The sequence below is a fragment of the Macaca mulatta genome, chromosome 19 (genome assembly GCF_049350105.2).
Source record: "Macaca mulatta isolate MMU2019108-1 chromosome 19, T2T-MMU8v2.0, whole genome shotgun sequence".
Classification (NCBI taxonomy): domain Eukaryota; kingdom Metazoa; phylum Chordata; class Mammalia; order Primates; family Cercopithecidae; genus Macaca; species Macaca mulatta.
Window position 1 is genome coordinate 2446912 of NC_133424.1, and position 258690 is coordinate 2705601.

The 258690-nt window shown below is 58.3% G+C and overlaps 11 protein-coding genes, 5 long non-coding RNA genes and 2 pseudogenes across 45 annotated transcripts; 8 read left to right on the top strand and 10 right to left on the bottom strand.

Moving 5' to 3' along the window:
* The first annotated feature begins 10780 nt into the window (after window positions 1-10780).
* ONECUT3 (one cut homeobox 3) lies at window positions 10781-40958 on the top strand. Its single transcript, XM_015122382.3, has 2 exons — window positions 10781-12123; window positions 35178-40958. Exons 1-2 carry the CDS (start codon window positions 10938-10940, stop codon window positions 35468-35470), a joined length of 1479 nt encoding a protein of 492 aa, XP_014977868.2. The 5' UTR covers window positions 10781-10937; the 3' UTR covers window positions 35471-40958.
* Window positions 40959-41750: 792 nt separating this feature from the next.
* Window positions 41751-70268, bottom strand: ATP8B3 (ATPase phospholipid transporting 8B3). 7 transcript variants are annotated; one of them, XM_015122383.3, is made up of 30 exons: window positions 69876-70147; window positions 69399-69692; window positions 68869-68979; window positions 68443-68507; window positions 67467-67558; window positions 65908-66021; window positions 64542-64640; window positions 63997-64058; window positions 63449-63521; window positions 63242-63312; window positions 62721-62803; window positions 60722-60880; window positions 60339-60427; window positions 58621-58811; window positions 58308-58516; window positions 55501-55532; window positions 55252-55408; window positions 54594-54782; window positions 54393-54505; window positions 52047-52211; window positions 51827-51938; window positions 50482-50557; window positions 49786-49885; window positions 49221-49599; window positions 48829-49052; window positions 47050-47133; window positions 45430-45669; window positions 45121-45259; window positions 44756-44883; window positions 41751-42943 (listed from the first exon to the last, which is right to left on the bottom strand). In XM_015122383.3, the coding sequence occupies exons 4-30, from the start codon at window positions 68495-68497 to the stop codon at window positions 41966-41968; spliced, it is 4413 nt and encodes a 1470-aa protein (XP_014977869.3). In that variant the 5' UTR covers window positions 68498-68507; window positions 68869-68979; window positions 69399-69692; window positions 69876-70147; the 3' UTR covers window positions 41751-41965. The 7 variants fall into 7 exon arrangements, with proteins under 7 accessions (XP_014977869.3, XP_077835044.1, XP_014977870.3 ...); XM_077978918.1 differs by having other exon boundaries at window positions 54594-54690; window positions 55268-55408; window positions 68869-68948; window positions 69994-70133; XM_015122384.3 differs by having other exon boundaries at window positions 69994-70133.
* Window positions 70269-73294: 3026 nt separating this feature from the next.
* Window positions 73295-106192, bottom strand: REXO1 (RNA exonuclease 1 homolog). 3 transcript variants are annotated; one of them, XR_013409443.1, is made up of 16 exons: window positions 105911-106192; window positions 85204-86948; window positions 83604-83708; window positions 81706-81919; window positions 79616-79779; window positions 78312-78443; window positions 77982-78105; window positions 77021-77134; window positions 76754-76891; window positions 76531-76644; window positions 75760-75833; window positions 75275-75511; window positions 74749-74864; window positions 74483-74621; window positions 74277-74397; window positions 73295-74206 (listed from the first exon to the last, which is right to left on the bottom strand). XR_013409443.1 is itself a non-coding variant. In XM_028838664.2 (16 exons), exons 1-16 carry the CDS (start codon window positions 106065-106067, stop codon window positions 74118-74120), a joined length of 3657 nt encoding a protein of 1218 aa, XP_028694497.2. In that variant the 5' UTR covers window positions 106068-106192; the 3' UTR covers window positions 73295-74117. The 3 variants fall into 3 exon arrangements, 2 of the variants coding, with proteins under 2 accessions (XP_028694497.2, XP_077835058.1); XM_028838664.2 differs by having other exon boundaries at window positions 75275-75385; XM_077978932.1 differs by lacking the exon at window positions 77021-77134 and having other exon boundaries at window positions 75275-75385.
* Window positions 98727-103114, top strand: LOC144336966 (uncharacterized). Its single transcript, XM_077979149.1, has 4 exons — window positions 98727-98892; window positions 99028-99444; window positions 101621-101720; window positions 102032-103114. The coding sequence occupies exons 1-4, from the start codon at window positions 98840-98842 to the stop codon at window positions 102191-102193; spliced, it is 732 nt and encodes a 243-aa protein (XP_077835275.1). The 5' UTR covers window positions 98727-98839; the 3' UTR covers window positions 102194-103114.
* Window positions 106193-109634: 3442 nt separating the features above from the next.
* On the top strand, window positions 109635-118680 carry LOC144336973 (uncharacterized). The gene is made up of 3 exons (XR_013409522.1): window positions 109635-110677; window positions 114439-116707; window positions 117017-118680. It is a non-coding gene; the product is annotated as an uncharacterized LOC144336973 (long non-coding RNA).
* LOC106996415 (uncharacterized) lies at window positions 110061-118499 on the bottom strand. Its single transcript, XR_003724836.2, has 3 exons — window positions 118360-118499; window positions 116028-116135; window positions 110061-110207 (listed from the first exon to the last, which is right to left on the bottom strand). It is a non-coding gene; the product is annotated as an uncharacterized LOC106996415 (long non-coding RNA).
* A 1129-nt stretch (window positions 118681-119809) lies between the features above and the next one.
* Window positions 119810-131366, bottom strand: KLF16 (KLF transcription factor 16). Of its 2 annotated transcripts, none has more exons than XM_015122393.3 (2): window positions 130828-131366; window positions 119810-122196 (listed from the first exon to the last, which is right to left on the bottom strand). In XM_015122393.3, the coding sequence occupies exons 1-2, from the start codon at window positions 131282-131284 to the stop codon at window positions 121895-121897; spliced, it is 759 nt and encodes a 252-aa protein (XP_014977879.1). In that variant the 5' UTR covers window positions 131285-131366; the 3' UTR covers window positions 119810-121894. The 2 variants fall into 2 exon arrangements, with proteins under 2 accessions (XP_014977879.1, XP_077835283.1); XM_077979157.1 differs by lacking the exon at window positions 130828-131366 and adding an exon at window positions 125589-126021.
* Window positions 131367-140394: 9028 nt separating this feature from the next.
* LOC144336968 (uncharacterized) lies at window positions 140395-145973 on the bottom strand. Of its 2 annotated transcripts, XM_077979156.1 has the most exons (3): window positions 145549-145973; window positions 144837-144946; window positions 141062-142490 (listed from the first exon to the last, which is right to left on the bottom strand). In XM_077979156.1, exons 1-3 carry the CDS (start codon window positions 145971-145973, stop codon window positions 142351-142353), a joined length of 675 nt encoding a protein of 224 aa, XP_077835282.1. In that variant the 3' UTR covers window positions 141062-142350. The 2 variants fall into 2 exon arrangements, with proteins under 2 accessions (XP_077835281.1, XP_077835282.1); XM_077979155.1 differs by lacking the exon at window positions 144837-144946 and having other exon boundaries at window positions 140395-142490.
* A 470-nt stretch (window positions 145974-146443) lies between these two features.
* Window positions 146444-154899, bottom strand: ABHD17A (abhydrolase domain containing 17A, depalmitoylase). Its single transcript, NM_001267030.1, is given in 5 exon segments — window positions 146444-146871; window positions 146961-147140; window positions 149326-149520; window positions 150637-151206; window positions 154785-154899. Coding segments are annotated over 4 exon segments (933 nt in total). The 5' UTR covers window positions 150969-151206; window positions 154785-154899; the 3' UTR covers window positions 146444-146645.
* Window positions 154900-171674: 16775 nt separating this feature from the next.
* On the top strand, window positions 171675-181856 carry ADAT3 (adenosine deaminase tRNA specific 3). 3 transcript variants are annotated; one of them, XM_077979154.1, is made up of 2 exons: window positions 171675-172459; window positions 180490-181856. In XM_077979154.1, exon 2 carries the CDS (start codon window positions 180505-180507, stop codon window positions 181558-181560), a length of 1056 nt encoding a protein of 351 aa, XP_077835280.1. In that variant the 5' UTR covers window positions 171675-172459; window positions 180490-180504; the 3' UTR covers window positions 181561-181856. The 3 variants fall into 3 exon arrangements, with proteins under 3 accessions (XP_077835280.1, XP_077835278.1, XP_014977880.3); XM_077979152.1 differs by having other exon boundaries at window positions 171675-171727; window positions 180301-181856; XM_015122394.3 differs by having other exon boundaries at window positions 171675-171727.
* SCAMP4 (secretory carrier membrane protein 4) lies at window positions 171675-195304 on the top strand. Of its 13 annotated transcripts, none has more exons than XM_077979167.1 (9): window positions 171675-171727; window positions 180490-181874; window positions 182133-182235; window positions 183354-183401; window positions 186145-186273; window positions 186584-186740; window positions 187683-187784; window positions 192149-192266; window positions 193404-195304. In XM_077979167.1, exons 3-9 carry the CDS (start codon window positions 182160-182162, stop codon window positions 193578-193580), a joined length of 807 nt encoding a protein of 268 aa, XP_077835293.1. In that variant the 5' UTR covers window positions 171675-171727; window positions 180490-181874; window positions 182133-182159; the 3' UTR covers window positions 193581-195304. The 13 variants fall into 13 exon arrangements, with proteins under 13 accessions (XP_077835293.1, XP_077835294.1, XP_077835290.1 ...); XM_077979168.1 differs by having other exon boundaries at window positions 180490-181856; XM_077979164.1 differs by lacking the exon at window positions 182133-182235 and having other exon boundaries at window positions 171675-172459.
* LOC144336989 (uncharacterized) lies at window positions 171684-180226 on the bottom strand. Its single transcript, XR_013409541.1, has 2 exons — window positions 179787-180226; window positions 171684-172530 (listed from the first exon to the last, which is right to left on the bottom strand). It is a non-coding gene; the product is annotated as an uncharacterized LOC144336989 (long non-coding RNA).
* On the bottom strand, window positions 173007-173637 carry LOC144336994 (uncharacterized). Its single transcript, XR_013409546.1, has 2 exons — window positions 173399-173637; window positions 173007-173259 (listed from the first exon to the last, which is right to left on the bottom strand). It is a non-coding gene; the product is annotated as an uncharacterized LOC144336994 (long non-coding RNA).
* On the bottom strand, window positions 177085-178706 carry LOC144336982 (uncharacterized). The gene is made up of 2 exons (XR_013409534.1): window positions 177843-178706; window positions 177085-177778 (listed from the first exon to the last, which is right to left on the bottom strand). It is a non-coding gene; the product is annotated as an uncharacterized LOC144336982 (long non-coding RNA).
* LOC144336970 (uncharacterized) lies at window positions 194586-195304 on the top strand (annotated as a pseudogene). Its single transcript, XR_013409515.1, has one exon. The product of XR_013409515.1 is annotated as an uncharacterized LOC144336970 (transcript).
* A 21386-nt stretch (window positions 195305-216690) lies between these two features.
* LOC144336971 (uncharacterized) lies at window positions 216691-243295 on the top strand. Of its 3 annotated transcripts, none has more exons than XR_013409516.1 (3): window positions 216691-217383; window positions 238299-238439; window positions 242843-242976. XR_013409516.1 is itself a non-coding variant. In XM_077979180.1 (2 exons), the coding sequence occupies exons 1-2, from the start codon at window positions 216822-216824 to the stop codon at window positions 242860-242862; spliced, it is 582 nt and encodes a 193-aa protein (XP_077835306.1). In that variant the 5' UTR covers window positions 216807-216821; the 3' UTR covers window positions 242863-243295. The 3 variants fall into 3 exon arrangements, 1 of the variants encoding a protein (XP_077835306.1); XR_013409517.1 differs by having other exon boundaries at window positions 216692-217383; window positions 238323-238439; XM_077979180.1 differs by lacking the exon at window positions 238299-238439 and having other exon boundaries at window positions 216807-217383; window positions 242843-243295.
* Window positions 226635-227785, bottom strand: LOC100427589 (uncharacterized; annotated as a pseudogene).
* On the top strand, window positions 242843-254433 carry CSNK1G2 (casein kinase 1 gamma 2). 3 transcript variants are annotated; one of them, XR_013409480.1, is made up of 11 exons: window positions 242843-243294; window positions 251441-251481; window positions 251577-251646; window positions 251737-251885; window positions 251989-252223; window positions 252293-252378; window positions 252449-252533; window positions 252610-252733; window positions 252864-252947; window positions 253022-253128; window positions 253245-254433. XR_013409480.1 is itself a non-coding variant. In XM_015122399.3 (11 exons), exons 1-11 carry the CDS (start codon window positions 243108-243110, stop codon window positions 253297-253299), a joined length of 1248 nt encoding a protein of 415 aa, XP_014977885.1. In that variant the 5' UTR covers window positions 242843-243107; the 3' UTR covers window positions 253300-254433. The 3 variants fall into 3 exon arrangements, 2 of the variants coding, with proteins under 2 accessions (XP_014977885.1, XP_077835247.1); XM_015122399.3 differs by having other exon boundaries at window positions 252610-252758; XM_077979121.1 differs by having other exon boundaries at window positions 251577-251885; window positions 252610-252758.
* The last annotated feature ends 4257 nt before the right edge of the window (window positions 254434-258690 follow it).

Here is a 258690-nt window from a genome sequence, read left to right on the forward strand (position 1 = left end):
GTCAGGAGTTCAAGACCAGGCTGGCCAACATGGTGAAACCCCGTCTCTACTAAAAATACAAAAATTAGCTGGGTGTGGTGGTGCATGCCTGTAATCCCAGCTACTCGGGAGGCTGAGGCAGAAGAATCGCTTGAACCCGGGAGATGGAGGTTTCAGTGGGCCGAGACTGCACCACTACACTTCAGCCTGGGTGACACAGCAAGACTCTGTCTCAAAAAAAAATCGTTTACAAACACACTGCACCGCACATTGATCCCCCACGAGAGAAAGTGCCGCTTCAGGGAATTCTCCCTCGAGTGGCGTCCACCGGCCAGCCCAGCTGTACCCGATGAAGTCCACATGCCAGGCCTGTCCAGGAGCCCCCTTTGGCCACCGGAGAAGGGTCTGGCTGGGCCCCACAGCCCTCCTAGACCTGTTCCCCCAACAAAAGGAAGACCAGGATCTAGCACCACGGTGCCATCGTGAGCTAGACAAGCCCTGAGTCCAGTGCCCCAGATTCCACTGAACAGAACTCTCATGCACGTTTCCCCATGGTGTGCCTCTCGGCCGGACACAGGTGATGGGGACATCATCCCAAACTCTGTGCCCTCCAGGGCCTCCCAGGCTTGGAGAGGGAGACAACAGAAAAAGGAGCCCACCATGCTGGGAGCAGGGTGCGGGCACAGTAGGTCCTCAGCAGGGGAACAGGAGGATGGATTTTACAGGACCGGGCAGGGGCACAGTAGGGCCCTGTTGGCCATGCCAACCTCTGACTCCCAGTTCCCTGCCAGAGCCACCTCTTTGCAGCTTTGGGCAGGCCCAGGGTGCTCCTTGCACACCCGGGTTTTCCTCGAGCCGCCCTCCGGGTAGAAGAGCTGATGTGGATGAGCGCTGACCATGTGCCAGGGCCCGGGCCAAGCATACAACTTACATCTATTCAATAAGTCAACTTGGTCCCCATTTTACAGATGGGGAAACTGAGGCATGGCCAGTGACTTGAGCTGCCCAGGGCCCGTCAGCAAGGGAAGGGGTGCCAGCTGAACTCAGGAGCTCTGGCCCATCCTGGGGTCAGCCTCACTGCCTGAGTCCACATCCCAGTTCTGCGCTTGTTAAGGTTCAGGGAGCTCTGCCTCAGTCTGCTCACTCACCAAATGGGACCAAGTGTCCCCTTAGGCAGCGGGGAATGGAACGGATGGAAGGGGGCATGAACAGAGGCCCCCGTTCCGACGATTCTTTTTTTTTTTTTTTTTTAAGATGGAGTCTCGCTCTTGTTGCCCAGGCTGAAGTGCAATGGCACAATCTTGGCTCACTGCAACCTCCATCTCCCAGGTTCAAGGGATTCTCCTGCCTCAGCCTCCAGAGTAGCTGGGATTACAGGCATGCACCACCACGCCCAGCTAATTTTTTTTATTTTTAGTAGAGATGGAGTTTCACTATGTTGGCCAGGCTGGTCTCGAAATCCTGATCTCAGGGCGATCCACCCGCCTCAGCCTCCCAAAGTGCTGGGATTATAGGCGTGAGCCACCAGGGCTGGCCTGAGGCCTTTTGTTTTGTTTTGTTTTTGGAGACAGAGTGTCACTGTTACCCAGGCTGGAGTGCAGTGGCGTGATCTCGGCTCACTGCAACCTCCGCCTCCTGGGTTCAAGCCATTCTCCTGCCTCAGCCTCCCAAGTAGTTGGGACTACAGGCACTTGCCACCATGCCCGGATAATTTTTTGTACTTTTAGTAGAGAAGAGGTTTCACCGTGTTAGCCAGGCTGGTCTCAAACTCCTGACCTCAGGTGATCCACCCACCTCAGCCTCCCAAAGTGCTGGGATTACAGGCTTGAGCCACGGCCTGACAATTCTTGAAGAAGCGGAATCCAGGCCCCTATCCCAGCCCGGCCCCACGCCAGCTGGCTCCCAGGAGGCCTGGGCTCTGCCTGGAGCACCCCATTCACTCCTCTCTTGCAGCCCCCGCATTTCTCCCCACTGAGAGGAATCCAGTAACAGCCACAGTCACAGGAAGGTGGAAGGAACAGAAAACCAGAGCTGGTGCCCACAGGGAAAATGGAACGAACCCCTAAAACTGAGGCTGGTGAACCCCAGGCCGCCCAACTCCAGCTGCACGGGAGCCCCGGCACCACCTCCCTCAGAATCCACCCCTCAGGCCTCAGTTTGCTCACCTGTAAAGTGGGGCCTGCACCGCCCAGCTCAAGGGACTATGAGGGAATCTGCGCTGAGGCACAATAGAGCCTCCCTTCCCTTTGTGCAAACCTCTCCTCCTCGCCCTGGCCTCCTCCTGGCCTCCAGAGCAGAGCTGGCCCCACGGCTCCAGCTCCCCCAGGATCGATGGGAGGATCAATTCCAGCAGCACAGGGCTGTGGGTGGGAGGGGGGCTCCTCTGGGAAGCCTCCAGTTCCCCTCCTCCCTCCCCCTCCTTTCCTCTCCCTTCCCTTTCCTCCCCTTTCTTTCCCTCCTCCCATCCCCGCTCTACTTCCTCCCTCTCCTCCTCTTCCTCCCCCTCCTCCCCATCCCTTCTTCCTCATCGTTTTTCCTCACCTCCTCCTCCCTCCTCTTCCCCCGTCCAGCTTCTGTCCTCTCAGCCTGGCCCAGGGTGCCTTGCCCTCCCCCACCGCTCCACCCCTGCTGTTTGTGGGGTGGGCAGAGCCTGGCGGCCGCCCTGTCACAGCCTTTCCTGAGCGCTATCAGTTGTCCTCAAGGGTGCACTGTGTGTGTTGTATCCCCATTCCACAGATGGGGAAACTGCGGCTCCAGGAGGATCCCTGATGAGGCAAATGAGGGTGGGGCTGGGATTTGAATCTGGAACCCACCCTCAACCCCAAGAGGGTGACGCCCGGACACCAGGCAAGCGCTTTGAGAACGAGGCACCTGGGGTGGATGGAGCTGGACGGGCTGGGGTCAGAGGTCACCTGCCCCGCGAGGCAGCCCCACGGAGATCACCCAGTAGCGCTCAGGAGCCCGGGCTCCCACTTGTGAAACGGGGAACCCACCCGTGGAGATACAGAGCTGGCTGGACGCACGCCCACCCCCCTCTTTTATTCCGTTCTGAGAGCAGAGGGTCTTTGGTTTTTCTCCAGGCAATGAGAGGCGCCCTGTCCGGGAGGCAGGAGCCTTGGATCTGCCTCAGTTTCCTCATCCGTAAAAGCAAGGGGTCAACAGGATGATTCCATCCCTCCCCCACCCCTTCCTCTTCTAGCCGGTGCTGTGACCCCAAGGGAGCCCCTGCCCCCCAGGCCTCGCAGCCCCCAGGGGACCCTCCTTCTGGGGCCACCGGGAGGCAGACGCTTCCCACTTTCTGCGGAACCCCCCCAACTCTCACCTCCAGGCAGAGGTGGGGTGATGAGGGGCTGCAGGAGGCTCCCCCTCCAATCCATCCCTGGGAAATGCCACCTTCTCGCCTCCCGGCGCCGGGGGAGTTCAGTCATAACAGAAACATTTTGTTTGGTTTTGCTTAAAGCGAGCAGGAGGAAGAGAGCGAAGCCAACGGCTCCTGCCCAGCCCAGGTGTGGGGAGTTATCATGGAGGCGATTACTGAGCGGAACTGCGGGCTGCTCGGAGGGTCCCGTGCTTGTTAGGGAGGTGGGAGAAACAGCAATTACAGCTGTTAGCACCAAGGGGGAAGGGAGGAGGGGGAAAGAGAAACGGAGGAGGCAGCAGGAGAGGGGAGCAGGGAGAAGGAAGAGGGAAGAGTGGATGGGGGAGGGAGAGGAGGCTGGGAGGGAGGAGGGGAGGGCTGGAAGGAGGGGGAGTAGAAGGAAGGAAAGGGAGGAGCCAGGAGGGAGATGAGGAATGGGAGGGGAGAAGAGGGGGAAGGAGAGTAGAGGAGGGCGTAGGAGGAGTGGGAAGAATGGGGAGGAGGAGGAAGAAGGGGAGGAGAAGGGGGAAGGATGGGGGAGGAGGGGAGAGGAGAAGTGGGAAGGGTGGGAAGGATGGGGAGGAGGAGGAGGAGGAAGAGGGAGGAAGATAGAGGAGGGGAGAGGAGGATCCTCAGAGACTCCCATCCTGCCCTCACCCTTCAAGAGCATTAAGTTTTCCTTCCCAGTGGGAGAAACTGAGGCCCAGAGAGACGTCTCTGCTCCCACATCCCACAAGTGCTTTCCCAACCAACAGGCTCCTCTGGGACTCCCTCTAGGCCCTGCCAAGGGCCCCACAGGGCTGGCTCTTCTCGCTGGCTCGCTCCAGGCCTGGGGCTCGGAGATGGGGAGGTGATGGCCAGTGCAGGAGGCAGCTGGCCCCTTCCCCTGCTCATGGGCCACAACGGGGGACCCCTCCAGCTCGGGCTGAAGAGCTCCCCAACTGCCAGGTCCGGAGAGTTCTGTGCTCCCTGGGATCATCTGAAAGCGCTGGGTCGGAGGGGGACCCTGGTGCAGGGAACGTTCTCTGTAACTGAGATCCGCGTTTCTACCCAGGAACTCAGCTGAGACTCCCTGCGTGTCCACACAGCATGCACACACTGGGACTCAGCTCTAGGCCGCCCAGTCCCTCGGGCTTGAGGTCAGCTCACCGACTGGGGGCCTAAGGCACATCTCAGGACCTCCCTGTGCCTCAGTTTCCTTATCTGAAAAATGGGAATAATTAGAGTTGCTTCCTCAAAGTACCCCCACCCCCAGCTCCCTGCAGATACAGTGGGGATGGGGCGGGCGATAGAGCGGGGACCTGCAGGATGCACCCCTCCCCCAAGGAATTGGGGACGCCACCCCCACCCCTGGCGAGCCCGGAAGGAGGCTGCTGATTGAACAAAGGGAGAAACAAGCTTCTAGCACAAGGTGCCTCACCTGCTGGCCCAGGGACAAAAGCTGCCCCAGCCACCCTCACCACACACACGCCCCACAGCACGGAGAGGGCTGAGTCATTCTACCCCACCACGCCTGTGATGGCCTCCCCGGGTGCATACTAACCTGCGGGGCAGGGGGATTATTCTAAGGGCCACCTGGGACCCTCCCTGCTTGGCCTCACAGCCAGGGAGAGAAGGCCCAAGCCCCCCCTGAGCCTGGCATTGAACACATCCCGCCCCACACACACACACTCCAGCTTGATTCAGTTTTATCTCATTGACTCATTCAACAAACATTCCCTAAGGAAGTCCTGTGAGGGCCTGGAAACTAGGCTAATGCCAGACGCCTCCCCAGCCCCACGGCCTCTTCCTCAGATTACTCGGAGTCTTTTCATCCTTCCATTGGCCTACCTGACTTGGACTCCTAGACATCCTTCAAAACCCAACCTCAGGGCTCCTCCTCCAGGAAGGAAGGACTGCCGCCTCCCCAGTCCTGATCTCAGTGGGATGGGGATGACTTTTCCCCTCCCTAACTATGGGAGCCCCAGAGGAAGGGACAGGGGCGGAGGCAGCAGCTCTAGGGTGATGGGGGCAGGGGAGCAGGAGTGACCTGAGAAGTGAAATCCAGGGAATGACCTGGTTTCCCACCCGCATCCCCGGTCTGCAGATTCTGCCTAGGGAGTTGCAAATTCCTTCCCCTTTCCCCCTTCCCCAGTCCAACACCCCCTCCCCACCCAGAGGTCCAGGAGGCGAGACAGACCCAAAGAAAGAGGCAAGGACGTGGGTGTTGGTCGGTCTCGCGGGGAGGGGATGCCCTGCCCTCCCCACTTCCTGACCCAGCAGAAAGGGCCCGGGCGTGTCCTGATAAACGGCGCCTTAATGGAGGCGCCATCCCTGCCCGGAACAGGCCAGGCCCAGGTGAGGCTCAGAGCCAGATGCGCCCAGCCCAACCCACCTAGGGACGCCCCTCGGACCATCCCAGGGCGGGGTCCTCACTCCGGACCAGGGCCTCTGTCTCTGCGTCTGCAAAGTGGGAGCCCCCAGGCCTGTCCTCCCCCCACCCGCCTGTCGTCTCGTCTCGGCTTTCAGGGTGCAGAGTGGACACTCCCAGGTGTCCAAGCCGGCGAGCTCGGGTCCCGCAGAGCCGGCGGCCCTGGAGACGCTCCGAGGTTTGCCCCTCTGCAGCCTTGCTCGGGTCGCCTAGCCCGGGGCCTCCGCAAACCAGCCCACCGCGGGCAGCCGAGCCCCGCGCCAGGATCCGCGGGTTGCCTCCATCCCGGAGGAGTATGAAGAGAATTAAATCTAGATATTTACATGTTTAATGGTCAAAGGAGCCTGTCTTCCGGCAGGGTAGGGAGGGCGCTCAGGTGGTTTAACTCAGCTCCGGGATCCCGCTCAGTTGCGGTGGCCGCGAACCCCGCCGCGGGGCCGAAGATTGGGCCCCTTCGGAGAGCGGCGCCCAACGCGGGTTTCGTTGCGTCGGGGAAGTCCGAGCCTGCAGCGCCCAGGCCCCAGGCTGTCAGCCTAGCCCGGGAGGGGGGCGTTCTCCAGGCCCCCAACCCCTGATCCAGGCCGTTCCCCTCCCGCGCACCCTCCCGGGGACTGCAGCCCGCGCCCCTCGCCGCCAAGCCCCATTTTCCCAAACTGCAGCAAACGAACTGGTTTTCTCCTGAGCGCACGCTGCGGGGAGACGATTCCAACGGAGCCCAGTGAGGAGGGGTCCAGGCCTGTGAGGGGGGCCGCGTTCCTGTCCCCAGACCCCTCCCGCTGCACCTCAGCCCCCAGCCCGGCTCTGTGACCTGCACCGGTCCGGCCGGGCGCAGAGGAAGCAAAGCAGGCGGAGGCCGCGAGAGGAGAGCAGCCAGATCTCCCGCCTAAGCCCGGACCCTTCCCCTCCCCTCGGGCGCCCTCGGATGCCCCCGCCCCAGGGTGTTACTTTCTAGATGGGGAAACTGAGGCGCGGCCCGGGCGATGCGGCCGAAGTCCTGCGCCCGGCGTCTCCCGCGCCTGCCCGCCAGAGCCCCAAGAAGGGGGCATGGAATTCCCTCCTCTAATTGTGTCCCAGAACTCCGGGACGACAGAGGCCAAGCTGCTGAGGGAGAGGACGAGGACACGGGGCCCCAGAGACCACCCCCTCCGCTCCCCGGCCAAACGCGGCCGCCCAGCCCGGGTGCCCCGGCGCAAACAAGCGCAGTGTTTGCCGAGCGCGAGGCGGGCGGCGCGGCCCGAGAGCGATGAGGATTCGATGGAGCCTCTTGCCGCGGCGGGGGCAACGGAGCCCGGGCGGGCGCGGGGATCGATCGGGCACAGCTGTCGCCGAAGAGCCCGCGGGAGCGTCCACCCGCGGGCCAGAGCTGCCCGGGCGCCCCGCAACTGGGGGCAGGAAATCCGGGACGTCGGGCCCGCCAGGGGCGAAACCCCAAAGTCGCGCCCAGGGTGGGGAGCTCAGGACGTCCCCACGGCCAACGTGGAACCTTCGGGAGCTGCGCGCTCAGCCCTGCCGGGACCCCAGCCAGGCCGAAAAAGCCCAGAGTCTCCCCCCAAATCTAAATAAAATCCCCGGACCCCGCCCGAACGAAGGCGGCTGGAGTCCAGAGGGAGAACTCCTGCCACACACTAGGCGCCGGAGGCCGGGATTTGGGGCGCCCGCAGGTTTCGGGGGCCGGGAGTGGGAGAAGGGCGGATCTAGGGCTGGGGCTGGGCTTGGGTGGGGCGGGCATTCATTGCCATCATTTAGTAAAACCTCGCTTTAATAAAAGCAGGGAGGGGTGCGCAGAGCCCTGACGCTTTCATTTCGGTGGCAGACAAATCGAATCAGAAAGTCAGTTGGGGGCGCACCGTGGAGGGTTCTGGGGGAGCCCCAGGAGCCCCAGTAAAGGAAAATTTGAGGTATCTAACTCTGCCTTTGATATTTTTAGCTGCAATGGGAGAGTCAATCACAACCGGGAAGGTGGTGTGTCCAAAAGTGGGGGAGGGGTGGAGGATTAAAGAGGGGGTTCAAGCTTAGGGGGTCGGTTTAGGGAGGTTGAAGCCATGGAGAGCACGCGCCCCTGGGGCGTGGGTGGAGCCCCCCAATCCTCCCCTCCACCCGCGGGACTCTCCAAGCCCTGACTGGCGGGACCAGAGGCTGCCCTTTTTGACTCCTCCCAGAGGCAGGCCAGGCACAGAGAGGGTGGGCGTTGGTCTGGGGCAGCCCAGCACCTGCTGAGGTCCCCCTCCCCCACTCCCAGGCACAGACTCAGGCTCTGGGAGTCAAACTTTAATTTTCCTGGAGGGGATACTGAGGCCAGAGAGCTTCCTCGAGGTGGCTGAGGTCCCTGTGGGGCAGGGAAGAGGGACTTCTTGTCCCATCCAGCCCACCCCTCTCCCTGCCCACAATTTGCCTAATGACCCAGGATCGATCTGGGCCTGGGCAGCCGGCCTGCCCCGAGTCTGGCTCAATTCTATTTTACTAATTACTAAAAGGCCACTGCTGATGGGAAGAAACAGGCTGGGGGCTCCAGGGGACCACACTCCCTCTCTTGGGGCCAGCAAATTTCTGTTCAATCTCCCAGCGGGACCACAGCCCCTACAAGGAGTGAGATCCCCATCCCTGGGGGAGTCCAAGTCTCTATCAGCCTAAGAGAGGGGTGAGGGGCTTCGTAGATCTGGACAGGGTTAGGTCCACCAGGCTGGGCTCCCCCTTCCAAGTCTAGGGAGCTTTGAAACGGGTCTGTGGCCACCTTAGGGTGTCCTGAGGCAGCAGAGGCGAGAGGCCCCCTTCCTCTCAGAGTCCCTGACCCTCCTCTTCTCTTTCAAAATGGATGCTTTCCCTGCTAGAAAAGCCACACACTCCTGCTATTAAAATGAACACGATAATCAAGCTGTAGAAAATATATTAAAAAGAAAGCCGGCATAATCCCAGCTCCTTAGGAGCTCCCCCACGTTGGGATTTGGGGGAACTTCCATCCACCTTGGTATCCTCCCACCCATAGAGACCCCCAGCCCCCACCTGGTCTGCCCTTCCTTGAGCCTGGGATGCTAGCGTTTTATGGCGGCTGATTGATTTTTAGATCTCACGATTATTTTTAATTATCTGTGATTGTTGGAGGGTGAGATTGAGGAGCTCAGGCTGGGGCTCTGTGCGGCCACTTTCCTCCCCCCAGATTCAGCATCTGCACAGGGAGTGGGGTACGCAACTGTTCGGACCTGCCCCTCTCTTCCCACCTGGAAGATGGGTGTAATTACGTAAACTCCAGAAATTATACCTGAACCCTGGAACTGGAAAGTTTAGGGACCGACACTTCAGGGGGCGGTGGTTAGCACTTGGGCTGATGTAGGAATGAAGCGGGGAGCTCTAGGGCCACTACTCCCCACCTTGGGCCAGGGACACCCAGAAAAATTATGATTTGACTTCCTCCTTTCTGGGGCTGAGTGAGGAGAGTATGCTGGGTAAACAGCAGGCACTTACTAAATGCTGAGCCCTAAGCAGCGAGTACTAACAGGGGTCCTCTTCAACCCATCCCTCCCCAGGACTTGGATCAGGCCACTCCAGGCTGGGGGCCCAGATCATTCAGGCCCCCTCTCTCTCTGGCTGTTGTGGTCAGCATAGAGCCGCCTCCAGCCCCAGCTGGGCAGGCTGGAGGGCAGCCCCTCCCACACCAGAGAAGGGGAAACTGAGGCACCGAAAGGACCCTGTTCCAGAGCCAAACCTAGTCTTGCTTCAGAAAATCGCATCTCCAATGTGTAGCCACGTCTACAGGGGCCAGGGAATCTGGATGCAGGTGCAAAGCTGGGGTTGCGGCTTGCTCAAAAGGTTTGTACCAAAGGGGAAGTGACGGCCTGACTGTGTCCTCCCCTCTTCCTTCAGCTTTGAGTCCTGATGCAACCCACTGACAAGGGGGTAACTAGGGGCTCCTGCAAACCGAATGCCTGACCCATCCCTTTCATCCTCTAGCAAGTGCACAAGGGTTGGGGGGAGTGGGCGGGGCAGAGGCACTGGGGAAGCAGGAAGGGGTTGAGGCTGGTTTTTGGACTCTGCACCCACAAGACAGGGCATCCTCTAGGTTCTGGTCTGGCCCCTCCAGACCCCCAGCCCTGACCTTACCCCACTGGAGAGATCTAGTCCCCTGGGGGTCTCTCTGATTATAGGAGCCCTCCCGCCATCTATCCCAGTTCCCAGGGGCCCCTGGGCCTCATCTGGCCATCTCCAGGTGGTGAGAAAAAGGAGACCCCTGCCTCCCCCCACACTGAGGAGAAGCCCCAGGGACAGAGAGGAGTTTGCACCAGGGACGTCTCAGAAGACAGGGGATCCAGAGTCAGCCTCCGTGGGCTGGAGGGTGACAGGAGCTCCGGCGGCAGCACTGTAAAAAGGCCCTGCAATTAGAAGGGGCCTTTGGCAACCCTGAGGCTGGGGAAACTGAACCCTGTACAGTTGGGGAAACGGAGGCCCAGGTGCCCACACATGGGCAGGTGCTGACCCCTGGGGCGCACGGAGGCCCTGATCTAGCCTGAGGACCTCCCTTCTCCCCCACAAAGAGGTCATGGGAAGGGGGCTGTGACTCCGTAGGTGTGAGCGGGAGTCGCGGGGAGCTGAGCTTGCAGCGGGGATCTAGCTCCTGGGGGTCTGTAGGGAAGAGGGGACAAGTGCATCACAGGCGACCGTCCCAGCCACACTCCCAGAAACTGCCTGGAGATGGACTTGGGGGCGCCAGGCAGGAAAGACACATTTGGGACTCTGGAGAGAATCACGCAGAGACGCGAAATCGGAGACTCAGGGTCGAGGTTCACAGTCCCACCAGGGCAGAGTCTGTCCTCGGACCCCCGCCCGCTGTCCCCCAGGTACGGCCTGCCCCGGGGGGCGCGGGCGGGTGCAGTGGCCAGGGACGCCGAAGCCCCAAGTCTGGCCGACTTCTGCCTGTCTGGTGCTCGAGGGGGCCGGAGAGGGCGGAGAGCGAGGCTGCGGGAGGCAGCGGCGGCGGGAGCCGGTGGGCGGGGGCGCTGACGTCAGACCCGGGCCCGGGAGCCGGCGGCCGCTCCCCTGCCACATCCTGGTGGCCGCGCTCGCAGCCGGGCCGGGCCGTGCGCCGCGCAGCCGGGCAACCTCGCGCGCAGCCACGGGGGAGCGGGCGGGAGTCATGCAGCAGCCTTGAGCACGAGGGGCCGGCGCTGAGGAGCGCGCGCGGCGGGAGGGCAGCCGAGCATGGAGCTGAGCCTGGAGAGCCTGGGGGGCCTGCACAGCGTGGCCCACGCGCAGGCGGGCGAGCTGCTGAGCCCGGGCCACGCGCGCTCGGCGGCGGCGCAGCACCGCGGCCTGGTGGCGCCCGGGCGCCCGGGCCTGGTGGCCGGCATGGCGAGCCTGCTGGACGGCGGCGGCGGCGGCGGCGGTGGGGGTGCCGGGGGCGCGGGCGGCGCGGGCAGCGCGGGCGGCGGCGCGGACTTCCGCGGGGAACTGGCGGGCCCGCTGCACCCGGCAATGGGCATGGCCTGCGAGGCTCCGGGCCTGGGCGGCACCTACACGACGCTCACGCCCCTGCAGCACCTGCCGCCGCTCGCCGCCGTAGCCGACAAGTTCCACCAGCACGCGGCGGCCGTGGCCGGGGCGCACGGCGGCCATCCCCACGCGCACCCGCACCCGGCGGCCGCGCCGCCCCCGCCACCCCCGCCGCAGCGTCTGGCTGCCAGCGTGAGCGGCAGCTTCACCCTCATGCGCGACGAACGGGCGGCCCTCGCCTCCGTGGGCCACCTCTACGGACCCTACGGCAAGGAGCTGCCCACCATGGGGTCGCCGCTGTCGCCGCTGCCCAACGCACTGCCTCCCGCGCTGCACGGCGCCCCGCAGCCCCCGCCGCCGCCTCCGCCTCCGCCGCTGGCCGCATACGGCGCGCCAGGCCACCTGGCCGGGGACAAGCTGCTGCCGCCCGCCGCCTTCGAGCCTCACGCCGCGCTGCTGGGACGCGCCGAGGACGCACTGGCCCGCGGGCTGCCCGGAGGCGGCGGTGGCACAGGCAGCGGCGGAGCGGGCAGCGGGAGCGCCGCGGGGCTGCTGGCGCCGCTGGGCGGGCTGGCGGCGGCCGGGGCGCACGGGCCGCACGGGGGAGGCGGCGGCCCCGGCGGGGGTGGCGGCGGCCCCAGCGCGGGCGCGGCGGCCGAGGAAATCAACACCAAGGAGGTGGCGCAGCGCATCACGGCGGAGCTGAAGCGCTACAGCATCCCGCAGGCAATCTTCGCGCAGCGGATCCTGTGTCGCTCGCAGGGCACGCTCTCTGACCTGCTGCGCAACCCCAAGCCGTGGAGCAAGCTCAAATCCGGCCGCGAGACCTTCCGCAGGATGTGGAAGTGGCTGCAGGAGCCAGAGTTCCAGCGCATGTCGGCGCTGCGCTTGGCAGGTAGGAGCGTGGCGCGCACGACCGGACCCTGGGGGAGCCGGCTGTGGACTCCCGAGCACCTAGCGGGGCGGCGGCCTGATGTCCGGGTCCAGCTCCCCAAGCCCCACCCGTGCGCCCCGGCAGCCCGGGACTCCCTCTCAGGAAACTAGACTGCGATCCGCGCCGCTACCCGTTTGTACGGTTACCAGAAGGGAGAAAGGGATTGTGCCGCCTCCCCACACCCTGGTCGCTGCTCCTGCCCTTTCGGGAGCGCGTAGGGGTTCTCTAATCCTTGTTAGACTGCTGGGAGGCTCCGAGCCTCTCCCCAAGCAGCCTTCAGGAAAGCTCATTGTGTGTGTGCGTGTGTGTGTGTGTGTGTGTGTGTGTGTGTGTGTGTGTGTGTGTGCGCGCGCGCCTGTTGGGGGGAGCTGTGTCCCCGAACGAGCTGCCGTCCGCTAAGGTGCCACTCCCCTCCTCCAGAATGGGTGGAGAGGGGTACTGAGGCCCCAGCCCCGGGCCACAGAGCTCCGAGACCGTGCAGCGGGCGCCCGCAGCTCAGCAGCAGAGGCCGAGCCCGCGCTCATCCCCCCCTGCCCCAGCGCGCGCTTCTTTGTAGTTCGGCCCTGCGATCGATACCCCCTCCCTCTCCCCTCCGGCCGCTGGCAAAGGTCACCCGAGAATGGCGGGGGAGGGGCGGCCCGGGGGACCCTCGGCCCTCGCCGCCTGGAGGCCTTCACACCCCGAGCCGGCGCCCGCCCCGCGCAGTTTGGTGGTGGCTCGGGTGCGCGCACCCCTGCCCGCCTGGCTTTGGGGTTTTGTGTCTCTCATGTCCACTTCTCTCCTCTCTCGGTCGGAACACACTGGTATCTCTGTTTTTCTCTTGCTCTCCGTTTTGCTCTTGTTCCTGCTCATTCTCTCTTCTCCCTGTCTCTCCGCCTCTGTCTCTGTCTCATACTCAGCCACCGGCCCCCTGGGGACCCTCCTCCCTCCTCCCTCCCAGCTGACAGCAGCTAAGTCCACACCTGCCCTCTGACAGGCAGCCCGGCCGGGCCCCCATTTCCTAGATGGGGATATAGGGGTGCAGGAGAGCCCCTGGCCTAGGTAGGGGTTTCTTCCCCTGGTGGTGCTGGGGAAGGGGCTGCCCACCCGGGCCACAGGGACAATAGCCGCGGCGGCTGGCGCCTGATCGATCGCTTCTCTGAGCACAAGGGCGAGAAAGGCGGGGGTTCTGGGAGGCGCCCCACTAGCAAAGAGGCAGAGGGAGTTTGCGTCTGTGCCCCCAGGCAGCCCGTCCAGGCAGGGGGGCTGGGGAAAGAGTACAGCGGGGGTCCTGTCCTGTTCCTCCCTAGCAAGCCATTCCCTCCCTCCGCCCCAGGAGGACCAGACAACCCCCTGGGAACCTGGACCAACAGGCCAGCCTCAGTTTTGCCCTTCTGCAGAGCAAGCAAGGTGGCTAGCTGGAACCTCTTATGGGATTCTTAGATTTTTCTGCTTTGGGGCACAGGAAAATAAATAGTCTTTCGCATGTGGCAGGGTAACCTTATGCCCAGGGAGGTCGCGTGAACCTGGACGGTTTCAGTCTGTCCCGCTCCCCTCCCCATGACACATACAGTGGCACCTGTGTGCTCACCACCGACAGGCAGTCACATCCGCACACAGTCACGGCCCTCAAGGTGCAGTGCGAGGCTTCAGGTGGCAGAGGGCACACCTCTGACAGCTCTGACCATTTATTTATTCATTTATTGAGATGCAGTTTCACTCTTGTCGCCCAGGCTGTAGTGTAGTGGTGCGATCTCAGCTCACTGCAACCTTTGCCTCCCAGGTTCAAGCAATTCTCCCACCTCAGCCTCCTGAATAGCTGGGATTACAGACGCCCACCACCACGCCTGGCTATTTATCATTATTATTATTTTGTAATTTTATTAGAGACGGGGTTTCACCATGTTGGCCAGGCTGGTCTCGAACTCCTGACCTCAGGTGATCTGCCCGCCTCTGCCTCCCAAAGTGCTAGGATTACACAGGCCTTGAGCCACCCCACCGGGCCTAGCTCTGACGTTTAAACACCAAGTGGTTGCCATCACACCAGTAAGGCAGGGACGGCTTCCGTATCTCGATACTCACCGCCTGCTGCCTCCTCTCCAGCACGTATTTGGGGGACGTTGTGTCCACCGTGGGTGGAACAGGAGCCCACACCACTCTCCATTTTTCCCACTACCACGTTATGTAACTAACATGACCCAGTAGCAGTACTGCAGTTGCAGATTTGGGGGCCACAGAAAACATCAGCCAGAGCGTCACAGAGGGGCAAACCGCGGGCAAGAAGTCCCATGGGGGTGGGCTCCCCGCAGCCGGGTCAGCAGCACCGAGCACTCGCCCTGATGGACATCGCCTGTTTCGCCTGCACCCGACCCTGCACCCAGGTCTGTGTTCGCTTCTGCCGGCCGCAGCGCCATCCAGGCCTCCGCCGTCCCCTTCCTGTCACGGGCAGAGTTGCAGATGGGGAAACAGGCTGCGTTTGTGCCTCGCCTTCCTGACTTGTGACAATGACAAACAGTCTCAGCTGTGGGAGTCTGGGTTTCCCGTCGACGGAGGGAGAGTTAGAACAGTCGCCGCCTCAGGGGTGCGTGGGGGAACCGGAGGGGTGAGCGCAGCGCCTGGCATCTCGGAGCCTCCCGCAGGGCGCTGAGGTGTTGAGGATGATAAATCCGGACCACCCTGCCCGCCTCCCCTCTGCCGGGTCCGCTGCCCATGCCGTCCGCGCGGCCCCGCAAAGACCTGCGGTCGCGGAGTTCACGCCGTCAACCCTGCGCACCTGTCGCGTCTCAGGTGCGCTGCGGGCCGCATCTACACCACCGGACTCCGCCTGGGACGTAAGAGGTGGCGGGGGCGAGGGCCGCGGGGTCATTAGGCTCAGGCGGAGGCCTTTAGTTCCGGTCGCTGCGCAAATGAAAAGCGGTTAAGTGGCGGCAAATCGCGGCAGTTAGGGGTAGATGGCCGGGTGCGTCCCCATCTCCACCTAACACGGCGACGCCCCAACCCTGGTGCTCGAAAGGGAACTCTGCCCCTCTGCATCATTTCAACCCCGCAGCAGAGAACTCGCCGCCCTTTCTCCTCTCGCATCCCCATCCCCCGCTCCGCGAACACCGCGGGCCTCCCCGGGCCTCCCCAGGCCTCCTCCAAGAACTTTGCGCCCCGGGTCTCCCATCGCGCTTACCCAGCTCGGGCCGGCCACGCGTTTCCGCAGGTACCGAGTGTCCCGCCGGGCGCCGGGGCCAGGAGGGAGACGGGTACAGTGAGGGAGAAAGACCAGCAGGTGCAGACGGAGAGGGAGGGAGAGAAGGGGAGATGGAGAGAGAGGGAGGAGTCGAGAGACAAAACCAGAGAGTGGGGAGGGAGAGACCGGGAGCGGGACAAACAGACGGGGAGGAGAGAAAAAGAAGCTCAGAAAGGAACAGAGGTGAAGGAGAGACGAAAAGAGAGGCAGAGAGACCAAAAAAAAAAAAAAGAGAGAGAGAGAGACAGAGAGGGGAGAGAAACTCTGGGTGCTGGAGGCTGCCTCTGTGCTCCGAGCTCCCACAGCCCCTCCTCCTTCCCCATGGGGTAGGACTGGGGAGAGGGGAATGGATGGTTTTTTTGTTTCACTAAAGCACGCAAGAAATCCCATCGCAGACCTCGGAGTCCCGGCACCACTGCCTGTTCTGCGTGCCTCAGTTTACCCATCTGTAAAATGTGCGTGTGATGGGCCGAATTCTGGGTCTGACACTGTCAGATTCTGGACCCCTGTCGTCTAGGAGTCCTGCAGCCCCCAAGTCCATTCCCATGGGGCTGGGAGCCTCACCCCACCCCCACCCCAAGGTCCTCCAAGTCCCTCACTTCGGAGCTGCCTCCTGGTCGAAGCCCTCCCCTGGCGCCGTCTCCAACAGTAATTATGGGAGAGGGGCTGGGGGAGGGGCGGGCGGGCTCCTCGGCGGGGGTGGGGGCGGTCGATGAATTCGAATTACCGTCTCTAATTCATCACCGTCGCTGGGTCGATAGCTTCGGCCGTCTTCAAATATTGTTTAAATTGCAACTCCAGAGGAAAAGTATTTTTTGTAACTGATCAGAAAAAAAATATGTATATAGATAATACAAAGTTTGATGGAGGTGGTTGAAAGAAGGGCCTCATCTCCTCCTTGGGCACCATGGGGAGGCAGGAGCCCAGAATCCCTGAGGGATGGTGGAGCCCAGCGTGGAGGAAACTGAGGCAGGGAGGACCCCCACCCCTCCCCGCAGGTGGATGGGATGCTTTGCCCTTAAGCAGGACAAATTGTCCTAGGGACAAAAACCAGAGCTGTGTATGGAGTTGTATGCTGAGGACACCTGGTGCAGGAACTGGGCACCTCTGCTTGGTGGTGGGTGAGCAGGGGGGATGCCAGGGACTGGGCACCTAAGGGGATGGACATGGAAAGGAAAAAGAGGCAGAACCTCTTCCCCACCAGGGCTCATGCAGGCCCTCCCTCCCCCACTTCTCCCTGCTACCCGCTGCCACTGTCAAGGGCTGTGGTTGAAATGGGAGAGGCAATCCAGGAATCCCCTTCAAAGGGACAGGTGTCCACCCCTCCACAAGCACTCTGGACACCCCCACCCAAACTCTAGATGAAGGGGAGGGATGAGAGGGGAGAGGAGGAGGAGGAGGAGAGGGAAGGGAGGGAAGGAAGGGGAAGAGGGGAGGGAGGTAAAGACCCCTGTGCCTTTTGCAAAAACCCCACTTTCCACTGCAAGGAGTCCACGCCTCTTACCAACACCCCCAGAAAAAGATGCCCTGCCCCATTAGACAGTAGAGATAACCAAGGTTGGGAGCTTGGAGACCCAGGCCTCCCCTGGGCTCTGTCCCTGGCTGATCCCTGGCAAAAGGGCTTGAGCCTCAGTTTTCTTATCTGAGAAATGGGCAGAATGAAATGACGCCTAGGAGAGGGGGTATGAGGTGCCAGAGGGGCTCAGGGGTCTGAAGGGGACACCGTAGGTTTCCACAGGGATGTATGGAGTGGGAATAGACCCATACTGTGCCCAGGGCCATGAGAACCAGACCCATGTGGGGCTGTGTGTGAGGCCCAGGTGACTCTGGCACCCCAAACCAGCACCCTCCCTTAAAACCTCAGGACCTGGGGAGGAGCAGCCCTAGCTAGGAACCTGGGCCAGGATCAGGGATCAGGCTCCTGCCTCTCACGCAGAGCGGGGAGGGAGATGGGGAGGGGTCCCACTGGGTGCCCACAGCCCTCCGCCTCCTCCTCAGCTTACCTGCCAGGAATGACCTTTTAAACCGGATGCACTTCCCATACCCACCCTACAGACCAGCAAGCTGAGGCCGAAGAGAAAGGCGCTTGCCAGAGCCCCACACTGCTTCTGATCTGGAGCCAGCTTCCGCCAGGAGGAGCCATACCGGACCAGGGCATGGGGGTTTCAGCGCCCCTGACCCCGCTGAGTCTGGTGGGCCTAACACTAGGCTGGGGATGCCCAGGCTCCCTGATCTCCAGCACATACTGGGGAGCATTCCAGGAAGGTGGCGCTTGGGGATGAAGGCTTGGAGGTGTATTGAGGTCAAGGACCACAGAGAAGGGACCAGAGGGCGGTGGCACTTCCCACGTTCTCAGCTGCTGGCCGATCCTCAGGTGGAGCCAGGTGACCGACGAGCTCCGCCTTCCCACCTCACAGGAGCCACATCCTTTAGGGGCGGTGAGGCCTGCGCTGGGCTTCCCCCCGCCCCCCAGCTCCTCCAAGTGTGATGGTGTTGTGGGCATGTGAGTCTTCTCTGCTGGGAGACCACCGGAGACTCCCAGAGAGGATGGGAGGGCAAGGTCCCAGCTTCATCAAGTCCAGCTCGGAGACCCCAGGACCATCCCCACTTCTGCTTGTCCCGGAAGACCTCCCCCTCCCAACGCCAGCCTCAGTCCCAGTAATTCCTTTCTGTAGCCTGGGAGACAGGGACGCTCACCCCCACATCACAGAGGAGTCTGGGGGAGTCTCTTGAGTGGTGAGGGGCTGGGGCTGGCATTTGGCTGTGAAGTCCTGAAGTCCTCTTAGCCTGAACTCCTAGAACTAATCATGAACCATTCATTCTTCTCCCTGAATCTCCCTCCCATTGCATGCTGCTTCTCCAGCAACCATTACCACTCTAGTCTAAACCACTATGGTGGTCTCCTCCTCCTCCTCCTCCTCCTCCTCCTCCATCATGGCCTCCCAGCTCCACTCCTCCTTTTTTTTTTTTTTTTTTTTTTTTTTGAGATGGAGTTTTGCTCTTGTCATCCAGGCTGGAATACAGTGGTGCAACCTCTGCCTCTCAGGTTCAAGCGATTCTCTTGCCTCAGCCTACCAAGTAGCTGAGATTACAGGCATAAGCCACCACGCCCAGCTAATTTTTGTGTTTTTAGCAGAGACAGGGTTTCACCATGTTGGCCAGGCTGGTCTTGAACTCCTGACCTCAGATGATCCACCCACCTCGGCCACCCCAAGTGCTGGGATGACAGGCGTGAACCACCGCGCCCAGCCCACTCCTCCTTCTTGCTGCCATCTCCCCCACATCCTAAGGGAGCTTTGCATGGCCACTTTGGAGCTCGTTTTCCGCTGGTTGGCACCCTGCCCCGTGGCTCCCCAGAGCCCTAAGATAAAAATGTGGTTTCCTGTGGTGTCCTACAGTATCCGACTGTGGCCTCCCACGTGGATGTGGGAGGGGACTTCTGGCTGGTGGGACCAGCAGGGACAAAGGCTGGGAGGTGGGAAAGTCCTGAGCGGCTGTTAGGAGGGAGGCTGAGCCTTTGTAAGTCTCTGGCAGGCAGCCCGACTTAACCTGGGGAGCTGGTGCTGGTTGGAATCAAGTTCTTAATTAAATATGGGCCCTGATCAATAGGGAGGGAAGCACTGGTGGGGGAGGGGAGGGGCTGGGCCAGGAGCCAGGGAGACCCACCTGACCTTGGGCAGCCCTGGGACACCTATGGCCTCAGTTTCCCCTCTGCCAAATAGATGCTAATGTGAGAGGGGCTGAGAAACCGGCACCCCTCCTGAGTCCCGAGTGTGGGCAGAGGTGGGGGGCGATGAGGGAGCCCTCCGAGCACAGAGCCACAGACTCACGGCAGAGAGAAACAGAGATGTGCCTGGCACAGGCTGCTGGAGAGGCGTGCCCGGGTCACAGGTGTAGAAGCACCCGGAGACACGTGTGTAGATGCCTCCATTCACACTGGGACGAGTGCAGACTGATCCAGGACCCCCATCCGCCCTCGGGCCGAGTCTTGAGCCAGCAACGCCCCAAAGTGGGGTGCGGGGACATCTGGATGAAGCCCCATCTCTCCCTGGACGCAGCGGCTGCGCCGTCCGGAGACCCTGGTGCTGGCGGCCGGGGGTCCTTCGTGCTTTCCGTGCGCCCTCAGCTGCTCCTCTTTGGGAGTCGAGACAGGTGCTGCTGGGCTCTGCTCCCTGGAGCTGGGGCTTTGGGAAGGTTGAGCCGACCCTCAGGGAGTGGGATGCGTGAGTGGGGAACGCTAGTTGCGGGGCAGCGTAAGTCCACGCCTTTCCAAGCGCCCTTTCCCGTCCAAGGGCCTGCTGAGGGAATGACTGTACCTCACTTTCCGTCACGCAGCAAACGCCGTCCCGCAGCACCCAGGAAGCTGCGGAGTCGGGCTGGGCCCACCGCGTTCCGCACGTCGGTCCTTGGCGGGTGTGTGGATTCCTGAGCGCGCCCAGCCCCCAAGAGCCTGGCAGGACCTGGACGCACGTGCCCCGGCACCAGGAGACCCGGGACCCGGGACCACGCGCCCGCGGCCTCGGAGCCTCAGGGTCACTGGCGCGGGCTCCGCAGGAAAGCGCCGCCCCCAGCAGGCGCGCACCATCCCACCCCCGCATCCCACCCCCGGGGAAACCACGCCCCACCGGGCGCGAGTGGCCTTCTTCCCTATCCGGCGCCCCAGAACCACGGCCCTCCCGGTTGCGCTCAACACAGGACACGCTCCTCCTCCCCTCCTCCGCCTCCCTTGGTTTTGCTCCCTGGTTCCTTAAAAAATTCTACATTCTATGGCCGGGCGCGGTGGCTCAAGCCTGTAATCCCAGCACTTTGGGAGGCCGAGACGGGCGGATCACGAGGTCAGGAGTTCGAGACCATCCTGGCTAACACGGTGAAACCCCGTCTCTACTAAAAATACAAAAAACTAGCCGGGCGAGGTGGCGGGCGCCTGTAGTCCCAACTACTCGGGAGACTGAGGCAGGAGAATGGCGTAAAAACCCGGGAGGCAGAGCTTGCAGTGAGCTGAGATGCGGCCACTGCACTCCAGCCTGGGCAACACAGCGAGACTCCGTCTCAAAAAAAAAAAAAAATAATAATTCTACATTCTGTTGGCCAGGCAGGGAGGCTCACGCCTGTAGTCCCAGCACTTTGGGAGGCAAGGTAAGAGGATCGCTTGAGGCCAGGAGTTCCAGACCAGCCTGGGCAACAGGAAGACCCCATCTTTACAAAAAACTTTTTTAATTAGCCGAATGTGGCCGGGCGCGGTGGCTCACGCCTGTAATCTCAGCACTGTGGGAGGCCGAGGTGGGCGGATCATCTGAGGCCAGGAGTTTGAGACCAGCCTGGCCAACACGGCCAAACCTCATGTCTACTAAAAATACAAAAATTAGCAGGGCGTGGTGGCGGGTGCCTGTAATCCCAGCTACTCGGGAGGCTGAGGCAGGAGAATCGCTTGGACCCAGGAGGCAGAGGTTGCAGTGAGCCGAGATTGCGCTATTGCACTCCAGCAGCCTGGGTGACAGAGCGAGACTCCATCTCAAAAAAAAAAACAGAAATTAGCCGGATGTGGTGGTGTACACCTGTGGCCCCAGCTACTCAGGAGGCTGAGCCAGGAGGATCTCTTGAGCAAAGGAGGTTGAGGCTGCAGTGAGACGTGACTGTTTCACTTCATTCCAGCCTGGGCAACACAGGCAGACCCTGTCTCTAAATAAATAAATAAATAAATAAATAAATAAATAAATAAATCTACATGATTTTACAATAGTTAACACATTTGCCAGGTTCTGAATTTAAATGCAAGACGAGGGGGCTTCCGTTGCCCTTCCTTCTGCAAATCACAGTTTGTATTTCTCCTTGCTAAAGGCTCCAGGAATAAATTATTTTTATTTATTTATTTATTTATTTATTTATTTATTGCAGAAAGGGGAGCTCCAGATGCTCCGTGATTCTTCCCCTTGCTCAGATCCATGAAGCGCCCGTCCTGGTCATTTTTGCCGGCCGCCTAGTACTCTCTGACTCGGTGGTGGTTTCAGGCTTTCCTGAAGCACTTCCCGCCCCGCTGACATTTAGGCTGTTTCCAATCGTTAGCGGTCACCATAGCAGCTGCAATGAATACGTCCGGGGCGGGTCATTTTACGAGTGTGAGTTTATCTGTGGATTAATTTCCCAATCATTGAAACGCTGGATCAGCCTCCCCAGCCCCTTTCTGGGTGGCCGCTTCAGCCGCTTCTTATCACTGATTCCTTTCCTGTCATCTTCTTCACATCCATCTCCCACTGCAGGCTCTGTGTCTCCATCACTTTTTTTTTTTAAATCAACGCCTTGTGTGTGTGTGTGTTTGCCCACTCGATTTGCCCCGCTTGAGGGTGCCTGATGGGGTGGGTCTCCGTGGCTGAATGTCCAAGGGTGAGAGGTGCCCCCTGACACCCCCGTGCCCCCACCCCATGGCGGCCCAGCCTCCAGATGGAGCCACGAGGGAGGGACAGCCCGAGAGTCCAAGTGGAAACGCGTTTCCTGGTTAAATCTTTGAAAGGCTCAGAACTAATTTGAAAATGCAGTCATTAAAATCCCATCAGGGGAGGCTGGCAGGGAAAGCTGGAGGGAGAGGGGTGGGGACAAGAGGGAGGCGGGCGGGGACCCCTGCCAAGGGGTGAGATCCTAACCGTGAGATGCAGGCAGGGCACGCTTGGGGAGGGTAAACCACCCAGAGTGGAGGGGTAGCGGGAACGGAGTGGGGCCAGATGAGGGGCTGGGGAGGCCTCTGGGGGTCCACACCTGGGGCATGACTCAGCCCCATCTCCTTGGAGAAGGTTTCACTGCCTCCCACCCATGGGAATCAATTTTCCAGCTCCCCCAGGAGTACAGGGTGTAGACAGAGGGTGTAGGTATGTGACCGGGCCCCCCTCAGTTACTGGACATGTGACCTTGGGCGAGTCATCCACTGACTCCGGTCTGGAGAGGCCACGGGGGGGACAAGACACCAGCATGGCGGGGGCCATCAGTGCACCCGGTATCTGGGGCCAGGCAGCTGGTGGTGGGGGCAGGATGCGTCGCTAAGGAAACAGGTCATCATCCCAGCTGGAGACCGGGCTCCGTATTGAATTGTCTCCTCCATGAAGCCGGGGCTGAGCACCAGAGGTGGCCGGAGGGAGAGGGCATCCGGCTCCAGGACACGGGGGGACCGGCACACCGCGGGGTAGACTTGCATGACTTGGTGGTTTAGGGCACTGTACAGAGTCGGGCACAGAGGGACAGGGCACGGTCACTTGAATCGCCCATTGCTGCATCCTGAGGCCATTTCTTCTTCTCCCTTTGGGCATCGCCCAGCTGGTCTCCATCTCCCCTAGTTGCTCTTTGATCTCCTTGGACCTTGGAAACCCCCTGGAGATTCCACGTCCCCCTCCTCCTGGCGCCACCCTGGCTTGTGCCTCTCCTGCCATGCCACCCCCCAGCACTGCCGGCGTCCACTGGGCTTCAGGGACCCTCCCTGCAGCTGTCCGGATGCCTGAGCCTGGTCTTCTGGTCCATCCTCCCTCCCAGCCAGCTGTGTATCCACTCGGAGGCCTCACAGAGCCCAGTGGGGCCCTCGCCTCCACTCTAGTACCCACCCAAAGGCGTCCTCCCTCCCGCTTTCCTGGACTCAGAGCGGAGCTGGCCTTCTCGTTGGGGAACGGAGTCCCAGGCAGCCGCAGCTTCACGCTGCCCTGTGACTGTGAGCGGAGGCCAGTTCCTGGAGCTGCCTCTCTCTGGCCTCATGCAGTAGCTGCTCCCTGAATGTGGAATGGATGAGTGAGTTGCAGGTCCACGCTTTGGCATTCACTCCTTCATGACTCTTAGGACTGCTGCCCGGTGAGGACACAGGGCTCTGGGTCACTGCGTCTGCTTGATAGAGCAGGAAGCTGATGTCCAGAGACGCCAGGGTGTGCGCTCAAGGCCGCTCGGCCCACGGAGCCCACCTGCATCACCGTTGGCGCAGTAGTGAGGGGAGCAGGGGGAGGCAGAGAGGAGCCACCCTGGGGCTGGGCGGACATGGATGCGTATCCCACACCGCAGGCTTCTGCGGGGTGACAGCTACACTCACCCCAAGAGCCTGCACACCCCACAACCCTCACGTCTCACGTCCACACCACGAGCCTGCTGCGTCCCACACACGGATGTCACACCGAGATCCACTGCCCCATCCACCGTCCGTCCAGGCCCCCACAGGCTGACTCCCGTTTTCCCGCCCGGAATGGAGACAGCTCTGCTCACAGTCATAGGTTTCTCAGCTCCTCACTCCGGTGGGGTTTGGATGTGCAGGGCTGCCGCCCCCGCATTTGTGGCTGAGCGCCTGTGCAGTCCCTCACTCAGACTTCGCCCTCCACCCTGCCGGGACATTTGGGAAGCCTCAGGCAGCCCCACTCGGGCACACCCGACAGTGGACAGAGGCTGGCACCTTCAGCCCGCATGCGGCCAATGTCAGGCGCGTGCAGAGGCACCCACGGGCCCCCCCCCAGGGAGAAGGGCGCATGCTGCATCCTGGAGCTCCCCCCATTACAAGCCCAGCCCCTCCAAAGGCCTCGGATGAACAGGAGGATGAAGCGGGAGAGGAGGAAGCGGGGGGCGGGGGGGAGAGGGAAGGGAGGGAAGTGAGGGAAGGAAGGGGAAGAGGGGAGGGAGGCAAAGAGAGGGAGGGAAGGAAAGGGAGGAAAAGAGGGGAGAGAGAGGGAGGGTGAGTAGAAAAGGAGGGGTGAGGAGGAGAGGGCCTGGTCCCCTCTTGGAGGATGACGGGGAAAGGAGGGGTGAGGAGAAGGAGAGGGGCTGGTCCCCTCTTGGAAGGTAATGGGGGTTGACAAGTGGGCCCCAGCAATGAGTGAATCCAGGGCCCCTGCTCAGCTACTGGCTTCCTGCTGAGGGCACTCGGGAAGCCCCACAGTCCCACTCGGCGCTCCAGGGCAGTGGCTGCTGGTCTTCCCCAACAGGGTCTTGCAGTCTGGGCTGAGAACCCCCCACGCTCCACCACCCTCGTGTGGGACAACCCAGGAACGTGGTTGTCACTGCACAATCACTCAGCCACTGCCCGTACCTCCACTCTGTGCTGGGCAACAGAAAGATCTCAGGCCCCACGAGGCTAAAAGGAGGAACAGTGGCCGCTGGGAGTCCCAGAGGAGGGACTTCGGACTCTGCTGTGGGGGAGGGAGGGACTTCCTGGGGAGAGGCCATTGCTCCTGGGCCTTGAGGAATGTGTAGGAGTTATCTGGCCAACTTTCTACTCGTGGCCCCAGTTTCTCCATTTCTCCCCTCTCCAGGAAGATCCTGAGAGAAAACCTAAGTCTCAAGGACTTCCTTGAGGGAGGGAGAAACTTTATGGTTGGAAGGCAAGTGTCGCCCAGAGCCCAGCTCCTCTCAGGGACCCCCAGATGGGAGCTGGGAGCCTCGTGTTAGCCCTGCTGTATTCATTCAGGACTTTTCTGGCTAAACCCTTCCCCACAGCCCAACCATGATCAAGACCATCTTACAGTTGGGGAAACTGAGGCTAACATGGTCCAACACCAGGCAGGGCCCAAGAGGGCAGCAGGGCAGACCACCCTCTCGGGCACCCGGTGGTCGGCTGCCCCCAACAACTTTTAGAAAGGCAGGAAGTGGGACAGAGCTGGTGTGTGGGGGACAAATCCCAGGGGGTCTGCAGGAAATGCCTTCATCTGGAACTTGAGGGTCTCCCCCAGTCCAGCCTCCTTTTCCCCCCAGGGAGACACAGCCTACAGCCCCCGCCCTTTCCTGGGTTGGGGCAGGGAAGGCTGCCCTCTGCTGGACACAGCGAGAACATCAGGGATGACTGAGCGAAGGGGCAGCCACACTGCCAGGACCCCGCACCCGGAGATTTCCTGATCCCACCTGCCCAGAAAATAAAACGACCGGCTTGTTGGTGCTGGGGGCGGTGGGGCAGGCCCAGGACGGTGCCCTGGGGCGGGAGGCTGGACGCTACGGTAAAGCCACCATGACTGCGTTTGCCGGGCGCCCTGTGCATGGGCTCAGATGTGGGCGTGGGGTCTCCGTATCTTCTAGTTGATCTTTGATATCCTCCCAGGGTCTCGGGGACCTCCCAGGAACCAGCCCCAGGTCATCCTCATCCTTAGATTCCAAAAAGGCTGATAACCGTTGGGGAGATGGGATGGGTGGGGTACCTGGAGTTCTCAGATCAGAGCCTCTCGGGGGTGACTGCTCCTGGAATCAGGGCCCCAGTCCCCAGGGTCCTGGAGGAGGTGCAGGGAGTGGGCATCCTGTCGGGACCCAAACCCTCACTCAGTGGGAACCCTGAACAGAGCGGGTGAACGGTTGTAAAAAGAAGAGGTGTGGCAGGGGTGACAGGGATAGTTGTGGGATTAGACAAGGGGTGTCTGGGTAGCCACACAGGGAAGGAGATATCTGAGCAGAGACTAGAAGGAGCTGAGGGGGGCAGGAGGGGACCTGGGGAAGAGCAACCAGGCAGAGAGAACCATCGTGCAGAGGCCCCAGGCTGGACCCTGCCAGGGAGGTGGAGCTGAGTGAGTGAGGCCAGGGCAGGAGGCAGGACAGAGAGGCGGGTGGTGGTGGGTGGGGAGAGGAAAGGGCCTGGAAAAGCTCAGGAGCCCAGGGAGGACTGGCCTGCACCGGGACATGCCTGAAGGGGGTGCACTGTCTTTACAAAGGAAGGGACTGAGGCCTCCAAGGGAGTGGGACTCGCCTGGGGTCCCTGAGCAAGCCTGACAGCCTGGCCCCGCCCCACTCCTCCTCCAGCTTGGTGGCCAAGATGTGTGTTGGGGACCACTCTCTATCCCCCCGACCGCAGGTCGGGAGCCACTGGTGATGGAACCCGGGGCTGAGTATCCAGTGCTGGCCACGTACTAGGAGAATCCCAGGATGGGTTCAGCAGTGTTGATAAGGATAATGAAGGAAATCAGGGGGAGGTGAAAAAAACAGAGGAGGGGGTGAGTAAAAAAAAGGTAATGGAGGAGGTGTGGGGAGGTGCAAGGTGGAGGTGGTGGGGGTGGAAAGTGAAGGTGATGGAGGAGGTGGTGGAGGTAGAGTTGGAGGTGCTGGATGTGGAGGTGGTGGAGGTGGTGGGAGTAGAGGTGATGGGGGTGGTAGAGGTGGAAGTGATAGAGGTAGGGGTGATGGGGGCAGAGGTGGTGGAGGCGGAGGTGATGAAGGTAGAGGTGATGGGGCTGGTGGAGGTAAAGGTGATGGAGGTGGAGGTGGTGATGGAAGTGATGGAGGTGGAAGTGGTGGAGATGGAGGTGGAGGAGGTGGTGGAGGTGAGGGTGGTGGAGGTGGAGGAGGTGGAGGTGGTGGGAGGTGAGGGTGGTGGAGGTGAAGGCAAGGGTGGAGGAGGTGGTGGAGGTGATGGTGGAGGTGGAGGTGGTGGAGGTGATGGTGGAGGGAGTGGAGGTGATGGAGGTGGAGGAAATGGAGTTGGTGGAGGTGGAGGTGGTGGAGGTGTTGGAGGTGGAGGTGGAGGTAATGGAGGTAGAAGTGGAGGTGATGGAGGTGGAGGAGGTGGAGGTAGAAGTGCTGGAGGTGAAGATAATGGAGGTGAAGGTACTGGAGGTGATGGTGGAGGTGGAGGTGGCGGAGTAGGTGGAGGTGATGGAGATAGAGGTGATGGAGGTGGAGGTAATGGAGGTGGAAGTGTAGGTGGAGGTGATGGTGAAGGTGGTGGAAGTGCTGGAGGTGGAGGAGGAGGTGCTGAAGATGGAGGTGGTGGAAGTGGAGGTGGAGGTGATGGAGGAGGAGGTGCTGGAGGTGGAGGTAATGGAGGTGGAGGTGGAGGTGATGGAGGTGGAGGTGATGGAGAAGGAGGTGCTGGAGGTGGAGGTAATGGAGGTGGAGGTGGAGGTGATGGAGGTGGAGGTGGAAGTTGTGGAGGTGGAGGTGGTGGAAGAAAAGGTACTGGAGGAGGAGGTGCTGGAGGTGGAGGTAATGGAGGTGGAGGTGGAGGTGATGGAGGAGGAGGTGATGGAGGTGGAGGTGGAGTTTGTGGAGGTGGAGGTGGTGGAAGAAGAGGTGATGGACAAGGAGGTGCTGGAGGTGGAGGTGATGGAGGTGGAGGTTGTGGAGCTGAAGGTGATAGAGGTGGAGGTGATGGAGGTGGAGGTGATGGAGGAGGAGGTGCTGGAGGTGGAGGTGATGGAGGTGGAGGTTGTAGAGGTGGAGGTGATGGAGGTGGAGGTGGTGGAAGAAGAGATGCTGGAGGTAGAGGTGATGGAGGTGGAGGTTGTGGAGGTAGAGGTGATGGAGGTGGAGGTGATGGAGGTGGAGGTGGTGGAGGTGGACGTGGTGGAAGAAGAGGTGCTGGAGGTAGAGGTGATAGAGATAGAGGTGATGGAGGTAGAGGTGGTGGAAGAAGAGGTGATGGAGGTGGGGGTGATGGAGGTGGAGGTGATGGAGGAGGAGGTGGAGGTGCTGGAGGTAGAGGTGATGGAGGTGGAGGTTGTGGAGGTGGAGGTGGAGGTGATGGAGGAGGAGGTGGTGGAGGTGGAGGAGGAGGTGATGGAGGAGTAGGTGCTGGAGGTAGAGGTGATGGAGGTGGAGGTGATGGAGATGGAGGTGATGGAGGTGGAGGTGGAGGTGGTGAAAGAAGAGGTGATGGAGGAGGAGGTGGAGGTGCTGGAGATGGTGGTGGAGGTCATGGAGGTGGAGGTGGTGGAAGAAGATGTGATGGAGGTAGAGGTGATGGAGGTAGAGGTGATGGAGGTGGAGGTGATGGAGGTGGAGGTGGAGGAGGTGGAGGAAGAGGTGATGGAGGAGGAGGTGGAGGTGCTGGAGATGGTGGTGGAGGAGGAGGTGCTGGAGTTGGAGGTGATAGGGAGGGTGTGGTGGGATAGCACTGACATTGCTGGTGCAGGAGTGATGGTGGAGGAGAGGACGGAGGTGGAGGCCTCATTGGAGGCTGGTGGAGGTTGCATGACAGAGGTGGCAATGGCGGGCTCTGGCAGCATGAGGCTGGTGGTTGGTACCAGGGCCAAGTCCAGGGCTTCATTCCAGCTCCCCCATCCTCACTCTGAGCCCCGTCAGTCGTTCTCTCCAAGCCTCGGTTTTCACTTCCACACAAGGGGCCCAGAACCACCACGGCCTCTGGGGTTGGCACAGGGGTGGCCTTTAGGGCTGGCGTGGGGGTGACCCTGATGTCGGGTGGGGTGCTGGCAGGGGTGAGGTGGCGATGGTGATGGGCAGGGGACACACGGAGGGGGCGTCCAGGCGGCCCCCCTACTCCGACTCACACCTCTGTCGGCGGCCGTGGGGGATGGGAGCGATGACAAAGCTGCTCGAGGTAAACAGCTCCGACTGGATCGATCTGGGCTGTGAGGAGCTGTAATTAGATTGAACGCCGGGAAGGGGGGCAGCAGAGCCTCTTTTTGCTGCGATCGACAAAACGCGAAGTTTTTTCAGACTCTGCCTGGACTGGCCCCTCCCCCAGCCTCTGCCTCTGGGGTCCCCATTAGGCACCAGATTGGAGCCTGGGAGGTGGGGTGGGAAAGGGACTATCTGCATCCTACCTCCCTCCCCCATCTAGGCCAGTGGACTCTGGTTTCTGGGCTGCCCTGTTGGGACTGGCTGGGAAAGCTTGGGGGGTGGCTCACATTCTCTGAGTAAATAAGGAGAAAACTCCCTGCCTTACAGAATTGTTGTAAGGATTGAGGCTGGGTACTGTGATTCATGCCTGTAACCCCAGCACTTTGGGAAGCCGAGGCTAGAGGATTGCTTGAACCCAGGAGTTAGAGACCAGCCTGGACAACATAGTGAGACCACATTTCTACAAACAAACAAAAAACATATATATATGTTTTCATTTTTGTTTTTGAGACGGAGTCTCGCTCTGTCGCCCAGGCTGGAATGCCCTGGCCTGATCTCATCTCACTGCAAGCTCCACTTCCCAGGTTCACACCACTCTCCTGCCTCAGTCTCCCGAGTAGCTGGGACTACAGGCACCCGCCACCATGCCCAGCTAATTTTTTGTATTTCTAATAGAGACAGGGTTTCACCGTGTTAGCCAAGATGGTGTCGATCTCCTGACCTCGCCTCGGCCTCCCAAAGTGCTGGGATTACAGGCATGAGCCACCGCGCCTGGCCTGTTTTGTTTTTTTTTTTTTTTAGACAGAGTTTCGCTCTTGTTGCCCAGGCTGGAGTGCAATGGCACAATCTCAGCTCACCACAACCCCCGCCTCCCAGGTTCAAGTGATTCTCCTGCCTCAGCCCTCCTAGTAGCTGGGATTACAGGCATGCACCACCATTCCTGACTGATTTTGTATTTTTAGTAGAGACAAGGTTTCTCCATGTTGGTCAGGCTGGTCTCAAACTCCTGACCTCTGGTGATCCACCTGCCTTGGCCTGCCAAAGTGCTGGGATTACAGGCATGAGCCACCGTGCCCGGCAGTTTTTTTTTTTTTTTAATTAGCCAGATGTGGTGGTATGCACCCATGGTCCCACCTACTTGGGAGGCTGAGGCGGGAGGACTGCTTAAGCCCAGGAGTTCAAGGCTGCAGTGAGTCGTGATTGCACCACTGCACTCCAGCCTGGGCAACAGAGCAAGACCCTGTCTTAAAACAAAACAAGAATTATTGTTAAGAATTGAGTGACCAGATACACGTAAAGCTCTTTACACAAAGATCTTGTGAACATTCTGAGGAACATCTGTATTTCTGTCCCTACTGTAAATGTAGGATGAATTTGTGAGTAAATTGCTAAGTAAATGAATAAGTGAGTGAGTGAATGAATTAAACATTACAACAGGTGAGCGTGAGGGCCTCCCTTGGAATTTCAAGGCCCCGGTTGAGTTTTGACTCAGCTTTTCCTTTGAAAGAATGGAGGACTGGGTCCTCTCCCGTAATCCTCATGGGGTGGCCGAGTGCCAAAGAGGTGAGAGGTCAATTCAGTTTTTTTGCATTTCCTTCCATGTTTCTTTATGCAGATAAATTATAAACATAGGTTCTTGCCTCTCCTTTCATACATAAAAGGCTCCCTGGTACACTGTTCACCCTTCAGGTTTTCCTTTGCCATCTTTTCAGATTCATAGCCATACCCTCCCTCTCTATCAGTCTCTCAGTATAATTACAAATACAGTCTGTTGCCTAAATTAGCATTTAGTAATTAACGTTATTATGCTTTTGGCGAACATGGTCCACAGATGAGCCATGTAGAGTACTAGGACTGCATTTCCTTTCCTGTACAACTCTTTGATTTTCCAGGAGTTGATAACTGCCAAACAACAATTATTCCCATGCTCCCCAACAAAATTTAAAAACAACTCAAAGGGACTTTCCATACATATTAGGTCGTCTCTGATCTGGGTGGGGCTCCCCTCCATACCCTGGGTCCTTTTGTCTAGCTGTCTTCCAGGGTCCTCCTCATCCTCATCTGGAGGACCCCTTTTCTCTTTCAGCTAGGTTAGATCACATTTCCTGAATCCCACACCATCCTTTTTTGATTTACCTCCTCATTTGAATGGAACACATCCTCCAGTAGCTTTCTGAGAAAGGGTATACAGGAAGTCAAGTTTTGGAGTCCTCAAACGTCTGATTATATCTTTTTTTTTTTTTTTTTTTGAGACTGAGTTTCACTCTTGTTGCCCAGGCTGGAGTGCAGTGGCACAATCTCGGCTTACTGCAACCTCCACCTCCCGGGTTCAAGCAATTCTCCTGTCTTAGCCTCCCGAGTAGCTGGGATTACAGGCATGCACCACCACACCCAGATAATGTTGTATTATTAGTAGAGATGGGGTTTCTCCGTGTTGGTCAGGCTGGTCTCAAACTCCTAACCTCAGGAGATCTGCCTGCCTCGGACTCCCAAAATGCTGGGATTATAGGCATGAGCCACCGAGCCCGGCCCTGATTATGTCTTTATTGCACCTTCATGCTTGATGTTTTGATGTTTAGCAATTCTAGCTGAATGTAACTTTTCCTTGAGGCCAGGCATGGTGGTTCACACCTGTAATCTCAGCACTTTGGGAGGCTGATGCAGGCGGATCACAAGGTCAGGAGATCGAGACCACGGTGAAACCCTGTCTCTACTAAAAATACAAAAAAAATTAGCCGGGCGTGGTGGTGGGCGCCTGTAGTCCCAGCTACTCGGGAGGCTGAGGCAGGAGAATGGCGTGAACCCAGGAGGCAGAGCTTGCAGTCAGCTGAGATTGCGCCACTGCACTCCAGCCTGAGCAACAGAGCAAGACTCCATCTCAGAAACAAACAAATAGAAAAATCTTTTCCTTGGAACTTTGAAAGCCTTGCTCTATTGTCTGCTAGTTTTTGCAAACCCAAAGCTGCTTGGATTCTTGATCCTTTGTATGACATCTGGCTTTCCACTGGACGCTTTTTAGGATTTTCTCTTTATTCTTGGTGCTCTGAAATTTCACAATGAGCCTTCAGTGCCTTTTTCATTCGTTGAGCTGAGGACTTGATATCTCACCCCCATTTTTTTAGAGCTGGGGTCTCGCTCTATCATCCAGGCTGGAGTGCAGTGTCACGATCACACCTCACTGCAGCCTTGACCTCCTGGGTTCAAATGATCCTCTTACCTCAGCATCCTGAATAACTGGGTCCACAGGTGTAAGCCATCATGCCTGGCTAATTTTAAATTTTTTGTAGCAATGGGGTCTTGCTATATTGTCCAAGCTACTCTCAATCTCTTGGGTTCAAGTGATCCTCCCACCTTGGCCTCCCAAAGTGCTGGGATTAGAGGCATGAGCCATTTTGTCCAGCCTATTTATTTATTTATTTTTGAGACAGAGTCTCACTGTGTTGCCCAGGCTGGAGTGCAGTGGTGTGATCTCAGCTCACACCTCTGCTTACTGGGCTCAAGCGACTCTCCTGCCTCAGCCTCCCCAGTAGCTGGGATTGTAGATGCCTGCCACCACACCCAGCTATTTTTTTTGTATTTTTTGTAGAGATGGGGTTTCATCATGTTGGTCAGGCTGGTCTCGAACTCCTGACCTCAAGTGATCCACCTACCTCAGCCTCCCAAAGTGCTGGGATTACAGGAATGTACCACCATGCCCGGTGGGCCTATTTATTTTTTTAAATTATTTATTTATTTTAAGAGAGAGTCTTACTCTGTCACCCAGGATGGAGTGCCATGGTGAGATCATGCTCACTACAGCCTTGAATCCCCAGCCTCAGGTGAGCCTCCTGCCTCAGCCTCCCAAAATGCTGAGATTACAGGCATGAGCCACTGCACCTGACCACTTTTAAACTGGAAACTCATCTTTCAACCCTAGATTTTTTTTCATTATTTGATCATCTCTTCCTCTATTTTTGAAGTGTCTCTTGATCAGGTGACAACCCTGCTTCATCGTAATTCATCCTCTAACGTTTTATTCTCTTTCATTTCCCATCTTTGCAGCTGCTTGTGTTCCATTTTCTGGGATATCTGCTTAACTTTTTTTTTTTTTTTTTTTTTTTTTTTTTTAGACAGAGTCTTTCTCTGTCGCCAGGCTGGAGTGCAGTGGCATGATCTCAGCTCACTGCAACCTCTGCCTCCCGGGTTCAAGCGATTCTCCTGCCTCAGCCTCCCGAGTAGCTAAGACTACAGGTGCCCGCCACCACACCCGGCTAATTTTTGAATTTTTAGTAAAGACGGGGTTTCACCATGTTGGCCAGGCTAGACTCTTGATCTCGTGATCCGCCCGCCTTGGCCTCCCAAAGTGCTGGGACTACAGGCGTCAGCCACCGCGCCCGGCCAATATCTGCTTAACTTTATCTTCCAGTCCTTACATGGAATTGTTTTACTCTGGCTATTACATACTCACATTTTAAGAGCATTTCCTCACTCTCTAAGGGTCGCTTTTACTTAACAGCATCCTGTACTTGTTTCATGGATATATTTTTCTCTTACCCCTCTGGGAATGTTAATTATATCTTTGCCTGCCTTGTCGGTTCCTTCTGAGTTTATTCCTCCCCCACCAAACCATTTTTCTCCATTGTTCTCCCCGCCCCTCCCTCCCTCACTCTCTCTCTCTCCCTCTCTTTTTCATGTTAAGACACTTTTCTAAAATGTGCAGTAACCCACAGGCATCACTTGCATTTAATCGTAAAACCTGAAACCGCAGTTAGAAGCCCCACACGTTCCGGGTCAGAGAGAGTGAAGTGTGTGTCAGCTCACACCCTAGATGGGCGAACCTGTTGTCCCCGAGACATGAGTCACAGCGGAGGGAACATTCATTTATTTCTGTGGATGTGTATGGACATTGATCTAGCATGTCATGTTCCAGGCTGTTCTGCAACCAAAGGAAAAGCTCTCTGTGCCATCCCAGTAGGCCACCAGGGCTGGCACAGAGAAGAGACTGGGAGCAGAGACCCACTAGTACAACCTGCAACACCCGCCGCTTCTGGGGGTCACAGAGTAGCTGGGACTCCGGGATTTTGACGAGGGCAGGACAGCCTCTCCAGCACCACAGTCCCAGACTGGATGCAGGAGAGAAATTGAGATTCTGATGGAGTTTCAAGCTGATGCCACAGATGAGACCATCTGGCTTGTGGCCCAGCTCCTAGGTGGGGAAGCCTGTGTTTTCTATCCACTGACATGCACTGCATTGAGGGGAGGGGTCCACTTTGCTACTGGAGCAGGAAGAGCAGGACTCAGTTTCAGCCCTGCCCCACCACCCCGAGCCTTTGCTTTACTCCCTTTGCCAGTGTCTGGTCTGCAGGCGGTGGGGCAGCCTCCTTCAGCCCTCTCCCTAATCTGTGCAGACTGGCCAAGAGGAAGGGTGACCTGCTTATCTGGAAGAGGAAGAGGTGGTCCCTACACTCCTCCCCTCCTCCTCCTAAGTCTTCTTCCTTAAATGTTCTGCGCTCCAGAGGGTCCACTGGGTGCTCGAGGGAGGCCAAGTCTGGGTGGTCTCAGCGTGTGGATAGGGGCAGGGCCAGGAGGCAGGGATTCAGTGTCAGAATTGGGCTGTGAACTCCCAGGGTCCCTAAGGGTATCAGGCCTTACAGGAGTGTCCCTGCTGCTCATTCGTAGAGCTTGGTTGTCAGAGCCAGTTGCCGTGGCACATGCCTGTAATCCCAGTGCTCTGGGAGGCTGAGGCCAGAGGATCACTTGAGGGCAGGAGTTCGAGACCAGCCTGGGCAACATAGCAAGACTTCCCCTCCCCCAAAAAAAAGAAAAGAAAGAAAGGAAAGACCCTGGTTGGCCCATCATTTCTGGGGAAGGTTGCTGGGTTTTGTGATGCACCCCAGGACCTGGTAATTAACCAGTTATTTCACCCAAGTCTATACTCAGCCGAAAACTCACATGTGCAGTTTCCGTGTCATTTCCCCAACACCCCCAGGTTGGGGCTGCAGAAGTTACCAACACCAATTTCTGTGGTCCTTTAGGTCGGGAGCGTTTGAGGGGAGGATGGGGTTTTGGGGGATATGAGGCTTGGGGTGCCTGAGTGGGCTCCATGGAGAAGGGGGCTGGCTGGAGGGAGTTGTGCCCGTGCCTGAAGAGGGGCGCTCACACTGTGTCCCCTTCTTTGTCCTCCCCCCACCCCCACCCCATCTGCTTTTCCTGCCTGTCCTCACCTTGAATTCTGTGTCCACCGCCCTCTGGCTGCATCCTGGACTTTCCTGGTGTCTCCCTGTTGACCTTGCTGTTTCCCTGTCTCTGTCTCTGTGCGTCCATGTGTTCCCCACTGTCTCCCCCTCCGCCTCTCCCTGCATTCCTGTTCCTCCTGGGCTCTCCCTGGGTCCTTATGTGCATCCGCCTTTCCCCCCACGTGTCCCTTCTCCCCTCCTCCTCATCCTCCCGGCGGCGTGCGCCGCCTGCCTCTCCCCGGCCGGCCACACGGTGGCGCTGTGTCCTGCTCGCCCGCCCGCTCGCTGCTCGCCCGCAGCCTGCAAGCGCAAGGAGCAGGAGCAGCAGAAGGAGCGCGCGCTGCAACCCAAGAAACAGCGCCTGGTGTTCACCGACCTGCAGCGGCGCACGCTAATCGCCATCTTCAAGGAGAATAAGCGGCCGTCCAAGGAGATGCAGGTCACCATCTCGCAGCAGCTTGGCTTGGAGCTCAACACCGTCAGCAACTTCTTCATGAACGCGCGGCGCCGCTGCATGAACCGCTGGGCTGAGGAGCCCAGCACGGCTCCCGGGGGCCCCGCTGGCGCCACGGCCACTTTCTCCAAGGCCTGAGGCGCCCCGGCCCTGCGCCCTCCCTGCCTCCACGGCCTGGGCGCTGTGCCCCCACGTCTCCTCCCCTCATCCTGCCGGCCCGGAGACCCGCCCCCAGGGGGCACCTGGAGGGGGTGCTGTCCGGGCCCCCCACACCCGGGGAGGGGGAAGCAGCACACCCCCCAGCCCAAGTGCACAAAAAGGGCCCCCCTCCCCCCTCCATGCCCACTCCCTCCAGGCCAAAGGAAGCCCTCCACCCCCACAGAGGAGAGGGAGTGACAGAAAGGGGTTCCCCAGCCCCCTCTTCATTCAGGACGCCCAGAGGGCCTCGAGAAAAACCAGGGCTCACTGTGTTGTCCCCTAAAGCGGGTCAAGAAGCACATACTAGAAATATAAACCGGGTATTTAAAAAAGGAATTTTAAAGAATAACCCCTCCTCCGCCAGATCCCCTGCCCCGCCCCCCGAGGAAGGTAGAAGAAACCTTCCTTCCTCCCCACCCGCCCTGGCCCCTCACCCCAGAGACCTCAGCCCCTTCCAAAGTCGCCAAAAACCCACATCAGGCCGGATCCTTACGGTCCCCCACCCTCCCCAAAACCAACCCCACCCGCTGGCAGGACGGCCCCTGAGGCCGAGAACTGAGCTGCCCCTCCCAGCGGCTAGGATTCCTCGTGCCAAGAATCGCCTGCCTTAAAGGCTGGGGAGGGGCCTGCGGCGGGCGCCCAGCACCCACGGGCAAGCACCCTTCCCACCCCATCCCAGGCCGCAGGGGACGGGGGGCTCCCACATGCGGGTAAACTCCAGACGCCCCCGCCCCGCCATCTCTGTTGAGTTCACTTTACCTTTAGGCACCTTCGTGGAGCGCAGGGAAGGACGCAGCCCCGGACACGGGAGACCGCGTCCACGCTCCCCGGAGAAGGGGACCCCGACGGAGAAGGCGCCGCTGGGGCCGCCCGGAGAAGCCCCTCTGCACGGGGCCGTGGAGCCGCTTCCTGCGTGGAACCTTCTGGAATTGACCGCCCCCCTTTCCTCCCGCTTCGGAGGCTGAACTGGGCTTGCAGGGGGCAGCGGGGTTGAACCTGGTGTTGGTCTCCACTCTCGCCAAAGAGAGAAGAAGCTGAAGAAGGTGGAATCTGCTTGCTCCAGTTTTTGCCAAAAAAATTTACAAGTGGGAAGGGTCGGAAATGAAGATGAGCGCCCCCCTCCCACCCCGCGCCCTCCCCCGCTCCTCTCATCTGGTCCGGGTGACCTCCGAGACTGGCCGGCCGTGGGATCCCAGGAGCCCGCCTCCCCCGGGGGTTCAAGATCCGAGGCCAGAAGGATTCCCCTCCCTGAAATCCCCCCACCCATCGGCTGCCTCCCAGGGAGGAAGCGGCCCGCCCACCCCCCTTGAAAATGCAAAAGACATTTCTAGTGAAATGCCCCTCCCCTCCCCCAGGTAAAGGCTACCTCACTCAAGCTCATGTCTGTGATTGGAAAATCACGCCTGATACCAAAGATTTCTCCCAAGGATTTGTGCTGGATGACAGGATTCCCTGGCCTGGGACCCGGCTCGGGGCCCCGCCTGCCGGGTGCCACCCCTTCCCCAACGCGAGAGCGAGAAAGAGAGAGGGAAAGAGAGAGAGAGAGAAAGAGAGACCGGGAGAGAGGGAGGGAGAGGATCGTGAGGTCCATGAGTGCCTTCTTCTTGAACCAAAGACGTGTATGGAGTGTTCTCTTGTCCTTATCGACTCGCTCTGCTCCCAGCTTTCCAAGCGACCGGATCTGAGTGATGCTTCTAGAACATTTGGGTGTTGGGGGGTTCCTAATAGTAGAAATGGTCCCCATTCCTGCTCAGCACCCCACCTCTCTGCCCCAACACAGACACACATGCAGACAACACGCAGACACACACATGCAGGCACTCACAGACACTTGCACACACAAACGTGCACACACATGCAGAGACATGCATGCAGACACACGCAGGCACACACATACGAAGAGATGTATGCAGACACGCAGGCACACACAGCAGACACAGACATGCAGGAACACATGCACACACACGCAGAGACACACACATGCACACACACTGGCTCCTGTTCTTCTGTGGTGTCACCGGGTGCCAGCAACTCAGTATCTCCCACCTCCCACTAAAACCTGGGCCTCAGTTTCTCTCCTGTCCCCACCCCTAAGTTCCTGATGGATGAACCTAGAGTTGTCCTGTCCACTGCAGGCCAGACTGACGTAGCCTATGGGCCCAGCAGGTCCAGGGCCCACGTTTTAATTTCTTTTGAAAAAGCTTTAGGCCAGTGACTGGGCACGGTTGGCTCACACCTGTAATCCCAGCACTTTGGGAGGCCGAGGCCGGCAGATCACGAGGTCAGGAGATCGAGACCATCGTGGCTAACACGGTGAAACCCCATCTCTACTAAAAATACAAAAAAATTAGCTGGGTGTGGTGGTGGGCACCTGTAGTCCCAGCAACTGGGGAGGCTGAGAGGCAGGAGAATGGTGTGAACCCGGGAGGTAGAGCTTGCAGTGAGCCGAGATCGCACCACTGGGCGACAGAGCAAAGACTCTGGCTCAAAAAAAAAAAAAAATTTTTTTTGGTCCAAGAAGATGCGGACCTATTCAACATACCATATTATTTGTTTTTATACCAAGGTAGCCTATAGATATACAATGTTTTAAATTTCTCTTTTAGAAACAGGATTTTGCTCTGTCACCCAGGCTGGAGTGCAGTGGTACAATCGTAGCTCACTGCAGCCTCGACTACCTAGGCTCAAGTGATCCTCCTGCCTCAGCCTCCCAGTAGCTGGGGCCACAAGCACGCACCACTATGCCCAGCTAAATTTTTTAAGGGATTTCTTGTAGAGATGGGATCTCGCTATGTTGCCCAGGCTGGTCTTGAACTCCTGGCCCCAAGGGGTCCTCCTACCTCGGCCTCCAAAAGTGCTAGGATTACAGGTAGGTAGACATTTAGTGGAGGAAAGGGCTCTCAAAGGCAATAAAATGCTTCTGATCCAAGAGAATCACGCTGCAGCCCTGGCCCAGTGAGCTTCTCAGAAAATTGATGCCTGGGCCTCAGGCACTGGCCAGAGCATGGGCCTGACAGGGGGTGGGTCTCCTAGATGCCCTCTGCCTGGCCTTCAGGGCCCCAAGGGTCAGACACTAGGGGGCCTCCAGTTTTGTTCCCTGCTGGAAATTTAGGACTTGACTTGGGATCGTTCTTGTTGTGGAACGTTTTAGCTATGCTGAACTGTGGTCAGATCAGGTCAAGCCTCTTGGTCACAGAAGTGGCCCAGGAGCACTTTGGGAGGCCGAGACAGAAGGATTGCTTGAGGCCAGGAGTTTGAGACCAGCCTGGGCAACACAGCAAGACCCCACCTCTACAAAAAAAATAAAGTGGCCCAGGACTCCTGGGTCCTTTTCAGATATCTTCATCTCTCTCTCTCACACTCTCACACACACAAACACACACACACACACCTGTTCCCGGCCCCATCCCAAACTTGGCCAGACCCCACAGAAGGCTCTATCCCCGACCCACCCCCCAGCCCCTTGGGCCCTCTCCTGCCTCCCCCCCCCATGCCCACTTGGCTGTCACATACCAAAGAGCATCCATTCTCCATGCAGGGAACAACACCTCCAGCACAATTCCTTCGAGCCTTTGACAATTTTCTCTGAAATACCTCAAAATATTTAATGTTATAGTTTATGTGATTTAAAAAAAAAAATCCTTAGCTAGTTTTTGGAATACGTGACTTGAAGCTTTATACCGTTAAATTATAATTTTGCAGACGATGGCATGTCGTTTCTTTGACGAGTTCCGTGGGAGACGCATTGAATGTCAGGACTGGAGACCAGAGGAAAAGTCAGAGGGAGCGTGATCGCGAGAGAGACTGCGGCAGAAAGGACCAGTGGCGTTTACAGATTTCTTATTTAAACGAGTCCTTTAGGGAAGAGAGAGGGAGAGAGAGAGAGAGAGCGAGAGCGAGAGAATGAGAGTGAGAGAGAGGGAGAGGGAGAGAGAGAGGCAGAGGTATATCTTTCTGTTCTCTGGCTTGTTCTGTTTCTTGTTTTCTGGAGTCATGTCTTATAAGAGTATTTATTATTCTCTGTGCTCTGTGTTCAAATGTAATTTAAGAAAAAAAAAGGAAGAAAAATGCAAAAAAAAAAAAAGAAAATGGAATTTGAGTTGGTGCATGACTAATGTACTCTTTCTTGACGCTAATTGTAATAAAGTGGTCGGGGTGGGGGGCGGGGGGCGTGGCCCGGTTCCGTGTCGCTTCTGTGTGTCTGGTGCCCGATCGGTGCTGTTCGGTGGTTTTTCGTTACTGTTTCTTTCCTCCTTTCTAAGGAACTGTGTCCAGCTGGGACAGGTGGACGGGGCTCTAGGTAGCGGGGGCGGGAGCAGAGCCTCAGTGCCCAGGTCTCCTCTGCCTCCCAGCCCCTGCCTGCCCCAGCCAGGTGGGAACCACCGAGCCCCCCCAGCCATTCCTGGTTCTTGGGGGCGCTCTGGTGTCCTCGACATCTTAGACCACCCCAAACCCGCATCACCCGGTTGGTTTCACTTTAGCATGAACTCCCAAGTGTCTTGTTCAGAGGAGAGAGACAATCAGCCTATTCTTGTCTTGTCGCCCAGGGTGGTGGTGGATGCGGGTACGCCCCAACTTCCTGAGATCTGAAGGACCCTCCTGAGGCCCCCAACAGCAGGCACCAGCACCGCCCCCCCTCACCTCCACCCAGACAGCCTCAGCCTCCCCTCCCTGGACTGGGCATGACTCCGGCTTTCTGTCCTGTCTGGGAGGCAGGGCGTGCACGCCTATAGAGACCCCTCCCTCCCAGCCCACTTTGGGAGCCTAGAGAACAGAGGACCCCCCAAAATCATCAAAGGGGGCTCTGGGACAATGTCCTCTGCCTCTGACTCCTCTTGTGCCATGAGGCCATGTCCCTGAGCCATCCCCAAACAGCCCCTGGAGGTGGAAGGGGCACAGATGTGCTGGCCTGGGAACCGAGGCTGGAGGAGAGAGCAGCAGGGGAGAGATGAGAGGGGCCGCTTTCGGGGACAGGCCCCAGTAGGGGGGGCGGGGAAGCTAAAGGGGGTGCTTCTCACCCCATAAAGCAGAAAGCCCCGGTCTGGAGGGCTGGGCCCGGGCCTGAGGGCTCAGCCGACCTGAAATCTGAAATGATGCCGGGGCCAGGATGCTCCTTGCACCAGCCGCAGCTTGGGCCATTTCACATTCTCTGCCCCAAGTGGTTTAAGCAAAATCAGGCCAAGAGACTCTGGGGGCTCCTCCTCGTGGCCCTGTCGGACCCCTGCGGGGGCTGATTTTGGTGGAATGAGCTCAGCTGGGGGGGAGGGAAGAGCCAGGAGGCCCTGCGGCCTTGAGTGTTTTGAACAGACTGGAACCGAGGGCTGCTTTCAGGGGAGACACCACTTGGACTCTCCAAAGTCCCCTCCCCTCCAGTGACAGGGGAGAGAAGCCCTTTTCCACCTTCACCCTCGGGCGACAGGCTTAAAAGTTTAAAAAAAAAAAAAAAAGTCTCGTCATTGTTAACCATTGCTGTGCTGGGTTTGTTGATTTGTTTTTCTTCAATAAATTATTTTCTAGTCACTCATCTGGGTGTGTGTGTTGGCCGACGGGTCCGGCACAGATGCGGGCACAGATGCGGGGCGGGAATGGAACTCACCCACCTCAAGGCTGGGGCGGGAGGGCGGGAGTGCAGGGAAGAGGGACTTTGCTTCCACCCAGCTCGCCCCTCTCTGCTCTTGAGTCCCATCTTCTTCCTGGGCCAGCAGCCTGCTCTGAGCCTCCACCGCCCACACAGCTCCACCACCCACAGGGAATGGTTAAGAATCAGAAAGAAAAGCTTGGCGCCTTTGAAAGAAAAGCTTGGTGCCTTTGAGTCAACCAAGCCCCAAGATGCAGACCTTGTCAGGACCTGCTTCTGTGACATCACTGCTCACTGCTTTCTGGAGTCTAAAGTGAACGGAGACCCCAGCGAATGAAGGTGTATTTGAAGGGGAGAAACCAGGGCTTCCCGATAGACGAAGAAGCCAGATGGTACCAGAACTGGAATTTATAAACTTTCTTGGGAGGGGCCAGCTGTCAGGCAGTGGGGGAGCCACAGCTTTTAATAAACAACTTTTGAGAGCAATGAAGCTTGACCCACATTATCTTACCCCAGTATGAAGAAGAAAAGTTTTCCCTGCAAATACCCAGCTAGAGCACTAGAGGTCAGTGCTTTGATTTAAAAACCAGGAAGGAATACTCCATCACAAAAAAACTGTAGGGAAAGAGTGAGCCTCAATTAGCGCTGGGGTCAGATGGTCCCTGGTTTATTAGAAAAAGAAAAGCATGTGGAGCCCCTGTCTTTAGAGGGAGGCCCCTGCATGCTGGGTGACTTGCAGCAGAACTGGCTGGCGCTTCATCCTCCCCAGGAAGGACATCTTCCTGAGATGCCAGTGTGACTCCTTTGGGCTCGAAGATCTCTCTTCATCAGATGGGTCTAGGGATTCAGATGCTATGTCACTGCTGACCCCTGGTCCCCTCCGCAGAGGGCAATGACTGCTCCTCTGGGGGCAAGGATGGCTGCTCCTCCCCGGGCACCAGCAGCCACTCCATGGATGATGATGACTGCTTCTCCACAGGCCAGGGCTCCACCTCCATAGGCTGCTCGCTCGTGGACGTGGACGATTCCGCCAGACTTGGTGGCAGAGTCTCCACCTGAGATTCGTGGGTCTTGTCTGGAAGTGGCACCGTCCCCTCCTTGGGGGTGAGGGGCTCCTTTTGCCAGCTCTTCCATAATGGTGCGGAGGGCTTCGAAAATGCTGACTTCTCCTCTGAGGAGTCTGGCTGGCTCTCCAATGTCAGCTGGCCTGAAAGCAATGACTGGCTCCCCGGAGGCTGTGGCTGGCTCTCAGAAGATGACAGCTGGCTTTCTCTGTGCAACGGCGGTTTCTCCTGATGAGAATATGACCTCTCCTTGGTCAACGGCAACTTCTCAGGAGAAGATGGCCTCTGCTTGGGTGACAGTGGCCTCTCCTGTACCCTTGGCAATTGCTCCTGGAAAGACCCAGAGAGCCTGTGGGTGCCGGTAAGCACATATCTGGGGAGGGCAAGTTGGTTTTCTGAATAAAAAGCAGATTGTCTATCCATAGAAAATGATGAGCTACTTGTAGGGAAGTGCTGTGCTTCCAGGAAGGACATCTGCCCCTGTGACTGGCGCTTCTTCTTCCCCAGGAAGGACATCTTCCTGAGATGCCAGTGCGACTCCTTTGGGCTTGAAAATGCCTCTTCATCAGATGGGTCTATGGATTCAGATGCTATGTCACTGCTGACCCCTGGTCCCCTCCGCAGAATTGTGCCCTGAGTGATGAGGTCTGCGTAGCCCTCACGGTGGGAGAAGGCATAGCTGGAACGCCGGGTGCGAGACTCGCGGTATAAATGAGGCAAGGGCTCCACGGCGAAAATCTCCTCGCTCGGGCCCTCCTCCACCTTCTCCTCCTGAAAAGCAAAGGGGAGAGCAGGGGAATCAGACTTCTACGCTTGGCTGACGGCTCTCCGGTGACCTGTCCCCCGAGGAGGAGAGGCAGGATTCAAAGCCCTTGGCCACTATGGATTGGCTAGGTTCTTCTCTACCCAGTTGACTCAATTAGACTCCTCAACTCCCAGTGTCGAGTTCTAAGGAGGACTCTAGTCCTTTGCTTTTCAAGACCCATTAATTGGCCTTGCCCTGGAAACTAACCCTGGCTCAGCCAATCAGAGTCCTTCCCTGAGACTTAACTCTAGACCAGCCACCAGGTGCCTTGGCTGCCCTTTAGTGGCAAATCCAGGAGAGGTGAGCCTGGAACAGCCATGTGTCCAGCCTGTGCAGTAAAGGTGGCAGGAGCTGGGCAGGGAGAACAGAGGTGGCAGGGCAGTACACCGTTCCAGTCAATTCTGGGGCCCATCTCAGCTGCAACCTGCTTTTCCATATATGTTTTGGTTACGTGGGCTAGTAAGTCTCCCTCCCTTTTTTTTTTTTTTTTTTTTTTTTTTGAGGTGGGGTCTTGCTCTGTTGCTCAGATAGGAATGCAGTGGCAAAATCATAGCTCACTGCAGCCTCAACTTCACAGGCTCGAGCGAGCCACCTGCTTCGGCCTCTCAAAGTGCTGGGATTACAGGTGTGAACCTCTGCGCCCAGCCTTGAGCATATGTCCTCAAGGTGCATCCATGCTGTGGCCTTTGTCAGAGCCTCACTCCTTCTCATGGCTCAGGCGTGTTTCATTGCACGGATGGAGCACGCTGTGTTGACCCACTCGTCTGTCGACGGACTCTTGTTTCCAAGTTCCTCCTTTTGCCTAAACCACTTCAAGATTGTTTCCGTCATCTCAGTCCCCAAGCCCTAGATCATTCAGGGTAGAATCTGACGGTGTCGGCTGGGCACGGTGTGGCTCATGCCTGAAATCTCAACATGTCGAGGCCGAGGCAGGAGGATTGCGTGAGCCGGGGAATTCGAACCAGCCTGGGCACCATAATGATACTCCATCTCTAGAAAAAAGCTAAAAAATTAGCTGGGCATGGTGGTGCATGCCTGTGGCCTCAGCTACTTGGGAGGCTGAGGTGGGAGGATCACTTGAGCCTGGGAGGTTGAGGCTTCAGTGAGCCATGATCACGCCACTGCACTCCCACCTAGGCAACAGAGTGAGACGCTCTCTCTAAATAAATCAATTAATTAAATAGAAACATTAAGGCCGGGCGCGGTGGCTCACTCCTATAATCCCAGCAGTTTGGGAGGCTGAGGCGGGCGAATCACTTGAGGTCAGGAGTTTGAGACTAGCCTGGCCAACATAATGAAACACCATCTCTACTAAAAATACAAAAATTAGCTGGACGTGGTGGTGTGCGCCTGTAATCCCAGCTGCTTGGGAGGTTAAGGAAGGAGAATTGCTTGAACCCAGGAGATGGAGGTTGCAGCGAGCCGAGATTGTGCCACTGCACTCCAGTCTGGGTGACAGCACAAGACCCCTCTCAAAAAATAAAAATAAATAAATAAATAAAACCTTAAGAGTCCAATGGCATCAGCATTGGAACCCAGGGTGGCCTTTGGGTGCTTTCTGCTGCTTTGTCTGGGAAGTGAGGTCTCCCTTCTTGGGGAATCGGGTCCCGGGGGCACTGGGCACGTGTCAGGGCTCCGCACCCACCCTTCCCCCCAGCCCAGTGTCTTGGAGGGTCGAGAGGGGCTGGGACACCTTGCAGTCCCTACACCCTGCGTGGCTCCCCCACCAGGGTCCTGGAATGTACCAGGTGAGGACCCCAGGCCCAGGCCCACCTCACCTTGGCGAGCAGCTTCTTGAGGGCTGGGAAGATGACCCGGAGGGCCAGGACAGGGAAGGTGTTTATGGACACGCTCAGCAGGACCACCAGCAGGATGGAGGGGGAGGACAGCACACTGCGGTCAGCGTCTGGGGGCAGGGCGGGGTCACAGCAGAGCCTGCTGGAAGCCTGTGCCGCCTTCCCTGCCCCCAGCCCCGAAGACGCCCCCAGGCCACGGAGCGCCCTGGTGCCTTTGTGCCTGGTTTATAAAGGAGCCCGTTCCCCGGGACACTTTGCCAGACGACTGTCATGAGCAACCTGCCACCTCTTCCATCAGGGACCCCCGGCACCACGACCGCCCATCACACTTCCCCACGGGGGCTCACACAGAAACGGGAAGGTCTTGGGGGATACTCTGAAGAGCCACAAGCCCTGGGTGATGTTGGTCATGATGGCGTAGAAACCCAGGCTGAGAACGATGGTCACCACGCACAAGACAGTCCAGTACTTGATGATAAGAATGACCTGGACAGGCAGCATGGGGTAAATCCGGTGCCCGGCGGAGCTTGCACCAGGACACCCGCCCCTAGGGTCCAGGGAGGGCACCCAGCAAGGCCCCCAAAGCAGTGGTCCCCGGGGGAGGAGGCCTCCATAGGCCGTGTCCAAGGCCCCGGGGAGGTGAGGACCTTGCCCACCTCCATGGTGATGGACAGCAGGCCGGACAAGGCCACCACGACCGCAAAGGACTGGTGGTCGCTGAAGCTGGCAGGTCCCGCCGTGTCACGGCTGATCCACAGCGTCATGAAGAAGTTGACCAGAGAGGTGGCCACGCCGTGGGCGATGGCTTGGACGAAGACCCAGTAGTTGAAGAGCTCGTCCTTCTGCCCCGCCAAGTACAGCTCCGGCTGCTCCAGGCTCTGCTCCGCGCTCACGTCCTGGGGGCAAGGGGAAGCTCTTGGGATTGTGGGGGATGGGGGACCCCCAACAGAGATCAGGACCTCCTTGGGCAGGCCAGTAGGGTGGCCACTCTCTGTCTGCGGCTCTTTGAGTTTAAGCGAATTAAAACCAAGGAAGGCCAGGCACGGTGGCACACGCCTGTAATCTCAGCACTTTAGGAGGTCAAGGTGGGAGGATCGCTTAAGGCCAGGAGTTTGAGACCAGCCTGGACAACATAGTGAGACCTCCCATTTCTAAAAAAAACCGTTTAAAGTGGCCAGGTGTGGTGGTGGGCACCTGTAATCCCATCTACTTGGGAGGCTGAGGCAGGAGGATCATTTGAGCCCAGGAGTGGAGGCTGCAGTGAGCTGTGATCGCACCACTGCACTCCAGCCTGGGTGAGAGAATGGGACCTCATCTACAGAATAAAATAAAATGCAATGGAAAGAGCCCTGGAGGTTGGTCACGTGGCCACACGAATGCACTGGGTGCTGCTGAGCTGTATGCATGAGTCTGGCTGAGACAGGGTAGTTTACATGATTTGTATTCCACCACGGTTAAAGATGCCAGCAAGGCCGGGCACGGTGGCTCATGCCTGTAATCCCAGCACTTGGGGAGGCCAAGGCGGAGGGATCACCTGAGGTCAGGAGTTCAAGACCAGCCTGGCCAACATGGTGAAATCCTATCTCTACTAAAAATAAAAAAAATTAGCCGGGCATGGTGGTGCACGCCTGTAATCCCAGCTACTTGGGAGGCTGAGGCAGAAGAATCACTTGAACCCGGAAGGCAGAGGTTGCAGTGAGCTGAGACTGTGCCACTGCACTCCAGCCTGGGCAACAGAGCGAGATCCTGTTGCGAGCTAAAAAAAAAAAAAACGGTTCTAGCAAACATGAAATGAGATGTAAAATCCGGTCCCTGGGTCACATCGGCCGCAGCACAAGCGTTCCTCACTGGGCACATGTGGCTGCCAGCTTCTGTGCTGGATTGCATAGGTGTGGGACACTTCCATCATCTGGAACGTTCCATGTGACCCACCCTCCCAACTCCAGATCGCATAGCTGGGGCCTCTTGGAGCTGGGGGATGATAAACCTAGCAGAGTCATCTGCTCTGATCCCCTCTCCCCATTGCATGGATGGGTAGACAGAGGCCCAGGGGCTCCAGCACAGGGTGGGGGCTCCCACACACAGGAGGAGCTGGACGGCCCCAGGATGAGCATAGGCTCCAGTGGGAGGAGGTCAATGGCAGTGGGTAGGGAGAGGTACTGGACTGCACCCCTTGAGCCCCACCCCATGGCCTGAAGGTCTCCCAGCCCCCCTCTCCCCAAGGAGCAGAGGAGAGGAGGAGAGGCTGAGCAGAGACCCAGCCTTGCCCTGCTCACCTGCTCAAAGAGCCCAATGTAGAGAACTGGCAGGGTGCTGTACAGGAGGTTGAAAAGAGCCAGGAACCATCCTTCATACAGGGGCTGAGCCGGGGGAGAAAGGCAAGAAGAACAAGTCAGCCTCCAGACACCCAAGGAGCCTGCCAAGCGGGCACCCAGGGAGGGTTCTGGGTGAGGTAGAAAGTCGAGTTACACTCAAGGTTGGGGCTGGGACTGGGGTGGGGTGAAGTGTGGACTGATAAAGGTGGGAAGATAAAGGGAGAGAGGAAAGCATGATCAAATTCCCTCATAACGGCACCTCTGAGTTTTTGTTTTAATTGGATGGCCTCAAAAAAGATACAGGCCAGGCACGGTGGCTCATGCCTGTAATCTCAGCACTTTGGAAGGCTGAGGCGGGCAGATCACTTGAGGCCAGGAGTTTGAGACCAGCCTGGCCAACATGGTGAAACCCCATCTCTACTAAAAATATAAAAATTAGCTGGGTGTGGTGGTGGGCTCCTGTAATCCCAGCTACTCGGGCGGCTGAGACAGGAGAATCGCTTGAACCCAGGAGATGGAGGTTGCACTGAGCCGAGATCACACCATTGCACTCCAGCCTGGGCAACAAGCGTGAAACTCTGCCTAAAAAAGAAAAAAAAAAAAAAAAGGCTGGGTGTGATTGCTCATGCCTGTAATCCCAACACTTTGGGAGGCTGAGGCGGGCAGATCACAAGGTCAGGAGTTCAAGACCAGACTGGCCAACATGGCAAAACCCTGTCTCTACTAAAAATACAAAAATTAGCTGGTTTTGGTGGCAGGTGCCTGTAATCTCAGCCACTGGGGGGCTGAGGCAGGAGGATCGCTTGAACCCGGGAGGCGGAGGTTGCAGTGAGCCAAGATTGTGCCACTGCACTCCAGCCTGGGCAACAGAGCGAGACTCTGTCTCAAAAAATAATAATAATAAAAATAAAACAGAAACCAATATATACTTACTAAGGGGTTTCCGTAAAACTCTCTCTCAAATGCCCAGGTATTAGTGATGGGGGCTCATTCCTTCTCAAAGGCACCTGACTCCCAACAGCTTCCCTACACGCAGGGAACAGCACTGCCCTGGGCCTCTTCTAGTCCTTGTCATGATACCGCTCAGAGTCTTGAGTGGAGCGCCAGCTCCCACATCGGATCTTCTCTGGGGTTCAAGGTCTTGTTCCCTCAACTGTCCCTAGAAGGGGAGGTCCATGTGCAGTGCCTGCCCTTGCTTGAAAGCTCTGAGTGTGCCCGGCACGGTGGCTCACGCCTGTAATCCCAATACTTTGGGAGGCTGGAGTGGGCAGGTCACCTGAGGTCAGGAGTTTGAGACCAGCCTGGCCAACATGGTGAAACCCCGTCTCTACTAAAAATACAAAAATTAGCCAGGCCTGATGGTACAACGCCTGTAATCCCAGCTACTCGGGAGGTGGAGGCAGGAGAATCACCTGAACCCGGGAGGCGGAGGCTGCAGTGAGCCCAGATCGTGCCATTGCACTCCAGCCTGGGTGACAGAGTGAGACTCTGTCTCAAACAAAACAAAACAAATATCCTGGAAGTTGTTGGGCACAGAGCTAGACAGGGACCATCACTTCCCTTCACCTGGACTCTAGGCCTCCACTAATGCAGCCTTGCCATGTAGCCTCAGGCAAGCCCTGCCCACCGAGGATTCCGGGGTTCTCAGTGTGCCCAGTGCTGCTCCTAGCAGCTATGGGAGGGGCACGACATCCCCAGAGGCCCTGGTCATGGATGGGGCAGCCAGGCCGGGGGACGCACCTGGGCAGTGAAGCCATTGTAGCAGGCGAACCAGACCTGCACCATCATGCTGGCCATGGTCTTATAGAAGAAGTAGCGCAGGAACTTGCAGATCCGCACGTAGGACCAGCGGCCGTGCACCAGCAGGAGGCGCTGCAGGAAGCAGAACTGGCCCAGCACGAAGTCGCTGTTCTGAACAGCCTGCATGCCCTCCTGGCCGGCCAGCCCCACGCCCACGTCCGCGGCTGCGGGGCACAGGCAGCGGGTCAGCCCCTCGCACGCCCCCAGACCCCCCATCGTTCCGTCCCTCATCAGCCCCCCCCACGGGCCTCAGGTCCCCCCAGTCCCACCGCCACCTCCATCAGCCGCCCCCACTCGCCCCGGGCACCCCCAGCCCTGCCGCCGCCACCCACTCTTAATCATGTTGACGTCGTTGGCGCCGTCCCCGATGGCCAGGGTCACCACCTGGTGGTACTTCTTGACCAGGGCCACGATCAGGGCCTTCTGCTTGGGCGTCACGCGGCAGCAGATGACCGCCTGGCAGTTGGACGCCAGGTCCACGAAGGCGCGCTCCTGCAGCACCTCGGACCGACGGCGAGCTCCGGAATCGTCGGCCGAATCCTCGGCCGGCGGCGAGGACAGCGGGAGCCCGAACCTCCGGCACAGCAGGGACAGGCGCCTGGCGTAGAGGAAATCCCTCCTGGACTGGCCGGGCTCCTGCCACGCCTCGTCCATGTTCACGTTCTGCACCAGGGCGCGCGGCTCCTTCCGCAGGGACACCAGCAGCTTGTCCTGGCCGGCGGGGAGGGGATTGTGCCAGGCGCCGCGGCCTCCAGTCCAGCCTGGACCCTGCCCGGCCCTCGGCCTTGCCAGCAGCCCCCACCCCGGGGCCCTTTGAGGCCCCCACCCCGAGCCCGCCGCCCCTCCAGGCCCCTCCCTGGCGCCGGGACCCCGCCGTCCACCCTGAGCGACACTGACCAGGAAGTCTCCGTTAATGACCAAGGCCAACTTGACCTGCGACAAGGACTTCTTGGTTAGAAAGTCGTTATTGCTTTCCCAGTAGGTCTCCAGGATGCGGCTGTCGGGGCGGGCGCAGGGGTCAGCGGGGCAGGGGAGGGGGCGGGCTTCTCCCCACTTCCCCGGGAGCTCCACTGCCCCTCCCAACCCCTCCACTGCCCACTCCCTCACCGCTGCCCCTCCCCCTCCCCCTCTCCCCCACCTCTGCCCCTCCCCCTCCCCTCCCCGGCCCATTTCCCCTGTTCCTTCCCCTCCCCTCCCTCTCGCCTCCCCTCCCTCTCCCCTCCCGCTCCATCCACTGTCCCTCCCCGCCCCTTTCCCCTGCCCCTCCGCCTACCCTCCACTGCCCACTTCCCCACCTCTGCCCCTACCCCTCTCCCTCACCTTCCCTCTCTCTCCCCTCCCCTCTCTCTCCTCTGCTCCTCCCCCTCCTCTGCCTCTCCCCCTCTCCCTCCCCTGCCCCTTCCCCTTCCCTTGAGGCTCCCTCCACTGCCCACTCCCCCACTCCTTCCTCCTACCCTTCTCTCCCCTCTCAATCTCCCGCTTCCCATTGTGCCTCGGGCTCCCCGTCCAATGAGACAAGCACCTGGGCCAGGTGCCCCTTGTCCTCACCTCCCTACTCCCCTTGCTCACCCCCCCCAACCCCACACTTCTTACGTAATCTCCTTCTCCTCCAGAATGAGCATATTCTCTGACAGCAGCTCGCAGGCGAAGCCGACGTTAACAGCGGTCTCTGCGAACCAGAACCAGACCTGCTCAGCACCTCTGTGACCCGCCCTGCACCGGCGGCCTGGGGGCCACGCCCACTCTACCCAGTGGACCCTGGCCCGACCAGTGGCAGCCGCATGCCCCACCCCCTGGCCATGGTGATTGGTTCAGAGAAGGGCTTGTAACCCAGGCTCGCCAATGAGAGCCAGCCCTGAGATTTTGACTGCAGTTCTGGCTGGAACTGGGCTGCTCAGAGACGTGTCTGAGGCCAGAATCATCAGGCACATGTGCCTAGGATCCACGGTGCCTTCAGGAACCCACAAAATGTCTTAATACCTTTTTTTTTTTTTTTTTTTTTGAGACAGAGTCTCCCTCAGTCGCCCAGGCTGGAGTGCAGTGGCGCGATCTCGGCTCACTGCAAGCTCTGCCTCCCGGATTCACCCCATTCTCCTGCCTCAGCCTCCTGAGTAGCTGGCACTACAGGCGCCGGCCACTACGCCCGGCTAATTTTTTTTGTATTTTTAGTAGAGACGGGGTTTCACCGTGTTGGCCAGGATGGTCTCGATCTCCTGACCTCGTGATCTGCCCCTCTCGGCCTCCCAAAGTGCTGGGATTACAGGCATGAGCCACCGCGCCCGGCCTTAATATCTTTTTAAATCAGAAGGGAAATAATTGAATATTTTTCCCTGGGCTGGCTCCTGGCCAACAGAGGGCACCCTGAAAATCTTTTTTTTTTTTTTTTTTTTTTTTTTTTTTTTTTTTTTTTTGACAAGGGCTCACTCTGTCACCCAGGCTGGAGGGGAGTGGCGCGATCATAGTTCACTGCAGCCTCAACCTCCTGGGCACAAGTGAGCCTCCTGCCTCAGCCTCTGGAGAAACTGAGACCACAGGCATGCGCCACCGCGCCCTTCTGAGAGTTGCAGCCTTTTTTTTTTTTTTTTTTTTTTTTTTTGAGACAGTCTCACTCTGTCTCCCAGGCTGGAGTGCAGTGGCACGACCTTGGTTCACTGCAACCTCCGCCTCCCAGGTTCAAGCGATTCTCTTGCCTCAGCCTCCTGGGTAGCTGAGATGACCGACGCGCACCACCACACCCGGCCAGGCCCATTTTTGTATTTTGAGTAGAGACGGGGTTTGAACATGTTGGCCCTGCTGGTCTCAAACTTCTGACCTCAAGTGATCTACCTGCCTCAGCCTCCCAAAGTGCTGGGATGACAGGCGTGAGCCTTCAAACTTCAGGGAAATTTGAAGATCCATGCTGCAGGGGCTCAGCCACCTGAAGCCACCCAGGACTCACCCTGCTTGTCCCCAGTGAGCACCCATATTTTGATGTTGCTCTTCTTGAGACATTTGATGGTTTCAGGAACGCCGTCCTGAAGTCTGTCCTCGATGGCTGTGGCTCCCAGCAGCTGGTGGGGGAGGAGGGCAGGACGGGGAAGATGCTGAGCAGCCGCCCAGCTCCCTGGCAGGGGCAGGAGAGTCCCAGGGCCCCCTTTGGTGCCCTGCTGCCCACCCACCTTGAGGTTCTGCTCCAACTCGTTGTACACCTGTTGCAGGGCCTGCGCCCGGTTCTGCAGCCGGAGGCTGGCCTCCTGGTGGCGCTGCCGCCAGTCCTCGTAAATGTCCTCAGCCACCTCCCTGTAGGCCAGGCACAGTGTCCGCAGGGTCTCCTGGGCAAAGGCCTGGGGGCCAGGCAGGTGGAAGCTGTCACCATCCTGAAGCCGACATCTGAGTCTCAGCCCTCCCCAACCCCCTGCTGGGCTCCGGAGCCTGGGCTCCCCAACCAAAAGCCTGTTGCCTCCCCTGCCAACAGCAGCCTTGAAGGGGCTCAGAAAACTGGTCTGAGTCTGGGCGTGGTGGCTCACACCTGTCGTCCCAGCACTTTGGGATGCTGAGGCAGGCGGATTATTGGAGGCCAGGAGTTCCAGACCAGGTTGGCCAACATGGTGAAACCCTGTCTCTACTAAAAATACAAAGATTAGCCGGGCGTGGTGGCGGGCGCCTGTAGTCCCAGCTACTTGAGAGGCTGAGGCAGGAGAATCGCTTGAACCCAGGAGGCGGAGGTTGCAGTGAGCCGAGATCACACCACTGCACTCCAGCCTGAGCAACAGAGCAAGACTCCATCTCAAAAAAAAAAAAAAGAAAAAAGAAACAGAGAGTGGGGAAAAGGGCCGGGCGTGGTGGCTCACGCCTGTAATCCCAGCACTTTGGGAGGCTGAGGCAGGCAAATCACTTGAGGCCAGGAGTTTGAGGCCAGACTGAACAACATGGTGAAACCCCGCCTCCAGTCAAAACACACAAAAAAATTAGCCAGATGTGGTGGTGCACGCCTGGAATCCCAGCTACTTAGGAGGCTGAGGTGGGAGGATCCCTAGAACCTGGGAGGCTGAGGTTGCAGTGAGCTGAGATTGCCCCATTGCACTCCAACCTGAGTATCAGAGCAAGATTCCGTTTCAAAAAAAAAGAAAACTGAGCCACCCCTGCTCCTCACCTGCTCTGTCTCAGACACCTGCTCCCACCCCCAGACTCTCAGCTCTCTTTTGCCTCCAGACTTTCTTGGAGGACTGTTTCCCTGCCAGGAACACCTTCCCTACGCTTTGCACAGCAAATTCTTTATTTTTTTTTCGGGGATGGGGGACAGGGTCTCACTTTGTCACCCAGGCTGGAGTGCAGTGGCTCGATCATAGCTCACTGCGGCCTCGAACTCCTGGGCTCAAACGATTCTACTGTCTCTACCTTCCAAACAGCTGGGATCATAGGCGCATGCCATCATACCTGGCTAATTTCTTTCTATATACACATTCTTTAAATAGAGGTGGTTTCACCATGTTGCCTGGGCTAGTCTCGAATTCCAGGGCTCAAGTAAGCTGCACACCTGAGCCTCAAAACACTGAGATTACAGACAGGAGCCAGCACACCCGGCCTGCATAGCAAATTCTAACAATCCCTCATGACCTTGTATGCAGTCCACCTACCCAGAGCCTTCCCCAACCTGGGCTCCCCCAGTCCCAGGCCTCTCCCTCTGACCCCTCAATTTTGGGATCTCTGAGCCCCTGCTTTAGGCCCCTCATTTCTCAAGGGCCAGACCCAGGGTTGGGGCCTCTAGGGGCTGGGAGGAAACTGGGCAGGCCCAGAGAGTAGACACTCCAGGCTGGAGTGCAGTGGCGTGTGCTTGTAATTCCAGCTCCTCGGGAGGCTTGAGGCAGGAGAATCACCTGAACCTGGGAGGCGGAGGTTGCAACAAGCCAGGACCGCGCCACTGCACTCCAGCCTGGGCGACAGAGCAAGACTCTGTCTCAAAAAAAAGAAAAGAAAGAGCCGGGCGCGGTGGCTCACGCCTGTAATCCCAGCACTTTGGGAGGCCGAGGCGGGTGGATCACAAGGTCAGGAGATCGAGACCATCCTGGCTAACACGGTGAAACCCTGTCTCTACTAAAAATGCAAAAAATTAGCCGGGCGAGGCGGCGGGCGCCTGTAGTCCCAGCTACTCGGGAGGCTGAGGCAGGAGAATGGCGTGAACCCGGGAGGCGGAGCTTGCAGTGAGCCGAGATCGTGCCACTGCACTCCAGCCTGGGCGACTAAGCGAGACTCTGTCTCAAAAAAAAAAAAAAGAAAAGAAAAAGACACTGTCTCTGTGGGGGGACACTTTGGAGTTCAGCTGCCTTCCAACCTGTGTGTGTGTGTGTGGTGTGTTGCCAGGGGAGGGTGTTTTGTACAGTGCACAACCTACCCAACTGTACATAGCCATCCCAGGCACCCGCAGCCATTCATTTCTCTGTACAGTCTCCTCCCCTGCCTCCTCCTCCTGTCCCTACATACACACACACACACACACACCAGCCTTCCTCCCTGCAGGGACTCACAGCCAAGGCCGCCTCTGTGGCAAATTCCGTTGCCCCTCTCCTGTGCAAGCGTTGGAAGATGACCGTGTCGGCGCCCTTGGTGTAGAGGCAGATGGTGCCCTCTGGCTTTCGCACTGTGGGGGAACAGGCCCTGTTGCCCACAGAGGCTTCCCCTTTGCCCACCCGCCTACGGGGGCCCAGGGCTTGGGCGGCCGGGCTTACCCAGCACCGACATCCGTTTGCGCATGCTGTTGAAGTCCATTATGGCCAGGACCTGGTAGACCCGCTCCTCCCCCAGCTCCACGATGGTGATGGTGTCCTGGGTGCGGGACAGGAACACGTAGCCGAAGTTCCGGGCCGCGGTGACCAGCGCCCCCTCGTCGGGGGAGGCTGCCTGGTACAACAGCTGGTCTGGTGGGGAGGGGGCCGTTTTGGGGTCACGTGGTGGAGCCCATCTCCATCTCCACGGTGCAGGGAGGAGATGGGCACCGCCTGGGCTACACCGTTATTGAGTGTGGCGGGGGATCCCCGCCTGGACAACCTCTCAGCCCAATGCACGGAGGGGAGCACTTGAGTCTAGACGACCTTCCTGCTCAACAACACATCCTGGGGCTCCAACCGCAGGTCTGGACATCCTTTATTGAGCCTTGAGGATGACACATCCGCCCTCCCGCCACGGTACTGGGCAACACGTCTGGGCTCCAGGCCCGGACACCCTCGAGGTGGGGCTGGGGTCACCGGCCTCAGCGCCCCCTAAGCCAGGTGAAGGGGGCCCTGGAAGATGGGCTGGGTGAGCGGTGGGGCCGGGGACACTGCCGTGCCCCGGGGGCCGAGCGGCCTCAGAGATGGGGAGGCGGGTGGGCGCGCCCGGGGCACTCACGGCGGCTCTCCCGCACCATCACCGTGTGGCAGATGGCCAGCAGGCGCCAGAACTCGCGCACCGCCGCGTCCCTGTTGCTCCGCACGAGGTTCAGCAGGGCCGCGTTGTGGAAAAGCAGCTTCCCGTCGGCGAACTTGTTCCAGAGGTAGGGGTTCTCCTGGGGGCGGCGGGGCGCGGCGGGCTGTGGGCGGGCCACTCCCTGTGCCCCATCCCCCTCACCGTCCCGCGCTGCAGGGCGGGCAGGCTCACCTTGGGTCGGGTCCTGGCCTCGGAATCTGGCCCTGGGGAAAGACATGGCTTCAGGCCCCGGCTCCCACAGGCCCCCCATTCGGGATCCCACAGCCCCTGCCCCCTAGTCTCAGGCTTCTGGGGGCCACCGGATGCAGCCACACGAGCCAGGCCTGCGGTCCTGGAACCGACGCCCCGAGCAATCTTGGGGCGAAAGCTGACCTCGGTTTCCACCATCTGCAGAAAGCAGGAAGAGGGGAGCACGCCCATCCTGTCTCGCAGGGATCCCTAAAGGACGGCCTGGAGCGGGATGCAGCCCCATCCGTGGGGCATATTTTGTTTCCCACTCCTGGGGTGAGTTTTTGTTCTTTTTTATTTATTTATTTATTTATTTATTTATTATTATTTTTTTTTGAGATGGAGTCTCGCTGTGTCGCCCAGGCTGGAGTGCAGTGGCCGGATCTCAGCTCACTGCAAGCTCCGCCTCCCGGGTTCAGGCCATTCTCCTGCCTCAGCCTCCCGAGTAGCCGGGACTACAGGCGCCCGCCACCTCGCCCGGCTAGTTTTTCGTATTTTTTAGTAGATACGGGGTTTCACCGTGTTAGCCAGGATGGTCTCGAACTCCTGACCTCGTGATCCGCCCGTCTCAGCCTCCCAAAGTGCTGGGATTACAGGCTTGAGCCACCGCGCCCGGCTTATTTATTTATTTATTTTTATTTTTTTATTTTTGAGACAGAGTCCTGCTCTGTCGCTCAGCCTGGAGTGCAGTGGCACAAGCTCAGCTCACTGCAACCTCAGCCTCCTGGGTTCAAGCGATTCTCCTGTCTCAGCCTCCTGAGTAGCTGGGATGACCAGCGCCTGTCACCATGCCTGGCTCATTTTTGTATTTTTAGTAGAGATGGGGTTTCACCATGTTGGCCAGGCTGGTCTCAAACGCCTGACCTCGTGATCCTCCCTCCTAGGCCTCCTAAAGTGCTGGGATTACAGGCGTAGCCACCGCGCCCAGTCACTTTTTATTCTTTATTGTTCTTAGAGATGGGGTCCTACTCTGTGGCCCAAGCTGGAGCGCAGTGGTGCGATCATAGCTCACTGCAGCCTCAACTTGCCGAGCTCAAGCCATCTTCCCTCTTCAGACTTCCAAGTTGCTGGGGCAACAGGTGCACACCACCCCTTTGTGGTGTCTTTTTTTTTTTTTTTTTTGAGATGGGGTCTCTCTCTATCACCCAGGCTGGAGTGCAGTGGCTTGACCTTGGTTCACTGCAACCTCCACCTTTGGGTTCAAGCAGTTCTCCTGCCTCAGCCTCCTGAGTAGCTGGGACTACGGGTGCACGCCACCATGCCCGGCTACTTTTTTGTATTTTCAGTAGAGACAGGGTTTCGCCATGTTGGCCAGGCTGCTCTCAAACTCCTGACCTCAGGTGATCTGCCCGCCTCAACCTCGGGCCCCTTTTTCTATAGCTGAACTTGAACCATTTCTTGGGGACTTCTCACTACACTAAATTATGACCCAGTTCAAACCATGTGCCCTGGTTATAAATTAGACCCGGGGCTGTCAAACTACACCCCACCACATCGTCAGTTTTTGTACAGCCTGCGAGCTAAGAATTGCTTTTGGATTTTTAAATGGTCAGGAACAAAAATGGCAAGAAGAATATTATTTTGTGGCCGGGTGCGGTGGCTCACGCCTATAATCCCAGCACTTTGGGAGGCCGAGGTGGGCGGATCACAAGGTCAGGAGATCGAGACCATCCTGGCTAACACAGTGAAACCCCGTCTCTACTGAAAATACAAAAATATTAGCTGGGTGTGGTGGCGGACGCTGAGGCTGGGAGGCTGAGGCAGAATGGCGTGAACCCAGGAGGCGGAGCTTGCAGTGAGCGAAGATCACACCACTGCACTCCAGCCTGGGCAGAGACTCCGTCTCAAAAAATAAATAAATAAAAAAATAAACTGTTTTGCAATCTGGGAAATACCCAAGAAATTCGAATTTCAGCATTCACAAATAAAGGCTTGTGAAAGTCAAAAGAGGAATAGTGGCCGGGCATGGTGGCTCACATCCTCACATCTGTAATTCCAGCGCTTTGGGAAGCGGAGGCGGGCGGATCGCTTAAGCCCAGGAATTCAAGACCAGCCCGGGCAACGTAGGGATACCCTGTCTTGATAAAAAATACAAAAATAAGCTGAATATGGTGGCATGCTCCTGTAGTCCTGGCTACTTGGGAAGCTGAAGTGGGAAGATTGCCTGAGCCCAGGAATTGCAGGCTGCAGTAAGCTATGATTGTACCACTGCACTCCAGCCTGAGCGACAGAGCAAAGCCCCATCTCAAAAAAAAAAAAAAAAATACTGTTTAAAAGTTTGGCTAGGTGTGATGGCTCATGCCTGTAATGCCAATATTTTGGAGGCTGAAGCAGGCAGATCACCTGAAGTCAGGAGTTCGAGACCAGCCTGGGCAACATGGTGAAACCCCATCTGAAAAAAAGTACAAAAATTAGCCAGGCCGGGTGGCATGCAACTGTAATCCCAGCTACTCGGGAGGCCGAGGCAGAAGAATCAACCCGGGAGGCGGAGGTTGCAGTGAGCTGAGATCGCACCACTGCACTCCAGCCTGGGCAACGAGAGCTGAACTCCGTCTCAAAGAGAAAAAAAAAAAAAAGTTTGCTGGCCCCCTCTAAAAAAAAAAAAAAACCAGGCCATCTTGCTACAGTTCCCTGGTTCTGATTCGGGCGGGGGTGCTGGGCTTGGGGCCAGACGTGGCTCTGGTTCTCGGGCACCCCGAGCCCCTTGGAGATCGAGGACCCAGCCGGGAGCTCAGGGGTTGGGGCCACACCGTAGATGCGGCCGTTGATGCAGCACTTGTTGAAGGTCAGGATGTTCTGCGTGAGCGTGCCCGTCTTGTCCGAGAAGATGTATTCCACCTGGCCCAGGTGGTCGTTGAGGCTGGTGCTGCGGGCCTTGGCGGGCACGTCCTGCGGCTGGTAGTACATCTGCACGTCCCAGTTGATGAAGACGCTGTTCCCCAGGTAGATGAACTCGGACCTGCAGAGGCACTCGGGGTCACGGTCAGCCCCGCCTGCTGTGCGCCTTCCCCCATGCCTCCAGGTTCTGTGTCTGCACCGGGCGCGTGGCCGGCAGGGACTCACAGGATGAACATGGACATCGGGATGGTGACACTGAGCAGGATGAGGAAGCCCCAGAAGATGAAGAAGGCCTCTGCGGCCACACTGCTCACGTGCAGCCCTGAGAGGTAGTAGTGCTGGCCTTTGAATTCTTTGACGGAGAAACCGAAGCTGAAGGCCAACACCAGGCAGATGAGCACCACAGAGATGAAGATCTGGAAGGCAGACGCGACGGGGTGGGTGACGGGGGCAGGGGTCCCCCACTCTGCCATCGGGATGGGGTGAACACAAACATAAGGCTGGGGCTGGGCACGGCGGCTCACGCCTGTAATCTCAGCACTTCGGGAGGCTGAGGCAGGCGGGTGGCTTGAGGTCAGGAGTTCAAGACCAGCCTGGATGACAAAGTGAGACCTCCTCTCGATGAAAAACTTAAGAAATAATTTAGTCAGGCATGGTGACACACACCTGTAGTCTCAGCTGCCCAGGAGGCTGAGGCCAGAGGATCGCTTGAGCCTAGGAGACTGCAGTGAGCTATTATGGCGCCACTGCACTCCATCCTGGGCAATACAGTGAGATCAAAAAACATTTGTTTATTTATTTATTTATTTATTTATTTTTTGAGACAGAGTCTCGCTCTGTCGCCCAGGCTGGAGTGCAGTGGCACGATCTCAGCTCACACAAGCTCTGCCTCCCGGGTTCACGCGATTCTCTGCCTCAGCCTCCTGAGTAGCTGGGACTACAGGCGCCCACCACCATGCCCAGCTAATTTTTTGTATTTTTAGTAGAGACAGGGTTTCACTGTGTTAGCCAGGATGGTCTAGATCTCCTGACCACGTGATCCACTCGCCTCGGCCTCCCAAAGTGCTGGGATTACAGGCGTGAGCCACCGGCCCCGGCCGAAAAACATTTATTTTTGTTTGTTTATTTATTTATTTATTTTTATTTTATTTTATTTTTTTTTTTTTGAGACAGAGTCTTGCTCTGTTGCCCAGGCTGGAGTACAGTGGCACAATCTCAGCTCACTGCAACCTCCACCTCCGGGGTTCAAGTGATTCTCCTGCCTCAGCCTCCCAAGTAGCTGGGATTACAGGTGCCTGCCACCACACCCAGCTAATTTTCAATTTTCTGTAGAGACGGGGTTTCACCATGTTGTTCAGGCTGGTCTCAAACTCCCAACCTCAGGTGATCCGCCCACCTTGGTCCCAGAACGTGCTGGGATTACAGGCATAAGCCATCTCTCCCAGCCTAAAAAAAATATTTATTTTGGCTGGGGATGGTGGCTCATGCCTGTAATCCTAGCACTTTGGGAGGCTGAGGAGGGCAGATTGCTTGAGCTCAGGAGTTCAAGACCAGCCTGGGCAACATGGTGAAACCCCGTTTCTACTAAAATACAAAAAAATTAGCCAGGAGTGGCGGCAGGCACCTATAGTCCCAGCTACTCGAGAGGCTGAGGCAGGAGAATTGCTTGAACCCGGGAGGCAGAGGTTGCAGTGAACCAAGATTGTACCTGGGTGACAAAGCAAGACTCCATCTCTAAAAAAAATAATAATTTAAATAAATAATCATTATTATTTTATAAAACCTTTTTAAAAATTACTTTAATGAAAGATTTTCTGGCCCAAAGACCTGCCCACAGGATCAGGCTACACATTTTGCAGAAGAAGGAAACTGAGGCCTGGAAGATGACACCCCTGACCGACCCTCCTGTGTTCCTGGGGCAGCGGCACTTGTTGGCAGCTCACCACAACCACCAGCTTGTTCATCAGGACGTCTAGCTTGGTTCTCTTCAAATGGATCTTGCCACAGTTCTTCATAATTTTTGTGTCAAAACCTGCAAGGTTTGCAAACACGTATCTATCTATCCATCCATCCACCCACCCACCCGTCCACCCACCCATCCACCCACCCATCACTCACCCATCCCACATCCATCCACCACGCCCCCATCTACTCACCTATTTGTCTATCCATCTACCCACCCATCCCCACATCCATCCACCCACCCACCCATCTACCCATCTATTTGTCTATCCATCCATGCACCCATCCACCCACCCATCCCCACATCCATCCACCACGTCCCCATCGGGACAGCTCCCACTCCGGGACCCTGGAGCAGCCGTACCAGCATAAATGACCATTCCATAGCAGGTGTCTGTGTTGCGAATCCTGCAGCCTCGGAGGAGGAGGTTGCCAATGTCCAGGGAGTATTTCTTGTCATTCCATTCCAGGCACCCCACGAAGTGGTGCAACCGGCTGTTGGGCGCCTCACACGTCACCGTGCCTGTGGGCAGCCAGGTGGTCAGTGGTCAGTGGGCTCAGGCCCTCCTCCCCAGGTTCCCTGCGCCGGGTGCAGGTGAGAACATTCTGGCCACCCTCACAAGCCCCTCAGTGCCCCAAACTTGCCCTCTGGCGCCTCAGCACAGGGCTGCCTCAGGAAGGCTCCAAAGCCCTCCTGTCCCCGCCTGGCCTCAGGGACTTTGGGCAGGTTGTTCCTTCCACGGGGACTCACACTTCTCTGATCCTCCAGCCAGATCAGCCCCTCCTAGCTCCCAGCTCCCGCCCTCGTGGTTCTGATCCCAGCACATGATGCGATGTTTATTTGTGCAAAGCTATTGTTACTGTCTGTGAGCTCCCTGAGAACGGACACCAGCCTCGTCTCAGCCACACTGTCACCCCAGGGCACGGCCCAGCACCTGCACACAGTAGGTGCTCAATAAATGTGTCAAGAAGGAAGAGGAGAAGGGACACCTGATGGATGAGCCTCTTCCTGGGTGCCGGAGCCCATCCACCACCACCACCCCCCATTCCCCAACACCCTGCAATGTTCTCACTTCCGCTGGAGGAAACAGGGTCGGACCACACGGACTGGCCCGGGCAGCATTCAGTGAGGGTTAAAATGACAATGAGGCGTGGGTTGGGACCCCAGAAGGGAGAGGGGCCACAGGGTTCCTGAAGGGTCCTCATCTGCCTCCCCATCACGTCTTAGGGATGGGGAGCCTGACTCCGTCCTGAATGTAGGAACTGGAGACATCCATGGTGGGATGGCCAGAAGGCAGAGGAACTACAGGGCTAGCCCACACCTCAGGCCACCTCTCTGAACCTCAGTCTCTTCCTCTGAAAAATGGGTCTGTGCCCGGTGAGAATGCTGGGGCAGAGGGAGGAGGCCAGGGCCCGCAAAAGCATCCTTGCTCACCCCGGGAGGAGTGCCAGAGGAAGAGTCACTGCCCGTCTATGATTCTGCGCCCTGACGGCGTTAAATAAGGGAGCTGGCCGGGCGCAGTGGCTCACACCTATAATCCCAGCACTTTCAGAGGCCAAGGCAGGTGGATCACCTGAGGTCAGGAGTTTGAGACCAGCCTGGCCAATATGATGAAACCCCGTCTGTACTAAAAATACAAAAATTAGCCAGGCGTGGTGGCAGGTGCCTGTAATCCCAGCTCCTCGGGAGGCTGAGGCAGGAGAAACGCTTGAACCTGGGAGGCGGAGGTTGCGGTGAGCTGAGATTATGCCACCGCACTCCAGCCTGGGCAACAGGAGCGAAACTCCATCTCAAAAAGAAAAGAAAAGGAAAAGAAGCAGCCAAGCAGTGGGACGGGGTCAGCACTCCGTTCTTAGAGGCCATTCCCACCACAGGAATCGCCAGCCCATGCAGGTGCCTTTTCAATGAAACAACCAAACGTGACTGCGTTGTGGTTAAATTTTACACTTAATAGAATGTAGCATTTTATTGGTGGTTTTGACACAGGGGCCTCAATCTGTTGCCCAGGCTGAGTGCAGTGATGTGATCACAGTTCACTGCAGCCTCAGCCTCCCTGGGCTCAAGCGAGCCTCCCACCTCAGCCTCCCAAGTAGCTGGGACCACCGGCACATGCCACCATGCCCAGCTAATTGTTTTATTTTTTGTGGAGATGGGGTCTCGCGATGTTGCCCAGGCTGGTCTTGAATTCCTGGGCTCAAGTGATTCTCCTGCCTCAGCCTCCCAAAGTGCTGGGATTCCAGGCGTGAGCCACTGGGCCTGGCCAGCACATTTTTTTGTAAGACAGTAATAACAACAACAAAATACCTTAACGTTTAACTTTTACAGATTTGGGGGACGTGACTCCCTGCTCAATGCCGCTCACCTTGAAAGGACGCCATCTTCTTTACAGAGGTCAGTTCTTTGTGGGTGACCATCAGGGCCTGTCTGAACTTCAAGTTGGTCTCCCTGGTGACGAGGAGAGGAGGGAGGTGAAAAGAGAGGTGAAAATGGGGTGACGGTTGCTTCGAGGAGCCCCCGGACCCCTTCTGGAGTCACTCAGACATTTTCACTGAGCACCTACTAGTTTGCCAGCTGCCAGTCAGATGGCTGAGGTCCAGAGAGGGAGAAGGCCTTGCCCAAGGCCACACAGCATGTTTGCCAAAGTGCTGAGGCCAGGGCCTAGGGCTGCACACAAGGGGGCCTCCAGCAATGAAACAATGGGGAGAGTGGGCGTCTTCCTCCCCTCAGTGCCTGGCAGCACCCACCCCCCAGACACTCATGGGGTGAGTGACCAGAGTCTCTGGGTGACCTTGGCTGGCCGCCTCCTTGGTGATCGGGGAAGGGGGCTCCTCCGGGCCATGTGCCCCACCCCCCAGGGTCCCCAGCGATGCCACAGCTCCTCACCCGTCAATGTCCACCGTCTCCACGTAGCACAGGCTGCTGGGCTCCGTGCTGGCCAGCAAGAGCATGTCAGCCTGGGGTGGAGTGGGGAGCAGCGTTGCAAGAGGGGATGCAAGATAAGTTGGGGGTGTGGCAGCCCTCCCCACCCTGGGAGGGGCGCTCTCGGTGCGGGGGCGTGGCTCTGGGACCTCAGGGTCAACCCCAGCTCACCGGGACAATGTTGTCCTTGTGGAGACAGACCACATCCCCCACGCACAGATTCTGCCATTTCTTCCGCTTGAAGCTGCGGGGAGAGGGGGTTGTGAAGGAGGCCCCTCCCTCTGCCGACCCTCCCCACACGGTGAGAGCAAAGGAAGCGGATGTCGTGGGGCCTGCGGCTGCAGTACCCACCTCCAGGCCTTTGCCCCCTCCGGAAGCCTTCCCTGGCCTCCCACCCCACTCCCCGCAGGTCCATGCTCCCACCCAGTGACCTCCAGGGTCCTGCACCCACGTCCTCTTCAGACTTTCCTTGTCCTCCCCATCGCCCCAGCCCTAAGCTCTGCAGGGGTTTGCCATCGGGGCCTTGGCCTCTGTCCTCACCCCAGCCAAACGCCTAATGAATGCAGGCCAGTTTCCGTCCGACTCAACCAGCCGGGAGACCGGGGAGCATGGAAGGTGACGGACACTTGGCCAGGCACCCTGCCCTGCCGAGGCCGATGACCCTGCTGGGCTGGAGCCCCTGTGTCCCCGGGGATCCCCAGCTGCAGCCCCAGCCTCACCTCTTCCCCATGAGAATCTGGCAGGGTCTGTTGTTGACGGTTCTGTCACTCTTGTGTCTCCCCTGGGCCAGGAGGGAAAGGATCAGAAAGACCGTCTGGCCTCTCGTGCCCCTGCCCAGGCCGCTGCCGCGCCGCAGCCCAGCAGTGCCCACCCGCAACACGGGGTCTCTGTCTGCTGGCCCCATGCCACGTCGCGTCTGCCCAGGGATCCCGGGCATGGGGGCCACTGGACCCACTGCTGTCGGCGGGGAGAAGATACGTGTGCTGCCCACCACCTAGTGTGCCTGCCAGACCACCACCCCACCAAAGCTCAACGGCCCCGAAACCACGCAGCCGGCGGAGCCAATGCCACCAGCGGCACCTCCCCAATGTGGGTGCTAGTGGATAAGGACAACGTAGCCCCAACAGCGGAGGCTCCCAGGACCATGTTCCCCTAATGCTCCAGGAAGCCCAGCCCTCTCCCGCTCTCACTCTCACCCAGGGCTCAAGAGACCACCCCCCGTCCCCGCCCCCTCCCCCAGGCAGCTGCGTCCAACAGCACTCACGATGTCGTCCACCAGGTCCCGGGTGGCACGGATGAAGAGGAGGCAGACCATGGGGGCGCCGAGCGAGAACCAGGGCAGCGTGGAGATGTCGGGAATGCTCTGACGTGGAGGGGGCCACAGGAAGGGTCACACCAGCCCCCTCCCCCATCCCCTGCCCTTCCACCAAGCCAACCCAGCCCCGCACCATGTGACACCATCTGCTGGCCACCTTGGCCGGGCTCCAGCCATCACCTGCACCCCCCAGCCCTTAGGACAAACCACTGGCATCCCTCCACCTGCCTGGAACTTCTCCCACACGCCTCGTCTCCCCAGCAAACTCCTCTTCTCCCGTCCAAGCCCAGCTCCCACGTTGCCTCCTCCAGGGAGCCTTCCCCAGCCCCAAGCTTGGCCCTCACTGCTCCCCCTCCCTCCCGTGTTCCTGCTTCCCCAGGTCACCCTGCAGGTGTGAGCTCCACCATCCCCCACCCTGGTGCCCGGCCAGTGGCCTGCACACAGTAGGTACTCCATTAATGCTGAATGACTCGATGGATAAAAGGAGAACCTCTGTATCCAGAACCGAAATAAGATGTTGGGTGGGCCGGGCGCGGTGGCTCAAGCCTGTAATCCCAGCACTTTGGGAGGCTGAGATGGGCGGATCACGAGGTCAGGAGATCGAGACCATCCTGGCTAACACGGTGAAACCCCGTCTCTACTAAAAAATACAAAAAACTAGCCGGGCAAGGTGGCGGGCGCCTGTAGTCCCAGCTACTCGGGAGGCTGAGGCAGGAGAATGGCGTGAACCCGGGAGGCGGAGCTTGCAGTGAGCTGAGATCCGGCCACTGCACTCCAGCCTGGGCGGCAGAGCGAGACTCTGTCTCAAAAAAAAAAAAAAAAAAAAAAAAGATGTTGGGTGAGGGTGGGTGCTCTGAAAACAGTGCCCCTGGCCGGATGCTGGCCCCACGCTGGCCTGGACCACCCAGGTACCAGGATGTGACTCTGCAGGTCTCAGAGAACATGCTCTGGGCTCCTCCTTCCCCCTCGCCTCTGAGGTCAGCTAGGAGGGTGGGGGCTAGAGGAGCTGCGTGGCCGAGGCTGTCTAGGCTGGGGAACGGCTATGCCTCCCGACACCGAGCCCTGCCCAGCAGGAACCAACAGGGCATGGAGAGGGTGCCGTCATCAGACCTGGAGGGTCCGTCCATCCACCTTCATCATTCAACGTGTATTGAGCACCTCTTGTGTGCCAGGCCCTGGGCAGGGTAGTAGGGACTCAGTGATGAGGGTCCCGGTTTGTGGGGAGCGGGACATGAACCCACCCATCACATAGACAAATACATCGATGCTGCCAGGTGGCTAGGGGGGACCTCCTGCAGGAGGCGACGTGCCTCACCTGCAGGATGATGATGAGGAGGAAGTACAGGTTGGACACCCGGTGGAGCTGCTCGTACAGGTTCAGCGGCAGGAACGAGAAGAAGTTGTACTTGGCCGTGCGGATGACGTTGGTCTGGAACAAGAGCCGCAGGCCACATGGCAGGGGGGTGCCTTCCAGGCCAGGGGATGGGGTTGCCCAAGGCCAGACCTGCCCCACTTGGCCTCGCCCAGAATCCTCTGGGCTATGGGACACCATTCATTAAGCACCTACTGAGCACCTGCTGAATGCAAAGTTTCAAGCCAGCATTATTAATAAATGCAAGACCTCAAGCCAGCATTTACTGAGCACCTGCTGAATGCAAAACTTGGAGCCACGGTTAACTATTGAATGCAAAGACTTGAAGCCACGTTTTACTGAGCACCTCCTGAATGCAAGGCCCCAGGGCAGCATTTACTGAGCACCTCCTGAATGCAAGGCCCCGGGCAGCATTTGCTGAGCACCTGCTGAATACAAGACCCCGGGCGGCATTTACTGCACACCTGCTGAATACAAGGCCCCGGGCAGCATTTACTGAGCACCTGGTCAGTAATGCAAAAGCCTAGAGCCAGCATTAATTGAGCTTCTACTGAGTGCAAAGACTCGTTGAGCTGTGACCAGCATTTCCCAAAGCAGGACACTCAGGAGGATTTCAGGGCCCGATGGACACGTTGTACTTTCAGGTTGGGTATTAACACCGTCATGTGCACTGGGACAGGGCAAATGAGACACCCAGAACTCTTGCGCCAAACCAGTTGGTTAGGACGGGCGCTTCGGTCTTCGGGATGAAAATAAAAATACTGGCCGGATGTGGTGGCTCACCCCTGTAATCCCAGCATTTTGGGAGGTCAAAGCAGGTGGATCACTTGACGTCAGGAGTTCCAGACCAGCCTGACCAACATGATGAAACCCCATCTCTACTAAAGATGCAAAAAATTAGAGGGACATGGTGGTGGGCGCCTGTAATCCCAGCTACTCAGGAGTTTCAGGCAGGAGAATCGCTTGAACCCAGGAGGTGGAGGTTGCAGTGAGCTGAGATCTCGACACTGCACTCCAGCCTGGGTGACAGAGCGAGACTCTGCCTCAAAACAAAACAGAAAAAAGAAAAAAGAGGCTAGGCATGGTGGCTCACACCTGTAATCCCAGCACTTTGGGAGGCCGAGGCAGGTGGATCACCTGAGGTCAGGAGTTCCAGACCAGCCTGAGCAATATGGGGAAACCCCGTCTCTACTAAAAATACAAAAATTAGCCGGGTGTGGTGGCTCACCCCTGTAATTCCAGCTACTCGGGAGGCAGAGCAGGAGAATTGCTTGAGCCCTGGAGGCGGAGGTTGCAGTGAGCCGAGATCGTACCACTGCGCTCCAGCCTGGGCGACGGAGCGAGACTCCGTCTCAAAACAAAACAGAAAAAAAAAAAAAGAAAAGAAAAATATCAAGCAAATACAAGCAGAGGCAGGACTCAAGAGGTGTAAAAAATAGATTCCCCAGGGGTGCCACGGCAGCTCCTCTGGGGGCCGGGGAGGCACGGGAGGGGCTGCCCACCTTGTATTTCTTCTTCTGCCAGCACAGGAACACCTTCTCCTTGAACTGCGCGTTGTAGGTGCGGTTGTTGGCCTGGACCTCCCAGGTGAATGCTGTAATGAGGGCAGAGCCGGGCGTCGCTGGCTCGAGGGCCAGGAAAAACAGCCCTAACCACGGCCCAGAGGAGGGCTAATGGGGCCCGAGGGACCCAGGTGCCGGGAAGGCCCGAGATGTTGGAGCCCCTAAAGACAGTCGGGCAGCAGGCACCACCTAGGGACCTACCAGACCCCTGCCCATAGGTGGCGTGGGCACAAGTGGATTGTGAGAGTGGCCACCCCCCCCACCCCTGGCCATGGGCCAGTCCTGAGACACAGAGACAGGCCCTGGGAGACCCGTTCAGGCCTATACATTTTACAGAGGGAGGCAAACTGAGGCTCGGTGATGGGCTCTCGGGTGTCCAAGGCCATACATCCAGCAGGCAGCCCAGATCTTTCTGGGCATGCAGCCCCCAAATCCTGAGTCAAATACCCCAAACCCAGTCAGTACTAGGGTTGGGGACTACTAGAAACCAAATGAGAATCCTAGGCAAGGCCTGACGTGCAGGTTTGGGGGGCCCCAGCCCATCTCAGCCTCAGCCCTGCACTTTTTTTTTTTTTTGAGATGGAGTCTCGCTCTGTCACCCAGGCTGGAGTGCAGTAGCACAATCTCGGCTCACTGCAATCTCCACCTCCTGGGTTCAAGTGATTCTCCTGTCTCAGCCTCCCGAGTAGCTGGAATTACAGGCATACGCCACCACGCCCGGCTAATTTTCGTACTTTTAGTAGAAACGGGGTTTCTCCCTGTTGCCCAGGCTGGTCTCGAACCCCTGACCTCAAGTGATCCGCCCACCTCCACCTCCCAAAGTGCTGGGATTACAGGCGAGAGCCACTGTGCCTTGCCAGCCCTGCGCTTCGTAATCCCTCCCATCTGCACCACCCCCTCCGCCCAGGATCAGCACCTGAGTTCTTATCCGCATCATCTTGGAGATCTTCTCTCTGGGCCAGGCTGCCCATGCTGGTGGGGCTGTGGGAGAGAGGGGCCTTGGGTCACAGCAGCGGCCCCAGCCCTTGCTGGGCACCACTCGTATTCAAGGAGCTCACGGCCTAGGGGTCGACCCTCTCAAATGCTACCTCCCACACTCATCTGCCGCCTGCCCCCAGGCTCTGAATGTCCAGCCATTGGCTGTGTGTCTTGCTTTGGACACCCTGCGACCCATGGGACCCCAAGATGATCCCCAAACCTGCAACAACCCATCTGCCAGTGTCCCCCGGCAGCCACCCCTGTTGCCTCCCGCCAGTTCAGCCTAGGAGGACTCTACCGCCGGCCATGCCAGACTCCGGCCACTGCTCCCCACACCTCGCCTTTCCTGGAAGGCCACTCTCACCTCCTCCTGGTTTCGCTGACGGCCTCCTGCCCCTCTCCCCACGCGGCACCAGCTTAGAGGCTCAGTCGTCTGTTGACTGACTGGATGGGATCCCCGGGCTATATGTTATATCTCAAAACACAGCAGGAGGGTCAGGCGTGGCCATCCCCCCTCCTAACCCCCCCGGCTGGGCGCATAACTCTGATGGGGGCGATGGAGGCAGACAGCACATGGTCAGAAGATCCTGGAATCTTCTCCACTAGCAGGTTTAGGAATGTGGGTCTGGCTCTAGCTCTGCACTGGGGGCCCTGGTTTGGCCCCCCGTGAGGAACGGGCAAACCACCCCAGACGCTAGCAATTGGCCCCCCACCTGCCCACTCTCTAGCAGTGCCCTCCTCACCAAGCCCCTGCTCCTGGGTTCCGGCGGCCCGGGGCACCCGTCCTCACCCTTCTGGTCTCCGTTCATACTTCCCAGCCCGACCAGGCTGGGCCCTGTGCCTCCTCTGGGGTGCCCCTCTGCCTGGGGAGTCCCCCATCCCAGCTCTGATCACCTTCTCACCACCTCCGCGGATGCCAGCAGGACCTGAGCCTTCCTGAGTCAGGTCTGAGTCACCTGTGTCCCCAGGTCCTGGTGGAGCAGGACTTGGCTCAGGGCCAGCTCTGGTGCTCCTGGGAGTCTGAGCGGGGCCAGTGCCCATTCACCACATGAGGAAAAGGGAGGTTCAGGGCGAAGAGGGGTTTAGGCTGTGGGACGGGGGAGTGGTGGGGAGACCCCCGTGGGGGCAGACTGGGGGTCGGAGAGTTGGAGAGAATGCTCAAATGGCCAGAATCCACTCAAAGTGTATCTGGGGGCAGAAACAGACACGGACACAGCGCTGGCTTCCTGCCGCCTCACTAACCGGGACGCCCCATTACTCGGAAGCCCCCCACCCCGTCTTCCCGCCGCCACAGAGGCACAGGACCGACCTGGACAGGGCTCCAGAGTCCAGGGCTGTCCGCACCCGCCCCCGAGCCCCGACCGCGCTAACCTCTAGGGGCGACCTCTCTACCCTCGCTGCCACAACCCCAGCTCTCAGCCCGGGTGGAGCCCAGAGAGGGTGCACGGGCTCCCAGGAACGCACAGCAGTGGGAGCACCAGCTGCTCACCCGCGCAGGACAGGCAGGGAGGGGCCAGGCTGCCTGGGGCAGGCCGCGGGCGTCCAGAGCGGCTGATGTGGTGGAACCGTTAGCCCGGTGCCAACGGTCCTGAAACGGGGGGCGGGGTCTCGGAGCCCGGCCCAGGCAAAGGTGAAGCTGGTTCGGAGCCCGGAGGGGGGCCGAGGGCGGGGCCTGGAGGGGTGGGTGGGGCCAAGGCCAGGAAGGGGACGGGGACTCGAGGATGGGGCCAAGCAGGATCCGGGCCAGGCCTCAGGGGCGTGGTCACGGCAGAAGGGCGGGGCCGAGCAGAGCCTCGAAGAACAGGTCAGGGTAGAAGACGCTCGGGGGCGGTGCCTGGGTCTGGGGTGGGGAGGGGGCTAGGAGGAAGGCGGGGCCTAGCGGGGTGTCGCCGAGTGGCGTAAGAGTAGGGGCGGGCTCAGGACCCGGGGCGTGGCCAAAGAGGGAGGCAGGGCCGCGCAAGCAGGGTTTAGGTAGGGGAGGGGCCAGAACCCAGGGGCTTGGCCAAAGTGGGAGGCGGGGTTGAGCATGGCCTTGCGGAGCCCTGTTACGGCAGGGGCGGGAATCCGGAGCCGTTACAAAGGAGGAAGGCGGGGCCGAATGGGGGTGTCGCTGAGCAGAGTCAGTGTAGGGACGGCACCAGGACCCGGGGCGTGTCCAAAGAGGGAGGCGGGGACGCGCAAGCAGGGTTTAGGTAGGGGCGGGACCAGGATCCAGGGGCGTGGCCAAAGGGAGGCGTGGTTGAGCATGGCCTTGCAAAGCTGGGTCAAGGTAGGGGCGGGGCTAGGATCGGGGGCGTGACCAAGAAGGAAGGCGGGGCCGCGCACAGCAGGGTCAGGGTAGGAGGGAGCTCAGGGTGGGTCCAGGACAGACGGCAGGGCCTTGGGAGGGCCTTAGGGAGCAGTGCCAGTGCAGGGGCGGGGCCTGAAAGGGAAGAGGGTGTCAGGGAAGGGCCGGGCCGGGCTTGGCCGGGGAGCAGAAAGGACCTGCACCGCAGGGAGGGGTTGGAGGGGTTCTTGTAAAGGTGGGCTAGGGTCAGGCCGGAATGGGCCTTGCAGACCTGACGTGGCTGAGACTGGTGGGAACAGCGTGGCAGAGTGCAGGAAGAAGGACCACAGGTAAAGGCAGGTATGTAAGTCGTGTCTGATTCGTGTCCTGGGTTCGTTCATTCATCCCATTCACGTTCAACGAGCACCTCCTAGGCACAGATGCAGGGCTGAGCACCAGGCTGGGGAGAGGCGGTTATAGCCATTGAGACCACCCTAAGGCCAGGAGGAAGCCCGCAGGGTTCTGTCCTGCGGGTGGCAGGGGCTCAGGGATCCTTACTGAAGAAGTGGCAGGGGTGAGTTCAGCGACGAGGCAAGGGCGTGTCCAGGCCAGAGATAGGGCCCGGAGCCAGGGACAGAAGGTGTGTGTGGAGGGGCTGTTGAAGATGAAATGCCCCCAAGAGTGAGGCTACCTGGGGTGAGGACCCAATGGGAGAGGCAAACATGGGTGGAGGGGAATAGGGAGGCCACCTCCCCCATCAAAGTGGCAAACACCTGAGGGCTCTGGGTGATCACAAACCCTCTTTTCTTTGGAAGCCCAAACTGGAAGTCTGCTTGGCCCTGGAGGTTGCCAGGGAACCTCTTCTTTTAGAGACAGTCTCGGTGTGTCACCCGGGCTGGAGTGCAGTGGTGCGATCAGAGCTCACTGCAGACTCCACCTCCTAGGCTCAAGTGATCCTCCTGCCTCAGCCTCCAGAGTAGCTGGGACCACAGGCAGGCAGGCAGGCCACTGTCTGACTTCTCTCCTTTCATTCTTTCAACACTTCCCCTGCGCTTGCTTGCCCAGTGGTTATGAAAAAGAGCCGGGGGTGGGGGTTTGAACACACTGTTCTCATAAACTTTAGAAGAGACCTGGTTGGGTGCAGCTGTGAGGACCAGATTCCCCCTCCCCAGCCTTCACAGGGGGCACTATCTGGGGGCAGGAGCTTGCCCAGGGCACTTGTGCAAAGGCCCTGAAGCCTCCAGTGGCAACAGGTGGCTTCGCAAGCTGAAGGAGGTCCCTGGGGGCTTAAGCCAGCGCTGGCCAGCCTTGGGACCCCCGTGGGCTATGTCCTGAGGCACCAGGTGCGTTCTGGGAAGAGGGAGGCAGACATCACACGGGAACGGACAGAAACAGAGTGAATACACACCTGCGCCATTTATTTAGAAAACAGGGCCAGGCACAGTGGCTCACACCTGTAATCCCAACACTTTGGGAGGTCGAGGCAGGTGGATCACTTGAGGTCAGGAGTTCAAGACCAGCTTGGCCAACGTGGTGAAACCCCATCTCTACTAAAAATACAAAATTAGCCAGGTGTGATGGCAAGGCCATAATCCCAGCAACCTGGTAGGCAGAGGCTGCAGCAAGCTGAGATTGGGTGACAAAGCAAGGCTGTCTCAAAAATAAGAAAAAGAAAACTCCTTTATAGAAGGGGTGGGAAGCGTCACCTGGTCACAAGAACAGCCCTCGAGGGTGGAAGGGCCTGGCCTAACCACGGTCCCCCAGGAGGGATGCAGAGCCCAGAACCAAGAAGGTAACCCTTCTGCCTCTGCAGCCTTGGGACGGAGTCCTCTGGGGAGGGCCCTCACGTCCTCATCTGGGGCCCCATGCCCTTGGCCTTGCCCTTCAGCAGAAGCCCAAGGCCAGGGTGGCAGGAAACCCCCTCTAGGCAACCTGCCCTCAACTGCTGGGTCCTGTGCTGTGAGGCTCACTTTTTCTACTTGAAGTGAATAAAAAGTAGGGTCTAAACACCCCTGGGCCTCCCATTCCCAAATGGGGTCCCGATGCAACCAAGGTTGCCTGGAGCCGTGCGTGCACCGCATGACATGTGGCATTTCCTGGCAAGGGCGGAGTAGCTTTCCGTGTCTGCGCTCCATCCCCTCGACGGGCAACACACAGCGGCTCCCAGTCTCTTTAACCCCCTCTGACCGTCAGCATGCGGCCCCTATCCCTGGGCGAGGTGGAGAGGGAAGCCAGCTCCGTGCACAGGGCCCAGCTCCACGTAGGGCTGGGGACACTGCCCGCTGTCCGAGTAGCACTAAAAGCTGCAGAATGGTAGCCCCACAATCTGGGGCTGGAACTGGGACTCCACAGCAGGTGTGGCCCAGCCCTGGGGGAGCCAGCACTGGGCCAGCTTTTGTGAGGGAAAGTTTCGCGGTTTTCTCTGCGTTGGTGGGAAGAGAATCAGTCCCAGCTGTAGGGACAGTGACCTTCCCGGGCCACATGCAGAGGCCTCACCAGGCACCAAGACCAGGACCAGCAAATCTAAAATCCATACAAACATTTATTCTGTCCCTGCCTGGAGGTGACGGGAGCGGGGGTCCGGAGAGCCCCGCAGAGGAAGACGGGGCTCTGGCGGGAAGACAGTGTCCAGACGCCTGTGGGCTCCATCCGGACCGCAGGCCCTGGGGCTAATGAGGGGCCGGCTGGGTTCTCAGAGGTCACGGAGTGCAGGGGTGGGGCGGCGAGTGGTGGAAGCCGGCGCCCCGAAGACAGGCCAGCCCCTGGAGCACGGAGGCGGGTCCAGCCCACGCTGGGCTGAGTGTGGCCCTGGCTGGCCCCCACTGGGGTCTGTCCCACCCCCAGCCCCCAGGAGGGAAGGCAGCAGGCCCGCTCTTCCCGGTGGGAAAGGTGCTGTGCAAGTCATCAGGTTTAAATTAAAAATAATAAAAATAACAATACAAAATAAAAAAAAGACTGTCTCAAACAAACCCGGGACAAGCCCGCCCCGCGACCCATGTGAGGAGCAGAGGTGCCAGCCACCACCTGGGAGGGAGTGAGGGCCTGGCCGGAGGGGCAGGAGGGGCTGCGGGCTGATTGGGGGCGGGCTCTGTCCTGGTCGCTGTCAGCAGCAATTCTAGAGACGCCAGAAGGCTGGGGGCAGAGGGTGGGGACGGGCGGAGGGGTGCGCAGGACGTGAGCGGGGGTGGGCTGGGCTGGGCGTTCTCCGGCCGCCAGCTTGTCCCGCTGCTCTGGGCTGCCTCGGCCAGGTGGACGGGTTACCGGAGATTTATTGCACTGTTTTGGAAGAGGCCTGGGGCTAAGGACCAGCGGGGCGGCAGGAGAGGCGGGCGGGAGGCGGGCAGGCGTCATCGCTTGGTCTTGGCGTCTTCTCGAACCTTCCAGATCACCAGGTGCATGCAGGCGCCGGCGTCCTCGCTGGAGCTGTGCCCGTCCACTGCGGAGCAGATGCGGTGAGCACCCGGCTCCTGCATAGGGATGGCCCCAGGGCAGGCGCTGGCACTCACCATTGTCCTGGATGATCTGTCTGAGGTAGTCGGCCATGAGGTTCCGCAGGGACCGCTTGTAGGGGAGGCCCAGGCGGTGGGGGAAAAGCACAGACGTGTCCACCACGGTGCTGTGGATGACCTGCGGGCAGCGGCAGAGGTTAGTGCACGTTGGGCCTGCGCAGGTTCTGCTGGAGAACCGCGAGGGACCCGGGCTGGCAAGGCACCTTCAGGGCCAGGAGGTCACTCTCCAGGCTGTGTCCGATGAGGATGGTGTCAGCGCTGAACATGCTCAGCAGAACGGCCTGGACGTCACGCAGTGTGACGCTTGTGTCAGCAAGGTCAGCCTCCGTCACCCCCGAAAACCTGGGGGAGCAGGCAGGAGGGGTGCCAGGGCTCAGCCTGGAAGCACTGGCTGGCAGGGCGGGGAGGGTGGGTCCCTGGGGAGGAAAGACGGGGCGGGGTCCCGGCTCCCAGAGGGCACTGGCCACACCTGGTGTTGTAGTCCACAATCTCGTTCTCAGGCTTCACGAAGGTGTCATAAACCACGTGCACATCCGTGTCGACCACTGTGACGCGCGTCAGCTCCAGGCCGTACGTGGTGTAGGACTGCGGGCGAGGGACGCGCCTCAGACGCGCCCCGGGGACCAGCCTCCCTCCCTCCTGCCCCCTGCCCACCTTCAGGTCTCCAGAGCCCTGTGAGGCAGAGGCAGCAGCCAGAGACTCTGTGGGGCTTCTAGGAGAAGCGGAGTAGGGTGGGACCTCAGCAACCCCCTTTCCCAAAGCCCTCCTGCCTCCCATTCACAGGCAGAGCCGGGGCCCAGTGCCCGGAGGGCTTGGCTGTGCTGGGAAGTATGGGGTGTTGGTCCAGGGCAGGAGCTGCAGGCACCGGTGCTGCGAGAGAAGCCCTCTGAGCACTGGCCGGTGAGCCGGGCCCAGATGGGGCCCAGATGGGGCAGCCGCGCCAGGACAGGTCCTCCCCAATCCTAAACCTGAGGCTGGGCAGAGAACGGCCTCACCATCTCGCAGTCCAGGGCGTAGATCCCTGGGTGGGTGTCTCCTGGGAGCTCTTTCTCAAAGGTCTTCACGAAGCCCTCGAGGCGCTCCTTCCGGCCATCCTGCACATGTTGCTGGGGGTGGAGAAGGCAGGTGAGGGCGGCTTCGGGGTGCAGTGGGGGCGGGGGTGGCAGCAGCACATCTCTGAGCCCTTCGGGACTGTCCTATCCATCCATCACGCCCGTTCACTGGCTGGGACCCTGGTGAGCAGGTGGGGAAGGGGGCTTGCCAAGAAGACACAGGGAGGACGGCTTCCCAGGATGGGAAGTGGCCAGGGACAGGGCCTGGGGCCTATGGGCACTACACTCTCTGGGTAACACAGAAAAGGCTGCCCAGGGGCCGAGACCCTGAGCCCAAGACTGTGCTGTGTCCTGAGACCCAAGACCAGCGACGGGGAAGCAGAAGTCTGTTGAGAACAGGCAGAGGGGACCGGAATGCCAGGGCTCACCTTTGCGACCTGGCAGCCGACAGAGCCGGCGGCAGCCGAGCAGCACATGTACTGGGTCTCCCAGCCTCCGGCCACTGCAGGGGACACAGACAGTCAGGGCCCGGCCAGGCCCACTCCACAGCCCCCGGGGCACTGGCCACACGCATCTGCTGAGCCCTACTAGAAAGTAAAGACTGAGGACAGGAGACCTCAGCCTCTTGGCAGAGCTGGAAGCAGACCAGGCCCCGGCAATAGTCTGGCAGCCAGGACGCCCAGGCCTGGATCCAGGGAAACCAGCGCGCTCTGCAGAGGCCTCTCCGGCAGCGCCGCCTTGGGCAGGACCCTCCAGGTGCCCCCGAGGCGACGGCTTTAGGGGCCGCAGCAGGGCTGTGCAAGGCTGGCCATGTGCCCTGAACATGGCTGTGTGGCTGCATGGGGGACTGAATGGAACCAGCAGGCCAAGGGTGGGACAAGCCCTCCGCTCGTGTGGCCAGCAGCCTCCACATTTCCATGGACCAAGGGCACAGGAAGACAGGGACACAGGGCCTTTCAGCCGGTGGCATTTGAACATTGTCATGGGAAAGCTCTCGTCTTACTTTTGCATAAAGAACGGGTGGAGAGAAAATGAGGCCAAGGGCTAGCCCTGGCTCTGCCCGGGACAGTGGAGTCCAGGGACCGTGGGTGGGATGGAGGGCTTGGGTAAGGCCTCACACCAGTTCCGGGGGCCTCAAGGGAGGGCCCAGGTTCCAGGGACCATGGGTGGGACGGGGGAGGGCCCAGGTAAGGCCTTACCCCGGTTCCGGCGCAGCCGTCCCCAGTGGTAGTAACACTCCTCGTCCCGGACGCAGCGGCCCGAGGAGGACACAAGGTACTCGGTGCCACAGCGGCAGCAGGTCCTGCAGGAAGCTGTGGGGGGGACCCGGGCGGAAGCTGAGGCTCACGCTGGGGCCCACATGCCTGGCCTTGCCCACGTCCCGCACCTGCCCGCCTAGGCTGCGGAAGGCCAGCAACTTACAGTCCTTGGGTCTCTTCTCCTCAGCTGTGAAGATGACTGCGCCGCCGGGCCGCTCTGGGTGCGGGAAGGGGTAGCCGTTCTCCTTGAGCTGGTCCTGGGTGAGCAGGTACTCCTTGAGGCGGCTGTACAGGGCAGCCCCTGTGGACAGGCACGGTGGTCAGCCCCTGCCTGGGATGGCCCACGGGGTGGTGGACACCACCAGGAAAGGCGGCTGGTGGGGGCCCGCGAGGCACCATGTGGCAGAGCACAGGCGGGCCGAGTCCTCACCTTTCAGGTCCTCCACCCGGGGGCTGCTTGGGCGGCTGAGCGAGAAGCTGGTCTTGGTGGCCAACCTGCCCCCCAACACCACCTCGTGGGACACAACCCTGCGGCCACTGGTTTCTGGAAGGAGGGGAAAGGGGGAGGGGAGGAGGGTGTGAACTAGCTGGCTCAGACCCCCGCCTCACCTGCTCTCCCACCCACCCTGCCCTCCTCAGACCTCTGCCTCAACTCCCCCTTTCTGAGATAGTGCCCTACTGACTCCGGGCAGACACGTGGTGGGCCAGGGATGCAGGGTAGCCCCCAGCTCTGCAGGCCCGGGAGCTGCATGGAGACCCCACACCCGAAGCCTTCGCCCTCTCCCCTCAAGCGAAGGGGGAAGGGCCGGGAAAACAGCACGGGGGATCTAATGGCTTTTGAGGGCTTTGAGCCTTCTCGGGCCACCCAGCCTGCGACGCCAACCCAGGGCCTCTCCGAGTGCTAATGGAGGCGGGGACGGAGGCGGGGGCCAGTGATGGCTTAATGCAGCCTGGAGAGGCTGCAATGAAACGCCCAGGTCTCTGCTTTCTTCCCCCCAGAGCTTAATGCACGGAGCTGGCCCAGCCCGGGACCTCCTGCTTTGAAGAGGCTGCTGCGGCTCCATTAGCAGGCGGCCCCTCGGCCCGGAGACCTGGCTCAGCAGAGGAAGGTGGCTGACAGCGAGGACGCCAGGGCCAGGCCAGTCCCAGACAGAAACCTGGGAACCAGGGAGCAGGCAGCCCCCCGTGGCACCCACGCTTTCCTTTTGTCTGAGACTGTAGCTGAGCTCAGGGCTGTGAAGGTCCCAGCTCAGCCCAGCTGCCACCCCAAGGGCAACACTGAGCCTCCCCCGCCCGGACTCACTGCTGAGCAACCCTGAGCCTCCGGCCCCACCCGCCAGGACTCACTGGGGAGCAACCCTGAGCCTCCCGCCCCCCCTGCCAGGACTCACTGCTGAGGCTGGGCACGGTGCTGGGGGCCAGGCCCCTGAGCTTCTTGAGGGTGTTCACGGCCACATTCAGGTAGATGTTCTTGCTGGGGCTGCGGTCATAGGCCACCTTCTCCTCGTTCAGTGCCTGGGGGACACGTGGTGCCCAGCTGAGGCCATGCCTGCCTGGTGCTGGGGAACCCCAGTGGTGGGGTCGCCATGGGGTCAGGGACTTGCATCTCTCCCAGGCAGCTCCAGGTCGCAGCTGCGGCTGAGAGGCCGGGGGATGTCTGGGGACCACCCTGGACCCCTAGTCCCCACCCGGCCGGCCAGACAGGAACTCCAGGACCTCACCTTCTCTATGGCCTCCTGGTTGGAGGTACAGAACTTGAGACACTCCTCGATGAACAGGTTGAGATAGCGCTGGCGGATGACGGTGGGGACTTTGCCCCCAAACTCTTTGGGGATAATGGGTTTCTTTAAACTCTAGAGGGAAGGCAAAAGCAGCCATGGGTGAGGGCCTCCGCAGGACCTCCAGTCGGGAACGCAGACACGATGATGCCATGACCACGGCTGGAGGCAACAGTGAGATGCACTGTGACAGATCAGCCTGGCTCCAGTAGGGACAGACACGCCAAGGCAAGACAGGACCGGCAGGGGAAACTGAGGGCAGGGGGAACTAAGGGCATGGGAAACTGAGGCCATGGGGGCACACGGGAACTTGCTAAACTTTCTGCTCAATTTTCCTAGAAACCTAAAGTTGTTCAAAAAACGTAGTCTATTAATTAAAAACAAAACAAGGCCAGGCATGGTGGCTCATGCCTATAATCCCAGCACTTTGGGAGGCTGAGGCAGGAGGATCACTTGAGGCCAAGAGTTGAGATCAGCAATCAGCCTGGACAATGGACAACATGGCAAAACCCTGTCTCTACAAAAGAAAAAACAAAATTATTAGCTGGGGTCTGGTGACAGAGGCTTGTGGTCCCAGCTACTCGGGAGGCTGAGGTGGAAGGATCACTTGAGCCCAGGAGGTCGAGGCTGCAGTGAGCCATGATAGTGCCCCTGCACTCCAGCCTGGGCAACAGAGACCCCGTCTCTTAAAAAAACAAACAAACAAAAAAAAACACCAACCAACCAAAAAAAAAACCACACACAACAGAAAAAAAACCACCAGGGCAGCCAGGCGCGGTGGCTCACGCCTGTAATCTCAGCACTTTGGGAGGCTGAGGCGGGCAGATCACGAAGTCAGGAGATAGAAACCATCCTGGCGAACATGGTGAAACCCCGTCTCTACTAAAAATACAAAAAGTTAGGTGGGCATGGTGGCGGGCGCCTGTAGTCCCAGCTACTCGGGAGGCTGAAGCAGAATGGTGTGAACCTGGGAGGCGGAGCTTGCAGAGAGCCAAGATCGCACCACTGCACTCCAGTCTGGGCAATAGAGCGAGACTCCGTCTCAAAAAAAAAATTTTAAAAACCACCAGGGCATCAGGAGGGAAGGTGAAGGCTGTACTGCAGTGTGGAGCATGAAGGCCCGCAGGGCAGGGGCGAGGCTGGCCCTCTGCAGGCTCCATGTGGCCAGGAGGGGCTAGGCCACTGTAAGGCTGGGCCTCGGGGCTTGGTCTGGGGGTGGTGGTACTTGCCAAGACGGGAGGTGCTACCTGTAAGGATGGACTGTGGGCGATTCGCTTAGGGGTGATGGTGGTGGTAGTCTTGGATGCCATCCCCGACAATGTGCGTGTTTTCAGCTGCTGGCCGCCTGGTTCGGGGCCATTGGAGGGCTGGCTGCCGCTGGCCGTGAGGGTCCTTTTGGCACCTGTGGGGGCTGGCGGGGCACAGGGGGTGTGGGCACAGTGCAAGTGGCTGCCCATCACCACGTGACGGAGCACCAGGCAGCCGCGGCCACTCAGCGCCAGCAGCACGTGCATTTCCGCGTGCAGGGGGCCAGGCCGGGGCGCGGGGCTGGGACTGCGCAATGACATCAGGCTCTAACTGCCTTCAGGCAAGTCCATCGAGGCAGAGGACACAGGTCAGGCTGTGGAGGCCGCTCAGGCCACGTCAGCGGTGGGGCGGTCCAGGCCTCTGCCACGTGTTCCGACCCCAAGCCCGAGGCATCGATGTCTGAGGGAAAGGCCCTGCTCCAGGACAGAGGACCAGAGGGTCTCGGGCACCCCCACCTGCTCATTGTGACCAGCGGCCTGCCCTGCCCTGCCCTGCCCTGCGGCCTCTGTGTTCTGTCTCGCCCTTTGATGAAGTCACAAACCAAAGGGAGGAGGTCAGGCCTGCAGGGGCTGTTTCGGAGGGCTGGCCACATGGGCAGCTGCAACCTGGGCATGTATGTCTGTGTGGTGGGGGGCTTCTGGACTGGGGGCTCGGCACTGACCCAGGAAGGGGAGCTGTGGCGGGGACATCTGGCCCTAGTCTCAGAGCGACATCCCTTGAACCGCCATCTGGCCCTGGAAGGTGCAAGGGAGGCAGGCTGAGTCTGCTCATGCTACCGCGGGCCGCCCAGGAAGGAAGCAGGCTGCCCGCCAGGCTGGCACGCGCCTCTTGCAGTGGAGGGTTTGCCCTTCAGGAATGGATGGAGACCCTCCAGGCTCCCTCGGCTGCACGCTGGGGGCGAGCACAGGCAGCCACAGGAGTCCTCCAAGCCCGGTGAGCCTGCCCTGTGGCACTGCCAGCACTTGGGACGCCAGACTCGCTTCAGGCAGTGGGCCCCGAGGGCACTGTGACAGCTCAGCACCCACCACAGACCAGCAACAGGACAACCGCCAGCACGCAGACGCCGATGCAAGTGTGTGGGGTCCCGGGATCAGCCCAACTCAGTGACTTCCCTTCTCTGGGGCTAAGGTCTCAGACGTGAGGGGCTCTGGGGAGGCGAGGTCAGAGTGGCCTGGAGAATTCTCCCTAAGGAGGGCCTCAGTCCAGGTCCAGCACAGGAGGGCGGGGGATCCATGGGATCTGCGGGGGAATCACCGGGGCTGGCCCTAAGGCCCTCTGGCCAGTGCCAGGGAGGCAGGGTCTCCAACCCAGCAGGCTGCTCAGAGTGGTCCCTGGACAGCAGCCATGCCCTCCCAGGGAGCTTGCCAGACACAAAGGTCCTTTCCCAGCCTCCAGACCAGAACCTGCATTTTTTAGGAGCTTTCTGGGGGACCCTCATCTGTGACCTGCCTCCAGGGACACTTCCTTGCTCTACAGACACCACTGATGTGAAGATGCAGGAAACAGGACAACCCCGCATGAAAGGTCCTGTCCACCCACCACTGAGGCCTGGCCCGACTTTCCAGAAGACTCTGCGGAGGACATGCCTCTCGGAGTAAAGGAAACACAGCCCCGCTCCTGCGAAGACGGTGCTCATTTCCATCAGAGGCCACGCCCCCCACTCACACGCCAGGCACAAAGCCACACCTGCAGGAGCCTGCACCCCACCCAATGCCAGGCACCCCGACATGGTTCCCCATTCCCTGGCACCACAGGCTCAAGCCCTGGTTCAGCACAGTCCCCACCGGGCTGTTGGACTCCTAGTAACCCCAGAGCCGGGTCAGGGAAGGAAGGTGCTGGGCCAGGCCTCTTGCACTCCTCAACAGTCCCCATTTCACAGACAGGCAGGCTGAGGGCCCCAAGGAGAGGGCCCAAAGTTGCCACATGAGCAAACACCACGTGGTTCAGGTGAGCTCAGAGACCTCGGGGTGCCCTCTCCTGCCCACATGCCAATGTCCCCCTGGCACAGGCCTCCTGGGTCAGCACTCACCTGCAGCCAGGCGGGGGTTGGGGATGTGGGCGATCCTCCTCTTCTCGCCAGGGGCAGAGATGTGGACGGAGGGCAGCTTCTCTGCCAGCCTGGGGGGGGCCTGCAGCAAGCTCGCCGATGCCCTCTGCGCCTGCTGGGCCCGCAGGTAGCACACCTCCTGTGCCGTCGGGGGTCGGGCCGGGGGCACCGCAGGACTCCTCCTTGGGGGCTCCGCCTGCATCACCACAAATGCTAAGGCCTGGCAGCACCGCGGGGGCACCTGGAGCAGGTGGCCCCAGGCAGGCTTGGGAAAGGGTGGCTGGAGCTCGGGGGACGGAGGCACCACCTCCTTGGCTACCTTCTGAGCTGCTGGGCACACTGGGGGGAAGCAGCATGGAGCAGTGGTCCTCAATGCCACGTGGCTCCAGGCTCCCCCACTTCGTGTCTCCCGGTGCCCAGGCTGTGTCCTCAGCCCTGATAAGGCACGGGTGGGTGGGACTACCCCGATTAGACTGGCACTCCAATCCAATGACACTACACCTAATCTTCCTCAAAGCCCCTCCTCTGGGGAGGCTCTGGGACTGGATCAACTTGGACTCTCCTGGCTGCTGGCCTGGGAGCCAGGCTCTCTGCTTTTCCTGCACTGCCTCGCTGCGTCTGCACAGGGGCCTGACAAGCGCTACTGTCTCCGGGCTACAGAGGACCCCAGGCTCAGAGCTGGACAACTGGCCCAGGCCCAGACCGCACACGGCGCAGCAGGCAGTCTGCGGGAGGTCACCCTGGGGCTGCCGTCCCCGCTCTGACCCCTGCCCCAGCACTGTGGGTGATCTAACAGGAAGGGGCAGGAGCCAGTTCTCTCTGGGACTCGGGCAGCATCAAAGATAAGATGTCTTCAAAAACCTCATGGAAAACGTGCACTGTGACGAAACTTGCATGGATTTCAAGTTTTTTGCCCCAAAATAAACTGATACTAACTTGACATAACACGTCTGAACCAGAGGGAGTTTGAGGCACTAAAAAAAAGTAAGACATCAGTTAGAACAGAGTTCCAATCAGAGCAACAGGAGTTCTGCTAAAAGCAAAGCAAATGTTAAGCATCAAATTTATGGTGAAACTTGGGTGGAAGAATGAATGGGGAAATCACTGATGCTTTACAAAAGCAAATCTCGTGATCAGTGGGTGGATCACGAGGTCAGGAGTTCGAGACCAGACTGGCCAACATGGTGAAACCTCATCTCTACTAAAGATACAAAAATTAGCCTGGTGTGGTGGTGGGCACCTGTAATTCCAGGTACTTGGGAGGCTGAGGCAGGAAAATCGCTTCAGCCCGGAAGGTGGAGGTTGCAGTGAGTGGAGATCGCGCCACTGCACTCCAGCCTGGGTGACAGAGCGAGACTCCATCTCAAAAAAAAAAAAAGAAAAAAAAAAAAACGGAGGGATGAAGCTGGGTGTGGTGGTGCACACCTGTAATCCCAACACTGGGAGGCCGAGGCAGGAGGATCACTTGAGGTCAGGAGTTGGAAGACCAGCCTGGGTGATAGAGCAAGACCCCCTTATTTTTATAATTTTTTTTTTTTTTTGGAGACAGAGTCTTGCTCTGTCACCCAGACTGGAGTGCAGTGGTCCAATCTTGGCTATTGTAACCTCTGCCTCCTGAGTTCAAGTGATTCTCCTGCCTCAGCCTTCCTGGTAGCTGGGATTACAGGCACCCACCACCACGCCCAGCTAATTTTTGTATTTTTAGTAGAGACGGGGTTTTGCCATGTTGGCCAGGCTGGTCTTGAACTCCTAACCTCAGGTGATCCGCCCACCTCGGCCTCCCAGAGTGCTGAGATTACAGGCGTGAGCCACCGCGCCCAGCCCACCCGGTCATTAAAATATAAAGAGGCCCCTGCTGGCCTGGCCTCTGCGGACCTTACCTCCTGGCCTTGCTTGGAAAGGTGGGAGATCCTCCTCTTCTGCCCGGGGAACAGAGTGGTCAGACCCGAAAGCCCCTTCTCCTCACTTTTCTCTTCCTTGGGGGGCTAAGACACATGTCCGTCCGTCAGCATGGGTCTGCCCTCCCCACCAACACCAACACACCCCAACCTCAAACCGCCCCCGGCAAGTGGGGAATGGCATAGTCCAGCCCCCAGGCACAGCAGCTGAGGGATCAGGGCCACCAGTCCCTGGGCTGTGTGTGGGTGCAGTCAGCGGGGGGGGGGGGGGGGGGGGGGGCAGGTGTCCCACGTTCTGCAGATGCCCAAGGCTACCTCTCCTGTGCGCCCAGGGCTTGGAGACCCCAGGCCGCAGAGTGAAAGCACACTGGGAAAGTGAGGCCCCAGGGCGCACCAGCTGCACGGGATGAGCACTTGGGCTCAGTCTGTGTGGAGCGGGCTCCCCCTGGTGGCCAATGTGGAGACACTGGGCCAGGAGACCCAGGGGTCCAGAGCTGGCCCAGGAGCGCAAGAGCTCCGCACACTGGGGGTAGAGAGAATGGAGGGGAGGAGAGAGGGGCAGGAGGGGATGAGGCGGGGACAAGGAGAGAAGACAGAGGAGTTAGAAGAGAAGAGACAGAGATGGGGACGGGAAGGGAGGGGAGAAGAGAGGGGGAAGGGAGGAAAGGGGAGAAGAGGGGAAGGGAGAGGGGCTAGAAGGGTGTGCCAGAGGTGGGTTCCCCTCAGGTGAGCGGGTGGGCCAATATCCCCCTGCCAGTCAGTGGGAACAGATTGTGTGCACATGGCCACAGGAGCCTGGCTGGTGGCCAGGGACCAGCAACCTCTCTGGGTGGGTGAGGGGCAACAGGGCCGCCCACCAACTCCTGAGCTTTCAACAGGCTCAGGGGCCAGCACGGAGGAGCTGCCTCCACCCCACGCCTCTGAGCCAGCTGGAAACCACTCCGGACAGAACATCCCTCACCAGGCCCTGGGCTCTGCCTCGCCTGAGCCCAGCCCGAACACCCGCGCCCTCACCTGCCCGTCCAGCCGGCCTCTGTCCTCCACCTCTGAGCCCAGCCCGGGCACCCGCACCCTCACCCGCCGGGGCCAGCCGGCCTCTGTCCTCCGCCTCTGAGCCCAGCCCGAACACCCGCGCCCTCACCTGCCCGTCCAGCCGGCCTCTGTCCTCCACCTCTGAGCCCAGCCCGGGCACCCATGCCCTCACCTGCCAGTCCAGCCGGCCTCTGTCCTCCACCCCTGAGCCCAGCCCGGGCACCCGCGCCCTCACCCGCCGGGGCCAGCCGGCCTCTGTCCTCCGCCTCTGAGCCCAGCCCGGGCACCCGCGCCCTCACCTGCCGGGCCAGCCGGCCTCTGTCCTCCGCCTCTGAGCCTAGCCCGGGCACCCGCGCCCTCACTTGCCGGGCCAGCCGGCCTCTGTCCTCCGCCTCTGAGCCCAGCCCGGGCACCCGCGCCCTCACCTGCCGGGGCCAGCCGGCCTCTGTCCTCCGTGCCTGAGCCCAGCCCGGGCACCCGCGCCCTCACCTGCCGGGCCAGCTGGCGTCTGTCCTCTGCCTAAGCCCAGCCCGGGCACCCGCACCCTCACCTGCCGGGCCAGCCGGCCTCTGTCCTCCGCCTTGACGCTGGTGGACTCGTTGAAGATCCGCAGGCACTCCTCCATGGGGTCCGAGTCAAAGTCCACCTCCTTCTCCAGGGCTGAGTAGTCCACATCCGCCCCCGCGCTGGAGGAGGACGAAGAGGAGGAGGACGGTGCGGGGGAGGGGGGCGGGGAGGCCTTGAGCCGCTTGGGCGGCCCCCGCGCCTCGGGGAAGCCCAAGCTGGAGTCCGAGTCAGAGTCTGAGTCTGAGCTGAGGCTGGGGAGGGCAGGGGGCCACACGCTTGGCACCCCCGGCCCTGCCGCCTCGTCCTCACTCTCGTCTCCAAAGAGGTCGGCGTGGCTCAGGGCCCGCTTCTTCAGTTTGGGGGCGTCCTGGGAGGCGCCCTCATCTAGCGAGCGAGCTTTCCGCTCCACCAGCTTCCCCGATGGGACCTTGGTGCTTTTCCTATCGGGGAGCTGGAGGGGGCGGGGTGGGCCTCTGCTGGCTGCCTGCTGGGAGTCCCCGCTTGTGGGGCTCGGCCGCCGCGCTGGCCGGTCAGGCCGTCCTTTCCCTGAGCTGGCCACAGGAGTGGCCGAAGATGGCTTCTTCTTGGTCCCTTCCGGTCGCTCTGCCTTGCGCCGGGGGCTGCTGGCCTGCGGGCCCTTCTTGTCCGCACGGGGCTTCTCTGCAGGCTGCCCTCGGCCCTTGTCCTTGGTCTTGTCCTTCCTCTGGGTCCCATCTTTGCAGCTGGGGGCAGGTGGGGTCCCGCTTTTTTTCTTCTTGGGTTTTCCCTCCTTGGGGCAGCCCCCATCCTGTGAGGCCTGGACCTGGGCTGGGGAGCAGGGCTTGGCTAGGGGTGGCTGGAAGTCTCCCACGTCGCACTGCACGGCCGTCTCCTTGGTCTCCCGCAGGCCGCCCCCTTCGGCCTCCAGGCCCTCTTTGGAAGGTGGCTGCCCAGTGGCCTTGCTCTCAGGGTCAGCCCTGGCTTTGGGGGTGCTGGCCATGGTGGGCTCATTACCTGGGGCCGTGGTGGCCTCATCTTCCGAGTCTGAGAACCTCGCATCGCAGCTACTGAAGGGGTCACAGGGTTTTTTGGGAGCAGGGGTGTGGGGCTCGCTGCTGCGGGGGCCCCGGGGTCGCTTGGCAGCCCGCTCGTCCCGGGAGCTGGCCCTGCTGAGGTGCCGGGCCGAGTAGTTGGAGAGAGGGTCATACTCCAGGTCTGTGGGTGGCCTGGAGTTGTCCACCACATACTTGCCACTGGGAACAGGGCGGCTGTGCCGCCGGGGCTGGCTCACAGCCTTGGGGACGTATTCCAGGGCACCACCGCCCCCTCCGCCTCTGCCCTGACCCCTGTCCAGGGACGCCAGCAGGTACTTGCTGCCCGACTCGGCAGGCGTGGCCAGCGGGGTGGGCTGGTAGCCGGTATCGGGACTTAACAGGCCGTGGCTGCTGGGGCTGTAGTCGAAGGCCAGTGGGAAGGCATCTTCGTCCAGGCCCACGGTGGGGCTGGCGTTGGGGCCGCGGGGCGCCAGGGCGGGGGCCTCGGCGGCGCGGTGCTCACGGGCCGTCTCTAGCAGCTCCCGGTAGCGCCGCTGCTCCAGCTCCACCTCACTGCGCACGGCCTCAATGGCCTGGTTGACCAGCTCCAACTCCAGCACGTCCGGGCGCGGCTCCTCCCCCAGGCCCAGGGTGCCATTCTCCCTCTGTGAGGGGGGCTTGGGCAGCTCGGGGTTGTAGGGGTCATAACCCAGTCCTGAAGGGAAGAGAGAGCATAGCTGTGACCAGCCTGCCAGAGAGGAGCCTGCAGCGTGGGGGTGGCCCCGGCCTCAAACTGCAGGGAAGGGAGGAGACCCGCCTCTGAAACCCATCGTGCACTGGCGCCCGCCAAGGCTCTGGGGTGCCCAGCTGGGTGCAGACCATGGCGCCATCTCAGGCCGTGCGCAGGGCCCCGCCCTGCCCCTGACCAACGGGCGCTGGATGGACCTGGGCTGTGTGACACGCAGCTCCATGGGTCCTGGAGGCTCCCTCACACGGCTCATGGAATGTACACAATGACCATGGCAGGGTGGGGCAGGCAGGTGTGGAGCTCCCAGCATTCAGGATGCTGGGCTGAGGCAGGACTGGAATGGGCTGACAACCACAGCCTGACGGTGGACACAGGAGAGCCCTTCCTCGGCCAACATGGCCCCACCCAGCCAGCAGTGTGCCTGCGGTGTGGCAATGGTGTGCCTGCAGCGTGGCTGTAGTATGCCTGTGGTATGGTGGCGGTGGTGTGCCTGTGGTGTGGCAGTGATGTGGCTGTGGTATGGCAGTGTGCCTGCGGTGTGGCGGTGGTGTGGCAGTCACATGCCATATGCCCGGCGGGGGTAAGCTCAGGGCTCTGTCCCACAGGCTTTCTTGCCTCTAGGAACATTAACTGGGCTGTGCCTGTCCTGCAGAAACGGAGGTCACAGAAGTGGCCATGGCTGAGCAGGGCCAGGGGGATGGGGACATGCCCAGTTGATGGGCCACCCTGCAAAATCCACAGTAAGATTTTTTTTTTTTTTTGAGACAGTCTCTCTGCCGCCCAAGCTGGAGCGTAGTGGTGTGATCTCAGCTCCCTCCAACCTCTATCTCCCGGGTTTAAGCAACTCTCCCGCCTCAGCCTCCCGAGCAGCTGGGATTACAGGCGCCCGTCACCGGCCTCTCGAGTAGCTGGGACCACAGGCGCCTGCCACCAGCCTCCCGAGTAGCTGGGATTACAGGCGCCCGCCACCAGACTCCCAAGTAGCTGGGATTATAGGCGTGTGCCACCACACCCAGCTAATTTTTATATTTTTAGTAGAAATGGGGTTTCACCATGTTGGCCAGGATGGTCTCGATCTCCTGACCTCAAGTGATCCACTGCACCTGGCCTACTTTAAATAAATTTTCTTTTTTTTTTCTTTCTTTTTTTTTTGATACGGAGTCTCGCTCTGTCGCCCAGGCTGGAGTGCAGTGGCCGGATCTCAGCTCACTGCAAGCTCCACTTCCCAAGTTTATGCCATTCTCCTGCCTCAGCCTCCCGAGTAGCTGGGACTACAGGTGCCCGCCACCTCGCCCGGCTAGTCTTTTGTATTTTTTAGTAGAGATGGGGTTTCACCATGTTAGCCAGGAGGGTCTCGATCTCCTGACCTCGTGTCGCCCGTCTCGGCCTCCCAAAGTGCTGGGATTACAGGCTCGAGCCACCGCGCCCGGCCAAATAAATTTTTTAATTTTAAAATTTTTTGTAGCTGGGAGTGGTGGCTCATGGCTGTAATCTCACCCAACATTTTGGGAGGCCAAGGCAGGTGGATCACCTGAGGTCAGGAGTTCGAGACCAGCCTGAGCAACATGCAGAAACCCTGTCTCTACTAAAAATACAAAATTAGCCGGGTGTGGTGGCTCACGCCTGTAATCCCAGCTACTCAGGAAGCTGAGGCAGAAGAATCGCTTGAACTCGGGAGGCGGAGGTTGCAGTGAGCCGAGATCATGCCATTGCACTCCAGCCTGGGCAACAAGAGCAAAACTCTGTCTCAAAAAGAAAAAAATTTGTAGAGGTGGGATCTCACCATGCCGGCCAGGCTGGCTTTGAACTCCTAGACTCAAGCAATCCTCCAACCTCAGCCTCCAAGATAGCTGTGACTATAGGCACGAGCTGCTGTGCACGCATTAAAGCACATGGCTGAACTGTCTTCCTGGGGGGCAGCTGGGAACATGTGACTTGCATGTTATTTACGTGGCTCCAGGGCACATTCTAGCAGACCCTCCCAACCTCAATGCCACCTACGTCAGCACAGAAGTCAGAACCAGAGGAGCCTCACATGGGGCCAGGCTGAAGGAGTCTAAAGAAAACAAGAGCAATGGAGCCCAATATTCCAGCAAAGGAATAAAAACCAAGTTCAAATATTTACTTCAGAAACATTAGAAGTTCTACTGAGCATGGCCAGGCGCAGCAGCCCCCGCCGATCACCGCAGCGCTTTGGGAGGCCGAGGCGGGAGGACACTTGAGCTCAGGAGCTTAAGACCAGCCTGGATGACACAGATCCCATCTCTTCAAAAAATACTTAAAAATAAGCTGAGCGTGGTGATGCACATCTGTGGTCCTGGCTACGTGGGAGGCTGAAGTGGGAGAATCACTTGAGCCCAGAGGCTTGAGGCTGCAGTGAGCCAGGACTGTGCTTCTGCACTCTGGCCTGGGCAACAGAGCAAGACCCCAACTCTTAAAAAAAAAATAATAAAGTTCCACTGAATATAATTCCGTAACATCTCTAAAGGTCTCTAAAGGTCAATAGGTCTGATCCTCTGGAGTTGGCAGGAAACGGTGCCAAAGACGCCTGCGTCCTAATTCCTGGAACCTGTAGATGGTACATCCCCTTAGATGGCAAAAGCGGCTCTCAATGGGGTGAAATCTCCCTTGCCTGTCGCTGAGGGGGCCACGGACAGGCCGAGATCTCGCAGAGCAGTTTTGCAACCATCCCATGCAGCTTCAACACCACCACCTTGAGACTCAGAATCCTCAGAACCCGTGCCATAGACAGACCACACAGGGCAGAGGTACAGATGCATCTGGCGCAGCCTTCACGGCAAAAACACAACAATAAATAACACAGAAGATGACCTAGAAGCCTGAACGCAGGTCACCTGGGGTTAAGGGGCAGGCGTGCGCCCAGCGGGGACCTCCAAGTCACACTGCTACAGGGAAGAAGAGGGGCAAGGAATGTTGCACACTCTCGCCTTTGAAAAGCAACTCCACAAACCCAGCGAGATCAAAGATTCCAGCAAAGTCGCAGCCAGGCCCACACTAAGCCTGCAGTCCCACCGGGTGCAGGAAATGCAATTTGGCCTTAATTTATGCTGCACCCAATGCCGACTGCCAAGAGGGATGTGAATGCTGACACCCGTCCCCGACAGACTGATAAGGAGCAAGCCATGACACCATGTAGCAAAAGGCAACGGCCCCACGGGAACCTGCCCGCGCCAAGATGCCGCTTGGCTCTGACTTGATTCTGACTGAAAGTGCAGCTTGTCTGAAGGTCAGGCCTCAGATGTGTTTCTTCCACTCACAAAACCTGCGTGCCCTTCGGCCTACCTGGAGGTCGACCCCTACAGGGTGCTAAGACCTCTGTGCAGAGAAATGGCTGGACACAGGCAAGGGGAGGCAGGCACAGGATCTCCCACTGTGGACGGTGCAGAGAACAGCAACAGAACTGGAGGCTTCCCCTAGGGCCCCCCCACCCCGCCTCGGACCCCAGCAGGCATAGGAAAGAAATGGCTGGCTTCCGCCCCGCGGTGGCTCACACCTGTAATCCCAGCACTGCGGGATGGATCCCGCATCCACCTGCATCCAGCCGAGGCGGGTGGGTCACCTGAGGTCGGGAGTTCAAGACCAGCCTGGCCAACATGGAGAAATCCCGTCTCTGCTAAAACCACAAAATTAGCCGGACACGGTGACCCACGCCTATAATCCTAGCTACTCGGGAGGCTGAGGCAGGAGAATCGCTTGAACCCGGGAGGCGAGATTGAGCCACTGTACTCCATCCTGAGCAATAAGAGCGAAACTCCATCTCAAAAAAAAAAAGAAAAGAAAAAGAAAAAAAAAAATGGCTGGTTTCCCAAGCTGCTCCCCCGAGACACACCCACCAGGAGAACAAAAGCCTCTCCAGGCAAGTCCCCCTCCTAATCCCTGGGACCTGTGGCCTGGCCCACCTCACTCAGCCAGAGACTGAAGGTGCTACGAACGAAGGACCCTGAGGTGGGTGAACATCTTGTGTTATCCGGGGACCCAATGTCCTCGCAGGGTCCTTTAAAGGGGGAGGCAGGAAGGTGAAAGTCAGAGAGACCAGAAGAGGTTGTACTGTGGCCGTGAAGGGGAGGAAGGGGCCCTGAGTCGAGGGATGCCGGCGCCTCCAGATGCTGGGAAAGGCGGGCACTGACTCTCCCCTGCAGCCTCCAGGAGGCCCAGCCCTGCCCACAGCTTGACTTGAGCCCTCTGATTTGGACTCCGAGCCCAGCGCTGAGAGACACCGTGCTGCTTGAAGGCCCATGGGGAACGAACGCAGCCTCATTTGGTGATGAGAGTGCAGTGGAGAACACACTGCCCACTGGCTGTACCTGCGAAGGCGGAAGGCCCGTCCTCTTCCCAGGAGCCCTGCAGGGACAGTGGGAGGCCGGGACTCAGGCTATGGAGGAGGTGGGAGGGCTCACCGCAGGCAGCTGCCACCTTTCCCTTGAAATCATATCAACATTGTGCCCATTTTAAAGATTACATTTAGGGGCCAGGCGCAGTGGCTCACGCCTGTAATCCCAGCACTTTGGGAGACCGAGGCGGGTGGATCACCAGGTCAGGAGTTCAAGACCATCCTGGCCAACATGGTGAAACCCTGTCTCTACTAAAAATACAAAATTAGCCAGGCATGGGGGCACGCACCTGTAATCCCAGCTACTCAGGAGGCTGAGGCAGGAGAATCGCTTGAACCCAGGAGGCAGAGACCACACCACTGCACTCTAGCCTGGCGACAGAGCAAGACTCTGTTTAAAAAAAAAAAAAAAAAATTACATTTAGGGCCAGGCTTGGTGGCTCACGCCTGTAATCCCAGCATTTTGGAAGGCCAAGATGAGCAGATTGCTTGAATTCAAGACCAGCCTAGGCAACACGGCGAGACCCTGTCTCTACAAAAAATTCAAAAAATTAGCTGAGCGTGGTGACTGCGTGCCTGTGGTCCCAGCTACTTGGGAGGCTAAGGTGGGAGGATCTTGAGCCTAGGAGGTCAAAGCTTCAGTGAGCTGTGATCACACCACCGCCTTCCAGCCTGGGCAACAGAGCAAGATCCTGTTTCTAAAACAAATAAAATTAAGGAGCATTTAGACAGGAGGACCGATCCGTGTGTCCGTTTTGGACCACCCAGAACTCTGCGCAACTGTGCGCAGAGCCACGAGGTGCGGGCAGGCACGGGAACATCACACAGAAGCCACAGATGGGGCAGCCAGGCTCTTCTTTGCCTGTGCCAGGCCACAGCCGAGGCATTTCCAGGAAACGTCACCCCATGTGCCCAGCAGGCGCAAAGGGGCCCACTCTGGCACCATCTCACAGCCAAGGACCCTGGGAGTCAGCAAGGGCACCCGACTGGGATCAGCAACAGTGGCTGCCGGTTCCTCTGCACGGGAAGGGCCAGCTCCCAGGCCAGGAGGATGCTCCCGGCAGGGCAACGGCCAGCTGGGGCTGGGTGTCAGCCCACACCGAGGGGGAGGGCAGTGGAGGCCAGCAGCACGCTCAAGGGCACCCTGCCCTCCCAGCCCACTTCACTGAGGGAGGCTCCGGCTCCTCCCTGACCCAGCTGGCTGTAGAGCACGCCACCCCTGCCATCCGCCTGGTGAACAGGGCAACTAGTGCCAGCCCTCCCCCAGCCCCGGAAGTCCTGGCTGCCCAGTGACGTGGAGAGTCCAGGCCAAGGCCACTGTGGAGTGAGCTGCAGAGATTCATGGCGGGGGAGGTGACAGAGCACAACTACTGAGGAGGGGCAAGGCCAGGTCATAACGGGGATGCAGAGAGGAGGAAGAGCCCGCCTAACGGGAAGGCTCTCCTCCCCAGGCAAGGGTGGGCAGCAGAGAGACTGGGCCCCAGGAGGGCAGGCGGGGGTGGAGGAGACTGAGGCATCTGAGGGGCTAAGGATAAGGGACTCTACTCAGGGGCTTCCACCTCCTTTCCCTGGACCCCAGGGCTCTAAGACACAGCCTGCGAGATCAACCCAGGCCAGGGGAGCCAAGAGTCATTGGCAATACACACACCAGCCGGCAGACACCCTCAGGCCCTTCCCAAAGGAAGGAAATTCAGACCTCCGGACATTGTGAACTCTGAAAGGAGAGACCATTTCCCCACCCAAAAGGTGCTTCTGGAAGGTCTTGGAAGGAATAGCACCTGCCTCCCAGGAGTGGAGCCAGGCCCCCAAGCAGAGGGCAGCACCAGGGCACAGGTGATAAGGGTCCAATCTGGGGAAGGTGGCCTTGTCTTTCTAACTAGAAGCCTGTGTGAGTACTTGTTTTGTTGTTCTGTGGAGACAGGCATTGCCCACGCTGGAGTGCAGTGGAGCCATCATAGCTCACTGAAGCTGTGTCTCCCCGGCTCAAGCGATCCTCCCGTCTCAGCCTCGCAAGTAGCTGGGACCACCTGCGCGCTCCACCACACCCAGCGAATTCTTTTCTTTTTTTGGTAGAGACGGGGGTCTCACTGTAACTGCCCAGGCTGGTCTCAAACTTCTAAGCTCAAGCAATCCTCTCGCCTGGGCCTCCCAAAGCACGGCTTGTCTTACAAGGGCTATGAAACCTACCCCAGCCTTCAGCCAACAGGTGGGAAAGGGCAGGGGCACCTGGAGGCCGGAGCGGCACACTCTCCAGAGGGCGTTCAGCATTTCCACTCCGGGGTGGAGGCTGCTACCGCCTCCACAAAGGCTGCACCAAAAAGAAAGCGGGTCCAAGAAGACCGAGGTCAGGATCTGCACCAAGGCCTCCCCTCCCTCCTCCCTCTGGTTACTGGGCTCCCCCGCCCTGCAGCCTGTGACCCGCTGGTGCTGGAAGGCAGAGTCCTGGCCTGGGCACTCCAGCCAGGTCTGGGAGTTTCACACAGGAAGCTGCCTGGGGGTTGGCCATGGCTGCCTGCAGCTCAGAATAGGGGGCACGGGGTGCTGAGCCCCTGAAAGGTGACCTGAAGCTGGTACGCACCACTGCCTCCCTGGGCCACCCCGTCCCACTCTGCCCGAGGGAGCTGGGTCTGGGTACCTGTCAGGACTGGAAAGGTCCTAGGGTGGCATCTACTTGCCGCTGGGTGCCCTGGGAGTCCACCCGGGGGTCACATCTAAAGGACGACTCGGCCAGGTGCGGTGGCTCACACCTGTAATCCTAGCACTTTGGGAGGCAGAGGCGGGCAGATCACTGAGGTCAGGAGTTTGAAACCAGCCTGGCCAACGCGGTGAAACCCTGTCTCTACTAAAACATATCAAACAAAAAAATTAGCCAGGCCTGGTGGCAGGCGCCTGTAATCTCAGATACTTGGGAAGCTGAGGCAGGAGAATTGCTTGAACCTGGGAGGTGGAGGTTGCAATGAGCCGAGATCGCACCACTGCAGTCCAGCCTGGGCAACAGAGCGAGACTCCGTCTCAAAAAAAAAAAAAAAAGCACCCAGAAGGCCCAGTCCCTGTTCCAGGAGACCGCTTGGTGGGCCCTGGAGGCCTCTCACTGCAATCAGGCATCAGCAGGACTGGCCCCTCCAGCCCAGGCAGTGGGCCCCGCACACTGGCCCCGAACAGGCCAGGCAGGAATCCCAGGAGGAAACAGACAGTCCCTCCGGCCTGGGGCTTAGCCGGACACTGGCACGACAGATAAGCAAGACTCCTCCCAACCTAGCCCCCAGGGGAGCCATCTGGGCGGCCTGAGGCTTTGAAGATGGAAACAGGAGAGAGCATTCCCAAAACAGCCACAGCGGCAGAGGACGCACGGGGCTGACCCTCGTGAAGCGCAAGGCAGGGGTTGGTTGTATCCACGAGAGCGCCCTCCCCATGACAGACCTCTCTGGGAAGAGGGGTCTAGAGGACAGTACCCCTGAAGCCCACCTCCTGTGTACGGCAGAGTAACCATAAGGTCCCCACAAACGGCCATACGTCCATTCTGGGGGTCTCTGCTCCTGGGGCCTCCCCTCCCACCCTCACGGCGGGACGTCCTCCAGCCCCATTCCTGGACATGCAGGTGCCCGGGGCCCTCTAAGCACAGCCCACTGGACAGATAGGAACCCGCTGCTCAGAGGCAAAGGGACCAGCACTCCGCACCCAGAGGCGGCCCACAGCTCCTGGACCACAAGGGGCAGGAACAGGGTCACCTGGAGACGGCTTAGAGGAGGGGTCCAGCCAATGCTGGGGGCCTGGACCTCCACCACCCAGCGGCTTCCAAGACCCTCCCTGAAACCCAAGGTGGCCCAGCTCTGCCCCACCCCCACACCAGACTCCGCCCAGACAGCAGAGCTTGCGGTAGAGGCTGGGCTGTGCCTGCAGCGGCAGCGCCTGGGGTCCACCCCATGGCCCACAGGGTCCTCCTCCACCCGCAGGGCTGAGATCTGAGCCTCCCCTCTGCTCCAAGGCATGGCACCCCCCACCTCGACAGTGCAGTGCCGGGGCTGCCCAGCAGGTGGAGTCACACAGCAGGGTACAGGGGAGAAAAAGAAAAAGGTCCTGGCCTGACCAGGGACCACCAGCTCCGCTCTCTGAGGCATCCTGGGCATTTATTCACCTCATGGGGTGGCCGTCCCCTCGTGCCATGACTGGATGCGCTGCTGTCCCAAGGCGTACAGCTCAAGGTCAGGGGACAGGGTCGGTAACCAGGACAGAGGTCAGCTGCCTTTCAAAACAATGTAGAAACAGGCTGGGCTGGGCGCGGTGGCTCACGCCTGTAATCCCAGCACTTTGGGAGGCCGAGGCAGGCGGATCACGAGGTCAGGAGATGGAGACCATCCTGGCTAACATGGTGAAACCCCGTCTCTACTAAAAATACAAAAAAAAAAACTAGCCGGGCGAGGTGGCGGGCGCCTGTAGTCCCAGCTACTCAGAGGCGGGAGAATGGCGTGAACCCGAGAGGTAGAGCTTGCAGTGAGCCGAGATCGCGCCACTGAACTCCAGCCTGGGAGACACAGCGAGACTCCGTCTCAAAAAAAAAAAAAAAAAAAAAAAAGAAACAGGCTGGGCGCAGTAGCTCACGCCTGTAATCCCAGCACTTTGGGAGGTGGAGCCCGAGGCCGAGGCAGGTGGATCATTTGAGGTGAGGAGTTTGAGACGAGCTTGGCCAACATGGGGAAACCCCATCCCTACTAAAACTACAAAAAATTAGTCGGGTGTAGGGGTGCCTGTAATCCCAGCTACTTGGGAGGCTGAGGCAGGAGAATCGCTTGAACCCAGAAGGCAGAGTCTTCAGTGAGCTGAGATGGTGCCACTGCACTCCAGCCTGGGCAACAAGAGCGAAACTCCATCTCAACAAAACAAAACAACAACAACAAAAAACCAGCCGGGGACAGTGGCTCACGCCTGTAATCCCAGCACTTTGGGAGGTTAAGGCGGGAGGATCACCTGAGGTTGGGAGTTCAAGACCAGCCTGAGCAACATGCAGAAACCCTGTCTCTACTAAAACAAAATACAAAATTAGCCGGGCGTGGTGGCGCATGCCTGTAATCTTAGCTATTCGGGAGGCTGAGGCAGGAGAATCGTTTGAACCCGGGAGGTGGAGGTTGCAGTGAGCCAAGATCGTGACATTGCACTCCAGCCTGGGTGACAGGGCGAGACTCCTTTTCAAAAAAAAGTAAAAATAAAAATAAACTGAAACAGAAGGGTACAAATGGCAAAGGACAAGAACTGGAAGGGAGGGGCCTGTCACCACATGATGGGGCGGGGCCAGCGGGGCCTTCTCCCCTGTGCCTCTCCACCCCTGCCAAGAGCCCACCTTGGCTGTGAGCCACTTCCATGGTCCACACAGAGCAAGTTAAGAGTCCAGCTCTCAGCCAGGCACGGTGGCTCACACCTGCAACCCCAGCACTTTGGGAGGCCGAGGCAGGTGGATTGCCCGAGCTCAGGAGTTTGACACCAGCCTGGGCAACACAGTGAAACTCTGTCTCGACCAAAATACAAAAAATCAGTCGGGCGTGGCGGCGTGCTCCTGTAATCCCAGGTATTCGGGAGGCTGAGGCAGGAGTATCACTTGAACCCGGGCGGTGGAGGTTGCAGTGAGCCGAGATCATACCACTGCACTTCAGCCAGGGCGACAGAGCGAGACTCTGTCTCAAAAAAAAAAAAAAACCAGTCCAGCTCTCAGCTCCTCCTCATCCCAAGGTCTTTTTTGTCCCCAAAGCACATTTCCCAGTGGGTGTTTCCAGGGTTCCTGTGCTCCCCATCGGGCACAGGGGACTAAAAGCATCCACGAGCCCTGCAGCCTCTTCCAGAAGCTCACAGAGAAACTGAAGTGGGCACCCCTGCGGGGCACTGCCCCTCAGCCAGAGGTTCACATGTTCCGAGGATGGGTGCCGTGGCGCCTAAGGAGAACCCCGCACACCAGGGTGACTGCAAGCACGAGCTGTTTTTGTCACTTGGTGACCTGTGTGCAGGTGCTGGGGGGCGGCGGCGGGGGCGCTGGCTGACAAGGTGGGCCAACCCCGGCCCCATCATTCATTCCTCCAGCACATATTCTCTTAATACCTGCCCAGGACCTCAGAGAGGGCACACAGCCTGCAGAGCGCAAAGGGTAGGGCCCTCCTTCCCTGTCTCGTCCACTCCCCCAAAGTCCATTTCCTCCAGGCAGCCCTCCAAGGTCCTCCCTGCAGAAGCAGCAGTGCCGGGCATGGTGCCTGGGACACAGAGGTGGGAGGCATGGTGGAGCCCTCACCTCACTCCGCCTCCTCGGCCAGGGCACACAGGGCTGTGGCCACCTCGGGCCTGCCCAGGCCCACTTCCATGGCTTTCAGACCCTGCCTCCCTGGGGCCTGCTCCTGAGGCAGTGCTGGCTCCCTTTTGGTCTCTGAGGGCCTCTGAGCCACCATGAGAGGAGGAGGGAGGGGTCTCAGAAAAACGGACTGTGACCTGTGACCGTTAACAGGGTGCAGATGGACCTATCGCCAGGACAAACGGACAGGCTGGGAAGCCACAGGGCGGGGATACGCTTGGAGTGCACGCCGGACCCACACCCCCAGGCACACACTCTCCGCCACCTTCCTGGTCCTGCCCCCGCCAGGCTCTTCTGGGCACCCCAGGCTTGATGGAGTTGGCCCAGGGCACGTGTCTGCAGAGATATGAGGAAGGAAGGAAAGTGGGAAGGGGAAGGAAACACTGACCCAGAGGCGCAGGCCCCTCCATGCCCGCGGCACATCGACTCTCCAGACGTGAGTCTCTGTGGGAACAGGAAGAGACTGCAGAAAGCCAGGAGTCGCACACTGCCCAACGACGGCAGCACTCCCAGGCTGGAGACACATGAGACAGCACGTCAACAGTGAGCCCCCGTCGGCCACGAGCTCCCAAGCAGCCCCAAGCGCAGAGCATGAGAACATTCCAGGCTTTCAGCAGGCTGTCTCCATCCCCAGAGCCCACAGCCCTAATCCCACTTCCAGCCACAGGCAAACTCCTACTCATCCTCCAAAGCCCAGCCCAGTAATTGTGTGCTTGGAAACACTTGCCCCACTCCCCTACAACTCCGAGTGACACCCGGGCCCACCCCACGTCACCCACTCCACTCCCTGCAACTCCCAGTGACAGCTGCCCTCTCTCCTGGACCCGGGCCCACCCCACGTCACCCCCTCCGCTTCTGTTTCCCGAGTCTCCTCAGCCTAGACCCACAGACATTGAGTCCAGATGGACCCAGAAAGGACCTTGGAGGGCAACAGGACCAGCTCCTGGCTTTACAGAGAACACTGAAGTTCTGTGGAGTGTGTGTCCAGGCTCAGCCCACAGCTCCTCCCGAGTCCTCCCACAACCACTCCTTTCCTGAGGCCGGAAGCAAGGCAGGTCCCGGAACCCCGGCCTCCAGGCATGCAGCCTGTCATGGGACAGGAGGCGCTCTGTCCTTGCAGCCGTTCCCAAAAACTTCTCAGAGCCTAAGGAAGGGACAGCCCCGAAACAGCCAGTGCACATGGGGCTCCTCCAAGGGTCCCCGAGGACTCGGCTATTAGCAGAGGAGGAAAGGTGACGTGAGAGGTCCCCATGAAGCTCAGGGACCCCCAGGATTGCCCTGAGAGGCTCCTGGCTCCCTGGGACCCAGGTGTCTCCTTCTATCCTGTTTATTTCCTTTTCAGGTTTTTGCTTTTTGTTCTGCCACAGATCACACCAACAGCGTACCCACTGCGTGGACGGCGTGAGGAGCAAGCCACGGCCCTCGCACCCAGCGCTCCCCCCAAACCTGCCTGCTCCCCTCCAGGGGCTGCTCTGCAGAAGGGATTCTGAGGGTGGAGGAGGACAGCGTTTCCTCGTCAAACTGAGGCCTGCTACGACACAGCCTGCACGTTTCCTGTCACACTCAGATGCCACGACCCCATTGTGCACAAGGAGCTCACGGAGGTTCAGGAAGCAACAGGCTCAAGGGGGTAACGCCCAGCAGGTGGAGGCTGGAGCCTTCCTAGCGAGCTCTGCCCCACAGAAAGCCAAGCAAGATGCCTTCATTCCGGGCTGTGGTCTCCAGAGGGGCAGAGGCCGGCCACTAGCACCAGCGCCTCAAGTCTGCAGTCCCTGGAGGAAATGGTAAAGCTGCAGAGGGCTCTGGGGGGGGGGGGGCACGGGGGGCGGCTCAGGCACCACAGGAGTCCCCGGAACCCCTCCCAGCTGGCACACTTGTCCCTGCTGACCCCAGCCCCAGCGAGCTGCTCTGCCTCTCCTGTCTCAGGCTCTGGGGGCAGGGACGGTGCTTCTCAGGGCCTCTGCCTCTCCCTATAGGCAGACCACCAGCTCAGCCATCCCTCTCGAAAACAAAAAAACAGGCCCAGCGCAGCGGCTCATGCCTGTAATCCCAGCACTTTGGGAGGCTGAGGCAGGTGGATCACCTGAGGTCAGGAGTCCGAGACCAGCCTGGCCAACATGGTGAAACCCCATTTCTACTAAAAATACAAAAATGAGCCAAGCTTGGTAGCAGTCGCCTATAATCCCAGCTACTTGGGAGGCTGAGGCAGGAGAATCACTTGAATCCAGGAGGCGGAGGTTACAGGGAGCTAAGATGGAGCCACTGCACTCTTAAGAGCCTGGACGACAGAGCCAGATTCTGTTGCAAACAAAACCAAACCAAACCAAACAGAAAGGAAACACAAAAACAGGCTGGGCCAGCAGACCAGCATCCTCGTCCTCGTCCTCGGCACTACTGACCCCAGGCTAGATCCCTGTCTGCGGGGCTGTCCCTGGCTCTGAAGGGTGCTGAGCAGCGTCCCTGCCTCCGCCCTCTCTGTGCCTGCACCCCCAAACTGGCAACCCAAACATCTGCAGACATCTCCCAACATTCCCGGGGTGCAGAATTGCCTGTCGGGATCCGTCACTGCTCTACTGAAGACCTAAGCAAAGAATCCCAAAACATAAATACCAAAACCAGTCCCGACTGACATGGCCCACGCCTGGAGACAGGCTCTGGGCCCAGAAGCCAGGTTTTCAAAGCTGCCCAGGCGCTTGGGAAGTCAGGTGAGGACCTCAGAACCTTGGGAAAAGCCCCCGGAAAAAAAAAAAAAAAAACAGAATCCAACCTCACCCATGAGGCTTCTCCTAGGGCTCTTCCGTATTTTCTGAGGTTTCTAAAACAAACATTTCCCCAGGGCAGAAAACAGACCTTCCAAAGTAAAGTGCCCAGACACCCACGGCAACACAGACAGGCCCCCAGGCCCTGGGAACACAGACAGGCCCTGGGAACCCGGAGCTTTTCCCATCGCCATCCACCTGGAGGAGAGCGGCCAGCGCAGTCCTGCCAGCACCTGCAAGGCGGCGGCTGCTCCAGAAACCCCAGGCCCCTTTCCTCTAATCCCCTCCACACAGGAACATCAAGAGCCACAGGGCAGCAGAGCCACCCACCCTGTGGTGGGAGCATGGGCTGGGGTCTCCTCCTCGAGGCCAGGGCAAAGCTACAACCCCCAGCCAAGAGGGTCCCAGCTCGCCAGGGCCCAGAGCCGCAGCTGGACTCGCAGGCTCCCCGGCGAGCGCTGAAAAAGAAATGGCCTCAGCACCACTGGTGGTTGTCACCACTGGGGTCGGGGAAGCCCAGGGACGCTGCTCAACGTCCTACAATGCGAAGAATGGCCCATCAGACGACAATCTGGCCCCCAATGTCCCTAGCGGCAACTGTCCCTCCAGCAAGCTCCATAGCTGCCACTCCAGGCCAGGCAGGTGGCCCCGCTGGTCCAACTGCCCATCTGCCACCTGCTGGTAAAATCACCCCCAGGTCCTCATACGCCCCAGCCAGGCCTGGGAAACCAAAAGACAATACTGCTGGCTGTGGGGGTTCTCCCCCAGAGTCCGTTCCTTCCTGGACGCAGCTCACTGCGGATGAAAAGTCGTACCGAGGAGAGCACACACTGTCAGGTCTCTCAAGGCAGCACAGGTGGTCGGATGGCACCTTCACTACCCCACGGAAACCCGGTTGTCACCCAGCCACCAGGAGGCAGCGCAGGACGCGGCCAGTGGGAGTTCCTGACCCTCCTGCGAGGCCAGAGATGAAAACAAGCCACCCTCGAAAGCGAGGCGCCGTTCTTGGCCTGCTGCTCCCTTCTCACCTGACTCAGGGGCCTCAGAGTTTCCCAGGAGAGCCGGCAAGCCCTGCCAGATCAGTAGGCTCCTGGGGCTCAGCTGCCTACTGGGGGAGGGGAGGCTGTCACCGTCACCAGAGAGCCAGGCCTGCCTCAGGCCCATCCTTGGAAGGTTTCAAGTTCCCTCCTTCTGTTCCCAGCCCACAGAGTCTGGCAGCAGAAACGGCTGAGGAGGCAGGCAGGGCCCCGGTCCACCCACATCCAGCCCAGCACCCCCAGTCACCAGCCACACGCACACAGGTGAGTGGCCTCCTGATGCTGGGCCTCAGTTTCCTCATCTGTAAACTGGGATGAGCCACTCCCACTGCTGTTTGGGAGTCACAGGCAGAGTCCGCCCAGTACTGATGTGGCAACGGCCAAGTCCAGAGGTAGGCACCCCAGAGCCCATGTGGGGGGCCGCATCTGAAGAGCCAGGAGGAGGATCCCTGCCCAACCCGAGTCTGCTGGAAGGCTCACGAGATACTGGGTGCATGGCGGGTGGGCTTCAGGGCTCCCCATGTACCTGGAGCTGCTCCCTGAGCGCCTCTACCTCAGGACCCCGCCCTCTACAGATGCAGTTCTGGAGTCGCCTGGAGCCCCAGCTGGGACGCCGTCAATGGCCCCACCCAGAACCACTGGCACTGGGCCGCCAGATCCTGAACCCGACTGCGGGATCCCTGAGGACAGGAGCTGTGTGCCCCGCACACACATCTGCCACCCACTTGGCAGTATAGGACGGCCCCTTCCCCAGGCCCAGGACTGTTCTGCTGGGGCCTGAGTCGGCCTGTGGCGCAGCACCAGCATTCCCTCAACGCAGTGCCCTCAGCCTCTGTCTTCCTGGGTGAAGCATCATCTGGGAGGGCGTTCCTGCCAGAGCCATGAAGCCCTGGGCTGAGGCCCACCGTACCTCTGGAGAGCCCTCGGCTTTCCTGCAATCCTCCCCGTAAGGGTTCCCTCTCCTGGAAAACGTCGTCCTGCCTCTCAGTAGGGCACAGACACCGTGAGATGCCACAGGGAGAGCGGGGCAGTGGGCAGGGGCCTGGGCTCTGAGGTCAGATTGGAGGAAGGTGGGATCTAGCCCTGCCCACTCCACAGAGACAACCAAGGCCCTCCCCTGCCACCAGGCTGCAGCCAAGGCCCAGGCAGCAAACAGCGGCCACTGTGGGGAGAGTAACGCTCATTTACAACTCTCAAGGCCGGGATAGAACGTGCCCCTCTAGGCCGGGGCTGCACGTCCCTGCATCCCAGGGCTACACGGTGCCCGCCATAAGGGCTGCTGAACCATCCCTCCAAGCCACCCTGGGCAGGTCCAGCCGGCTCTCAAATGGCTGCACAGCCCAGCACGGTGCTTTACGCCTGTCATCGCAGCACTTTGGGAGGCTGAGGAGAGAGGATTGCTTGAGTCCAGGAGCTCAAGACCAGCATGGGCAATAAAGTGAGACCCCGTCTCGGCAAAAATTTTACACATTAGTGAGGTGTGATGTCACATGCCTGTGGTCTCAGCTACTCAGGAGGCTGAGCCAGGTGGATCCCTTGAGTCGAGGTTGCAGTGAGCTGTGATCGTACCGCTGCACTCCAGCCTGGGCAATGAAGTGAGACCCTGTCTCAGAAATTAATTAATTAAATAAAATGGTTGAGCACGTCCAGGGATAAGAGCCCAGGAGGAAACCCGAGTCCTTCAGGTATGTTGCTCAACATCGCCAATGACCCACTGAGCCTGTGACCCAGGGCCCAGGAGCACCGGCCATCTTCCTGTTCCCGTCGCAGCTCCACCAAGCCTCCCCAACCCTGCCTGCCCTGGTGCCCTCATCAGATGCTCTCTCCTCCCAGAGGCCCTGGAGGCTCCAGACCTGCCCTGGTCAGGTGGTGGTATGGGCAAAACACGTTCCTTGATAAGCCCCCTTTTCCCCACCAGCAGCAAATAGCTCACAGGGTCACCATGCAGCACGTGCCCAGCACAGAGCATGGCGCCACAGGTGTTCCAGGGCTAGCTGAGGGCTTTTCACCTGAACCTCTGTCCACTCTCAATCCTGGGAGGCCAGCGTTCCTGTCTATCTCCTCTCTGGAGGCTGCTGCCCTGTCCACCCTGAAATCCCCTTGAGAGGACATGGCAAAGGCTAGATCACGCCAGCCTCTTCAAACCCCATAGAAAACTGGGCGTGTGTAAATGTGGAGGGTGGACATAGGACATGCATTCTCCCCTGGTGTTCTCAGAGGTCAGTCTGATGAGCATGTTACGGAGGAGGAAACAGAGGGTCAGAGGAGCCTCACGGCAAGGAAGATGGATCCTGCCTCTCTGCGGGGGAGGCAGCCTTCTACCAGACAGTAACAAAAAGCCCGACCACCCCACCAGAGATGGGAAAAGGAGTTCATTCTTACCAGCAGAAGGGAAATGCAGACACACCACGGTAAGAGGCAGGCAGCCACATTTTTCCCATAGGAACGTGAGGCAGACAGGAAGACTACATCACCCAAGGGACCCTCAAAAATAAGCCTTCGGGGCCGGGCGCGGTGGCTCACGCCTGTAATCCCAGCACTTTGGGAGGCCGAGGCAGGTGGATCACCTGAGGTCGGGAGTTCAAGACCAGCCTGACCAAAATGGAGAAACCCCGTCTCTACTAAAAATACAAAATTAGCCGGGTTGGTGGCACATCCCTGTAATCCCAGCTACTCGGGAGGCTGAGGCAGGAGAATTGCTTGAACCTGGGAGGCGGAGGTTGTGGTGAGCCAAGATCGTGCCATTGCACTCCAGCCTGGGCAAAAACAGCAAAACTCCATCTCAAAAAACTCAAATAAAATAAGCCTTTGGGAAACAAATGGGCCATTTGGGATGCACAGATATCAAAAGCCTGACTCGCGCCGGGTGCGGTGGTTCACACCTGTAACCCCAGCACTTTGGGAGGCCGAAGCAGGAGGACTGCTTGATGCCAGGAGTTTGAGACAAACCTGGACAACATAGCGAGACCCTATCCCCACAAAAAAATACAAGTTTGCCAGGTGTGGTGGCATGCGCTGCCCATAATCCCAGCTACTCAGGAGGTTCAGGCAGGAGGACCCCTTGAGCCCAGGAGGTCAAGGCCTCAAAGAGCTGTGACCGCACCACTGCACTCCAGCCTGGACTACAGAGTGAGACCCTGTCTCTAAAAATAGGGTGAAAACGAGCATCGTGAGTCGGGTGTCACAGCCTCCGAGAAGCCTCTCCCACGCACTGCCTTCTTCACCAACTCCCAGCCCCCGCCAAAGCTGGCTGCGTGCTCCCAGGACATCACGACCCATGCTAAGGGATCTGTAGGCACATCTGTCGGCAGGTCCCTAAGAGCACAGCCCGCATCGTACGCGGGCGGCTCTGAATCCCCCGCCTCAGGCACAGCAAAGATGCTGGGCGTTGGGGAGCTGACAAGTGATTGCTTGCATCTGTCCACCTGCAAACAACCGCCCACAGGTGCAGGTGTCCTAAGCACACTTATCAGGGAAATCAGAAAAAAATGCTACCTTTTCTGGCCAAACAGGATAATAAACCTATTCTTAACTCCCAACGAAGATATTCCTATTTTGAAGGAAAAGGTTCTGAGCTGAGACTGTTTCATTGAGGTAAAAGTGAAAACAACGCTGGAAACTCACGCCCAGTGAGGAAATCTAGGATTAAAGAAGTCAGGGGCTGGGGGAAGCAGAGAGCCACTATCAAGGGACAGAGGTCACAGGGGAATCTGAATGACATCACACTCGATAACCCTCCCTCCACGCCTTTCCTTGCGATGTCCTTTTTCTCCAATCCAAATCCCACATCTCCTCCAAGAAACGCTGCCATGACGATGAAAACCACCATGACGCTGTGAGGTGGAGTCCACCAACGTCCTCGGCCCGACCAAAAGCATGGAATTCCTCGGAGCCCACTTAAGTAAGCTTTGACTTCCTCCCTGCCCAGTCATGCTTGGACACAGGGCTCGACACACTCAGGAGACGATCCTCGGACCATCCTGACTCAACGACTGGAGACTGAGGCTGCCAGAGGCGCGGCCGGAGGAAACGTCTTGGAAATAAACAAGGGCAGCCACAAGCACATGGGGTCCGGGAAGCGGCGGGCGCGAATCAGCGGCAGGAGGAGTCCAGGGCCTGCCTAGTGCCGGCCGCGCCCGTCTCCCGAGCCCCCTCGTGCCAGGCCCGGTGCCCGGTACTCAACATGCGCTCGCACTCCGCCCTCTAGACAGCCCTGGTAGGACGCGTCCTCCTAGTTGACACTTCATACTCGTGAAGACGAAGGCTTACAGAGATCTAGTGCTTTGCACCGGGTCCCCGGGTGGGTGGTCCCGGTCCCGACTGGGCAAACCGTCGCCCGCGAACGTGTGGGGAGGGGACTGGGCCGAGAAGGGGGACCCCGGGCGGGACCGGAGGTGGGCTCCAGACCCGGGCAGGGGAGCCGAGCCCAAGGCGAGCAGGCGGGCGGGAGTTACCTGCTGCGGGGGGCGCCTCTCCGCCGTCACCGGGCGTGCCGGGGACCCGGGCCCCGCGGTGCCGGAAGTGGCAGTAGGGCCGCCGGCAGGGCCCCCCGGGCGCCCCAGACCAATAGGGGCAGTCAATGGCCCGGAAGAAGCCAGTGGAGCGTAGCATGGTCCGTCCCGCGGCGGGGCCCCGGCCCGGAGCCGCCCGGGCCCCCGGGCCCCCTCACTGGCGCCGCGGTCGCCGCCGCCCGCGCCTCACGGACCCCGCCGCCGCCATCTTGCTCCGAGGCCCCCGGAGGCCCTCGGGACGCCGCCGCAAGGGACCCCGGGAGGGGCTGCCCGCAGCGCGCCTGCTCAGAAACGCCGACTCCCGCGCGACCGAGGCTGGTGGCGGACCCCTGGGCCGGGACAGACGGCCGCGGGAGGAAATAAGGACGGCGGGGGCTGCCCTGCCTGCGGTCTCCGGGAGCCTCGCCAGCGCCGCCGCCCGGCCTTTGGCGGCTGTACCGGCGCCATCTTGAGTCCCAGGCCCCTGAGGCGCCAGGGCTGTCCACGGCGCGCCTGACCAAAAAAAGCCCCACGGGGCCCGCTATGACTCATTTGCATATATTTCCATTCGTTAGCATATCACCTTAAAGCGCCCTCTGCTGGATGAGGAGAGTTCTGCGGGGAGGTGGCCTTAAACCTGGACCAGGTGAAACCCACGGGTGAATTATTCCGTTCACAACTTCCCTCGCCCTGGTATACAGCTAGCTCTCAGGAAGCGCCTTAATTTCCCCAACCTCGACTCTTATCATCAGTCTGATGACCAGGTCCACATTCTCTTATTTGTTCAACAAATATTGAGCGCCTACTGTGTACCAGGCTAGATGGTGCATTTTAACAGACAAACGAGGAACAAGGCTGGGATGGGGTAACTCTGTAGTCTGGTGGGGTAGGCCCACATCTTTTTTTTTTTTTTTTTTTTTTTTTTTGAGACGGAGTCTCACGCTGTTGCCCAGGCTGGAGTGCAGGGGCGCGATCTCGGCTCACTGCAAGCTCCGCCTCCTGGGTTCACGCCATTCTCCTGCCTCAGCCTCCTGAGTAGCTAGGACTACAGGCGCCCGCCACCGCGCCCGGCTAATTTTTTGTATTTTTAGTAGAGACGGGGTTTCACTGTGGTCTCGATCTCCTGACCTTGTGATCCGCCCGCCTCGGCCTCCCAAAGTGCTGGGATTACAGGCTTGAGCCACCGCGCCCGGCAGGCCCACATCTTAATGGGAAGTTTAATCTGGTGCATTTTGGTGAGATTGTAAAATAGTGCGACTGCTATGTAAAACAAAAAACCCAAAAAGTTTGTTTTTAAGAGACAGAGTCTTGCTCTGTCACCCAGGATGGAGTGCAGTGGTGCGATCACAGCTCACTGCAGCCTCGACTTCCCAGGCTCAGGTGATTCTCCCACCTCAGCCTCCCGAGTAGCTGGAACCACAGGTGTGCACCATCATGCCTAGCTAATTTTTTGTATTTTGTGTAGAGATGGAAGAAGTTAAACAGAGTTACCCTATGAGCAACTCTATTCCTGGGTATACACCCAAAAAGAATAGAAAGCAAAGTCTTAGGCCGGGCACAGTGGCTCATGTCTGTAATCCCAACACTCTGGGAGGCTTAGGCGGGTGGATCACTTGAGCCCAGGATTTCAAAACCAGCTTGGCCAACATGGCAAAACCCTGTCCCACTAAAAGTACGAAAATTACCCGGGCGCGATGGCTCATGCCTGTAATCCCAGCACTTTGGGAGGCTGAGGAGGGAAGATCACCCAAGGTCAGGAGTTTGAGACCAGCCTGGCCAAGATGGCAAAACCCTGCCTCTACTAAAAATACAAAATTAGCTGGGCATGGTGGCGGGCACCTGTAGTCCCAACTACTTGGGAGGCTGAGGCAGGAGAATCACTTGAACCTGGGAGGCGGAGGTTGCAGTGAACCGATATTGCACCACTGCACTCCAGCCTGGGCGACAGAGTGAGACTCTGTCTCAATTAATAATAATAATACAAAGGTTAAGATGGCAAATTTTATGTTATGTGCATGTGATTTTACAATTACAAATAAATGACAGGGTGCAATGATGGGGCGACGTGAGTTGGGGTGGGTCATGAGCGACTCTGCAGAGGACTTTATCTAATCTCAAAGCTGTGCCATCACCGGCAGTGGAAGGGCAGACTCCTTGTCATGGCTCCTGATGATGTGGAGGAAATGAAGTCTCATTTATGCAATTGCTCCATCCGTGCCAGCTGGTCTTGGTCATTCATTCAGCAAATAATTACTGAGCACCTACTGTGTGCCACACAATGCTGGAAACATTCATAAGCAGAGAACCCCACCCTGGTGGAGGTGGTGGTGTAGGCAGGGAGGCAGACAGTGAACACAGGGATAAGTCAGTCAGACAGCCTGAAACGAGGTGGAAAGTGCTTTGGGAACAGAAACAGGAGAAGAGCCTGGGCTGGGGACAGGCAGGGCTGGTCTGGGTGGTTCTATGGGGAAGGCGGGATTTGTGCGGTTTTAAAGAAAATTAGGGACCGGGCATGGTGGCTCTCGCCTATAATCCCAGCACTTTGGGAGGCCAAGGCAGGCAGATCACTTGAGGTCAGGAGTTCGAGACCAGCCTGGCCAACATGGTGAAACCTCCGTCTCTACTAAAAATACAAAAATTAGCTGGGCGTGGTGGCGCGCGCCTGTAATTCCAACTGCTTGGGAGGCTGAGGCTGGAGAATCCCTTGAACCTGGGAGGTGGAGGTTGCAGTGAGCCAAGATTGCACCACTGCACTCCAGCCTGTGACAGAGCGAGACTGTATCTCAAAAAAATTTAAAAAAATAGATAAATAAAAGATGAGGGAGCTAAGCAGGTTTCTGGAGGAAGGGCATTCCAGGCAGAGGGCACAGCCCTTGCAAAGGCCATGCGGCAGGACTGTGTCTGGTGTGTTGGAGGAGTGGTGAGGAGGCCGGTGTGGCTGGAGCAGAGTAAGGAGGGGGAGAGAGGGAGGAGGGAAGGGCAGAGAGGAGGGAAGGGCAGAGAGGACGGGGCAGGTCGTGCAGAACCCTATGGGCTTCAGGGAGGACTTGGGCTTTGACCGTGAGGGGAGTGGGAGCCATGGAGGGTTGCCGGCAAAGGAGGAACCAGACTTGCCCCAGGTGCTCACAGACGCCCTCTGGTGGCGATGAGGAGGACAAACCGTGAGGGAACCAGGTGACCAGGGCGAGGGTGATTGCACTGGTTCAGGTGAGTCGTAGCGAGACTAGACCGTCAGGGTGGAGGCCCTTACAGCAAGGAAAGGTGGCCGGATTCTGGATCTATTTTGAAGGTAGAGCCCAGGGAGTTTTCAGATGGGCCAGATGTGGGTGGTGAGACACACAGTCCTTGGGGAGTCACCCTGGACTCAAAGGATTTTGACCTTGCAGGATGGCACTGCCCTCAACTGAGGGGGCGTGGCAAGGGCAGCCTGCGGGCGGGAGGGATGCCCAGGAGGGTCGGGGTCCCAAAGGCACCAAAAGGATGGCGCTGTTTCCGTGCACATGTGTGTGTTGTGGGTGGGGTGCTGTAATTTAAAAGCCTAATGCGAGTATGTCCGTCAGAGATTGAGGGGTGAGGCTGCGAGTGTAGACACCACATTCTAGACATTTTGCTTCAGAAGGGCAGAATACCAGGCAGGTGATTTGTGTAATTCCTTTTGGCCAGGAAAGAGTTAGGCGCTGGAGGCAAGTGGTAGAAAAGAAAGAACTTTATTGACCAACAGGTCAGGGCTCTTGGGCGAGGTTCACCGGTCCTCTAAGTGGGGCCAGAGAAGTCGAGCCGGCGCTCTCTGGCGAGGTCCCTTGGTCCACAAGCAATGGGGCCGGGGAAGTTTGCACCGGTGCCTGCCGGCCTCGACTTTTATGTCCTCGGCTTGGAAATGGGAGGGCAGTGGGTGGGATAAGGGCGTGCCAGGGACGTCTCCATAGTAAGTTTCTGTTTCCTCAAATTGTCCTCACCTCACGCCTGCTCCATTGGTCTGCTTTTTTCCCGGCGCGGGCTGCATTTTCCCACATGCGGGTAAGTTGGATGAAGAACCTGGAAGTAGTAGGGGCTGCATCTTTTCTATTCTCCTTCCTCCATCTTGTCCTTTTCCCCTTCACCCAGACAGTCCAACCTCTTATTGATTATAACAATCTGGGGCGCCGTTGTCTGGCTGGCTGCTTCCTGCTGTTAAGGGGCGTAGTTAGGGTCTGAGGTTGGCAGTTGGGTGTAGGGATGCAGGAGCATTTGATTGAAGGTGACTCGGGTGATTTCTTGGATCCTGGCTCGGAGAAATTTTATTAGAATGGGAGCAAGACATAAGACAGAGGATTAGTATGGGGATTAGGAATGGAAGCATCTGCTGTACTACAGGTAGCAGCCATACTGGTGGTCCAGGGGTTAAGGGGGCATTAAATTTCTGAAGCTCCTTTTTGATTTTGTTTAATGTTTGGACATTGGTGTCAACTAGGCCTGATTCATTTATGTAGTAGCAACACTCCTCCCCTAGGAAGAGGCATGGTCCTCCTTTTTCAGCTGTAAGAAGATCTAATGCCCGCCTATTTTGTGCTGCCACTTGAGCTATTGATGTAATTTGGCACTGCAAGGAGGCCAGGCTTTCGGCTGAAGCTTCTATGGCTTCCTGGAGCTGGGTAGAGAGGGTCCGCGTGGACTGGACTGAGTGGGCAAGCACCCCTGTCCCTAGTCCAGAGGCTATTAAGGAGGATGCTAAAGAAACCCCAGTCGGGCGCGGTGGCTCACGCCTGTAATCCCAGCACTTTGGGAGGCCGAGACGGGCAGATCACGAGGTCAGGAGATCGAGACCATCCTGGTGAAACCCCGTCTCTACTAAAAATACAAAAAACCAGCTGGGTGTGGTGGCGGGTGCCTGTAGTCCCAGCTACACGGGAGGCTGAGGCAGGAGAATGGCGTGAACCCGGGAGGCGGAGCTTGCAGTGAGCCGAGATTGCACCACTGCACTCCAGCCTGGGCAACAGAGCGAGACTCTGTCTAAAAAAAAAAAAAAAAAGAAAGAAAGAAACCCCAATGACCATGGGAAGAAAAATAGCCCGCTTTTGGATTTTATTGTTGGAGGTGGTAAGTTGTGAAGTCAGTTCGAATACTTCTCCTTTGGTATATAGGGTTAGGCTAGGAACTAAAGACACTGGGATGCAAAGGAATTGGCTGATAGATGTATGGTTAAGAATTTTAGAGAGGGTTTGATTACACCAAAAATAACTTCCAACAGGAGCTGTCTGGGTCCTATTGGGCGATTGGGTGTAATTACACCAGGAGTTTGGGGCAGAGTAGCAGAAAGAAAGGATTGGATTTTCTGGGTTTTGGTATATTGGGACTTGGAGTAGGGACGGTTTTTGGGGGGTGCCAGTAGAGTCCGTTGTAGCCTTGGAAGCAGCGGGTAAGGGAACTGCCGCTAAGGGGGCTCTTTCAAGAGCCACACAGAGGAAGCAGTGGGAAAGATTTGTTATGTTAGCTGTTTGTGTTAGGTTTAGCCCTTGACGGACAAGTTTTAACCATGAGAATGGGTCTTTTTTATTAGGGGGATTTAACTGCTCTTGTAGGTTTTGTTCCTGTGATTTTACGACTGAGGTTAAATTTTGTAGGACTTGTATATTTTTGGGGAGGGATTTTTGCTGCACAAGTGTCCTTTTTATTAGGAGGATGGCAGTGGGATATGAGTCCCAAACACTGTTTCCGTAAAGTCCTCCTTTTACGCCGTCCACCCATCGGGAGTCCCAGGGGTCTTTTATGTTTAGATGATATTTAAGGGGGTCACTTCTTCCATCTTAAGTGAAGAGATATTTGCTGCTTAACTTTCTGTCATGTGTATTTATCTAGCATTGAATAGTGTATTTTACAATATTTGTATGGGCAACCCAGATTGGTTTGTTGCCAATAGTTGTTACAATTGTATTCTGTCTGGTCATGTAGGAAGCAGATGGATGGTTGAGCCCATCTATCAGCGATGGAAGTTAGGGAGAAATTTATGGAAAGAGCAGATTGACAGCCTTGAGGTGAACAGTCTGCAGTGCCTTGCAGAACTGTATGTTGCTTGTTGTTGGAGTACCAAGTTTCAGTTATGGAGAATCTCCATATAAAGGTTGGGTTAGTAATTGCTGTTGGAATGTAGAAGGATAGTAATAAAAGTGAATAAGAAGACTTCATCTTCTGAGTAAGCATAGAACGCGCCTTGCCACTGGAGGTGTTCTACAAAGGTGAGTAGGCGAGAGAACCAGTGTTGGGCTGGGGTCTGGGGGCAAATAGAGATCTGGGGTGATGTGTTGAAACTCTGCCAGATTTGTGTACAGTATGGTGAGGAATCGGGATGGTCATAAAAGGCCTGGAAACGTGTTAATTAGGGAAGTTTGGTGAGCTTGAGGCGGGTGGGGTGAGTTTAGTTGATTCCCACTTGTCGCCTTCTGGGGGGCCCCTCTTCAGTTGTGATATATGGACCCAGTGTGTGAGGCCTAATAGCTTGGCTGCTGTGTGTGTGGATAGGACAGTATATGGGCCTTTCCACCTGGGCTGGAGGTCTTTGGCCTGGATGTTCTTTAAGTATACTTGATCACCTGGGCTGAGAAAGGTGTGTGGATTATAAGTGCCCATCGGAGGCGGGTGTGCTAGTTCTGCATGCTGTCTTAGTAGTTGTCTCAAAAGAGTTGAGTATGGAAGGTAATTTGCCAGCGGAGAAGAAAGGGTAGGCAGCTGTTGTAAGGTGTGGGGTCGGCTGTAAACTAGTTCGAATGGACTGAGGCCTGTTGGACTTCGCGAGGCGGCCCGCAGCCGGGTTAAGGCTAGAGGCAGGAGTCTCGAGTGAGAGTTTGGTGAGTTGTTGTTTGATTGGTCCGCTGGCTTTTTCTACTTTACCTGAGGACTGGGGTCTATAAGGGATGTGGAGTTTCCAGGTGATGTGGAGGAGGGCTGCCACCTGTTGGACTACCTTGGAGACAAAGGCTGGGCCGTTGTCAGACTGGAGGGTGAGTGGGAGGCCGAACCTAGGAATAATGTGTTCAGTGAGTATGGAGGCCCCTATATTGGCAATCTCTCCTGTGGATAGGCCTCTATCCATCCTGAAAAGGTATCAACGAGGGTTAAGAGATATTTGAATATTTTATGTTTTGGCATGTGGGTAAAATCAATTTGCCAATCTTCGCCTGGTTGGTGTCCTCTGAGTTGGTGATTTGGGTGGCAGTTGCGTAATGTGCCTTGAGGATTTGACTTGAGGCATGTGGAGCGCTGTTGGTTGATTATAATTAGGTGTTTCATGAGTGTAGGGCAGTGGATAAGGGGGCTTAGAAGGTTATATAGAGCTCTGGGTCCTATGTGTAAGGAATTATGTATGTCTCTTAAGACGGTGTGGAGTTGTGTTTTAGGAATAACTAATTTATTATTGATGTAAATCCAATTGTCTGTGGCTAGTCTGGCTGTTGAGTCTTGTAATAGTTTGGTTTTTTCTTCCTGGGTGTAATTAGGGGTATATTAGGGAGAAAGAAAACAAACAGAAGGAAGTGTAGGGGTGGAGAATCCGGCAGCTGATTTGGCAGTGGTGTCAGCAAAATTGTTGCCAGCTGCCACCGGGTGAGATGGAATCTGATGACCTTTACAGTGTATGATGGCTGCTTTGGAAGGTGCTGATAAAGCGTCTAGCAGTTTAAGTATTTGCTTTTTGTTGATTATGGGGGTACCACAGGTGGTTAGGAACCCTCTTTCTTTCCAGATGACAGAATGGGTGTGTGCAAGTAAGAAGGCATACTTAGAATCTGTGTATATGTTTACTGTTTTTCCTCTAGATAGGAGAGCCTTAGTTAGTGCAATAAGCTCCGCCTGCTGTGATGTTGTTCCTTGTGGTAAAGGCTTAGCTTCTAGAACAGTGGATGATGTAACTACCACGTATCCTGCCCGTCTGTTTCCTTGAGAATTTATAAAGGAACTGCCATCCACAAATAGGGTTAACTGTGGGCTCTCCAAGGGTTGGTCATGTAAATGCAAGTGACTAGGTGGTTGGGCCTCTAAAAGTTCTGGACAGGAGTGTTCAGTATGGGGTTGTTTGAGAGGGTTGGGGAGTAAGGTTGCTGGATTTAGAGAGGAGCAGACTCCTAGGGCAATGGTAGAGTCTTCTATGAACAAGAGGTGGAAAAGTTGAAGCCTGGACGGGGTTAGGTGGCTGATACTTTTGTGGGCAATAAGGTCTTTTTTTTTTTTTTTTGAGACAGAGTCTCTCTCTGTCTCCAGGCTGGAGTGCAGTGGCCTGATCTTGGCTCACTGCAAGCTCTACCTCCCAGGTTCAAGCGATTCTCCTGCCTCAGCCTCCGGAGTAGCTGAGGTTACAGGTGTGCACCACCACGCCCAGCTAATTTTTGTGTTTTTAGTAGAGATGGGGTTTCACCATCTTGGCCAGGCTGGTCTCGAACTCCTGACCTCGTGATCCACCCGCCTCGGCCTCCCAAAGTACTGGGATTACAGGCGTGAGCCACCGCGCCCGGCCGGGCAATAAGGTCTTAAAGGCGGTGGGTAGAGAAGACTGTCAGGCTGCAGCCTCTGATGAGTTTCCTCGCTTCCTGCGTTAGACAGGCTGCTGCTGCTAGGGCCCAAAGGCAGGGCTGCCACCCTTGTACAGTGGGATCTAATTGTTTGGATAGATATGCCACAGGACGGTATGTGGTGCCTACAGGTTGGACTAAAAGGCCAATAGCAACTTTTTGTCTTTCATCTGTGAAAAGCTGGAAGGGGCGTTGGAAGTCTGGGAGTGAGAGAGTAGGATGTGAGAGAAGGCAGTTTTTTAGGTGAGTGAAATGTTTATAGATTAACTTTGGGTTAGACAAAGGTCCTTGGGGAGTCTCCTTGACAGCTGCATATAAAGGTTTAGCCAAGATTCCGAAATTAGGAATCCAGTGTCTGAAAAACCCTAAGAGGCCTAGGAAGGATTGGATTTCTTTAGTTTCTTGGGAAGGAGAAAGATTTTGTATTAGAGTTAAACGGTCTGCGGTGAGCGAGCGCGTTGTGGGAGTGATTTCAATGCCTAAATATATGACACATTGTTGTGAGAGTTGAGCTTGTGTTTGGATACTCGGTAACCTCTGGATCCTAGATGATTAAGGAGGATTGCAGTGTCTAAAAGAGAGTCCTGTCTCGTGGGACTACAGAGTAAAAGGTCATCTACATATTGGAGAATTTTACTATCTGTAAGAGGACAGGAGGCCAAGTCTTTTGCAAGGGTTTGCCCAAAGAAATGGGGGCTATCTCGGAACCCTTGGGGAAGCACTGTCCATGTCAGTTGGGTGGAGGCATGGGTGTCTGGGTCTTCCCATGTAAAGGCAAAGAGACACTGACAGTCTGGGTGTAAGGGAATAGAGAAAAATGCATCTTTTAGATCTAGTACAGTAAAGTGTGTTGTGTTAGATGGGATGAGAGGGAAGGGTATAGGGATTGTGAACTATGGATGGGTGGGGCAAACAGCCTCACTGATAAGACGAAGATCTTGCACTAACCGAAAAGTCCCATCTGCCTTCTTTACGGGTAGGATTGGGGTGTTACAGGGAGAATGAGTGGGGATGAGGATGTGTTGGCTGAGTAACCTAGTAATGATTGATTTTAGTCCTCGTAAGTGTTGTGGAGAGAGAGAACTGTGGGCGGGCTGGAAACTGAGATGGGTTTTGAAGTTTTAAGAGTATTGGTGGATGATGGTCCGCCACGACAGGAGTGGAAGTGTCCCACACTTGGGGGTCTATAGGAATGGGGAAATTAGGGAAAGGGTTAGTGGGGTTGTTGGAATCATTTGAGTTAGTTAATACTAGAAGTAGATGGCAGGTGGGGTGGGGGGAGCTAGTAGGAAGGGAGATACAGGCTTTCAGTTGACTTAGGATATCTCGGCCTGGTAGAGGAGTGGGGCATGAGGGGATAATGAGGAACGAGTGTGCAAAATAGTTATTGGCCAGGCAGCAATTAAGAGGTGGTGTTCTAAAAAGACTAGACGGAGTGGCTCCAACTCCTATAACTGAAATATGAGATGGGTGACTAGGTCCACTAAATGATGGCAAAACAGAGTGGGTAGCCCCCATATCCACAAGAAAAGAAACTGGCTTACCCGCTACCTGAAGTTACCCGAGGCTCGGGCGAGGGTGATGGGGGTCCCCGAGTCCAGGCGCTTTCAGTCGTCGTCTAGGTGTAAGAGCTGGAAGGAGCTCCCAGGGTCCTGAGAAGGGACACCACGTTGAGACGCTATGCCCGTTTTCAGGGTGGGGCAATCTGACTTCCAATGCCCTTCTTCTTGGCAAGCCGGGCAGGGTGTGGATGGCGGACGAGGATTGGGACAGTGACTTGCCCAATGTCTGCGTTTGCCACACTTAAAACACGGTTGTGTTGGACCTGAAAGTTGGGCCTGTGGGCATTTGTCAGCCCAATGACCTGGGGTGCCGCACTTATAACAGGCCCCCTTTGTTGCCTTAGTAGGCTTACCTCCCGGCCTGGGATTGAGATTAGGTTGCAGGGCTGCCGCTAGTGCTTGGGCATTGAGGGCTGCCTTCTGTTTGGCCCCATTTTGTCCCTGGGCCTTAGCTGTCTCTTCTCACGAATTAAAAACTTTAAAAGCTAGCTTGACTAAATCTTGGATGGGGGTCTGAGGACCATCTGCGGCTTTTTGGAGTATTTTCCAAATATCTGGGACTGATTGTGAAATAAAATAAGATACCAAGATAGTGGCCCCGGCTGGGGAGGCTGGGTCTAATCGGGTATACTGGGTTAAAGCCTGTTAGCCTATTTAAGAATGTGGCGGCCGGGCGCGGTGGCTCAAGCCTGTAATCCCAGCACTTTGGGAGGCCGAGGCGGGCGGATCACGAGGTCAGGAGATCGAGACCATCCTGGCTGACACGGTGAAACCCCGTCTCTACTAAGAAATACAAAAAACTAGCCGGGCGAGGTGGCGGGCGCCTGTAGTCCCAGCTACTGGGGAGGCTGAGGCAGGAGAATGGCGTGAACCCGGGAGGCAGAGCTTGCAGTGAGCTGAGATCCGGCCACTGCACTCCAGCCTGGGCGGCAGAGCGAGACTCCGTCTCAAAAAAAAAAAAAAAAAAAAAGAATGTGGCTGGATTTTCATCTGGACCTTGAATAATTTCTTTTAATTTATTAAAATTAACTATTTTGTTTGAGGCCACCTGCATACTATTTTGTTTGAGGCCGCCAGGAGGCATTGGGTCATGATGTCTCGACTTCGGCGACCCGGCTGGCCTACTTGGTAGTCCCATTCTGGCTCAATAGATGGGACTGCTTGTTTGTTCCCCTACTGGAACAGCAGCATCCGTTAATTGTAACTGATCTGCATGCTGCCTGGCTGCCGCTAGGATGCACTCTCACTCCTCAAGGTTTAGAGTAGAGGTAAGAATGACAAGGAGGTCGTGCCAGGTTAGATTGTAGGCCTGGCACAGGTACCTGAATTCTTCGGTATAAACCGTAGGGTTGGCAGAGAAGTCTCCTAAGCGTTTTTCAATCTTGGAAAGATCTGCTAGTGAGAAAGGGACATGGACCGTGACTACACCTTCTGCACCGGCCACCTCGAGTAGCGGGGGCAGGACCGTAGGGGGTTGAGGGGTAGGAGTGGGGGAAGGAGCAGGCCCTGAACAATTTTTGGAACGGGTATGAGAGGATATGGGTGAATCAAGGTGGCGAGAGGGAGGTGCCGAGGGGGCGGGGAAAGGGGCGGCAGGTGGAGCCAAGGTAGAGGTGGAAGTGGAAGGGGGCGGAGTACAGGGTGGAAGAGGAGGGGAGGCGGCTGCTGGAGGTCTGAAATGGGAGTTTCTGAGATCCTCGGGCAGGTCGGACAGGAAGGATGACTCCTCTTTGTCCCACCCCACGGGGACCCCAGCCCTGGCCAACATAACTTGGGCCAAGGAGCACTGACTACATAAGTCTGGTCGAGAGCGTAAATCCCAAAATCCTTGTATATAATTCACTTCAGACCACTTGCCTAGGCGCCGGCAAAAATTGCCGAGGTCGATTAAAATATTACGATCTAGGGTGCCTTTGGGACTAGGCCATTGGGACTGATTGTCTAGTTTACATTGCGGCCACGCCACAGTGGAGAGGAAAATTAGTCGCTTTCACTTTAGATCCCGCTCTAATTGTAGGTTTTTTAGATTGCCTAATAAACACCCTAAAGGGGTGTCTCGCGGAATTTTGGACTGGGGATTACCCATTGCCTTTCTTTGGCTAATGGAAACCGGGCTCTGGCTGACTCCAAAGCGTCCTTTGGAATCACTAGAGACCGGCGGCTCGTGGAGCCTTAAGTGGATGGAGAGACTTCCGAGCAGACGTCTCTGTCACAGAAGGCTTCCTATGGGTCACCTGGTGACCCCAAAAGTGGCCTTGGGCCTGCGCAGGACTTCTTGGCCAAGGAGTGGGAAAGAAAGACAAAGGGCACTTACCCCAGGAGATTCTGGAGGAATGGATTGGTAGAAAGCGGTTCTTTGGGTCCTGGTCCGTCCGCAGCGTGGAAGGAGGAGGCTCCCCGGACCTTGGGGGACCCTGAGGAGGGGTCTCCTCCCGGGTTTCGGCACCACCTGATTTATCTAATTCCTTTTGGCCGGGAAAGAGGCGCTGGAGGCAAGTGGTAGGAAAGAAAGAACTTTATTGACCAACAGGTCAGGGCTCCTGGGCGAGGTTCAACCGGTCCTCTAAGCGGGGCCAGGGAAGTCGCGCCGGCGCTCTCCGGCGAGGTTCCTCGGTCCACAAGCAATGGGGCCGGGGAAGTTCGCGCCGACGCCTGCCGGCGGCGACTTTTATGTCCTGGGCGTGGAAATGGGCGGGCAGTGGGTGGGATAAGGGCGTGTCAGGGGCGTCTCCGTAGTAAGTTTAGGTTTCCTCAGATGACGTCACGTCGCGCCTGCTCAGTTCGTCTGCTTTTTTCCCGGGCGCGGGCTGCATTTTCCCGCGCGCGGGTAACTTGGATGATGAAGAACCCGGAAGTAGTAGGGGCTGCGTCTTTTCTGTTCACCTCCCTCCATCTTGTCCTTTTCCCCTTCACCCAGACAGCAGGAGCTGGAGGGGCGCGAGAGTCCCGGGGGTAATGTTTGTGGGGCGTCCGGTAGAATGGGAGGATGGGCGGGGTAGGATTGGGGGTGCACGAGAGAGGCTGCCCTCGAGTAAAGCCGAGAATTCGCCGCCCCGGTTGGGGAGGAGTCTGGCGTGAGCCGGCGCCGACCACCCCCTTCCCCGGGCAGGCTGCAGGCCAAGCCCCCGGGCTCAGCAGGTGTGTAGGAGGGGCCTGCCCTGCCCCACCCCGGCCCCGCCGGCCTCCAGGCTCTAGGGAGCGCTGGAGTCCGGAGTGGTTTTTCCTGGGGAGGGCTTCAAAGCTCTCACCGCCCCCTCTTCCCAGTTCCCACTAGGGGAGCTGGCATACAGTAGGCGCTCAATGCAGGAGCACGGGAGCCTGGGAGGCGGCTGGGGGATCCTCCGTGGGAGCCTGTCCCGCGCCGGTGAGCAGCCCCGAGGGCGCGGGCTCCCCCATCCCCTGCGGCACCGGAAGGGGAGGGCGGCGGACGCCCCCGGGCGCCATGTCACCGTGCTTCGGTTGCCAGGCAACGGGGCGGGCGGGAAGCTGGGCGGGGGGCGCAGCTGCGCCAGGGCGTGGGTGACACCCGGCGGGCGCAGCGCGCGCTGTTGCAGGCAGCCCCCTCCGCGGGGCTCAGGGCTAGGGGCAGGGCATTTTGTGTCTCAGCCAGAGGGACCTGGCCAAGACCCTCTTCACTAGCCCGCTGCCTCAGTTTCCCCACGAGATGGATGAACTTGGGGCCGCACTAGTGGGTGGGACAGAGGGGTTCAGAGCGTGCCCACAGGCTGGGTACTGGCACGGGAGAGACCACACACACACTGGAGTAGGGTTTAAAAAGGGGCTCGTTTAATTAATTAAATACAAGGATGAGGCCAGGCAGGGTGGGGGAGGAGCGCCACCCACGGAAAGCACACGCCCCTTGGAGCCACCTCCCCTGCAGACGGCTGGAACCAAGTCCCAGTGACCAGCGGCTCCTGGGGGAGTGGAGGGGTGGGCGCAGGTCTCTCCAGGCCCCTGGATACTGGAGAGGGGCCCACTTAGAGAGTTATGGAACCCAAAGCCCTACCCACCCCTGCTCCAGACAGGCCCCGGCCAGGGCTGGGGCCAACAAGACACTAAAGGAAAACGGGGCCCCAGTCCCCCACCCACCCCCACACACTAAGGCATCTCACTAGCGCTGCCAGAGGAGGGTTTGAGGCTGGGGACAGAGAATACAGAGAGCCTAGGGCTGGATGGGGCAGACCCTCCGAGCCCAGCTCCAGAAGGGCGTCCCCTGCCTCCCTGCCCGCAGGACCCCAGGCACCCATCCCTGGATCCTGCCAGGCCGGGGCTGGGTCCAGGTGCACACCAGTGGCCATCCGAAGCCCCCCTGCCCCCAAGCGAGATGCAGGAAGGTTCTGGAACAAAAGGGGGTACCAAAAACCTCCTGCAGCCAACAGTGAGGGGATTCACCTTTCCGGGTCTTGGACGTGGAACCTAGGACCCTTCTCATTCCGGGCTGGGGGGGTCCTCAATACCCCCCAAGAGGAAATGCAACCCAGGCCACAGCAGGACGACCCCTGGCAAGGACACGAAGGTGGCCCCCGAGGGACAAGTCCCCACCCACCCAAGTTCAGCTCAGAGACCCCCCCACACACACACTCACACCCCCTGAGGATGCCGGACCACCCACGGGGGCCCAGAAAAAAGGAATCCGTGCCTGAAAAAATATTCTACCCGGTGCAAAAAAAACGAACTACCCCAGGAGGCTGCACAGCCAGCCCTCTGTTTCCAGTCCATGAGGCAGGACCTCGACCATGGGCCAGGGCCCACCTCTTCCAGGCACCCAGGAGAAGGAGGGGAGGTGGGGGAAGCAGGGCCTGGCCAGGCTGCAGCCCACGCCCGGAAGAGCCTGCAACCCCGGTGGGCATGGGCTCTACGGCCCCACCTGCAGGCCAGGGAGGGCAGTGCGGCCCAATGGCTGCAGGCGTCCTTAAGGGAGTTGATTGTCACGTGATACCGCAAAGGCCAAAGTCGGCAGGGCACGGGCTGGAGGGCCAGGCCCAGTGCCACCCTCCCCTGCAGCCTCTCTCTCCCACCCACCCAGAGAGGGGGAGCTAGGGCCCCACACCGGAGGAGAGAGGAAAATAAATAAGCCGGCATTCCCTCCTGACCCCGATATCCGCCTCCCACCTCCCAACCTCCACTGAGTCAAATGTTCTTTGGAAGAACCCAGAGGTCCCCTCCCTCCCCATCGCAGGTCTCAGAAGCAAGACCTGGAGCCCCTCCGGGCATCCTAACGTCTCCCCGCTCCTGGCTCTACCCCCGAGGTCTGGGGGGATGGGCAGCCCCTAACGTGGGCAGAACCTGTGGACACCTGAGATTGAGTACCCGAGTGGGGGGCGGCCGGGCTGCACCCCCGTTTCCCTGAACTACTCCCATGGCTTTCGGTGGGGTGGGGTAGGGTGGGGAGAGGCAGGGGCCGTGTCAACCCCCAGCTCCTCTATGGCTGTCTGCACGCTTCATCCCAACCTGCAGGGATGGGGCAGGGGGTGCCTTCCCTGGGCCAGCTCCCAGAAGTCCACTCCACCCCCGCAAACCCCACCCCAGGAGAGGGGCAGCAGGGGGTGGTGGAGAGGAGAGGGGAGGACCTCCTAGCTGCCCCGGGGGGGCCCCGTTGCACAGATGGGAAGAAAGTTAGTATCATGGCTATTTACAAACACAAGCCCCCGTCACCCGTCCTGAGAGCCACCTCTGAGGTCAGGCAGACCCGGGTCCAGTCTCAGGCCCCCTCCTTGCTCTCTGGAGGGGGGCAGGGGTGTCTTCAGGGTTTGCCCACAGCTGGAAGGGGACTGGGCTCCCCGTGGGTCCTCACTACACCCCTGGATGGCAGAAGCATCCTGGTGGTCAGGGTGGGCTGGACGAGGGCCCTACAGGCCTGCGGGGGCTGGGCTGGGCGCGGGGCTGGGCGCAGGGCTCCCGGCCAGGCTGCAGGGCAGCGAGTCGCTGGGGGAGGTACTGCGGGCACCAGGGCGCCGGAGCAGGTCCGGGTGGAAGCCGGGGTGGCGGCGGGCATGCTTGGCCAGGTGGTCGCTGCGGGTGAAGCGCTTGGAACACAGAGGGCAGGAGAAGCGCTTCTCACCCGTGTGTGTCCGGTGGTGGCGGGCCAGCTCGTCAGAGCGGGCGAACTTCTTGTCACAGCCCTGCCAGTCACAAGCAAAAGGGCGTTCCCCTGGACAGAGAGACAGAGACAGACAGCAGTCAGCGGCGAGGGAGATGACAGACACATGCCAGCAGATCCCAAAGGGTGGATCCCAAAGGGTGGCGGGCATTTGTCCTGTGCTGTTTTAGAGGCTGAGTTCTGGGTGTGAATTTAAAACATGGAAAAGTGTAAAGAACACAACCCCTACCCACGCTCCGGTGGCCCCACACGAGACCCTAAATAATCCTCTTATTTCCTACCAGCTCTTAGAAAGGACTCTGGCCGGGCGCGGTGGCTCAAGCCTGTAATCCCAGCACTTTGGGAGGCCGAGACGGGCGGATCACGAGGTCAGGAGATCGAGACCATCCTGGCTAACACAGTGAAACCCCGTCTCTACTAAAAAATACAAAAAACTAGCCGGGCGAGGTGGCGGGCGCCTGTAGTCCCAGCTACTCGGGAGGCTGAGGCAGGAGAATGGCGTAGACCCGGGAGGCGGAGATTGCAGTGAGCTGAGATCCGGCCACTGCACTCCAGCCTGGGCGACAGAGCGAGACTCCGTCTCCAAAAAAAAAATAAATAAATAAAAAAAGAAAGGACTCTGCGGCGAGCCCAGGATCTGTTAACCGTAAGCAAGCCCCGCAGACCCCCAAGGCTGAAGCTCCCCAGATCTGCGCAGCCTCTGGCCCCAGGCGGGACCCTGGCAGGGATTCGCAAAGGCCTCCAGTGTCTGTCCCAGGCACAGGCACGTTCAGAAGGCATGTTGGTCTTTCGGAGCACACAGGTCAGGCTGTCCCTGCCCCTCCCGAGGGACATTCAGGGGCCTCCCGTCTGTGCATGATCCCCTCCTTTTCCAAATGACCACCTGGGATGGGGGTACAATCATGGCAACTTCCCTAACCCTCCCGGCCCCTCCGAAAGCAGAGGGACGTAGGAGGAACCCGCAGGCACAGTCAGTCTGGGGCCCGATCTCGGGGTGTGGTTAGATGGAAGGCAGGCAGGAAAGCTCACAGGGAGGGGAGGGGGCGGGGTCTCCCGGGAAGGGGAAGGGCCTGGCGGGCTGGACTCGCCCCGCCCCCGCAGTACAGATGGCGCTGGGCAGGGGCGGGCCACCACCCGGCCACTTCCTCCACAGACCCCTCCCACAGCCAAGGCCGGGCCTCGCCCATCCTGCCCCTTAAGCAGCCGTCGCCATCCTGGCCTGCCTGTGTGCCTCCACCCCGTGTGGGTCTTTGCTCGAGAACTCTGCCGCCTGACCCCCTCCCTTTAGCCAGGGTCTCACACCCACAGCATGTGGCATCGCGATGTCAGCGTCTCCCCAGCAGATAGGGGTCTCCAACGACTGGGGAGGGCCAGGTCAGTCCACTTGCACCCAGGGCCCAGTGCAGGACAAAGGGCCCTGCGTCCCCGAAGCTCCCACCCTTTCGGGCCATGACCAGGTACCCGGGACCCTGGCATTCCCAGATGTTGTTCCCGACATCCCAGGGTTTTACAGGTGGGTTGCGTGGATGGAGACTGAGCGCATGTGCCCCTCGTGGCACTGGTTGGAGCCCTGAGTAGCAAGAGAGACATCAGAACCAACTCCCCTGGGTGGCCCCAAAGCCTATCCTCAAGGAAGCCACAGCAGGGCCGGGGCGGCCAGGAGGGTGCTCAGCTGGTGGACTACAAACTGGGCAGCCCACGCCCAGCACTGGGGACTGCTCTTGCCCTGGGAGCACTCCCACCAGTCAGTGAAGAACTGCAGCCAGCCAGGGGCCTGGAAGGACCCAAAGCAGGGACCGTGGTGAGGGGGTACAGAGTCGGCAGGAGGGGCACGGCCACGCTCAGGGTGACCCGGTGACATCTCTGCTCTAAGAAGATCAGGGACTGCCCTGGGGAGCCTGGCTGAGGAGGGGACGGGAGGGTGAAGGGGTCTGCCCACTGAGGGGCACCAGCGATCACTCGTGACCCGAGAAGAGGTGAAAGTTTACACCTTCCCTTCTCCCTTCCCATCCTTCCTCCCTGCCAAACGCTGACACCCTCAGCAAAACAGAAGCAGACAGAGACCAGCAGCCCCCTCCCCAAGAGGTTGTTGAGTCCAGGCGGCTGGAGAGGGGGAGAGAGCGACTGTCACCACGACCAACATTAGCCTCAAATCCCTGGGGCTGCCTGCTCCACACCCCAAGTCACCCCCAAGCAACCCAGGATGCAGACAGCAGCAGCTGGGGTCGGGGGTCCCTCAGCTGGGGGTCTTCTACAACCAAAGCAAGAGGCGCAAAGCAGCCCTGGAAGGGACCCCACTCCCATCTCAACCACTGGGCCCTGACAGCTCCCAAGGGCCTCAGTCTGGGGAGGGGGTCTGGCTGTGGGAGCGCGCCTGGAGCAGACCACAGGATGGGGGCGCGCGCCCCTCCAGGGAACATGCCGCCGTGTCGCCATCTTGCAAGGCACAGGCGGGGAGGCGGCAGGAGGGAAGGGGGGACATCCCACGGCTGGGTGGCAGGCAGTCAGATGGTTCACTTCCCCTTTCAGGGCGGTGGGGCTGGTCCCCACTCCCTCTCCCCCAGTTCCAGTTTGCAAAGAGGAGCAGGTTGCCAAGGGGGGCGAGCGGGGCAGGGGCGCGCGGCCGCTGGGAACACAGCTGCCGCACGTAGCTCGGCGGCGGCGGGGACATCCACAGCCCCAGCCGGCCCCGCTCACGTGGTTCCACTCCCGCCGGGGCCAGGGTCGCCTTGCCGGCCTGGGTGCCTGCCAGCCCCGCCCCGCTCTCGGAGACTCGGGCGCGCACGTGCGCACGTGGGTGGCAGGGCAGGGGGTGCACAGGCTACCCACCCCCGCCGCGCTGGGCGAAGCGCGTCTGCGAAATGCCAGGCCCTGCCTCTCACACAATCCGCCCGCAAGGAGGAGGGTGGGGTGAACTTGTGGGGACCCAGAGTGCGCTGGCCCCCAGCCGGCCGGGCCCCCAGGTGCACAGCCACCCGACTGCTCGGCTCTACCGGGCCGGGACGCAGCCCCTGGAGGATGCGGTGTGTGGGGACAACGCAGGAGGGCAGAGTGGGCGGGGCCACGGTGGACTTGACCCTCTGACTCAGGCTGGGCCCGGGTGAGCTCAGGACAGCCTCGGAAACAGGCAGGCTCAGAAAAATGGAGGCCAGGAAGTCCTGGAAACCTGGCCCGGCCCCGTCTGAGACGGCCTGGAGACGGGACTGCGGGACTGTGCCATAGGCCCTGGTTCCAACAGGGAAGCGTCACCTCCTGAGCTTGTCTGGGGGGGCTTGGGTGGGGAGGGGAGCTGTGGCCGGCTGCCTGCCGGGGCACTCGTCCACCTCACAGATGGGGTCGGGTCTGTAGGGGAGGGCACAGGTAGGGAAGACCAGCCCCAGCCGCAAAGCAAGCATTCCAGGAGAGCCAGGAAAGGCTGGGGCCGGGGGAGGCCTCTTACCCACCCAGGGAGGGGCAGGGGCTCCTTAAGGTGATCCTTGAGCAGGTTCTATAGAACCCATAGGCAGCTGCTTCTGGGAGCCGCTGCAAAAAAGGGGGAACACTGGTGGTGAGGCCGCACCAGCCTGGGGGTGGGGTCTCGAATACCATCTGGGCCATAGCAACCCCCACACCCACTGTGCCCCCAGCTCCCCTGACTTCCCAAAGCCAAAGCTTCCTGCCTCCCCCATCCCCACTCCTCCAGTAGACTTCCCCTTTCCAAACCCTCTGCTGTTCCCGCCAAACACACAGGCAGGCATACCAGCCCGTGTGTCCATCTCGAACCTCCCCATGTGCCACCCGCCAGCCAAATCCCATTGCCTTTGGGATCTGTCCAGACCCCACCCTGCCCCTCCCAGCTCACGCCTGGACTAGTGCAGTAGTCCAGCAGCTCCCGCCTGGGCCACCCAGACTGCGCTTAGCTTTCCTGAGCTCCGCCCTGGCCTAGGGTCAGAGCTGATGGCTGATCCTGCTGTTCGGAGCTTCTCTGAGCAGCACTGCCCCTCACAGTGGCCTGGTGCCCCCCAAGTGCCCTTAGTCGGCTTCTCTGTCCTTGTGCCAGGCTTCCAAAAACGCACGCATCTTGTGGGTATAGTATCTGCACCCCTGCACTCCAATAGGAGCTGAAAGCAGGTACTTCATTCACGGCTGGGTCCCCAGCAATGCCCAGCACAGGCCTGGCATACAGCAGGTGCTTAATGCATATCTGTGGAAAGGGAGAAAGCCTAGGGGATCAAGCTCTGGCTCCAACAAGAGCAACAGCAGATAATGTTTGCTCAGCATCTTGAATACCCCTGTCCTCCTCGCCCCCCCCCCAACCAAAACTATCACTACTCCCTTCTCCATAAAAGGAGGTCCACCTGAGGCCCAGCCCAGGCCAGGACCTCCTGACCTCCTGCTCCAGACTCTGGGTACCTGGGGGTAGGCAGGGGACAACCCTCAACGGCCCTGGTGCCTGTGTAACCTCTATTCCAGGAATCGCCTGAGCCAGGGCGGCGCCCCCCGCCCCCACAGCCTGCCCCGCTGGTATCATCTGCCTCCTCCCTGCCGATCTGGGCTGTTTTTATCAGCCTGGGTGGGGGGGGTGGTTATCGCCCCCCACAACCCTGGGGGAGCCCTCCCCCATCCCACTAGCTGGGGCACCTGCAGGCAGTTCCAGCTGCTCTCTACACTCTGCAGGCTCGAGAGGCGGTGGATGGGAGAGGGCAGTCCCTGGCCCCCTACCCCCCACCGCCTGTGGCCTGGCACTGCCCTGCCCCAGCTCTCCCCGGATAAGCTGCCAGTTCTCCCGAGCTCTGCCCACCAGCACTGCCATCCCGACCCTACAGGAGCTCATAGTTCTGCCTGGGGGTGGAGGGGAGAATGAGGTGGGGCGTGGCTGTGTCCCCCTCTGGGCCTCAGTTTCCCCACCCACCTGTTCTCCTAGGGCCCTCTTCAGCAAAGGACCAGAAACCCGGCAGGTACTCAGACACTCCTCTGCACACCTCGTCCTGAGGAGTCTCCCTCCAACCCAGTGCATAGACCAGCACGCCTCGCTCCCTCCCACATCTCCTCCTGCCCTCCTCAACCCCTCTCTGATCCTAATCCCTTCTCCATAAACGGATTTGCCTCTGCAAAGCCCAGCCTGCCTCGAAGCCGCCTCCAGCATCCCCACCCTCGGGATTAAGTGCAGGGCTTCACCTTGCCAAGGTGCCCCCTCCCCACCTCAAGTCCCTACCTCCACAGCAGGCCCCAGAACCAGCACGTCCTCCCTCTCCCATTCCCCGTCCCACCCAGCCCAGTGGGCCTCAGGCTGCCTCCTCCAGGAAGCGCTTTTCGTCATCACTAGCATCCCTGTTGCCACCACCCCGCTGCCCCCCGCCCCCACGAACACAGTTCCCTAAGTCCTGGGGCGCAGGGACTGGAATGCTCGGCGCTGGCCTGCAGCAGGGGCTCACCAAGACCTCTCAGGTGCAAATAAACAGGACTTCACGGGGGGGAGATACAACCGGGGGTGACCCTGCAGCCCCCTGGGGGGCAACTGACAAGGTCTGGGGACATTTGTGATTGTCACGACTGGGGAGGGGGTGCTCCTGGCATGGGGTGGGTGGAGGATGGGGACACTGCACAGCACCCTGCAGTGCCCAGAACAGCCCCTCCCCAGAAAACGATCAGGCCCTAAATGTCCCCGTAAGTGCGGAGGAGAGAAGCCCTGCGTAAGAAGACCCATTCCAGGTCTGAGCCCCTCACCCGGGGAGGGTGTCGGCAAACCCTCAGGAGGTGCAGGCTGACAGTGTGCCGGGCACTGGCATGCCGGGGGCGGGGGCCCCCTCCGGGGATGCAGGGGGTTTGGAGAGCAGAGAGTCGACAGCCAGCCTCTCCTCCCGCCCCCGCCCCAACTCGCTGGCTCGCTCACTCTCCGTAACCATAGCAACGGCGTCAACATCACCCACAGCTTCCAAAGTCCTTCCCCGCCCCACGCAGGGGAGAGAGAGCCCAGAGCCGGCCGGGCTAGGAATAGGGGCTGTGGGCCAGACCCAGCGGATGGGAAGTGCAGCCCTGCCCCCTGCTGCCCCCATGAAAAACATCCACTGCTCCCCAGGCCTCTTCACTCCCAGGGCCAAATGTGGCCGAGATAATGGGAGCGCCACACTTCGCACCGGCGGGGCTCCTCCAGTGTGCCTCAGTTGGTTCATCTGTAAAAATGGGGCCAGGCCACGATGGGTGTTCCCTTTCCAGAGGAGAAGCACCCCAGGCAGGGGTGGGTGGGGGCGGAACTTGTTCCCGTTGGCCCCTGGGACAGCCCTGCAGCCGCCGGTGACTTGGGTTCCTCTGCGATCTTTCCTGGCCTCCACTCCATTCAGGGACAGCCCTGCAATGGGGCTCCCTCCCAAAAAAACACATGAACTTCCTGTCCCCCAAAACCAGCTTAACGGCAGCCATTCCCTCCCTCCTCCGGGGGCTGATAAAACCAGAGCCCCTTCCACGAAAAGAAGCTGTTTGCACAGACCCTTTGGTGGCCCTGGGGGCTGGGGAGGCCTGGAAGAGGAGCCTGGAAAACCACAAGTATCCAAAACCCTTTGGAAACCTAATCCAAGGTGCCTGGGCCTGGGACTGCCTTCTCAGTCCCCAAATCGTTACTGTGAAGGGGGCTTTGGAATGGGATGTCAGCAGGCTTCCAAGGGGTGGGGGAGGGTGCCAGGAGATCCACCCTGCCCTCCCCCACCGCACAGGGTAGACGGTGGCGAATCATCAGCACATCTGCACCCCCAGGCCTCAGTTTATCACCGCAATCCCAGGATAACAATCCTGCCTTCCCAGGACTCCGAACCCATCCTTCCCCTCCCTGCTGGCTTAGGGACCGCCGCCCCCACTACCCAGGGGCCTGTGGAAGCGCCTCTTGGGTGCCACTGTGGGAGGTGGCCATCCCATCCACTTCACCCAGAAACTCAGAAAACCCAAATGAAGCTCTCAGGCCACGCCATCTGGCATAGGAAGAATGACCTGGGTAGACAAGTGGGAGTCGCTTTCTCAACAGGCTCCCACTTCAGTCCCTTGTCTGTTCAGATCGGCAAACTCACCCCGGACAAGCCAGGGCATTCCTGGACCCCTGCCCACCGCCCAGAGAGGCACCTCCCTTTCTGTTCCCAACGCTGCCTCGCCATCTTCACAGTCCCCCAGTGTCCCTCCCCGCGGAGATACACGAACCCTATTGCCCTCAAAAAGAGGTAACACCCTGGGACCCCTCCGCCGAGGGGTCCTCGCAGAAAACGCAGACCCCACCCAAGTCCTATCTTGACGCCCTTGGTTCCCGTCTGTGTCTCAAGGTGGGCAGAGCCTCCAGGCCCCTGGGACCAGGACAGGGACTGAGCAAGGGGTGGAAAGCGTGGAGAAAAGACAGGGGGACAGCTTGCGGGCTACAAACCACCGCCCCCACCCGCCCTCCTGCTCTCCAGCCTCAGGCGTCCCAGCGCGGCTCCCCACGCCCCAAGGATGAACCCTCAATTCTTCCACAAGGCATTCGCGGCCCCTGCTCACCTCAGCCTCACCACTCTGGACAACCTGCTTCCCTTCGGCCGCTCCACGTGTCCCTACAATCCCAGCCCACGGACCAAGCCCCCTTGGAGTATCCCGCTGCCCAAAACGGCCCCCGCTACGGCTATGAAATAAGAGACAGCATCGCACTCTTGATAGAGATGAGAAAATTGAGACCCAGATCGGGTAGAGGTCCTCTGTTTGGTGGCAAGGCCAGAATGCCAAGCCCAAGTGCGGCCCGACAGGCTTCCCCCAGCCCCCCACCCTCCCCAGTAAGGGACAAGCACCTCTAATGCCCAAAACCAGGCCGGCCATCAAGGCCCACCGTCCCCTGTTCCCCAGTCCAAACTCCCAGTCCAGAAGGTGGAATCCAAGGAGGAGTCAGAGTGAAAAAATACGGCCAGGCCCACTCGGCTCCCGGTTCCCCTCGCCGCCCCAGGGACTGCGCTAGGAGGGGCGTTGGTGTATCCGGAGCGCTCCCCGCTCCAACCCTGCGCACCTTCCCGAATCGCCTGCCAGATAGGGGTGAACAAACACGCCGGGGAAATACACGTAGTGTGGACCTTCCTATAATGTCCCCCCGCCCGAGACTCAGGCCCCAACCGGCGCTCCCAGCTGCGCCCTCCCCCTCGTTAAAATACAGAGAACGCAGAGAAAACGTGCCGGGCTCCCCCCCATCCTGGCCCCACGCCAGGTGCTCTGCCGACCTCTAGGGAGAATCCGCGCGGCCACCCCGGAGGCGGCGACGCGGTTCCTCCTCCATTTTCATAGATAAGGAAACTGAGGCTGGGGGAGGGGGAGGACCCAGAACCCCAGAGCCGGATGCCCCAACCACAATGCCCACCGCCCAGACCATAACGCAAAAGAAAAAAAAAACAAAAAACGGAACAAGGCCCAGAGAGAGAGAGGTGGCCTGCCCAGGAGTCTCACTCCCGCCCGCGGACCTCGCTGGGTCCCCGGAGCCCCAGCCACTGCAGCCGGGGCGGCCATCCGCTCGCCGCCCGACCGCGTGGCCGCCACGCCCCCCGCGCGCGCCCCACCCACCGAGGCCCCGCCCTGCCGGCCGGCGCGGCGGCGGCCCGGGCGCGCCCCCCTCCCCGCCCCCCACGCGCCACGCAGTTTCGGGGTCCTGGCGGGGGAGGGGGCTCAGGCGTTCGCCCCCGCGCGGCCCGGGATCGCAGCTCCGCTCACCTGTGTGCGTCCGCAGGTGCGACTTTAGGTGCGAGGACTTGTAGTAGGCTTTGGCGCAGTCCGGGAAGGGACAGCGGTGGCTCTTGGCGGCGGCGGAGGGCGCGGCGCCGGGGGCGCGGCCCGAGGACGGGGACGAGGCGGCTGAGGAGGAGGAGGCGGGCGAGGCGCCCCCCGGGGCGGCTCCGGGCCCGCCGCGCAGGTCGGCCAGGATGCTGGCGGCCAGCAGGTGGGGCGCCGCGGCGGCGCCAGGGCCCGGGCCAGGGGCGGCGGGAGGCGGCGGGGGCGGCCCCGGGGTCCCGGGCGAGGCGGCCTCGCGGCGCGCCGCGCGCACATCCAGGCCAGCGGCGGGGCCCGCGCCCTCGGGGCCGGGCCGCCCGCGGTGCACCACGGCGCCCGAGGAGATGGCCATGAGCACGTCGGCGGCGAAGTAATCCACACACGCCACGGCCGCCGACATGCCGGGCAAGGGCGCGCGGCGCGGCGGGCGGAGCGGAGGCGGCGGGAGCGGCGCCCGTCCGGCCGGCGGCGGCTGCTCGAGTGCGGGAGGCGGAGGCGGAGGAGGAGGAGGAGGCCCGGCGCGCGCCGCCGCCGCCGCCCGCGCTCGGCCTGCCCCGCCCCGCCTGACGCGCCCTGACGCACCGGAGCCCGCGGGGGCGGCCACAGCCCGCCCCGCCCGGAGGACGCCCCCTCGGGGCGCCGCAGCCACGCCCCCCGCCCGGCGCGCCCTCCACCACTCCGAGCGCGGTCGCCGGGGGCGGGGCTCGGGCCGGAGGAACCCGCCCCCCGGCGCGCCCACTCAGGCCTCCGGGAGCGCCCAGCGTCTTAGGCCCGGAGCGCGCACTCCCCGCACTGGGGTGCAAGGCCGGGGAGCCCCGCCCCCTCCCGGCGCGCCCCACTCCAGCGCGCGCCCCCGGTGCCCTCTCCCGGAGCACCACCCCCCAAGCCGGGGCGGGAGGCCGAGGACCCCGCCCCGTCTCCAGCACGCCCCTCCCTCCCAGAGCGCGCCCCGCCCCATCCCGGCACGCCCCTCCCTCCCAGAGTACGCCCCGCCTCCTCGCTGGCGCGCCCAACCCACGCCGGGGCGCGCGGCCGGCGGGAGCCCGCCCCCTCCCCGGATGCCTCCCCCCTGGCCTCGGGCGCGCCCCCGTTCGCGATGGAGGAGGGCTCGATTCCCACGTGGCCGGGGTTGGGGGGGGTGCGGAAGCGGCCGGCCCCGCCCCTAGGCCACGTGCGCGACCCTTCCCCCCTCTTATCCTGGCCTGGGGCCCTGCTTTGACCCAGCACCCAGGCATCTGCTCGTCCTCTTCTCTAGGGTTCCCCGTCGCAGCTCACAGAGCCCCTAGGAGCCTCCCGGCCGAGGCAGCCGGTATCCCGCGCCCGCGGCGGGGCCCGGGAGGGTGGGGCAAGCCTGCGTTCGTTCCTCTTTTTGCACCCAGTTCCGGAGCTACTGGAGCGCGCCCCACTGGGGGTGGGGAGAGCCGGTTGGGTCCCAGAGGGTCGGGATAGGGGGACAGGAAGAGGTGGCCGAATGCAAAGAAAGGGCTAAGCTGGGGGCACCTGAGCGGATCAGAGGTTCCCCGCCCTGCTGGGACACCGGGATCCGAGGCTTCTCTTTCCAGTCCCAGGCATCGATCCTTGGGGTTTGGACGGGAAAAGTGAGGCCAGGTATTGGGGCCTCCCGGACGCAAGGACGTCCAGACCAAGTTGTTAAATATTGGCGGGGACGACGGGGACGCCAGGGACGCGGATGGCCCAGTTCGCAGGCCCAAGGCGGCGGGGGCACAGAAACTGGGCGGCCCTTCTCGGTCGCGACCGCGCTCCCGCCCCTTCCCAGCTTCGGCGGGGCAGCGGGGCGGAGGGGGCCGCGCAGTGGCCGGAGCTGCCTCCAGGGGGCGGAGCGGCTTTGGCCTGCGGCGACCTCCTGCTCTGGGCTGGGCACGGACAGAGGCCCTGACCCGATTCAGGGCTTCTCTAGCCCCATCCCCCCGCCACCTGCAACCCCAGCTGACGCCCTGAGGCTGACCACTGTCCCCTGGGTCGTCCGCACCGCGTCTGGGCTCAACCATGCATGGTTAAGCCAGCTGAGCCCTCCCTGGGCCCCAGTAAGCCCACTCCACGTGGCTGGACAGAGTGGAGCCGAGAGGAGGTTCGGCGAGTGTGGGAGGGCACAGGGTGCTCTGCACACACTTGCCCCTCTCCTAGGCCTGGGTTCCAGAGCCCTCTCTGCACCCCTACCATTCGGTGGGCTCTGGGGATCGGCGTTCCTGCTCCTTCTGGGCCTCTGTTGTCTTTGAACCTCCAGGACGGTGGGCCACCTGGGCAGGTCCCCCAGGCCCCCACCATCCCAGCAGCCCTCAGGGTCCTGGGACCGCGCATTGGCTTGTGGACAGGTGTGTCTTGAGGCCTCAGGGTCTACACCCAAGCGTGCCTCTTCCACTGATGTTTCCTGGGCTTGGAACAGAACCAACCAGCCCTGCCCTCCAGGGGCTTACAGTTGCAACTGGGAGGCTGATGGGATGGGCAGGAGTGAGCAGTCCCCAAGGGTGGGCCATGGGTCCAGGCTGCCCTCCCTGGGCCACATGGTCCCAGGCAGGACCTTAACTGCGAGACTCCATTGCCTGCCCACTCCAGCCATTAGCAGGCTTTCGAGTAAGTGCCCTCATCTGGGGGGTCATGCTGGCCACTCCACAGGAAGGAGCCCCCAGGTGGGGGGCACGCAGCCCACACCCCACCCATGAGGCTTCTGTTCACACCCCTAAGCCCCAGGAACACTCGGGCAACGCATGGCCCCTGCGGTGAACATGGACAACCCCTACCTCCAGCCCGACAGCAGTGCCTGGCACCAGGCTCTGCCCTCTCTGCCTTACTCTCCTCTCTATGACCCTGTAAGTTCTCCACTGGGCATGGTGGCTCACGCCTGGAATGCCAGCACTTTGAGAGGCCAGGGTAGGAGGATCACTTGAAGCTATGAGTTCTAGATCAGCCAGGGCAACATCATGAGACCTCTCCCCCGCCGACTCTCCACATTAAAAAATTAGATGGAGGCCGGGCTTGGTGCTCACGCCTGTAATCCCAGCACTTCAGGAGGCCAAGGCAGGCGGATCACCTGAGGTCAGGAGTTCGATACCAGCCTGGCCAACGTGAAATCCCGTCTCTACTAAAAACACACACACATACACAAAATTAGCCAGGCCAGGTGGCGGGCGCCTGTAATTCCAGCTACTCAGAAGGCTGAGGCAGGAGAATCGCTTGAATATGGGAGGTGGAGGTTGCAGTGAGTTGAGATTGGATTGAGCAATTGCACTCCAACCTGGGCGACAAGAGCAAAAACTCCATCTCAAAAAAAAAAAATTAGCTGGAAACCAGGCGTGGTGGCTCACACCTGTAATCCCAGCATTTTGGGAGGCCGAGGCAGGCAGATGACCTGAGGTCGGGAGTTTGAGACCAACGTGGAGAAACCCCGTCTCTACTAAAAATACAAAAAAAATTAGCTAAGCCTGGTGGCGCATGCCTATAATCCCAGCTACTGAGGAGGCTGGGGCAGGACAATTGCTTGGACCCAGGAGGCAGAGGTTGCAGTGAGCCAAGATCACGCCACTGCACTACAGTCTGGGTGACAAGAGTGAAAACTGTCTCAAAAAAAAAAAAACAAAAAAATGAGCTGGGTGCAGTGGCCCAACGCCTGTGGTCCCAGCTACTAGGGAAGCTAAGGCGGGAAGGTCGCTTGAGCCCAGGAGGCCGAAGCTACAGTGAGCTGTGATTGTACCACTGCACTCCAGCCTGGGTGACAGAGCAGGACGCTGTCTCAGAAAAAAAAAAAAAAAAAAAAAAAAAAAAGTTATTCCCATTTTACAGATGGAAAAAATCAAGACTGGGAGAGGACTGAGAACAGCTGGCCCCTGCTCACAGCTAAGAGGCAGCAGACAGTTTGGGGCATCCAGGTTCACATATAACTCAGCCCCTTCTTTCTTCAAACCTGTTCCTCACCTGTAAATGGGGGATCACGTGTATCCTTCCCTGATAGCACCCAAGAGGTTCAGAGGGACAGCTCCTCCCAGCCCCACAGATGGAGCTCCCAAGCCTGAGGGCTATGGAGCAAAGCTCAGCTGGGGGCAGACAGCACCCAGGTGTTGCTGGGGGTGGGTCTCCAGCAGGGCAGGAAGAACATGACAACAAGGGACTCTCAGAGGGGCCACAGAGCCAGGAACTGGGGCCCTGTCTCATAGAGGGCAAAGAACACAGTCTCCCAGAGGACAGATGACGGCAGAGGTTACATAACCTGGGGTGCGCCCACAACAGGGATACCCCAAGGTAGATGAGGGCCAAAAACAAGGGTGCGGGGCCGGGTGCAGTGGCTCATGCCTGTAACCCCAACACTTTAGGGGGCCGAGATGGGAGGATTGCTTGAGCCCAGGAGTTCAAGACCAGCCTGCGTGATATAGTGAGACCCCTGTCTGCACAAAAATAATTCAAAACTTACCCAGGCATGGTATTAGCACGCCTGTGGCCCCAGCTCTTTGGGAGGCTGAGGCAGGAGGATTGCTTGTGGCCCAGAGGTCAAGGCTGCAGTGAGCTGTGATACACCCCAGCCTGGGCAACAGAGCGAGATCCTGTCTCTAAAAGTAATGATAGATCGTCTGGGTGTGGTGGCTCACGCCTGTAATCTCAGCACTTTGGGAGGCCAAGGCAGGTATATCACCTGAGGTCAGGAGTTCAAGAACAGCCTGGTCAACATGGTGAAACCCTGTCTCTTGGCCGGGCGCGGTGGCTCACGCCTGTAATCCCAGCACTTTGGGAGGCTGAGGCGGGCGGATCACGAGGTCAGGAGATCGAGACCATCCTGGCTAACACGGTGAAACCCCGTCTCTACTAAAAAATGCAAAAAATTAGCCGGGCGAGGCGGCGGGCGCCTGTAGTCCCAGCTACTCGGGAGGCTGAGGCAGGAGAATGGCGTGAACCCGGGAGGCGGAGCTTGCAGTGAGCCGAGATCGCGCCACTGCACTCCAGCCCGGGCGACAGAGCGAGACTCCGTCTCAAAAAAAAAAAAAAAAAAAAAAGAAACCCTGTCTCTACTAACAGCACAAAAATCAGCCGGGCATGGTGGGAGGCCGCCTGTAATCCCAGCTACTCGGGAGGCTGAGGCAAGAGAATTGCTTGAACTGGGGAGGCAGAGGTTGCAGTGAGGCAAGATTGTACTACTGCACTCCGGCCTGGGTGACAGAGCGAGACTCCCTGTCAAATAAATAATAAACAACGAGGGTGCAGCAGAAGAGGGGGTCATGTGTAGGGACACGTGTGTGTGTGTGCGCACTGGAACTGCCACATCATCTTGATTTAAGACCGTCAGGTCTTTGCTTCGTAACAGTTTTAATAGTACTTTCTGTAGTACTCAAACATTTTTTTTTTTACCATGTGTATTTACTACACGCCTCTAAACGTCAACAGGTATCTAAGCAATGCAATTATGGGCCATTTGTCCTTTCATTTTTAGGTTTTTCTGTATGAAAACTCATCTTCTAAATAAAACCTCCCCCCACCCCCTGCCCAGTGTGGGCTGGACTGAGTGACTCGCTGCCACAGAACAGAGCAGGGACAGGAGATGATGGCGATGGGTCCCCAGGAGACCCAGGGACCCCAACCTGCAGCAAGAGGCCAAGGTCAACATCGTGGGTGAAGTCGTGGGGGTCTTAGCGCCCCCTGCTAGGATGTGAGGAGAAAGGGGCCTCCAGTGGGGTGTCCTTCCCCAAACCCTGTCACCTCAGTGTGACCTCAGGAAGACAGGCAAACCCAGATTAGGAGACTTTTTTTTGGTTGATTTTTTCTTTTTTTTTTTTTTTTTTGAGACAGAGTCTCACTGTCGCCCAGGCCGTAGTGCAGTGGCGTGATCTTGGCTCACTACAGCCTCTGCCTGTTTTGGCGATTCTCCTGCCTCAGCCTCCTGGGTAGCTGGGATTACAGGCACCTGCCACCATGCTGGGCTTTTTTTTTTTTTTTTTTTAAAGATAAGAGTTTCACTCTTCTGGTCCAGGCTGGAGTGCAGCTGCATGATCTCGGCTCACTGCAACCTCTCCCTCCTGGGTTCAAGCAATTCTCCAGCCTCAGCTTCCCAAGTAGCTGCGATTACAGGCATATACCACCACGCCCGGCTAATTTTTGTATTTTTACTAGAGACGGGGTTTCACCATGTTGACCAGGCTGGCCTTGAACTCCTGACCTCAGGTGATCTGTCCACCTCGGCCTCCCAAAGTGCTGGGATTACAGGTGTGAGCCACCGTGCCCGGCCAATCACCGTGCCCGGCCGATTAGGGGACGTTTTACAGAACACCTGAGCAGGCCTCCTCAAGACTGTCAAAGTCATTAAAGACAAGGAAAGCCTGAAGAACTATGCCATGTGGGACCCTGGATGGGGGCCGGGCCAGGAAAGGAAAAGACTTTGGGGGTAAACAGGAAGCTAGAACAGAGAGCCCGGGGTTTCACTGTCAGAGCTGTGCCCATGTTAATTTCCTGGCTTTGGCCAGGCACAGTGACTCACGCCCGTAATCCTAGCACTTTGAGAGGCCCAGACAGGTGGATCACTTGAGGTCAGGAGTTCGAAACCAGCCTGGCCAACATGGTGAAACCTCGTCTCTACTAAAATTACAAAAAAAAAGTATCCAGGTGTGGTGGTGTGCGCCTGTAATCCCAGCTACTCAGGAAGCTGAGGCAGGAAAATCACTTGATCCCAGGAGATGGAGGCTGCAGTGAGCCGAGATCACACCACTGCACTCCAGCCTGTGTGACAGAGTGAAACTCCATCTCAAAAAAAAAATGTTCCAGCTTTGACGGGGTGTTACCACAAGGGAAGCCGGTGAACGGTTGATGGGATTCTCGGTACCACTCATGCAGCTCTTCTGTAGACCTCAAACTATTCCAAAATAAAAAATGTTGTATTATTGTCTTTAAGATGAGATTTCACTGTTGCCCAGGCTGGAGTGCAGTCATAGCTCACTGTAGTCTCTACCTCCTGGGCTCAAGTGATCCTCCCACCTCAGCCTCCCAAGTAACTGGGGCCACAGGTGTATACCACCAAATTTTATTTTCTAGAGACAGGGTCTTACTTTTGCTGCGCAGGCTGGTCTCCAACACCTGGGCTCAAACAATCCTCCTGCTTTGGCCTCCCAAAGTGCTAGGACTACAGGCAGGAGCCACCACACCCAGCCCAAGATAAAAACTTACTTTTCTTTTTTTTTTTTTCAGACGGAGTCTCCCTCTGTTGCCAGGCTGGAGTGCAGTGGTGTGATCTCGGCTCACTGTAACCTCCATCTCCTGGGATCAAGTGATTTTCCTGCCTCAGCCGCCTGAGTAGCTGGGATTACAGACACGTGCCACTGTGCCGAGCTTTTTTTTTTTTTTTTTGAGACAGAGTCTCGCTCTGGGCAATGGCGCAGTCTCAGCTCACTGCAACCTCCGCCTCCAGGGTTCAAGCGATTCTCCTGCCTCAGCCTCCCGAGTAGCTGGGATTACAGGCACCTGCCACCACACCTGGCTAATTTTTGTATTTTTAGTAGAGACGGGGTTTCACCATGTTGGCCAGGCTGATCTCAAACTGCTGACCTCATGATCTGCCTGCCTCAGCCTCCCAAAGTGCTGGGATTACAGGCATGAGCCACCACGCCCAGCCGAAACTTAATTTTTAAACAAACATGAAAAGTGGATGTCGGGGTGACTGGACTGAATAATAATAATGACAATGGCAACGCAGCAGCAGCTCACATTCGCGGCACTACTTGAAGTTGCTTAAAAGTCCACTCCTAAAAGGCACCCAAGAAATACTCCTAAGGGCAAGGGACGGTGGCTCATGACTAACCCCAGCACTTTGGAAGGCCAAGGCGGCAGAATCGCTTAAGGCCAGGAGTTCCAGACCAGCCTGGGCAACAAAGCAAGACTGCATTTCTACACAAAATACAGTTAGCCAAGTGTGGTGATGTGTGCCTGTGGCCCCAGGTAATTGAGAGTCTGAGGTGGGAGGATCACTTGAGCCTGGAAGGTTGGGGCTGCAGTAAGCCATGATCGTATGATCACACCACTACACTCCAGCCTGGGTAACAGGGTGACAGTCTGACTCAAAAAAAAAAAAAAAAAAAAAAAAAAAGATTCCTGGCCAGGTGTGGTAGCTCACACCTGTAATCCCAGCACTTTGGGAGGCTGAGGTCAGGAGTTGGAGACCAGCCTGGCCAACATGGTGAAACCCCGTCTCTACTAAAAACACAAAAATTAGCTGGGCGTGGTGGTGAGCGCCTGTAATCCCGGCTACTCGGGAGGCTGAGGCAGGAGAATCGCTTGAACCCGGGAGGTAGAGTTTGCAGAGAGCCGAGATTGTGCCACTGCACTCCAGCCTGGGCAACAGAATGAGAGTCTCTCTCACACACAAAAAAAAAAGAAAAGAAAAAAAGAAAGATCTGTAAGGAAGAGTGCATAGGGCTGCGCACTGTACTGCTGGTAACAGAAAAAACAGACCCCAGTGTCAGCGCTGGGGCTGCAGAGACCCTGTGGCTGCTGGAGAATCAGGCAGAACCGTCAGTCCTGCCGCAGAGCCTCACGGATGGGGTGGGAAAAGCAAGTTTCACAGGAAAGCCTGTGCCCCAGCCACGGCCTCAATTCTCCGTGTGTTGTCACCTATACCCACAGGCTGGCTATTCACGGATGACTTTTGCCAACCTGTGGAAGCCACCTCCGGGCGGGCCTGCAGGGACCCGGTGCCATAGCAGGAGGGAGTGGACGGGTTGGGGAGATGGCCATGAGGCCTGCAGAGGACGCACTCGGCGGTCTCTGCCACCCATTTGAGTATGTGACGGTGTGACCCTGACCTCTCCCGACGATCCCGATTGTCAACAAAATCCTAAAGTCCCCGCCCCCCCAGGGATTGGCGTTCCTGCAGGACACTGTGGTCTGGTGATAACGCCTTTATTTACATTACTGCATGTGTTGCATTATGTGACCGAAACACCCACCCCTAAAGCCGCTTGGCGTTTATTTCTGTGTTAAGGCGTTAAATCACTTACCATGGTCCAGGCGGGCCCCCACGCACAGGGGCGGGGGCAGCTGCAAGCTTCTGGGGGACACAGGACAAGGTTCTGCCAGCCAGGTGGGAAGGTGGGGCAGCGGCTGCCACCCTCCAACCAGAGGACACAGCGAGGTCCCCCTGCTGGCCGACTGCAAAGAAGCCCCGGTGTGGGGTCCTGCAGGGAGCATCTCTGGGGTCCACGGCCTCCATGCTCGGAGCTACTGCAGGGACACCAAGGCCTCCTCCGTCCTGCACAGCGCGGGCAGCAGGGGTAGGATCCAGCTGGCATTTCCTTTCCCGTGTGAATCCCCCTCCCCCTGCACCCCCAGTCCCTCCTCAGCAGGACTGCAGGGCCAGGGCTGGGGATTTTATCTGCACAGAACTGAGAGGGGATCCCCCAGGCCCCCACTTCCTTGGCCTCCCAAAGATGAAAAACTTCCATAAGAGCTTTCCTCCTTGAACAGGGTCAGACAAGTGGTGTTTTTTTTGTTTTTTGTTTGTTTTTGTTTTTTTTTTTTTTTTTGAGACGGAGTCTCGCTCTGTCGCCCAGGCTGGAGTGCAGTGGCGCGATCTCGGCTCACTGCAAGCTCCGCCTCCCGGGTTCACGCCATTCTCCTGCCTCAGCCTCCCGAGTAGCTGGGACTACAGGCGCCCACAACCGCGCCCGGGTATTTTTTTTTGTATTTTTAGTAGAGACGGGGTTTCACCGTGGTCTCGATCTTCTGACCTTGTGATCCGCCCGCCTCGGCCTCCCAAAGTGCTGGGATTACAGGCGTGAGCCACCGCGCCCGGCTTTTTTTTTTTTTTTTTTTTTTTTTTGAGACGGAGTCTTGCTCTGTCACCCAGGCTGGAGTGCAGTGGCCGGATCTCAGCTCACTGCAAGCTCCACCTCCCGGGTTCACGCCATTCTCCTGCCTCAGCCTCCCAAGTAGCTGGGACTACAGACGCCCGCCACCTCGCCTGGCTAGTTTTTTTGTATTTTTAGTAGAGACGGGGTTTCACCGTGTTAGCTAGGATGGTCTCGATCTCCTGACCTCGTGATCTGCCCGTCTCGGCCTCCCAAAGTGCTGGGATTACAGGCTTGAGCCACCGCGCCCGGCTATTTTTTTTTTAAGATGGAGTCTTGCTCTGTCACCCAGGCTGGAGTGCAGTGGTGCAATCTCGGCTCACTGCAACCTCCACCCCGCCGAGTTCAAGCGATTCTCCTGCATAAGCCTCCCGAGTAGCTGGGATTACAGGCGCCCGCCACCATGCCGGCTAATTTTTGTACTTTTTTAGTAGAGACGGGGTTTCACCATGTTGGTCAGGCTGGTCTCAAACTCCTGACCTCGTGATCCTGCCTCAGCCTCCTGACCTCAGGTCATCCACTGCCTCGGTCGCCCAAAGTGCTGGGATTACAGACAGGCCTGAGCCACCGCGTCCGGCCTAGTGGTGGGGTTTCAGGGCGCTCTGCTAACAGCCATAGGCTTCACAGAAAGCACCCCGCCTGGACCCGTTCCCTCCGTGAGGCTGTGGGGTAGGGCCGGTCCCAAAGTCGCGCTCTCATCCTCCACGGACACGCACGGTGCCTGTTCCCAGCCCTGCTTCCGGCTGGGTGCTGGGGAGAGAAGAGGCTCTGGTCTGGCAGGAGAGCTCGCTGTCTGGCCGGGCACATCTGTCCTGGGACCTTATTTCTGAGCCACCGGTGCTGTCGTGGCTGGGAGATGCTGAGTGCCAAGGGAGCGCAGGCCTGGTCGGGGTCTCGGCTACTTCTCTCGGTGGGGAAGCAGGGACAGTGACCCCAGCAGTCCAGAGTCATATGAAGATCGACGTGGCCCGTAGCTGGAGCCCGGAACCAGGAGGGAAGCGGGACCAGGAGCTCGTGGTGGCCCCTGGGCCACGCTGACACTGGCTGGGCGCCCGCTGGACGGAATCCCAGTTAACAAGCCGGCCCTGCACTCCTACCTTGATGCTGACACCCAGATTCAGAGGTGGACAGGCAGGTGCCCGCCATGGGGGAGGAAAGAGGAGGCGCCTGCTCCCAGAGGCCCCACCTCAGGTCACGGCCACCACAGGTCAAGAGGACGGAATCACAGCCAAGCAGGGATGGTCTCCATCCTCTTCCAGAACCCCAGTGGGCCCTCGGGTCATGCAGAACACAGCCAGCCAGGTGGGTCCTACCAGCTTGGCATTAATGGGACGACGGACGAACAACAGCCACAGCATCATAAGAGCCTGGGTCAGCCGCCCACACACCCATGCTGGGACCCCGTGAACGCCAGTCGGGGCTGACAGGCCACTGGTCCACTGGGCAGCAGCCTGAGGGTGCACAACCCTGGGCACCACCCCAGACCTGACCCACTGGAAGGGCCTAGCCCACATCTCAGGCAAGCCTCTGCCACATCCACAGCAACCATGCTCCAGGCACTGGCCCTGGGCAGGGTCTGCCTCCCCACCCCTCCCAGGGCTCCGGGTAACTAGACTGGGCCTAGGCCACAGCGTCACCTGGCTGTTGTCTGTTCCGGCACCCAGGGGCCCGCCCTGGGGTGTACCAGGTGCAGGTGACACAGGGTGGACCAGAGATTCAGCCCCCAGGCGCCTACCCGGGAGAAGGCTGCTGCCGAGCTCCAACAAGTGTGTCCTGGAAAATACACAAAATGGAGAACGGGAAGTTGGCTCTGCTCCCAGGTAGCCTGGCCCTGGGCCATACCAAGTGGGAGGTGGGGAGAGCATGCGTCCTGGAACAGAGCGCTGGCCTTCCCTGTCACAGCCCTTGCGGGGTCCTCCCGGGTCCCAAGAGCAGGGGGTGGTGGGGAGAGGTCGAGGGTAGAAGTTGGCCTGAGAGCCTGCAGCCTGAAGGCCCAGACTCAGTTTACCCCATGTGAGGGGGGCAGGCTGAGGGAACACAGACACGTACACTGCAGGCGTCTGGGAGCCCTTCTGAAGCCTCGGCTCCGAGTTCGCAGCAGCTTGAGAATGGGGCTGCCTGAAACCAAGGTCAGCATCGCCCACAGGGAATATCCACAGCCCGCACGGCGGGAGGGGTGGCCCCAAATACGGAGATTTCCAAAATCCTCTTCACCACAGTGTCGTGTGGAACTCGTACCACGTGGATCATCTGAAGTTGTCAACTATTTTAAGATGAGAATTTCATCTCAGTTTGATCTATAAATCTAAGCATCTAAGCAATCTCATGGCCGGCGCGGTGGCTCACGCCTGTAATCTCAGCACTTTGGGAGGCCGAGGCGGGCGGATCATAAGGTCAGGAGATCGAGACCACGGTGAAACCCTGTCTCTACTAAAAATACAAAAAAAATTAGCCGGGCACGGTGGCGGGCGCCTGTAGTCCCAGCTACTCAGGAGGCTGAGGCAGGAGAATGGCGTGAACGCGGGCGGCGGAGCTTGCAGTGGTGAACCCAGGCGGCGGAGCTTGCAGTGAGCCGAGATCGCGCCACTGCACTCCAGCCAGGGGGACAGAGCGAGACTCCATCCCCCCAAAAAAAAAAGAATCTAAGCAATCTCAATGTTTTCAAAGAAGATCACCACGGTGGGAGAACCAGATAAACTTGCCTGCTGTTCAGGAGAAAAAAAGAAATGTGCAAAATAATGCAGGGAGGTGGGGCCTCCAGACAGTGGGTCATAAAGACAATGGGGTTCTGGAAAACTGGGATAAGAGTCTAGAGACAGATGCGAATCCGCTTGCCATAAAGACAGCACTTCAGTGGGGAAAAGAATGCTTTTTTGGGAAATAAAGTTGGGACTATTTAGGGAAAAAAGTTTTGCTTCCTACCTTACTTCTTACCAGGAATACTTTCTCTTTTTTTTTTTTTTTTTGAGACAGAGTCTCGCTCTGTCACACAGGCTGGAGTGCGGTGGCGCGATCTCTGCTCACTGCAAGCTCCGCCTCCCGGGTTCTCCTGCCTCAGCCTCCCGAGTAACTGGGACTACAGGTGCCCGCCACCACGCCCGGCTAATTTTTTGTATTTTTAGTAAAGACAGGGTTCTACCGTGTTAGCCAGGATGGTGTCGATCTCCTGACCTCGTGATCCGCCCACCTCGGCCTCCCAAAGTGCTGGGATTACAGGCGTGAGCCACCGCGCCCAGCCTTACCAGGAATATTTTCTAAAATTATGTGTAAACATTTAAATATATGAGGGGGAAAAAGAAAACAACACTACATTTCCAGAAGAAAACCTCAAATGTTTTATAATCTTACAGAGGAGAAGATATTCCTGAGATGACACCAAAATGCAGGAGCCGTAAAGGGAAAAAAACTAATGACCAGTAACAATTTTAGATGCCTGGCTTATAGAAAAAAATACACACAAAGTCAAAGACCTAATGACAGACAGAAAAAACAAACGCTTCTACTAGACAAAAGGTGAATTTCCTTAATCTGTAAAGTGCACCTAGAAACCACCACCATCCACCCAACACAAAAATGAGCCAAAAAGATAAAATACAAATGGCTTTTAAATAGTCAAACGTTTATAATAAATATATTTTCCAATCTCGAAATAATTATCAGTGGTAACAATCATCAACGTAAAATAGACGTGACAGGAGCATTACGATGTTTCATTATACTTACAGGAAATACAACTAAAGCTACAGTGAAACACTATCTCACGCCTACCAGGTCTACAAAATCCAGCTTGGGCAAGGTGTCACTGGCCCCCTCTTACATGCTGGTGGGGGAGGGCAATTTGGTACCACCCCTTTAGGGGCCTAAATAAAGCCCCTAGCACTTCTGCACCAAGGAATTTAGCCTAAGAAAATAGTCCGACTTGGGCAAAAAAGGATTTGTACAAGGAATAGTCAAGTTAGCATTGTTCGTTATAAAAGTAAAGACCCTAAATTTCCACAGGAAAGGGGATAAATTCTGGAGCTATAAAACTCCGTTTTCGTGTTAGTCCCACCTGTATCTGAACGTATGGGCGCCCCCTAAGCTACATTAAGCATAAGGACCCCAAGTAAAGAAACTGACCTTTTGCAGAAACGCATGTACATGTTCCTGCATAGACTTTCTCTGTTGACACGTAAGAAACGGGTTTCTCTCTGCCCCAGGGGAGGAGAACTGGGCCTCGGAGGTTAGGACTGGGAAAAACACATCAAGTCTTCACCAAACACCCTTTCAGGCTCCTTGAATTTTCTACCCTGTGCACCTGAACACACTTTTGTTCTCTTGCAAGCAGTTGCTTTGCACTGGCGGCAACGAGGACACGGCGGAGTCCCAGCTCGCAGGGAGCTTAGGTTCTGACGGCGTCAGAAGACAACACGCTCTGGACGAGCGCAACGCCCAAGGGTCAGCGGCAGCAGCGAGCAGGGGGCACGGGATGCGGGGAGGCTCTTCGGAAGGCATGAAAGTCAGACGTGTTCCGAAACGTGAGCCGCGCTGGGGGGCGCGGCGCACGACCGGGGACAGAAGGAGGCCACTGCGGTCGCAAAGTCTAGGCCGTGCAAAGGCCCCGTGGGCAGCCAGGAGCCCAGGCATTCCCTGCTCTAGCGAGGTTTCCTTCCGAACGTCCGGTCGCACCGCTTCCCATGGAACGGCGGGCGCTGCCCCACAGCACCGACCCCGCGGCGGCCTCCACGCGCCCACGAGGAACTTTAGGCCGAGGGAAGGCGTGGGAGGGGCCGGAAACGGGCAGGGCCGAAGCGGACGGGTCCCTGGCTGGGTCCCAGCGGCCGCCACTTACCACCGAGACCGCCTCTTCGTCCACAGCCTGACGCCAGCCACCGCCGCCATCGCCACTTCCGCACGCGCGCCGCCACTTCCGCTTCCGTCAGTGCCGCGGCCCCGCAGGTGACGCGGCGCCCTTCTCTCGCCCAGGCTGAAGCACCGCCCTCTCTTAAAGGAGCCGCGGACTAGAGCTACTTGGAGGCAGCTTGGGGTCCCGGCCTCGCCACCGCCTGGTCGCGCGACACAGGCTGAACCCTGCCCAATCGTAAGGTGGACGACAGGCCACCGGTTCCCGAGTCCTCCCAGTCGTAGGGCTTCTGCCCTAGAGGTCGTAGGAGCTCTTCTCGTGACCCCAGCTCCAAGGTCGGCTCCCTCTTCCAGAGGAGACCCTTGGGGCCCAAGCACCTGCCACCGCCCTCTGCTGGACCCCAGCTTCGCCATCTACAAAGGAAGCGGCCTGCTTGCCCGAGCTCTGGGGTCCGTCAAGCGCGGCACCTCAGGACCCAGAGTGCCCTGTCCTGGCCTCTCTGCAGTACGACTGATGGGAAGCTGTCGAGGGGGCGGTCCCACGATGACAGCAGGGCCCCCACGCCTGGCGTCCTCATCGCGCCCACCCAGCAGAGCTCACCAGCCTCCGCAGGAGGTAGGCAGGGGTCCTGGGCTCAAATGCTGCCCCGACCCATCACCACCCAGGCAACCAGCTCCCTAAGGGCCCCCCGGACTAGACCGAGACCCACCCCGCTTCCACAGAGGATAGAACTCATACGGGGGTCCGTGCCAATCTTTCCTGGGGACTCAGGGGCGAAACCTGGGAACCCCGGCCCCCTTTCGAGCTCGCTGAGCCCTCGAGAGAGTGAGCAGAGCCATGAAAGGAAGAAGAGCAGTCCTAAAATTTTAAATCTTTAATTTCCGTTTTCACGTATTTTCTTCTTGCTTCCAAAAGGAAAGGAGTGCGTAGCTCTGTTGCCTGTACATAGTCCACGGCCCCTGGGTCGGGGCGGGGTCCCCTGGGCCGCCCGGGGGTCCACATGCAGCCCCTGGGGGGCCGGCGCGGGGTGAGGTCCAGGGGCCGCCTTATTGCTGAGGTCCGGCCGGTTGGGGCCCCGGCCGCCGCTAGGCGCGCTGGCTGGGCAGCTCCTGGGAGATGAAGCGGCGCAGGCGCTCCAGGTACTGGCTGTAGAGCTCGATGTCGTTGTGCCCGGCGCCCTCCACCCACAGCGGCTCCACGGCCTTGGGGCAGCGCTCGTAGAGGGCCAGCCCGTGCGAGAAGTCGATCACCTCGTCCTCCGTGCCGTGGATGATGAGCACGGGCGACGTGATCTTGGACACCTTCTCGATGCTGCGGGACGGGCGTGGGGCGGGTGAGACCTCGCGCCCAGTCCGGGCCCCGCCCCGCCCCCGTCCCAGCCCCGGCCCCGGCCCGCTCACTTGGGGAAGGCGTCGAAGCAGTAGGTCTTCTTGGTGTCGGGGAAGGCGACGCGCATGCCCGAGGTGAGCGGTGAGTGCAGCACCACCGCGGCGCACTCGTAGCGCGAGGCCAGGTCCACGGTGGGCACCGTGCCGATGCTCTGCCCGTACAGGATGATGCTGTCCGGGCTGATGCCGTACCTGGCGGCGCCGGAGCAGGGTCAGCCGCGGCCTCCGACGCGCGCGCACCCTTCCCGCCGGCGGGCGTCCCCCGGCCCAGCTCCGGATGCGACCCTCCAGTCTCCCCGCTCAGCCAAGTCAGTGGGTCAGGCCCACGCTCCACACCAGTCCCGAGGGCCTCCCCCAGCCCCCAATCACCGCAGCGGTGGGCGGAGCCAGCGGCCCCGCCCCATTCCCTGGCGCTGCCATTCACTGGCGTTTCCTCGCCAGGATCTGCAGGGATCCCGACTACGGAGTGACCCTGGGGCTGGGGTAGGGGAGGCCCTGGCGCCTCTCCTCCTCCTGGTCACCCCTAGGCGCACACTGGGAAGTGTGTGCCCCCCATATCCTGAATGTTTCACGCTTTCCTGCCCGGGTTAGAAAGCCGTTCCTAGTGCACTGGCCCGGACAGGGGATACTCTTCCTCCCTGCAGCCCTTGCCCACCCCCTTGGCCATGAGGAATTCAGGCAGCTGTGTCCCCAGATGTCTCCACCCAATTTTGGACTCTCAGAGTCCCCACACCCAGTGAGGTGCCAGTGCAACCCAGGTGAGCATCAAGGGTGGTGGCTGCGGGGGTGGCACCTCCACCCACCAGCACCTTCCCTTGGGAGTGGACAAGTCCTTGGCCACCTCAGCACCACCAGCTCCCACCCAGGGCCACCCCCACCCCCAGGTCACTGGTGTGCGGCCCCTGGCCCAGCTGATCCAGCACCAGTTCCAAGGCCTCCTCGTCCCCAGTCCCAACCATGCGGGACCCGCCTGCCACCCTGCCCATGCCGGGACCCCACAACTCTCCCCCCAACACGCTCCAGGCTCTGATTCCAGGCAGCTGCCCTCCTGCGAGGCAGGAGCATGGGCAGGTGTGCGTCCCGTCTGCCTGGCATTCGGACTCCACCAGCAAGCCTGTCCCTGTCCCTGGCCTGGAACCCCAGTCTCCTGGCAGTACTCCAGCTCAGCACTCACCCATGCCCCAAAGGGTGCTGCCTGACTTGTGCCTGCGGCCCCAGCTCTGCCCCAGCCTCCCTGGCCTGCTCCCTAGCAGCCATGGCCAGTAGTGTGCTGAGTCAGCCCAGCCGTCACCTGCTCCAGGCAGGAGACCCCAGCTGCCACCTGGATGTCACCACTCAAACAACAGAACACATCCCCAGTGGAGGCCCTGGGCATACTCTGGCCTCCCCCTCACAGCTCTGGGCCTAAGTTCCTGCAGGCAGCACAGGACAGACGGCCGAGCAGACAGAGCTCAGAGCTGGCCATGGCAGGTGTGACTCTGCCAGTGCCCCGGGCAGTAGACAGGAGAGGCCGAGGAAGCCGCATGAAGCGGTGGTCGGTGTCAGTGCCCCACACTGCCGGGAGGCCCCCAGAGCCAGGGTGGTGCCAGGGTACCCAGCTCCCAGGCCCACAGCAGGGACTGCCTGGGATATCGCCAAGGCAATGAGGACCCCACCTCCCCAGGGCCTCTGACTTCTCAGAGCTGCGCCTGGTCCCTGCGGGAGTGGGTCAGACCAGTGGGCTGGGCAGGGCCAGGACGAGACAGCCCCAGTGGGTGGTGAGCAGGAAAGGCCTCCAGAGGCCCACCCGGGTCTCCTCGTCGAAAGCAGCACCAGCCTGGGCAGTGTTCAAACACCGGTGAAGAGCCCAGGCAAGCGCAGGGCTGGGGACCTGGATAGCCAGGAGGGCTGGATCTGGAATCGAGGCTGGCCCAGACCTTGACCCTGCCCTGGGACCGCCGAGCTCCACAGCCACAGGGCCTCATGGGCCAGGCCTCGGGACCTGGATGCAGCAGCCTCGCCGCACCTGGCCCCAAGTGCTGCCTCAGCCGATGGGCTCCCAGCCACATGTGCAGACCCCCAAACACCACGAACCCCTCCCGCCAGGTGGCATCCACGCCCCTGTGACAAGCTCAGCCCCTTCCCATCTTCAGGCCAGGGGCTCCCAGGAAGCCTGGCTCCACAGGCCAGGGTGTGGGAGGACCGCCTGGCCACACCTCGGCCACATGGAGGCGGCACCCACACACCCGAGCTCGCCTGTCTGGCTCTCTGGCCCTGTGCGTCCACTGTGGCTCCCCTGCTGCAGGGCCACCCACCTTCCTCCCAGGGAAGCCCGCCCCCCCGGCCCAGTCCCCTCTCGCGTGTGCCCAGGCTGAGCTGCCTCCAGGGCTGCCCTCACCTGGTGCGCAGGGCCTGCCAAGCGGCGTCAATGTCAGCATAGAGGTTCCTCTCGGACGGCCTGCCCGAGCTGGCACCGTAGCCAGAGTAGTCATAGGAGAAGATGTTGCAATGGAGGCGGGAGCCCAGGCCAATGTAGAAGCTGCTCATCTGGCCCAGGTCCACGGCGTTGCCGTGTGAGAAGAGGACCGTGTACCTGGGGCAGGCCGGGAAGGGCCATTCACATCCTCATTCCCAGCGCCCAGCTGCAGGGCAGGAGGACGCGTACTGACAGCCCACCCCGGTGGCCAGCCATGCCCAGCGCCTTGTTTACTCCCCTCCCAAGGGGGCCCGAAGCCAGCGAATGGACAGGGGAGGCTACGACAGCACAGCTCCATCTCCAGGGGTTCCCCATGGGGAGAGAACAGGAGAGCCGGCAGGGGTACAGGCAGCCTGGGCTGCAGAGAGGCCAGCCAGGGAGCCTCAGGACTCCCATCTGTGAAGCGGGACACTGGGACCATTGGTCACATCCTCTCTCTGGGCAGACGCGCAGTGTGTGCCCGGATGCTGCAGGTCTCGCTGCCCTGCAGCCCTTCCTCCTGGAAGAGCCGGGACCCCCGGGGATGGAGCACACAGGCCCACCTTTCAGGACCTTCCCAGGGAAGACCGTGCTGCTGCTGGCAGGGCTATCTGCCCTCCCCTCACAGAATGGTGCCCTCACTGTTGGGAACAACTGGACCCCACCCCTGCCCCCAACAAGCAAATGCGCCCAATCCCTGCTCACATTCACGCAGCCCCTCCTGCCCCGCCACCCTGCCCAAGCCCCGAGCCCGTGCTGCAAGGCCTGTCTGCTTCCCAGCACGGGAGCTGCCCCAGGTGGTGCCAGGAGCAGGCGGCCAGGCTGGCCCTACCATGGACTGCTTCCTCCAGTTCCCCCAGGACCCTGCCCAGCCCAGCCAGAAGGTAAAGGCTCGCCCTCTGGACTCAGATCTGGTCAGAACCCCACCTGGCAAGAAGGCGGATGTAGGTCAGGGCGGCCCCTGTGCCCCACCCCAGCAGGCAACCACCAGGGGCTGGGTCGCTGGAGTCGCCCGGCCTGCCCAACTATGCCAGCTGGGGATGGCCTCCCTGAGCCTGGTATCCTTGTCTGCGAGAGGAAATCGCTGGAGGGATGAGGCCAGCCCGGCCGGGGACACCACCCATGCCAGCTGGATGGCCCTTCACAGCAGGCTCAGGCCCTCTGGGGCACCACCAACCACACCAAGCACCCGGGGCAGAAACGGGAGCCCCAAGAACAGGGTGACCCAGCCCGGGCGCGGCCACAGCTGCTCACCTGGCACCAGGCACGCAGCGAACATACATGCAGGAGACACGGTTGCCGCGGGCGCTCTTCGTGGGGAAGACCTCGATGGTGTCCAGCTCGCGCTGGCTGTACTGGAAGTCGGCACGCTCCGTCAGGTGCAGCTTCCAGCGCCCGGGTGCACCCGAGGAGGCCCGCAGGGTCCCCAAGGGGGCGGCCCCGGCCCCACCAGGCCCTGACTCGGGTTCAGGCACCAGGGAGTAGGTGGCCTCTGGCGGCAGGAAGGCGAGCTTGGCAGCGATGCGGCCGGGGCAGGGCGGGCAGCAGAAGAGGCAGCAGAGCTCACTCAGCGACAGCCCGTTCATGGCGGGCGCCGCCCGGGCCGGGCCTCCACCGGGGCCCCCGCCAACAACGCCACCCGGCCTGGCCCAGCAGGGGAGGGGTGGGGGTGCTCCGAGTTGCGGGCAGGGGGGAGGGCGCCCCCCCAGCTACCGCCCCAGACAGGAGCCCCGTTAGGAGGCCAGGGCCCAGCCCCATCGCGGTCCAAGCCGAGCCCCAGGGAGCCTTGCGACCACAGGTCTCCATGTCGTGCCGTGGGAAGCCCTGCGGGGGAACAGTGGCATGTGGGGTCCTTTGGGGGTGCCATGGTCCAGCTGGGCACCCCCGGTAGGTGGGGCATCCACCCGTGCCAGGGGGCGGCATGGGCCCAGGGCCTGTCCATCCCATCCCCTCAGCCCTCCCCGCGGCCTGTCAGGCACTGCACCCTACAGCTCAGGGAACCCCAATTCAGCCCCCTCTCCACGGGATGAAGGACCCCCCACCCTCCCTCAGCTGGCGATCACCACCTCTTGCCATGTGAGCACAGCCTGGGCATGCAGGGCACGCAGGGGATATGACCCCAGCCCCGCCCACCCCCCAAACGTGGGCTCCAGCACCAGGGAAACCCCATGCACCAGGACTCGGTCCGCACTGCTGCCCACTCCCTCCCCAGCCCATCTCTGCCACCCTACGGGTGATGGGCCGCTGAGGCAAGGACAGAGCTCGGACTCAAGGGACTGAGGAGGGACCTGAACAGGCCCCGCTACGTGAGCGCGCACAGGGGCCAGGCCCCACCGGCCTGCGATGTCTGGAGACAGAGGAAATATAACAAAGGCTCTAGAAACAAAGGCAGGATACATCCCAGGCTCCCAGGGCCCTGAGAGCTGCGACAATGGCTCTTCTCTGTGCTGGGGCCAGGCCTGCTGAGGGGCAGGGGAGGCGGGCTGGGGTCAGGGGGTCCTTCTCCAGAGCTGATTTAGGGTTCCGTGACCTTTGGCAAGTCACTTGCCCTCCTGAGGCCTCAGTGTCCTCATCTATAGGCGCAGACACCACATACCCCACAGGAAGTCAAGTGAGGGGGGAGGGGAGCGAAGGCGCCTGATTCAGAGTGGAAACTCGGACCTTCTTCCTTGCTGCAGAACGTCATGAAACGCATTAAGTCGACAACAGCTAAGTTGCTAAAGCAAGCACAATAGTGTAAGGAGCTGCCAACAGACAGACGTGAAGAAAACACAAAGGTCTGAGGCGTCTATCTACCGACCACGCTTCTCCTTCAGACGGGAGCGAGGAGGGAGACACGCTCACAACTCAATTTCAGCAGCAGAACACCCTGGAATGCTGGGCTTTTGGGTCACAGCACGAGAAAACCGTGGGGCCAGGAAGATGAGGCTCAAAGGCAGATGTGGACACAGATGGACACGCAGGCGGCTGCAGGCGCCACAGACACGGCTCGTGGGGACACCCTCACCACCAAGGAGCAGCCTCAGGCCCAGAAACACACCTGCTCCCTCAAGACCTGTGTGAGACCCACACGTGCCCGTGAGCCGGCCTCACGGGCACACAAGGAGGAGAGGAGAGAGCTCTGAAAGCCAGGGTGGGGCAAGGATGGCATCACAGCGTCCCCCAGACTCCCAGGCGGGAGGCAAATCTCACAGGCAAGCACTTCTCAGGGGGGAGGCGGACTGTCATACTGGTTCTGCTTCTCAGATGGAGGCAAATCTTCCCCCCGGGGACACCTGTCAATGTCTGGAGACAGTTTTGGGTGTCGCCACTGGGGACTGGGTGGAGGCTGCTTAGCACGCTGCAGTGCCCAGGACAGACCCACCCCAAAGAATGATCAGGCCCAACATCCACAGCATTGAGGTTGATGTCAGCTTTTCAACATATTCTCAAAGAGGTCCGGGCCCTATCGGTGCTGCCCTGCTGGTGCCGGGGGCTTGGAGGGCCCTGCAGTTTAGGTGGCATCATGCAGCTGGGTCCTGAGAGCCCAGTGGGCAGTAGCAGGCCCCTGGAGACCCCAGAGACCAAGGGGCACACCGAGGTGGCCAGGGCCCCATTAACCACGCCAGAAACAAAGATGCTATCCTTGACACCTCCTTCCACCCACTGGATCTGAGCCAGTCCATCACCAGCCCAGTGGCTCTGCCTGTCTCCCATCAGCCACCGCCCGGTCCCCGCCTCCATCACCTTTCACCAGAGCTACAGCAACAGCCTCGCTCCTTGCTGATCACCTGCTCCAGGACATTCTCCCCCAACAGCCAAACAATTGTTCAAGACACAAATGCAATGGTGGCACTTCCCTCTTGGGGTGTCCTGGGGGCCTCCCATTATTCTCTGGATAGAGATCAAAGTCCTCCCCACAGACTGCCAGGTCTGCATTCCGGCTCAGGCCAACCTCTCCAGACTCACTCATCTCACACCCTGCCACCCCTGGCTCTCCTAAGACAAGCCACATTGCTCCTTCCTGCCTCTGCTCCCCTGCCGGGAACTCCCTTCCCCAACCTCACTAAATAGCCTTGCCCATCCCAACCACCCTTTGCACCTTGCTGCCAACAACGCTCTCAGAGTCCTCAAAGCTGGGACAGGACCCCTTATACGCTCTTTCCACAGCTTGTATTTTTCACACATTCGGCCAGATCTCCCCCCACCCCCAAACCAGAAACTCCATGAGAGCAGGACCATGACCTGCCACTCACTAAAGGAATGGGCAGGTGGTAAGCAGCAAAGAATTAGGGAGGAAACACAGGAGGAAAAGAATCCCCAAGGTCCGACAGCTTTGACAGGGAAAGTCTAGTCTCCTCTCCTCTCCAGCCACAGGTACCTGGAACCTCCCTAGTGTCATTAATGGGCATGGACTGCGGAGTGCAAACCCGGACGCTTCACTGACTGAGCACACACCCTTGACACCCTGAATCCCATCAATTCCGTTCCCAAGCACATAACTGGGCACCCCTCTGCGAGCTAGAGGTGTTTTGAGGACCAGTAAGCAACCAAGCAGCCAAAATACTGGAAGATGACCTACATATGGGAGACGATGACGGCACCTCACTCAACCAGTCAGGGTGGGAATCCCGCCTGGGGGGAGGTGCGGCCATATCACAGGGCAGATAAACGGGCCAGGTGACAGGGGATGGGACAGAGGGACAAGCAGGGGCAAAACCTCAGAGGTGACAGAGCAGACTCCTGGCTAGAGCAGACCCTGGGAGGAAGAAGTGAGCAGATGGGTCCCAAGAGAGTCTGGGACGGGTGAGGTCGCGCCCCCGAGAGCCCTGCTGCGGAGTTTGCACTTCATCTTGGGAGAAATGGCGGGGCCACGGAGAAGTCCCGAGCAGTGGATGGACAACACAGGAGAAGGGCTGCATCCCGGAGAACGGACGCGAGCGGAGGCCGGGAAGCCTGCCCAGGAGTCAAGGCGGCAGGAAGACGCCTGACAAGAGAAACAGCAACTGGGAGCTGCTTGGGAAGCGGGGCTCGGCAGGGCCCCTGGGAGCTGCCAGGGGGGCCCAGAGGACGAAGCGGTTGTAGGGCTGGGGGCAGTTTCGGGGTAAAAGAGCGGAGTCCACGGCTCGGAAAGGCGATCCCCGAAGGCAGGGGCCGCGTCCGCAGGAGGGTGGGAGCGCAACCCACGTCGGAGAGCTGAATGGATGGGGACAGGGCTTTCCCAATCACAGACGCTCACCCGCGGTCCCTGCCCCTGCTCCGGGCTCCTCGGGCAGGACCCGCGGCAGCCCTGGGACTGCAGGGGAATCGGGGGCGTCCAAGTGGGCTGCCAGGCCCTCGCGGCCCGGCCAGGGTCCCCAAACGGCCGCGGCCGGGACCGAGGCCACCCCGCGCGGCCGCGCCCGCCCCTGCCCGGCACTCACCACCTCGGCCCGCGCCCCGGGGCCCCAGGGCCGCGCTCCATGGCTCCCGGCCGCCCGCCCGTGCGTCCGTCGGTCCCTCCGCGCCCCGGCCCGGCCTCCTGCGCCGCCACCGCCGCAGCTCCCCCGCGGGCGGAAGTGAGCCTCGTTCTCGCCACCGCCCCGGAAGTGACGCGCAGGAGAGCGCGGGGGGCTGCAGGAACAGAGCGACCGCGGGACTAGCGTTCCGGGGGCGGGGCCTGGTCTCAGGGGGCGGGGCTGATAGATCGACGGGCGTGGTCTGCTGGTCTGTGGGCGGAGCCAAACGCAGGTTTCATTCACTTGGGGACTCGGAATAGCTTGAGGCCAATGAAGTTCTCGCCTCGAAAACAAAATTTATAGGGATGCCAAAAAAACTCAGACATCAACATTTAGAAATGTTTTAAAATATTTTTATTTCTGAGACGGAGTCTCGCTCTGTCGCCCAGGCTGGAGTACAATGGCGCAATCTGAGCTCACTGCAACCTCTGCCTCCTGGGTTCAACCGATTCTCCTGCCTTAGCCTCCCGAGTAGCTGGGATTACGGGTTCCCGCCACCACGCCCGGCTAATTTTTGTATTTTTAGTAGAGAGGAGGTTTCCTCATATTGGCCAGTCTGGCCTCCAACTCCTGAACCCAGGTGATCCTCCCGCCTCAGCCTCCCAAAGTGCTGGGATGACAGGCGTGAGCCACGCGCCCGGCATCTTTTTTTTCAACATGGAGTCCACTGTGTCACCCAGACTGGAGTGCAGGGGTGCCATCCTAGCTCACTGCAGCCTCGTCCTCCCAGGATCAAGTGAACCTCCCACTTCAGCCTCCTGAGTAGCTAGGACTACAGGCACAAGCCACCATGCCCAGCTTATTTAAAGCCTTTATATATTGCTCATCAGCAATTCTTTTGCATGAGTTTTTAAAATATTACATTAGGCCAGGCACGGTGGCTCATGCCTGTAATCCCAGCACTTTGGGAGGCTGAGGCAGGTGGATCACCTGAAGTCAGGAGTTTGAGACCAGCCTGACCAACGTGGTGAAAACCTCTCTCTACTAAAAATACAAATATTAGCGGGGCATGGTGGTGTGCACCTGTAGTCCCAGCTAGTCCGGAGGCTGAGGCAGGAGAATCACTTGAACCCAGGAGGCGAAGGTTTCAGCGAGCTGAGATCATGCCACTGCACTCTAGCCCAGGTGACAGAGCAAGAAGACTCTGTCTCAAAAAAATAAATAAATAACATTATGATCACTCCACTGCATTCCAGCCTGGGCAAGAGAGCAAGATCCTATCTCTTTAAAAAAATTGCATTATGGCCTGGGCACAGTTGCTCACGCCTATAATCCCAGCACTTTGGGAGGCCAAGGCAGGCGGATCACAAAGTCAGCAGATCGAGACCATCCTGGCTAACACAGTGAAACCGTGTCTCTACTAAAAATACAAAAATCAGCCGTGCGTGGTGGCGGGTGCCTGTAGTCCCAGCTACTCAGGAGGCTGAGGCAGGAGAATGGTGTGAACCTGGGAGGCAGAGCTTGAAGTGAGCTGAGATAGCGCCACTGCACTCCAGCCTGGGCGACAGAGCAAGACTGTCTCAAAAAACAAAAAAAAATTGCATTATGGCAGGGCCTGGTGGCTCACGCCTATAATCTCAGCACTTCGGGAGAACGAGGCAGGCAGATCACCTGAAGTTAGGAGTTCGAGAGACCAGCCTGGCCAACATGGTGAAATACCGTCTCTACTAAAAATACAAAAATTAGCCGGCTGTTGTGGCGTGCACCTGTAATGCCAGCTACTCTACACCACTGCACTCCAGCCTGAGCGACAGAGCAAGACTCCATCTCAAAAAAAGAAAAGAAAATAGAAGAAGGTTACTGGAGAATCTCAGAGTGTGGTCGGGGCAGGCATTTCTAAGGAGGTGACAGGGACAGGGACAAAAAGGGCTGCAGACACCAAAGGGGCCCAGCCTGGAAGTGTGAGTATGAATTGGTGGGAAGCCTTGCTTTTCAGGCCTTCGTCCTCTTGCACGTGCCTTTCCCCCAGCTTTCGTGCCTTTTCCAGCTCAAAATGCTTCTCCAGCCTGCAGGTAGCTGCAGCCCCAGCTCCGTCCCAGGGACTGTGATCTTAGCTCCACTGTACTGAGATAAGCCTGAGGTTCCTGGGCCAATCCTGCCCCCAGGGCCTCATTCCTCAAATTCAGGACAGAGCTGTCAGGGAAGGATTCAGGCTCCAAAGACTGGAGACTTAGAGACAGCCCAGGGTTTCTTTGCCTCATTTTCTATCTTTCTTCTTCTTCTTCTTTTTTTTTTTTTTTTTTTTGTTGTTGTTGTTGTTTTGAGACAGAATCTTATTCTGTCACCCAGGCTGGAGTACAATGGCATGATCTCAGCTCACTGCAACCTCCACCTCCCAGATTCAAGCAATTATTCTGCCTCAGCCTCCCAAGTAGCTGGGATAACAGGCACCCGCCACCGCACCCGGCTAATTTTTGTACTTTTAGTAGAGATGGCGTTTCACCATGTTGGCCAGGTTGGTCTCGAACTCCTGACCTCAAGTGATCTGCCAGCCTCGGCCTCCTGAAGTGCTGGGATTACAGGCGTGCACCACCACACCTGGCTGCTTTGCCTCATTTTCTGATTTTCCGTTATTGTTGGACCTCTGGCTCCCCTGTCCAGGACTCAGTTGCCTGGGTCTCCCTGGGACTGTCAAGAGCTACCCCAGCGTCCCCCTGCCTCTGCTGTCTCCCTCGAGGCTCCCAGCCTCCGCTGAGGTTCTCCTGAGGTCCAAAGGTCAAAACAAGTCCAGGCTTCTTCCTAGGTCCTTGTGAATTCTTTTTTTTTTTTTTTTTTTTTTTTGTTGAGACAGAGTCTTGCTTTGTCGCCCAGCCTGGAGTGCAGTGGCCGGATCTCAGCTCACTGCAAGCTCCGCCTCCTGGGTTAACGCCATTCTCCTGCCTCAGCCTCCCGAGTAGCTGGGAGTACAGGCCCCCTCCACCTCGCCCCGCTAGTTTTTTTGTATTTTTTTAGTAGAGATGGAGTTTCACTGTGTTAACCAGGATGGTCTCAATCTCCTGACCTTGTGATCCGCCCATCTCGGCCTCCCAAAGTGCTGGGATTACAGGCTTGAGCCACGGCGCCCGGCCCCTCGTGAATTCTTTCAGCATCAGGGCCAGAAGAGGCCTGTCCCCAGCCTCCTTCCCCCTCCCAATCCCTGCAGCCCCTTCCCACTGTGAGCGAGGCAGGACCAGGGCTGGACCGCAACAGAGAGCCCAGCTCCCCCGTAACCACAGCCCCCAACAGGGACACAGGGAGACACCATCCAAGGGGAGGAGGATAAGCCCACAGAGTGGCCCACCAATCCAAGGCCACCTGGTAAAAGGTAAACGCACGCTGTAAACACCCAAACGTCTCAGAAGGACACCCATCCCTTCCTTCCTCCTCCCTGGAGACTCTTTGTGATCAAGCCTCTGTCCCAGTCGTCCCAGAAATAGTGGGTGCCGTGGCTCATGTCTGTAACCCCAGCATTTTGGGAGGCCGAGGTGGGAGGATTCCCTGAAGCCAGGAGGCCACCGTGCCTGGCCGTTGAAGCCCCATCTCTACTAAAAATACAAAAATTATCTGGGCGCCGGGCGCGGTGGCTCAAGCCTGTAATCCCAGCACTTTGGGAGGCCAAGGCGGGTGGATCACAAGGTCAGGAGATCGAGACCACGGTGAAACCACGTCTCTACTAAAAATACAAAAAACTAGCCGGGCGAGGTGGCGGGCGCCTGTAGTCCCAGCTACTCGGGAGGCTGAGGCAGGAGAACGGCGTGAACCCGGGAGGCGGAGCTTGCAGTGAGCTGAGATCCGGCCACTGCACTCCAGCCTGGGCAACAGAGCGAGACTCCGTCTCAAAAAAAAAAAAAAAAAAAATTATCTGGGCATGGTGGCAGACACCTGTAATCCCAGCTACTCTGGAGCCTGAGGCAGGAGAATCACTTCAACCTAGGCGGCGGAGGTTGCAGTGAGTGGAGATTGTGCCACTGCACTCCAGCCAGGGCGACAAAGTGAGATTTGGTCTAAAAATAAATAAAATTTAAAAATAAAATTAAAAATGAGGCCAGGCACAGAGGTTCACGCCTGTAATCCCAGCAGTTTGAGAGGCCGAGCTGGGTAGATCACTTGAGGTCAGGAGTTCACGACCAGGCTGGTCCACATGGGGAAACCCCATTTCTACTAAAAATACAAAAATTAGCTGGGTTTTGTGGTTCAAGCTGGTAATCTCAGCTACTTGGGAGGGTGAAGCAGGAGAATCGCTTGAGCCTGGGAGGCAGAGGTTGCAGTGAGCCGAGATCGCACCATTGCACTCCAGCCTGGGCGACAGAACAAGACTCAGTCTTCAGAAAAAATAAAAAATAAATAAAAATGGGCCGGGCGCGGTGGCTCAAGCCTGTAATCCCAGCACTTTGGGAGGCCGAGATGGGCGGATCACTAGGTCAGGAGATCGAGACCATCCTGGCTAACACAGTGAAACCCCGTCTCTACTAAAAAATACAAAAAACTAGCCGGGCGAGGTGGCGTGCGCCTGTAGTCTCAGCTACTCGGGAGGCTGAGGCGGGAGAATGGCATAAACCCGGGAGGCGGAGCTTTCAGTGAGCTGAGATCCGGCTACTGCGCTCCAGCCTGGGCGACAGAGCCAGACTCAGTCTCAAAAAAATAAAAATAAAAATAAATAAATAAATAAAAATGAAAAAAAACATACATTGAAAATGGAGGGAGCCACTAGTCCCTCTTCCCCTTCATAGTCGGCCCCAGCCATGCTGGCCTTAACAGGAGGGCTCCTGCCTCAGGGCCTTTGCAGGCACTATGCCTCCTGCCTGGACTGCCCTTCCCCAGATCGCCCCATGGCTTCCTCTTCCAGCGTCCTTTGACTCTACGAGAAGGCCACAACCTTTAAGAGCTCCTGCTAACCACCCCAGCTAAATCCCAACCACATACACACACCTCTACCCCATTACCTCTGTCCCATGCCTCTGTTTATTTCTACCACAATACTCACCACTCACAGATTCTCTCTCTTTTTTTTTTTTTCTTTTTGAGACAGAGTCTCACTCTGTTACACAGGCTGGAGTGCAGTGGCTCGAGCTTGGCCCACAGCAGCCTCCACCTCCCGGGTTCAAGTGATTCTCCTACCTGAGTAGCTAGGATCAAAGGTGTGCCCCACCACACCCAGCTAATTTTTGTAATTTTTGTAGAGATGGGATTTCATCATGTAGGCCCGGTTGGTCTCAAACTCTCAGGCTCAAGCAATCCTTCTGCCTTGGCCTTTCAAAGTGCTAAGATTACAGGCGTGAGCCCAAAAATGCCTGGCAATTGTTGGGTTTTGTTTTATTTTTTGAGACGAAGTTTCGCTCTTGTTGCCCAGGCTAGAGTGCAACGGTGCGATCCCGGCTCACTGCAACCTCTGCCTCCCAGGTTCAAGTGATTCTCCTGCCTCAGCCTCCCGAGTAGCTGGGACTACAGGCACCCGCCACCATGCTCAGCTAATTTTGTATTTTTAGTAGAGACAGGGTTTTACCATGTTGGTCAGGCTGGTTTCGAACTCCTGATCTCAGGTGATCCACCCGCCTCGGCCTCCCAAAGTGGTGGGATTACAGGGGTGAGCCACCGCATCTGCCCAGTTGTTGGGTTTTTTAAAAAATAGCTTTATTTATGTTTATAGGGAATACATTTGCAAGATGTGATGATTAGTCTTTTTTTTTTTTTTTTTTTTTTTGAGATGGAGTTTCGCTCTTATTGTCCAGGATAGAGAGCAGTGGTGCAGTCTCGGCTCACTGCAACCTCCGCCTTCTGGTTTCAAGCGATTCTCCTGCCTCAGCCTCCCAAGTCGCTGGGATTACAGGCGCCTGCCACCACGCCCAGGTAATTTTCTTGTGTTTTTAGTAGACATGCGGTTTCACCATATTGATCAGGCTGGTCTCAAACAGCTGACCTCGTGATCCACCTGCCTCGGTGTCCCAAAGTGCTGGGATTACAGGAATGAGCCACCGTGCCTGACCCTTTTTTTTTTTTTTTTTAAACTGGTAGTCTCACTTGGTCACCCAGGCTGGAGCGGAGTGCAGTGGCCCTATCTCGGCTCACTGAAACCTCTGCCTCCCGGGTTCAAAAGATTCTCTACAGGCACCTGCCACCACACCCATCAAAAAAAAATTTTTTTTTTTTTGAGACGGAGTCTCACTCTGTCACCCAGGCCGGAGTGCAGTGGCACGATCCCGGCTTACTGCAACCTCCACCTCCTGGGTTCACGCCATTCTCCTGCCTCAGCCTCCTGAGTAGCTGGAACTACAGGTGCCGCCACCTGGCCCGGCTAGTATTTTTTTTGTATTTTTAGTAGAATCGGCGTTTTACCGTGTTAGCCAGGCTGGTCTCAATCTTCTGACCTCATGATCCACCCGCCTTGGTCTCCCAAAGTACTGGGATTACAGGCGTGAGCCACCGCGCCCGGCCATAAGTTTTGCGTTTTTAGTAGAGACAGGGTTTCACCATGTTGGCCAGGCTGATCTAGAACTCCTGACCTCCAGTGATGTAGCCCTGTTGGCCTCCCAAAGTGCTGAGATGACAGGCGTGACCCACCGCACCTGGCCTAAAACGAGATTTCTTTTTTTTTTATTTTTTGAGACAAAGTCTCGCTCTGTCACCCGGGCTGGAGTGCAGTGGCGTGAGCTTGGCTCACTGCAAGCTCTGCCTCCCGGGCTAAAACTAGATTTCTAAATAAGCTTTGTGATTAAATATGAATATTTATACTTTTCAGCATATACTTACAAGAATGGGCCTGGGCACAGTGGCTCATACCTGTACTTCCAGCACTTTGAGAGGCCGAGGCGGGCAGATCACGAGGTCAGGAGTTTGATACCAGCCTGGCCAAGATCGTGAAACCCCATCTCTACTAAAAATACAAAAACTAGCCGGGCATGGTGGTGTGCACCTGTAGACCCAGCTACTCAGGAGACTGAGGCAGGAGAATCGCTTGAACCCAGGAGGCGGAGGCTGCAGTGAGCCGAGATTACGCCAATGCACTCCAGCCTGGGCGACAGAAAGAGACTCCGTCTGAAAAAAATAATGGAAAACAGGGATTTCCATAGATATTTGCACACCCATGTCGGTAGCACCTTGATTCCCAACAGCCACAAGGCAGAAGCAGTCCCAGTGGCTATCGACAGATGACTGGGTGAACACAGCATGGCCTGTACACACGCTGGAACACGAGGCAGCCATGAAAAAGAGCAAAGCTCTGACTCAGGCCACAACGCGGATGCACTCTGAGGACGTTACACTCGGCGGGAAGCGCCGGACACAAAAGGACACATCTTGTGTGATCCACTCCTAGGAGGTCCCTCGAGTCTGCAGATTCACAGAGACATAAAGTAGGATGGAGGCTGCCAGGGGCTGGGGAGGGGAATGGGGTGTGAGCGTTTCATGGGGGCTGGGGTTCAGTTTGCAAAGATGAGAGAGTTCTGGAGGTGATGGTGGTGATGGTCGCACAACCGTGTGAATGAGTTTAATACCGCTGAACTGCGCACTTAAAATGGTTAAGATGATCAACTTTATATTATGCATATTTTTCCACAACCAAAAAAATCGATGTTCATAAAACCATGGAGTTAGACGAGGGCTTTGGTCCGCGCCAGCTTTGCAGGCAGAGGCCTGAGGGGTCCTCTGGGGGCCCACACTCAGACAAACCTAGGCATGATATAATGCTCTGTGGTCGTTGTCTTAAAATTCCTAAAAATTGGCCAGGTGCGGTGGCTCACGCCTGAAATCCCAGCACTTTGGGAGGTCCAAGCGGGTGGATCAGCTGAGGTCAGGAGTTGGAGACCAGCCTGATCAACATGGTGAAATCCCATCTCTACTGAAAAAACAAAAATTAGTGGCCAGGCGAGATGGCTCAAGCCTGTAATCCCAGCACTTTGGGAGGCCGAGACGGGAGGATCACGAAGTCAGGAGATTGAGACTATCCTGGCTAACACGATGAAACCCCGTCTCTACTAAACAAATACAAAAAACTAGCTGGGCGAGGTGGCAGCGCCTGTAGTCCCAGCTACTCGGGAGGCTGAGGCAGGAGAATGGTGTAAACCCAGGAGGCAGAGCTTGCAGTGAGCTGAGATCTGGCCACTGCACTCCAGCCTGGGCCACTAAGCCAGACTCTGTCTCAAAAAAAAAAAAAAATTAGCTGGGCGTGGTGGCGCATGCCTGTAGACCCAGCTACTTCGGAAGCTGAGGCAGGAGAATTGCTTGAACTCAGGAGGCAGAGGTTGCAGTGAGCTGAGACCGTGCCACTGCATTCCAGCCTGGGTGACAGAGCAAGATTCTGTCTCTCAATAAAAAAAAAAAAAAAAAAAAAAAAAAAAGTCCGGGCGCGGTGGCTCACACCTGTGATCCCAGGACTCTGGGAGGCCAAGGCAGGTGGATCACCTGAGGTCGGGAGTTTGAGACCAGCCTGACCAACATGGCGAAACCCCATCTCTACTAAAAATTCAAAATTAGCCAAGCGTGGTGGCACATACCTGTAATCCCAGCTACTTGGGAGGCTGAGGCAGGAGAATTGCTTGAACCCGGGAGGCAGAGGTTGTGGTGAGCCGAGATAGCACCATTGCACTCCAGCCTGGGCAACAAGAGTGAAAAAAAACCGTCTCTCAGAAAAAAAAAAAAAAAAAATTCCTAAAAAGTTTTAAACAAGGGGCCCTGTATTGTCATTCTGAGCTCGGCCTCAAAGATTCCGCAGCCAGGCTTCTTTTGGGGCCTCCTTCCAGGGTCGGGGCGTTGGGCCTGCGGAGGGATACCCCTCCCACAGGGGACAGAGTGCGACCCGCTCAGGAAGTGGGTTCCTGACACGACAAGGAAGGAAGTTGGGGGGGTCATATTAAAATAGCATCACCCAACCCCCGGTCAGAGATGCGGGGAAAGGGCAGGGCCAGGACAGCGGACCCTCCCAGTGACCTTCCCTGTAGGCACCCAGCCCCGTCCCCTCGAGGCAACCAGACTCAGCACCCTCTGCTCCCACTAGCCCGACAAGAATTGGGTTTATTTAACTTATTTATTTATTTTCTTTTTCTTTTGAGACGGAGTCTCACTCTGTCACCCAGGCTGGAGCGCAGGGGCGCGATCTCGGCTCACTGCAACCTCCACCGCCCGGGTTCAAGCGACTCTTCTGCCTCAGCCTTCCGAGTAGCTGGGATTACAGGTGCACACCACCATGCCTGGCTAATTTTTGTATTTTTAGTAGAGATGGGGTTTCACCATATTGGCCAGTCTGGTCTCAACTCCTGATCTGAAGTGATGCACCCGCCTCGGCCTCCCAAAGTGCTGGGATTACAGGCATGAGCCACCGTGCCCAGCCTTTTTTTTTTTTTTTAGACATAGTCTTGCTCCCTCGCCCAGGCTGGGGTGCAGTGGCGCAATCTCGGCTCACTGCCACCTCCGCCTCGCAGGTTCAAGTGATTCTCCTACCTCAGTCTCCCAAGTAGCTGGGATTACAGGTGCCTGCCACCACGCCTGGCTAATTTCTGTATTTTCAGTAGAGACAAGATTTTTCACCATGGTGGCCAGGTTGATCTCAAACTCCTGACCTCAGGGGATCCACCCGCCTCGGTCTCCCAAAGTGTTGGGATTACAGGTGTGAGCCACCACGCCCGACCATAATTGCTTCTTAAAGAGAAACAGGCCGGGCGCGGTGGCTCAAGCCTGTAATCCCAGCACTTTGGGAGGCCGAGACGGGCGGATCACGAGGTCAGGAGTTCGAGACCATCCTGGCTAACACGGTGAAACCCCGTCTCTACTAAAAAATACAAAAAACTAGCCGGGCGAGGTGGCGGGCGCCTGTAGTCCCGGCTACTCGGGAGGCTGAGGCAGGAGAATGGCGTAAAAACCCAGTGCTTGCAGTGAGCTGAGATCCGGCCACTGCACTCCAGCCTGGGCGACACAGCGAGACTCCGTCTCAAAAAAAAAAAAAAAAAAAAAAAAAGAGAAACAAGTCAGATTGGATTTGGGCCCACCCTCAGGACGTCATTTGAACCTAATAATCTCTTTAAAAAGTCCTGTCTCTGGGGGGAGGGCCAAGCACAGTGGTACAAGCCTGTAATCCAAATACTTTGAGAGGCCAAGGCAGGAGGATCACTGGTACCCAGGAGTTTCAGACTAGTGTGGGCAACATAGCGAGACCCCATCTCTACAGAAAAAAATTATTTTGTTTAGCCAGGTGTCGGGACACATGCCTGTGGTCTGAGCTACTCCGGAGCCCAATGTGGGTGGATCACTTGAGCCTAGGAGTTTGAGGCTGTGATGAACCGTGATCAGCTCCCGTCGCACTCCAGCCTGGATCACAGAGATTTCCTATCTCCAGGCCGAGTGCCTCGGGTCACGCCTATAATCCCAGCAGTCTGGCAGGCAGGGCAGGAGGATCACGTGAGCCTAGGAGTTCAAGACCAGCCTGGGCAACTAAGAGAGACTTCTGTCTCTGCCAAAAGAGACAGAGGTCTCTTTTTTTTTTTTTTTTTTTTTTTGAGGTGGAGTCTGGCACTGTCACCCAGGCTGGAATGCATTGGCATAATCTCAGCTCACTGCAACCTCTGCCTCCCGGGTACACACGATTCTCCTGCCTCAGCCTCCCAAGTAGCTGGGACTACAGGCGCCCGCCACCACGCCCGGCTAATTTTTTTGTATGTTTAGTAGAGACGGGGTTTCATCGTGTTCGCCAGGATGGTCTCGATCTCCTGACCTCATGATCCACCTGCCTCGGCCTCCCAAAGTGCTGGGATTACAGGTGTGAGCCACCGCGCCCGGTCCACAGACTCCATTTTTGACCCCAGTGTTAGCACAGAGCTTTTTACGCTGATCAGGGAGTGTGATTGTTCTCTGTTGCCAGCCCTGTCTCCCGCCCACCCCAGCCCAGTGTGGTGGGTGTGGACCTTCTGGGAAAGGGTGTGAACACGTGCTTCTAACATCCAGCCAGAAGCCCCATGACTGGGGCGCAGCTGCCTTTGGTCGGTAGGTGGCAACCGTGTCCGCTTGCTCTTGGGAGGGTCCGGGAGGCTGGTGCAGGGCTCCCAGGAGAGGCAGGGGCGATCTTACTTACCTTGCCAGGATAACAGCAATAAGGGCTGCCCACAGGCATGCTGGACAATAGGGATACCACAGAGAACGAAAGTCCAGCCCAGGCAGCACAGCAAGACCTCGACTCTACAAAAATTTCAACCACAACAAAAATTAGCCAGGTGTGACGGGGCACATCTGCGCTCGCAGCTATGTGAGAGGCTGAGGTGGGAGGATCGCTCGAGCCTGGGAGGCAGAGGCCGCAGTGAGCTGTGACTGCACAACTGCAGTCCAGCCTGGGTGACAGAGCCAGATCTTATCTAAAAAAAACAAAAAAACAAAAAAACCCCAAGGCCAGGCATGGTGGCTCATGCCTGTAATCCCAGCACTTTGGGAGGCCGAGACAGGCGGATCACGAGGTCAGGAAATCGAGACCATCCTGGCTAACGTGGTGAAACCCCGTCTCTACTAAAAAATACAAAAACCTAGCCGGGCGAGGTGGCGGGCGCCTATAGTCCCAGCTACTCGGGAGGCTGAGGCAGGAGAATGGCGTGAACCCGGGAGGCGGAGCTTGCAGTGAGCCGAGGTCGCGCCACTGCACTCCAGCCTGGGCGACGGAGAGAGACTGTCTCAAAAAAAAAAAAAAACAAAAACCACCAAGGCTGGCAGCACGTTGACTCACGCCTGTAATCCTAGCTCTTTAGGTAGCTGAAGCGGGAGGATCACCTGAGGTCAGGAGTTCCAGACCAGCCTGGCCATCACGGTGAACCCCCATCTCTACTAAAAATCCAAAAATTAGCTGGGTGTGGGTGGCGCGCCTGTAATCGCAACTACTCCGGAGACTGAGGCACAAGAATTGCTTGAACCTGGGAGGTGGGGGTTGCAGTGAATGTCGATGGCGTCACTCCAGCCTGGGCAACAGAGCGAGACTCCATCTCAAAAACAAAACAAAACAAAAAACACCAAAACATCCTTCTCTGGTGGAGCTGAAAGAAGTGAGACATCCTTGGCCGGGCGCAGTGGCTCACGCCTGTAATCCCAGCACTTTGGGAGGCCGAGACGGGCAGATCACGAGGTCAGGAGATCGAGACCATCCTGGCTAAGCCGGTGAAACCCCGTCTCTACTAAAAATACAAAAAACTAAACGGGCGAGGTGGTGGGCGCCTGTAGTCCCAGCTACTCAGGAGGCTGAGGCAGGAGAATGGCGAGAACCCGGGAGGCGGAGCTTGCAGTGAGCTGAGATCCGGCCACTGCACTCCAGCCTGGGCGACAGAGCGAGACTCTGTCTCAAAAAAAAAAAAAAAAAAAAATTTGTGTAGAGACAAGTTCTCACTATGTTGCCCAGGCTGGTCTCAAACACCTGGGCTCAAGCGATCCTTCCACCTTGGCCTCCCAAAGTGCTGGGATTACATGTGTGATCCTCTGAGCTCGGCCCTGGTCATTTCTTGAATATCTGTAGCTTTTTTTTTTTTTTTTTTTTTTTTTTTTTGAGACGGAGTCTCGCTCTGTCGCCCAGGCTGGAGTGCAGTGGCCGGATCTCAGCTCACTGCAAGCTCCGCCTCCCGGGTTCACGCCATTCTCCGGCCTCAGCCTCCCGAGTAGCTGGGACTACAGGCGCCCGCCACCTCGCCCGGCTAGTTTTTTGTATTTCTTAATAGAGACGGGGTTTCACCGTGTTAGCCAGGATGGTTTCGATCTCCTGACCTCGTGATCCGCCCGTCTCGGCCTCCCAAAGTGCTGGGATTACAGGCTTGAGCCACCGCGCCCGGCCATCTGTAGCTTATAGCTACTCAGCCCGCCAGTGGCTGACCTAGTTTTCTGGCTGATTCTCTGCGTCCACTAAGCTCACGATTGGGGAGCCAACTCCATGATTTTGCAATATTTCGATGCCAGACCCTGACCCATTACTATGAGTTGTGAGGGTCACATTCCGTTTGTTTTTTCTTTTGAGACAGTCTGGCTGTCACCCAGGCTGCAGTGAAGCGGCATTGGTATGATCTCAGCTCACTGCAACCTCTGCCTCCTGGGCTCAAGCCATTCTTCTGCCACAGTCTCCCGGAGCGTAGCTGAGACTACAGGCGCCACCACTCCCAGCTATGTTCTTTTTTCTTTTTTTTTTTTTTTTTTTTTTTTTTTTTTTTTTTGAGACGGAGTCTCGCTCTGTCGCCCAGGCTGGGGTGCAGTGGCCAGATCTCAGCTCACTACAAGCTCCGCCTCCCGGGTTCCCGCCATTCTCCTGCCTCAGCCTCCTGAGTAGCTGGGACTACAGGCGCCCGCCACCTCGCCCGGCTAGTTTTTTGTACTTTTTAGTAGAGACGGGGTTTCACCGTGTTAGCCAGGATGGTCTTGATCTCCTGACCTCGTGATCCGCCCGTCTCGGCCTCCCAAAGTGCTGGGATTACAGGCTTGAGCCACCGCGCCCGGCCCTTTTTTCTTTTTAAAAAAAAAAAAAAGAAAAAGAAAGAAAGAGACAAAGTCTTGCTATGTTACCCACGGCAATCTCAAATTCCTAGACTCAAGCAATCCTTCTGCCTGAGCCTCCCAAAGTCCTGGGATTACAGGTGTGAGCCAGCACACAGGCTGTGGGTCACATTACTTTTGAAAGGTTCTGGATAAAGAACAATGTCAATTAAAAAAGGGGTCCTGGCCGGGCGCGGTGGCTCAAGCCTGTAATCCCAGCACTTTGGGAGGCCGAGACGGGCGGATCACGAGGTCAGGAGATCGAGACCATCCTGGCTAACACAGTGAAACCCCATCTCTACTAAAAATACAAAAAACTAGCCGGGCGAGGTGGCGGGCGCCTGTAGTCCCAGCTACTCGGGAGGCTGAGGCAGGAGAATGGCATAAACCCGGGAGGCAGAGCTTGCAGTGAGCTGAGATCCGGCCACTGCACTCCAGCCCGGGCGACAGAGCCAGACTCCGTCTCAAAAAAAAAAAAAAGGGGTCCCATCAGTAGAGGCCAAAATCATGACTGAAACTAGCTTAAGCCCCAAAGCAAAACAAAGACCCCAAAGAAGGCCAAGCATGGTGACTGGCGCTGTAATCCCAGCATTTTGGGAGGCTGAGGCGGGTAGATCACCAGAGGTCAGGAGTTTGAGACCAGCCTGGCCAACATGGTGAAACCCCGTCTCTACCAAAGATACAAAACTTAGCCAGCTGCAGTGCAGTGGTTATCGTAGTGAAAGTGAGTGAAAATCGTAGCTCACTTCAGCCTTGACCTTCTGGACTCAAGTGATCCTCCCACCTCAGCCTCCTGAGTAGCTGTCCTAGCGGTCCCAGCTACTCAGTGCCCCACCGGACCCAGCAATTCTGTTTTTTTCTTTTTCTTTTTTTTGCAGAGATGGTGGTATGTGTCTCAAACTCCTGGCCTCAGGCAAACCTCATATGTCAGCCTCCCAAAGTGCTGGAATTACAGGCATGAGCCACCATGCCTGGCCTAGATTCATTTTTTTAGATGCAGAAAATCTGGGCTTTGGATTTAATGACTTACCAAATAAAGGCTGTCTTTTTTTTTTTTTTAAACAAATCAGCAAAACAGGGGCTCTTGGCTAGTTTGCATAAGGCATCCAGTGATGGAGAGATGTGTATTTAAGCTAAAAAAAGAAAAAGTGAAACTCACAGCAGTCTGAGTTTTTATTTAGAAAAGGAAAAAAGAAAGCAACTAACTGAGAGCGAAATAGTTTCCTGGAATGCTGTTTTTTTTTTTTTTTTTTTTTTTGAGATGGAATGTCACTCTATTGCCCAGGCTGGAGTGCGGTGGTGCTATCTCAGCTCACGGCAACTTTCATCTCCCGGGTTCGACTGATTCTCCTGCCTCAGCCTCCCTAGTAGCTGGGATTACAGGCCCCCGCTATGCCCGGCTAATTTTTGTATTTTTAGTAGAGCCAGGGATTCACCATGTTGGGCAGGCTGGTCTCAAACTCCTGACCTCAGGTGATCCACCCACCTTGGCCTCCCAAAGTGCTGGGAGTACAGGCGTGAGCCACCGCGCCCGGCCTTGAAATGCACTTTCTTGGCCGGGCGCGGTGGCTCACGCCTGTACTCCCAGCACTTTGGGAGACCGAGACGGGCGGATCACGAGGTCAGGAGATCGAGACCATCCTGGCTAACATGATGAAACCCTGTCTCTACTAAATATACAAAAAAAAAAAAAAATTAGCTGGGCGTGGTGGCGGGCGCCTGTAGTCCCAGCTACTGGGGAGGCTGAGGCAGGAGAATGGCCTGAACCCGGGAGGCGGAGCTTGCAGTGAGCTGAGATGGCGCCACTGCACTCCAGCCTGGGTGACAGAGCAAGACTCCATCTCAAAAAAAAAAAAAAAAGAAATGCACTTTCTTTGAAACACCATGTCCTCCCCTTTTTCACCATAAACTCCCTCACTCTCTGCGAGTTTACCTAACTGTATGCGTCTATCTAATTATGTGATTACCTAAAAGTTCCAGGAGCAGGCTGGGTATGGTGGGTCGGGCCTGGAATCCCAGCACTTTGGGAGGCCAAGGCGGGCGGATCATCTGAGGTTAGGAATTCGAGACCAACCTGACCAACATGGAGAAACCCTGTCTCTACTAAAAATACAAAATTAGCCGGGCGTGGTGGTGCGTGCCTGTAATTCCAGCTACTCGGGAGGCTGAGGCAGGAGAATCACTTGAACCTGGGAGGCGGAGCTTGCAGTGAGCCGAGATCACACCACTGCACTTCAGCCTGGGCAACAAGAGCAAGACCATGTCTCAAAAAAAAAAGAAAAAGAAAGTTCCAGGAGCCAATCTGGACACAGACCAAGAACGGAGACCCACCTGCAAAATCCCAGAGATTTCCTCAAGGTGATCTGCAACCTGGCCGTTATTAGGATGAGTCCAGCATGTGCTTTTAAGCCACACAGAGCTTATATTCAGCACCTCCCCTGCACACCCACCATTCCAAGTTCCTCTTTTTTAGCCCCTCACCCCAGCCTCAAGTTTGAAGGGGTTTCTGGAGGCCTAAGCCAGCTGCTTCCCCACTGCGAACTCTAAAAATGATGTCACCTTCCTTTCACTGCACTTTTTCCTCTTTATTGGTTTGGCAAGACTTGGGTATCCGAGCGTGAGCTGGTTACACCCAGGCACTGTCGAGTTGTTTGGGGAGGGGATGACAAATTCCCTCCCGTTGAGAACCACTTGGTTAAACCTGTCCAACTGGATGGAGTAACAAATTGGTCATAAAATGTGCATGTTTTGGTGAAACCCCTTCTCTACTAAAAATACAAAAACTAGCCACAAATCACTTGAACCCGGGAGGTAGAGGTTGCAGTGAACCTAGAACTGCATTCCAGCCTGGGTGACAGAGCGAGACTCCGTCTCAAAAAAAAAAAAAAAAAAAGTGTGCTTGTTTGGCCCAGGAGATGCAAGAGGTCTTCTTTACCTACAGTACTGATGAGAAAACTCAAACCTGAGCACCGCCCAGGTCAGAGTGCAGTAACAGGCAGAACTGGAACCTGGCCCCATCCCAGTCTCAGGGGACGGGTGTCAATGTCCCCCCCCTGCCTCGTCCTCCCCACTCTGCTAACTTTCCAAAGACCCCGCAGGTTCTGAGTTTTCCCTGGCCGCTTCATGGGATTCCAACCCGTAAACTCAGCGCTCGCCCAGCGCAGCGGCCCCACCTCGCCCCCACCGACGGTCATGTGAGCGCAGTGCCGGCGGGGGCGGGGCGAGGCGGCGGCGCGCAGTCCCTGCTGGGAATTGTAGTCCTTGCCCCGCCTTTGCCTCGCGCCGACCCCGCCCCTGGAACTACGCTCCCGTCGTGCTCCGCGGCGCCAGGCGGAGACGAGGCAAGGCGGGGCGGGGCGCGCCGGGCCGGTTGCTAAGACTTGGCGAAGCGCTGCGCTCGCGCCCGGATCCCTCAGGTAAGCGCGCGGCGCCGAGGTCTCGGGTTCTCCAGGCTCAGGCTTCCCTAGAAGGGAAGTAGGGGCGAACATGGGGGGTCTCGGCGGTGAAGGGCGCCGGCCGTTCGTGGGGAGAAAACGGGGGGCCCGCGCCAACCTCGGGCGCTTCTGGGGCGGGCCGGTGGGCGCCGTGGGGAGGTAGCGCGAATGCGCGTGCGCTCGGCGCTGGCCTTGGGGGGAGCCTCAGGAGCTCGCTCCCCCGGGCCCAGCGCTTTTATACGCGTGCGCGCCCCTATGGCCCGGTCGGGAGACCCCGTACGATCCAGCTGCTTCCGGTGGCCCTTCCCCAGGTCAAGTCCGCCAGTCCCCTGCCCCCGAACCGCGCACCCGCAGGTTTCCGGCGCTTTCGCGTCCTTCCTCCCCAGCTCTGGTTTGCCTTTACGTGAAGATTCCCCTAGTCCTTTGTACATCCCCCGAATTGACCATCGTTCCTCGTCGTTACCTAGAGTGCGAGTTTTTCGGGTTTTTCCATCACAGGCCCCCACTTATCTCCCACACTCTACCCCGAGGGCCGAGGTTCCCCGCTGTCTTGCAGAGAAGGCCTCCTTGTAGGATGGCCAGAAACACAGGATCGACTCCTTGGAAACTAGGACGGCTGGGCGCAGTGCCTCACCCTGTGACCCCAGCACTTTGGGAGGCCAAGGCGGGTGGATCACCTGAGGTCTGGAGTTCGCGACCAGCCTGATCAACAGGGTGAAACTCCATCTCTGCCAAAAATACAAAAATTAGCCGGGCATGGTGGCGTACGCCTGTAAAACCAGCTACTCAGGAGGCCGAGGCAGGAGAATCACTTGAACATGGGAGGTGGAGGTTGCAGTGAGCCAAGATGGCACTATTGTACTCCAGCCTGAGCAACCTAGCAAGACTCTCCAAAAAAAAAAAAAATTTTTTTTTTTAATTTGCCAGGCATGGTGACACGTGTCTGTGGTCTCAGCTACTCAGGAGGCTGAGGCAGGAGGATTGCTTGAGCCCAGGAGGTTGAGGCTGCAGTGAACTATGATGGCACTACTGCATTCCAGCCTGGGCAACAGAGTGAGACCCTGTCTCAAAATAATTAAGTATATATGTATAGCGCCGGGCCTGGTGGCTAACGCCTATAATCCCAGCACTTTGGGAGGCCGAGGCGGGTGGATCACGAGGTCAGGAGATCAAAACCATCCTGGCCAACACGTTGAAACCCCGTCTCTACTAAAAATAAAAAGCTGGGCGTGGTGGTGGGCTCTTGTGGTCCTGGCTACTCCCAAGGGAGGCTGAGGCAGCAGAATGGTGTGAACTCAGGAGGCGGAGCTTGTAGTGAGCTGGAATCGCACCACTGCACTCCAGCCTGGGCGACAGAGTGAGACTCCTTCTCAAAAAAAAAAAAAAAAAAAGCAACAAAATATATATGTGTAAAAAAACAAGCCCCAGGCTGGGCATGGTGGTTCACGCCTGTAATCCCAGCACTTTGGGAGGCCTAGGCAGGTAGATCACAAGGTCAGGAGTGCGAGACCAGCCTGGCCAATATGGTAAAATCCCATCTCTACTAAAAATATAAAGAATTAGCTGGGTAGGCCGGGCGCGGTGGCTCAAGCCTGTAATCCCAGCACTTTGGGAGGCCGAGACGGGCGGATCACGAGGTCAGGAGATCGAGACCATCCTGGCTAACACGGTGAAACCCCGTCTCTACTAAAAAATACAAAAAAAAAACTAGCCGGGCGCGGTGGCGGGCGCCTGTAGTCCCAGCTACTCGGGAGGCTGAGGCCGGAGAATGGCGTGAACCCGGGAGGCGGAGCTTGCAGTGAGCTGAGATCCAGCCACTGCACTCCAGCCTGGGCGACAGAGCGAGACTCCGTCTCAAAAAAAAAAAAAAAAAAAAAAAAAAAAGCAACAAAATATATATGTGTAAAAAAACAAGCCCCAGGCTGGGCATGGTGGTTCACGCCTGTAATCCCAGCACTTTGGGAGGCCTAGGCAGGTAGATCACAAGGTCAGGAGTGCGAGACCAGCCTGGCCAATATGGTAAAATCCCATCTCTACTAAAAATATAAAGAATTAGCTGGGTAGGCCGGGCGCGGTGGCTCAAGCCTGTAATCCCAGCACTTTGGGAGGCCGAGACGGGCGGATCACGAGGTCAGGAGATCGAGACCATCCTGGCTAACACGGTGAAACCCCGTCTCTACTAAAAAAATACAAAAAACTAGCCGGGCGAGGTGGCGGGCGCCTGTAGGAGAATGGCGTAAATCCAGGAGGCGGAGCTTGCAATGAGCTGAGATCCGGCCACTGCACTCCAGCCTGGGTGACAGAGCGAGACTCCGTCTCAAAAAAAAAAAAAAAAAAAAAGAATTAGCTGGGCGTAGTGGTGCACACCTGTTGTCCCAGCTGCTTGGGAGGCTGAGGCAGGAGAATTGCTTGAACCAGGGAGGCAGAGGTTGCAGTGAGCCAAGATCACGCCACTGCCCTCCAACCTGGGGGACAGTGAGACTCTGTCTCAAAAAAAAAAAAGCGGCCGGGCGCGGTGGCTCAAGCCTGTAATCCCAGCACTTTGGGAGGCCGAGACGGGCGGATCACGAGGTCAGGAGATCGAGACCATCCTGGCTAACACGGTGAAACCCCGTCTCTACTAAAAAATACAAAAAAAAAACTAGCCGGGCGCGGTGGCGGGCGCCTGTAGTCCCAGCTACTCGGGAGGCTGAGGCCGGAGAATGGCGTGAACCCGGGAGGCGGAGCTTGCAGTGAGCTGAGATCCAGCCACTGCACTCCAGCCTGGGCGACAGAGCGAGACTCCGTCTCAAAAAAAAAAAAAAAAAAAAAAAAAAAAGCCCCCACGCAGACTATTGGTGTGCCCTGGCACTGAGCATTAGCTGTCCCTCTGTTCCGTGTTCTCTCTCCTACTTCCCCAGCCTTCCAGGCTGGGCTGTGGGTCACTGCCTCCGAGGGGCCCTCCTGGATGCTACTGGAGATGGTCAGGCCCCTCCATCCCCCCACTTTCTCTTATGCGCCTGACAGCCCTGCCTTAAAAAAAAGGCAGAGCAGGAATTCCCATTTCACAGGGGTGGAAGCCGAGGCTTGGAGGAATCAGGACTGCTGCCTGAGCCCTCGCAGCCAGGAGGTGGTGACCTGCCCTCCTGAGGGGTCCCAGTGGTCGACTGCCTTCTGGGCGTGTGTGGTAGGGGGAGGATCAGGTGGCCCCCCCCCAGCTGTTGGGCGGCAGTCGCTGTGCTGCCTGCCGGAGTGAGTCATCCCCCCTGGACCACAGCGGGTGGGTAGGAGCTGCTCTGGCAGTTAAAGCCGCCCTGGCCTGGGACAGTCCATCAGCCTGAACAGTGCCTGTTCTGAGATTTTGACCTGCCCTCCACGGGCGCAGGGGGCCCAGCCTGCAGTGTCCCAGGATTTTGACCTGCCCTCCAAGGGCGTGGCGGGCCCAGCCCGCAGTGTTCCAGCACTCCTCCCTGGGTCGTTTGTTTTTCATCAGACAGAGGTTGTACTCTTGGAGGGACAAGCGAGGCTGTGTTTGTCTTTGACCCTGGAGACAGTGGAGTGTTTGTGGCCCAGCCGGGCCTCGCGGTCCTGGTCGCGCGTGGTATGGGTTTTGTGAGGGCCCAGCGAGTCGACTGCTATGGGCCCCACCTGCTATGGGCCCCACCTGGCACAGGGCCTTGGGCAGCGGCAGCACCTAGCTCTACCTCTGCACTTCCTGCTCCCGGCTCCCACTGCGCTTCCGGTTCCGTGCTTCGTTGAACGCTTGAGCTTCAGGCAGCGCTGGGGCCACTACAGTGTGCCCTCCAAGTCCACTGGCCCGGAGTTCCACTGGCTGCTTGTCCCCCCACTGTGGGGCGCCTCGGCGGCTGAGGTGTGAACCGGGCAATGCATCTCGAGGAGTAGCGCCCACAGCTGCGCAGCTGCGAAATTATCCAGAGACACATCCCTGCCTGCGGCAGGAGCCGTCCACACCAGCAGGGATGTGTAGTCTGGCGGGCGGTGGTGGTCGGGATCATCCAGAGTCGTTTTAAGATCATCTGCGGCTTAGTCCCAGCACCATCTGAGGCAGTACTGTCTGCTAGAAGTACTGTGAGCATACAGGTGTAAGGTTTTTAGGATTTTGTTATTATTTATTGATCTGAAAAAAGGAACGGGGTGTCTGCGTGTTACCCAGGTTGGTCTCAAACTCCTGTGCTTAAGTGATCCTCTCGCCTTGGCCTCCTGAGTAGCTGGGACTACGTGTGCACACCACCATGCCCAACTAATTTATACTTTTGGCCGGGCGCGGTGGCTCAAGCCTGTAATCCCAGCACTTTGGGAGGCCGAGGCGGGCGGATCACAAGGTCAGGAGATCGAGACCACAGTGAAACCCCGTCCCTACTAAAAATACAAAAAATTAGCCGGGCGCGGCCGGGCGCGGTGGCTCAGGCCTGTAATCCCAGCACTTTGGGAGGCCGAGGCGGGTGGATCACGAGGTCAGGAGATCGAGACCATCCTGGCTAACATGGTGAAACCCCGTCTCTGCTGGAAGTGCAAAAAACTAGCCGGGCGTGGTGGCGGGCGCCTGTAGTCCCAGCTACTCGGAGGCTGAGGCAGGAGAATGGCGTGAACCTGGGAGGCGGAGCTTGCAGTGAGCCGAGATCGCACCACTGCACTCCAGCCTGGGTGACACAGCGCGAGACTCCGTCTCAAAAAAAAAAAAAAAAAAAAAAAAAAATTAGCCGGGCGCGGTGGCGGGCGCCTGTAGTCCTAGCTACTCAGGAGGCTGAGGCAGGAGAATGGCGTGAACCCAGGAGGCGGAGCTTGCAGTGAGCCGAGATCGCGCCACTGCACTCCAGCCTGGGCAACAGCGTGAGACTCCGTCTCAAAAAAAAAAAAAAAAAAATTATACTTTTAAAAAATGTGGGCCGGGCAGGGTGGCTCACGTCTGTAATCCCAGCACTTTGGGAGGCCGAGGAGGGTGGATTACCTGAGGTCAGGAGTTGGAGACCAGCCCGACCAACATGGTAGAACCCCGCCTCTACTAAAAATACAAAAAATTAGCTGGTGCAGTGGCGCATGCCTGTATTCCTAGCTGCTGGGGGGCTGAGGCAGGAGGATCACTTGAACCTGAGAAGTGGTGGCTGCAGTGAGCTGAGATCATGCCACTGCACTCCAGCCTGGGCAACACAGTGAGACTCCGTCTCAAAAAAATATGTGGGCTGGGGCCGGGCACGGTGGCTCAAGCCTGTAATCCCAGCACTTTGGGAGGCCGAGACGGGTGGATCACGAGGTCAGGAGATCGAGACCATCCTGGCTAACATGGTGAAACCCCGTCTCTACTAAAAAATACAAAAAACTAGCCGGGTGATGTGGTGGACGCCTGTAGTCCCAGCTACTCCGGAGGCTGAGGCAGGAGAATGGCGTGAACCTGGGAGGCGGAGCTTGCAGTGAGCTGAGATCCGGCCACTGCACTCCAGCCTGGGCAACAGAGCGAGACTCCGTCTCAAAAAAAAAAAAAAAAAAAATATGTGGGCTGGGCGTGGTGGCTCATGCCTGGAATCCAGCCTCAGGCCTGCAGTGCGAGTCTGTGGGGGGAGATGCAGGTCGGGGAGGGCTGGCCAGCTGAGACGGTGGTTTGGGGGTGTTCAGGTGGGGTGGATGCCAGAGATGTGGGAGCCAGAAGCACTGTCCCCCAGGGCCCTGTGAGCAGTCTCTGCAGGCTGGCTGTCCCCACGCCTGCCTCTCTGCTGTGCTCTCTGCCCGCCTAGGGCAGGCTCCCCTCTCATGGGGTGATCCCGAGAACCGGGAGCCCCGCCAGCCTTTCCTCTCCAGTGGAGTGACCCTACCGCCTCCTGTCCTCACCTGTGCCAGCAGCAGGGATGGTAACGGTGCTGGTGATGTCAGGCCGGGAGGTTCTTTCTCACCCGAGAGCCACCTTGGCATGCTGCCCGGCAGTCAGGGATGTTAGCAGGAGCCCCAGGGGTGATCCAAGCTCTTCCCGCAGCCCCACTCCGGCCAGAGCCTCCTCTGTGACTGAGTAGACAGGGACACCCCAGCGGCTGCCTGCTCCACCTGACGGCCAGGGCCTCCTCTGTGACTGAGTAGACAGGGACACCCCGGCGGCTGCCTGCTCTACCTGACGGCCAGGGCCTCTGTGACTGAGTAGACAGGGACACCCCGGCAGCTGCCTGCTCCACCCGACGGCCAGGGCCTCTGTGACTGAGTAGACAGGGACACCCCGGCGGCTGCCTGCTCCACCTGACGGCCAGGGCCCACCATGGCTGCAGGAATGTGGTCAAGGGATGGGAAGCCGGGCCCTTATGTTTCGTGGCCTGTCCTCTGAGGTCTTTCTTTTCCTAGCTCTTGGCCAACTAGGGGGCTAGTGTTTACAGAAACCACCCGGAGGTGGGTGTTCCGTGTCAGTGCCAGGCTGTGTGCCGTTCTGGGAGGTGGCCCCGTGTCCCCCACACTTGGCATGCTTGCTTTCTGTCACTGCATAGCAGACTCCGTGCATCTGTGGGCTTAATACAACACCCGCCGGCTCCTGGTTCTGTGGGTCAGGGCCTGAATGTGACGTGGCTCGGTCCTCTGTGCGGGGTCTTACCGGGCTGGAACCCAGATGTTGGCCAGGGCTGTGTGGTCATCTGGAGGCTCAACGGGGGTGGCATCTGCTTGCGGCCGGGGGACCAAGGGTCCTGCTCCGTTCCTGGCCACATGGCCCTTCTGTCTGGAAGCCGGTCCACGGCTTGTGCTTCCAGGCTCTGGCTTCTGGAGATGCAGAGATCACATCAGTGGTTGCCTGGATTGCTGTGTGTGTTGTGGGGTGGTGAGACAAGTTTTCTCTTGGGGGTGATGGAATGTTCTGGAATTTTATAGTGGTGATGGTTGCACAACTCTAAGCATACTAAGAGCCACTAAATAGGACACTTGATTGTTTCTGGTTTTGGTTTTTGAGTTTTTTGTTTTTTTTTTTTGAGATGGAGTCTCGCTCTGTCGCCCAGGTTGCAGTGCGGTGGCCGGATCTCAGCTCACTGCAAACTCCGCCTCCCAGGTTCACGCCATTCTCCTGCCTCAGCCTCCCGAGTAGCTGGGACTACAGGCGCCCGCCACCTCGCCCGGCTACTTTTTTGTATTTTTTAGTAGAGACGGGGTTTCACTGTGTTAGCCAGGATGGTCTCGATCTCCTGACCTTGTGATCCACCCGTCTCAGCCTCCCAAAGTGCTGGGATTACAGGCTTGAGCCACCGCGCCCGGCCGAGGTTTTTTTTTTTGAGAGAGAGTCTTGCTGTGTTACCCAGGCTGGAGTGCAGCGGCATGATCTCTGGCTCACTGCAACCTCCGCTTCCCAGGTTCAAGCAGTTCTTCTGCCTCAGCCTCCCGAGTAGCTGGGATTACAGGTGCCCGCCACCACGCCTGGCCAGTTCTTTGTATTTTCAGTAGAGACTGAAATACAATTTCAGTTTCACCATGTTAGCCAGGATGGTCTCGATCTCCTGACCTCGTGATCCGCCTGCCTCGGCCTCCCAAAGTGCTGGGATTACAGGCGTGAGCCACCATGCCTGGGTTTTCTTTTCTTTTCTTTTCTTTTTTTTTTTTTGAGACAGCATCTTGCTCTGTCACCTAGGCTGGAGTACAGTGGCACGATTGTAGCTCACTTGAATTTCTGGGCTCAAGCGATCCTCCTGCTTCAGCTTCTCAAGTAGCTGAAACCACTGGTGTGTGCCACCACACCCAGCTAATTTTTTGATATTTAGTAGAAATGGGGTGTTGTTATGTTGCCTAGGCTGGTCTTAAACTCCTGGGCTCAAGTGATCCTCCCACCTCGGCCTCCCATAATGCTGGGATTACAGATGTGAGCCGCTGGCACCTAGCCATGAATTGCACTTTTGAAAATGACCTGTGTTGTTGGCCGGGCGCGGTGGCTCAAGCCTGTAATCCCAGCACTTTGGGAGGCCGAGACGGGCAGACCACGAGGTCAGGAGATCGAGGCCATCCCGGCTAACCCGGTGAAACCCCGTCTGTACTAAAAATTACAAAAAACTAGCCGGGCGAGGTGGCCGGCGCCTGTAGTCCCAGCTACTCGGGAGGCTGAGGCAGGAGAATGGCCTAAACCCAGGAGGCGGAGCTTGCAGTGAGCTGAGATCCGGCCACTGCACTCCAGGCTGGGCGACACAGCGAGACTCTGTCTCAAAAAAAAAAAAAAAAAAAAGAAAATGACCTGTGTTGGCCGCGCGCAGTGACTCATACCTGTAATCCCACCACTTTGAGAGGCCAAAGTGGGTGGATCACGTGAGGTTAGGAGTTCGAAACCAGCCTGAACAACGTGGTGAAATCCCATCTCTTCTAAAAATACAAAAAATTAGTCAGGCGTGGTGGCATGTAATCCCAGCTACTGGGGAGGCTGAAGCATGAGAATCGCTTGAACCCGGGAGGTGGAGGTTGCAGCGAGTTGAGATCGCGCCACTGCACTCCTGCCTGGGCAACAGTGAGACGCTGTCTAAAAAAAAAAAAAAAAAAAAAGACCTGTCTTCTGGTAGGTTAATTGCATCTTCATTTTTAAAAACCAATGACTGTTTAAACTCTGTGCAAACCAGGGGTTAGCAGGACATGAGGGAGTGTAGCCCTGATGCGGTGACCTGGGCTGGAGCCCTCAGACTAGCCTCAGCTTTGGCGGCAGCACGCCCTGCCTCGTGGAGCCACGGCCTCCTGGGACGGACTCCCCGGCTCCCCCAGCCGCCCACAGCTGCCGGATGATCCTCTGCTCCCGTCTCTGTCTCCCACAGTCGGCATCGCTGAGGATGGAGCCCGCTCCGGGCCTCGTGGAGCAGCCCAAGTGCTTGGAGGCCGGGAGCCCGGAGCCTGAGGCAGCGCCGTGGCAGGCCCTGCCTGTCCTGTCCGAGAAGCAGTCGGGGGACGTGGAGCTGGTGCTGGCCTACGCCGCGCCCATCCTGGACAAGCGCCAGACCTCACGCCTCCTGAAGGAGGTGTCGGCCCTGCACCCGCTCCCTGCCCAGCCTCACCTCAAGCGGGTGCGGCCCAGCCGCGATGCCGGCAGCCCCCACGCCCTGGAGATGCTGCTGTGCCTGGCCGGGCCAGCCTCGGGCCCGCGCTCGCTGGCTGAGCTCCTGCCACGGCCGGCTGTGGACGCCCGCGGCCTGGGGCAGCCCTTCCTGGTGCCTGTGCCCGCCCGGCCGCCTCTGACCAGGGGCCAGTTCGAGGAGGCCCGGGCCCACTGGCCCACGTCGTTCCACGAGGACAAGCAGGTGACCAGCGCGCTGGCTGGGAGGCTCTTCTCCACGCAGGAGCGCGCCGCCATGCAGAGCCACATGGAGCGGGCGGTGCGGGCGGCCCGACGGGCGGCGGCGCGTGGCCTGCGGGCCGTGGGGGCCGTGGTGGTGGACCCGGCCTCGGACCGCGTGCTGGCCACCGGCCACGATTGCAGCAGCACAGACAACCCCCTCCTGCACGCCGTCATGGTGTGCGTGGACCTCGTGGCGCGCGGCCAGGGCCGCGGCACTTACGACTTCAGGCCGTTCCCCGCCTGCTCTTTCGCCCCGGCCGCCGCCCCCCAGGCCGTCCGCGCAGGCGCCGTGCGTAAACTGGACGCAGACGAGGATGGTCTCCCCTACGTGTGCACCGGCTACGACCTGTACGTGACCCGCGAGCCCTGCGCCATGTGCGCCATGGCCCTGGTGCACTCTCGCATCCTGCGCGTTTTCTACGGCGCGCCCTCGCCCGACGGCGCCCTGGGCACCCGCTTCCGCATCCACGCACGGCCAGACCTCAACCACCGCTTCCAGGTGTTCCGCGGGGTGCTGGAGGAGGAGTGCCGCTGGCTGGACCCCGACACATAGGCGCCGCCCTCCTGCCTCCGGACCCATCCCGCTCTTGGCCGAGGGCGCCCCTCCTGGACTTCCGGTCCTCGATTTCTCTCGCAGAAGCGTGTCTGTGGATTTCAAGGACACACACCGCCTCCAGCGGGGATCACAGGTGCTGCCTTCCGTGCGGAGCGAGCTTTCCTGGACTTGTCATTGGGGCCACCCCTGTGCCTGCGGGGCTCTTCTGCGGATGCCCTCGCAGCTTTTGTGTTCCCCTCTGTCTCGCGGGCCAGGAAAAAGCTCTGATGGGAAAATAAACAGCTTAAAACCAAGTGCGTGTCTGTTGGCAGGTGGGTGCCTTGGTGGCCAGGGTCCCGGGTGGGGTGGGGTCTGTACAGGGCCTGGTGGCTCAACAGGAGGGGACCTGCTGAGCCGCGTGTGGTCAGAGGCCTGGGCTGGTAGAGCAAGACCCCCCAGCTGCTGCCTCCTTACCCGCTTCTGGAGTGCCAGTGGTTCCAGGCGTGCCTGGCCCAGGTGCGTGGACACTAGGCATAGCCTACGGGCCACTGACCTGAAGGAGGGGCCCTGGCATTTACTGTCCTTCGCAGGTGGCAACAGGGGACCCCAAAGGGTTGATGCCCGTCGGCCGTAGCACAGTAAAGACTGGAGCCGTTTTTGCAGAACTTGGAGCAGGACTTGTGGGTCCACCCGGCAAGTGTCCATTGCCTGACCACGTGGGTGCAGCTCAGCCCTCAGACAAGCCTGCCCTGAGCCCCCAGCCCGTGGGGGAGGGGACGTGGCAGGTGGGGGCTCTGCCTGCAGAGCTCATGCAGCGGACAGAGCACCGCTGCTGGCCAGGAGCCCGCCAGCCCTGCAGTGGGGGAGTCCGTGCCTGGGGGTGGGACCGAGGTGGGCCGGAGAGCCACAGCGTGGCGTGAAGAGGTGGGAGCCGCAGAGGCGTGCCCAGTTGAGTGGTGGAGGCAGCGGTTGGGCCTCCTTCGTGCTCAGGTGCTCAGCTCCTTCCCCTGAGGGGCAGGAAGTCAGGGAGGAGGGAGCGAGAGGTGGGAGGGAGACGGAGAGGAGGATGTCCTGTCCCAAGAATCCAGGGTACCTCACCCCACGATGGCATGTCCCTGAATGGGTTGTGCGTGGAGGGCTCATTCCTGGCAACTGCTTCACCTGGACTGTGGGTGGGAGGCAGCTCCTGGCCCCACGCCCGCCCCCTCAGGCCTGCTCCCCTACCAGGAGCTGGGATGGTTCAGACCCCGCTGGGCTGTGATGCCCGATGGGCACCAGGCATTCCCCTGCTGGGCTGGCCCACCTCCTGATGGCAGGTCCGCCCCGAGGATCATGGAAGCAGCTAGATCCACTCACTCGTGGGGGGCTGGCAGGCCGGGTGGGGCTGCTCTGGTGCGTGAGCTCATGGGGTCCCCTTTCAGAAGGGCCAGGGTACCACGTGGATGTGATGGGGTCCTAGGCCATGCAACGCTCACCTTGCAGCACCCACCCCTTGTGGGCTGAAGCCGGGAATTGGGGGACGCCGGGGCCTAGGACAGCAGGGGAGGGGCATCCTGGCTGGGGCAGTGGGTGGGAGGGGCTGCAGCCAGCTCTGCCCCTTTTGCCAGCATAGGTGGTGTGCCCTGGAGCCGAGGGGTGGGGACCTGTGGGGTAACATATTGGGATGGGTCAGGCCTGTGGCTCCCGCTCAGCCCACTGCTGTGCCCAGAGCAGAGGGCACGATGAAGGGCTTTTCAGCCACAGTGGGTGGGTGGTTAGCACTCTGCCCAGGGCATCTCGGGGTTCCCTGACTGTCGCTGTCTTCCTTCCAGGCGGCTGCAGGCTTCAGCCTGCGCCGGTCGGTGAAACCAAGATGTCGGGTGAGTCCTGCCTGCCTGGGAGCCCCCAGCAGCCTGGGCGGGAGGGAGATGCCGGCGGTTCCCACAGGAGCCCTCGGTCCTGGCCGTTGGCACACAGTGTCCTCTTGGCCCACGTGGCCTCTGACTCCTCGGGTCTCACAGCCTAGCACAGCCAGAGTCACACCTCTGCTAGGGGCAAAGGGCAGCAGAGCCGCCTGTGTATCCGCTCCGACGCTCACTGACCCGAAGCCCAGCCCAGCCGGGTGCCCCTGCTGTTGCAGCTGTTCTTTCCTTATAGCAGCTGGCGTGTTTTCGTGTGCCCCGGGGTCCCTCACCCACTCGTTTACTGGCAGCCTTCCCCAGTGGGGCGCAAGCCCCTGAGGACGGAGCCTCTTGTCATCTGGCTCGTCATGTGGCCCTCACAGGCGCCCAGGGACACTTCCTTAGGTAGTGCTGGCTGAGCAGAAGCTCCTGGGGGTCTCCCAGTGCCACGCTGAGTCCCCCAAGGGCTGTGTTCCCATCCCAACCCCTGGAACCTGTGAGTATGACCTCATTTGGGAATACGGCCTTTGCAGATGCGGTGAGTTAAGATGAGGTACTGGAGCAGGGTGAGCTCTCAGCCCAATGCCTGCCGAATTTATAAGAAGAGATGGGCCGGGTGCGGTGGCTCACCCCTATAATCCCAGCACTTTGGGAGGCCAGGGTGGGTGGATCATGAGGTCAGGAGTTTGAAACCAGCCTGGACAACAGTGAAACCCTGCCTCTACTAAAAATACAAAAATTAGCCGGGCGTGGTGGCACAGCACCTGTAGTCCCAGCTACGTGGGAGGCTGAGGCAGGAGAATCGCCTGAACCCGGGAGGCGGAGCTTGTGGTGAGCCGAGATCACGCCACTGTATTCCAGCCTGGGCGACAGAGTGAGACTCAATCTCAAAAAAAAAAAAAGAGGTGGAGAGACAAGAGGAGGTGTTGTGGAGATGGAGGCAGAGGCCGGAGCTATGCGGCCATGAGCCAAGGGTGCCAGGAACCCCCAGAAGCTGCTTGGGAGAGGAAGGAAGTCTCCTTCCCTGGACCTGGCAGAGGGAGTGTGGTCCTGAGACACCTTGATCTCGGATTTCTGGCCTCCAGGACTATTAGCAGATAAATATCTGTTGTGTTCTTTGTTTTGTTTTGAGTCAGGGTCTGGGTCTGTCTCCCAGACTGGAGTGCAGTGCTGTGACCATAGCTCACTGCAGCTTTAACCTCCCGAGTTCAAGTGATCCTCCCGCCTCAGCCTCCCGAGAAGCTGGGACCACAGGCACGCACCACCATGTGTGGCTAATTTTTGTATATTTTGTAGAGTTGGGGTCTTACTAGGTTGCCCAGGCTGATCTGCAACTCCCGGGTTCCAGCGACCCTTCTATCTCAGCCTCCAAATGTGCTGAGGTCACAGGTGGGAGCCCCTACGCCTGAGCAGTTTCTGTTTTGTTTTTTTTTTCTTTTTTGAGATGGAGTCTCGCTCTGTCGCCCAGGCTGGTGTGCAGTGGCCGGATCTCAGCTCACTGCAAGCTCCGCCTCCCGGGTTTACGCCATTCTCCTGCCTCAGCCTCCCGAGTAGCTGGGACTACAGGCGCCCACCACCTCACCCGGCTAGTTTTTTGTATTTTTTAGTAGAGACGGGGTTTCACCGTGTTAGCCAGGACGGTCTCCATCTCCTGACCGCGTGATCCGCCCGTCTCAGCCTCCCAAAGTGCTGAGATTACAGGCTTGAGCCACCGCGCCTGGCAGTTTCCAGTTTGTTTTAAGCCTGCCAGTTGGTGGTGCCCTCTCACAGCAGCCACAGGGAACGGAAGTGTCCCCAGGCCACAGCCTCCCTGCAGTGTGCGGACTCTGAGCCTGCACGTTGGCATCCCCTGCCTGCTGGAGGGAATGATACTAAACGCAGCCTGCTGCGGCCGCACCCACACTCAACATGGAGGAGGGCTACAAAGATTAGCATGGCTCTGCATAAAGGGTGACACAGAAATTAAAAAAAAAAAATTTCGATGGGACACAGTGGCTCACGCCTGTTATCCTAGCGCTTTGGGGGGCAGAGGTGGGCAGATGATTTGAGGTCAGGAGTTCAAAACCAGCCTGGCCAACATGGCGAAACCCCATCTCTACTAAAAGGAAAAATCCAAAAGTTAGCCGGGCATGGTGGTGGGTGCCTGTAATCCCAGCTACTTGGGAGGCTGAGGCAGGAGAATCGCTTGAACCCGGGAGGCAGAGGCTGAAATGAGCCGAGATCGCACCACTGCCCTCCAGCCTGGGAGACAGAGTGAGACTCCGTCTCAAAAAAATAAAAAAAATTCATAAACTTAGCTCCTTAAAACAATGAAATCTGTTATCTGACAGTTCTGGAGACCAGAAATGCTAAGATCAAGCTATAGGCAGGGCTGGGCCCTCCTAGGGATTCCAGGCAAGAAGCTGGTTCCCGCCATTCCCAGCATCCAGAGGCGCCCGCATCCCTCCGCTTAGGGCCCCTTTCTCCCCCTTCACAGCCGCAGCGCAGCCTCTTCCCGTCCCTTTCTGACTCCCACCCTCCCGCCGCCTCTCGTGAGGCTGCCATGAGGACACAGGGCCCCAGATCAGCCAGACCCTCTCCTGTCTCAGGGTCCTGCTGTCGATCCCAACTGCAGAGTCCCTTCTGCCGTCAGAGGCAACACAGCTGTGGGTCGAAGGGATGAGGTGGGGCCTCCTTCAGGAGACAAAGTCTGGTTCTGTCCGTGGGTTCTCTGTCCCTACAGAAAAGGAGAACAACTTCCCGCCGCTGCCCAAGTTCATCCCCCTGAAGCCCTGCTTCTACCAGAACTTCTCTGACGAGATCCCGGTGGAGCACCAGGTCCTGGTGAAGAGAATCTACCGGCTGTGGATGTGTGAGTGCGCCTGGTGTGCCCCAGGGTGGGAGGCGAGAGGCGGGACCCCCGGAGGGAGGGAGCATTCGGGCAGGGGCAGCCCGTCGGGGGCTGACTGTCCACCCTAACCGTCCTAGGCCCAGTGGTCCCTGCGGTGAATGAGGCCGGTGTCCAGGCCCCAGGCCCTAGTGTCCTGGCTTGCACAGTTCATCCTCGACGTGGGGTCACCAGGCTGGGGAGGTGGACAGTGGGTGCCCCATTGCTGGGCAGCATGTTTTCCCACGGCCACACCCCCCCCGTGCCTGCTCATCTGTCCTCCCTCTCTTCGCAGTTTACTGCGCCACCCTCGGCGTCAACCTCATCGCCTGCCTGGCCTGGTGGATCGGCGGAGGCTCGGGGGCCAACTTCGGCCTGGCCTTCGTGTGGCTGCTCCTGTTCACGCCCTGCGGCTATGTGTGCTGGTTCCGGCCGGTCTACAAGGCCTTCCGGTGAGCAGAGCTGCCAGGCCGCCTGCACGGGGCGGGGGGGGGGGGGGGGAACCAGGGCCCACTCCGCACCCCGGTTCCAGCCCAGCTGTGAGGAGCTGTCCCTTTCTCTGCCCAGTGTGACAGACAGGTCACATCCAGGGGTGGCAAACTGTGGCCCACAAGCCAAAGCCAACTACTGTCTGTTTTGTTTTGCTTTCGAGTAATTTTGGTCGGGTGCGGTGGCTCACGCCTGTACTTCCAGCACTTTGGGAGGCCGAGGCAGGCAAATCACCTGAGGTCAGGAGTTCGAGACCAGCCTGGCCAACATGGTGAAACCCCGTCTCTACTACAAATACAAAAATAGTGGGGCATGGTGGCGGGCACCTGTAATCCCAGCTACTCAGGAGGCTGAGGTAGGAGAATCGCTTGAACCGATTCTCAAGGTTCAAGCGATTCTCGGGAGGCAGAGGTTTCAGTGAGCCGAGATCGCACCACTGCCCTCCAGCCTGGGTGACACAGTGAGACTCTATCTCAAAAAAAAAAAAGGAGGCCGGGCGCGGTGGCTCAAGCTTGTAATCCCAGCGCTTTGGGAGGCTGAGACGGGCGGATCACGAGGTCAGGAGTTCGAGACCATCCTGGCTAACACGGTGAAACCCCGTCTCTACTACAAAATACAAAAAACTAGCCGGGCGAGGTGGTGGGCGCCTGTAGTCCCAGCTACTCGGGAGGCTGAGGCAGGAGAATGGCGTAAACCCGGGAGGCGGAGCTTGCAGTGAGCTGAGATCCGGCCACTGCACTCCAGCCTGTGCAACAGAGCGAGACTCCATCTCAAAAAAAAAAAAAAAAAAGAAGGAATAAAATAGAGCCTCCATTCTCGCCATCTCTGACTGACCCGTTCCTCTCTAGGCGCGTCTGGGAGAAGCCAGGGCTGTGGTAACCGTCATGTTTTCTGTCCCTCCCCAGAGCCGACAGCTCCTTTAATTTCATGGCGTTTTTCTTCATCTTTGGAGCCCAGTTTGTCCTGACCGTCATCCAGGCGATTGGCTTCTCCGGCTGGGGCGCGTGGTAAGCCTCTCTCTGACGGGCGTGGCGGATGTGACGATGTGACGCGGCTCAGCTGTCAGCTGCCAGGGTGTGGGCCTGCTGGGAGCGTACTGGTTCGAGATTGTACGCGCTCTCCTGGGGAGGGGTCCGAGCTCGCCCGGGCAGCGCCCACGTCCTCGCCAGCGCCCAGCCATGGTTCGTGATTGTACGCACTCTCTTAGGGAGGGGTCCGAGCTCGCCCGGGCAGCGCCCGCGTCCTCGCCAGCGCCCAGCCAGGCTTGTATCCCGAGTGTTGATCACGCTCCGGATCTGGGGTCTGGGAGCCAGTTCCTGGCTGCTATGTTTCTGCACGGATGGCTGCAGGAGGAAGACCTGGACATCTGTAAAAACACACGCACCCGGTGCTGCTCCCACACCGGAGAAGCTCACAGTCACTCCCTAAGGCTGCCGGGCTCTCAGAAGCATTTATGTTTGTGTCTTAAATTTCTGGCTTTTTTTGTTTTCTTTTTTTGTCTCCTTTTTTTTTTTTTTTTTTTTGAGACGGAGTCTTGCTCTGTCGCCCAGGCTGGAGTGCAGTGGTGTGATCTCTGCTCACTGCAACCTCCACCTCCTAGATTCTCCTGCCTCAGCCTCCTGAGTAGCTGGGATTATAGGCGCCTGCCACCACGCCTGGCTAATTTCTTGTATTTTAGTAGTAGAAACACAGAGTTTCACCGTGTTGTCCAGGCTGGTATCGGACTCCTGAGGTCAGACAATCCGCCCTCCTTAACCTCCCAAAATGCTAGGATTACAGGCATGAGCCACCGCACCTGGCCTTTATTATTATTATTGTTGTTATTATTATTATTATTTGAGATGGAGTCTCTCTCTGTCACCCAGGCTGGAGTGCAGTGACGTGATCTCTGCTCGCTGCAACCTTCGCCTCCCGGGTTCAAGCAATTCTCCTGCCTCAGCCTCCCGAGTAGGTGGGACTACAGGCGCCCACCATCATGCCCGGCTGACTTTGTATTTTTAGTAGAGACGGGGTTTCACCATGTTGGCCAGGCTGGTCTGAAACTCCTGACCTCATGATCCACCCGCCTCAGCCTCCCAAAGTGCTGGGATTACAGGCGTGAGCCACCGCACCCGGCCAGATTTGTGGCTTTTTAAATAGGCTTTTTATTTTGGAATCATTTGGAATTCACAGTTGCAGAGAGTGACTGTTCTCACCCACGTCCCCGACATGTCTCCCTTGTCCTTGGCACGGCAGGAACTCCCCACGGGTGACGCTGCTCACAGAGCCATGGGTGCCTTTGGTTTCCTGGACGCCTGTTAGCAAGCTCCTATTCAGGGGCGCCTGCCCCACGAGACCGTGGTAGTCTCACGCCAGCGCTCAAATCAGAACCCAGATAAGGTCCTGGGTTTCCCGGAATGGTGACTCCTCTCCCTTCAGGACCCCTCGTTCTGTGGGCCCCTCCCCTCCTGCACCTGCGCCCGGCGCCAGGCCCTCCAGGGTGGCCGGGATCAGTGGTGTGTGTACCCCTTGGATGTGCTGCTAAGGCTGGTCTGGCCCCACTACCCCAAGAGCCTGAGTGACATTGCCCCAGGGATCTGAGTTAGAGTCCTAGTGAGGGTGTCCCTGGGGCTCCCAGCTCTGCCAGCGTGTGGGGTGCGTCCCCCTCCTGCAGAGGCCGTGGCTGCAGGTCAAGGCACTGCTCATCATTCTCCGAGTCCTCCTAGCCCACAGCTGCTGGCTCCGCTCCCACTGGCACTACCCTGGGCTCCGGCGCCTCCTGCGAGGCGCCTCCCCAGTGCCTCCCCAGTTCTCCCAGGCTAAACTGGCTGGACAGGCCTGTGCCCATGTTGGGTGGTCCTGAGATCCTGGCATGAGGTGAGTGCCCATATGTGACCCTCAGAGACCTCCCTGCCCCCTCCGCCCTCGTGCAGTGCAGCGGCAGCGACTTGGCTCTCCTCATCAGAACCTAGAGTCATCTCCCGCAGGTCACGGGAGAAGCTGGAGCATGTGGTCCCTGCCCGAGTTGGACAGCAGGTGAACACTCTCAAGAAAGAAACCCAGTGGTCCCTAGAGGAGAGCCCGGCCCCCCTCGTAACGAGAGAAATCAAATCACAGCACGTGGCGACTTCATGTCCACCGTTGGCTTAACAAGGCCCCATGGTCAGTGTGCTCCTGTGGGGTGAGAGGGGACAGCCCCGGCCCCGCTGCCCCGGGCGGCTTCACCAGTGCCACCTCCCCGGGGGTGACGCACGCCCGAGGCTGTGAGCCACGGCAGCATCTGTGGTTGCAGAGGACTGGAAACCCCAGAGAAATGACCCCCAGCGGGACCTAGCTGTGTAGACAGTGAGGGTGGCCACGTGGCAGGAGCCGTGCACTGAGGACACGGTGCAGCGGGAGCCCTAGTGGAGCCCGCCAGCAGTTGGACATCAGCGGGCACCGCAGCCTCTGAGCGGAGCATGCAGCCTGGCTGACGGTGTGCCGGGCAGCTCCCTAGTCCTGACACTTGCAGCCAGGGATGTGAGACGCCAGCCAGTGGGAAGCTGGCGAGGGTGGCAAGAGTCCTCAAATGCCTTTGCTGCTTTTTGTAAATCTAAAATTACATCCAAACAGAGGTTTACTTTAAAAAAAAAATAAGAGAGGCCGGGCACGGCAGCTGACGCCTATAATCCCAACACTTCGGGAGGCCAAGGCAGGAGAATCGCTGCTTGAGGCCAGGAGTTCAGACCGGCCTGGGCAACATAGAGAGAACCCATCTCTCCAAAAAAAAAAAGAGAGAAAGGAATGAATGAGCCAACGGCCATGAAGCCTGTGATGCCGCGGAGGCTCCAAGCAGGTGGACACAGGACAGGCCAGCATCTCGCAGGGTGGCGGCAGGGGGTACCACGTGTGCGTGCATGTCACGCCATATGCATGTGTGTGCATAAGCTCCCCGAACACATCCTGATGTGTGGGTCCTGTGGGCTGCCTGTGCGCTGGGGAGGGGAGTCAGCAGGAGGGAGACTGTACATCGTGCCTGCCTTTAAGTTCCCCGAATTTTTTTTTTTTTTTTTTTTTTTTTTTTGAGACGGAGTCATGCTCTGTCGCCCAGGCTGGAGTGCAGTGGCCGGATCTCAGCTCACTGCAAGCTCCGCCTCCCGGGTTTACGCCATTCTCCTGCCTCAGCCTCCCGAGTAGCTGGGACTACAGGCGCCCGCCACCTCGCCCGGCTAGTTTTTTGTATTTTTAGTAGAGACAGGGTTTCACCGTGTTAGCCAGGATGGTCTCGATCTCCTGACCTCGTGATCCGCCCGTCTCGGCCTCCCAAAGTGCTGGGATTACAGGCTTGAGCCACCGCGCCTGGCCAAGTTCCCCGAATTTTAACGCTGGGGTTTTATCACCTGTTTAGACAAAAATCTGAAAATGACTGTGTTTTCTGCCTCCCGGGTCTCAAAGACAGGTGCAGTGCCCAGAGGCTGGTCCTGCACAGAGACCCAGAGCGTGCTGGCCTGCCTTCCCAGTGTCCCGCTGGTGGCGGGTCTAAGCAGTGCTTTCCCTCGGGGTTTTTTTTTTTTTTTTTGGAGACAGAGTCTTGCTCTGTCCCCCAGGCTTTGGAGTGCAGTGGCATGATCTTGGCTCACTGCAGCCTCCTGCCTCAGCCTCCTGAGTAGCTGGGATTACAGGCGTGCGCCCTCATGCCTGGCTAATTTTTGCATTTTTAGTAGAGACGGGGTTTCACCATGTTGGTCAGGCTGGTCTCCAGTTCCTGGCCTCAGGTGATCCGCCCGCCTTGGCCTCCCAAAGTGCTGGGATGACAGGCGTGAGCCCTTGCGCCCGGCCTCCCTATTTTTTTCTTTTTTTTTTGAGACGGAGTCTCACTCTGTGGCACCCAGGCCAGAGTGCAGTGGCACAATCCCGGCTCACTGCAAACTCCGCCTCGCGCCCGGCCCTCCCTATTGTTTTTAATGGCCCTCAATGCCCCACCGGGTGGTGGTGGCAGATTTCCTATCCGCGTTGCTCCCGGACACGCGGATGTAGGTTCCAGCAGTTCCCATCGTTAGACACGGTTGCCGTAGGCTGGGTTCTTAGTAGCAGGCTCTATGGGGCATGGGGAGTGAGCTTTTGAGTCTTGCCATGGCTGGTACCCACGAGACTCACTGAGGGAAACTAATGGGGAAGTACTGGTCTCCATCCCCTGCACGCTTGGCTCACTGTTGGGGTGCTGGAGGGATAAGGTCGTGTTCATGTGCCGAAGTTGGTGCCTCAGTGTCACTTTATGTTTCTTGGCCACTCAGTGGTTCTTGTGTGAGCTGTGCCCTCCTTGTTGATTGGCCACAGCTCTTTACATGGAGAGGACCATGGGCCCTCATCTGGCGGGTGTGCAGGCCCCCACGCACTCTCTTGTCCCTTGCAGCGGCTGGCTGTCGGCAGTCGGGTTCTTCCAGGAAAGCCCGGGCGCTGCTGTGGTCATGCTGCTTCCGGCCATCATGTTCTCCGTGTCGGCTGCCCTGATGGCCATCGCGATCATGAAGGTGAGTCCTCAGTTCTGGGACATCGAACCCTTATCCGTTCTCCAGGAGCCTTGTCACCCAACTGTCTCAGGTGGGTGAACGTCCGGGAGCCGGGCCCTCTCCCCGCGGTGTCACGCGGGCCGCAGTTCATCCCCAGCAGTGAGCTGGGATGACAGCAGGAGGCGCTGCCACCAGGGACACTCCCAGGGACCAGCGCCCGGGTTCCTATGGGGCGAGTCCCATGGTCCCCCCAGGCCGGGATTCCAGACTCCAGAGAGAAGCAGGGGTTGTGTGTAAACCGCAGCGTTTGCAGGAAGAGCTGAGGCCCCGGAGCTGTCCTGTCAGTGAGGATGGGGCCCCTTGCAGGTTCCTGGTCACACTTTCCATCAGAAGATAGCGGAAGTGTTGAGCTGGGCTCCAAATAGAAGTGTTCAGTTACAGCAAAACGTCTTTTTTTTTTTTTTTTTTTTTTTTTTTTTTTGAGATGGAATCTCGCTCTGTCGCCCAGGCTGGAGTGCAGTGGCGCGATCTCTGCTCACTGCAAGCTCCGCCTCCCGGGTTCACGCCATTCTCCAGCCTCAGCCTCCCGAGTAGCTGGGACTACAGGCGCCCGCCACCATGCCCAGCTAATTTTTTGTATTTTTAGTAGAGACGGGCTTTCACCGTGTTAGCCAGAATGGTCTTAGTCTCCTGACCACGTGATCTGCCCGCCTCAGTCTCCCAAAGTGCTGGGATTATAGGCGTGAGCCACCGCGTCCAGCTTTTTTTTTTTTTTTTGGTGACGGAGTCTTGCTCTATTGCCCAGGCTGGAGTGCAGTGGCACAATCTCGGTTCACTGCAACTTCTGCCTCATGGGTTCAAGCGATTTTCCTGCCTCAGCCTCCCAAGTAGCTGGGATTACAGGCGCTCGACACCACGCCCGAATAATTTCTTTTTTTTTTTCTCTTGAGACGGTGTCTCACTCTGTCCCCCAGGCTGGAGTGCAGTGGCGTGCAGAGACAGGGTTTCACCGTGTTACTCGGCTGGTCTCGAACTCCAGAGCTCAGGCAGTCTGTCTGCCTCAGCCTCCCAGAATGTTGGGATTACAGGCGTGAGTCCCCATGCCCAGCCGCCACGCTCATTTTCTGTCCTCTGACTCCCTGTCGTCTGTCATTGCAGGTGCACAGGATCTACCGAGGGGCCGGTGGAAGCTTCCAGAAGGCACAGACCGAGTGGAGCGCAGGCACTTGGCGGAACCCGCCATCGAGGGAGGCCCAGTACAACAACTTCTCAGGCAACAGCCTGCCCGAGTACCCTACTGTGCCCAGCTACCCGGGCGGTGGCCAGTGGCCTTAGAGGGAGCCAGCCCTGCTGCCACCCCCACCACCTCCTCCCCTTCATTCCTGCTGCTACCCCTGGTCCTGAGGGCTGGGAGTACCTGGGGCCCCATCCCTCCAGCTGGGATGGTGGAAGCCGGTGGTGGCCATGGACCACACCCCTCTTGCCAGGGCCACAGAAGCCGTGTTCATCTCATCCGAGAGCAGAGTTCCTTGCAAGCACTCCCCATTGGCCCTCGGCGCTGCCGTCCACGGGACACCCTCTTGCTCCCGGAAATGTGTGGTCACCTGCCGTCCACTGCATGGCCGGTACGGCCTCGTCTTCAGGTCTCGAGGCCTGACTCCGGGGGACAGGTGGCAGCAGGTCGGCCGCCCTCCCGTCCTCCCAGAGCTGCTGGCGCTGAGGCCAGAGCAGCTCTGATGGGGAGCTCCATTTCACACCAGCCGCCCACCGTCACCAGGGCAGACGCCCTTGGCTGGAACTAAGAAGAGGCACCGGGGCCGGCTCCCGGCCCCCTGCAGTGATAGAGGGCTTCGTGCCTAGCTGAGTCCTCGCTGTCCCCGCCATCCCCTGATCTGTGCGTTTCCAGCTTCGCCCCCTCCCCACATTCCCCATAGCTGGGGAGCGCCTGGTCCAGGGTGTCCTGGGGCCACCCTTCCTGCCCCCGAACCAGGGATCCCTGGCAGGCCCTCTGTCCATGCCCCCGCATTCAGGACCCAGGCCAGGCCGGCAGCACAGCCGCTCCCTAACCCCAGCAAACCGGCAGAGGGCTGGTTTCCAGCAGCTGGAGCCCTGCAGGAGCGGCCTTTTGTGTTGTGTGTGTATGTGTATGTTTTTTTTTTTTTTTTTTTTTTGAGACAGAATTTCGCTCTGTTGCCCAGGCTGGAGTGCAGTCATGTGATCTTGGCTCACTACAACCTCTGCCTCCCGTGTTCAAGCAGTTTTCCTGCCTCAGCCTCCTGAGTAGCTAGGCTTACAGGTGCCTGCCACCATACCCAGCTAATTTTTATATTTTTAGTAGAGATGGGGTTTCACCATGTTGGCCAGGCTGGTCTTGTATTCCTGACCTCAGGTGATCCGTCTGCCTTGGCCTCCCAAAGTGCTGGGATAATAGGTGTGAGCCACCGCGCCCAGCCTGGAGTGGCCTTTTATGAGGAGAGGGGACCCGTCAAATCTGTGCCTTATGGAGGGGTCCGGCAGCGGCTACAATTGTCTTGTCCCCTCCACCCCCCGACTCCCCCCGGAACACCTCCCCCAGACGTTTTCACAGCACCGTTCACAGCGGTTGGGCCAAAAAGAGATTTTTTCTTCTTCATTTCCTGCACTCGCTGACCACGACTTTGGACACCCCAGGCTGCCGCCCCTCACCACCCGTTCACCCCCAGAATGCTGTTGCTGTGGGACGCCTACTGCCTGGAGCCCTCCCCGGGATGTGGGCCAGTCCCCTCGCTGGTGCGGAATGCCGCTGGGTGCCCGGAGGCGGCCGTGGTGTCTCGGTGGACGGCAGCCAGGATGGAGCACCCATGGGTCCCGCGCCCATGCTTCGGGGTCTTCAGGTCCTGCCCGCCGGCCGACCTGCCAAGAGGCACCCCCTTCCTCGGCCTCTCAGCTGCACTGATGCCGACAGTCTCCCCTGACAGGCCCACCCCACCCCTCCCCCACTGTCTGTGGCCCCCTTGCAGCATTGCTGGGGTTTTGTTATGTGAAAATATCCTGGAAATAAATACATGTTTCTGCGCTTAGACCCAGGGACCAGCTGCATTTGTGGCGTGAGCACGTGTGGTTCCCCCAGGCTGTCTCCTTCCTTGAAGGACTCCTGAGCGCATGGCCTCTGGCGGGTGAAGCACTGCAGCGCCTCCTCCACCCAGGCCCCCGGGTGCTCTGAGCCAAGTGTGCCCAGGACCCTGCCATCCCGGTGAACCTGGTAAAACCCCACCTCGACTAAAAATAGAAAAATTAGCCAGGCGTGGTGGTGGGCGCCTGTAGTTCTAGCTCCTCAGGAGGCTGAGGCAGGAGAAGCGCTTGAACCCAGGAGGCGGAGGTTGCAGTGAGCCAAGATCATGCCACTGCACTCCAGCCTGGGGGACAGAGCAAGACTCTGTCCCTGCTCCCAACAAAAAAAAAAAAAAGGAAGCTTGCACAAATGGAAAGCCAGTGTCAGTGGCCCTAAGTAAAAAGCAACCTTTGGCCAGATGCGGTGGCTCACTCCTGTAATCCCAGCATGTTGGGAGGCCAAGGTGGGCAAATCATCTGAGGTCCACAGTTCAAGACCAGCCTGGCCAACACAGTGAAACTCTGTCTCTACTAAAAACACAAAAAACTAGCCAGGCATGGTGGCCCACGCCTGTAATCGCAGCTACTCGGGAGGCTGGGGCAGGCGTATCGCTTGAACCTGGGAGGCTGAGTTGCAGTGAGCTGAGATTGCACCACTGCACTCCAGCCTGAGTGACTGAGCAAGTCTCCATCTGGAGATAAAAAGAAATAGGGGTTTGTGGAGTGTGGTGGCTCACACCTGTAATACCAGCACTTTGGGAGGCTGAGGCAGGCAGATCACCTGACGTCAGGAGTTCAAGACCAGCCTGGCCCACATGGTGAAACCCCGCCTCTACTAGAAATACAAAAATTTAGGCAGGTGTGGGGGTGGGCACCTGTAATCCCTGCTACTCGGGAGGCTGAGGCAGAAGAATCAGTTGAACCTGGGAGGCAGAGGTTGCAGTGAGCCAAGATCACACCACTGCATTGCCACCTGAGTGACAGAGCAAGATTGTGTTTCAAAAAACCCAAAAAACAAAAGAATAAACATTACATGTTAATTTTTTTAAATACATTAACAGGAGGATCGGTGGCATACATTTTTAAATTTTTGCAAATTTCTTGGAACGTCTGGTTTCATAGAGGACAAGGGATGGCTCATCAGCTCTGTCACAAAAGGGTGTTTTAGCCACAACAAAGATTGAGGTCAAATGGTCTATCTAGGATGTGAACCCAGGAAGTACTGAAGGGGCATGGGGATGGGGAACGGCTTGTAGTTTGTAGGGAGGCGTGAACAGGGAGGTTATAGCTCCAGACAGCTGGAGTTCAGTCCCTCTGAGGATCTGGTTCAGGTTGTCCCGAGGTGAGGGAGCTGGGGTATTTATCCTCCAACTCCCCTGCAAATGGGATGGGGGCTGGGGAGGCATAGCTCCGCCCTCAGGTGGAGAGTCATGGATGCCAGTCTGTGTGTGTTGTGCTTGTGTTGCGTGTGTATTGTATGTGTGTATGTACGTGCATCTGTGTGTCTATGAGTGTGTGTTTGTGCTTTACTACAGATTGAATTACGTCCTCCCCAATATCCATATGTTCACACCTTAAGCCCTAGGACCTCAGAATGTGACTTTGCTTGGAAATAAGGTCATTGAGGATGGAACTATACAGTTAAGATGACTTCATTCTGGAGTAGTGTAGGCACTGATCCAATGTGACTGGTGTCCTTTATATACAACAGGAAATTTGAGCTGGGCCTAGTGGCTCTCGCCTGTAATCCCAGCAATTTGAGAGGCCGAGGCCAGGAGTTCAAGACCAGCCTTGGCAACATAGTGAGACCCTGACTCTACAAAAAATTTTAAAATTAGCCAGGCATGGTGGCACACACCTGTAGTCCCAGCTACTCGGGAGGCTGAGGTGGGAGGATTGCTTGAGACCAAGAGTTTGAAACCAGTCTGGGCAACACAGCAAGATCCCATTTCTACAAAAAAATACAAAAATTATCTGGGCATGGTGGTGCATGCCTGTAGTCCCAGCTACTCAGGAGGCTGAGGTGGGAGGATCGCTTGAGCCCTGGAGGTTAGGGCTGCAGTGAGCTGTTATGGCGCCACTGCACTCCAGCCTGGGTGCCAGAGAGAAACCCTATCTCAAAAACAAAAAACAAAAAAAAGAGCCAGGTGCAGTGGCTCACGTTTGTAATCCCTGCACTTTGGCACACCAAGGCGGGTGGATCATCTGAGGTCAGGAGTTCAGGACCAGCCTGGCCAATGTGGTGAAACCCCGTCTCTATTAAAAATGCAAAAAATTAGCCGGGCGTGGTGGTGCGCATCTGTAATCCCAGCTACTTGGGAAGCTGAGGTGGGAGAATCGCTTGAAGCGGGAGGTGCAGGTTGCAGTGAGCCGAGATCGCACCATTGCACTTCAGCCTGGGTGACAGAGCAAAGCTCTGTCTCAAAAAAAAGGGAAATTTGGACACAGACACGGACACACACAGAAGAACACTGTGGTGAAGCTTTAGCAAGCCAGGAACGCCGGTCACCACCAGGAAGCAGGAGAGGCCTGGGACAGAGTCCCCTCGGGCTCAGAAGGACCCAGCGTCGCCAACACCTTCGTCTGGGACTTGTGACTGGAATGAACAGGTGTTTGCACTGCCGGGTCTGCAGTACCTGGCAAGGCAACCCTAGCAAATCGATGCGTGTTTGCATGTGTGTGTGCCTGTGTGTGTTTACATGTTTAGGAGTGACAGATGCTGCAGGGTACAGACGGGGACCCCAGCCTCTGCTGCGTGTCCTAAATATCACGCCCCTCTGCTGTCGCCCCAGTCATCGGCCTTGTCTTCCCTTCGGCGGTCGACCTTGCCGCCCTCCGCTCGGCCGCCAGAGGGCGCCCTCGGACCCCGGTCGGACGGGCCCCGGTCGGACGGGCCCTGCCCGGGCTCCTGGGCTTCGGGTTCTCATAGAAACTCTCGCAGGGGTGGCTCACGCCTGTAATCCCAGCACCGTGGGAGGCTGAGGCAGGAGAATCGCTTGAACCCAGGAGGCAGAGGTTGCAGTGAGCTGAGAGCGCACCGTTGCACTCCAGCCTGGGCGACAAGAGTGAAACTCCTTTTCAAAAAAAAAAAAAAAAGAAAAAAAAAAAAAGACACGGGGAGTGTCCGCCTGTGGACGAGGTGCAGCCGGCATGATGTGGCTCCTCTCTGAGTGGCCACGTCCCCTTCAGGGTCACAGGCGCGATCCAGGGAATGAGGAAGACGGAACTGCAGGCATGGCGGGAGACCTGGCAGGCAGCTGGGAGAATCGTGTGCCCCCATCGTGTGCCCCCCCACCGTGTGCCCCCTCACCATGTGCCACCCCATCGTGTGCCCCCCCATCGTGTGTCCCCCCCCATGGCTGCTGCCCCTGGTGGGGAGTCCCCTGGGTGGGCGCCACTCACAAGAGTGACTGCGATGGCTTCACTGGGCTGGGCCCTCCAGGCTCCCTCTCCACCCCTGCCACTGAGCTCCATGCCGGGACCCAGGCCTGGGGGAGCTGCAGGGACAGATCCTCAGCCCTCTGGCTTCAGCTTTCATCCCAGCGGGGTCCGGCCGGGGGCTTGCACCAGGAGGCAGGGGGCTGGGAGAGTGAGGGAGGAAGAGTGGGGGAGGGGGAGTGAAGCCAACTGTCAGTCCCTGGCCTCCTCCCTCCAGAGGACAGCCTGTCCATGGGGGTCCCTCTCTGCAGCCCCTACCCCCACTGCTGGGCCCCCACTGTTGCCAACCCCAGGGGCTGTGTCATCCGGCGTTGCTGCCCCTCACCCTGCCTACTCCTCCACCAACCCCACTGCTAAATCCTTCTTCTGCATGAGGAAGCCATCACCTTCCGACAGCAATTAAGGAGGGTGAATGTGATACGTCTGGGACATCTGAAGATTTCCCAGCATGAACGCACAATCCCAAACTTGTGTGTGTGTGTGTGTGTGTGTGTGTGTGTGAGAGAGAGAGAGAGAGAGAGGGAGAAAGAGAGTCTCACTCGGTCTCCCACGCTGGAGTGCAGTGGCACAATCTCAGCTCACTGCAACCTCCACCTCCCAGGTTCAAGCGATTCTCCTGCCTCAGCCTCCCAAGTAGCTGGGACTACAGGCATGGGTCGCCATGCCCAGCTAATTTTTATATTTTTAATAGAAACTGCTTTTTGCCACGTTGGCCAGGCTGGTATCGAACTCCTAGCCTCAAGTGATCCACCCACCTCAGCCTCCCAAAGTGCTGGGATTACAGGTGTGAGTCACCCAGTTGAGTCATTTCTTTCTTTCTTTCTTTCTTTTTTTTTGAGATGGAGTTTCGCTCTTGTTGCCCAGACTGGAGTGCAGTGGTGTGATCTCAGCTCACTACAACCTCCACCTCCTGGGTTCAAGCAATTCTCCTGCTTCAGCCTCCAGAGTAGCTGGAACTACAGGCATGCACCACCATGCCTGGCTAACGTTGATATTGTTAGTAGAGTCAGGGTTTCTCTTTCTCCTTGTTGGTCAGGCTAGTCTCAAACACCCGACCTCAGGTGATCCGCCCACCTCGGCCTCCCAAAGTGCTGGGATTACAGGCGTGAGCCACCGCGCCCGGCCCCCCGGTTGAGTCATTTCTAGTCTTCTGAGCACCAGACACTTGATAAGATGTGTGGTGTGTGTTGTTTTATTAATTTTATATTTATTTATTTATTTATTTGAGACGGAGTCTTGCTCTTTGCCCAGGCTGGAGTGCAGTGGTGCGATCCCGGCTCACTGCAACCTCTGCTTCCCAGGTTCAAGTGATTCTCCTGCCTCAGCCACCCAAGTAACTGGGACTACAGGCACCTGACACCACACCTGGCTAATTTTTTGTATTCTTAGTAGAGATTGGGTTTCACCATGTTGGCCAAGCTGGTCTCAAATCCCTGACCTCAGGTGATCTGCCTGCCTCAGCCTCCCAAACTGATGGGATTATAGGCATGAGTCATGGCTCTCAGGCTTTCTTCTTATTAAAAAAAAATTAAATATTTTTTGCTTAATTTATTTCACCAGTCATATCACAAAGACCTGTGTTGTTTAAAGCCACTGGGTTTGGTATAATTTGTTATGCAGCAGTAGCTGACTGATACAATCAGTGTTCCTGGATTACTTTCAGAAACTTGATAATAATATGTACACTAACTAGGGCTGTATCAGGGTGCATGGCAGGGTTTTTAAAGGCATTTTAAAGAGGTTTAGTTCCTGTCCTCAGGAGCTGCTGCCTAGTGCGGCAGACAGACCATGAATACCCATCATGTGAGGCAGAACACATAAGTACATGGACAAAAGCTGCTCCAGAGGCTGGTGGATTGGATTCATTTGGCCTGATGTGTCATGGAGTCCTCCCAAAAGAGGTAGCAATCTGCCCGAGCTTGGCCAGGCCTCTTGGGCTGAGAGAAGCCAGACAAGGTTCAGATGGGTGGAGGGTCAGGGTGGGTTGGAAAGGAACAAGTCAATATGGGTGCAGAGGGCATCCTGATAGATAGATGGTGCTGCAAAGTGGAACCAGAGATTGAGGCAGCCTCGAATACTGTCCCCATTGTGAGGACTTTGAAAAGCTGCCCTCCTTTGAAACACAGAAGGGGCAAGGAGTAAATATATATATTTATTTATGTTTTTGAGACGGAGCCTCGCTCTGTCACCCAGGCTGGAGTGCAGTGGTGTGATCTCGGCTCACTGCAAGCTCCACTCCAGCGTGGGAGACAGAGTGAGACTCTCTCTCTCTCACACACACACACACACACACACACACACACAAGTTTGGGATTGTGCATTCATGCTGGGAAATCTTCAGATTTCACATTCGCCCTCCTTAATTGCTGTCGGAAGGTGATGGCTCCCTCATGCAGAAGAAGGATTTAGCAGTGGGTTGGTGGAGGCGTAGGCAGGGTGAGGGGCAGCAACGCCGGATGACACAGCCCCTGGGGCAAGCTTCATGCCATTCTCCTGCCTTAGCCCCCCAAGTAGCTGGGACTACAGGAGCCCATCACCACGCCCAGCTAATTTTTTTGTATTTTTAGTAGAGACGGGGTTTCACCATGTTAGCCAGGATGGTCTTGATCTCTTGACCTCGTGATCCGCCCGCCTCGGCCTCCCAAAGTGCTGGGATTACAGGCCTGAGCCACCGCACTCGGCCAATTTATATTTCTGGTAAGGGGTGGGAAGAAGGAGCTCCCTCAGGCTGGAGGGAAGAGAAGACAGATGAGTGCAGACACTCCTGGTGGCAGCGTGAGGGCCGGGGAACAGGTGTGGGGCATGGTGGGGCTCTGCAGGGTGGTTGTGGTTGGTGAGGACCACTGGAGCAGGGCCTTGAAGGGCCTCACCCTTCACCGGGCTGCCTCTGGGCCATCCTCCAGTCTGCCAGGGACTAGCAGAGGGGAGAGACTGGGAGAGGAATCATTATTCGATGACCTCATTCAGCCCTAGGGATTTGGGGTGGCTAAGGTGGAATGCCAGTGGATTATATCTGACATGATGCAGGGTGTCTGGGCTCAGCTAGGCAGTTCTGCTCCCTGTGATGGTGGTGGGGGGATCAACAATAATCTAGTGGCTTTTCCTGGCCAGGAATGTCTGAGGTAGCTCACTCACAGGGCTGGCAGGTGGTGCCTGCTCAGTGGTGCCATCACCCAGGGGGTTCCAGGTGGCTGCTTGAGCTGCCTCACAAGATGGCGGCTAGGTTCCAAGCAGAAAGGATGCTGTTGAGCGTTTTGTTGTTGTTGTTGTTGTTGTTGTTGTTTTTGAGACGGAGTCTCATTCTGTCACCCAGGCTGGAGTGTAATGGCACAGTCTCGGCTCACTGCAAACTCCACCTCCTGGGTTCAAGTGATTCTCCTGCCTCAGCTTACTGAGTAGCTGGGATTACAGGCGCCCACCACCACGCCCAGCTAATTTTTATATTTTTAGTAGAGATAAGGTTTCACCACATTGGCCAGGCTGGTCTCGAACTCCTGACCGCAGGTGATCTGTCCACCTCAGCCTCCCAAAGTGCTGGGATGACAGGTGTGAGCCACCGCGCCTGGCCTACTGTTGAGCTCTTAAGACCCTGCCTCAGAAGTCTCAAGGCACCATTTCCACTGTCTTCAGTTCACAGGGAAATGAACTGTATCTTTCTGTGGGAGGAGCAGCCAAGAATCTGTGACCACCACACCCAGCTTTTGAACCACTTCTTCTTTGTGTCTCAGTGTTTGTGACGTGCAGCATCCCTGTTGCCTGGCTCCAGGATGCCACCCTCCTACTGGGGTTGCAGCTCCAAGGGGCTGGGCATTCCACTGAGCTGAGGGGCGGGGGCTCTGGACGGGAGGCTCCCTGGGGGGAGCTCACGTCTTCCATGAAGCATCGTGGTCACTGCTGCCCTGTCCTGCACCCTATCCACTGCGGGCTACCCTCTGTGGCTGGCCTTGGTGACAAGAGGTGGGAGAGACCCCAGTCAACACCATGGGAGGAGTCCCCAGGGACTGGGGGCAAATGGACACAGTGAATGCCAGGAAGACCACTTAGGCGCCATATGACCAAAAATAAGTTAAATCCAGTGGGCTGCGTCATCAACAAGAATGTCCCCCGGTCTCCACGAAACAGTCCAAAGCCTCGAGCAAGACGGGTCCCTAGAGCTGAGCGATGCCATTCACAGCGGCGTTCCCAAATCCCCACATGCAGGCACGCACCCACTAACACACACAACACACAAACCAACACACACCACACACAGGCATGCCAAACACAGGCACACAAATGCACACGCCCCCACAGACCCAACGAACACACACACACTTCCCCAGACACACAGGTGCGTGCACACACCCACGCACACAAAGACCCACACACAGACATGTGCACACACAGACACAGATACACATGACATAAATGCATGAACACACGGACACACGGACCACACATAGCAACACGCCACCTCACACAGATGCACCTAACACACAAACACGCACCCGTGCACACATGTACATGGACATACACACTGGAAAACAACAAACACACATACACAAAACGCAGGCCGGGTACGGTGGCTCACACCTGTAATCCCAACACTTTGGGAGGTCGAGGCAGGGGGATCACTTGAGCCTGGGAAATGAAGGCTGCAGTGAGCTATGATTGAAGCTCTGCACTCCAGCCTGGGTGACAGAGGGAGACCCTGTCTCAGAAAAACAAAACACAAAATACAAAATATGGCCGGGCACAGTGGGTGACTCACGTCTGTAATCCCAGCACTCTGGGAGGCCGAGGCGGGCAGATCACAAGGTCAAGAGATTCAGACCATCCTGGCTAACACAGTGAAATCCCATTTCTTTTTCTTTTTCTTTTTTTTTTTGAGACGGAGTCTTGCTCTGTCGCCCAGGCTGGAGTGCAGTGGCCGGATCTCAGCTCACTGCAAGCTCCGCCTCCCGGGTTCCCGCCATTCTCCTGCCTCAGCCTCCGGAGTAGCTGGGACTACAGGCGCCCACCACCTCGCCCGGCTAGTTTTTTGTATTTTTAGTAGAGATGGGGTTTCACCGGGTTAGCCAGGATGGTCTCGATCTCCTGACCTCGTGATCCGCCCGTCTCGGCCTCCCAAAGTGCTGGGATTACAGGCTTGAGCCACCGCGCCCGGCCTGTGAAATCCCATTTCTACTAAAAATACAAAAAATTAGCTGGGCGTGGTGGTGGGTGCCTGTAGTCCCAGGTACTTAGGAGGCTGAGGCAGGAGAATGGCAGGAACCTGGGAGGCGGAGCTTGCAGTGAGTGGAGCTCGTGCCAGTGCACTCCAGCCTGGGTGACAGAGCAAGACTCCATCTCAAAAAAAAAAACCCAAAATACAAATGCATGGACACGTATCCACACACACCAACATGTTACATCATACACAGACACACAGAACAAATATACACTCATGTATGGAGGTACACACAGACACATGCAAACATCAACATATAGCATCCCACACAGACACACAAACACACAGCCGTGTACCCCCAAAGTATGCCGCAGGATGAGCCTTCATTCTCTGGAACAGCGGAGAAAGTAGACAAAGGAGAGAAACTTCTCTCAGAGTCACCCATCCTCTGACTGGATCCCAGTGCCCCAAACTTGGCTCCGGGGCCACCCACTGCCCCCAGGCTCTGTCCCTGCGGTTGGTGGGGGTGAGGGTAGACCCTGCTCTTTGCTGCTTCCTCACTCAGTAAAACTTCCTGACGTCATCCCCTTCTGTTGGCTGGGCTGCGTATGGGAACACAGTGCTGGGCAGCCCCAGCCTCTCAGCTGGGAAGGGGTGCTGCAGCTGGCTGCAAAGACTGATGTTCTTTTCCCCCAAGTCTGTGTTTATGCCCTACCAGAGACTGTTTGGTGCAATTCCCAGAAAATTCTGGAATGATCTAAAATGAGGAAATAGAAAAAAGTTGTAGAATCAGGCCAGGCGCAGTGGTTCAAGCCTGTAAACCCAGCACTTTGGGAGGCTGAAGCAGGTGGATCACCTGAGGTCATGAATTCGAGACCAACCTGGCCAACATGGCAACATTGGCAGACGTCACCAATTAATCAATGAATGATGTTTCTCCTGCCCTCCTTCCTCCTGTGCACAGGGTAGGCATCGCCAATCAACCAGTGATGTTGGTTGACTGGGGAACGCTGCTGTTTGTCCTGCCCTTCCTCTTGTGCACACGGCAGACATCACCAATCAACCAATGATGCCCACACTGCTTCCCTCCCGTGCACAAAGCAGACATCACCAATCAATCAAGCAGCAACAGGAGGAAACCGATTTGGCAGTTCAGTCTGTCTTCAACCCTATCTTTTTTTTTTTTTTTTTTTGGGGGACGGAGTCTTGCTTAGTTGCCCAGGCTGGAGTGCAGTGGCCCCATCTCGGCTCACTGCAAGCTCCGCCTCCCGGGTTTACGCCATTCTCCTGCCTCAGCCTCCCGAGTAGCTGGGACTACAGGCGCCTGCCACTACGCCCGGCTAATTTTTTTTTTGTATTTTTAGTAGAGATGGGGTTTCACCATGTTAACCAGGATGGTCTCGATCTCCTGACCTCGTGATCTGCCCGTCTCAGCCTCCCAAAATGCTGGGATTACAGGTGTGAGCCACTGCCCCCGGCCAACCCTATCCTTTTATAGATGAGGTTGAGGCCCAGGGACCTGCTCAAGGGCAACTACAGGGCAGATCCCTCCTCTTCTTCCTGGGAATTAGCTTTGTCTCTTGTTCCTGGAGCAAATTCAGGAAAATTACAAGGTCATGTACATTTTCAGCCCAGGGCATGAGTCACTTGATCCCTGCTCTCCAGGGCTGGACCTGGAGATGACGGCCAGGACTGTCCCCTTGCAGGGAGGCCACTGAGGCTGGCAGGGCCAAGGCTGGGCAGTGAGCCACTCCAGGCAGGAAAGCCTTTTGTCATCAGAGCTGCTCTGAACGCTGCCGCCAAGTGGCAGGCAGCTGTTGTCATCTGCTCAGCATCCTTCCCCTTTCTCCTGCTGTGGGGAACCTGGCCCACCTGACCCCTGTGTTCCCAAGGCGCTGCTCCTCGTGGAACCTGGCCTTCTGGTCACCAGGACGTTGCCTGAACCAGGCCTGGCCAGTCGTCCAGGAGGGGCCAATGCCAGATAATAAGAGACTTTCCTGGGATTTTATAACGATCCTGGGAGACAAGAGCTCTGTTTTTTGGGGGGTTGCTAAACTAAGCCACACCTGCCACCATGGACGGAAGCAGCTTGGAGTGAAAGAATGAAGCCAAGGCGCAGAGACGGAGAGAAAAGGAGAGGAAGAGAGAGAGAGGGAAAGGTAGAGACAGAAAGAGGTAGAGAGGGACAGACAGAGACAGAGAGAGAGAGGGAGAGATAGAGAGAGGGAAAGGTAGAGACGGAGAGATGTGGGGAGGGAGAAAAAGACAGAGATAGAAGGTGAAAGAGACAAGACACAGTTGGAGGTAGGGGAAGGGAGAGATCCAGAGACAGAGAGAGATAGAGATAGGGAGGGAGAGACAGAGAGAGGAAGAGAAAGGGAGAGACACCGAGACAAAGAGAGACAGAGACAGAGAGAGAGAGAGAAGCAGAGGAAGAAAGAGGCAGAAAGAGAGACAGGGACAGGGAGAGACAGAGTCATAGAAAGACGGCGCGCGCTCCAGCCTGGGCAATAGAGCAAGACTCCATCTCAAAAAAAAAGAGAGACACAGAGACAGATACGGAGGAGGCCTAGAGACAGGCCTAGAAACAGACAGAGAGAGACAAGGAGAAAGGTCATCCCTGGTTGCAGCCATGTCTGAAGGCGGCGCCGCCCGACCGGTGAGTCCCACAGCTCAGCATCTGCGATGGGCTACACCTGCGTGTTAGCACGTTACTGATAAGGCCCAGCTGTTGTAACAAACAGACCTGTCGGGCACGCAGGCTCCGGCACAGAGGACATTTACTTCTCGCTCCAGGCCGGCAACGCGGGCAGCTCCACAGGACCCGCTCCATAGGTGACCTCAGGACTCAGGGTGCCTCCTCGTCCGGGCTCCATGGCCGCCTAGGGCCCCATGCACTCCTCCTCCTGGGGTTGGAAGGGGAATGGAGGCCCAGGGTGGACGGCAGGAAGAAGACACGGGGCTGGAGGCACAAGCCCGCGACGGCCTCAGCAAAAGGACCCAGCTTTCCTTCCTGCAAGGCGTGAGTCTGGCCCCTGCCCCTGAGCTCCTGACTCTCCAGCCAACCCGGCCTCAGAATGAGTGGCCCTGAGAGGGCCCCAGGCCACAGGGCTGTGGGGACACTTCCAGTCATAACATGCGGCAGGACCAAGAGGTGAGCAAGGGGAGAGAAGCTTCCAGAAGGCTTCCCAGAGGCGGCGACCCTGAGGCTGGGCCTTCAAGGATGAATGGGGCGAGAGTGGGAGAAGCGCTTCCCGGGCGGAGGATGTGGGGCTGTCGGGGTAGTGGCATCTGTAACAAAATCCTGTAGTGGGGCAGCTTAGACGCAACAGAAATTTACTTCTCACGGCTCTGGAGAGTCTGGAGGTTCCTGACCAGGGTGTGGGCAGCTTTGGTATCTGCTGAGGGCCTGTGTTTGTCATTTTTTTTTTTTTTTTTTTTTTTGAGACGGAGTCTCGCTCTGTTGCCCAGGCTGGAGTGCAGTGGCCGGATCTCAGCTCACTGCAAGCTCCGCCTCCCGGGTTTACGCCATTCTCCTGCCTCAGCCTCCCGAGTATCTGGGACTACAGGCGCCTGCCGCCTCGCCCGGCTAGTTTTTTGTATTTTTTTAGTAGAGACGGGGTTTCACCGTGTTAGCCAGGATGGTCTCAATCTCCTGACCTCGTGATCCACCCGCCTCGGCCTCCCAAAGTGCTGGGATTACAGGCTTGAGCCACTGCGCCCGGCTTTTTTTTTTTTTTTATAAGGTTAGAGTGTAGTGGTACAATCTTGACTCACTGCAACCTCTGCCTCCCAGGTTCAAGCAATTCTTCTGCCTCATCCTGCTGAGTAGCTGAGATTACAGGCGTCCACCACCAAGCCTGGCTAATTTTTGCATTTTTTGTAGAGACGGGGTTTCACCACGTTGGCCAGGCTCCTCTTGAACTACTGACCTCAGGTGATCCGCCCGCCTCGGCCTCCCAAAGTGCTGGGATGACAGGTGTGAGCCATTGCGCCTGGCTTTTTGTTTTGTTTTGTTCGTTTTTGTTTTTATGAGACAGGGTCCCACTCTGTCGCCCAGGCTAAAGGAGTGATCTCAGCTCACTGCAGCCTCTGCCTCCTGGGCTCAAGCGATCCTTCCATCTCGATCCTCCCAGTTCAGCCTTACAAGGTGCTAGAATTACAGGCATGAGCCGCCATGCCCTGCCACGGGCCTGTTCTTTATACAGGATGCCTTCTCACCAGGTCCTCACATCGTAGAAGAGGCCATCAATCTCATTTGAGACTATTTCATTTTTTCTTTCTCCTCTTCCTCCTCCTCCTTCCTTGTCCTTTCTCCCTTCTCCTTCCTGCCTTCTTTTTCTTTATTTTTGTTTCTTTCTTTTTTTTTTGAGACACAGTCTCGCTCTGTCGCCAGGCTAGAGTGCAGTGGTGCGATCTCTGCTCACTGCAACCTCCACCTCCCAGGTTCAAGCAATTCTCCTGCCTCAGCCTCCTGAGTAGCTGGGATGACAGGTGCCCATCACCACGGCTGGCTAATTTTTGTATTTTTAGTAGAGACAGGGTTTCACCATGTTGGAGAGATAGTCTCGATCTCTTGACCCCGTAAGCCACCGTGCCCAGCCTATTTTTCTTCCTTTCTTTCCAGAGATGAGGTCTTGCTATGTTGCCCAGGCTGGGGGTGCAGTGGCTATTCACAGGTGCAATCATGGTGCACGACAGCCTCAACCTCCTGGCTCAAGCAGTCCTCCCGCCCCAGCCTCTGGAGTAGCTGGGACTACAGGTGCGAGTCACCACACCCGGCTTTTTTTTTTTTTTTTTTTTTTGAGACAGAATCTCTCTCTGTTGCCCAGGCTGGAGTGCAGTGGCACGATCTTGGCTCACTGCATCTCCGCCTCCCGGGTTCATGCCATTCTCCTGCCTCAGCCTCCCGAGTAGCTGGGACTATAGGTGCCCGCCACCACGCCTGGTTAATTTAATTTTTTTGTATTTTTAGTAGAGACGGGGTTTCACTGTGTTAGCCAGGATGGTCTCGATCTCCTGATCTCGTGATCTGCCCGCCTTGGCCTCCCAAAGTGCTGGGATTACAGGCGTGAGCCACCGCGCCTGGCCCTCTGTATTCTTAGCCTCACTAAGGCTGATCTGGAACACTCGGTCATATGGGATCCTCCCACTTCGGCCTCCCTAAATGCTGGGATTACAAGCGTGAACGCCTCTTATGTGAGTATAGGAATAGAACAGAAGGGGGTGCTTCCTTCCTGTCTCCTCCCCCAAACCTACAGCTGTCTGGGATTTACTGGGACGCTAGGAGATTTTCTCTCTAGAGGGTAGGATGGGCGTGGACAAGTTGTTATCTTTATAATGTTCTTATTAGATTAAGACTGCCAGAGGGTGCCAGGTGCGTTGGCTCACGCCTGTAATCCCAGCACGTTAGGAGGCCGAGGCGGGTACATTGCTTGAGCTCAGGAGTTGGAGGACCAGCCTGGGGAACATAGCGAAACCCTGTCTCTACAAAAAATTAGCCAGGCATGGTGGCGCGTGTCTGTGATCCCAGCTACTCAGGAGGCTTAGGTGGGAAGATTGCTTGAGCCTGGGGAGGTAGAGGCTGTAGTGAGCCGAGACTGGGCCACTGCACTCCAGCCTGGGTGACAAAGTCAGACCCTGTCTCAAAATAAATACCTGGCCGGGCACGGTGGCTCACACCTGTAATCCCAGCACTTGGGGAGGCCAAGGCTGGCGGATCACCTGAGGTCAGGAGTTCGAGACCAGCCTGGCCAACATGTGAAACCCCATCTCTACTAAAGGTACAAAAATCAGCCAGGTGTGGTGGCGGGCACCTGTAATCCCAGCTACTCAGGAGGCCGAGGGAGGAGAATCACTTGAACCCGTGAGGTGGAGTTGAAATGAGCCGAGAGCACGCCACTGCACTCCAGGCTGGGCAACAGAGCGAAACTCTGTCTCTAAATAAATAAATAAATAAATAAATAAATAAAGACCCTGAAAGGGGCTGGTCCGCCCCCTCCACCAGCTGTCCCCAATGATGTCCTCATGATTAAAGCTGAAATGAATCAGGAACACGTGGACCACATTTGAAGTGGATTAAAAACGAGAAAGCGAGCTTGGCCGCCGTGGCTCACACGTGGAATCCCAGTTTTTTGGGAGGCTGAGGTAGGAGGATTGCTTAAGGCCAGGAGGTTGAGACTAGTCTGGGCAATATGGTAAAAGCCCATCTCTATTAAAAAAAAAAAAAAAAAAAAAATGCCGGGTGTGGTGGCTCACGCCTGTAATCCCAGCACTTTGGGAGGCTGAGGCGGGTAGATCACGAGGTCAGGAGATTAATACCATCCTGGCTAACACGGTGAAACCCCCTCTCTACTAAAAATACCAAAATTAGCTGGGTGTGGTGGCGTGTGCCTGTAGTCCCAGCTACTTGGGAGGCTGAGGCAGGACAATTGCTTGGACCCGGGAGACGGAGGTTGCAGTGAGCAGAGATTGTACCACTGCACTCCAGCCTGGGCAACAGATCAATACTGCATCTCAAAAAATAAAATAAATAAAGCCGGGCGTGGTGGCTCACGCCTGTAATCCCAACACTTTGGGAGGCCTAGGTGGGTGGATCACCTGAGGTTAGGCATTCTAGACCAGCCTGGCCAACATGGTGAAACCCTATCTCTACTAAAAATACAAAAATTGGCCAGGTATGATGGCAGGTGCCTGTAATCTCAACTACTTGGGAGGCTGAGGCAGGAGAATTGCTTGAACCGGGAGATGGAGGTTGCAGTGAGCCGAGATCCCGCCACTGCACTCCAGCCTGGGCATCGTAGCGAGATTCTGTCTCAAACTATCCCAAATGATTAGAAATAGGTTTATTTGAGGCTAAAAGTCCTATGCTGGCAATTTTTCATTCATTCATTCATTCATGATACCTGTGGGAGCTATCGTTAGCCCTAATTTACACACAAAGGTGAGGAGGCTAGAGAAGAATGTGAATGAGCTACTCACAGTCAAACAGCTTCTGGCTAGCTCAGCCCCAGCCTGGGCCTCGCTGTCTGGATTCTTTCTCCTTTTTTTTTTTTTTTTTTTTTTTCTGAGACAGAGTTTCCATCTTGTTGCCCAGGCTGGAGTGCAATGGGGACCTCGGCTTACCACAACCTGTGCCTCCCAGATTCAAGCGATTCTCCTGCCTCAGCCTCCCTAGTTGCTGGGATTACCGGCATGCGCCACCACGCCCAGCTAATTTTGTATTTTTAGTAGAGACGGGGTTTCTCCATGTTGGTCAGGCTGGTCTTGAACTCCCGACCTAAGGTGATCCATCCGCCTCGGCCTCCCAAAGTGCTGGGATTACAGGCGTCAGCCACCGCGCCCAGCCATTCAGTTATACTCTTTTACAGGGACACAGCCAGAACTCAGCACTAAGGTATACATACCTCTGAAGGAGAGGCAACAATTCCCATGCCCCGAACCCCAGATGGGGAGTAAGAGTTTAAGAACAGGTATTCCTGAAAGTCAATAATGGGAGAGAAGCTGGACACGGTGGCTCATGCCTGTAATCCCAGCACTGTGGAAGGCCAAGGCAGGTGGATCACCTGAGGTTAGGAGTTTGAGACCAGTCTGGCTAACATGGTGAAACCCCGTCTCTACTAAAAATACAAAAATTACCCAGGCGTGATGGTGCGTGCCTGTAATCCCAGCTACTCAGGAGGCTGAGCCAGGAGAATGCCTTGAACCTGGGAGGGGGAGGTTGCAGTGAGCCAAGATCGTGCCACTGCACTCCAGCCTGGGCTCCTATAATCCCAGCATGTTGGGAGGCCAAGGTGGGAGGATTACTTGAAGCCAGGAGTTTGAGACCAGCCTGTTCAACATAGAGAGACCCCTGTCTATACAAAAAATTTAAAAATTAGCCAGTCATGGTGGTGTGCACCTGTGGTCCCAGCTACTTGGGAGGCTGTGGTAGGAGGATTGCTTGGGCCTGGGAGGTCGAGTCTGCAGGGAGTAGTGACTGTGGCACCACTGCACTCCAGCCAGGCAACAGAATGAGGCCCTGTCTCGGAAATAAAAGAGTGGGAGAGAAGAGAGACGGGGCAGGCAAGTCTGAGGAAACAGAACCTGGGTTCTGAAAATTCTGGGAGGTCTGTGGAGTTCATTCGTTCACCACGTATGGCCACCGCATTCAGACTGAGTGCCTACTGTGTGCCAGCCCTTCCGCTGGGTCCTATGGGCGTGGCTGGAGGAGACTGACATGAAAAAACACAGCCCTTCACAGCAGGGATCCGGGCAGAGGGGACCCTGATGCGGTGGCAAAGGATAGCAGGGCAGTTGCTGGCACTTCTCCAAGGAGTCACATTCCCCCTGGACTGACGGAGCACGGGGGTGCCGTGAGGCTTGCCTGCCTCTCACATTGCTGCCAGACAGGAGCCATAACGGGCATCTCACAGGGCTCAGTGTAGCCCTGACAACGCTGCCATTCGGCCCCCCGGTTCTGGTGGAATTCTTCATTTTTCTTTGCATTCCTATCTGGCTATAACAATAGCACAGGACTGTCATAGGAGATGATAAAATCTTCCTCCCAAGCTTATCACATCTGGTTTTGAGCCTTTAGGGTTCGGCCTTCCCTCACCATCCCGCCAGAGAAGGTGTGTCTCCCTCAGGCACTGTGCCACATACCATCTGTTTTTGTTTTTTGTTTTTTTTTTGAGATGGAGTCTCACTCTGCTGACCAGGCTGGAGTGCAGTGATGTGATCTTGGCTCACTGCAACCTCCACCTCCTGGGTTCAAGCAAGTCTCCTGCCTCAGCTGCCGGAGTAGCTGGGACTACAGGTGTGCACCACCACACCTGGCTTATTTTTGTATTTTTAGTAGAGATGGGGTTTCGCCAACCATGTTGACCAGGCTGATCTTGAACTCCTGACCTCAGGTGATCTGCCCGCCTTGACCTCCCAAAGTGCTGGGATTATAGGCATGAGCCACCGTGCCCGGCCCACCACATAGCTTTTTTTTTTTTTTTTTTTTTTTTTTTTTTTTTTTTTTTTTTTAAAAGACCAAGTCTCGCTCTGTTGCCAGGCTGGAATGCAGTGGCGCAATCTTGGCTCACTGCAACCTCCGCCTCATGGGTTCAAGTGATTCTCTTGCCTCAGCCTCCTGAGTAGCTGGGACTACAGGCGCCTGCCACCACACCTGGCTAATTTTTGTATTTTTAGTAGAGATGGGGTTTTACCATGTTGGCCAGGATGGTCTCAATCTCTTGACGTCGTGATCTGCCCGCCTCGGCCTCCCAAAGTGCTGTAATTACAGGCGTGAGTCACTGCACCCAGCCCTCATTTTCTATTTTTATTTTATTTTGAGACGGAGTCCCGCTCTGTTGCCCAGGCTGGAGGTGCAGTGGCATGATCTCGGCTCACTGTAAGCTCCACCTCCCTGGTTCACGCCATTCTCCTGCCTCAGTCTCCCAAGTAGCTGGGACTACAGGCGCCTGCCACCACGCCTGACTAATTTTTTGTATTTTTTTTTTTTTTAGTAGAGATGGGGTTTCACCACGTTAGCCAGGATGGTCTTGATCTCCTGACCTCGTGATACTCCCACCTCGGCCTCCCAAAGTGCTGGGATTACAGGCGTGAGCCACCGTGCCCGGCCTATTTTTACTTTTTCTTTTCTTTTTTTTGAGATGGAGTTTCGCTCTGTTGCCCAGGCTGGCATGCAGTGCCATGATCTTGGCTCACTGCAACCTCTGCCTCCCGGGTTCAAGCAATTCTCCTGCCTCAGCCTCCAGAGTAGCTGGGATTACAGGCACCCGCCACCATGCCTGGCTAAGTTTTTTTTTTTTTTTTTTTTTTTTTTGAGACAGAGTCTTGCTCTGTCACTGGGGCTAGAGTGCAGTGGCCGGATCTCAGCTCACTGCAAGCTCCGCCTCCCAGGTTTTACGCAATTCTCCTGCCTCAGCCTCCCATGTAGCTGGGACTACAGGCGCCCCCCACCTCGCCCAGCTAGCTTTTTGTATTTTTTTTTTTTTTTTTTTTTTTTTGAGACGGAGTCTTGCTCTGTAGCCCGGGCTGGAGTGCAGTGGCCAGATCTCAGCTCACTGCAAGCTCCGCCTCCCGGGTTTACGCCATTCTCCTGCCTCAGCCTCCGGAGTAGCTGGGACTACAGGCGCCCGCCACCTCGCCCGGCTAGTTTTTTGTATTTTTAGTAGAGACGGGGTTTCACCGTGTTAGCCAGGATGGTCTCGATCTCCTGACCTCGTGATCCGCCCGTCTCGGCCTCCCAAAGTGCTGGGATTACAGGCTTGAGCCACCGCGCCCGGCCTAGCTTTTTGTATTTTTTAGTAGAGACAGGGTTTCACCGTGTTAGCCAGGATGGTCTCGATCTCCTGACCTCATGATCCGCCCGTCTCGGCCTCCCAAAGTGCTGGGATTACAGGCTTGAGCCACCGTGCCCGGCCCCAATTTTTGTATTTTTGGTAGAGTCGAGGTTTCACCATCTTAGCCAGGCGGGTCTTGAACTCCTGACCTTGTGATGTGATCCACGGGCCTCGGCTTCCTAAAGTGCTGGAATTACAGGCGTGAGCCACCGTGCCTGGCGTAGCATCTTATTTTTTTTTTTTTTTTTTGAGACGGAGTCTCGCTCTGTCACCCAGGCTGGAGTGCAGTGGCCGGATCTCAGCTCACTGCAAGCTCCGCCTCCCGGGTTTATGCCATTCTCCTGCCTCAGCCTCCCGAGTAGCTCGGACTACAGGCGCCCACCACCTCGCCCGGCTAGTTTTTTGTATTTTTAGTAGAGACGGGGTTTCACCATATTAGCCAGGATGGTCTCGATCTCCTGACCTCGTGATCCACCCGTCTCGGCCTCCCAAAGTGCTGGGATTACAGGCTTGAGCAACCGCGCCCGGCCAAAAAATTCTTATTAATGGTTGGGAATGGTGGCTCACACCTGTAATCCTAGCACTTTGGGAGGGCAAGGCGGGAGGATCACTTGAGGTCAGGAGTTCAAGTTCAGCCTGGCCTACACTACTAAAAATACAAAAATTAACCAGGCACTGTGGTGGGCACCTGTAATCCCAGCTACTCAGGAGGTTGAGGCAGAATTGCTTGAACCCAGGAGGCGGAGGTTGCAGTGAGCCAAGATTGTGCCACTGCACTCCGGCTTGGGTGACAGAGCAAGACTGTCTCAAAAAAAAAAAAATTACTTTTTTGAGACGCAGTCTGGCTTTATCGCCCAAGTTGGAGTACAGCGGCTCAATCACAGCTTTTTTTTTTTTTTTTTTTTTTTGCGACGGAGTCTTGATCCTGGCTCACTGCAACTTCCACCTCCTAGGTTCAAGTGATTCTCCAGCCTCAGCCTCCCCAGTAGCTGGGATTACAGGCACCGGCCACCACTGCTGGCTAATTTTTGTATTTTTAGTAGAGACAGGGTTTTGCCATGTTGCCCAGGCTAGTCTCCAACTCCTGGGCTCAAGTGATGCACCTGCCTCAGCCTCCCAAAGTGCTGGGATTTCATTTGTTGTTTATATATATATACACACACACACACACACACATATATATATATAGAGAGAGAGAGATGGAGTCTCGCTGTGTTGCCCAGGCTGGAGTGCAATGGTGCAATCTCGGCTCACTGCAACCTCCGCCTCCCAGGTTCAAGCAATTCTCCTGCCTCAGCCTCCAGACTAGTTGGCATTACAGTCCCCACCACTACACCCGCCTAATTTTTGTATTTTTAGTAGAGAAGGGGTTTCTCCATGTTTGTCAGGCCGGTCTCCAATTCCTGACCTCAGGTGATCCACCTACCTTGCCTTCCCAAAGTGCTGGGATTACAGGCGTGAGCCACCGCGCCCGGCCTTGGCCTTATTATTTTTTAAGGCAGTCTTGCTCTGTCAGGCAGGCTAGAGTGCAGTGGTGCAATCACAGCCCACTGCAGCCTCGATGTCCTGGCCAAAGCAATCGTCCTGCCTCAGGCTCCCAAGTAGCTGGGGCCACAGGATTGCATCACCACGTTCCGCTCATTTTATTTTTTGTAGAGACAGGGTCTCTTACTTAGGCTGGTCTTGAACTCCTGGGCTCAACCAAGCCTCCTCCTCCCTCAGCCTCACAAAGCGCTGGCATTACAGGCGTGAGGCTCCGCGCCCGCCCCACACCCCACCTTATAACGTCATCTGAAATCACCACATAGGGCTCTCTCCTTCCCCTAGAACCAAGGGCTCCCTAGGAAACGATGCCAAGAGTCTAGCTCACTGTTCTATTCTCAGAGCCGCTGGCAGGCACTTAATACATATTTGAATGAATGTGTCTCCTCCGACTTTAAAAATGCCCCCACCGGGAGGTGCGTGGGAGATGTGGGGAGGCCGGAAACCACTTCTGCAGCTGCCCGTTCCCTTCCAGGCCCTGTCATGGGGTGGAACAGGGCCTCACTGAGCGGAGCCTTGGCCTGTGGGTCCCCTCCCCACGTTTCTTCCTCGGTGCAGGCTCGAAGGCAGGCAGCGTAAGCAGAGTCGGCTCCATGCGCAGAGCCCCAGGGGAGCGGCCCGTGCTAGGCTTGGCAGACCCCGCAGTGCACTTGACCAGGTGCCGGCCGCGGGCCCGGGGCCACTTCCGCTCTGCTCCTTGCTGATGTCACGGTGGAGGAGGAGGGGCACCCAGGCCACCGCTTTTCTCCCCCTGGACACGGAGCAGTTATTCTAGAACTTTTTCCCCTCCTGGCTCAGGAAAGTCAGATGGAAAAACCCTCTTGCCCTTAACCAGCTCATTTCCTGGCCAGCCGCCTCTTCCAGCGCCTGCCCCGGAAACCTCGCGACCTCGCGCGCCGCGCCCGCCACCGCCCCACGCACGGAACGCCCCGCGGCGCCGCCCGTCCGTGACGTCAGGTGGCGAGACTGTGACGTAACACACAAGGCGGCGGGCGGTGCCAGGGCGACCAGCCACGCGTCGCCATGGCAACAGCGGGCGGGGATGCGCGGGCGGCGGAAGCTCCGCCCCCGGGAGGGTGTGGAAACCGACTCCTTTCGCTGCCCGCGCGCGCCCCCGCGGCCACGCGCTTTCGGTGTACCCCGCGGTCAGCGGGCCAGCGGCCTCGTAGCGGCCGCAAAGCGCGGTGGCCGTCGCGCGGCGCCATCCGTTGTCGCAAAGCGGCGCGAGAGACGCCCGGCCGGGCGTTGGCCCCGCCCTGCGCTGTGACGTCTGCGGCGCGCGCCCCCGGCGCCGCGGCTGCGCAGTGGGGCGCGTATGGCCGCCGCCCCCCGCTGGCCGACGCTGGCGGCGTAAGGCGCGCGGGCCCCGGAGCGGGCGCGGCGGAGCGCGGCGAGCCCGGCGCCTCCAGTCCCGAACATGCGGAGGCCGGCCCAGGCGGCGCGGGAGCCGGAGCGGGGGCCCGAGCGGGCACCGGAGCCGGAGCGCGAGCGGGCGCGGGGTCCGGAGCGGGGGTCCGCGCTGCGCTGCTGAAGCCGGGCCGGCCGCCCAGACACTGCCCGCGGGCCCGGCCACGGCGGAGCCAAGGTAACGAAGCGCGCGCCCGCACCGGCCCCCACAACCCCTGCTCCCTGGCCGTCGGCGCCCCCAGTGACCCCTGGCGCCCCCGCCCCCACGCTCAGGGTTCATTGCCCCCCCCCTGCGCCCTGCCGACCCCGCACTCCGGACCCCAGCGCCCCCCACCCTGTCTAACCGCCCTTCACGCTGACCCCCCACACTCGGGGCCCCACCACCGCAACTCCTCGCTGACCCTTCAGTCGGGACCCCAGCGCCCCCAACCCCTCTGAACCCGCGCTCAGGACCTCCAGACACAGCCCCACGCTGACCTCCACACTCAGGAGTCTGCCTCCCCAGTGACTCTCACACTCCAGACCCTGCCCCCGCCGCTCCAGTGACTCCCCACTGTGCACCCCGGTGACTGCCGTGCTCCAACTCCCCTGCCCTCCGCTGAGCTTTTAGTCCGCACCCCACCTCCCGCTTTCTTCCCCCACCCAGGGCTCAAGCCCACCGCCCACTCACCCGTGTCCCTTATGCCTCCCCGCGTTCTGGTCTGCAGGCCCCTTCCCACCTGGCCCCATTGCCTACTCCTGTCTTGGCCTGGCCCCTCCCCACGCAGCTGTGTCCCAGTCCTCACTTTGTGGTCCTAAAGCTCTTGAGGGGGGAGAGCAGGGGAATGGTGGGGAGAGGAAGGTGGTCTGATCCGCAGGGACCTGTTGCGGCACTGCCTGGGAACTCCCGGCTGGGCTCGCTGCCCCCTCCCCCTTCCGCTGTGGCCACCGGCTTTGTTTTCCGGAAACGCACGGATCAGGGAGGGAGGGTGAGATGTCTGAACAGGGCCTGCGGTGGCCTCACCGATCCCCGATCCCCGCCTGGCTTCTCTCTCCCAACTTTCGTACGGGAAGACTTTCCCGTTGGGGGGCGTGGGGGCTGAGAGGACATTCGGGGACTGTTGCGTCTTGAGCCAGAATGGCTTTGGGACATCTGGTTCTTATTCCTGTGGCCTCCGGATGGCATTGTTTGTAGGAAGCGGGCCGGAGGGTTGTCTGTGTAGGTGGAGTCCAGCATCTTCTCCCCGTTATGCTCCACCGTGTGGCCCAGGGCTCCGGGGCCGTCCACACGGCCATGTGGTGGGGCTCTGCCTCCCCACCCCAGGACGTGCTGGAGCCTCCTTGGTGTTTCCTGGTTCCCGGAGGCCCTGGTAGTTCGTGGGTGAGGGAGCTGAGCAGGAAGGTACAAAGGCTCCCATCTGGAGGGAAAACCCAGGCGTCCCTCCGCGGAAAGGAGCTCGGATTAGGGAGGGGACTGGGGGTTGGGTGGCAGCTGGGGATGGAAGCACCCTGGGCCACTCTGCCCTGCACAGCCCGGCCCAGCCTGGGGTGCCTCTGTGCAGAGGACAGACTAGACTGTGTGACAGGGCCCCCAGGTTTGCAAGGGGGAAGTTCGCGGTTGTCACCGGTACTTTGTTTTGTTTTCTCCTGTATCTCCACCAAAACGAAACGCTCTGAAACGCTCTGGGCTGGGCTGACTGATGAGTTTCCCAGGCACGCGCACGCCTGCCTTGACGTCTCTAGGGCCCAGAGTGTTTTGCTCAGCCCCCCACGGTGAGCTCTGAGAGCCGCTCCTGCACAGATGGGAGGGAACTGGAGACCTGCGTGCAGGGGAGCGGGGTCTGGACAGGGTCCCAGTGGAAGGGCCAGGTCTGGGGGTGAGAGGCCACTCCTATGTTCTGCAGGACTGTGCGGTGGGCAAATGGGGTGAGATGTCAGAGGAGCTGTCTTTGCTCCCTTCACCCCGGTGGGAGGCAAAACCCCAACTGGTCTGTAGTGCTGTCGGACCTCCTTGTGTGTAAAGGGGCTTCCTGTCTGATTTGATCCTGTCTCGTTCCTTTGAAGGGGATGAGGGACCAGCACCTCAGTGCCTGGACTCTGGGCAGATCCGGGAGCCAGGCCGTTTGCAGGACGGCCTGTGATGGTGCAGCACTTGGTGCGGATGGATTTTGTGGAATTGCTGATTCGGGTTTCTTCTTTTCTTCTTCGCCTCCTTTGTAATGATACAGTAATTACTCTGGGCTACAAAGGAAGTAGGTGAGGGTTTTTTTAATTGAAAGTTCCTGTTGCTCATCGGAAGCTTAGGGGAAGCCAGTACACCAGCCATTAATTTGGGGATTGGGGTAGTCCTGTTGGTGTGCCAGGCACGGTGGGGGGACACTGTGTCTGTGGGGACTGGTTGGGGGGGTCAGTGCACGCCCGAGAGGCAGGCCCTAGCCCCCCAGCAGATGTGTCTGCAGAGCCACTGGGACAGACCGAAGCTGAGCTTAGGGACAGTCGGGATTGCCCTGGGGTATCTGGAGTGATGTTGCCTCCTTTCTGCATCCCCATCGAGCTGCCTCAGCCCCCCGGGGGCTCATGGTCCGTCAAGGCCTTGACTGAGGCCTGGCGGAGGGCAGGTGGTGGGTGGAGACAGCGCTCTGGGTGCTGTTGAGGCCCAGGGCCGGTCACAGACTGGCAGGGGCTGCGGGCCTCGGGTGGCAGTGGGCAGGCTGGCGTGTGGGGCTGGCTGACTTTCTCTGAACCCAGAGGACACAGGGCCTATGTGAAGGAGGCCCTGGCCCGAGTCCTGGTTAGTGTTGCGGTGGTGGCGGGCAGCTGTGGGCTTTGTCCTCAGGTCAGCCTCAAGTCCCGTGTCCAGCTAGGGCTCAGTGGCTGCGCGCGTGCTGGATCGAGCTCTGGTGTCAGGCATGCCAGGTCTGCCTCCCCCGCCCCACAGATCTGCGGATGCTCCGCTGGCAGCCACGCGAGAGAACCTGTTGGTTGGCGGCCTCTGGACAAGGCCGTCTGAGTGAGGCCTGCAGTCTGGAGGCTCCCCAGGTTGGGAGGCTCCGCGTCTGCCTCTTCCTCATTTTGAAGTTCTCGTGGGGCCGGTGCTCTGGGGCTTCCTGGGAAGTGGGTGGAGCGCCCATTTTACAGATGAGGAAGTCGAGGCCTACTTGGCCTCCTTGGGTAGAGGAGGAAGTGGTGGTTACTGACTCCCACACCTGTGCTCCTCTGGTTACCCGCTGTGCCAGTGGGAGCAGTGACAGCGAGGGGTGGTGGCCCTGCGGGCAGAGGATGGGCCTCACCACCTTTCCCATCCTCTCTACCGGCTCTGGGTCCAGGGGACTGTGCTGTCCCTGTGACTGGCACATGGATGCAGCCGTCTGCTGGATGGGTCTGTCCAGGAACTGGACTAGCCTGGCGGCGTGGGGCGTATCCCTTTGTGCCACCTCAGCCCCTTTGTGCCACCTCAGCGAGGGCTCAAAGTGAGGGGCTGGGAACACCAGAATGAGGCTCGGGGGTCCCAGACCAGGGCGGGCCCATCGCTATTTATTCATTTATTTATTTAGAGATGGAGTCTCGCTCTGTTGCCCAGGCTGGAGTGCAGTGGCACGATCTCAGCTCACTGCAACCTCTGCCTCCTGGGTTCAAGCGATTCTCCTGCCTCAACCTCCTGAGTATCTGAGATGACGTGTACCACCACTCCTGGCTAATTTTTTTGTATTGTTTTAGTAAAGATGGGGTTTCACCATGTTGGTCAGGCTGGTCTCAAACTACTGACCTTGTGAGCCACCGCGCCTGGCCTATTTATTTATTTTTTTGAGGCGGAGTCTCATTCTGTAGCCCAGGCTGGAGTGCAGTGGCGCGATCTTGGCTCACTGCCACCTCTGCCTTTTGCATTCAAGCGATTGTCCCACATCAGCCTCCTGAGTAGCTGGGAAGCGCCACCGCACCCGACTAGTTTTTGTATTTTCAGTAGAGACGGGGTTTCTCTATGTTGGCCAAGCTGGTCTTGAACTCCTGACCTCAGGTGATCCACCCGCTTCAGCCTCCCACATAGCTGGGATTATAGGTGTGAGCCCCTGCGCCCAGCCCTGTCGCTATGTAAAAGGCAGAGGAAATCTAAGAGGTTTTTTGTTGTCTCCAGCGATGTTTCGTTGATGCGTGATTGCCCTTTGGATCCTTGAAGAAAGTTGTGCTTCAAGGTAATCCTTCAATTATCTGGAAACTTTGACCCTCTGGAGTGAGGCACCCCAAGTCCTGGTCTGGATTCGTGGACAGAGTCCCCGCCTGTGAGGCCTCATGGCCAGTCCTGCCCCCTTGGCCATGGTGCTGTGGGCTGTGTTGCCGGCGGGACCCGCCCTCCTTAGGGACTTTGTTTCCCCGGTGACTCCAGGATGCTCATGTCATCTGCGATGACCTCTGCCCCTTCCCATCTGACCTCCATCCCCAAGAAGGATGGCAAGTGTGTGAGGGCTTGTACTGTCTGCGGCGGCTGTGCCCCTCAGGCTTCTGCTCCAGTGGTCCTGGGGCCGGGCGGCTGGCGCCGATGCCCAGGCTCTGCCTGTGGTCAGTTCCCAGGACGGGACCAGCATGAGGACAGGGCCTGGCCCGTGTCTGCCTCTGACTTGCTGGGTGTGCCTTTGAGTTCCTCTGAGGGTGGGTGCGCTGAGGGGGTTCCAGCCAGAGCCCTGGAGCCTGCAGGTGGGCTGGGCCGAGGCTTGTGGCCTCAGGGGTGGTGTGCGTGTGCCCTGGCGGCGTCCGCACAGGTGTGTACATGCCGTGCCATCACGCTGGTCAGGCCTGTACGCTGCGGAGAGGGGTGCTGTGTGGGATTCGCTGCCTGCGTCCTGGGTGTACCATGGCTGTCCTGTTGGAAGTGGTCAGGGACCTCCGCTGCCCCTTGGACCTCGCCCGTGGCCTGGGTGACAGAGCGAGACTCCCTCTCAAAAAAAAAAAAAAAAAATTAACGATCCCATCACACTGACCCAGCTCACTGTTCTCTTACCAGCCTTATTTGGGTATGGTCCTCAGAGCATGAGCCACTTTTTTTGCTCGAAACATAATCCACATTCGGTAGAATTCAGTGACGTGTGCACATAAGTGATTTTTGTACAGCTGACCCTTGAGCAGGGTGGGGTTTAGGGCTCCAGCCCCTCATGCAGTAAAATACCCTCGTGTAGCTTTCGAGTCCTCCAGACTCTGCTGCCCACAGCCTGCTGGTGACCGGAGGCCTTGGGAGGACATGCGGTCCATGCTCACACGCCTCGTGTATTGTGTTAGGTGCTGCGTTCTCATAGTGAGGGAAGCTGGAGACCAGAACGTGTCGAGAAAAGCATAAAGAAGATAGACCCTGTTTGCTCTCCGCGCAGTGGAAGTGACGCTCGGGGAAGCCTCTGTCCTCGTCGTGTTCACGTTGAGGGCTGAGGAGGGGAGGGTGGGTCTCGCTCTCTCGGGTGGCAGAGTGGGAGGGAGCCAGGAGAGGCCGGCGCCCTCAGGGCAGCCTTTATCGGGAAAAATCCGCGTCCGAGTGGACCTGTCAGTTCAGACCCGCCGTGGACAAGGCTCCTGTGTGTGTGCAGCCACCACCTCTTATTCCAGAGCGTTCTCATCACCTGCAAAGGGAGCCCCGGCCCTTTCAGCAGCCAGCCTTCCACACCGTCCTTTCTAGAACCTTCCCACCTTCCCAGATTGAGACGCTGTCCTCGTGAAACGTTCACTCCCTTGCCCTCTCCAGCCCCTGGCACCCCCATCCTACTTTCTGTCTCTGTGACTCTGAGGGTTCTAGGGACCTCCTGGGGTGGAATCACACAGGCCGAGACCTTGCGTGTTTGGCGTCTCTCACTGAGCCAAGTGGCCCGCGTCCGAGCCTCGCTCCTGTTCGTGGCTGAGTCGTGTTCCGGTGCGTGGCTGGCCACGCGCTTATTTCCGTGATGGATGTTTGCGTGGCATCCGCGTGTGGTGGCTGCGAGCAACCGTGTCCGGTTCCCGCATGGCCGCGTGGTGGTTCTCGGGCGGTCGTCTAGCGGTGGAACCGCTGGTCACACGGCCTCTCCGGGTTGGACCGTCTGAGAAGCCGCCGACCGCCATCCATAGCACCTGTACTGTTTGTCCCCTGCCGGGTTTTGGGGACCGGATCTCTGCACGGCGACGACCGCCCCCCTCCTCTTGCAGGGACCTGGTTTCTCCGGCGTTTCTCCCGTCCTCAGGCCGGACGCTCCTCTGGCCTGCAGGGCCTCAGAGACTCCGCTGTCCTGATCCCCACGCCGTCTAGAAAGCCAGGGGTCCTGCAGGTGCCTGGTGTCCCCGCTACCGTGGCAGGCACAGGGCCAGATCTTGCACCCTGTGACGAGCACGGGCAGTGGGACCGACAGATGGATGTGCTGCCCATGACCTTCGCCACAGCAAGTTCAGAGGCCGGGGGCATCCACTGTCCGTAGAGTGACCGACAGGCCCCGGCCCCACAGGATCATCCAGGTGGCCCTGGCCTTTCTTTTTTTTTGAGACGGAGTCTCGTTCTGCCGCCCAGGCTGGAGTGCAGTGGCCGGATCTCAGCTCACTGCAAGCTCCGCCTCCCGGGTTCACGCCATTCTCCTGCCTCAGCCTCCCGAGTAGCTGGGACTACAGGCGCCCGCCACCTCGCCCGGCTAGTTTTTTTTTGTTTTTTTTTTGTTTTTTTGTTTTGTTTTTTTGTTTTTTTGTTTTTTGAGACGGAGTCTCGCTCTGTCGCCCAGGCTGGAGTGCAGTGGCGCGATCTCGGCTCACTGCAAGCTCCGCCTCCTGGGTTTACGCCATTCTCCTGCCTCAGCCTCCCGAGTAGCTGGGACTACAGGCGCCCGCCACCTCGCCCGGCTAGTTTTTTTTTTTGTTTGTTTGTTTTTTGTTTTGTTTTTTTGTTTTTTTGTTTTTTGAGACGGAGTCTCGCTCTGTCGCCCAGGCTGGAGTGCAGTGGCGCGATCTCGGCTCACTGCAAGCTCCGCCTCCTGGGTTTACGCCATTCTCCTGCCTCAGCCTCCCGAGTAGCTGGGACTACAGGCGCCCGCCACCGCGCCCGGCTAATTTTTTGTATTTTTAGTAGAGACGGGGTTTCACCGTGGTCTCGGATCTCCTGACCTTGTGATCTGCCCGCCTCGGCCTCCCAAAGTGCTGGGATTACAGGCGTGAGCCACCGCGCCCGGCTTTTTTGTATTTTTTAGTAGAGACGGGGTTTCACCGTGTTAGCCAGGATGGTCTCGATCTCCTGACCTTGTGATCCGCCCATCTTGGTCTCCCAAAGTGCTGGGGGCCCTGGCCTTTCAAGACCACAAAAATCAATGCTTATTTACTTATTTATTTATTTATTTTATTTTATTTTTTTGAGATGGAGTCTCACTCTGTGGTCCAGGCTGGAGTGCAGTGGCGCGATCTCCACTCACTACAAGCTCCGCCTCCTGGGTTCACGCCATTCTCCTCCTGCCTCAGCTTCCCGAGTAGCTGGGACTACAGGCGCCCGCCAGCACGCCTGGCAGATTTTTTGTACTTTTAGTAGAGACGGGGTTTCGCCATGTTAGCCAGGATGGTCTCGATCTCCTGACTTCGTGATCCGCCCGCCTTGGCCTCTCAAAGTGCTGGGATTACAGGCGTGAGCCACCAACGCCCGGCCATCAGTGTTTATTTTTATTTTATTTTATTTTATTTTTTTGAGAAGGAGTCTTGCTCTGCCGCCCAGGCTGGAGTGCGGTGGCCAGATCTCAGCTCACTGCAAGCTCCGCCTCCCGGGTTCACGCCATTCTCCTGCCTCAGCCTCCCGTGTAGCTGGGACTACAGGCGCCCGCCACCACGCCCAGCTACTTTTTTGTATTTTTTAGTAGAGACGGGGTTTCACCGTGTTAGCCAGGATGGTCTCGATCTTCTGACCTCGTGATCCGCCCATCTCGGCCTCCCAAAGTGCTGGGATTACAGGCTTGAGCCACCGCGCCCGGCCCAGTGTTTATTTTTAAGTAGCAAAAGAGAGCCCAGCAATGTCGGAGAGCTTGAACGTTACAGCAACATCTGAAGAAGGCGTTCTTTCCCAAACCTCAGATTCTAGGAGATGAGTACTGTCCGCTTTTCAGGGAAAATTGTCCAAGACTCCCCCGAAGACAGGAGGGGGTGCGCTTAGAAACAGCCAAAGCCTCCTTCCATGTCGGGACGGACGGGTCTTCCTGGGCTGGCCTGGCCTAAATCCACTGCCGCCCACCAAACACGAAGGCGCCTTCTCGTGCCCCAGAGGCCACCAGCGCCCGTCCCCACGGCCTCCCTCCCGCCAGCGTCAGGCGGGGCCTGGCCTCTGGAAGGGAGGTGTCACCTGCTCTGGGGCATCTAGGAGGGAGGGGCTGTGGGAGTTTTGCTGGACACCCTCCAGGTGGGGCTATGGGGGCATTGTGGCGGCGTGTGTTGGAAAGTTTTGGGTGAGCTGGGCGTGTGTTTGCCTTGGTGCCCCCCCAGGTCCCTGGGTGAGCCATGTGCCCAGTTTTCAGGGGAGACCGTGGGGGTCAGAGAGCTGGCCAGGCGGGTGGTCTGTGTCTGTCCCCTGCTGTTGAAATGAGGGGAGGCAAGAGGAGACACCGTGTGCCTGGGGAGGCAACATTTTCTGCCATTTGGCCGATTTATAAAAATCAAAGATGGGGGCCTTCTGGGACCATGTGATGTCTTCCAGTTCAGACCCTGCCAGATCCTGAGGCTGGCCGCTTGTGTGCCCTTGGTCCTCCAGGGCTCCCTGAGAGGGCAGCGCCAGCTGTGTTGTGTATGATGGGACGGGGGTCCCAGTTGGGGGGTGCAGCCTCCCAGTGGGCCAGGACGGGGGATGCTTGGGTGTCCCCAGGATTCGCAGGCTGGGCGGGAGGAAGCAGAGTCCACCTCCCCACCCTCCTCTTCTCTGCTGTTTCTGACTCAACATCGTGAAACATGACATTAAGCTGAGACTTGGTGAGACTGGGGCCACCCTCATTTCCACATAAGGCCGCGTTTCTGTTTACTGGGGGCTAGGACTTGGCATGTCATTTTGGGGGATAGCCCAACCCTTCTGTGTGAAAGGGGTTGTGGTGGTCACTGCAGGACAGCAAGGACACGCTGGCTCCTCCGTGGGCGGTGAGTGCAGGGCTGGACGAGGGCCCAGGGGGCAGACGCTAGTACACTGATAGTGTGTGTGTTGTCTGCGGCCTCTGGGCACTGAGACTGCCCGGGTGACAGAGGGTGCAACGCTTCCATGTGTTCAACCTTCTTTTTTGTTTGTTTCTTGAGACAGAGTCTTCCTGTCGCCAAGGCAGAGTGCAGTGGTGCCATCTCGGCTTAATGCAGCCTCCAGGAGGTTCAAGCGATTCTCCTGCCTCAGCCTCCCGAGTAGCTGGGATTACAGGCGCCCACCACCACACCCAGCTAAATTTTATATTTTTAGTAGAGACAGGGTTTCACCATGTTGGCCAGGATGGTCTCAAACTCCTGACCTCAAGTGATCCTCCCACCTCGGCCTCCCAAAGTGTACATATCCTTTTAATAACAATATATTTGACGATGATTTAAAAAAGCCACTCCCTGAAAGTCCTTAATAAAAGCTGAAGTGAATACAGGCCTGACTCTTAGGCGCACGGGCCTAGCAGTCATCGCTCGGTGCACAGGGCCAGGAGCCGAGTTGTGAGGGACTGGATGGAGGCCAGGAGATGGCAAAGACCTGGGCAGCTCCCCAGGACCAAGCTCTCGCCTGGGGCTCCCTGGGGAATGAGGCCGAACCTCGCTGTGCCCTCCACTCTGCAGCCCTCGTGGGGATCATCGCAGAGGCAGGAGCCGGCGACCAAGGTGACTGCCTTCGGGTGGAGGGAAACCAGGGTGGGACATCACCCATTGGCTCCCACGCTGTGAGGGGAAAAGGCACTCCAGTCTGGGCGACAGAGTGAGACTCCATCTGGAAAAAAAAAAAAAAAGAAAAGGAAATGTAGAAACGCAGCCCACCCAGGTTTTCCATGGCTGTTTGTGGTTACGCTTCTGGAAGGACCAGTGTCCTCCCAGATCTAGCAGGATTCCGATGGGAGCCACCCAGGGTCCCTAGGGTCCCACCCAGCCCCGGGACCTGCCGTGGGAGTTTTCCTTCCTGGTGGGGTGCCTGACTCTGCCTGAGTGCTTCCCCCCGCTGTCTGTGGCACCACCTGGGGCCAGGGGACCCCTGCCCCCCTGGCAAGACCGGGTCAGCTCTGCCCCCGGGCCAGGGTGCAGGAACCAGAACTGAGGCTGAGGCGGAGCAGGGTTGCCGTGCGGGCCTGTGCGCCGTGCGGGCCTGTGCGCCGTGCGGGCCTGTGCGGGCCTGTGCGGGCCTGTGCGCCGTGGGGGCCCGTGCGCCCTGCGGGCCTGTGCGCCGTGGGGGCCTGTGCGTCGGTGTTCTCACTTCCCCCAGAGTCTCGAAGGCCGTCTTTGTGATGGATTTGATGCAAATGTGTCCCCTTTGCTTTTGTTGATGGTGTCTGAGGCCCTGGAGTCCATGGCAGCCGCGCCTCCCTTTGCATAATCTGAATTTTGGGAAAATTGCCCCTATGTGGAGAAGTTGCAGGGAGAGTGCCCTCCGCCAAGGCTGCCAGTGGGATGTGCAGCTCTGGGTGAGGGCCAGCTTTTCCCTGGAGTCAGCTCCGCCCGTGGCCCTCACCTGTGGTCTGTGCCATCACCAGGGCAAGGCTGACCTCCTGTGGGATAGGGGTCCCTGTGCAGCCTCGCCGCCTCCCCGCCACTCCCCAACAGGGTCCAGTCCCAGCTGCCATTGCGCAGCCTCGCCCCCTCCCCCAGTCAGGGTCTGTCCAGGCCGCCGTGCTGTGGTTGCTCATGGCCCTCCTGTGCTCTTTACCTGGGTCCTTGCCTTTGCTGATGGTGGCCTGTGACGGCTCAGCCGCGTTCTCGGAGGCCGGCTCTCCTCATGGGCATCTCTGGTGCAGTCGGTGTGGTGAGGTTGGCTTCTGCCGTGGACGAGGCCTTTTCGTGGTGATGACAGTCGCCCTCGGTCTGGTCTCCACAGTGCTGTGAGGACTGGCCCCGCCCGGCCCCGGCATTCACTCCTCAGCCTCCTCCCGTGGCGTAGGCAGCTTCCCTTTTCTCCCTGATTTGTGGGGTGTTTCTCTTTTGCAGCCAATGCGTTAAACCCATTGCCGGCCTAGGTCAGCCTGCGGTTGGTTTGTCCCGGCCGCGGCAGCTCCTGGGCTCTTCTGTTTTGGAGGGCGCCCTTCTGTCTGCCCTGTGTCACCGGGCTGGGCCTGGTCCCGCTCTGCTCTCCCCTGGGACTGGAAGTATGTGCTGCCCTGGTGTTCGGGGGCTCGTGGGTCCTGGGGCGCTGCAACTCCGCATTCTCTTTCCTTGGGGTGCAGATGAATCAGGGTGGCGGGGGACCGAGCCCACGGTGGCCAGCCCCTGCGGCCCCAGGTCAGAGGGCAGGGCCAGCCTGGATGGCGCTGCCCAGAAGGGGCCACGGCCGGGTCCACATGAGTCTAGGTGTCTCTGAGGGCACTGGGACGGGGGTGGCCTGCACCTGCCCAGCCCAGCGAGGTCCCTGGCCTCCCCTCAGCTTTTCCCTGGGCTCTGGGCTAAGGGCTGTGCGGTGATGTCAGTCCAGGGACTGTGACATCACTGAGTGGAGACAGTCAGAGAAGGGGGCTGCCAGGGCCCTCCCCAGGGAACTGGCCCTGGGCCCAGACCAGATGGAGGACCCCGAGAAGAACAGGGCAGGTAGAGGCCTGAGGCCAGGGCTGGGGAAGGGGGTGGGAGCTGACAGGGAGGGCCGGCTCTGGCCCAGAGCCGGCCATGAGAGCAGCCCCTGTGGGGATGGCTGCAGTCCCGTTTGGTGCCCGGGAGCCATCCTTGGTGTGTGACCCTGAGCCGGCGCTCTCCCGTTGGGTTGGAATTGTGGCCGTGTGGGTTGGGTGGAGGCTGAGTGAGGATCAGCGTCCCCTTCTCCCTCCCCGAGATCATTGCTCTTCGCTGTGGCCCTCAGGCGTGGCAGGACAGGCCCCCAACCCGCAGGCCTGCATGGGCACGGTGGGTGCCCGGCCTTCACATCCCTGCTTCCTTTTAGGCCCCGGCCTTGTCTGGCTTCCCTCGGGCACCCCCTGGGGTTCGGAGCACCCCAGGAGAGGCCAGGCTCTTCTTCCTTGGTGACGGACGGGTGCTGGGCCCCGACCGAGTGGTGACTGCCTCCTGGGAGTGGTCTGCGCCCTCAGAAGCGGCTGAGTCTTGGGGTGGCGGCTCTTGTTTGTAGGGGCATGGGGAGCTGGGTACCCGCCCTGTGCCCATGGACCGTGGCCCAGGGTGGCAGCCCTGCCTGTCCTCTTGACTGCACTCCTGCTGCTGTGAAGGCCTCAGGCACAGGCAGTGACTGTCAGGGCCAGTCCTGAGGTGGGGGACATGGGCTGGGGGCCACTGTGGGCAGCAGGTGTGCAGGCAGCGCTCCCGTTTTGCACTGGGCTGCCCTCCACCCGCTGCAGGTCACTGCCCCCACTGAGGCTGAGGCAAGACTTCGCGGGGTGGGCGTGTATCTGGGCGAGGCTCTGCGGGGTGGGGCGGTGCCCAGGGCAGGGGTTTCTCCATCCGTGTCAGGCTTAGGGCGTGTGTGGCTGGGCTCTCCCTCTGCTGTCTGCCCGTGACCCCCTCACAGGGGCTGTCGTGAGGTGCTTGGAGGCGTGATCCAGCCCTGAGTGTGCCAGGGAGTGTGAAGTGGACACCCGTGCCACTCCTGTCACCGGAGGAGGCTGCTGCCCGCCCCGGGCTCCATCTGCAAAGTCGGGTGTGCATCTGTGTGGCTTCCTGGCCCTAGTGCTCAGCTCTGCAGGGCACAGTGGGGTTTGCTTCCGGCCCTGAGGCTGGTCACAGGGAGGCTGGTGCTCGTCCAGGGACCCAGAGAGAAAGCAGCAGCCCCAACCTGCCTGGGCCGCAACACCCAGGACCACTGTATCAGAACAGACGCCAGCGGGGCAGCCTGCTTGGTGGCCGGGTGGAGCGGGGTCGGCACACAGCCTGGGCCGGCCTTCACCCCAGCTCCCAACGGTGTTGCGTCCCTGAGTGCAGGGCCTGCCCCTTTCTCATCCTCCTGACTCCAGGTCATGGGGCAGGGGTGCCGCGAGCCTCTCTGGGAGCCAGGACCTGAGAGGTGATGGTCACCACCCAGACGAGGGGCCGGGGGTCACACAGGGAGGCTTCCAGGGGATGCCAGGAGCAGTGGGGCCCTAGACCCAGCAGTGGGTGGACCCAGCAGGGCCGTGCCCATGTTGGAGGTTCTCGGGGGTGGGGCTTGTCATCTGCAGCTGGGATGGGAATTGGTGAAAAGCCGGAACACACAGAGCTGAGTCAAGATCAGACAGCGAGGTGGCAGCACCTGTGGTCCCAGCTATTCGGGAGGCTGAGGCCGGAGAATCGCTTGAACTCGGGAGACGGAGGTTGCAGTGAGCTGAGATTGTGCCAGGGCACTCCAGCCTGGGCGATGGAGCTAGATCCTGTCTCAAAAAACAGAAGACCATGGGTCCCAGCCCTCGAGGCCGCTCTGTACTCGGACCCGGCAGCTGTGGCTGCGGCACAGGTGCCCACCCTGAGGCCTCGGCTGTTTCAGTGGTTGGTGTTGACCCTCCACGGAGGGGCTGAGTGGGGCGTGTTCAGTCCCATCTGGGTGGCCTGAGTGTTGGGGATGGGAGACTGTTTTTTTGTTTCTGTTTTTTGGTTTTTGAGATGGAGTCTCGCTCTGTCGCCCAGGCTGGAGTGCAGTGGTGCGATCTCAGCTCACTGCAAGCTCCGCCTCCTGGGTTTACGCCATTCTCCTGCCTCACCCTCCCGAGTAGCTGGGACTACAGGTGCCCACCGCCATGCCTGGCTAATTTTTTTTTATTTTTAGTAGAGACGGGGTTTCACTGTGTTAGCCAGGATGGTCTCGATCTCCTGACCTTGTGATCCCAAAGTGCTGGGATTACAGGTGTGAGCCACCGCGCCCGGCCATCACTCATGGTTTCTTAGCAGAAGGAACTGACCATGCTAGCGGCTCACCTGGAAGAGAGAAGGAGGGAGAAGGTGGGGGATTCTGCAGAGGGAAGGCTGGTGGTGGTGCCCGCCTTTGACGGCCGTGTCCTGATGCTGTGTGGCTTAAACGGTGCCACCCGGAGATTGGTGGGCGGGATTGGGCCTCTGGGTGCCCCCAGCTGTGGGAGCGGGTGTGGCAGGGATGGCTAGAAAGAAAAGCAACCTGGACGCAGGCCCCACCTCCCTCCTGGCAGCCCCACAGGCTCGAGGCCACTGTGTCAGGAGGGCTAGCCTAGATGGAGAGCAGGCGAGTGGTCCCGCGCCCAGGAGGGGGCCTTGCCCAGCCTGGAGGCCACAAGGATGAGAAGCAGTGTGTGCCCGGGAGGTCACGTGGGCACCACAGACGGAAGTGGAGCTGGGGGAGAGATGTCTCGGGATGCACCAGGCACTCTTGCAAACCAAGTGGTGAGCAGAGAGCAGCCTGGAAGAGAAGGGGGGCTGCCCCGAGCAGCTTGGGTGGCCGGGCGTGTGGGAGACCTTGGGTTTGCTGTTAGGAGGGACAATGAACGCAGGCGCCTCCGTCTCCACTTCGTGTCCGTCCTCACTGAGGGAGCCGAGCAGATGCCTTTGCCCCTGCAGGTCCCCCATGTCCCCTCACCTGGGGCGCGTTCCACACGCCAGGCCCCTTTCACAGCTCACCACACAGGCAGAAACTGGAGGGTGCTCAGGACCCCGAGTGACTGCGGACGTGGGCACAGAGGGGCCTCTGAGGGTGCCTGGTCGCATCTGAGCAGCTACCGGATCTCCCATGGAGACACCCCGGGGTGGGTGCCCAGTGGGTGCTGTGTGTGTGGCATGGCCACTGGTGAGGGCCCCCTGGGGCTCTGGGGCACACAGCAGAGCCAGCCTCTTGTCACTACGTGCTTCCCCTGTGTGCAGGGAGAGGTTGGAGGCACGTGCCCGTCTTGTCTGGAAGCCAGGTGTTGGGACGCGTCCTGACGACGGCCCGGCCCACTTCCTGACGGGGCACCTGAGGATCGTCGGTGGCTGAGCAAGGGGCTCCTCCCGAGTGGGTCCGGGGGCCGCGGAAGCACAGCGCAGCCTGCCCTGCCTGCAATTGAGGGGCGATTGGGACTCCCACCGCCTCTACCAAAGCCTGTGCCCCTGATGTCTGTCGAGAGCACGGCTTCCTCCTTGGCAGTTCCGAGGCCACTGGGCCTCACTTGGTCCTTTCTGGGCCCCAAGTGTGTATGTTGGGGGAACAGGAGCCTGGCAGGGCCGTGCTGAGGGCTCAGCAGTGGGGGCTGCGGGGTTGGTGCTCCAGGGCGGGAGAGCTGCCCGGCTCCTGCCAGGTGTCGAGAGGGCCTCAGCTCTCCCAGGCACTGTCTCCCCTCCCAGGGCCGCAGCGGCTGGTGTTGAGTGTGGGTATGAGCTGTGGCTCCGGGTCCTGAGCGTCCCCCCCGACGTGGCTTCCTGGTCTGCGTCTCTGTCCTCTCCCAGTGAGAGTTGATTTTTGTGTTAATAACTGAGGTGTGACGCTCGGGCAGTACCCGCTAGCTGTGTAACTCACACAGCTCGGTGCCTTTAGCTCTTCACGAGGCCGTGGCTCCATCCGTGCCGTCTGATAGAGGAAACTTTGATCCTCACGGCGAGAAGGGATGGATTTGTTTTCCTCGTGAAGTCGGTGGCGTTTGCTTTTCAGGTTCCGCTTGGTGGCCTCCAGCCTCTTGTCCTCAGCGAGGGTTTTGGCGGCTCCCTCTCCAAGGTCTGAGTGTCCCCACTCGCTTGTCTGGAAAGGGGCCGGAGCTCTGGGGCTCGCAGCGAGAGTGGGCGCGACGTCTTTTCCTGACGCGGCATCGGGGTGTCTCAGCTGCCTGGACACCTGCCTGCGGGGGTAGCACAGACCCTATAGGCAGCGGCTCGGCCCCCAGCACCCGCCCCCCTTTTAATGCCACCCTGGGTCCCCCAGCACCGGCCCAACCTTTAATGCCACCCTGGGTCCCCACACCCCTGGCTACACATTGCGGCTCCCACGACCCTTGTTTGGGTACACGGTCCTCCAGCAGGACTCTCAGAACTGGGGAGTGAGACTTTGTTCCCTGCTGTTGTAAAGGGCATAACCTGGGAGAAGCCAGGCGGACAGAAGCCCCCACCCGTGTCCAGGGACCCACGTAGGGGTCCGGAGCTCCCCTGTCCTCCCTAAGTGCCAGTCCTGACCCTCCCACAGCAGAGGGTCTTCCCGCAGGGGCTTGTAGGAAGAAAAGGCGTCCTGCTGCTTAGGAGATAGGTGCGTCCGGGACCTGGGGCCTTCTCGCACTCAGCCCACAGGAAGACCCCCTGGACGGCGCCTGCCCCTTCCTCGCTCCCCACCCTGCTTCTGCACGCACTCCCCCGAGATGGCCCCATGTCCTGCTGCTTTCTGGCAGGGGAGAGCTGAGGCCTGTGTGTCCAGGACGCTGCCTCTTGCGCAGTCTCCATCCCTAGTCGAGAAAGGCAGGCAGTGTGGCGCGAGCAGGCTGGCCTCGGGCAGGGGTGCCTCCTGGGCAGTGTCCCCTCGGGATGTTTGCCGTATGGGATCTCACAGCCGGCTCTGACGGTCTGTGTGTGTGTGTCTGTGTACTTGCATGTGGTTGTGCTTTCTTGCGGGATGGAGAATCTAACAGTAGGCGGGGTACGGTGGCTAACAACTGTGATCCCAGCACTTTGGGAGGCTGAGGCGGGCGGATCACTTGAGGTCGGGAGTTTGAGACCAGCCTGGCCAACGTGGCGAAACCTTGTCTCTACCAAAAATACAAAAAATTAGCCGGGCGTGGTGGTACATGCCTGTAATCACAGCTTACTTGGGAGGCTGAGGCAGGAGAATCACTTGAAACCGGGAGGCGGAGGCTGCAGTGAGCCGAGATCGCACCACTGCACTCCAGCCTGGGCGACAGAGCGAGACTCTGTGTCAAAACAGAACAAAACAAAATGCAGGCACAGACATTTCAGTGCCCCCCTCCTGCGGGCGCCCCCCTTCCTGCGGGCGCCCCCCTTCCTGCGGGCGCCCCCCTTCCTGCGGACGCCCCCTCCCTGCGGGCGCCCCCCTCCCTGCGGACGCCCCCTCCCTGCGGACGCCCCCTCCCTGCGGACGCCCCCCTTCCTGCGGACGCCCCCCTTCCTGTGGGCACCCCCTTCCTGCGGGCGCCCCCCTCCCTGCGGACGCCCCCTCCCTGCGGATGCCCGCTCCCTGCGGGTGCCGCGAGGGTTTCCAGAAGAAGGAGAGTGTTCCCATGCTGGCAGCTCATCCAGGTGTGGGCCGGTGTGCGTCGGGGCACGGGCGGGGGGAGGCGCTGGGCTCCAGTTTATCTCCTGTGGATGCATCACTCCTCCATGGTGGTTCTCTGTGCAAGTCCCCCTGTCCGCCCCGTTGGCAGCCGCAGTGGAAGGACAGATGGACGGGCTGTGACTGGGACAGCCCAATGTGACCCCAGCCCCAGCTGTCACGGTTGTGGCATTCTCGCTATTCCCTGTGGCTCTCGTGGCTGTGGAGGGGCGTGGATGGGGCGGTCCCTGCGGTCAGAACCTGGCCGTGTCGGGTTGAGGACTTGAGCCCAGCTCAGTCGTCAGAGCCGCTGCTCATTCCCCCACACAGAGGCGTTGGATGGGGCTGCCTTGGGTGTCCCTCTTGGCTGGGGTGCACGCATCACCCCGATTCTCCAGCCCATGCTGAGGAGCCTCGCGGGCAGTGCCCAGCAGTCTATACTCCAGGCCATTGCTGTCCATTTCTCCAGAAGGCCCTGCTGGTGGGGGATCCCAGGACAGTGGAGCCTGGGAGGGGCCCCAGCGTTGGCCGTGAGGTGTGGAGGTGCTGTCTGGAACTAGGGGTGCCCCGAAGCAGTATGGCGCCCAGTCCCTGTGCTGGAAGACATGAGCTGCGGTGGGGGGCGGGGGCTGCGTCTCACGGATCCCTCTCCCAGGGCACACGAGGAGATTCCTCCCCCAAAACGCCCAGGAAGGAAGTTAAATTTTAATATGGGTCTGGTTTAGAGAAACTAGGTTAGCCGTGCGTGGGTGTTTCTGGATGTTTGGGCAGTAAAGAGAGTTGGTAACTTAAGAAATCTGCTGGCCACTAAGCAGGGGTGAGGGGTACTGACTGCCGTCCCTTCTTCAGCTACGGCCACTCGGTCCCATCGGTGTCCCCGGCCACCTCCCTCGTGTCCAGCACCAACACAGCGCTGCAGCTGTGACTCAGTCCAGTGGAGAAAACTCACATCCAAAACTAAACCAGGAGTCAGCCAAAAAAATGCAAATTAAAAGCACACCCCAGCCAGGTGCAGTGGCTCACGCCTGGAATCCCAGCACTTTGGGAGGCTGAGGCAGGTGGATCATGAGGTGAGGAGTTCAAGACGATCCTGGCCAAGATGGTGAAACGCCGTGTCTACTAAAGATAAAAAAATTAGCCCAACGTGGTGGCGGGCGCCTGTAGTCCCAGCTACTCAGGCGGCTGAGGCAGAGAATTGCACGAACTTGGGAGGCGGAGGTTGCAGTGAGCCGAGATCGTGCCACTGCGCTCTAGCCTGGAGCTGAGATCGTGCCACTGCGCTCTAGCCTGGGCAAAAGAGGAAGACTCCATGTAAAAAAGAAAAAGGCACATCCCCGGCATGGCCGTGCACAGGAGTGGGGTCACCACAGCTCACGCCTGTAATCCCAGCACTTTGGGAGGCTGAGGAGGGAAGATTGAGCCCAGGAGTTTGAGACCAGCCTGGGTAACATAGCAAGATCCCATCTCTACAAAAAAAAAAAACCAGACATGGGAGTCCATGCCTGTGGTCCCAGCTACTCGGGAGGCTGAGGCAAGATTGCTTGAGCCTGGGAGACAGGTCACAGTGAGCTGAGATCGTACCACTGTGCTCCAGCCTGGGCGCCAGAGCCATACCCTGTCTGAAACCAAAATCCAACGCGCACAGAATAGTCGGGGTGGGTGTGTGGGAGTCAGACCCTCGGGAGCGGCAGGTCGAGTGTAACTCGGCGCAGCCACCGTGGAGATGGCCTGGCGGCTCCTCAAACACACACAGAGCTCCCATCTGATCCAGCAACCCACGGCCACACAGAAGCCCGTGCGCAGATACAGCAGTGGACTCCAGCAGCCGGGCGGTGGCCACAGCCCAGATGGCCATCAGCAGAGGAGGAGACATAGTGCAGCCTTCCATGCACTGGGACACAACCCAGCCACGAAAGGAAGAAGCTCTGACTTGGGCCACGGCGTGGATGCACCGCGAGGACGCCAGGCTCCACGAGAGACGCCAGACACAGAAGGACACGCCGTATGTTGTCCCATTTTTGTGAAATGTCCAGGGCAGGCCCATCCACAGAGACAGGGATAACATGGTGCTTTATTATAAATTTTTCACGAAAATAAAATATACAGTACTCTCTTGTGAGTTTATTGTAGCCCATTGATTTTTTCTTTTTCTTTTTTTTTTTTTTTGAGACGGAGTCTCGCTCTGTCACCCAGGCTGGAGTGCAGTGGCCGGATCTCAGCTCACTGCAAGCTCCACCTCCCGGGTTCACGCCATTCTCCTGCCTCAGCCTCCCGAGTAGCTGGGACTACAGGCGCCCGCCACCTCGCCCGGCTAGTTTTTTTCTATTTTTTAGTAGAGATGGGGTTTCACGGTGTTAGCCAGGATGGTCTCGATCTCCTGACATCGTGATCCGCCCGTCTCGGCCTCCCAAAGTGCTGGGATTACAGGCTTGAGCCACCGTGCCCGGCCTCTTTTTTTTTTTTTTTTTTTTGAGACGGATTCTCGCTCTGTCACCCAAGCTCTACCTCCCGGGTTCACGCTGTTCTCCTGCCTCAACCTCCCAAGTAACTGGGACTACAGGTGCCCACCACCATGCCTGGCTAATTTTTTTGTATTTTTAGTAGAGACAGAGTTTTATTTTTATTTTTATTTTTATTTTTTGAGACGGAGTCTCGCTCTGTCGCCCGCGCTGGAGTGCAGTGGCCGGATCTCAGCTCACTGCAAGCTCCACCTCCGGGGTTCACGCCATTCTCCTGCCTCAGCCTCCCGAGTAGCTGGGACTACAGGCGCCCGCCACCTCGCCCGGCTAGTTTTTTTCTATTTTTTAGTAGAGACGGGGTTTCACAGTGTTAGCCAGGATGGTCTCGATCTCCTGACATCGTGATCCGCCCGTCTCGGCCTCCCAAAGTGCTGGGATTACAGGCTTGAGCCACCGTGCCCGGCCTTTTTTTTTTTTTTTTTTTTTGAGACAGATTCTCGCTCTGTCACCCAAGCTCTACCTCCCGGGTTCACGCTGTTCTCCTGCCTCAACCTCCCAAGTAACTGGGACTACAGGTGCCCACCACCATGCCTGGCTAATTTTTTTGTATTTTTAGTAGAGACAGAGTTTTATTTTTATTTTTATTTTTTGAGACGGAGTCTCGCTCTGTCGCCCGCGCTGGAGTGCAGTGGCCGGATCTCAGCTCACTGCAAGCTCCGCCTCCCGGGTTCACGCCATTCTCCTGCCTCAGCCTCCCGAGTAGCTGGGACTACAGGTGCTCGCCACCTCGCCCGGCTAGGTTTTTGTATTTTTTTTTTTTTTAGTAGAGATGGGGTTTCACCGTGTTAGCCAGGATAGTCTCGATCTCCTGACCTCGTGATCCGCCCGCCTTGGCCTCCCAAAGTGCTGGGATTACAGGCGTGAGCCACTGCGCCGGCGAGACAGAGTTTTACTGTGTTAGCCAGGATAGTCTCGATCTCCTGACCTTGTGATCCACCCATCTCAGCCTCCCAAAGTGCTGGGATGACAGGCGTGAGCCACCGCGCCCGGCCTCTTTTGTTTATTTGAGGCAGTGTCTCACTCTGACACCCAGACTGGAGTGCAGTGGTGGGATCATGGCTCATTGCAACCTCTGCCTCCCAGGTTCAAGTGATTCTCCTGCCCCAGCCTCCTGAGTAGCTGGAATTAACAGGCATGCGCCACCACGCCCAGCTAATGTTTGTATTTTTAGTACAGTTGGGGTTTCACCATGTTGGCCAAGCTGGTCTCAAACTCCTGACCTCAAGTGATCCCCACACCTTGGCCTCCCAAAATGCTGGGATTGCAAGTGTGAGCCCGTGGCCAGCCTCTACAAATCTTCTTTTTTTTTTTTTTGAGACGGGGTCTTGTTCTGTCGCCCAGACTGGAGTGCGGTGTTGTGATCTCGGCTCACTGCAAGCTCCGCCTCCCGGGTTCACACCATTCTCCTGCCTCAGCCTCCCGAGTAGCTGGGACTACAGGCGCCGCCACCACACCCAGGTAATTTTTTTTTTTGTATTTTAGTAGAGACAGGGTTTCACCGTGTTAGCCAGGATGGTCTCGATCTCCTGACCTCGTGATCTGCCTGTCTCGGCCTCCCAAAGTGCTGGGATTATAGGCGTGAGCCACCGCACCTGGCCTTTTTTTTTTTTTTTTTTTTTATTTTGAGACAAAATCATCTTGCTCTGTTGCCCAGGCTGGAGTGCAGTGGCATGATCTTGTCTCACTAAAACCTCCACCTCCCAGGTTCATGCCATTCTCCTGCCTCAGCCTCCCAAGTAGCTGGGATTTCAGGTGCCTGCCACCACGCCCAACTAATTTTTGTATTTTTAGTAGAGTTGGGGTTTCACCAGGTTGGCCAGGCTGATCTCGAACTCCTGGATCAGGTGATCCCAAAGTGCTGGTCCTTGGCCTCCCAAAGTGCTGGGATTATAGACATGAGCCACTGCGCCTAGCCTACAAAAAACTGTTTAAAAATTAGCTGGGCGTGGTGGTGTGTGTTTGTAGTTCCAGCTACTCTGGAGGCTGAGGTGGGAGGATGGCTTGAGCCCAGGAGGTTGAGGCTGCAGCAAGCTGTGATTGCGCCATGGTACTTCAGCCTGGGTGACAGATTGAGACCCTGTGTCAAAAAAAAAACATCCAAGTTCAAGGTGAAAAGCATGAAGTCCGGCTGGAGAGGCATCAGCCAGCATTCAGACGATCTAGCCAGGATCACTGATGGAGGTGGCTACGATAAACAGACTTTCAGTGTAGAAGCAGCAGCCGTCTGCCGGAAGAAGATGTCACCCAGGACTTTCCTCGCGTGGGAGAAGCGGTTCCCTGGCTTCCAAGGAGAGGCCCACCCTCTTCACCCTCTTGTTAGGGGCTAATGCAGCTGGTGACTTTAAGGTGACGCCAGGGCTTTTTACCATTCCACAAATCCTAGGACCCATGAGAATGATGCTAAATCTATTCTGAGCTCTGTAAATAGAACAACAGAGCCTGGGTGACAGCACATCTGTTTAGCACCTGGCTTACGGAATATTTGGAGCCCACTTTTGAGACCTATTGCTCAAGAAAAGTTTCTTTCAAAATATGACTGCTCACGGACAGTGCACCTGGTCACTCAAGAGCACTGGTGGAGACGCACAAGATCAGTGTTTCTGGCCGGGCGTGGTGGCTCACGCCTGTAATCCCAGCACTTTGGGAGGCCGAGGCGGGCGGATCACGAGGTCAGGAGATCGAGACCATCCTGGCTAACACGGTGAAACCCCGTCTCTACTAAAACTACAGAAAATTAGCCGGGCGCGGTGGCGGGCGCCTGTAGTCCCAGCTACTCAGGAGGCTGAGGCAGGAGAATGGCGGGAACCCGGGAGGCGGAGCTTGCAGTGAGCCGAGACCATGCCACTGCACTTCAGCCTGGGCGACAGAGCGAGACTCTGTCTCAAAAAAAAAAAAAAAAAAAAATCAGTGTTTCCATTCCTGCTAGCGCAACATCCAGCCTGTGGCCCGTGGATCAATGAATCATTCATTGACTTGGAAATCAGGATGACTCCTTGACATGTCATCCATTCATTTATTTATGAACGACATGGTGCCGCTCTGTCACCCAGGCTGGAGTGCAGTGGCATGATCTCGGCTCACTGCATCCTCCGCCTCCCGGGTTGAAGCAATTGTCCTCCCTCAGCCTCCCAAGTAGCTCGGGCTATAGGCACGTGCCACCACGCCCAGCTAATTTTTGTATTTTTGTGTAGGGGGGTGGTTTCGCCATGTTCCCCAGGCTGGTCTTGAACTCCTGAGTTCAAAGCAGTCTGCCCACCTCAGCCTCCCAAAGTGCTGGGACTACAGGCATGAGCCACAGTGCCCGGCCAAGTCTCACTGTTTTTGAGGCAAGGTCTCACTGTGTCGCCCAGGCTGCAGTGGAGAAGCAGAATCACAGCTCACTGTAGCCTCTACCTCCCAGGCCCAAGCGATTCTCTCACCTCAGTCTCCTAAGTAGCTAGGACTACAGGTGTACACCACCATGCCTGGCTAATTTTGATTTTATTTTTGTAGAGATAGGGTCTCCCTGTGTTGCTTGCCCAGGCTGGTCTTGAACTCCTGGCCTCAAGCAGTCCACTTGGGTCAGCCTCCAAAAGTATTGGGGTTACAGGCAGTAGCCACCGCACCCGCCCACAACTCTCATTATTGAGAAATACATTTGTAAGACTCTGGGTGCTTGTAGGTGCCGTGGAGAGCAATCACTCTGATGGAGCTGGGGAAATTGAGTAAATTGAAACCCCCGGAAAGGATTTGCCATTCTAGAGACCGTGCAGGACACGTGTGATCCATGGGAGGAGGTCAAATGGCAGGATTCGTGGAAGTTTGGAGGAAGTTGATCCCAGGCCTGAAGGATCACTGTGAGGGTTCAGGACTTCCATGGAGGAGGAACTGCAGAGGTTTTAGAAGCAGGAAGACAGCTAGAATGAGAGGAACTTGGAGATGTGACTGCAGTGCTGCCATCTCACAAGAAACTTTCACACGTGAGGAGTTGCCTCTTTTTTTTTTGAGACGGAGTCTTGCTCTGTCACCCAGGCTGGAGTGCAGTGGCGCGATCTCGGCTCCCTGCCAGCTCTACCTCCCGGGTTCACGCCATTCTCCTGCCTCAGCCTCCCTAGAGCCGGGACTACAGGCGCCCGGCACCGCACCTGGCTAATTTTTTGTATTTTTAGTAGAGACGGAGTTTCACCATGTTGGTCAGCCAGGTCTCGATCTCCTGACCTCGTGATCTGCCCGCCTCGGCCTCCCGAAGTGCTGGGATTCCAGGCGTGAGCCACCGCGCCCAGCCGAGGCGTTGCCTCTTGAGGGTGAGCAGGGGAGTTGCTTCAGCTGCTCTGTAGTCCCAGTGAAGGTTCTGTGAACCTGGTGGAAATGAGGACAGAGGACTTGGAATAGCTCGGAACCTCAGTTGACGAAGCCGCGGCTGGGTCGAGAGGACCGACTGCAGTTTTGAAAGACGTTCTGCTGTGGGTGATAAATGCTATCAGACAGCATCACGCCCCACAAAGAAATCTTTGATGAAAGGAAGAGTCGGTTGCTGCGGCCGACTTTTTTGTGGTCATAGTTTAAGAAGTTGCCCTCGCCTCCGGCAGCCGCTGCCCCGATGAGTCAGCCGGCGTCCACGTCGAGGCAAGACCCTCCTCCAGGGAGATTAGGGCGCACTCACAGTCCGACGATCGTTAGCGTTGTTTAGCAGTAAAGTATTTTTATTTCTCTCTTATTTAGTTAAGATGGGGTCTCGCTGTATCACCCGGGCTGGAGTGCAGTGGTATGATCATGGCTCCCTACAGCCTCCGCCTCCTGGACTCAAGCGATCCTGCCGCCTCAGTCTCCCGACTAGCTGGCACCACAGGCTTGCGGCACCATGCCCCACTTAATTAAAGTGTGTCCGTTCACAGTGTACCACGGCATACCGTGGTACACTGTGAACGTAACTTTTGTGCGCACCAGGAAACGAAAACATCTGAGTGGCTATTGCCGCGTGGAACCCCAAGGCACGCTTGCGATCACCTCAGGGTGTTTCTCGTACCAGAACACGGTTGCCACGTGCAGTGGGGCAGTGCTTGTGACGCTGGTGCCTTTGTTTCTGTTGTGGCTTATTCAGCTGGGAGTTCCTGTCCTAACATTTTCGGCGATGGCTGTGCACCCGTGGCCCCTCCTCACCTGCCTCCCTCAGGCCCCGCCATACCCTTCTCAGCTCCGCTCTGCACCGAAGGGGCTGGGTGGGACCCACCCTGGCATTGTCACAGCCCCGAGTGGTGTCCAGCCTGCCCCGCTCCACCAGTGGCTGCTGGAGAACGACCCGAGCCTGGGTCAGGCCGTGGGGATTCCTGCAGCAGCTTACGGCTCGCTGGGGCCTCCTGCCCTCCGGTCCACTCTCCCCACTTTCAGTGTCCCCTGGCCGCCATGGGCAGGGGCAGCTCTGTGGCTTCTGTGTCCCTGCCTCAGGTCTGCCTGCTGTCATCTGCCTCCCTCCCTCTTTCTCAGAGCAGCCCTGGGCCTGGAGATGGGGACTGTTGTGTGGCCCTTCTGTGTCTGGGGGTGCGACTGACCCCTGGCTTCAGGATCCTCAGGGCCTCTCCCTGGGATGGGCAGGCATGCCCTCCCAGCAGTACGTTCTCCCACCTGTGCCACCCACCCACCCATCTTGCTTCACAGAAAGGCCCCTGAGCCCTACCCTGTTAGTCTCTAGGCAGCCACGCCGAGACCTCTGGCCTCTAATGTCATGTGGCACGTGCTTCCCAGCCGCGTTCCGGGCACGGGCAGTGCTTGTCGTGTCCCGGCCTTCAGAGCTCCTTCCAGCCCGGCAGCCCCCTGGCTGCGTCCTCTGTGGCCTCCGCCCCGTGTCCTCGCCGGCGCTCACCTGTGCCTCTGTTTCTCCACAGCTGTGAGCCGTGAGCTTTGAGGCGGTGGGACCTGTCAACAGAATGTCTCCTGCCCCCGAGAGCCACCCCAAGGCCACTGAGATGAGCACCGCGGCCTGGCCGGCCCCAGTGCCTGCGTCTCAGTAGCCGGGAGCCGCGGGCCCACGCCCGCCCGCCAGCCGCGGTGATGTTCTAGCCACAGAGGAGCCAAGACCTCAGGTTTCCAGAGACTTGGGATTTGCACGGCAGCAGAGCCACCGTGGAGAGGCCAGGGTATCACAAACTTATGGATTTTGACAAGAAAGGAGGGAAAGGGGAGACAGAGGAGGGCCGGAGAATGTCCAAGGCCGGCGGGGGCCGGAGCAGCCACGGCATCCGGAGCTCGGGGACCAGCTCGGGGGTCCTGATGGTGGGCCCCAACTTCCGCGTCGGCAAGAAGATCGGCTGCGGCAACTTCGGGGAGCTCCGCCTAGGTGAGGCCCTGCTCGTGGCTGATGGGGTGGGAGGCTGCTGGCAGGGCCGCACGGGGTCACCGGAGCCTCCAGTGGGGCCGCACGGGGTCACCAGAGCCTCCAGTGGGGCCACCCGGGTCACGGGATCCTCCGGCGGGGCCGCACGGGGTCACCGGAGCCTCCGGCGAGGCCACCCCGGGTCACTGGCATGTGTTGAATCATCTGTCCATCGTGGTATGAGTGTCACTTCCCTTCGAGGAAGCCCCATGGGGACAGTGGGTTTCTGGCCCTGTCACCTTTTCGGGAAACAATTCAGTTGGGAGGCAGGTGGCCCAGAGCAGGCCAGGCCATGCCGCAAGGAGTCCGAGTATTAAGTCATGAATGACTTCCACAGCCCATGTCCGTGCTGGGCAAAGCCCTGGCCTTAACCGCAGGCGCCAGCACGGAGCCAGCGTCGGGTGACTGGAGTGACTGTTTTGTGGTGATGACGCTGCTGTGTGCCACTCCCAGCTTCACCGTGTAAAACGCCGCACCAGGCCCACCTGGCTCCATGCCTTCTGCTCACACTGACCTCTCCCGGGTCGCGATCTGATTGCCCGGGCAGGCGTGAGGAGCAGGGCCGAGGACTGAGCCTGTTACTGGCCAGGGGCGCCTTCCCTTGGGTGGGGGTGCCTGAAGATGACCACCAGGCCTGGGGGAGCTCTGAGCACGTTTGGGGCCAGTGGCAGTTCGTGATTAGCTGTGCCAGGGAGCCGGATCATCCCCAGAAATACTAAATTCATTCCTGGTGCTGCTGGGTGTACGGCCAACGCCGAGCTCCTGCGGGAGGGCATTTGGCGTCTGTTGCTGGGGTTGTCCGGAAGACCCAAGTGCACCCCCGGTCAATGTCTGTCGTGGTGGGAGTCGGGGTCTCTGGGAAAGGGCGCAGGATGGGCAGGTCTGGGAGGCCACGGCAGTGGATCAGCCTCACGTGGGCACCCACGGCAGGCAGTACTGGAATCCGGCCCCTCGGCCCAATGAGGTTGTCAGATGAGGGAAACTGAGGCCCAGGCAGTGGGTATGTTGTGGTTGCACCTTCAAGAGCGGCTGCCCAGGGGTGCAGGAGCATGGGCTGTAGCCACCTGGACCCCAGGCATGTTTTGTGACCCCGCTTCCCACCTGCCTCAGTTTACCCACCTGTTAAATAGGGATGAATGGTAGTTGCCACTGTTCAGAAGTGGGTTCAGCAGGCAGTTACGTGGCAGAAGTGTGTGTCCTGAGTCAAGCAGCTTCTCCCAGGCGAGCGCAGCTGTCGGGGTCACTGTTGGCTGCCTCAGTGTTCCCATTGGCTGCACCCGGGGCCCCAGGAGGCCCGTTTGAGACCCCATCCCGAACCAGATTCCACCCCAGCCCTTGGGGAGGCTGCTGGGATTCCACTCTTTTGCGCAGAGGCTGGGCTTGGGCGCCACTGCCTGTCTGATGGCCTGTGGCTCGGGAGGCCCCGGGCTCCGTTTCTCAGCCAAGAGAGTGAGCTTTTCCCGACGGTAGCTGTGGCCTCCCAACCCTGTGTGTGTGCGCACATACTCAGACACACGTGCAGACACATGCAGATGTGTACACACATGCCCACACACGTACATGTGCACACTAAAGCACATGCACACAGGCACGCACAGCCACAACCATGTGCACACAGGCACATCTGCACACACACGCCTGGCACAGCCCTGTGACCTGCAGCCTGCGGGATATGGCTTTTGGGGACCCAGATGACTGTGTGGGTCCTGTCCTTGAGCGGTGGTTGCAGGCCGCTGAACAGTGCAGGTCCCCGTAGGCAGGTGAGAGGTGAGAGTGACATATGGGTGATGCCAGCTTGCCAGCCTTTTTTTTTTTTTTTTTTTTGAGACGGAGTCTTGCTCTGTCGCCCAGGCTGGAGTGCAGTGGCGCGATCTTGGCTCACTGCAAGCTCCGCCTCCCGGGTTCACGCCATTCTCCTGCCTCCCAAGTAGCTGGGACTACAGGTGCCCACCACCGCACCCGGCTAATTTTTTGTATTTTTAGTAGAGACGGGGTTTTGCTGTGTTAGCCAGGATGGTCTCGATCTCCTGACCTCATGATCTGCCCGCCTCAGCCTCCCAAAGTGCTGGGATTACAGGCGTGAGCCAACGCGCCTGGCCATTTTTTCTATTTTTAGTAGACATGGGGTTTCACCATGTTGGACAGGCTGGTCTCGAACGCCTGACCTCAGGTGATCCACCTGCCTTGGCCTCCGAAAGCGGTGTTACACACGTGAGCTACTGCACCTGGCCTGCTTTTTTTTTTGAGACAGAGTCTTGCTCTGCCCAGGCTGGAGTGCAATGGCGCAATCTCAGCTCACTGCAACCTCCACCTCCTAGGTTCAAGCAATTCTCCTGCCTCAGCTTCCCAAGTAGCTGGGATTACAGGTGCACCCCACCACACCCAACTAATTTTTTGTATTTTTTAGTAGAGACGGGGTTTCACCATGTTGGCCAGGCTGGTCTCAAACTCCTGACCTCAGGTGATCCGCCTACCTTGGCCTCTGAAAGTGCTGGGATTACAGGCGTGAACCACCATGCCTGGCTGACCCCGGAAGTTTTGGACTGGCCCAGCCTTGCTCTCATTCTTGGGTTCTGGTTCTGCGTGTGACGCAAGTGCTTGGCGCTGTCTGCAGGTCCCTCGGCCCTGGCTGTTTTCCCTAAGTCTCTATTCTCCTGGTGTCAGGCTGTGCGGCTGCTGCTGCTTGCTGTAAGTTTACTCTTTTTCTACAGCCTCCAACCCTGGAAGTCCATGCGGTGCATCTTTGATCGCTTAGTGGCATTTTTCAGTTCCGTATGATTCTCCATTCGATCTCAGCTGAGATTTCCCATGTGCACATTGATTTTGGCCATCTTTTCCTTTACATCTTTGAACATGTTTGTGCTGTTTCTTAGTCCATTTTGTGCTGCTATAACAGAATACCATAGACTGGGTCATTTTTTTTTAATTTTTTTATTTTATTTATTTATTTATTTTTTGAGATGGATTCTTGCTCTGTCGCCCAGGCTGGAGTGCAGTGGCCGGATCTCAGCTCACTGCAAGCTCTGCCTCCGGGTTTACGCCATTCTCCTGCCTCAGCCTCCCGAGTAGCTGGGACTACAGGCGCCTACCACCTCGCCCGGCTAGTTTTTTGTATTTTTAGTAGAGACGGGGTTTCACCGTATTAGCCAGGATGGTCTCGATCTCCTGACCTCGTGATCCGCCCGTCTCGGCCTCCCAAAGTGCTGGGATTACAGGCTTGAGCCAGCGCGCCCGGCCTTTTAAAATTTTTTTTGAGATGGAGTCTTGCTCTGTTGCCCAGGCTAGAGTGCAGTGGTACGATCTTGACTCACCACAACCTCCGCCTCCTGGGTTCAAGTGATTCTCCTGCCTCAGCCTCCCAAGTAGCTGGGATTACAGGCGCACACCACCATTCCCAGCTAATTTTTGTATTTTTAGTAGAGATGGGGTTTCACTGTGTTGGCCAGGCTGGTCTGGAACTCCTGACCTTGTGATCCGCCTGCCTCAGCCTCCCAAAGTGCTGGGATTACAGGTGTGAGCCACCGCGCCTGACTGGGTCATTTATAGTGAACAGAAATTGACAGACTCAGTGTTCTGGAGGCTGGCAGTCTTCAGATTGAGGATGGCGTCTGGCAAGGACCTTCTTGCTGTGTCATCCCATGGTGGAAGGCAGGAGGGCAAGGACCGGAGGGGGCTGGATTTGCCCTTTAATCAGGAGCCCGCTCCCATGCTGATGGCATTCATCCATCCACCAGGGCAGTGACCCAGCCCCAACAGTGCTGGATTGGGGACCCAGTTCCCAACACATGACCCTTGGGGGGGTGCATCAAAGACACAGCACTGTGTGGAATGACGTCTGTGCTGCTGCTGACTTTCTCGCTTGTCACGGTCACACCCCCTTCATTCACCTGTGGGACAGCCTCAGTGGGTGTGGCCGTGGTGTGTGCCATGAGGTGTGGAGGGTGCGGTCTCCCAGCTTGAGCGCTGCGTTTGTCCCTGTGGCTCACCTTGTTTCTGTCAGGGTTGGTTTCGGTGTTGCTGGGGCAGGGCCGAGGGTAAACATGAGTGACTCCAAGGCCAGGAAGCCCTGTGCCAAGCTGTGGACCTTTTGGGTTCTCAGCTGAAGTCAGAGAATCCAGGGAGGACCCCGCGCTCCGGCTGTTGGAGGTGTAGCATCCTCCCGCCTGTGTGTCCCCCGGAACCTCCTGAGCCTCTCTGGAGCTGTTCTCTGCCAGGCCCCATGGGGTCTCCTGCCCTCTGCCTGCACCGCGAGTACTGCCGGAGAAGCCCCTTCGGCTTTCAGAGCCCAGAGCGCCCGACCTCCTCCAGGCGTCTGAGATCCACAGGCCTCAGACGCTGCCACACCCGCCCAGCGCACACCCAGGTCTCTGAAATGCCGTCTGCACACAGCGGTGGGGTCAGGCGAAGGTTTCTTCCACAGCGCAGAGTGGAAGAGCCGGGAAAGACCACATCACCATCAGAGGCATCAGAGCTTCGAAGGTCTGCTCATCACGACACTGCCAAAAGCATGAGGCCAGCCAGGCTGGGCAAGACCGAGCATCCGCCTAAGTGTCGGGGAACCACAGCCGGATGATACATCGACAGACAGCGGAGGGACGGCGCAGCACACAGGCGAGGGCTTGGCCTCTTCCGTTGGGGGAGCGCAGCTCAGCCCTTGGTGGTGGTCAGCACGTGGCCGACGCTTTGCCAGAGAAGGGGACAACTGCCCGCAGGAAGAGCTGCACAGCCGTGTTCGCCGAGCTCCGCTCTGGGGAGTCAGAACTGGAGACGGCAGGGTGTGCCGCAAGGGCGAATGGGCACGCCAAACCCCGTCCTCCCCGTGAGCCGGGGCGCAGCGCCAGGCAGGCACACGCCGCGCGATACGGCGAGGAGCCCACCGCAGTGGCAGCCTCTTGAGAGGGGGAGGGGGGATGGCTGAGGGGCAGGGCGCGCTCCCTCTCAACAGGACTGGGTTGGTTCAGGAGCGGGCAGCTGCCAGCGCTCACCAGACAGGACTTTGGAGACACGGGCATCCCACTGTGAATCCCACCTCCAAAGAGCAGCGCAGGAAGGAAAACCACAAATGCTGGACTGAACCTGCAACTTCCAGATTCAGTGGAAGGAACCGCAGATGCTGGACTGAACCTGCAGCTGCCGGATTCAGGGGAAGGGACCACAGACGCTGGACTGAACCTGCAGCTGCCGGATTCAGGGGAAGGGACCGCAGACGCTGGGCTGAACTTGCAGCTGCAAGATTCAGGGGTCAGGCCGGGCGTGGTGGCTCAAGCCTGTAATCCCAGCACTTTGGGAGGCCGAGATGGGCAGATCACGAGGTCAGAAGATAGAGACCATCCTGGCTAACACGGTGAAACCCCATCTCTACTAAAAAATACAAAAAACTAGCCGGGCAAGGTGGCGGGCGCCTGTAGTCCCAGCTACTCGGGAGGCTGAGGCAGGAGAATGGCGTAAACCCAGGAGGCGGAGCTTGCGGTGAGCTGAGATCGTGCCACTGCACTCCAGCCTGGGCTACAGAGCGAGACTCCGTCTCAAAAAAAAAGATTCAGGTAGCAGTGTCCTGGGCTCTAAAACTTCCAAATCTGGGGCAGTGTCCTGAGCTCTAAAACTTTGAAATCTGGCCAGGCACAGTGGCTCACGCCTCTAAATCCCAGCACTTCGGGAGGCCGAGGCAGGCGGATCACCTGAGGTCAGGATTTCGAGACCAGCCTGGCCTACATGGCGAAACCCCATCTCTAGTGAAAATACAAAAATTAGTCAGGTTGTTGGTGCCTGTCTGTAATCTCAGCTACTCAGGAGGCTGAGCCAGGAGAATTGCTTGAACCCAGGAGGCAGAGGTTACAGTGAGCCATGATCATGCCACTACACTCCAGCCTGAGCAACAGAATGAGACTCCATCTCAAAAAGGAAAAAACTTTGAAGTCCCTCTAAAAATAAGATGGACCGGTGGATGGTAACTGTGAGGATGGACCACGTGGCAGGTTTAGTTCTGGGGCCTCGGCAGTGAATGTTGGGTATTCGGGGCACGACTCCTATTGTTTTACGAGGAGAATTTCCGAATAACATGTTGGGGAAAACACAGGAGGGAGCCCATTTGTTCTGAAAACGCAGGGACCAACCCTGGTCCCCGGCTCAGGACTGGAGGGAGGCTCCTGGTCATTACTCGTCCTTATGATCCTGCCCCCTCAAGATGCCACATTCTTGAGGCTGTTTAGGGAAATTGACAAGCTGATTGGAAACTGCCGAAATAGAGCCCTGGCAGTGCTATGGACGGGGCAATGCGGGAAGGGGCCCCGGCAGTTCCCGTGCTGCAGGGCACATCCGGGTTGGGGCACTAGTGGGAGGAAGAGGCTCGCAGGGCCCAGGTGGGACCCCAGCCTCAGACTGTGAGGTCATGACCGTGTGCAGCGCAGCCAGCAGGCTTTGGGGCTTTGCATCCACCTTAGCAGGGTTTCCAAACCCGTTGTCGCCACGGCCACCCTGCCAGTCCAGCTGCAGCAGGGCGGGAGGAAGTGGAGGCTTCTTTCTTTTTTTTCTTTCTTTCTTTTTTTGAGACAGAGTTTCGCTCTTGTTGCCCAGGCTGGAGTGTAGTGGCATGATCTCAGCTCACCACAACCTCCACCTTCCGGGTTCAAGCACTTCTCCTGCCTCAGCCTCCCTAGTAGCTAGGATTACAGGCATGCACCACCACACCCGGCTGATTTTGTATTTTCAGTAGAGACGGGAGTTTCTCCATGTTGGCCAGGCTGGTCTCGAACTCCCGACCTCAGGTGATCCGCCCTCCTTGGCCTCCCAAAGTGCTGGGATTACAGGTGTGAGCCACCGCCCCCGGCGACGGAGGCCTCTTTCTGCCGTGGATGCTGCTCAGGCAAAGGCAGCCGACTGCAGACCCAACATGGTGACCCAGCCCGACAGTGCCTGAGAGATGGGGCTGCCCCACGTGGTGTCCTGTCATGCCGCGGGACAGGTCGCCCAGCAGATGGTAGCTGTGGCCCCAGTGCCATCCTGGGCTGGAGCCACACGGGTGCCGGACACATTCGTGCCTGTTGTCTGGCTCAGCTGCCGTGGGGAGCCCTCCAGGGCCATGTGCCATGTGTGCTTGCAAGGATCCAGCCTGTTCACCGCTGGTCTCACCCCTCGGGTGCTGAGCCACCACAATGGGTGGGGCCATGCGCCCCTCCCAGGCCGGCTTCCACAGTTGCCCCTGCAGAGCTTCCCTGTGTTAAGGGCTGGCCTTCTCCTTCCTCAGGGGGTGTAACAGGTAAAAAGCTGCACCCTGGGCAGTACACGGGCTCCCGCCTGTCATCGCGGCCCTGTGGGAGGCTGAGGCAGGCCGATCACTTGAGCTCACGAGTTCAAGACCAGCTGGGTAACTTGGAGAAACCCCGTCTCTACTAAAAATACAAAAAGTAGTTGGGTGTGGTGGTGCGCACCTGCAGTCCCAGCTACTTGGGAGGCTGAGGTGTGTGAGGATGGCTTGCGCCCAGGAGACAGGCTGCAGTGAACTGCGATCGCACCTCTTCACTCCAGCCTGGGCAACAGAGCGAGACCACCTCAAAAAAAAAAAAAAAAAAAGGTTATGGGCCTTGTGCCTTCTGCCCTTTCATGGGACTGAGCCCTGGAAGTTCTGTGTGGCTGGTGACCCCAGGGGACAGGACCTGGCTCCTCTTTTCTAACCCATGTGGGCCACAGGTCCCTGTCCAGCTGTGCTGGGGCTCACCTGGGGGCCTCCGGCATGCATGCGGGGGATGCTGTGCCCTGGGGGTGTCTTTGAGAAAGGGGTGGAGGAGTGTGGAGCCCCTGGGGCTCCCTTGCAGCCGTGAGAAACTCCCCAGTGCCACTTACGTCCTGGACTGGGGAGGTGGTGGGGAGAGGGGGAGGAGTGGCAGACACGGAGGCAGTGACCACACGGGCAGGGTGCAGGTGTGGGGAGGACCTGGCAGGCCCCAGTGCCGTGCTCGGGCAGGCTGGGCCCAGGCCCGGCTGCTGGGCAGGGGTGCCCTTTGGAGGCTGGTCCTTCAGGGATCCCCTCCTGCCTCCTTCCTGGGGGGTGGGCTGGGAAGGTGGGGGCTAGGTGGGCCCGGCGCCAGGGTGCTGATGCTCTGTGTCCCCACAGGAAAGAATCTCTATACAAATGAATACGTGGCTATCAAATTGGTGAGTCGGCCCCTCCACCCCACCCCCGCTGACATACCCCCAGGGATTTCAGGGCAGCAACCAGTGTCCCCGGTGACTCGCGCTTGTGCCCCCAGGAGCCGATCAAGTCCCGGGCCCCGCAGCTGCACCTGGAGTACCGGTTCTACAAGCAGCTCAGCGCCACAGGTACCGGGCAGCCCGCGGGTGGGGCGGGGGCTGCGCAGGGGCAGGGAGGGGGCCGCCGCCGCACGCCCCTGCGTCTGTCTTCCGCCGCAGAGGGCGTCCCTCAGGTCTACTACTTCGGCCCGTGCGGGAAGTACAACGCCATGGTGCTGGAGCTGCTGGGGCCCAGCCTGGAGGACCTGTTCGACCTGTGTGACCGGACCTTCACGCTCAAGACGGTGCTGATGATCGCCATCCAGCTGGTGCGCGGCGGGCGGGCGGGCGGGACTCGGAGGGAAGAGGGTGGCTCTGGAGGGAGCGCGTGGGCCGGGGAGGGGCCTGGCCGACACCGCTTTGCCTCTGCAGATCACACGCATGGAGTACGTGCACACCAAGAGCCTCATCTACCGGGACGTGAAGCCCGAGAACTTCCTGGTGGGCCGCCCGGGGACCAAGCGGCAGCACGCCATCCACATCATCGACTTCGGGCTGGCCAAGGAGTACATCGACCCCGAGACCAAGAAGCACATCCCGTACCGCGAGCACAAGAGCCTGACGGGCACGGCGCGATACATGAGCATCAACACGCACCTGGGCAAGGGTGAGCTGCGCGCGCGCGGCGGGGGGCGGGCGCCCGGGCCCCGCTGAGGCTGCGCCCCTGTTCCCGCAGAGCAGAGCCGCCGCGACGACCTGGAGGCGCTGGGCCACATGTTCATGTACTTCTTGCGCGGCAGCCTCCCCTGGCAGGGGCTCAAGGTGGGCGCGGGGGCCGGGCGGGCAGGCGGGGACACAGGCCGGGAACAAGGCTGACCGCGGACCCCCGCAGGCCGACACGCTCAAGGAGCGATACCAGAAGATCGGGGACACCAAGCGCGCGACGCCCATCGAGGTGCTCTGCGAGAACTTCCCAGGTAAGGGGTCCCTGCGTCCCCGCCCCCACCCCGTGCCCCCACCCCCGCCGAGGCCCCGCTGGCACTCTCTCTGCAGAGGAGATGGCCACGTACCTGCGCTACGTGCGGCGCCTGGACTTCTTCGAGAAGCCGGACTATGACTACCTGCGGAAGCTCTTCACCGACCTCTTCGACCGCAGCGGCTTCGTGTTCGACTATGAGTACGACTGGGCCGGGAAGCCCCTGGTAGGTGGGGGGCCCCGGTGTGTGGGGAGGGGACCAGGAAACCGCCCTGCAGGAGATGGGAACCGGCACTGCAGCCCATCCTGAGTCGTGCTCATTCCCCCGCAGCCGACCCCCATCGGCACCGTCCACACCGACCTGCCCTCCCAGCCTCAGCTCCGGGACAAAGGCCAGCCGCACAGCAAAAACCAGGTGAGGCCCGGGCGGGACCGACGCCCCAGGGAGGGGCACGGGCGGCCAGCGTGACCCCCTACTGCCCCCGCCAGGCGCTGAACTCCACCAACGGGGAGCTGAACGCGGACGACCCCACGGCTGGTCACTCCAATGCCCCCATCACGGCGCCTGCAGAGGTGGAGGTGGCCGATGAAACCAAGTAAGGCTCTGGGGAGGTGGGGGTGCCCTGGGTCCCCTGGGGGTGGGAGGGCCTGAGGCCTGGGCTGCCCCCGCCCCGCACCCCGCTCCTCCTACCTGTGCCACCTCCCTCCCCAGATGCTGCTGTTTCTTCAAGAGGAGAAAGAGAAAATCGCTGCAGCGACACAAGTGACCCCGGGCGCGTGCAGCCCCCTGAATCTTCTCCGCGCAGCCCCTTGGGGCGAGAGCTTGTGCGAGGCCCTCGGGGCCCACCCACAGCGGCCCAGGGCCAGACCCTGGCCGGAAGCCAGAACGCAGACTGCAGGGGCCGCACCTGGCTCAGCCGGCGGCCCCACCCCCGGGACGTGGGGTCACTTCCTTCACGTAAGACTTTGGCCGAAATTTCTACACCTGTGTCTAGTCCTCCCCTCCAAGAGCATTAACTATTTAAAACAAGGAAAAAAGGAAAAACACAGAGGCCCACCTGCCCCCACCCTGCCCTCCGTTTCTTTGCTGAAGTGAGTAGTGTGATCTGGGGGCCCCCGGCTGAGGCCCGGCCTGGCCCCGCCAGCCGCCCCCGTTAGCGTCATAAAGTCCAGCTTGTCTCCCTCGATCCAAAGGCCGTTTTCTCGAGGGGAGGGCAGGCCCGGCCTGGAGGGTGCTGTGGGGCTGTCTTGCCCAGGCCCTCCTGGGAGGGGAGAGGCATTGCTGCCAGGGGTGAGGCCGTGCCTCAGGCCTCCCTGAAACCAAAGGGGAAGGCAGGGGTGGGCCCGCGGCGGAAGCCGGCTCCCCAACCAAAATGCTGCACCAAAGCTCGGGTGCCGCGGGCACGGCCACTGCAGCCTCTGCCCAGCCTGGCCCTGGCGAGGGGCGGGCGGGCGCTGCCAGGCTGGTGCTTCTCAACGCACTTGCTTCCGGAGGCTGTGCCCCGGCGCCTGGAACCTGAGGTGGGAGGACCAGCTGGTGTCGCCCTGCTCGGCCCTGGGCCCTGTTGCGTGGGGCGGGTGGGCACAGGGCTTCCTGCCTCTGTGCTCCGCCACCCGGCAAGCAGTCGGAGACAAAACGCCTTAAAGCCCCGGCGCAGCCCCGCGGGTGTATGTGCAGGGGCCTGGGGCGGCCCTGGACTGACGGGCGGTCCCCCAGCGGGGTGCCCTGGAGGCTGCTGGGCAGAGTGAAGCAGCTTGGGGCCGTGCCTAGGGCGGTGGCTGTGAGTCTAGTTTTTGCTTTACCAAGTGTACAGAAATGGCATTTACGTTTCTCTGATGCTCCCTTGAAGCCATAGAATTTAGGGGCTTTTTTTAAAAAATAAAAGAAAAATGAAACCAAACCCAAGTGTAGTGTCTGGACTTTCCACGAAGCTTGACCTGGAACGGGTAGCGTCTCCATCCCCATCCTGCCCATCCAGGACAAGTCCGGGAGTGGCTGGCGGCCTCCGGTAACAGAAACCAACTCATGAGGCAGAAGGTAAGGAAGACGGAAGCAGAGGGCAGAGCTGGGCTCTGTCTGGGGAGAGGGCAGGAGACGAGTGTTGGTGTACCATGGAAAGGGGAAGTCACATACATGCAGCTGTGGCCCTGGGGGTCCCGTTCTCTGATGCTACACAAATACACCCGAAAAGCTCAGTGGCGGGGCCCAGGCAGGAAGGTCCTGGCTGCCTCTGCCAGCGGAAGGCCTCCTTGACTCCCTGTGTTCACGCAGCAGGGCGGAAAGCATCCCCGTGGGGGCCCACGGCACGGTGAAGGGAATCAGCAGTAGCTCCCGGAAGAACAGTGGAACCTTCAGGCAGGTGAAGACCGTGGCGGCGCCAGCCCTGGCTCCGTCCCATGCCTTCTCCCCACGCTGCAGCTGCACTGGCAAGGGGAGTGGAGGCAGAAGCCCCCGAATGCCACGTGGGGTCTTTGTCGCCACCCACTCGTCCCCTGCAAGGCTTCAGGGGGGAGAAGGCAGCAGAGGGTGCGGCAGGGAGGAAACTCCTGTGCACTCCTCCAGCGACAGCCGAGAAAGCTCACCCTTCCCAGACAAGTCACCAAGAAGCTGAAGGGGCAGAGGTCCCTTCTAGGAAGCACTGAAGACCGGAAACCCATCCCGGATCAGAGACTCAGAAACTAAGCACAGAAATGGACAGCCCTCCGAAAACGAATTCAGGAAGAAAACATCAGAAAAGAATTGCTTTTGGAAATGAATCAATTGCAAGGTGCCCAAGACCCTCATTAAAATCGGAGGAGAGGCACTGAGGGCAGGAAAACAAGATGAAAGAAGACGGTTAACTGCGGAACACGGCACAGAATCCCGAAGATGGGCCAAGAAGGGCTGGCGTTTGAGTCTTTGAAGAGGTGAAACAGAGCGAGCATTTAAGACTGTTGTCTAAGGAAGCTTTGCAGAAAAAGACCTGAACCTCCCACATGGAACGTACATCTGGGAAAATTAAACCAGAGTGGGCGCGGTGGCTCACACCTGTAATCCCAGCACTCTAGGAGGCTGAGGTGGGCAGATCACCTGAGGTCAGTAGTTTGTGACCAGTCTGGCCAACACGGTGAAACCCCGTCTCTACTGAAAATACAAAAATTAGCCATTCGTGGTGGCACATGCCTGTAATCCCAGCTACTCAGAAGGCTGAGGCAGGAGAATCGCTTGAACCCGGGAGGCGGAGGTTGCAGTGAGCTGAGATCACAGAGCAAGACTCCCTCTCCAAAAAAAGACCTTGTCTCAAAAAAAAAAATTTTTTTTTTGAGACGGAGTCTCAGTCTGTCACCCGGGCTGGAGTGCAGAGGCGCGATCTGGGCTCACTGTAAGCTCCGCCTCTCAAGTTCACGCTATTCTCCCACCTCAGCCTCCAGAGTAGCTGAGGTTACAAGGCACCCATCACCACATTTGGCTAATTTTGTTTTTGTAGTTTTAGTAGAGATGGGGTTTCACCCTGTTAGCCAGGATGGTCTCGATCTGACCTCAGGTGATCCGCCAGCCTCGGCCTCCCAAAGTGCTGGGATTACAGGCGTGAACCACTGTGCCTGGCGAAAATAATTTTTTTTTTTTTGAGACGGAGTCTCACTCTGTCACCCAGGCTGGAGTGCAGTGGCCGGATCTCAGCTCACTGCAAGCTCCGCCTCCCGGGTTTATGCCATTGTCCTGCCTCAGCCTCCCGAGTAGCTGAGACTATAGGCGCCCGCCACCTCGCCCGGCTAGTTTTTTATATTTTTTAGTAGAGACGGGGTATCACCGTGTTAGCCAGGATGGTCTTAATCTCCTGACCTTGTGATCCGCCCGTCTCGGCCTCCCAAAGTGCTGGGATTACAGGCTTGAGCCACCGCGCCTGGCTGAAAATAATTTTTTTAAAGGTGAGACCAAGGGTGGAAGACCAGTATCACTGTAATACGTTGTGACAAAGCAGAAATAATGCACCTGTAAGAGTCAGATGGCAAGAGAGAAATGGGCTGATCCCATCGATGGTTTTCCCAGCAGTAGCTTGGGGATAAGGAGTGCCTGTCATGTGTTTTATCTGTTTACCCACATGTTCATCCTTTTCTGATGTTGTTCATTTCTTCTTGCTGATCAGAGATTACATCTGGGATAATTTCCTTTCAGCCTGAAGAACTTCTTCAGTATTTCTTACAGTGCAGCTTGCTTTTTGTTAGTTTTGTTTTGTTTTGAGACAGGATCTGGCCCAGGCTGGTGTGCAGTTGCAATCATAGCCCCCTGGAGCCTCGACCTCGGGCTCAAGCGATGCTCCCACCTCGGCCTTCCAAGTCTCTGGGACCAGAGACATGCACCACCACACCCAGCTAATTGTTTTGGGTGTTTTTTTTTTCTTAGGTAGAGATAGGGTTGCCTGTCTGGCTCTGTTGTCCAGGCACTTTAGGAGGATGAGGTGGGCAAGTGACCCTGGGATTACAGGTGTGAGTTACCATGCCGGGCCGAGTGCAGCTTTGGCGCTAACAAATTACCAATTATCTCAGCTTTTCGTTCCCTGAAAAAAATACTGATTTCACCTTTCTTTTTTTTTTTTTTTTTTTTTTGAGACAGAGTCTCGCTCTGTCACCCAGGCTGGAGTGCAGTGGCCGGATCTCAGCTCACTGCAAGCTCTGCCTCCCAGGTTTATGTCATTCTCCTGCCTCAGCCTCCCAAGTAGCTGGAACTACAGGCGCCCACCACCTCGCCTGGCTAGTTTTTTGTATTTTTTAGTACAGACGGGGGTTTCACCGTGTTAGCCAGGATGGTCTCGATCTCCTGACCTCGTGATCTGCCCATCTCAGCCTCCCAAAGTGCTGGGATTACAGGCTTGAGCCACCACGCCTGGCATCACCTTTCTTAATAAGGATGTTTTTGCCGGAAGTGGCATTCCAGGTTGACAAAGTGTGTGTGACAGGGTCTTGCTGTGTTACCCAGGCTGGAGTACAGCAGCATGATCTCTGGCTCACTGCAGCCTCCGCCTCCCAGGTGCAAGCAGTTCTCCTGCCTCAGCCTCCCGAGTAGCTGGGATTACAGGCGCCTGCCACCACACCTGGATAATTTTTATGATTTTAGTAGACTCGGGGTTTCACCATGTTGGCCAGGCTGGTCTCGAACTCCTGACCGCAAGTGATCCGCCCGCCTCGGCCTCCGGAAGTGCTGGGATTACAGGCGTGAGCCAGCGTGCCCTGCTGACAAAGTTTGTTGGTCAGGCGCAGTGGCTGCACTCCAGCCTGGGCAGCAGAACGAGACCCCGTCTTAAAAAAAAAAAAAAGATATGTGGGTCAACGTCTTTCATTCATTCTCGAAAATTCATGGCTATCATATACCTTGAGCGTTCTCTCGCCTTCTGGGACTCCACTTACACATACATTAGACCCTTTGTGCCACGTATCTCTGTTCTGTTTGTCCATTTTTTTAGTCGCTGTGCTTCACCTTGCATGTTTTTTGTTTGTTTTTGAGACAGATTCTTGCTCTGTTGCCCAAGCTGGAGTGCAGTGGTGAGATCTTGGCTCACTGGCAAACTTCGCCTCCTGGGTTCACGCCATTCTCCTGCCTCAGCCTCCTAAGTAGCTGGGACCACAGGCATCCACCACCATGCCCGGCTAATTTTTTTTTTTTTTTTTTTTTTTTTTTTTGGAGACGGAGTCTGGCTCTGTTGCCCAGGCTGGAGTGCAGTGGCCGGATCTCAGCTCACTGCAAGCTCCGCCTCCCGGGTTCACGCCATTCTCCTGCCTCAGCCTCCTGAGTAGCTGGGACTACAGGCGTCTGCCACCTTGCCCGGCTAGTTTTTTTTTTTTGTATTTTTTTTTTTTTTAGTAGAGACGGGGTTTCAGCATGTTAGCCAGGATGGTCTTGATCTCCTGACCTCGTGATCCGCCCGTCTCGGCCTCCCAAAGTGCTGGGATTACAGGCTTGAGCCACCGCGCCTGGCCTTTTTTCTTTTTTTTTTAAGTAGAGACAGGGTTTCATCCTGTTAGCCAGGATGGTCTTGATCTCCTGACCTCGTGATCTGCTCACCTCGGCCTTCCAAAGTGCTGGGATTACAGGCATGAGCCACCACAGGTGGCTTTTTTTTTTTTTTTTTTTTTTGAGACAAGAGTCTCTCTCTGTCTCCCTGGGTGGAGTGCAGTGGCAC

Excerpts from the sequence above, each read along its gene's own strand:
- LOC144336966 (XM_077979149.1), top strand. The coding sequence starts at position 98,840 with ATGGGGCTCCTCCAAGGGTCCCCGAGGACTCGGCTATTAGCAGAGGAG. Across the intron at positions 99,445-101,620 it reads TGCAGTCCCTGGAGGAAATG|CCCACAGAGTCTGGCAGCAG; the intron begins GTAAAGCTGCAG and ends TTCTGTTCCCAG. Across the intron at positions 101,721-102,031 it reads CACCAGCCACACGCACACAG|ATGCAGTTCTGGAGTCGCCT; the intron begins GTGAGTGGCCTC and ends CGCCCTCTACAG.
- LOC144336971 (XM_077979180.1), top strand. The coding sequence starts at position 216,822 with ATGGCAACAGCGGGCGGGGATGCGCGGGCGGCGGAAGCTCCGCCCCCG. Across the intron at positions 217,384-242,842 it reads CCGGCCACGGCGGAGCCAAG|CTGTGAGCCGTGAGCTTTGA; the intron begins GTAACGAAGCGC and ends GTTTCTCCACAG.
- CSNK1G2 (XM_077979121.1), top strand. The coding sequence starts at position 243,108 with ATGGATTTTGACAAGAAAGGAGGGAAAGGGGAGACAGAGGAGGGCCGG. Across the intron at positions 252,224-252,292 it reads CAACACGCACCTGGGCAAGG|AGCAGAGCCGCCGCGACGAC; the intron begins GTGAGCTGCGCG and ends CTGTTCCCGCAG. Across the intron at positions 252,948-253,021 it reads AGCCGCACAGCAAAAACCAG|GCGCTGAACTCCACCAACGG; the intron begins GTGAGGCCCGGG and ends TGCCCCCGCCAG.
- SCAMP4 (XM_077979164.1), top strand. The coding sequence starts at position 181,775 with ATGCCCTCGCAGCTTTTGTGTTCCCCTCTGTCTCGCGGGCCAGGAAAA. Across the intron at positions 181,875-183,353 it reads AAGTGCGTGTCTGTTGGCAG|GCGGCTGCAGGCTTCAGCCT; the intron begins GTGGGTGCCTTG and ends TCTTCCTTCCAG. Across the intron at positions 183,402-186,144 it reads CGGTGAAACCAAGATGTCGG|AAAAGGAGAACAACTTCCCG; the intron begins GTGAGTCCTGCC and ends CTGTCCCTACAG.
- REXO1 (XM_028838664.2), bottom strand. The coding sequence starts at position 106,067 with ATGCTACGCTCCACTGGCTTCTTCCGGGCCATTGACTGCCCCTATTGG. Across the intron at positions 78,444-79,615 it reads CCCACAGTCCATCCTTACAG|AGTTTAAAGAAACCCATTAT; the intron begins GTAGCACCTCCC and ends CCTTCCCTCTAG. Across the intron at positions 75,834-76,530 it reads ACGGCTGCGCCGGAACCGGG|TGGCCGGAGGCTGGGAGACC; the intron begins GTAAGGCCTTAC and ends TGTCCCCTGCAG.
- ADAT3 (XM_077979152.1), top strand. The coding sequence starts at position 180,457 with ATGATCCTCTGCTCCCGTCTCTGTCTCCCACAGTCGGCATCGCTGAGG.
- KLF16 (XM_015122393.3), bottom strand. The coding sequence starts at position 131,284 with ATGTCGGCGGCCGTGGCGTGTGTGGATTACTTCGCCGCCGACGTGCTC. Across the intron at positions 122,197-130,827 it reads GCACCTGCGGACGCACACAG|GGGAACGCCCTTTTGCTTGT; the intron begins GTGAGCGGAGCT and ends CTCTCTGTCCAG.
- ONECUT3 (XM_015122382.3), top strand. The coding sequence starts at position 10,938 with ATGGAGCTGAGCCTGGAGAGCCTGGGGGGCCTGCACAGCGTGGCCCAC. Across the intron at positions 12,124-35,177 it reads GTCGGCGCTGCGCTTGGCAG|CCTGCAAGCGCAAGGAGCAG; the intron begins GTAGGAGCGTGG and ends GCTCGCCCGCAG.
- LOC144336968 (XM_077979155.1), bottom strand. The coding sequence starts at position 145,973 with ATGGCGAAGCTGGGGTCCAGCAGAGGGCGGTGGCAGGTGCTTGGGCCC. Across the intron at positions 142,491-145,548 it reads ACGAAGAGGCGGTCTCGGTG|GACACACTTGTTGGAGCTCG; the intron begins GTAAGTGGCGGC and ends TGTATTTTCCAG.
- ATP8B3 (XM_077978916.1), bottom strand. The coding sequence starts at position 68,497 with ATGGGCAGCCTGGCCCAGAGAGAAGATCTCCAAGATGATGCGGATAAG. Across the intron at positions 66,022-67,466 it reads GGCAGAAGAAGAAATACAAG|ACCAACGTCATCCGCACGGC; the intron begins GTGGGCAGCCCC and ends CTCTTGTTCCAG. Across the intron at positions 45,260-45,429 it reads TGCTGTCCATCACCATGGAG|GTCATTCTTATCATCAAGTA; the intron begins GTGGGCAAGGTC and ends CTGCCTGTCCAG.